The sequence below is a fragment of the Cygnus olor genome, chromosome 24 (assembly GCF_009769625.2).
Source record: "Cygnus olor isolate bCygOlo1 chromosome 24, bCygOlo1.pri.v2, whole genome shotgun sequence".
Lineage (NCBI taxonomy): Eukaryota > Metazoa > Chordata > Aves > Anseriformes > Anatidae > Cygnus > Cygnus olor.
This window is the reverse complement of record NC_049192.1, coordinates 3400092-3663354: the sequence shown is the minus strand read 5'-3', so window position 1 is coordinate 3663354 and position 263263 is coordinate 3400092. Positions and strand designations below refer to the sequence as shown.

The 263263-nt window shown below is 55.3% G+C and overlaps 16 protein-coding genes and 4 long non-coding RNA genes across 47 annotated transcripts; 6 read left to right on the top strand and 14 right to left on the bottom strand.

Annotated features, from left to right (window-relative positions):
* The first annotated feature begins 7048 nt into the window (after nucleotides 1–7048).
* On the top strand, nucleotides 7049–24908 carry MDFI (MyoD family inhibitor). 4 transcript variants are annotated; one of them, XM_040535581.1, is made up of 5 exons: nucleotides 7147–7194; nucleotides 9761–9818; nucleotides 19933–20115; nucleotides 23136–23390; nucleotides 23808–24908. In XM_040535581.1, exons 1-5 carry the CDS (start codon nucleotides 7162–7164, stop codon nucleotides 24062–24064), a joined length of 786 nt encoding a protein of 261 aa, XP_040391515.1. In that variant the 5' UTR covers nucleotides 7147–7161; the 3' UTR covers nucleotides 24065–24908. The 4 variants fall into 4 exon arrangements, with proteins under 4 accessions (XP_040391518.1, XP_040391515.1, XP_040391516.1 ...); XM_040535584.1 differs by lacking the exon at nucleotides 9761–9818 and having other exon boundaries at nucleotides 7049–7194; XM_040535582.1 differs by lacking the exon at nucleotides 7147–7194 and having other exon boundaries at nucleotides 9527–9818.
* Nucleotides 13062–31669, bottom strand: LOC121059156. Its single transcript, XR_005814447.1, has 3 exons — nucleotides 31659–31669; nucleotides 13800–13807; nucleotides 13062–13193 (listed from the first exon to the last, which is right to left on the bottom strand). It is a non-coding gene; the product is annotated as an uncharacterized LOC121059156 (long non-coding RNA).
* LOC121059155 lies at nucleotides 29075–29841 on the bottom strand. Its single transcript, XR_005814446.1, has 2 exons — nucleotides 29634–29841; nucleotides 29075–29458 (listed from the first exon to the last, which is right to left on the bottom strand). It is a non-coding gene; the product is annotated as an uncharacterized LOC121059155 (long non-coding RNA).
* A 2910-nt stretch (nucleotides 31670–34579) lies between the features above and the next one.
* Nucleotides 34580–37081, bottom strand: LOC121059338. The gene is made up of 3 exons (XR_005814493.1): nucleotides 36736–37081; nucleotides 35860–36025; nucleotides 34580–34780 (listed from the first exon to the last, which is right to left on the bottom strand). It is a non-coding gene; the product is annotated as an uncharacterized LOC121059338 (long non-coding RNA).
* A 10940-nt stretch (nucleotides 37082–48021) lies between these two features.
* On the bottom strand, nucleotides 48022–65377 carry TFEB (transcription factor EB). Of its 6 annotated transcripts, none has more exons than XM_040536010.1 (9): nucleotides 65270–65377; nucleotides 53395–53642; nucleotides 53060–53314; nucleotides 52892–52972; nucleotides 51942–52062; nucleotides 51656–51712; nucleotides 51076–51151; nucleotides 50753–50900; nucleotides 48022–50428 (listed from the first exon to the last, which is right to left on the bottom strand). In XM_040536010.1, the coding sequence occupies exons 2-9, from the start codon at nucleotides 53587–53589 to the stop codon at nucleotides 49994–49996; spliced, it is 1368 nt and encodes a 455-aa protein (XP_040391944.1). In that variant the 5' UTR covers nucleotides 53590–53642; nucleotides 65270–65377; the 3' UTR covers nucleotides 48022–49993. The 6 variants fall into 6 exon arrangements, with proteins under 6 accessions (XP_040391944.1, XP_040391945.1, XP_040391942.1 ...); XM_040536011.1 differs by having other exon boundaries at nucleotides 65275–65375; XM_040536008.1 differs by having other exon boundaries at nucleotides 65260–65372.
* A 4167-nt stretch (nucleotides 65378–69544) lies between these two features.
* LOC121059359 (pepsin B-like) lies at nucleotides 69545–75215 on the bottom strand. 2 transcript variants are annotated; one of them, XM_040536128.1, is made up of 9 exons: nucleotides 75092–75215; nucleotides 72576–72729; nucleotides 72090–72207; nucleotides 71385–71503; nucleotides 70850–71049; nucleotides 70591–70713; nucleotides 70278–70422; nucleotides 69883–69981; nucleotides 69545–69712 (listed from the first exon to the last, which is right to left on the bottom strand). In XM_040536128.1, the coding sequence occupies exons 1-9, from the start codon at nucleotides 75112–75114 to the stop codon at nucleotides 69545–69547; spliced, it is 1149 nt and encodes a 382-aa protein (XP_040392062.1). In that variant the 5' UTR covers nucleotides 75115–75215. The 2 variants fall into 2 exon arrangements, with proteins under 2 accessions (XP_040392062.1, XP_040392061.1); XM_040536127.1 differs by lacking the exon at nucleotides 75092–75215 and adding an exon at nucleotides 73032–73146.
* A 911-nt stretch (nucleotides 75216–76126) lies between these two features.
* PGC (progastricsin) lies at nucleotides 76127–81024 on the bottom strand. The gene is given in 10 exon segments (XM_040536129.1): nucleotides 76127–76436; nucleotides 76592–76690; nucleotides 76954–77101; nucleotides 77392–77511; nucleotides 77797–77996; nucleotides 78297–78415; nucleotides 78626–78710; nucleotides 78712–78744; nucleotides 79312–79465; nucleotides 79954–81024. Coding segments are annotated over 10 exon segments (1170 nt in total). The 5' UTR covers nucleotides 80010–81024; the 3' UTR covers nucleotides 76127–76280.
* Nucleotides 81025–86999: 5975 nt separating this feature from the next.
* Nucleotides 87000–95916, bottom strand: FRS3 (fibroblast growth factor receptor substrate 3). The gene is made up of 7 exons (XM_040535948.1): nucleotides 95775–95916; nucleotides 93337–93469; nucleotides 93011–93099; nucleotides 92318–92504; nucleotides 90197–90358; nucleotides 89631–89788; nucleotides 87000–88838 (listed from the first exon to the last, which is right to left on the bottom strand). Exons 3-7 carry the CDS (start codon nucleotides 93074–93076, stop codon nucleotides 87918–87920), a joined length of 1494 nt encoding a protein of 497 aa, XP_040391882.1. The 5' UTR covers nucleotides 93077–93099; nucleotides 93337–93469; nucleotides 95775–95916; the 3' UTR covers nucleotides 87000–87917.
* A 2136-nt stretch (nucleotides 95917–98052) lies between these two features.
* PRICKLE4 (prickle planar cell polarity protein 4) lies at nucleotides 98053–105567 on the top strand. Its single transcript, XM_040536036.1, has 8 exons — nucleotides 98053–98350; nucleotides 102428–102580; nucleotides 102721–102828; nucleotides 102908–103045; nucleotides 103133–103333; nucleotides 103566–103752; nucleotides 103837–104148; nucleotides 104445–105567. The coding sequence occupies exons 2-8, from the start codon at nucleotides 102431–102433 to the stop codon at nucleotides 104921–104923; spliced, it is 1575 nt and encodes a 524-aa protein (XP_040391970.1). The 5' UTR covers nucleotides 98053–98350; nucleotides 102428–102430; the 3' UTR covers nucleotides 104924–105567.
* Nucleotides 105568–105747: 180 nt separating this feature from the next.
* LOC121059309 (basic proline-rich protein-like) lies at nucleotides 105748–113394 on the bottom strand. 6 transcript variants are annotated; one of them, XM_040536040.1, is made up of 13 exons: nucleotides 112353–113394; nucleotides 110696–110888; nucleotides 110320–110424; nucleotides 109368–109532; nucleotides 109186–109265; nucleotides 108743–108879; nucleotides 108469–108611; nucleotides 108251–108370; nucleotides 107865–107984; nucleotides 107582–107704; nucleotides 107227–107346; nucleotides 106547–106654; nucleotides 105748–106307 (listed from the first exon to the last, which is right to left on the bottom strand). In XM_040536040.1, exons 2-13 carry the CDS (start codon nucleotides 110744–110746, stop codon nucleotides 106125–106127), a joined length of 1455 nt encoding a protein of 484 aa, XP_040391974.1. In that variant the 5' UTR covers nucleotides 110747–110888; nucleotides 112353–113394; the 3' UTR covers nucleotides 105748–106124. The 6 variants fall into 6 exon arrangements, with proteins under 6 accessions (XP_040391974.1, XP_040391973.1, XP_040391976.1 ...); XM_040536039.1 differs by having other exon boundaries at nucleotides 110696–110885; XM_040536042.1 differs by having other exon boundaries at nucleotides 110696–110815.
* A 3060-nt stretch (nucleotides 113395–116454) lies between these two features.
* TOMM6 (translocase of outer mitochondrial membrane 6) lies at nucleotides 116455–117424 on the top strand. The gene is made up of 3 exons (XM_040535663.1): nucleotides 116455–116603; nucleotides 116691–116792; nucleotides 117087–117424. The coding sequence occupies exons 1-2, from the start codon at nucleotides 116491–116493 to the stop codon at nucleotides 116785–116787; spliced, it is 210 nt and encodes a 69-aa protein (XP_040391597.1). The 5' UTR covers nucleotides 116455–116490; the 3' UTR covers nucleotides 116788–116792; nucleotides 117087–117424.
* An 8470-nt stretch (nucleotides 117425–125894) lies between these two features.
* Nucleotides 125895–154508, bottom strand: USP49 (ubiquitin specific peptidase 49). Of its 8 annotated transcripts, XM_040535651.1 has the most exons (11): nucleotides 153135–154370; nucleotides 141820–141903; nucleotides 136251–136435; nucleotides 135683–135734; nucleotides 135323–135444; nucleotides 133897–134041; nucleotides 131578–132988; nucleotides 129560–129764; nucleotides 127832–127940; nucleotides 126868–127073; nucleotides 125895–126105 (listed from the first exon to the last, which is right to left on the bottom strand). In XM_040535651.1, exons 7-11 carry the CDS (start codon nucleotides 132958–132960, stop codon nucleotides 125915–125917), a joined length of 2094 nt encoding a protein of 697 aa, XP_040391585.1. In that variant the 5' UTR covers nucleotides 132961–132988; nucleotides 133897–134041; nucleotides 135323–135444; nucleotides 135683–135734; nucleotides 136251–136435; nucleotides 141820–141903; nucleotides 153135–154370; the 3' UTR covers nucleotides 125895–125914. The 8 variants fall into 8 exon arrangements, with proteins under 8 accessions (XP_040391585.1, XP_040391584.1, XP_040391581.1 ...); XM_040535650.1 differs by having other exon boundaries at nucleotides 135323–136435; XM_040535647.1 differs by lacking the exons at nucleotides 135323–135444; nucleotides 135683–135734; nucleotides 136251–136435; nucleotides 153135–154370 and adding exons at nucleotides 142391–142458; nucleotides 151910–151976.
* Nucleotides 154509–156260: 1752 nt separating this feature from the next.
* Nucleotides 156261–164906, top strand: BYSL (bystin like). The gene is made up of 10 exons (XM_040535643.1): nucleotides 156261–156862; nucleotides 158657–158911; nucleotides 160583–160738; nucleotides 161209–161712; nucleotides 161795–161951; nucleotides 162200–162338; nucleotides 162909–163042; nucleotides 163282–163442; nucleotides 163958–164060; nucleotides 164292–164906. The coding sequence occupies exons 1-10, from the start codon at nucleotides 156613–156615 to the stop codon at nucleotides 164638–164640; spliced, it is 2208 nt and encodes a 735-aa protein (XP_040391577.1). The 5' UTR covers nucleotides 156261–156612; the 3' UTR covers nucleotides 164641–164906.
* A 1642-nt stretch (nucleotides 164907–166548) lies between these two features.
* On the bottom strand, nucleotides 166549–210551 carry CCND3 (cyclin D3). 3 transcript variants are annotated; one of them, XM_040535657.1, is made up of 6 exons: nucleotides 209964–210282; nucleotides 198211–198559; nucleotides 178899–179114; nucleotides 171819–171978; nucleotides 171096–171238; nucleotides 166549–168504 (listed from the first exon to the last, which is right to left on the bottom strand). In XM_040535657.1, the coding sequence occupies exons 3-6, from the start codon at nucleotides 179067–179069 to the stop codon at nucleotides 168343–168345; spliced, it is 636 nt and encodes a 211-aa protein (XP_040391591.1). In that variant the 5' UTR covers nucleotides 179070–179114; nucleotides 198211–198559; nucleotides 209964–210282; the 3' UTR covers nucleotides 166549–168342. The 3 variants fall into 3 exon arrangements, with proteins under 3 accessions (XP_040391591.1, XP_040391590.1, XP_040391589.1); XM_040535656.1 differs by lacking the exons at nucleotides 198211–198559; nucleotides 209964–210282 and adding an exon at nucleotides 210517–210551; XM_040535655.1 differs by lacking the exons at nucleotides 198211–198559; nucleotides 209964–210282 and adding an exon at nucleotides 180899–181175.
* Nucleotides 210499–218002, top strand: TAF8 (TATA-box binding protein associated factor 8). Its single transcript, XM_040535654.1, has 8 exons — nucleotides 210499–210556; nucleotides 212522–212678; nucleotides 213383–213481; nucleotides 213787–213849; nucleotides 214289–214413; nucleotides 214726–214873; nucleotides 215485–215627; nucleotides 216116–218002. Exons 1-8 carry the CDS (start codon nucleotides 210524–210526, stop codon nucleotides 216257–216259), a joined length of 912 nt encoding a protein of 303 aa, XP_040391588.1. The 5' UTR covers nucleotides 210499–210523; the 3' UTR covers nucleotides 216260–218002.
* A 1622-nt stretch (nucleotides 218003–219624) lies between these two features.
* Nucleotides 219625–222618, bottom strand: PIFO (primary cilia formation). 5 transcript variants are annotated; one of them, XM_040535658.1, is made up of 7 exons: nucleotides 221956–222618; nucleotides 221768–221837; nucleotides 221335–221433; nucleotides 220950–221075; nucleotides 220635–220768; nucleotides 220248–220374; nucleotides 219625–219813 (listed from the first exon to the last, which is right to left on the bottom strand). In XM_040535658.1, the coding sequence occupies exons 1-7, from the start codon at nucleotides 222207–222209 to the stop codon at nucleotides 219745–219747; spliced, it is 879 nt and encodes a 292-aa protein (XP_040391592.1). In that variant the 5' UTR covers nucleotides 222210–222618; the 3' UTR covers nucleotides 219625–219744. The 5 variants fall into 5 exon arrangements, with proteins under 5 accessions (XP_040391592.1, XP_040391593.1, XP_040391595.1 ...); XM_040535659.1 differs by having other exon boundaries at nucleotides 221768–221910; nucleotides 222053–222618; XM_040535661.1 differs by having other exon boundaries at nucleotides 221768–221910; nucleotides 222242–222618.
* An 84-nt stretch (nucleotides 222619–222702) lies between these two features.
* LOC121059179 (acidic mammalian chitinase-like) lies at nucleotides 222703–226836 on the bottom strand. Its single transcript, XM_040535653.1, has 11 exons — nucleotides 226764–226836; nucleotides 226060–226089; nucleotides 225011–225212; nucleotides 224820–224876; nucleotides 224555–224720; nucleotides 224317–224441; nucleotides 224106–224229; nucleotides 223810–223995; nucleotides 223537–223656; nucleotides 223297–223438; nucleotides 222703–223080 (listed from the first exon to the last, which is right to left on the bottom strand). Exons 1-11 carry the CDS (start codon nucleotides 226786–226788, stop codon nucleotides 222815–222817), a joined length of 1443 nt encoding a protein of 480 aa, XP_040391587.1. The 5' UTR covers nucleotides 226789–226836; the 3' UTR covers nucleotides 222703–222814.
* Nucleotides 226837–230100: 3264 nt separating this feature from the next.
* LOC121059081 (acidic mammalian chitinase-like) lies at nucleotides 230101–234232 on the bottom strand. Its single transcript, XM_040535435.1, has 11 exons — nucleotides 234208–234232; nucleotides 233947–233976; nucleotides 233317–233518; nucleotides 232476–232532; nucleotides 232216–232381; nucleotides 231978–232102; nucleotides 231530–231638; nucleotides 231215–231400; nucleotides 230947–231066; nucleotides 230707–230848; nucleotides 230101–230547 (listed from the first exon to the last, which is right to left on the bottom strand). Exons 1-11 carry the CDS (start codon nucleotides 234230–234232, stop codon nucleotides 230531–230533), a joined length of 1179 nt encoding a protein of 392 aa, XP_040391369.1. The 3' UTR covers nucleotides 230101–230530.
* A 17889-nt stretch (nucleotides 234233–252121) lies between these two features.
* LOC121059186 lies at nucleotides 252122–257991 on the bottom strand. The gene is made up of 2 exons (XR_005814451.1): nucleotides 256757–257991; nucleotides 252122–256097 (listed from the first exon to the last, which is right to left on the bottom strand). It is a non-coding gene; the product is annotated as an uncharacterized LOC121059186 (long non-coding RNA).
* A 421-nt stretch (nucleotides 257992–258412) lies between these two features.
* Nucleotides 258413–262835, top strand: BTG2 (BTG anti-proliferation factor 2). Its single transcript, XM_040535642.1, has 2 exons — nucleotides 258413–258581; nucleotides 259665–262835. Exons 1-2 carry the CDS (start codon nucleotides 258419–258421, stop codon nucleotides 260003–260005), a joined length of 504 nt encoding a protein of 167 aa, XP_040391576.1. The 5' UTR covers nucleotides 258413–258418; the 3' UTR covers nucleotides 260006–262835.
* The last annotated feature ends 428 nt before the right edge of the window (nucleotides 262836–263263 follow it).

The window sequence follows — 263263 nt, the reverse complement described above, 5'->3', positions numbered from 1 at the left end:
CTCGCCGACCCCGGTCCCCACCAAAGAGGGGCCGAGCCTGGGGGTATTTTCCTCGCTCCCTTTTTTTTTTTTTTTCTCTTTTTTTTTTTTTTTTTTCAGCTTTTGGATTTTTAAGTTATTGTTTTAGCCGAGTTTACAGCCACCGCGTTGCTGCCCTGCCCCACGGGAGCACAGAGGGGTGGGTGGGCGCCTCTGCGGCATTTCGTGCCCCCAGTCCCCCCCCCCCCGAGACCCTCACCCATCGCAGCTCTGACAGCCCCGAGTGTTTCACCCCCAGCGGGACTCCCCGCATCGATCCGGACCGTTATCCTCCCGTCTTAGGGGGATTTTTTTTTGCTTTATCCGTAGAAATGCTGGGGGTCCTTCCCCCTCTCCCACCCCTCCATCCCCTTTGCTGGACTTTTCGGCGTTGCTACTGTAGGGGATGCGGGGAGCAGCGGGGTCCTGGTCCCAGCCCTATGGGGCCGGGGGCACCCAGCCCTGCCGTGGGGGTGCCAGGCAGGAGGGGGGGTGCCCAAACACAGGGTCCTCCCCCCCAGCCACCCCCGGAGCCATTTTGCTGGTGGCTCCTGCCCGGCATCCATCCAGCTGCAGGGTTTGCACGGGTTCAAAGCGCCCCTCCCCGTTTAGGCTGGGTGTTTTGGTAGCTGCCCCAATTTCTTTTTCTTTTACCAAGCTCCTTCCTCTCTTTGGATTTAATTTGTTAGCAGCTCTGCAACCCCATTTTCTTGCATAAGGCTGGGCAAACCTAAGCGCAGTCCACGCATGAAGCGCGCCCGGCACTGGCGAGCCCTCCAGCACCCGCCACGGTTCCCGCCTGGGCTGTGGATTTTATTTTTTTACCTTTTCCAGCGGTACAGACCCCAAAATTCCCCCTCAGAGCCAGGGTGAGCCGCCTGCCTGCGGGCTCCACGCCGGCACCCCCGGACCCCTCCGCGCCGTTTAGGTTGTTAGCCGCGGTCCCGGCTCACGAGAGCACTATATATATATTATATATATATGAAAGTAAATATATAAATATAAAGGAGTTCTGTTTTTAGGTGGTTTTTTTTTTGTTTTTTTTTTAAACATGCACAGATTTGGAAGGTCACGTGGCTCCAAGTCATGCCTCTTCCCCGGCCGAAATGGGAATCGCGGTCGGGGATTTGAGGTGAAACGCGCCCGCTTGGATACTCAGGGGTGAATTGGTTTCGTTCCCGTGCCCCCCCTGCCCCCCCCCCCCGGCCGCTCCTGCAGGGTCACGTCCACACAAAGGTACAGAGCCCCCGGCCCCCCCCTGCCCGCCCCCGCCGCCTTTAGGCGCGTGTTTTATTTTTGCCGGTTTGAATTTGTACCAAATTCTGCTCGTCTTACCTCAAACACGCGCCTGGTGCACGGGGAGGGGAGAGAAGGAAGGATCAAGGACCAAACGCAACGTGTGGCAGAGTTGTACGTCTGTATATACTGAGATATATATATACTGGGTTGAAACCTTACGACCGCGGACTGTTTGCTTTTTATTTGGGATTTTTTTGTTCCGTTTGCTGCCGCTTTCCCTTGCGGGGCGTTGCTGAGCGGGGCGGTGTGGGCACTTCTCTGTAAGTAAAGGCATTTTGCTGGTATCTCTCACTGGTGTCCTGAAGGAATCACTCCGTTTTCTGTGTCGGCCTTTTTTTTTATTTTATTTTAATGATTTATTTTTATTTTATTTTTTTGCAGAATAGCTAGAATTGGTAGAGCCGGGGTGGGGAAGGGAGCCCAGGGCAGGGGCTGGGGTGCTGCCGGGAGGGGAGCCCCAACTGCATTAAACCAAAGGGTTTCTTTGCTTTGTTTACATGACCGTCCCGCGCCACCGCCTAGGAGAAAAAGCCCTAAATCTAGGTTTTTGTCCTGGAAAAGTTGTGCAAGGTGGGGAACGGGGCCAGAACCGGGGGGTTTGGGGACCCCCCGAGCCCCAGTGCCGGGCTGCAAAACCCCTTCACGGGCACGGGGCAGCGCTTGGTGCAGCCCAGGAGGGGCGAGGGGACGCGGGGAGGGGGGGTCCCGGCGCTGCCCCCACCCCGTTGGGCTGGGAAGCACCGTGCCCGCCGCCTCCTTTTCCTTTTTCTCCCCCATTTTTTTTGCCCCCGTCCTCCTCCTCGGCGCCGGGTGGGACGGCGACCCCGCGGAGGGGGCCGGGGACGCCGAGGGCTGGGGCCGGAAGGGAGGCGGAGGGGGGGGACGTGTATAAAGCCCCCTTCCCCTCCCGCCGCCGCCTCCCTCGTGCTGTATAAAGGAAATAGCATTGCTGTGTATTTGTACTCCGAACTTCCGTGTGTCTGCTTTGGCAGACGGTAAACCCTTGTACAGTAGGTCTAGCTGCATGTAATCTGTATGGACAACGGCATTATAAAATGCAATAAAAGAAATTACCTATCACGCTGCGGTGCTGCCTGCCTTTGTCACGGTTATTGGGAAATTTGGCATTTTTAATCCCCGTGGGCTCCTCAGCAGCGAGGGAACGAGCAAGGGAAGGGAATTGGCTTGCTCTGGTCTTTGCTGCCTGGCTTCGGGGCTGCAGCAGCCCTCGGATTTTTAAGTTTTTTGTTTTAATCCTCCCTGTCTGTGGGTGCAATCATCGTGAGCTGCTGAAAACGGAGGAATTTGTGGTTCCCAGCACAAGCTGACTGGGGAATTCTCTGCAGGTTCAAGCCGATGGGATGGGATGGGATGGGATGGGATGGGATGGGATGGGATGGGATGGGATGGGATGAAGCAGCAGTGGCTCCAGGAAAGGCACAGCTCAGACAGGAGTGGTGTCCCTCTTCTTCCTCACCCCATGCACCAACCAGCCCCTGCTCCATCCTGCTGGTACGGGAAGGGTTTTTCCAAAGGCTGGGAAGAAGGCGAGTGGTCGGATGGTTGCTGGAGTTACCCTGCAACAGGAAATCTGCCAGTACCAAAACCAAACAAAAAAACAATAATTAAGAAGTTAACAACTGGTAAGTAAGGGCTGTTGCCTCTGCCCTTAGGAAATTTTTCTCCTACCCTTGTTTTTCTTAAAGACCAGTTCTGCACTGAAGCACCTCCACCAGCACGTTTAGTAGCTTCATGTGCTTGGTTTTTGGAGGCTTTTTGAACTCAGCAGCAGCAGCGGGCACCCACCACCCACTCACCCCACAGCCCCCAACATTCCCCCATGCTGGGGGCACCCAGGACCGACCGGGGGGGGACACGTAGCCGGGTTTGTCCCGACACCGAGCAAGGAGCAGCTCTCACACCTCGGCACCCGCGTCTGGAGGAGCAGAGGTTATTTTATTTTTTTTTGAAAGCTTTCGGCACGCATCTCCGAAACGAGGGCCAGATGTGCAGCCTCGGGATCTGCCCTTTCCAAAACGGAGCGGCAGCGGGGAGATTTTGGCACCGCCACCGGGGAATCGACTTCACGGGGAACCCGGGCTTTGCCACCAGGAGCTTTAGGCCATTGTATTTTTTTTTTTTCCTCCCTGAATCTCCTTGCTCCTTGCTGCAGCACCAAGGGGGACAGGGATGGGGCTGGGAGCAGGTTTTGGCCACCGCTGTGGCCCCCGGCCAGCTCGCAGCCCCCCGCTCTGCAGCGCAGTGAGATGGCTCACTCCCATCTGCGTCTAGACCCTGCCAATATTAATAGACTGCTATATCCCCTTTCCCTCCGCTGCTCCGTCTCGGCCAAACTTCCTTAATCTTTTTTCCAGTGGCCCTTTTCCAGGGCTCTTTGAACTGCAGCCAGCTCGCCGGTGTCTTCCTGGGGCGCGCTGAACGTGCCTGTGCCAACAGGACCCTCCCCCACCCCCCCCCCACCCCCGGCCCCGAGCCAGCACCCATGGGTGCAGGAGCCACGCAGAGACCCCGACCCCATCCTCAACTCCCACGGCGCATGGGGCTCGGCACGGGCTGCGGATCGCTGCGGGGAGCATGTGGCTTTGATTGATTTAACACTTGGAGAAAGCTCCTAGCTTTTCATGCAGAAAGTTTTTCCCCCCCCTTTTTTTTTTTTCTTGTTTTGTGTGTGTTGTTTCTTTTTGTTTTGTTTCCCTTTGCTAGGAACATGAAAGCTGGCTTGGTTTGATTGCTAAACCGGTGTGTGGTTGGGGAAAGAGAGAGGGAGCAGCCACCCCAGTCCGAAGCAACCCCCTTTGCTCTGCTTCAGGGTCTGGAGCAACCCCAAGCACGCGGCGGCAGGAGGCACCCAGCCCGCTCCTCCTCGCGGCTCTCCCCTCCTGGGTGCTGCTGCGCCCATCCCCACGAGGGCAGCGCCCTCCTCTCCGGCCGCCCTGATGCTCTGCCCTAAATCTGGGGGAGTTTTGCCCAGTCCTGCAGCACAAAATGGGGTTTGCTGCTGGGAGCTGAGCCCTGTTTCAGGATGTGCTGTGGGTAAATGGCTGCCTCGGAGCAAGCGCGGGTGTCCCTGAACCTGCACCACGTGCCCGTCGCCATCCCGCAGTTACTCTACTGCGTCCCTGCCACCGTTAAATTAAAAGGCTGCCACCAGTAATAAATGAGCTTGGATATGCACAGCCTGGCCAGATTTCAAATAGTTAAAAAGAACAACAAAAAAAAAAAGCTTTTGGATGTTTTGTTGAGTTTTCTTAAATCAGCATTAAGGAATTGCAACGACTGTGGTCAGGAAGGGATGTGGCCAAAGGAGCGGCGAGCGGCTTTGCGCCGTGCTTTCATCTCTTTTGCACTGGTTTTGCTTCTCCGGTCTGTGCACACCCCTGGACTTTTACACCCCAGACAGGGCACAAACGAGTTACTGTAAGAGCAGACCACGGACATGCTCGGACTGCGCGCCGCTGATTTATTTTCCTCTTGCCACTCAGACAGCAACTTATTCCCTGTGGAGAGACGGAGAGCGTGGCCAATTCAGTACCAGTGTCACGGCGTGTCCGGAGCTAAGAGCCCTTCACAGCGGGGAGTGTGGGGGGAGCACGGGGGGGGGTCCAAGGGGCAAAGGGAGCTCAGCTCCGGTGCTGCTGTGTGCCAGGATGGGTGCAAGGCACACCCTGGACTCGGTGTCACCGTCACCCAGCCTTGGTGGCAGTTTTGGAACAACCTGAGGATTTCAGCCTGAGGTTCGGGACTGCTGCTGCTGAAATAAAAAGTGATGGGAAGAGTAATTGGGGCTTTAGCAGCCAGGAAGAAGACAACCTGTAAGCGGCGGAGCACGCCGGCTGGCTGGCTGTGAGTGCCTGCTTTTGCCACGCCACCCTCTCCGAGCGCCTCGCTTCTTACAGAGCCGGCAGAAAACCCACAAACTTCACCAGGGGCCTGCGCACCGGGATGGGGAGGGAGAACAAAGGGGGGCTTGTTGGGGAGCAGGAGCAAGTCTGGCCACCCGTGGGACCCCCGGGGCTGCTCAAATCCCAGGCAGCCCAAGCAGCTGAGCCCCTGCCCCAGTGAGCCCCTGGCCACGGTCCCCTGAGGTCCCCAAAGGGGTGGCAGCAGTGGGGTCGCTCCAAGACGTGCAGCACAGTGCTGCCCGACCCGGACCCTCGCGTGCCGCTGCGGCCCTGCCAGCAACAGAGACTGCACACAAAGCCCCCGGGGCCGGAGTGAGGCGCGGAGGGGAGGGGGAAGTCTTCAATTTTTCCATCTTCAAAAGATGAATGTTCGTGGGGCCCTTCTTTTTTTTTTATTTATTTTTTTTAATGTCCATTTCCTTTTTTTTTTTTTTTTTTTTTATTATTTACAGAAATAGCTCGTGACTCATCAAAATCTTTCAGCAGAAAATATAAAACAGTGGGGTCATTCACTGCGGACCCAGCGGAGCGAGCTCCCCTCCTCCCCTTCCCGCCCGCTTTTGGGAAGGTTATTTTGTCGAGAGATTTTTGTGTGTGCCCAGCCGCTGGTAATTCTGCTCGGCAGATCAGGGGGTTATGGCTTGGGCCCTAAGCAAACACGGCTCGGGCTGCACAGCCCGGCTCTGTAATGCGACGCAGCCGAAATCTACGGCCCCATTCACGGCAGGTTGGCCGCACGGCGCGGCTCAGGGGGTGTTGGGTTGGGGTTCTGTTGTTGTTTTCGGATCGCACGCATTTTTCTCTTATTTATTTGTTTTTCTTTCGAAACAGCACAGAGCCCGCCGCGGGACAGCCGCCCGCGGGTGTTGCAAAACCTCCCCCGGTGAGCTGCAAAGTCGAGGCTTAGCGTTAAATCCTGGCCAAGTTGGAAAGGTCAGGGGGGGCTTTTCAGCCGCCTGAAATCTCCCCTCCCCTTCCCCTGGCTGGGTTTTTGGGGGGGCAGAAGTTGGGGTGCAGACCCCGCAGCCGGGAGCGCTGGGGAGGATTTATTTTGGCCGCGGCCGCCCCGTGCGAGCCCGGCGTGGTGGCTGCTGCCAGATGTTTGTGAATGTGGGTCAGTGAAGTCCCACACCTACATAACCGGCCTTGTTTTCCAAAATCCAGCCAGCTCCTCGGGGCGCAGCAGTCCTGGGTGTATTTTCCCTGCAGGATTTGGCTTTTCTACAGCGCGGCGCCTGCAAACCTTCCCCTACCCACCCAGGTGCCCTGCCAACAACCATCTGGGGGACGTTTTCTTTAGAGGGGACAACGCTTCGAGCAAAAATTACTTGTTTTTACGGGGAAAAAAAAACGCTCCTGTCGGCTCACTGAGTGCTTGGCATCACGGAGTAAATGTTAACCCCGGAGAGAGAACAGGCCGGACTCGTTTGCACGACTCCCTGCTCGCCTGCATCTGCTGGGACGAGGACGGCCCCGTGCCTCTCCCCAGGGCTTTGCAGCACAGGGACGGGCCCGTGGGGTACATGGCCCTGCCCGCGGCGAGGGAGGGATTTTGGGGCCGGTTTTGTCACCGTTGGGCAACTGTGGTGCGGAGTGGCCACGGGGTTTTTTTTATGGGGCATTTTGTGGGCGAGCAGTGGCGGCGGGGCTGGCTGAGCCACTCGCCCCACCGGGTGCTTTCGGTGACGTGCTCGAACTGTCCCCGACGCAGCCCTAATGAGAGGTCGGGGAAGGCTGGGGCCGTGCTGGCCAAATGTCCCCTCCTGTGTGCTCCTGGGTGAACGTGGGCTGCGGAGAGAAGTTTGGAAAGCCCAAGGGGAGGAGGCAGAGCAGACTGGGGAGGTGGCGGAGGAGGGCAGAGCGCTGGGTTAAGGCAGCAGGCAGCAGCCCCGCTGCCAGCCCTCGTTTCGGCAGCACGGAGATGGGATGTATCCTGCCCAGGCACCAAGAGCAGGTACCGGGGCGGCGTCTTGCCTTGTGGCAAAGGGATTTGGGTGGTGAAAGAAAGGAGGGTGCAGGCCTGGTGTGGGGTATCAGATCCTGCATTTGGTTTTGGTGTCATCCCTGTGTCCCTACGTCCCTGCAAGGGGCACCGAGGCTCTGCGGGATGCCCGGGAGAGGAGGCAGGCAGCAGCACGGCTGTGGGGCTGCTCTGGGTAAAGCCCTGTCCCCTCCATCCGCTGGGTGCCCTTCGTGTCCCCATGCACTAAAGCTGCCCAGGGCACACTCAGCCTTGGGGCTGCGCACCCCCAAATCCCACTAATCAGCATCTGGGGGGTTATCAGGCACCAGGAGCCCCAAAGTCAGGTTCACGTTTCTGCATCCTCAGAGGAGCTTTTCAGTTCTGCGCTCTCGCCCATCCTGCTGCAACTCCTAGGTTAAAGGAACCCTACAAAGCGCCGCTCCCCGGTGCCTGCGCAGCCACCGTGGGGACCCAGGGGTGGTGCTGGGCCACCGAAGCTGTGCCTCAGCCTCGCCAGCACTCCCTAATTCCTTCCTGTGGGTTATCAGCCCGAGCTGTCAGCACAGAGGAAAGTGCTGATCTGCAGCCTCATATCCTGAGCCAAGCACGTGGCCCCGGGTTCCCAAATCCGGGCACCCCCCCAGGAAGAGCATCGCAGCCGCCCTCCTCCTTCCCCCGCCGGCTGCTCCTGGGCCATGCTGGGGCTGCTGGGTCCTGCTGGGTGCTGGCCTGTGCCACGTCCCCCGGGGCCGGCGGGTGTCAGAGGGCAGGAAAACAGAGAGGAATGCGCGGCGGCAGAGTGCGGGGCTGGCGGGGCAGCACCGTGACTCAGGCACTGTCTCAGAGGCCGGCGATGCCGGCACACCCCGATCCCCGCTTGGGTGCTGGTTTAATGTGGAAATCCCTGCCTACCACCGGGGGGACCCCCACCGGGGTGACCCCCCCTTTGGGGACAGGGCACCAGGGATGGGGCAGCACAGTGCCATCCGATGCTGCGCCCTCGGTGAAGGTGCTGAGGGCAGGAAGGTGGGCGCGTGGCCCCACACGGTGCTGCACCCCATGGTGCTCCCCACGCTGCACCCCGTGCACGTGGGGTCGGTGTCGGGGTGCCCATCTTCCCAGGGACTGTGACGTGCAGTGCCTGGCACAGCAGGGTGGGCAGGATGCTGCTGGTGGCTCCTGGGAGGGCTTTAGGGCCATTTTGTAGGGTGCAGTCGGGAACGCTCCTCCTGGAACGAGCACAAACCCTAGTGACAACTTGCCTGCGAGCAGAGTGGATTTTTGCGGTCTCGCCCGACCCTCTCCATCCCCCTGGCTTTCACAAAGCACCCGAGAAGGTCGGGTCCCTCCAGCCCTCCTCGTTTCCCCCTCACAGCCCCTTTCCTTTACATGTGGCTGCAGCAGTGACGTCCCAGCACCTTCCTCTTATCCCTCTACACCCTAAAAGCTGCACGCACGGGGCAGGGGCTGGCAGCGGGGTGATGGCAGTGACAGGCAGTGGGACGAGGGACAGGGAGTCACCCCGGTCCATCGGCCCTGCTCCAGCACCCTGCAGCCGTAGCTCCAGACTGCAAAATGGAGCCCGGCCCCGCAGCATGCCCAGGATGAGGTGACCCCAGGGGGGTGTCACGACCCCCCCATGGCAGGGAGGGCAGCCCCCAGCCCCTGGCTTACACCCAGAGCTGTTCCGGCTCCTTTCCCTACTCTTCGTCCGTAGAAAGCAGCAAAAGGTGGTGGTGTTAAAAAAAATAAATCAACTTTCAAAATGTCCCCCCAGGTCTTGCGTGCCACTCTGCAGGGGGACTGGTCCCTGCGGGGACGCAGCACACCCGGTTTGTCCCCCTTGGAAAATCCTGAAGCTGGGAGGGGAGAGCCCCAAGGCCCGGCTCGCCCCGGGGGCTGCTTCCACGTAGGGAAACTGAGGCACGGGGGGTCGGGGGGGGGCTCTCCGGGGGCCGTGTGCGTGCCTGCTGCCAGGCGCTTGGGACCCTCCTGGCTCCGCAGCCGGGCCGCGGGGCGGGGGCACCTCCCCAACCCCAGCCCCAAAACTTTCTTCCCACCGCTTTCCCAGCCCCCCAGGCCGAAAAATCCCCGGCCGGAGGCTGGCCCCGGGGGCCCGGCAGCCTCTGCCTGCCCGGCGCCTCTCCCCTCCCCGGCTCCAGCCCCCAAAGAAACTTTTCCTCCCCCTCCTCCTCTTCCTCCTCCTCCTCCTCCTCCTCCTCCTCCTCCTGCACGGAGCTGCTCGGCGGACGCGGGTGGTTGGTTGGTTGTTCTCGCGGCTTTTTTTTTTTTTTTAAGGAATTGGGGAAGCAAACAAACAAACAGAAAAAAAAAAAAAAATCAAAACATTTTAAAAAGCCCCCAGCGCTTCGGGAGGGTCCCGTGCGCGCAGCCGGGAGCGCAAAGGGATGCGCGGGGGGCGCAGCGCGGTGCGGGGCTGAGCCGCTGCCCCCCGGGGGGGGCCCAGGTGAGAGGGGGCCGGGGGGGTGGCGGCCGGGGGGGGCCGTGCATGAGCCGAGTGTCCCGAGCAGCGCCCGGCCCCTCTCCGATGTCCCAGGCCAGCAGCCACCGGCAGAGCCGCCCGGAGCCCCGCCGCGCAGAGCCGCCCCCGGCAGGTATTGGGGGGGGGGGGGGGTAGAAAGGAGGGGGGGTGGGGGCGTCTGGGTGCATGGGGGGGGTGTCTGGGGGGAGAGTGGGGGTGTAGGGGGAGTGTGTGGGGGTGTTTGGGGGTGTTGGGACGCATGGTTGGGGGTGTTGGGGCGCATGGCCGGGGGTGTCTGGGGGGGGCTGTGTGTGTATGTGTGGCTGGGGGCGTCAGGGCGCACAGGTGGGGGTGTCTGGGGGGGTGTGGAGGTGTAGGGGGAGTGGGAAGTGTGTGTGGTTGGGGGTGTCTGGGTGCACGGCTGGGGGTTCTGGGGCGGGGGGGGGTGTGCACGGTTTGGGGCGTCTTGGGGGGAGTGTGTCTGTGTGTGGTTGGAGGCGTCTGGGTACACGGCTGGGGGGGTCTGGGGCGGGGGTGTGCGCAGCTCTGGGGTGTGAAGGAGTGTGCGTGGTTAGGGGTGTCGGGGGGCTGGGGGCTGGGCTGGGGGGGTGCGAGGAGCTGCAGGGCTTGGAGGGGGTGCACAGCTGGGGGGTGCCTGGCTTTTGGGGGGTATGGTGGAGTGTGAGAGTGTGTGTGGTCTGGGGGGGGTCTGGTGAAGTGCGTGCGTGGTCTGGGGGGGCTGTGGTGGAAAGTGTGTGCGTGGCCGGGGCGTGCGTGGTCTGGGGGGCGCATGCCTGGGAGTGTGCGCGTGTGCACAGCTCTGTGCGTGCAAGTGTGTGGCTGTGTGTGTGTGTGTACGTGTCCGTGTGTCTGTCTGTGCATGCGTGTGCACACATATGTGTGCACACAACCGGGGGCCATGGACCCCTCCAGGAGGGCCCGCGTGTGTGTGCGTGCGTGCACGGCCGCGTGCGTGTCCCCGCTCCTGCCTGCGTGCGTGTGTGCACGGCTGGCTCGGTGTGAGCACAGCTGATGCAGGCGAGCCCCGGGGGAGCTCGCAGCACAAACTTCGCAGCGGTTCCTGTAACTTTGCCAAGTGCACGGCACAGCCTGGGCCCGGCTGGGGCCGGCGCAAGCTGAAGGGGTTAAAAATGTGCTGGGGGCTGGGGGGGGAGATGCAAGGGGCTGGGGCTGTGGTGCAGCCCCGATGGCAGCACCCCGAGAGGGGTTGGGGGTGCTGGGCCCCTTCCAGAGCCCACAGCGGCTCCCTGGGGTCCCTTGGGCAAAAGGAGGCAGCAGGGCAGGATTGGGCTGTGGAGAAGTGGATGGAAGAGTTTTGGGATGTGGAGAAGTGGATGGAAGGGTTTGGGGGATGGTGGCTTTTCCTGTGGGGCAAATCTGAGCCCTTTGAGATGCTGGGGAGGCACGGTGGCACTGTCGGGGCTGAGGACCTGTGCTGGTGACCCGTGGTGGCCGGTCCCTGCCTGGGGCTCACGTGCAGACCCGTGCTGAAAGCCCAAACGGCGAGAGAAAAAAGCCAGAGCAGGAAAGTGACGGCACGGGGTGAAACTCCCTGCCACACGCTGTCCGAGCAGACACAAAAGGGGCCAAATCCAGCCCGGGACGGGCTCTGCATGCGCTCCAAAAGCAGCCGCAGTGCTGGGGGCTGAGCAGCAGGAGCTGGGTGCTGTGACACCGGGTGCGGGGACGCGCCGAGCCCAAGCGAGCGCCGCTGGATCGCTCCCCTTGGCTTTGGCCCACATCGCGGCCGGGCCCACATTTTGGAGCACACATCCTCTTGGTCTCTTCCCCCTGCGTTTCCAGCTGGATGCTGCCGGCTCCGCTTCCCGGCTGAGCTCCTCATGCTGCTTCGTGCTGCTGGGGCTGGGGCGAAGCGGCCGCAGGGGCTGCCCCGTGCTGGTGGCCCCCAGCATCCCCCGGACTCCTCCAGGTGGGAAACGGGGAAGCGATCGTGCCCCAAGCTCGTGCAAAAAGGTTTTTCGCGTGCCATTGCCAGGGGTTAAGCTGTGCACTTGGCACTGTGAGATCGAGCGTGCTTTTAAAAAGTGGTTTAGAAATCGATGGGGTTTGGGGAGCTCAGGGGGGCTGGGTGGGCAGGAGCCAGGCTGTAAGCCCTCGCTGGGCAACGTCTGGGAGCCTGGGGGCACCCATGGGTGCCTGACCTGGTGCACCCCGGTGGGGGGTGTCACCGCCACCCCAAACCAGCACCCAAGCCACTCTCCTCCTCCCCAGCTCCTCTCAGAGAGGAAATCTGAGCAGAGTTACGCCAAGGTTGCTTCCTTTAGACCCTCCCCAAAGCTGGGGCGTGCAAAGAGGGTCTCCAGGACACCCCCATTTCCACCCCCCCGAGACTCCAGGGACCCAGTCCCACACCGAGAGAACTTCCCCATCCTGCCTCACCCGGCAGGAGGGCTCCAGAGAGCAGCTCCCCCAGCGCATGGCATGAGCTTGGGCTTTTTGCTCGCACCATATTTTTATTAATTATTTATTTCTGAAGAATGAATGGACACGGGCCGTTTTGTGCTCGGTGCTGGCTTGGCCTCGTGACGCTGCAGTGCAGAGGCGTTATCTCTTGGGCACTTTCCAGGGGCTCTGTCACGCAGCGTGGAGCCTGGGAATTTTTGCTCATCTTCCTTTGCAAATTGGACCCGAAAATTTGGTGATGCCAAGCCTGGAAAATAAATGGGGAAACTGAGGTGCTGGAGTGGTTTGGGCGAAGCCAGAGTGATGTGGACAGAGCTGGGATGGCATCGCCGTGCTCCGTCTCATTTCCCAGCCTGAGACGAAGTTCTGCTCCTGGATTTTATTCCTTGGCATGGCTGGGGATGGGCCCTGTGCCACCGCAGCCTCCTCCTGCCCAGGGGATCGGGCACGCAGCAACCCCGGCCCTCGAAATAGCTGCAGGGAGTTTGCGGAGGAGCCTCAGAGAGAAGAGGCAATTGTCTGCTTACGTGAAGTATGTGGGGTGTAATTATTTTCCGGAGGAATTAGCAGAAAACAGGAGAAACCAGCACCCCTTTGGCTGGCGGGACTGCTTTTGTGCTTCCTTCCCTTTGCGGGGAGGAAGAAGAGGGGGGACGGGGGGTAGGTGAGCGGGGCTGTCCTTAGGGGAGCAAACAGATGTGAGGATTGCGGACCCAAATCCGCCTCCAGGAGGAACAGCTTGCCCTGCAGGCTGCCTCTCCTCCCTCCCACCACCCTTCCCAGTGGGACAAACTCAGTGTGGGGCCACCGCCGCGTCCCCCCCTCCGTGTCCACGTCCGGGCTCAGCCGCAGGCGCCGGCAGCTCCGCGCCTCATTGCTCGCACACAGGCACTTCTCATTGGCTTTTTTTTTTTTTTCTGTTGGTTTTGTTTTTTAATTCTTTCTGCCTGTTCCCGAGGAGTTTGCCCCGAGGTGGAACATGAGGCCGAGCCCCGAACAAGGCAGCTTTCACGGCAGCAAGGCTCCTCTCGGCGAGCCCTGGGCGCTGTCCCTGGGTGCTGTCCTGAGCCCCCAGCCAGGCGGGAGCTGGGGCTCAGACCTGAATGGAGAGGTGGGAGAAACAAAGGCACCCCGCTCCGAGCTCAATATAAAAGGTTTTTATTAATCCTAGCACTGATTTAAATGAAACTCGTTGCAGATTTGTGCACGGCAAGTGCAAAGGAGAAAAAGGGGGGAAAAAAAGCCCCCGAAGATTTTTTTATTTTTTTATTTAAATCCTAGATTCATTTTTTTACCCAAAGATTCATTTCTGTTTTCTTTTATAGTTACTCGTCTGCTCATGAAAATATTCAATTTTTTTCCCTTTCTTTAAACAGAAAAAAAAAAAACTTAAAAAAGAGAAAACGAGCCAAGAATCAGATTTCTGGCTTTTTTCAAATGTTTCTCGTTTAGAGCAAAACAAAGCAGACCCTTCGGGGCTGTGCCGCTTGCCACCCGAGCGTCCCGTTCCTGCTCCAGCCCCTAATTGAATTTCCTTGGAAAGCACTCGCCCGAGCCTGTTAGCTGCAGAAACCTCAACTTTCCTCTGGGCATTTTCTGTGATTTTCCCGATTTTTTTCCCAGAACTCTGCCTTGCTCGTGCCGTATCTCCTGGTGCGGGCAGCGGCACCCAGGGTGCTGGGGTTGGGGTGGGAGATGCTCCTCCGCATGGAGCCACCTCGGTCCTTCCCAAGTGCGCCGGGCACTGCGCTGCCCACTCAGGCTGTGCTGGTGGAAATGAGTTGTTGGGTGTCAGCAGAAATGGGGTAATGTGATTTTTTTTGCCCCAAATCTCCATCCTGAGGCTTTCCTCGGCCACCGCAGCCGCATGCTTGCAGGTGTTGTGCAAATGTCCAGCTCTGCTTCATCTTCAGCCAGGCTTTGGCAGCGTCTTCCCGGCTTGAGCCTTGTGTGGTTGACTTTGGGGACGGTCACCCCCTCGCTCCGGTGGCATCCTGCTGGGACGAATGTCCTGCTCTGCGATGGGACACATCAGGCAGCGTGCAGCAGCTTCTGGACGTGCTTTCACCCCCGTCCTCTTTTCCTTTGGGTCACTCCCCACGGGTACAGGAGGCTCCTGGCTGCGGTGCCGGCTCCTTCCCCGGTGTGGGATGCGGCGCACGGGGCGGGACAGGATGGGAAGAGACGGGACGGGATGGGAAGGGACGGGACGGGACGGCACCCGCCCGGTTCGGCCACTTTCAGTGCCAGGGCTGGGCTGCTGGAGCGGCGTGTTCTCCCAAAGGGCCGCCTCGCGAGGAGCGGGTCGGCTCGCCAGCTCCACGAGCTATTAATTACTCGCTCCACCCGAATGGCTCATCGATGGACAGCCTTGCCGAGCTGGCATGCTGCTGCCCCACGCGTCGTGCCCTGACCTCTGCAGAAGAGCTTGTTCTCACCTCACTGCAGCTCCTTCAAAGCTGCTTTGGTGTCTGTGCTTAGGAAAAGCCCCAACCTTGCAAGCACGCAGCCTGGCGCAAGGGTTGCGCACCACGACTGCAAGGTTTTGGGCTCCGTCACCATACGGTGTGGCCTTAGGCAAATCCCTTCTGCCTCAGCTTCCCCATTGAGCCAAGAAACATTAAGTCCATTTCATGGTGCCTTAGAGCTGTGGCTGTGCTAAAATGAGGTTCATCAAGACTGGGGAACGCGTGATCGGCACGGGCTTAAACCTGTAGGCTGGGTAGATCTCCGGATGAAAGGTGCTGCATAAGTGCAAATTATTATTCTTGTTAATAATGATGTCCACCAGCTCACATTTATCTGCTCTTCAATTAACTTTTTTTTAAGGACTCTTAGCAGGCTAGAAAGACACAAATTTTCCCTGGCAGAACCTGTGCTGGTTTGACCCCGTAAGGTTATGCAATTACTGTACTGGCATGGTCCTTAATTAGACTCTCCATAATTTTCCCCGGCACAGCGGTGTGGCTCGCTGCTCTGTAATTCCCAGAATCTCCTTGGATCTGATAGGCGTCGCCTTCGCTGCTTTCCAGGCTTCAGGGATAATTGCTTGCTCTTAGGGACACTTTGCACGTCGCAGGACCTCCTCCCCATCCTATGAGGCTTCAAAGTCCTCTTGGCCAGCTCGGTGAGGGAGCACCGAGCCACCACGGTGCTCCTTGGTGTCCGTGAAAGCTGACTTGATCCCAGACTGGATCCTTCACCCTTTGTTGTTCTCCATCATTCTTCTCCACTCCTAGACCCCACAACATGTTTGGGATGCGACACAGTGCTCTTTGGTTTCCGTAGGCAGAGCTTGGAGCAGTTTAGGGCACGAACCTAATCCTGCTGGGTCCGTGGGTGTCCTTGGCAAGCCAAGTTCTCCCATGGCTTTTGGTTTAGTCTGAGGGCTGTGGGCTTGGAGACTGCTTCTTCCCTTGGATCTGCAGCACCTGAGGGTCTTGAATGCCACCTTTATATATGTTAAATATATTCTTGAGGCATATTTCTCCATTGTTGCTCGCAGTGACTGATGCTTCTTGCAGTGATTTATTTCTCACCCTCCCTGAGCTCCCTTCTTGCAGATATCCGGGCAGGTTGGTGGCATGATGCAGCTCCAAGTCATGCTCTTCCTCTCGTTGGGAGACAAGGGGTCACTCCTTCCCCACCATCACCAGCAGATTTTGGGCAGGAACAGGTCCTCCAGGAGGGTTTTGGGGTGGTCGGTGCCTCCTTGGCAGGAGCCATTTGGGTCGACGAGGCCCTTTGAGTGATATCTTTGTAGGGACAGCCAGGCCCAGGCTCTGTGCCCCAAACCCGCAGTAGGGTTTTGTGGCCGGAGGAGAGGTTTGGTGGTGTGCCTTCAGCCCAGGTCAGATGCTGCTGAGCCTGGTCCTGGCCATGAGTAGGACTTGTGGGGTTTTGTCCCTGCTACTGCCCAGGTGCTGGACCCTGCCCTGTGCCAGGAGGACGGACGGGATGGACGCTGCTCCTGCCCATCTGGCCAGCCCGAAATTCCTCTCTTCCTACCCACCCAATGGCTATAAATAACAAATAATAACATCTCCCAGGCTGGCAAGCTATTTGGGGTTTTGCGGGTTTTTCTGCTTTGTTTTGCTTTTTGCATTTAGGAAGTAACTTTTCATAGAAACCAATATTTTTTTTTGACCGGATTCCTCATTGTCCCAGGACCGAAATGTTTTTACAGAGCATGGCCCAGATGAGTGGAGAGGCACACGGGGCTGCAGGGGGCTGAAGCTGGGAGCTGAGCTCTGCTGGATGCGGCCGGGGCTTGCTTAGGAGCATCGCGACTTCTGGGCCTTTCCCCACCGCCCTCCTTTTCCTTTCCCTGAATATCATTGAATGTGAAATGCTTTAGTGCATTAATTTCAGACTGAATGTAAATAAGCCATTTGGACTTCTCCCATTTGAGCAAACTTTGAAACCAGGCTTTTGCTTTCCTCTCCTCCAGCCTGGCTCATGGGATTGGAAGGATTTGCTTCAGTGCTGTCTCTTCTACACTTGAAACCACTTAATCAAGCTCTAAAATAACCCTCGAATAGGTCAGACAGGCACCTGATTGGGACAGGCAGCGTGTAAGGGAAAACCAAGAGAGATTACGCGCTCGTTTTATCTGCATAAAACAGATTAGAAAGCTCCCAAATTAAATATTGTTGCAAGGTAGCGTGTTGTTAATGGCAAATGCCTCGCTAGACCATCTCTGTTTGTGTCTCCGTCCAACACCATCTCTTCCCTGCCCTGGGACATTAAAGGGAGAGGAGACGCGAGGCTCCTGAGATCCTCCACGTCAGCCAGAGCTGTGACCCACAGCGCCAGCTTTGCATGCTGCTCAGGTCCCGAAGAGCTCAGATGTGGCTCCAGATGTGTCCGAGACCCTCTCCTGCCACCAAATTTCTCCCTCTGCAGCCGAAGGCACCGCTCGGATGGCAGGAGAACAGCTCATCCCTTGCGCTCGGCTACAGCTGAGAAAACCCAAGGGGGGAGCCATGGGAAAACCTGGGAGGATTTAACCCAAAAACGCTGCTCCGGTGTCGCCTCTTCCCACATCCTCCGTGCTTGCCAGCTGGGGGGCTCAGCACCACGGGGACGAAGGAAAGCCACCCGTGGGACGCCCGCGGTCACCCCAGGCGCAGCGGGGGCCGTGCCGGTGGCGGCGCGGTTCCTGTTTGTGCTGCCGGAGCCAGCCCCAGCCGGTGCTGCCGGACGGCTGCTGACACGCTGCCATTTCCTCCTGGTTGTGTCCAGGGATTTTGCAGATGGGTCAGCTCCGTCCTGAGAGCTCGTCGGGAACGAAGCACGCCTCCAAGACACGCGTGCGCTCGCCCCTAGCCAGCATGAAGGTGCTGCACGGGGTCCGTCCTGACACCAGTTTCCCCCCAGTCCCAAAATGCTCATTTTGTGCCTTTTGCTTTGCAAAAGTGTTGGGAGATATTCAGTGAAAGGCAAGGAGAGCTCGCAGCTTTCTTACATCCATCAGCTCTTTCCCCTTCTCTCTCTTTTTTTCTCAAGTCCTAGGCTGTTTGGTGGGCACCGGAGCTCAGTGGTTTCTTGGGGCTTTTGCAGAGGGTGGGTTGGGACTTCGCAAATGGGGAGAACGGTGAGGAGACCTGACCGAGTGCCTCTGCTGGGCTTGGCACCAGGAGGCAAAGGAGAGGAGCTCCACATCCATCGGCTTCCCTAACCCCTTGTACCTGACGGCAGTGCTGTGATTTACTGAAGCCCGACCTGGTATTTTAAATGCCATGTTACCTCTGCTCTCCTAAAGCACCTGGGGCGATCTCCCCGTGTCACCTTCGTTTCTCCCCTGGATTTTCCAAAAGACTTCCTCGTGCTCCTCACCCCGTGGACTGAGGCAGCGAGGCTGCGTAGGGACCGGACCAGCTTACCCAAATTTCTCTCCCATCTATTTCTGTCCCTCTCCTGGCCAGCTCGTTCCAGTGGGAGTTAATTTAATTGCCAGCTTCCTCCCTCCTTCGCTGTGGTCGCGTGTGAGACTTCTGGTTGTGCAGGGTAATTACACGGGGGGAAGCATTGCCTGCAGAAAGCTCTGCCCGGAGCAGACACAGCGATGCTCAGCACCTCGAGCCCCTTCCCGGGGACCTTTTGGAGCCGTGCCCTCCATCCACGGCTCCAGATCACACATCTCTGGCTCCGTCTGGAGCTGCCCAGATATCGGGGCGTTCCCGTCTGGTGTTAACAGGCGTGATATCAGGTGTGGGCCAAACCCTGCAGGGCTGACTCAGGCCGGTCCAGGTCGGGGCATGACAGAGGACTCAGAAGCAGCAACGTGTGGTTATTATTCACCTTCACACCACGCCTATGCACAAACACCTGGGGCTAGAGGACAGCCTGCTCCCTTCCCTCACCCTGGGCTTTCACAGGGGCATGGGAACGTGTTTCTTTCTGGGGCTTGCCTGCTCCCACTCCGTTTGGGTTTGGGAGCCAATGTTTCTGTGCAAAATTCAGCTGGAGCTGCTGGATTTCCCTTGTCTGAGTACCAAAATCACCACGCCGGTGGGAATGGTTGCAGGAGAGCCGTGCTCAGGGCTCTGTAGTTTTTCTCAGCAAAAAATCTCTCTTCCACCAGGTGACTTTCAGGCCAGGGAGCAATTCTGTGCTGGAATTCTGGAAGGTGGTTTGTAAAACAAAAACCCAAGGCAGGTTATTTCTTTCCTGCCAAGTCGTATCAATCTGTTCCGTGAGGGCACTTTGTCTTAGGGTGGAAACCATAAACTGAGCTGGAGCAGTGTGCTGGGCAGGGCGGTGCTGTGGGGAAACCAAGGCAGGGGGATACACGCATGGGGCTGGGCGAGCATCGCTGCCAGCTCCTTGCAGCCCCTCTGCGACAACCCCGGGCTCCTGCCCACCCTGGGCTGCGGGTGGTGCCCCCACCTCCCTTGTAGGGCCTCTTGTTATAGTCCCTATAATTATATGTGTGCGGTCTGCTCGCCTTCCTGCCCAGCTCCTGCCTGCAGGAATATTTTGCTCGTTATATTGAGCATCACGAAGCGGCCGAGCTCTCCCTCTTCCCCCCCCCGCCCTTGCCTGCCTGCATGTAGGGCCTCTTGTTATAGCCGGGGAAATGACGGGTGTTTGGTCTCCCTCCCTTTGCCCAAGCTATAATTTAGTTTTATAAAAAGTGCAGTCCAGCCCCTGTGGTGCAAGCGGCTGCTATTCCTGGGCTGGGGAGGAGGAGGGGGCTTGGGGGGCTGGGGGCTCAGCACCGAACCCTGTGCAGCCCCCCTGGGCACGCTGCTCTGGGGTGCAGACCCTGTTCCTCCAGGTCTCTGCAAGGGGATGTGTGATGCTGGGGTTTGTCCCCACAAGGCTGCTGGGGTTAAATCCACTGGTTTTGGGTTTTGCTTGCCACAGCTGAGGCAGTCCCTGGGGGCTGCTCCTGTCCCAGAGAAGCGGGATGTGATGGGGGGTGGCAGCCAGCTCCCCGTGGGGAAGAAAGTGCCCTTTTCTTGGGAATGGGGGGGAAACAGCTGGAGAGGCTGCGTGTAACCAGTTCCTCTCTTTTTGGAGAAGGAATCTGCGACTTTGGGAGGGTGCTCGCACACCGCTGGCATTGCAGCAGGGTGAGCGGCTGCAGAGTCGCACAGCCCCAACACCCCCCAAATCCTTCGCGGCGGTCCCTCTGTTCCCCCAGCCGTGTACTGGGGTGCAACAGGGGCAGATGGCTTTGGTTTATGCCCGAAAACACAACCCGTGGTGTGGTCCAGCACAGTGGGCATGATGGCAGGGGGATGCATCCTGGTGGCACCCCGAGGCGCTCGGCTCCAACCCCGTTTCTCTTGCAGAGGCGGGCGAGACCTCGCGCCCTTCGCCAGCGGCCCCCTCGGCGGAGCCCCGGCCGCCCGCCCGCCCCGCGGCCCCCAGGCATGAGAAGTGCCCAGAAGACGACGACGAGCCCCACAAAGTGCTGACGAACGGCACGGCGCCGGCCAGGACCGAGCTCGCGGGCGCTCCCGAAGCTGTGACATGTGAGTGCTCCCTCCAAGGCGCTCCCCGGCAGGGCTCGGCCCGTTAATGAGCGATGGAGCTGATTAACAAGGCGGGCAGCGGCGGTGGGAAGCTGGCTCCTCCTCGCTCTGTTCTTCCCCACATCAAAGCAAAAGGCTGGGGCTGAGCGTGAGTCACCGGGAGCTGGGGAAAGCCGAGGGCGGCAGCCAGCAGCCCCTGGTTTTGGGGAGAAATTCGGGCTGAGAGGAGGTTTGGGGCGCGCTGGGTTAACAGCAGGGCTGGGGGCCCTCGCTCTGGGTCCCGTTATGGGGCTGGGAGAGCAGAGCTGGCCGAGGGGGGAGGCTGGGGGCCAGCCCCTCCTGCAGCCACGCCATCCATCCCTTCCCTGGCTCCCAGCCTGGATGCTGGGACTTTGCTCCCAGGCTGCCCCTTCCGCACGCGGCCGCTCCCCGTTCGCTGGACGCAAGATCACAGCTTTCCCTTCCAAGCGGCGGAAAGCGCCTGGGTGCTTCCCTGCGGGGCAAGAGGAGAGGGTGGGAAGGGGGCGAGCAGAGGGTGGGAAGGGGGCGAGCAGAAAGCGGGAAGGGGGCCACAAACTTCGCCGAGCGGGCAGGAGGAGGTGGGGGAACGGCACACCACGGGGGCTCCTGCCAGCGGCGTACGTGGAGCGAGGCGAGCGCACGTTTCCTCAGCCCCAGCTCGAGCCCTTGCAAGCATCTGGGAGCTGGGCCGGCTGCCCACAGACATTCTGCACCTCTGAGTCACGCCGCAGCCGCTGCGCCCCGCGTGGCGCGGCCCCGCGCAGCCCCCTCCCCACACCGCAGGCCCCGGGGCCGGCAGGAGCGCAGGCACCCGAGGGCGTGGGGTGCAGGGAAACCCCCCCCCCCCCCCCATGTCCTCCCCAGGAGGTTCAGCTCCCCGCTTCACCACCGGTAGCCCTCGCTTTGCAGCCTGCTCGGGTGCGGTGGGAGGGCTGGAGGTGTCATCGACGGGGCTGTCATCGATTTTGGAGGGCAAATTTCCCCATCGGTGCTGTGCCAGGTGGTCCAAGCCCTGCTGGTGGCAAGGGACCAGGACCTCTGGCAGAGCCGGGTGGCAGCTGGGTGAGGATGGCTGCGGGTCATCCATCCACCCACCAAGCCCCAGGGATCCTCCAGGGAGTCCAAGCCGAGCTGGTGGTGTGAGCATGCGGGGCCACTGCCACCCCAAGGAGCGTCCCCATGGTGTGAAACATGAATTTTCACCCTTCCAGGAGGGTTTTGGTCAAGCACAGGCAGGATCTGTCCCATGGGCTGCTCCTCCCGACCCTGCCACCAACTTAACAGAGCATCACACATCGCTCCTGGTGGCCCCAGGTTGAAGATGTCAGAAGAGCTTTCTGAGCTGTAGGCCCCCCTGAGAAATGGGAGCTCTTTTTCCTGGCGTGGAGGGGGGGGGGGGGACGGCTGACTGGCCCTTGCTGCTGCTCGCTGGAGCCGGAGCATGATTTTGATTTACAAACAGTTTAATCTGAGGAATGCAGCGAAATGGAGAACGCCAAACCCAGCGCACTCCGTGCTGCTGTAAGCCCTGCTGCTTCTCCAAAAATATATATATATATCATAAAATAAAGAACAGCAGGCAGATCTGCGGGCTAGTGAGTGGCTGCACTGGGCTCTGTGCTTGTCCCCTCCCCGTGGCTCTGGCCAGCCCCAGGTGCCACCGTCCCCACCAGCGCTGTGTGCGATGGCACCTCGGGGAATGCTCCTGCTCCCCTTGGAAACCAAAGGGATCCACCTGGGACCTCAGGAGGTTTTGGGGAGAAACGTCCCATTTTATCCAAGGTCCATTTACTCTTTCTCCTTTCTCCCCTTCTCACACCCCTCCTGCTTTCAGCCCGATCTTCCAGCTCAGCCTATTCTCAGCTCCCTCCCCAGCGCGTTCTGTGCAGTTTTCACCCAAACTCACGGTAAACTTCCCTCCGCGGTCTGAGCCCAGCTTCCATTTTGGAAGGGGCAGGGGCACACGCCTGTGGTTTTTGAGCCTCCATCTATTTTTGCCGGCACAGACAGAGGTGGTGGGGCTGCGTGCGGGGGGCTCGGCCATGCCCCCTCCTCCCATGGGACCGCCGTGGCCACGGTTTGCAGAAAGCAGCTACTGTTCCCCGGCGGCCAGAGGTGCCTTTGCCCTCGAGCCTCCGGGCTGAATCATCCCTTGTTTACTGGCGCGGGAGAGGAAAAATCAAAGTTTGGCAAAAGCAGGGGGTGATTTGTGCCTTCGAGTGGAGCTGCTGCGCCGGGGGGCGAGCGCTCGAGCCCCCTCCCTTGGGCTGCGTGTCCGCGGGGGGACACGGCACCGGGCAGGGGCCGGAGTGCGAGGGCTGGAGGCAGAGGCAGCCGGAGCAGATTTTTCTTCCCTCCTCCAGCAGGGAAGTTCAGCCAGAGGCTGGGGAGCCCATTCATTAGGCGGCCGTGGTGCTGAGCTCTCCAGCTTCGCCTTATCTGGCTGCCCGGAGAGCGGTGGGGACGGCCACGGGCAGCACGTGGGCTGTGCCGCGGGACGGGGGCTTGGCCCTCGGGTTCCTTTTGGTGGTAGCAGGGGCTGATGCTTCTCTGCTTCCCTGAGCTTCCCTGCTTGGCACAAGGGGAGCGTGTCCCTCTGTGCCGCCGGTCACCCCCCGGTGGCTCCATCCCTCCTGCCTGCGCTGGCGATGCTGGGATCCTGGGGACCTCCTCCCCAAGTCCTCTGCTGAGTTTTGGCAGCTGCACCACGTCCTACACGCCAAGCCTTTATTTCTTGCTCTGTTTTTTCATCCCTCCCTCCCTTTCTTTCTCCGGTTCTCCCTCCTTCCCTCCAGCCAGCGTCTCCTTTTCCCTCTCCCTCCTCTCGGACCGCTCTCCTGCCAGCATCGCTTCCTCCCTGCCACGGGGCCACTCCGTGCCCAGCTGGGGACCAGGCACCCGTGTAGTGGCAGGGGACAGGGACCAGGACCACATTTTTCCCCCATCACAGTGCTGCAGGGGCGGCAGGACCGCTATTAACACACTGTTCTCCCCACCAGGCCAGCCCCAGGTGCGAGCAGCCCCGCAGCCCCCCGGCCCCTGCACCCACCTCCTGCACAACGGGGCCGGGCGAGGGCCAGATCCAGGCGGTGCCCTCGGGGACGCGGGGAACGGGGTCTTCCGCCCCCTGCCCAGCTCGCAGAAGCCTCACCGTAAGCTGCAGTCCCACCACTCCATCAACAGCCAGAGCAGCAAGAAGAGCAAGGGCAGCTCCAAGTCAGCTTCATCCCACATCCCTATCGAGGCGCAAGAAGGTACCGGCTCTCCCCGGGGGGGCCCTTCCCAGAGGGTCTCCTCCAGCCCCGCATCCCTTGGGGTCTCTCATGTGGCACCCTTCCAGCTCACCAGGTCCCCAGGTCTCAGCCCTGCTCCCCTCCTGGGACCCTCCTGCATCTGCACCTCTCCCTGCCCCAGGGTTGGTGCCGACCAGGTCATTTCACATCCTCTAAAATCGGTCTCCTTTGGGGTCCGGGCTTGTCCCAGGCAGCAGAACCGGTGCCCAGGCATTGAGGCAGGTCCCTGGAGCAGTGCTGGGCTCCCAGCCCCTTCCCGTCCCTTCCCTTAACTCCCAGGGGAGAATTTCCATCCTCTGGGGGCTGAGCGTCTGCTCGCCAAGGGCTGCCCCAGCCCAGCTTGGGGTGTCAGCACCTCCTTGCCCTGTTCCCCTGCAGACTGCTGCGTCCACTGCATCCTCTCCTGCCTCTTCTGCGAGTTCCTGACCCTCTGCAACATCGTGCTGGACTGCGCCACCTGCGGCTCCTGCACCTCCGAGGACTCCTGCATCTGCTGCTGCTGCTGCAACTCGGGCGAGTGCGCGGACTGCGACCTGCCCTGCGACATGGACTGCGGCATCATCGACGCCTGCTGCGAGTCAGCCGACTGCCTGGAGATCTGCATGGAGTGCTGCGGGCTCTGCTTCTCCTCCTGAGGGCCGGAGGCAGCAGGAGGGAGGACGACCGGGAGCATAATTCCCCTTCCTGCAGATCCCTGAGCCCCCGCCGGTGGGGAAACCCAGGCGTGAGATGCCGCAAGACAGAGCAAAGCCTGGCAAGGGAGGAGAGCACAATTCCCCCGTTGCAAACCTCGTCCTCGGAGCCGCTGAGCCCGCTCAGACCCTGCGTGGGGAAGGGCAGACCCATAGGGCCGGAGACGGCCACGTGTGCCTTTGGGCTCTACCTCTTCCCCGCGCGCCGAGGGTCGCGGGAGCACCCTGCCACCTGAGCCGAGCGCAGGAGCTCCCATCCTGCGCCCCCGCTGCCTGAGGAAGCTGCTCCAGGCACGGCGACAAGGGGGGACCTGAACCATCCTCTCCCCTGGGACCTTCCAAGACTGGGTGCAGCTCCCCAGGGGGATCCCGTGGACACCAAAACCTTCAGCCAGGCTGCAGGATTGGTGTTATGGGGACGCAGCGCCGCCCCCCCAGCACCTCCCCGGTGCTGAGATTGGCAGCCAAGTGCAATAAACTGCCCACGGCAGGGATCCCCCTGCGGCCGAGTGCCTTCGCCCCTGCCTGTTCCCCTCCTGCGGGGCCGGGGCAGCTGCGCCAAGCTGGCACCGACCCCGTGAGCATCCCTCGGTGGGTTGGTTGGTGCCAAATGACCCCCAGCTGCCGTCACCCCAAGGACGGGGCTTGTGGCAGGGTGAGGGTGGAGAACACCCCCCTTGGAGAGCTGGGGAGAAGGGGAGGGAGAATAAGTGTCATGGTATTATTATTATATATATTTTTGGGGTCCCTTTTGTTACTGTAAATAAAGGTCTTTCTTCATTTCTGACCGAGGGCTGCTGCATCACGCGCTCCTCGAGGTGCTCCCGGGGGATGGCAGCTCACGGCCACGCCGTGCCCCACATCCCTGCACCGTGTTCCTTAGTCCCACCGCAGGGCATGGGGGCTCGGGCAGGGGCTGCAAGGCTTTTTGGACCCTGGGGACACGAGGTGGCTCGGTGACAGCCCTGGAGCTCTGCCCTTCACCCCTCACCTCCCGCAGTTGGACCCCCTCTGCCGCAGGGGCACAGGGTCCTTATAGGAGAAAATAAAAATGCAAAGTCCCAGCTGTGGGGCTGGGAGGGTGCAGAGTGCCCGGGGTTTGGGGGGTGCTGCGGGAGGTGGCAGCCAGCCAAATTTTGTGGCCTGGGTGCCCTTGTGTCACCCGCCTCCTCCCAGCCCTGCCTAGGGACCATGGAGCGTGCCATGCCATGCCATGCCGTGCCGTGCCGTGCCGTGCCGTGCTGTGCTGTGCCATGCCAGTAAGAGACCTTGACCACCCCCCCCCCCCAGAGCCTTGCAGCCCCTTGGGGTCCCGACTGCCCCAGCGAGGCTGCTGGCTGGGCTGCAGTTGAGCAAGGAGGGAAAAATGCTTAAAAGCCGAGGCCAAATGGGTCAGTTGGTCACAGTGACACAGGCTGGTTTGGGATCTGGGCTGCCTGCCCTCCGGGGCTGCGGCTCAGCCATGAAACCTATTTTTAGTGGTGAGCGAAAGGCGGCCGGAGCCCAGCGCAGGGCAAGTGCACGGAGGGGAAGAGGACGGTGCGAGCAGCCTTCCTCCACCCCACGCACAGGGCGAGGACTCAGGGTGGCAAATAAAGCCTTGAACCCTTCCCAAAATGCAGCTGAGCCCCAGGACGAAGAACTGGGGGGGCTGCACTTCGCTGCCCGCCCCGGGACGGACGGGAGCGGGGCCCCATCGCGGAGCCGGTGGGAGCTTTGCCACAGGCTCTGGCTGCGGCTCGGCTCCAAGCCGTTTGCATCCTTGGCAAGGAGGGATGGAGGCGCCGGCCTTCCCCAGCCTGGCCTCACTCGTGGTGCTAATTAGGGAGGCTGGAGCTGGCAGGGCCGCTCTCCCCACCAGCCGCAGTAACGAGCGCTGCTGCCGGAGCCGCTTAATGGGGAACAGATTCCCCGGTGCGGGAGGGCCCCGTGGCTGGTGGTGCTGTGCACGCTTGTGTCCCAGATCCTCCCCTCCCTGTGGGGAGGATGGCACGCACCCTATGCACCCAGTTTCCCCAGTTCCAAAAGCCCTTTTGAACTGGGAGCGATTCCACGCTGTCCCCAAGGACCAGGTCCTCACCCACTGGAGGGGGGAGCAGCGCCGGGCTCTGCGCGGAGCATGATGTGCTGCTGAGTGTATGTGATATTCACGCCTACAAATGTACTTTAGTGATGGCTGCCTCCAAAAAAACTGCAAATAAAACAGCACCCGGTGCCTCTGCAGGGCTACCCAAAAGCGCAGCCCAGCCCTGCCAAGTGATGCTCTGCCCCCAGGGGGCTGACCGCCTCCGCTGGCTTTATTGGACACTGGCGGGGGCACGGCCAGATTTATTTTTTTTTAAGCCCTTTTTTTCCAAGCCTGGGTTTGGAAAAAACATGTGCTACCCTGGGCAGCGCTGGCTGCTCTGCTCATACCCCAGCTGCTCCTGAAAATTGGCTCGTGGGCACTGGGATGTGGCAATGATGGAGCTGAGCTGCCCGAGTGCCTGGCAAGGGCTCGGAAAGCAAAGTGCAAACCTTCCTCTGGATGCGGGCTGCTGCTGGCCGTGCACCTTGCAAAGCACCAGGGAAGGTAGGGGTTAACCCTCCTGCCTGGGAATTAATTAACAGCAGATGTGCTCAGTTTTTAACTAATTACTCTCCTGCCGGCACTTGGTTTTCACGCTTTCCTTGCAAGCTGCTGGGAGCTGGGCACCGTCACACCGTGCCCAAGCAGGTGCTGGCCCTGCAGGCTGGGCTGTGCTGGGTGCCCGGGCTCATCTGCATCCTCCCCCCAGCCCGGCTGGGGTCCTCACCGAAGGAATTCAATGAAACAGGATAAAATTCATTAAATTATTGAGCGTCTGCAATAGCATCGCTCTGTTAAAGCTCAGTGACCGGTTCCCCAATTGACATAAGTCTGTCTGCCCAGGATGAGGACTACGTGGTGGGCATGCTGTTCATCCTATACGTGGCTACGTGGCTGTGCTGCTGGGGTAACCCCCTGCCCCCCTGCTCCCTGATCCCTCTGCTGATAACCCAAAGTGCATCCCCAAAGACCTCACCCAGGGCAGGGAGAGCTGCAACACTCGTTGCCTTCAGGGCTTTCTCTTGCCTCTCTCTCTGCAGGCAATTTATTATGGCTGGGACATCGAACGTATTAATAATGGAAGTTGATTGTCGAGTGTTGTCAGCAGGCAGCGCGGTGTGTAGGGACGCAGCACCCATCAGGATACGGCTGAGCCCCTCCGGCCCCATCGCTGTGGGCAGCAGGAAGATGCTTGGGGGGACGGGCGGTGTGGATGCGCCTCTGCTCCTTTGGTGGTGATTGCTTTCGGCAGCCCAGGCTATTTCTGTCTACAATCACAATCAATAAAGCAAGTGAGAGGGTTTTTATTTTTCCACTCCAAATACTTTCTTCATCCTGTTTCCTCCCTGTTCACACGGCTGACTGGGGTGCGCTCCAGCAAGGAGGCCCCCGGAGCCGTCTCCTCCTTCCTCCTCACCACCGGTCCCGTCCCTGCTCCCACTCCTGATCCCGCTCCTGTTCCCACTCCTGCTCCATGCTCCCCATCCTGGCCCCGTGCAATCGCTGCCCCATCTAACACACCACAACCACAGGGGCAGGTTTGGCTGGAAGCGAGAGGACGGCATCTCACATGTGCATGCGTGCGCACACACACAAAAAAAACACTGCCAGAGCCAAAAGCAAAAAAAAAAAACCACAAACTAGAACTAGGGCTCTGGAAGACGCGGCAGCTCGTGTAATCCCTGGTTCTGCTGGGCTGCCTTCACAGCGCAGCAATGGGGGGACAGGCCGAGGGGAGCCGACTGCAGTCTATTAAACTTCCTTTGAGAGCCTGCCAGACTGACAACAGCTGGAAGGAATTAGCTTTGCAGGTCCACCAGCTCCTCTCCTCGCTTTCACCCTTCCCCAAAAAGCAGCTTGAGGCCGCAGGCCCGACAGCATCACTTTTTCCCCGCTCTCCGAGATCCCTGTCGTCCCACGGGATCTGCTCGGCACTGGTTTCGCCTTTGATCCCAAACCTGCAAGGAGCGTGAGCATCCGATGGAGGAAAAATCCCGGGACCTTCAACGATGGCTAATCTCTGCCATCCTGCACGTGTGCAAGGTGCTGGAAAGGGTTTGTTGGGCAGCAAACCCCCGCCGGAGCCTGTGTTCACCATCACTGCTTGGTGTCCCGGTGCTGTGCACGTACCCGTGCCGGGGGGGACGCTCGGTGCCGGTTCCTGGGGTGCCAGCCCGGCACCCAGCCCCTTTGCTCCATGCAGCAGCGGGTTGTGGGTGTGGGGTGGGATGGCCCTGTGCTGCTGTCACCAGTGGGTATTACACAGAAAGGTCTCGTGTCTCTGGGGAAGGGGGGTGCAGAAGCTGTCTGAGCTCAGCAATATCTGCAGCGGTGCAGAATTGGCCGCCGCCAGCGGGTTTCGCTGCCAAAGAGCAAGCTGCCTGCAAGCGCTGCCTCCTCCAGCCAGCCTCGGGGGCCGGGACCCAAGCGGAGACCATATATCTCCACGTTCTGCCTTGCTACCAAGTTGGAGAAGGAAAATGCAGGAGGGGTTTTGTTAACTCTCTGCTGGGTGACTGCAGAGGAGCGGAGCGGAGCCGAGCAGCCCCGTGAGCCCCTTGCGCGCTGCCAGACACCCAACAGGGAGGGCACCAACAGGGCAGGGCAGGGCCTTGCCCCCCCAAAAAACCACCAAGACCCCAGGGACACAACATGAGATGAAGGCAGGATGTGCAGCACAGCTGGATCAAGGTCCCCAGGGGTTATACACACGTACACATGCCCATGGGCACATACACCCAGGGACCAGCCATGGGATGGCCGGATCCTGCCCCAGCAGCGCTGCTGTTACATGTCCTTGCCCATGCTGATTGCATCCTCTGGGCATGACCTAAGAGCCATGTCCTGGGTCCTCTGTAAGTACAGAGCAGGGGAAACGTGGCCAATAAAATTCAGAGTGAGTTTATTTTCATTTGACTAACGTTTCTCACACCTTCAGTGCCTCGATGCGCACAGCTCTGTGCACCAAAGACACCCCTTTGCCTCTCCTCTCCCCTATTTCATTTGAGGAGCCGACACAAGCCCGATCAGCTCAAGCATCTCCTTCCTTCCTGCTGGCAGAAGCTGCAGCCCTCGCAGGAGTGTCTTTCCCGTGTCCCCCTGCCCCTCTCCGATGCCGAGGGTCCGCGTGCGACGCTGCCGGGCCGGGGACCGACCTCGCAGAGCCAGCAGAGCCGTCTCCACGCAGCCCGTCAGGAAGAGGTGCCTCATAAACCCAAATAGTGATTTCCTGCTGCAGTCGGTGGGAGTTGTTTTCTTTAAAAACGCAGCTGAAACCGGAGAGGAGACGGAGTTAGCTGAAATATCTGGGAGCTGGGGAGCTCGCCGTGCCGGGAGACAGCGCCGGCAGCCAACACACACACACACATGCGCAGGCACCCGCCGGGGATGCCAACATTTGAAAGCCATTAACGGGAATATCTGGGGAGGAAAATTCAGCCCTACCTTTAACCCCACACCGAAGCGCACCGAATGGCCGCGGTGAGTTATAGAGTGAAAAAAGCAGCACCGATTATTTTATTTTTTTTAGCTCTGAGACCAAAGCGCTCGTCCCTCCCAAAGCAGGGAAAGTTGGCACACCCTGCGCACACGTGCGTGACAGAGTGAGCAGCCAGCCGCCTCCCACACATTAAATTCACTCCTCTTTACATGCTCGGCCTCGTGTGGGCTCCCGCTCACACCCACCGCCTTCCCCGTGTGCACAGATGTGGTGGTGGTATGTGGGGGTGACCCGAGCCCCTTGCCTCCTCCGTCCATTTGTGTGTGCGCGTGAGACAGACCCTGCTAGATGCCAGAGAGTCTGGCAGGGGTGTGTATATATATATACATACAGACGCATTTATATATATATATATATATATATATATATATATATATATATATCCCTTTCTGCATATATATAGACACACGCACACATATATATAGCCAAACACACACATATATACACAGAGACATATTTTTATGCATTCATCTGCTCGTGCACATTTTTATGCGCCCTCCCCGGTGCTGCTATCCGCGTTATCTTGCTGTTAGAGGCTTCGTCCCAGCAGCAGCCTCTGGATTTCATCTGGCTCTGGGTGGCTTTCCCAAGCACTGGGATGCCCCGGCCTTGTTTGCTCTCCCCTCCCCATGCTGGAGACGTCCCATTTGCCCTCTCGTTTGCAATTACCAGGGCTCAGCAGCCCCTCAGCAATCCGGGAGCCATCCCCTGTGCTGCCATTTGGTGTTAATTATTTGCCAGCACTGCCGGTGCTGGAGGGATATGGGGCTGGCGGCTCCAAGCTCCAAGTCCACCCAAGCCCCATTGAATCCCAAGCTTTTTAGTGCCTATGCCTGTTCCCAAGTATGAACCAAGTATGGACCACAAAAGATTTTGTATTTAAGGAGCTGAGTTGCAGTGTGCTTGCGTGCTCAGCACCGCCGGGTGTCCAGCCTCTGCTTGAGGCTGTGCGCCTCGTGCCACTGCAAAGGGCAGAAAAGCACCTCGCTGGTGCTCATCGTAGTTATTTTACTCAAGACTCTGGCAGCACGAAGGGAACTCTTTTAACACGCACACGCTGCTGGGTGAGCAGCCTGTGCTGGCGATTACCCGAGTAACCTCACGCCTCCGAGCCGCCTTTTTTTTTTTTTTTTTTTTGCTTTGCAATAAATCCAACCCCGGCTATCGCCGCGCTGCCTTTCATTTGTGCTCAGCCTCCGCCGGCCGCACGAGCATCGCGCCGCTCGCCCCTCGCTGCACATCGGCTGCTCCGAGATGGTTTCCAGCTGTTGTGAGCAACCGGACGCGTTGCGCCGGGGCTCAGCCCCTCGCGCCCAGCACGGGGTCGGCCACGCTTTATGATCACAGCCGGGCTTTTCGGGCAGCCCAAACCTGGCCTCTTCCACTCGAGCCGGTGCCTTTCGATGCCAGATCGACCAAGGTGTGAGGTTCTTTGGGCGCTCCCACCTGCTTAATCCCCAATCGCACGGATTTGGAGCTGGTTTTATTGGCATGCTGCTGCCCTCTAGTGAAGGGCCGGCCTCCGCTCCCAGCCTCCCCGCCACGCTCGCACCGGGCCCAGTTGCCCGACCTCTGGTCGGTTCCTCGTGTGGGAAATCTGGACACGAGCGTCCCATTTTTGTTGCTCAGTATCTGCACCCCTTGGTGTCATCCATCAGGTCAGCAAAGACTTTACAGAATTGGATCTGAAGCAGCCTCTAGCCCAAAAGACAATTCTCTTGGGGGGGGGAAGAATCCTTATAAGAGACATTAAAAGAGATGTTGCAGGCTGCATTGGCAGTTGAAGGGCTGGTTGGCTCTGATCTGCCCTGTGCTCAGCCCCACAAACAGGGGGCTTCTGGGCTGCTTGGCTCTCAGGGGTCTCGCTTAGCCCCAGGCCGGGGACCAGCCAGGTGCAGGGCATTAGCGTGGTGATGGCGATGGCAGAAGAAATCTCCCAGCAGCGAATCCCAGCAGTGATGGGGAACCACCTGCCCATGGGCTGGGGTATAAAAGGGTCTTGACAAGACAAGGCTCTCTTTGCTTGGGTAAGGGGGATGGACTGCAGTGAGTGGCCAAGGTAAGCACGCTCTCCCCTTCCACGCCCTCCCCTTCCCCCTGGAAAGCAGAAGAGGGTGGCTGGGGTCACAGGCAGGTTCCTATGGTGCCCCTTGGCTCTGTTCTCCTGGAAAACTTCAGCCTCTGTAAGGACCTGGAGTTCCTCGAGTGCCTGTTGCAGGCCTGCTCGCGGGCTGTATTGCCAAGCTAGCTTGATCCTAGGGTTGTTTCCAGAGCAGTAGAGATTTGGGGCTCCACTCACCTGGCTGGTGTGAAGGAGTACACCAGGTGCTCAGGACCCCCAGCTCTGTGTCCTCCATCCCTGTGTCTTGTACTGAAGGACTGAGCAGCTCTGTAGCAACCACACAGCCACTGCTGCCTGTAGCGGGACTGTTTCAGAGGGTTTTTTTATTTACATGGTGCTTTCCAAACCTGCAGTGAGAGCAGCTCTGTGCATGCTTCAGCCACCGTTATCCCCATGTACTGGAGGGCAGAGCAAGGCTGGCCTTGTGGGCATGGCTCTGAATGGTAGACAGCAGAGCTAGCTCATTTCACCTTGCTCAGGCATCAAGTAGGAATGCAAACCCTTCTCCCCTTCCCACCCAGCCTCTTTAAATTGCAAACATCAGTGCTGGCATCCAGGCCCTGCAGAGCCCCTAGCATGGGGTGCTGCCCTGCTCCAGGCTGCGCAGGGATGACCCTGGGCTTGTGCCAGGAGGAAACCCCTCTCCAAAACCCCTCTCAGTGCCCCAGTCCTGCAGCCCGTCTGCCAGACCAGCCTTTGGCTCTCCTGCAGCCTCTTAATTGAGAGCAAACACTTGCCCATAGGAGAAAGGAAGCAAATAAGGGAGGCGAACATTTACATCCCAGGCAGTATTTCCTGGCTGTAAAGGGGAAGCTGTTGTGGCCACGGCACATAAATAGCCCTTTGATTATTTTCCTACTTGCAGTTTTGAGCAGCCCGGCAGCAGCCCAGGCTGCCTGGCAGGGCACATCCTGGCTCAGACCCCCCAGGGACCATTTTTGGGTCAATGCTCCTCTGTGCTGCCCGTGAGCACCTCTGAACTCACCCTCCTGGGACGAGTATTGATATCCCTTCCTTACAGGGAGGACATGAACACTCCTTATGCCTAATACAGCTGCCCTAATAGGGGCTGACTTGCTCCAGAAATTGCTGTGGCCTCAGCAAGGACTCGCTGGGCACAAAGCAGAGCATGGTGCGGGCTGGGACCGTCCCTGCTGGGTGCCCCTTGGTCCCTTTGAGCTGCTCTGTTTGGGGTTTGCTGGGTGTGTATAACATGGTAACATCCTGTAAAGCTTGCTCTGTTCCAGGCTGTGGTTTATGTCCCCTTGGTTTCATGTTTACATTGAATTATTTTCAATAAAGGTTTTTTATTGTCCTGACTATTTCATGTTCAATAGAGGCTGCTATTGACGATGGCTCAATCTGGTGCCATAAAAATGGCACATGGCAGAAATGTAACGAAATGCCCTTTCACGATATGGTTGCACAAACTACAAAAAAAGCCCCTGATAAATTCTCACTTAATAAAACCGCTTGCAGAGAGGTAAGAAATGCCCTCAGAACACATAACACTTCAGTGCTTCAGCTCCTAAGATGGGGGTGCCCTGTGCCCCTGGGGCTGGCTCAGCTCCTTGCTGCTGCTTTTTCCAGATCTGGGGAGTTTTGACTTTTGTCCTATGAAGAGTTTTGCTGGGACACATACCAGGTTTTCTCACTTTGTTCTTTCCCTCCATGGCTTTCAGACAGCATGAGCCGGAGTCCTCTGCATGTCCCCTCCAAACCAAGCAACACGGACGAATGTAACTGCCCTGTGCAGACAGCAGCGTTGTGGGAGCATCAAAACCCCTTCCCTAAGAACAGCTCTCCCCTTTCCTGGGGAAACCTCAGGGTTCACCAGCTCTTAAAAGGAGCTTGTCCAGCTTGGTGACAGGAGGGTGAGGGCTGGAGGGCAGGGGGCAGCTGCCAGCCCTGGTCAGCATCTCCTGCAGCCGCATCCTCACCTGTGCTGCTGTGCTTCCCTGTGCAAGCCTGAAGCACGAAGCCACCCACCCTTCCCACACCTCTCCCTTTTCCTGTTCCTATTTGCGTAAGCACAGCAGCGCTCTGGTTAATAAAATAAAAACGCTGATGGGACATAAACCCATCAGCATTTTTAAAGAGGGGGGTTAAAGAGGGACTTGTCCTCATGATGTGGCTGCTCTGCAGTTATCCCACCTGGAGATGGTTTGGGGGGTTTCTGGGCATCTGGTGCCAGCTTTAACAAAAAAAAGTTGGCTGTTACCATGAGGACTCCTCCCTGCAGAAGAGTGTAGAGATGCAGACCAATACATAAAAGTAGTAAGATGGGGGGAAAAATAATGTATCAAGTTCTTTTGCTACTATCCCCAAATAGAAAACAAAACAAAAAATGTCCTTTTGTTCCCTCTCTTGCCCTCTACAGATGCACATGCGAAATCTAATTAAAATTTAGCAGAATAATAATAAAAAAGACACAGTTTTTAGCTTTAAAAAAAAAAAAAAAAGGGGTAGAAAGAAAGAAGATCCTTAACAAAGGCCATAATATTAACAGGGCTGATTCGTCAGCTGCTACCTGATAATATAGAGTTGAGAGAGCTTTATTAACGTTGGAAGCCTTGGCTCTTTGTTAATTACGGGCTTTGCTAATGATTTGGAATATTGGCCGGTTCTGGGGGATGTTGATGAATAGAGACCTCGCCAAGATTTATTCCTAATTATCTCATTTGTCTCCCTCCATTACTTTTTATGGCTGAAATTTATGGAGCTATTACCAGGGACCTCGCCACAGCTATGAGATGATTTGGGAGAAGAGAGATGTTTAATAATAATAACAATAATAATAATAATAAAATGCCAGATTAATAGGGAACCGATTATGCTGTGGCGGGTGGGGGGACCATTCCTCGGTGACCCCTGGGCATCCCCTTGAGCCCCCATCCCCGGGGGGACGATGTCCTTGCCAGGCGGTGCCTGGAGATGCTGATGGAGCCGGCTGGAAACTCCTCCTGGCACCTGTAAGAGTTGGGAAACTCACTTCAGAGCGGACAGCAGAAATTCAGCAGGATTTTCCTTCCTCCTCCCTCATCTCCGGATTTTGCTGCGGATGCTCGGGAGCTGTTGGGGTTGCTCCAGCGGGGCTGGATGCAGCCGAGGGGAAACCCCAAGCCGTGCTCCGACACACGGCTCCTGCTGCAACCCTGGAGCTGGTGACAACGCTAAAAGCAACACGGGGATTGTATCCAGATGCCAATATTTCCCTTTCCCCATTTATCCTTACCAAAATAACCCAGTGCTTCCACCTCCCCGTGCCCATGGAGCAGAGCTGCAGACAGTCCCGCTGAGCACCAGCAATGCCCTGAGGGGTTGCAGCTCCCTCGAGCCATTCTGTAGGATTTTTGGCTGTGTCCCCACAGCGGTGGTGGCACCCCGACACGTCTGTCACCCCACCATGGGCTCCACCAGGAATGCCAAGGGGTTTCCTGCAAAGCAAAGCCTCCTTGCAACCCCAGCCCGGGGCAGGGGGCAGAGCCCAAACCCTTTAATTACAATGCAAAGCAATTATTTTTCTCAGCTGCGCTGGGGACTAATTCTCTCCCAGAGTCTCCCAGTAAACATTTTCCCAGTACTATCAAATTTGCCACACAAAGGCGAGCCAGGGCTGCAGCTTATCTCTGCTGAGTATTATTCCCCTATCTTCCAGCATGTAAACCTACTCTCGTCCTGATAAGAGGCCTTAGACAAAAGATCAAAGCAAGCAAGACTCTTACGGAGAGGAGGGTTTTCTTCTTTTCTTTCTCTCTTTTTCTTTTTTTTTTTTCTCCACTGTTAGTATAAATTCGCAGATCCAGAAGAAGCTGCATTCCCGCCCAGTAACACAGATTAAAATAATTACCCACAGCTGGCTTCACGAGCCAAGAGGAAAAGAAATATCAGCGCCACAACACGGGGAGACCCAAACTGCAGCTGTGCCCTCGTGGGGACCTGGCAGCCCGGCATCCCCGGCTGGCACCAAACGTCCCCGGTGCTGCGGCAGAGGTGTCCCAGCAGCTGGGTGAAATATTTTACCTCTGTCCCACGTCCCCATCACCCACCCAGGCACGGCTCCGCGGCATGTGCAGCGCGGCGAGGGAGGCACCTCTCCGAATCGGGGCAGGAAACAACGCAGGCCTTTGTCCTCTCTGCGGGGGCTGCTGCTCCCGCTGATGGAGCAAAAGGCTCCTGCTTCCACGCTGAAGCTCCCACCTTCGGCATTTCCCCCTGTGGAGCAGGAGACCCCCGGTTTGCAACAGCACCAACCAGAAAATGCAGCTTCAGCGCCAGCCCAGCCACCGCTCTGGGAGAGAGGAGGGAAATTTCCACTGAGAAACTTGGTCCGAGCAGGATGTTCTGGGTTTATTTGGGATTTGGGGCTGTACCCGGGGTCCCTGGGGGCTCCAGGCACTTGTCCAGGGCATCAGTCCCTGGCACCTTGCTCAGACCCAGGGTCAGCACCCAGCGCCCTGTGCCCCTGCAGCTGGACCCCCCTGGCCCCCCTAATTCCCCACGCAGATAGGGTGCTGTCACAGCAACCCTAGCCATTGGTGAGCCTGAGCCAGGTTGCACAGCTTCTGCACACAATTTAACAGGAAAAAAAAAGGGAAATATCGCAGTTGTTGAAACAAGATATGTCAGCGGTCATTATTTTTTATTTTAAATAAAGCATTTTTTCTCCCTGCTTTGAAAGGGGAAGGGGCTGCTTGTTTGATGGCCAACATAATCAGCATGAAACACTTCAGCTGGGGTTAAACTAGGTATTTGGGTACAGTGCTCTCCCACCAGCCCAGGTTTTGTTTTCTCCCTCCTGGTTTTGGCTGCCAGCCCCCAAGTCTGTGATGCTCCAGGAGGCACCAGCCCTGCCCCAGGAATGGGTTACAAGCTGCGGTCCCACCACCCAAGTGAACATCAGTGCAAATGAAAATTGGGGTCACCTGGAGATTAACTGAGCTCTCTTCTTCTCCAGATCAGGAAGGAGGATCATCATGGTTATTTCTGTTTTGAAACACCCAGGTGATGCTCAGAGATGAGAGTGGTGGCGATGGATGGGACAGGGATGGGTCTCAGCGCGTTCAGCCTGTACATCCCAGCACAACCCCAGGGATCTGCACTTAAATCCACACCCCCAGCGCCCTGTAGACCCCAGCAAGCCCCCAAGGCACCGAGGCGATGCTGAGCCCCCTCTGCCCCGCTTGGTTTTGTCCCCCAGAGCCAGGCTCAGCCCCTGGCAGCGCTGGCAGGCAGCAGCGGAGGATCAGGCTCCCAAGCGCAGAGTGCAAGCACCCCCCTTCCCGCCCGTCAACACAGATGGCAAAATCTAAATGTTATGATAAGGTATTTCTCCCAAATTTCCATCTTAATAGAATTACGAGCCTGTAATTACCCTACAAGCCTGAAAACCTGCCGGAATCCCAATTAGGAATCTGAGGACATAATTGGCCCCTAATTAGAAAGATTTGTCAAATGTGAGCAATTTTCTCACCTCTTCATTTTTTTTCCCTTTTCCTCCTCTTTCTCCCTGGTGAAAATACAGATATTTTCCTTTCCCCTCCGCCTCTCTCCCCATAAACAGGGGGCTGCGCCCTCCCAGCTGCACCACGCTCCTCTGGGCTCTTGTGAAAGACGAACTCCACGGCAGGTGTTAAGACATTTTAAAAATTCCTGGAAAACTGCACTATTAAAAAAATAAATTAAAAAAAAGAGAGAGAGGGAGAGACCTGCAAAACTGCAGCCTGGGGGTTTGGGCTTTGCTCCGACCGTGAGGATGCGTGCTGGTGGGTGAGGCTGCTGTTGGTGCAGCTTTTAGGGCAGGGAGATGCATCAAAGGCAGCGGATTCTGGGCATGGCAAACTGGGGTACAGGGCTTCACCCCATGGCTGTGATCCCCAGGTGGCCAAAGGGGTTTTGGGGAGCAGCTGGACAGGGGCATGAGCACAGCAGGGTGCAGCAGGCTCTGGAGCAGCGAAGCTTTGCAGAGCATCACCCCACGTGGCAGCGGCACAACCAGATCCAGAGCAAATCCTCTCCCAAACCAAGCAGGAAGCTTAAACACCTGGCACAGCCCCACACCAGCCTGGCCCTAAGGCACACACAAGCCCTGACCCTGCACGCCGGAGGGGCACAGAGCAGCCAAAAAACGAAAATCCTCCTGGGGAGCAAAGCCACCGCAGCTGACGTGAGCGCGCAGCAGGTAAGCGTGCTGCTTGAAGCATCCTCAAAGCAAGCGGCCAGCTGAGCTCGGGGGGAATTTGGGCCGAAAAAGGTCTGCCTGAGGCAAAGCATTGCTGTCCCTGCGATAACAGGCAACCAACCACTGCTGTCTGGCAGGGAGAGGTGGAGCAAGGAAGGAAAAGGAGAAAAACCAAGGGGATAAAGGGAGCAAGTGGACGGACTTGCCAAAAGGGAAAAGTTGCCTCTCTGGGGAGGACGCGCATGCTGCGCTGCCAGGAGCAAGGTGCAGGAGCGTGGCTTGCACAGCACCTCCTGGGGATGTCCCCAGTGTGGCCATGCCATATCACCAGTACCTGATCATTAACAACCCCTAACGAGCACTGGGTGCCCCCAGCACCTCTCACCCCTGGGTGGGCACAGCCCCTTCCCCTGCCCAAGCTCCACGTGGAGCCACGCGTCCCAGTCCCAGCACCCCGGGTGCTGGGGGTGCAGCCTCCCCCCTTCCTCCTCCTCCTCTTCCTCCCACCAGAGGCTCTTTAGTTAAAAACGACAACAGGAGGGGAGGGATTGGGGGGGGGGGGGGCATAGGGGGAAGCCTGGTTTTCCTAATTAACAATTAGCACAGAGTGTGCTGCTAATTATGTGGTTCCATGTAATTAAGAAGCTAATTAGTGCAGTGTCAATTAAGATTTAATTAGTACCCTTGTCAAAAATACTTGAAAGCGCAGTTTGTATGCAAGTACTTCAATATTTCAATGGTCATGATCTCCCCAGCGCGGGGAAGCAGCCAGCTTGCCAGCCCTCACTGGAGCCTGCTAACAGCTCGCCGGGGTTTATTGATATCGTCCTTTAATCCACCGCCGCCGCTCGGAGCCCCGGACCAGGCACGTTTCTGGATGCTGCAGGCGGTGACGTGGCAGAGCTCGGCTTCCCCCGGGGGGTGCCGAAGCCCCCTCGCCGTGGCTGCATGGTGCAGGGCCCCCGCTGCCCTCCTGGCTTTGGGCATCACCGGCAGCTGGGGACACCCCCACGCAGCCTCCTCGCCTCCCAGGAGCTCCCAGCTCCTTTAAAGCAAGCACGCAGCCCCCGCAGCTGCAGAATTTTGTGTTCCCAAGTGCTTTAATTCTCATAACCATCCCTCTTATGCCTGAAGAAGGCGGTGACTTGCTTACGGCCGTATCGGTGCCGGAGCTGAACCCACGTCCTTCCAGCCTGGCAGACCTGTGCTCCCCCCAGGCACCCTGCGTATCCCCATGGGACACCTCGGGGCAGCTTTGGTCACTTCTCTGAGCTCCAATGCCCCCCTGCCACAAGGAGGGGACAGCAAAGGGTCCCCAAAAATCTTGGACAGCGAGGGGTCCCCAAAAGCCCTGGGGAGCCAAAGGAGGTGCCTGGTGATGGCAGAGCAGAACAGAGACATGAAGGAGGGATGGGGAGATGGGGGGGCGAATAATTCCCATCCCCACCACCCGCAGCAGCAGCAGCTGTGCCCCCCCTCAGTGAGGGGTCCCATCCGAGGGCTGGGATCACCCCGGGATTCCTCACACCAGGGGAGGTGTGGGATGAGGCAGGGGGAGGAGAGGAAGAAATACGTCCAGGGCTCTCGGGGCTCCAGGAGGCACACAAACAAAAACCCACCTAGAGAAACAAACCAGGGAAAGTCTGCAGCTTGTAAATCATCCCCGTGCAAGCAGCTCGAAGGCTCACGAGCCCAGAAACACGAGGAACAGAGCCAGCTGCTCGCTATTTCTCAGCTCGCCCCGTTTCAAAGGCGCGCTTGTGGTGCGCAAGCTCCGATGTGTCAGCGCGGCAGCTGGGAGGGGAAACAGCTCCCAAACCTGGCAGCTGGCCTCCCGGGAGCTGCTCCCCGTCCTGTTCTCCTCTAGGCCAGCAAAACCTTGCCCTCCTTGCTGGGGGCACTTTCCCCCGTGAGAGTCCACCCTCCGAGCATGCACACACACCCCACGGGGCTCCCAAACGTTTCCAAAGGTGCGCACTTCCCCGGTGCCAACGTTTCCAGCTGTGCAGCCAGCAAATTAAAACCTGGCTGGCTCGGGAAGCCGACTGCTTTGTGTTTGGAGTCCTGCCCATTGATTTTATGCACTGGGAAACGCTTGGCTTCATTGCGGACCACAGTGTTGCAGCAGGCACTAGCCAGTCCCAAAGAGCCCAACCCACGGGAGCAGTGCACCCAACGGCCCCACCAGCCACCACCCAACCCCTTCCCAAATGGATATCACCATGAAATGATAAACGTGGCCATGGACTGGAAGGTTTTGTTGTCTCAAGGAGTTTTGAGAGTGAGAGACAGAGGCAGCATCTCTGCCAGGCCATGGGACCGGGCTGGAGGCACAGAGCATCCCTAGGAGATGGAGCCCTTCCTCACTCTGCTTCTCCCCAGGGGAACACGGGTGGTTTTATACCCCATAAGAGCAACAGGAGCCAAATTTCTTGTCCCTATGAGAATTGTGTCTCCATGGGAGGCTTTCGGCAGCCTGTGGAAGAACTGAATGTGCCTGAGGGATTAAAGCAGGGTCAGGCCAATCGCCCCGAGTAACCCCAGGGATGAAATCAGACCTCAGCCAGGAAGGAAGCAAAGACCAGGGCAGCACCGGCACTGAGCACCCGGGGGTCTCAGTGGAGGGGATGCCCTGGGCAGAGCCAGACCCCTGCGTTTTGGGGTTGGTGAGGACAGACCCTGCATCACCCCATGGCTTTGAGCAGGGCCGTCCCACGCTTGGGTCCAACAGGTTGTCACCATCCCAGCACCTCACCACAGCGCTGGAGATGAGGACAAGGACACGTGGGATTGTGACCTTGTTTCACAGGGGAGAAGATGACGCAGGACAGGAGCAGAGCACCCGCACCCGCCCGGAGCTGCGCCCATCAAAGCCCCCAGGCAGGGGACGAGCCCGGGAAGCGCGGGAGGGGCTGGGATTTTTCCCTTCTCCCTGCCCCCAGCCTCGCACGCCGCCGAGCCGCCTGCTCTCCCACAACGGCTGCCAAAATACAGCGAGACAGGGTATAATTACAGACACTTACTGCGGCCATTACACCACCAGCACGGGCTGCGCAAAGTGACACACGACCCGTCAACTCCTTATTCACGCCATTAAGGGGACTCATTAGCATCTTCGCTCAGAAGCAAAATTACCCTCACTGCTCATTTCAAGATGTCATAAATTTTAATTTAGGACCCAAAGATAGCACAATGGGAGCGAGCCAGCTCTCCCGGCAGTGGCGGGCTGGCTGAGGGAGGTGGTGGTGGTGCTAAGGGGGGAGGAAGGAAAAGGGACGGTTTGGGAGAGGGTGAGGGGGGTTTAAGGAATGGAGATGGGGAAGGAGGAGAGAAAACATGCCCAGGGGCCTGGCAGGTGCTTTGCCCTTTTGGAGGGGATGGAACTGAACATTCAGCTGAAGGCTGAATGATGCTTGGGTTTGGGTTGGGTTTTGCGGGGAGGTGTCGCCCGGTAAGGGGGATGTTGGTCAAGGGAGGTGGGGAGGAAAGCAGAGCCCCGTGCACAGGATGGGCAGAAGCACAGGGACACGCTGCTGCTGCATGAGAGCAAATCCCCTGCAGGGATGCCCTGCTAGCCCTTATCACTCACTGTGCTTGGAAGCACATTAAGGATAGGTACAAACCATCTTAAAACAACCCCACCGCCACCATGCCAGGCACCACCACGCATCAGCAGAGCTGCGAGAGGAGCAATGGGGGGCGCATCCTGCTGGTGCTCAGCCTGTGCAGGGGCTCAGCCCCCAGCCCATCACCCCCCAGCTTCACTCGTACCCCAGACTGCATCTGCTGGGGCCGGATGCCTGCAGACTACGGCACAGAAACCCGTTAGAGCCTCCCAAGTTTGTTTTGTCTTTCTTTCCCCCTCCTGCTGGAACTGTGTCTGCAGAGGACGCAGGAGATGGCCAAGCAATTCTGCAGCAGCACCACTTCCAGGCCATCTCCAGGGGGTAACTCCAAAATCCTGCCAGGATTTTGGCACCTACACGTGCCCAGGGATGCCCCTCCGAGGGCAGGCACACACCTCTTCCCTCTCGCCCCTTCCCGCAGCCAGGACACAACGCAATTACAAACCTCTTAAACTTTACCAGCCACCAGGCTCCGTGATTAATGACTCGAAATGTCCACGTCTTTAAAAAACAGGGGGAGAAAAAAGAATGAGAAGGAAAGCAGCTCCAATTACAGGCGGCTGAGGGACTCTGGCCCGCTCCTGTGCTCTAAGAACATATATCCAGAAAGGTTATGTTAATTTTTAATGTACAAGACTGTAATTAATTTCTGGGGCTGGCTGGATTAGCTGAGTGTAAATTCCAGCCTCAGCTCGGGCTGCGGGTAAACCAGCCCTGCTGGGAGCAGCCCCACGCTGCGGCCACAGCTCCGGGGGGCTCCTGGAGACCTCGTGTCCCCAGCACAGACCCACCGAGACCCCCTTTGAGGGACGCGGAGGTGGTGGCACGAGGGACAGAGGTGCCACATCGGGTCTGTCTGCCCCTGTGCCACGTACGTCTTCCGAGACTTAATGCAGCTGAAGCACCCAAACCCACTCTGGAAAGACAAAACTACAAAATAATCCCTCCGACGGCCTTCGGAGAGACTGCAAGGAAAGGGTCTGGACCCAGCAGGCAGGGATCATGTGGCCTGGAAATACAGTAAGTTTTGAAAGGGAAGAAAAGGCTCCATTATTCTCCCATTAAACTCTCCCCGGCTCTCCCCCTCTCCCTTCCCCTCTGTCAGTCTTTGGTTCGCTCGCTGACTTCCCCCAGCCTCTCCGAAGACAGATCGTTCCCTTAATCACTCTGGAAAAGAACCCCAAGCCGATATAATATTATAATTAATTAATTCACTAAAAAGGTATTAAATTTCTTTTCCCCCCTGTGGATATTATCTGAATTCATTGACCTTTAGAAAAATCACCCTCTAATTGTAACCAGGTTCAAGTGCATTTCCAGCCTGTCCCTTTTACATTAATAATATCTTCCAGGACTCTACTATGCTGCTTAAATATTGTATAAATTTCACTGCCCCCTCAAAAAAGGAGAGAGAGAAAGGCACGAAATGAAAACTGTGAGCTGATTAAACCAGCTCAGAGCACAGGGGAAGAGGCAGAACTCCGCAGTGGCCTGAGAGATGCACGAACACAAAGCAGGACCCCAAAGGGGATCGGGACAAAGAATTCCAAATTTCCAAGGTCCCTGTGGTCCAAAGCCCAGGAATCTGAGGGCAGGAACCAGTGGGGTCCTAAACAGAGCATCCCTGGGAAAAGCAGGCTGCAAAAGGTTTTGGGGTTGGGTTTGGTGGAAGAGGGGCACCCCCTGTGCCTTAGTGGTCACTATGGGGGGTTGGAGTTGCACGAATTGCACGAGGGGACTGCGTGTCCAAGGGGGTTTCTAAACACTGGGACAAACGGGGTGCTGCTGGTCCCAGCCCCTTGGATCCCGACACCTCCACGCCTCGAACCACCCCTCCTGCAGCCGCTGCCCCTTTCCCACCTTCTCCATTTCGGGGGTGCACTGTGCCAAGCTCCGGGTGCAGGGACCGGGCTCTGCTGCTGTCTCAGGGTCACTTTGCTTGAGCCGCAAACCAGCCCGTGATGTCTCCAGCATCCAGCACTGTAAATTCAGCATCAGGCATGGAAAATCCAGCTGGGCTGCTGCTCCCGAGCCCACCAGGGATCCCTGGCCAGCTCTGCCTCTGGAGCGGGGCCATTTGGCTCTGGCGGAGACCCAGGGGGGCAAATTCCTGCTGCTCTGCCCCTCACCAGGGAGGGGGAGCCCAGTTCATCTCAACTAAACGCGGCATATGGGGCAGGACATGACCAGGGGCTTGGGTTTTTGCTCTGCAGGGCTCAAGCCCGGAGGATTTGCACCCCAAACCAACACGAGCTGCCTCCTGCACTGCAGCGAGCGCTGTGGCACTGCCCCCATGTCAGCCTCTGCATCGTCATCCAGGCTGCAGGGAAACTGAGGCACAGACACACCGTATCCTTCCCCACGAGTTACATTCTGCCTCCTGCACCTCATTTACCTCTTCCCAAGGTTTTTTTCCCTGCACTGCTCCATCCCAGCAAGCCCCTGTCCTTCTACCCAGGTTCTCCCGCCCCTTGGCTTACGGCACACGGCTGCTCCCACCTAGGCACCAGGCATCCCAGCAGCATTTCAACCCTCTGCAAGGGCTCCCCACAGCTTTAAAAAGCTGCTGGTGGAAAAACAACAGGCCAAACACATCCAGGATAACCCTTCAGAGCCAGGGACCAACCTCACCCCCTCCCCTTGGACGCGGTTCCTGGACGGACATCACAGCTTTCCCCCTCTCCCGCTCTTCATTGCACGCAAAGATTCGCTTGCAAAGAGCTGCGCGGGGTTCTCGAAGCCCAGCTGCCTATTCCCCCACCTGAGAAAAGCCAGCCCTTCCTTCTGAGCTCATCCCAGCCGTCGCCACAACCACCCCCGGCCGAAGCACGTCACCAGCTCGGGGCTCGGGCTCCAGGTGGGGACGGAGGCGCAGGAGCAGCCCGAGCGCTCGGGAGGAGCTCGGCGAGAGCCAGAAAGGAAATGAAGGGAGATGGGGGCTGGGGGGGGGGGGGAAGGAAAACTCAGCACCAGCCCAGCAGCAAGACAGGGGATGGTTTCCAGACTGCAGGGCCGGCTGGGACCGTGCCAGGCTTGCTGCCGAGCCCCACACCCATCCCATGGAGGCTGAGATTTGGGGTGGAGCAGGGAAAGACCCTGAGCCCCCTCCAGCTCACATCGCAGGCTCTGTGATGCTCTTCTGCTTCCACCCTGGGGAAGAGCTGCCCTGCTCGGGGCTGGGGCCAGGAGCAAGCCAATCTTCTGTTTTATTAAAGTTCCACCCCACCCCCCCTTCAAGCAAACTTTTTAAGGAAAATTCCTGGGGACTTGGGAACCTCCCAGCACCACTGGCGAGGGGACCTGGACACGTGCCTGGCCAGCTGCACGTGAAGGGTGGTGCTGGGGAAGTCACAGGGCTCTGGACGAGGAACCTTGCTCTCAGACAAACCCAGCTTGGCCAAAACCCGGCAGAGCCAAGCCCCAGCCCCAGCACCCTGCACACGGAGCAGCGCAGGGAGGATACGGCCGCGTCCTCCTGGGGCTCAGTACCCACAGCTCAGCCTCGCAGGGGGTTTATCCTGTCCTGGCTGCCCACAGAGCTGCTGCAGCTTAGTTTGTGGCTCAGCCCAGAGGTAAAGTGTTTTAGGCTCTCAGAAAGTCACATTTGCAGCTTCAAGGGACTTTGAAAACCGGACAAGTTTGTTGGCAGCACCGAGGGACCTGCAGGGAGGCCTTGGCACAGGGCGCTGGTGGCAGCAGCGGTGGCACGTCCTGGGCCAGGACTGTGGCTCCCCGGCTGTGCCTCATCCTGCCCTGTCCCTTTGCAGCCACAGAGCATCCCAGAGGGCAGAGGAGCAGACACACTGCTAGACGGATGCCTCATGGGGACAGAGAGCTGGGGACGTGCTGCCACCCCTGACCACCTCCAGGCACACCCCATCCTGGGGAGCCAGGGATGCTTTTTGGGCTCCTTCCCCAGCCAAACCTGGAGGCAGAGCCGGGCTCGGCAGGGAGCCGGGGCTCTCCAGCAACAGTCTGGCTCTCTCTTGTGGCTGCTCAGGCCCTGTGCAGCCTTCCTGCTCCTGCCCAGCCACCAGCACCACGTACCCCCAAACGCAGCGCCCGTCCCCCAGCCCTGCGAGCCCCCATGGGTGCACTCAGATGCTCCTGAACCTGCCCTGGGCCAGCCAGGGATGAGGGATCACCTCTCCTCTTCTCTCTTTTTAGGGTAACCTGGGGATGAGCCCCATGCTGAGAGCCCCTTCAGAGCTGGGGGACACGGCTGTCCCCAAAGGACCCAGGCGATGCCTCTGTGTGGCCCATAGGAAGCACAAGGGGGGCACAGCAACTTCCAGCAATGCTGGGGCTACTTGCAGCCTGCCCTCCCTCCTACCCCCAAAAAACACACCAGGATATTGCATGGGGTGATGGAAAACAGTCCCAAAGAGTGCAAAGCCAGCGGTACCACTGAGAGCGAGCATTGCGGGGCTCAAGGACATCCAGCGGGTGCTGAGACAGCTTCGCCTACGACCCAAACGGGCAGCACCGGGAGCAGCAGCAACCTTGCAGCCCAACCCCACTGCTCTGTCCGTCTGTCCATCTATCCCTCCGTCCATTCATCCATCCGTCCATCCCACCCAGCCCCATGCTCAGAGCCCGGCCGCAGTTCATCACAGGCGCAGCAGCCCGGCTGGCTCCATCCCTCCCTTTATATCCCACTCGCAGCCCTGACACCGTTTTTTTCCTGTGGGTGGCTCGCAGGCTGTAATTAAGAGCCCTTCTCTCCTGCCTGCCCGAGCCCCGTCTCCAGCAGCTGTCGTTGAAGCGAAGGAAACCCCCTTTCGTCCTCTCTCTCCTTTATAATTTTTTTTTCCCTCCTCCCTTCTGAACATAAAGGGATGACAGTGCTCCAAGCCAGGGTCTTTTGCATTTCTGAGTTGGTTCTGTTAATTGGAAGGAGGGTTAAGAATCTGCAAGGTCGTTTCAATCTACATCTGACCTTCAGAGTAATCCTCTATGCCAACACCAGAGCATGTCATTAAAATGAGGCCCTCTACCATATCCCGGCATCCCTTTATTCTCTCCTTGTGCACATTAATTGCTCATAAGTTGATTTGATCTCCCTATTCTGCAAGAAGTAAATTGCCCTCTTATTTCGCCATTTTCATCCTGTTTTCTTAATTAGGCCCTTAAAAATCTCTAGGGCCTCAGCCGGGCCGCAGGCCTCATCCTGGGAATAAATTTTGATCTCAGCCTGATAAAGAGTGAGCAAACCCAGAGATTGAACAATGTCAGCCCCCCCTCCCTCCCCTTCACGCTATTCTCTTGACATGAAAAGGCTATCAGTTTTTCTCTGTGTTAATATAGGAAATAATTCACACTTCAGGCGTTGTTCTCTATTTAGTGTTCACACTCCCCAGATAAATCAAATCAGGATTTTTTTTTTCAAGTGGCTGAAACCACTTACTCCTTCTCTCCCCCCCAAGCCTCCTCTCTCTCTTTTCTCCCCTTTTGCTTTTAATAAAGTTTCCGAGATTAGCCCCTGTGATTTTCCACCCTGGGAAGTCTATTTAAAGGCCGAATCCTGTTTTTTTTTTTTTTTTTTCCCCCCTCTATGCATGTGTTTAATGCCGTGGCTGAGGGGCACAGAGGGGTAGCAGGGACCTGGATGGGATCAGCACGGGGTGGGATGAGCTTTGCCAGGCGGGGGCTCAGCCCCCTGCCCACCCCACCAGCTCTCGGGGACCACCAGGTCCCTGGCACAGCGTGCGCACCCCTTCTCCCGGGGTTTAATTAACCAGCCAGATGCTAATTGCAGGCTGTGGGGCTGCCCAGCTCCCCCAAGGGCTGCAGGGGCACGGCGTGGAAGCAGTGGGACCACCGTGCCCTGCAAGCTGGGGGTCCAGGCACCCCACACAGGGACATCACAGCACCCCAGGGCCACTGCAGTACCCCCAGGTGGAGCTGAGCAGGGGGCAGAGCAGCCCCAGCCCTGCTCCAGGGGTGACCCCACAAGCAGGAGACCCACCTGAGCTCCTAGGACAACCCCACAAGGGTCAGGCAGGGCCACCATGAAGCCGCTCAGCTCCAGGGACTCGATTCCTCCCAGCCCTGCTTCCCTCGGGGCTTGCAACTATTTGTTAATTAGGGGGCCTGGTTCCCATTAAGCAATCAGCAGCTGGGTCAGCACCACCGGAGCTGCAGAGCGGTGTCCCTCCTGAAAACCCCAAACCACCCCGGGGGGGGCTGAATCAGAGCAGCACCAGCGCTCCCCCTTCCAACCAACCTGGGATTTTTGAAAAAAAAAAACAAGTAAAAAAGCACCAAAACAGCAGCCCCCAAGTTCAGCCTTGGGAGAAACGGGGGTGCTGCCCCAGCACCACGAGGGGAACAGGGCTCTGGGTGCCCCACGCCTCCCTCCTCCGGGTAGAGAAGAAACAAGGCCACGCTGCGATGCTCCGGCGTGTTGTAAATAAATATATTTTAATGATTCTTCTTCCATTCCAGTTCATTCTTTTATACATTTATTTATAAAACAGTAGTAAAATTTTTTAATCAGAGCACAGTGCATTAAAAAAAAAAAAAAAAGACAAACAAAAACCCCAAAAGATTAAAAAATAATAATAATAATAATAATAATAATAATAATAATCCACAACTGCTAACTCACGGCCTGGTGGGATGCCCCGTCTGGCACTGAGCAGCGGACAACCACCGGTGGGGGCCCCAGCCAGCCCCCCACGTGCTATATAGCAGCACGAGGGCCTGGTGTAACCGTTTTATGGCCACGGTAAATCCCACAGGGCTTGTGGTGGCGTGCGGCCATCCCAAAGCAGCCGCCGGTGTCCGCAGCAGCCGCCCCCACGGAGCAGTGCGCGGGGATGCTGAGCGCAGCGCGGGGGCACCGCCCGCCGGGATTATTCTCTTTACAGGCACTAACGGCAGCGCACGAAGGACGCCAAGGCCTCCTGTGAAGACTTTGGGGTGAAACGGCCCCAAACCCGCCGGCGTGCACCCCACCCGGCCGCCCCCTCTGCTCGCCTGCCCCTGCCTGGCACCGCCACCACCTCTCTGCCCCTTCCCTCCTCTCGTCCCCGCACTTCCCTGCACCCTCCACATCCGATGGGAGCTTCCCCGGGGGGCGTTGGGGCCATCCCACGTGCCACCTCGTGATCCCACCTCGTTGCTCCTTCTCCATCACGCTTTCCCATCGTGTCCTGACCCCGCCAGCCACGACATTCCCCGTCCTCGGTGCACAACGTGACCCTTGTCCCCATACAAGCTCCTGGCCGTGTACCCACGGTCTCCATCATCCAACCTCCCGCAGCCCGGGGGGCTAACGCTGTGCTCTAATGGGGTTTTGCAAAGGGGTCGCCTCTCTCCAGCCTTCCCCCGCGCCCCCCTTTGGGCTTCACACCAAGTCAGTGCAGCATTTTCGCTTTGAGCAGTTCCCCCTCCTGTCCCCAGCTCCCTCCTACCACCAGCAGCGCTGATGACCGAGGTCCCACGGCCCCGTGGGTGAGCTGTTGTGGCTGGGGAGCGAGCTGGCGATGGGGGGAAGAGCAAGGAGCCCCGTGGGGAATCGCCACAAACCATCCCCAGCCACAGCCGCCGTGCCCGGGGACGCAGGGCAGAAGGTCAGCGTTGGAGCCGCGGTGTGGCCTTTTGGGGCAGGGGCACCTCCGCGGGGTGGATGTCACCGGTGCCCAGGTGACAACGGGGTTTGGGGTGCTGCCAGACCCCCCGAGGGTTTGCACGAGCTGTGGCGGAGCTGCACGCCCAAACGAGCCCCGGGACGCCGAAGCAACAAAACTCACAGGACCCCTCCTGTGCCCCGTGAATTAATTTGCTCTCCCCGCTACCTAGAGGAGGAGGTCGGTGCTGCGGGGCCCGGCAGCACCGCTCCTGCCTCCCCGGCACCCGCAGGGAAAGAGAAGCCCCCGCGGGGAGGCGGCACCGGGGCGCAGCCGCCGATGGCATCCGTGAGGCCACCGTGCGGGAAGACTGGGGGGGAGCGAGGGGGTAGCAAGGCAAAAAGCTCTGAGCATCCTCTCCCTCCAGGGTCTTGGGGGCTCCTCGCTCCGCTCTGAGCCCCGGGGAAGGAGCACGGTCCGGGAGGGTTTTGCTGGAAGGCGAAAGCAGCCGAGGGCTGGGAAAGCTGCAGTCAGGCCAATGGCACGGCAAGCCAAGAAGGTCGGCTCCAGCTCCGGGCAAAAAAATAAAAATAAAATAAAAAGCTTGCAAAAGACGTGGCGGTACCCGGCGAGCCTTGAAGCGAGCCCCCCCCTGTTGCATAGAGAAAATGTACTCCTACGTAGATTCAAGTGCTCGGCGGGACGGGCTCCTCCTCCGGGGAGGGGAGGAAGAGCGCGCCGTGACTTCAGCAACCAAACTCGAAGGCCCAGTCCTCGCCCCCAGCGCGGGCGCAGCTCCTCGTCACAGCATGTCCGCGTCCTCCATGCTGAAGCTGCTGCGGCGACTGCTGGCCTTGGAGGCCTCTGGGGACATGGCCGAGAACAAGGGGTCGGAGGCCAGGGGCAGCATGGTGTCCTGCATCAGCATCAAGTCCAGCTCCTTCTTGGAGAGCGAAGGGAAGGAAGCGCCGTGGCTGGGCTCCAGGCTATCCGGGAAGCCCCGGGAGCCGTCGTCGAAGCTCAGGCTGTGGGTAAAGTCCAGCTGGTGGTAGGGAGACTGCGGCGGTGGAGGCAGCGTCGGCTGCGATTCGGGGTCCGGGGGAGGCAGCAGCGGCTCCAGCGTCCCCTCGTCCCCGCCGGCTTCTTGCTTCACCACCTGCTGGGCCAGCTCGGCCACGTTGACACCCGAGGGCGAGGAGGTGGGCAGCCCGTGGACGCGCGCCTGCATCTCCAGCTCCTGCCAAGAGAGCGTAGGAAGACTCGGTGGGGACATGGGGACACGGGGACAGGGCGCACGGAGGCGGGAGGGAAGAAGGGAGGCGCAGAAATGGCAGGGCAAAGGGGACAGAGGGACCGGGAAGCTCATGGGGAAGGACGGGAGCGGTGACCCATGCAGAGCTTGGCATCACTCGCTGCGGTGGCCCCAGCCCCCGGTGTTCCCGGTGAGTTGGCAGCCCTAAAAGAGGGAGGGAGCCTCTGCCCGGCCCTGCTGGTGGGGCAGGAGTGAGGCGTGCCGGCAGCTGGAGCAGGGCAGAGCAGGGCAGAGGACAGGGAAACGCACCTGGATGCGGAGCAGCAGCTGCTTGTTCGTCATCTCCAGCCGCCGGGAGTGGTTCTCCAGGTCCCGCGACCTCTGCAAGTCCTTCTGCATCCTCTTGATGTAGTCCACCGAAGCCTTCAGGATTGTCCCTTTGTTCCAGCGCACGTCCCTGCGGTGCAGGACGGAAAAAAAAAAAAAAAAAAAAACAGAAAGGATTGCTGCCTGCACCTGCTCCCCCAAAACGCCCCTCTGCAAGGATCTCCTGCCACAGGGCCGCGCAGGGCGCAGAGCAAGCCCACGAGAGCCGCGGGTATCCCAGCCCTGCAGCCGCCGGGGATACGTACAGGTCGTTGGCCTTGGGGATCAGCATCCCCAGCTCCTTGATGCGGTCGTTGATGTTGAACCTCCGCCGCCTCTCAACTGCAGGGCGAGAAGAGAGGGGAGCGGTGAGGAGACGGGGGGAGCAGCGTCGCACCGCTGCCCCAGCTCGCGGGGATGGGGGACGTTGTGCCCCTAGGGGTCCCTTCGGAGTTGGGGAGCTCAGGGTGAAAAACCTGCATGGTTTAAGACAAGCTGAGAGCTTAAATAGAGGAGGCAGAGCTCCTCCTGCCCGTTGGCACTGAGCTCCCCGGGGCTCAGCAGCGAGCTCTGGTCCTGGTCTGGCTCCCAGCCCTGGTCCCGCTCCCATCCATCGCCCCCGCAGCTCTGACCTTCCCCCGGTGCTAATGGGAACAACAACCGGGTGTTTGCGGCACCACGGGCGTTTTGCAGAGCTGGGAAAGAGGCGGCCGTGGGGGCGTTCCCCTTAGGGTGAGATGGGAGGGGAAGGGGACCCAGCGCAGAGAGAGGGGGAAGGAGGACGGAGGGTGCCGGGGTCAGAGAGGGAACGCCGTGCCACCCCCGGGAAGCCAGCACCCAACTCACTCAGGTTGTGATTGTCTTTCTTCTGACGCTCCTTTGCCAGGGCTCGGCTCTCGGCATCTGCAACAGAGACCCACAGCATCACCCGGAGAGGATGAGGCTGCGTCTCGCCCCGTCAGCATCCCCCAGAGCCATCCTTGCCACCCGCGGGGACAGGGGAACCCCGGCCAGCCCCGGTCCTCGCTGTCACCACGGGCTCCAGCCGTGGGGACGTGCCTGGGGCTGGGGACATGCTCTGGGGCTGGGGACGTGCCAAGGGCTGGGGACGTACCCGGGGCAGGGGACGTACCTGTCAGCTCTCTCTTCTGGGTGAGGTCGGCGGGGCAGGAGCTGCTGGTGACGCCGACGAGCGAGGCGGTCACCTGGGGGTCCCCGCTGTACACATTCATGTGACTGCTGGACATCGGCAGCTGGAAAGCAAAGGGACAGGCGGGTTAGCTCCATCCGGGGCCGGGAGAGAGGCTCGGCTGCGGGATCGGGGTTTAAGCCCAGCTCCTTGGCCTCTGGGACGCGAGTGCGCAGACTGGGCAGGTATAATTGTCTTCCTGGGCCCTTAAAATAGCTATAATCAGAGTCGCCAAGAAAACAGGACTTCAAAGGGCGCAGCTGATCCCCTCCCACGGCCAGCATCTAAAATAGGGCAGGTGAATCACATCCGAGGAGGGCCCGGCAGGATGAATCCCACTGCAAGGCTCAAGCCACCCTACGGACCTGGCCTCGGGAGGTGGCGCTGCGCTGGGCGAGCTGCTGGCGGGGGGAGCCTCCCCTGGCACCACTGTCCCCCCATGCTGTGGCTCCATCCCTCCCGTGCCCCTCTGCCGCTGCTCCAGCATTTTATAAGGGCTCTGGACTGGCATTAAAGAGGACAAGAAGCTGAAGAACTGGCTTTTGCAGTCGCGGAAGGGCCATTTCGCTGCCTCCCTTCCCCAGCCCGAGGTTGGCCAGGCCCCCCTGCTGGTCCCTGTCCCCCCCTCGGCTCTGAGCCAGCTCTGCCCGGTGTTGTCCCCCCTCCCCAGGTGTCACGATGGCTCTTGGGGCCACACAAGAGAGCAAATCAGCAGGAAGCCGGGCTGGTTCATGCACACACCGTAACGTCTGATTTCCCACTGGTACGGGGCCACGCAGGAGCACCAGCACTGCCGCGGGGCCGTGGCACAGGGACAGGTCACCCCCGTGCCACCCAGCCCACGGCAGCCCCCCCAGCCCCCTTCCCTCTCGCTGCCCACGGTTGAGGCTCACCGTGTTGGGCATGTGGACTTCGGGGTTCATATAGCCCAAAACATCATCCAGGCGCATGATGTCATCGATGACCTCATCGAACTGCAAGAGAAAGGCATACGGTGTCACTTTCCAGGCCGTGCCGAGGGTCCCCGTGCCCCCCCAGCAGCCCGGCGGCCCCCTCCTCACCTCCCTCTCGGGGTTGGAGCCGATGTTGAGCATGGCCATGGGGCTGTTGGGCGCGCTGTTGCCAGCCGAGGAGGACAGGACGTGGCCGGGCCGCACGCCGGGGGACGCGGCCGGAGGCGGCTTTGGCGAGTGGCTGGCGGGGCTGACGTGGGCGGCGAACTTGTTCCCGTAGGTCTCGGAGAGGTACGCCTGCACCTTCTTGTCCCGCGACTTCTGCAGGTGGTAGGTGGTGGGGTTCTCCAGGTAGGACTGCACCTGCGTGGAAATAACCCGTCAGGGCCCCCGTGCTGCCCCCAAATCTCCCCCTCGCACACACCCCGTGCCCAGCACCGTACCTTGAGGACCTCTCCGGGCACGGGCGGCGGGGACTGGTAGTGGATGGGGGTGTTGATGGCCGGGCTGGAGGCCACCGGCATCCGCTGCTGCTGCATGTAGTTCATCATCATCTGCTGCTGCATGCGCTCCCTCTCGGCCTCCTGCTGCGCCTGCTGCTTCATCAGCTCCATCCGCAGGCCGATGCGGGACGCCATGGTGCAGCGGGGGGGCGGGGGGCCACGGGCGCCCACCAGGCACGGAGGTGACCCTAAGAGGAGAAAGACGTCAGGAATACGACTGCCTGCTTCGAAATTGAGGCACGGGGAGGGGATGTCCTGGAGCACCTGGTGCTACGGCTGAGCCGCAGGACTGATCCTGCTCCTGACGTCGCTACGAAGCCTTGGCTCAAATTTTGGCTCAAATTTGGGTGCTGCCATCACAGAGCCGCGCGTCGGGCATCGCGCCGGGGGCAGCCGGGCTCTGCCCCAACGCGGATGAGCAAGAAAGGACAGCCGCCCTAACGACAGACAGACGGACGGACGGGTCTGCCCGCAGCTCCCCGTGACGGCGCCACTGGCCCTGAGGACAACGAGGGGAGGAGGGGACAGGGCACGGCGGGGCTCAGGGGACACCCCGGGGGAGATGGGGATGGCAAGGGGCACGGCTGGGACCCCGTCCCCAGCAAGCGCAGCCTCACATCCCGCCGGAGCTTGCTCTGGAGCCACCAAGCCCTGAAAAATAGGGGTGCAAAGCAAGAGCAAAAAGCCAGGGCAGCCCAAAAGAGAAAGAGAAAGCAAGGGAAGGCCGGGAAGAAAAGGCAGCCCCGTGCCAGGCGCTGCAGGCGGGCCGCGACCAAACCTCCGCTGCGGCACGGGCGAACAACGCGGCTTTGTGCCGGGCCGGCACGCGAGCGCGGCGGCGGGGAGAGGCGTGCGTGGCCCCACGGTGCACAGAGCTGCCCTTGTTCCCCCGTACAAAAGGGGACGGTGGCCCAAGGAGGGCAGGGGAGGCTGCTGGGACAAGGGGACAGCCACGGGGCCAGGGGACGGCTGCATGAGCTGCCCTGCCCGGGGTATGAAGCTCCGCTGGGAACCGCGGAGATGTTTTGTGGGATGGGGATGGGATCGGGACGTGGGACCAGGGCTCTGCAAAGTCCCCGTCCCCTCTTGTAGGGCAGCCCTGGGGCACGTGAGGCAGCAGCACGACCAGACGAATCCGGAGGGCTTTGCTGTTTAAACACAATGTGTAATCGCAGACAAAGGGGACACGGTGGATGCAGCACGGCGGGGGTTCAGCGAGGCGTCCGACACACGGTGCCACGCCGTATCCTAAGGGGGAAATTAAATCAAGCCAGCGTGGACAGAAATACGATTACATGGATCAAGAGCCAGCTATTGAACAGCAAGGGGAAGGTAATTAATTAGACATGGTGGCCCATCTGAAGGGGGCAGGGAGAAGAGGGGCCTGGGACAGTTAGCGAGCAGAGCTTCGTTAAGATGCCGGCGCAAACGGCCTTGGAGGGGGCACAGGAGGACGCTGGAGATGAGCAACAGCTGAGTTGTAAAGGCTGGTGGGACCCGGCGATGCCAGGAATTTTATTCATGCAAGGAATAAAACAAGGCTGGAGGGGGGTAAATCACAGCTTATACATACGGGGGGGGGATAATAACCCCAAATACAGAGCGCAAGCCTCCAAGAGCAGCCGGGACATCCAACGAGCACGGGGCACAGCGAGGCACAGCCAGGGCACGGAGGGGGAAAAGCATCCAGCCCCAGAAAGTGACGTTTTCTGGGATGCTTCCAGCACGAGGGGATGGCAGAAAGGGATTTCAAGCCGTGCGTGGGACCCTGTGGGATCGCCCACCCTGGTTCCAAGCCAGCAGCTCCAGGCCCCACGAGCCATCCCGCGGGGGCTGCGTGGCCGGGCTGGGTGGGCACGGGGTGAGGACACGGAGGGGAGCAGGGGGAAGGTGAAACACGAGGGGCCGGCACCTCCGGCGCCGGGGAAACCCAGTTTGAAGGGCGAGGATGGAGCTGCAGAGCTGGGGGAGCGTTTTGGGGCTCCCAGGGACACTTTTCAGAAAGGGCACGGAGCGGGAGGGTGTCACGGGAAGCGTGCCGAAGCGCAGCCACCCACGGCACGGCACCCGTCATCCCCGTCCCCCCCAAACCCGCCTGGCTGCAGGACGCCCCCCCTCAGCCCCTGTATAGGAAACGGGGGCGGGGGGAGCAGAAAACGCTGCTTTTCCCACCCCCCCCCCCCCCCAGGGAAACCCCTGCTGGCAGCCAGGGAGAAGGGGCGCCACCGAGGGCGAGACGGGGAAGGGTGGTCAGAGCAGGGCCCGGCCTCGAGCGAGCGATAAGCAGAGGTGGAAACTGGGTCAGGTTTAAAATAACCCGCTTGGTTCTGCTCGGCTGCGCCCCCCCGGAGTGCCCAGCAGCTTCTGCTTTCGCTCTGACTCAGCCCCACCAGGAGGGAGAGGGCCGGGGTGGGCCGGGGAGCGGGGCGGCAGCCCAGGGGACACGTCCCGTCCCCCCCCAAGGGGACACATCCTGCGTCTCTCGGGCGGACAGGACCACGTTTGGGATTCCTGCCAGTCCTGGGAAGGAGAAAGGCGTTCGCATCCAGGACAAAGCACATCCAGCGGCTCGCCCGGACCCAGTCCTTGCCTGGAGGGGACCCTGGGGGGGGGGGGGGGGGTCAGGATCTGTCCCATCTCCCCCCTGCCCCATGCATGGCAGCGGCTCGTCTGGCTCTGAGAGGGTGCCCAGCCCCAGCGGCGCGGAGCCCAGGGTGTGCTCGGGCATTGGGTTACCCCGCGGGTGCTGCCGGGGCACCTGCTCGGGGCGACGTCCCCAGCGGTCACCAAGCGGAGCCGGGGATGGAGCGGGGCGGTGGGGGGGCGACGGGAAAGGGACGGAGGGGGAACGAGCCACAGGGTGAGAAGGTGAGAGGGAAACGGGGAAAGAGCCCGGGGAGCCCAAGCTGCCCCGCGAGGTGCGCGGAGCACGGCACGGATTTCCCGAAGGAAACCCCCGGCGCTGCGAGTGCTGGGAACGCCGCAGACCTGCCCCTGGGTCCTCGGGGGGGGGAAAAAGCAAATCCCCGCGTCACCGCGGCATCGCACCCTAAAATCCGGGCAGCTTTTAGAGAGAAAAGCTCCTGCTGGGAGCGGAGATGGTTGGCTCAGGACGGCGTCCCTCCCGGTTGTGTGCAGCAGGGTGAGCGCTGCCCCGACCCCGTGCGAGGCCGGAGCCAAGGAATTCATCTCCCTTCAGAACATCCCCGGTGCTACTGAGCGGCACGGTTATTTCTGGACCTTTCCTGCCTTTCCTCGGGGGTGTTATTTCATCGGGCGGATCCTCCCGTGCCCCGGCAGCGCTCGGGAATAACCACAGCCGGAGCTGCCCTCACGGCACCGACCCCACCGCTGCTCCGTGGGGCTTTGCACGGCCCCGCAGCCCCCCTCTGTCCCCACACGAGGCCAGCGGCCCCACAAAGGGACAGAGGTGTCCCCAGAGCTGCTCACACAGCGGGGACAGCAGCCAAGGGCACCCCGCTACCGGTGCCACCCTGCTGTCCCCGTCCCCGCACGGCCCCCCATCGCCTCGTCCCCAAGCGCACCTCCGAGCCCGGATGCGGCTGGGAGGCAAAAACCCTAAGAAGCCGGGGTTAAAAATAAAACCTGCCCGGAGCCAGTCCCTGCACACAGCCCCAGCAGGATCGCGTTACCCTCCCGGGGAAGCGGCACCCAGCGAGTGCACCACCTCCGCCAGGGCAGAAGGCTGGGAGGAGGAGGGGGGGGGGGGGGGGGGGCGATGCCCGAGGGATGGAGCCGAGACCCCCACCCCATCCCACTGCCAGGACACCGGGAAGCTCCGCGGCCGTCCCACGCACGCGCGTGTGCCAGTCGCCCGCGGGCATTACGAATGGAAAAATCAATCGGCAGCTTGAGCCTGCCCCGGCCCTGGGGAGCCGGGGAGGGGGGCGGGTGACCGTGCTGCCCCCCCTCCCCCCCCCCCCCCCGGCCCTGTGCTGCTTCATTGACAAGCACGAGGGCTGAGAAAAGGAAACGGGGAAGGAAGAAGTGAAAATAGCTCCGCTTCTTGGTACGAGCAGCGAGCGCCCGCCGAGCCTTCCTTCCTGGTTTTTGTTTTTCAAACGCAGGGAGTGGGGGGGGGACGCGGGGGCAGCGCGCGAGGACACCCCCGTGCACCCCAGCCCGGCCCTGGCGAAGCACCCGCGGCCGTTTTGGGGACGCGGCAGCCCCCTGGGTGCAGGGCAGCCCCCAGCCCGGCCAGGACACGCGGCGGTGGCGGTGCTCAGCCCACGCTGAGATTTGCTCCGAGGGCACCCAGCGCCTCCTGCTCCCACCCCACGGCTTCGTTCCAGCCCGGCTCTGGGTGCCAAGAGGCAATAAAGGCACCCGGCTGTCCCTGCCGTCACCCCAAAAGCCACCCCACGGGGTGCCCCCAGCAAAGCCACCCGCGGACAGGCAGGAAGGGGGACGCGCGTTACCTGGGCAGGGGGTGGCAGGGGACAAGGGGGGGTCTCCGGGCGCCGGGGCTGGCCCCTCGCAGCTCCTCCGCGCTCCTCGCCGCCCTGCCCGGCTCCTGCGCCGGCCCCGCGTTTCCTCATTTTTAGGGCCCCGCTTTTAACGCAGCAGCAGCCGCAGCGGGCGCAGGCGGAGGAAGTTGCAAAAAAGCCTCCCAACCTGCTCGCTCGTCTCGCTGCAGCACGGGAGTCAGCAGTGGGGCCGGGGAAAGAGCGGGACAAAAATAGCTGCAGCCACCGCCACCCGGCTCCCCCGGGTGCCAGAGCCCCGGCAGGGTCTGCCCCATCGCGGCCCCTCGGGGCCACCGGGAAAGGGCAGAGCGGCCGCAGAGCTGCCGGCGGTGACATCCCACCCCCCCCCACCCCGAGAGCAGTGATGGAGGGGCAGGTGCTGCTCCTTGTCCCTCCAAGGGATGGGATCCCGCTCCCTCGGTGTGCCCGGAGAGGGTGCCAGCGTCACCCAGCTGGATCCGGCCCCGCGTGCGATGAGGGGCGCAGCTCACAGGGGGGTCCCTCCGGCACACACAGCAGTGCCGCCAGTGCTGGCTGCCACCAGGACGGTGGCATCAAGTCTGGGGGACAACAAGGACGCCGGTGTGATGCCCCATGGGACCGGCACGGTGCCGGCACGTCCTCCCTGCGCAGAGCCTCCTCGCACCCTCTCCATTTTGTGCCTGTGCTGGGGCCACGTGCAGGGCTGGGGTCCCACCCCGCGGGCAGCTGCGTCCCCATCGTCACCTCCTGCACCCTCCCCGTCGGACGATGCTCACCCCATGGGAGAGCCCCCGGGAAAGCCCCCCCAGGCCAGGCGGGTGAGCCGCTGCCGTGCCGCCGCCGTGCCGCCCTGCCAGCGACGCGGGCTGGCACCCGGCTGGTGCCGCGCAGCTGGGACCTGCCCCGCAGCCTCCCCTCGCCCCGACTTGGCGGGGGGGGGGGGGGGGGGATTTACGCCGTGCCAGCGTCCCCGCGGTGTCAGGGGTCGGGTGACGCTGGCACCCAGCGGGAGGAAGGACGGGGTCCTTCATCTCCATCGGCATGCGGAGGAGGAGCGCGCTGCTGCGGCGCGCGGCTCCTTTTTGGCGCACGGGGCAGCGGGGCAGGATCGGACCCAGGGTGGGAGGAAGGAATTCCTCCCCACGAGGGTGGCCAAACCCCGGCAGCGGGACGCTCTCCATCCTTGGAGACGCCCAAGGCTCAAACCAGGCTCAGCCCTGAGCATCCCCATCCGACGGCTCCGCTTGGGGCTGGACCAGAGGCTCCCGAGGCCGCACCCAGCCGGCTCTCCTCGAGGATGAGGACGGGGAGGTGGGAACGGGGGGGCAGCCCGGAGAGCAGCAGTGCCCTCGGAGACGGACGGGGCCGACCCAGCCCGAGGCACCTTCCCTGCGCCACCAGCACGCAGCCCTGAAAGGGAGAAGGAGAAGGCGGAGGGGGGGGAATTTGGCAAATCCCAGCAGGAGTCAGTTGACAGCGCCAGCGAGCGCCTGAGTCACCGGGCCTGTTTTTAGCCCCGGCATTTGAGAAACGTGGACCACGGCGTTGTTAACAGGCGCTTGGGTCAAAGGCCAAATGTTTTCCCTGCCATGCGTTAAATGCTGCTCTTGGAAGCGGCCCAGACATTTGGCACAGTGAAAACATTAACGCTCGGTGCGGGCGGCGAGCTGCGGATGGCAGCGGGACCCCAAGAGAACCAGGGAGCCCAGGACCCTAAGAGAACCGGGGCCCTGATGGGGAGGTCTCGGGACCCAAAAAGCATCGGTGTACGGTCACCGAGCGCCACCCTGAGCGTCCCTTGTCACAGCGTCATCCCTGGAGCAGAATAACCGCCGTGAGCCCCCGGTTCTGGAGGCACCAAGGACATCCCCAGAAGCCAGGTTCCCACTTGCACGCGGCCACCTTTATGGGGTCAATAGTACAAAGCCTTGCTCCTACAGCCCTCCTCCGCCCCAAAACGCCCGCCGCGGCACGGGGATGGCCACGGTGCCACCCCAGTGGTACAGCAGGCAGAGGCTGGGACCTTGCCATTGTAGGGCCAGATCCTGCCCCCGCAGAGGCCCCGAAACGGAGCCAAATCCTTTCCTGCAGCAGGAAAGCAGCCGGCGCTGCGCAGGGGCCCCCGATTGAAACACCCCTGTCGGGCCGACCGCCGCGAGCACAAACAGCCAGAGCCGACAAGTTGCCGCCCTCCCCTCCCGGAGAGGCAGGCAATTAAAAATAAAAGTGTTAACAGGCAGAAGGACGTTCCTGGGGCGAGGACGAGCCAACGGCCGCGCAGGGGCCGGGAAGGGCCGTGTCGGCCCGGCACCACCCCGGGCTGAGTGATTAATCGGGCCCGGACCGCGGCGGCCGTGCAGCGGGGAGCAGGAGAGCGGAGTGACCTTGGGGAGGCCCCGGCCGTGCCGGCGGGGAAGGACACTGGGCCTCGCCGTCCTGCTCCCCCCGGAGAAGGGAGAGAGACGGGAACGGGAGGGGAAAACCCCACCCCGGGGTCACCCCGCACCACTTGGGTGCTGGTTGTTATTTATTTTTTCTTTAAAAATGCATGAATTAATCCCTAAGGGAAACTGGAAGCACGCCTCTATCCGCATTCCCCCAGCTCCGGGTGCAAGCAGGGGGGCGGCCCAGCACACCACGGTGCTCCCCAAAACCCTGCCGGGGGGGGGTCCCTATGCGGGGACACCCAGCACAGCCAAGCCCCCAGCCCCTCTCCGGGCGCCGCAGAAGGCGCTGGGTGACAGCAGCCACCTGCGACCCGAACCGTGGGTGCTGCCAGCGCCGCCCCCGGCCGTCCTCCCCCCCAGTGCCGTGCTGCTGCAAGGAGGTAATATTTATAAATACGCCGCGGCCCGCCTGCTCGCAAGGTGGATTTCATGTAACCGTACCGCGGCCGCCCGCCCGCCCCGGCCCCGCGGCCGCCCCGGCCCCAGGAGCTGCAGCTGTTCCCCGGCCCCGCTCATAAACAACTCGGGGACGGCCGGTGACACGGCCTCCCCGGCGGCCCTCGGGCTCTCCCTGCCACCAGCCCCGGGGAGCGGCCGGCGGCGGCACCTTACCCGCGGCGGGGACGTTTCTCCTCTCCGCGCCGCTCGCCAAGGTCAAAGGCAGACGCCGGGAGCCCCCGGCGCAAAGCCAGCCCCTGCCCCGCAGCGAGGCGGGTGCACGAGGCCGCGGGTGTTCTCCCTTCTTGCTCGGGTCCCGTGCCACGCGTTACGCTGGCTTGACCACGCCGGAGCCGAGAGGTTTTGCCCGAGCAGGCTGGGATTTATCCGGACGAGGTCTTCGCCTGGAGGGGGGCGCGAAGGGCACCAAGCCCCCCAGCCCCGGCACGTGGAAGCAGAGCCGGCCCCGGAGGAGCTGGCGCGGCGCTGGGGCTGCGATAGGCACCCACCCTGCTGCAGATAAGGCAGGAGCTGCTGTCAGCGACGAGCCCGCTGGCACCCGACCCGACCCTCCGCCCGCGAGCCAGGAAACGCGGCCCCCGCTCTGCCCAACCAGACCCCCCCCCACCCCCCCGGCTGCAAAACCTCCCCAGCACCCTCTTCGCCCCCATCCTTTCCTCCTAAAAGCTCCCAACCCCTTGCGATTCCTCCAAACCAGCCTGGGGGACAGCCAGAGCCGCCCCCGTCGCTTGGGGACGCGCCTGTCCCCGAGCACACGCTGCCAGGCGGGGTGGGGGGCACATCGGTGACAGCACGGACCCTGCACCAGGGACAACCCCCCCCCCCCCCCCCGCCCCGTGCGGGCTCCCACCGCCGCAGGTGGGCTCGCCCCACCGGGCAGCCAAGGGACCCAGGCCGGGTGCCCTCACATCCCTGCGAATTTTGGCACCTGGGCGCCGGGGCAGCAGCTGCACAAACTGCGCTCGAGGTTCGGCCACGCGCTGAAAGGAGAATTTACAGCCGGCCTGGGGCACGCCGCGACGGGGCCGGGCAGGACGGAGCGGTGGGAAAGGAGGCACGGGATGGCAAACAGCTCTTTACCGACGGCACCGCCTTCAGCTTCCCAGCTGTTTATACGAGAATTAAATCACTTCCATTAATTGCATGCACGTACGGCGAGGAAAAAAAAAATAAAATAAAAGCGAGTTACCCGGCGGGGAAAGATGTTGCTTGGGCGTTTCAGGTTTAGCCGGTGAGAAAGGTGCACCGGTTTAAGTAAAGGAGAGCATTTAAGCTCCGTGGGGAGCCTCGCAAGCAGCCTCCAGGCTCCTCCAGCCCAGCACCCAAAGGGACCAGACCCAAACCACCCCATCCAGGCAGAGCCCTGGGGGTGGGCAGGACGAGCTCAGCCCCCACCCTAGAACGCCTACCTCCCCAAAACGCCTCCAGGGACAGCGCTTCCCCGTTCCCCAGCGGCACGGAGGGCCCTGCCCGTGTCCCACCGTCCTCAGGCACCAAGTGGGGTCCCCAGGATCCAGCCCCCCGGGACCATCGCCACCCCCCGGGGCCACCGCGCTGCCTCTCTCCAGGAGCGAGGCCTCTCTCGGGGCTCTGCCCTCGCGCGCTCTCTTCTTCCACCCACGGGGAAACCGTATGGCCTGGTTGTGTGGGGTTTTTTTGTTTTTTTTCCCCCCTCTCTTTCTCGCTTTTTTGCCATTTAATATTTATAGCTTTGCTCCGCTGCCTGCCCAGCACCAAGGCGGGTGGAAGAGGTTGGCAGAGCGGGTTGGCCCCTCCAGAAGCGGCGGTGCAGGCACCGGGGGCAGCCCCGTGCCCGTCCTTCGAGTTTTGCTTAGTGATTTCTCATCGCCCCCGCCTCCCTCGGGTCTCACTGGAGGGGAAGGAGCAGAACCGGAGTTTGCTCCGGGTCCCCGGCGGCTGCTGGAGCCCGGGGCTCAGCCTCCTGCATCCCACGGCCGGGCAGCTCCGGGCCTGCAGCCCCGGCTGGCGAGGGCGCAAACCCCTGGCTGTGCCAAAACCCAATCGCGGCGAGTCACCGGCACCCACCGGGCTCCTTCGGGACGCAGCAGCACCGGGGCAGGGGGAAGACGAGCGCGTATTTCCTGCCTGCGCCCTGGCGAAGCGATCGTCACTTCACCCCTGCGCGTTGCAGCGCCGCCGCGTCGCTGCCGCTTCAGCCCCCAAATCCCCAAAGCAAACGGGGAAGGCGTCGGGACTCGGCCACCGTGGGTCAGCATCAGAGCCCGTGGCCACCGGGACTCCCCGGGGGATGACGCGGGGACGTGGATGTGCTGAGCTCACCCTGGCACGTGGCCGGCGCTGGTCCCTTTCCTCTTGGACCGATGCACACCATAACCGGGCAGCGGTGACAGGGCGGCGCAGCTCGAGGTGCCCCCCAAAAAACCAAAGCACCAACTCCAAGCGGCCCTGGGGACAGAGCCCAGGTGGCGGCACCATGCCAGAGCCACCACGCTAGCGGTCACTCGCCTCCCGCAAAGGAATAGGCCAGGAAAAACGATTAATTGGGGAAATTCGGGGACGGGGCGAGGCGCCTGGTGGGAACCGGCTGCAGAGGGGATGGAGAAGGCGTCTGTGCCGTGCTCAGCACCAGGAAATCTTCCGTCCCATCTACCGCCCCCCCAGAAAAGGATGGAGAAACACAGATGCGGGGCTTTGGTCCATGCCTTCACCGCACCAGCACCCCCCAAAACGCAGGAGGGGTGCAGGGAGCGGCGGTGCTGCACCGCTGCCCTGGGTGCATCCGCTTTACCGGTGCCCCCCTCACCGTGCCCTCGACAACCCCACACCCTCTTCCCCAGCCATTTTCCCCAACTCCCCAGCTGGAAACGCCCCCCCCAGCCCCAACCCTCCATGTCTCAGCGGCTCGCAGGCCCAGGGTGCCCTCCCCTTCCCCGAGAGCATCGCAGGAGCAGCGGCTCAGCCGTGGGGCCGCGCACGCACGTGCCGCCAGCTCGCCGCCGCCGCGCGCACGGGAAAAAAAAAAAAAAAAAAAAAAAGACCGAGCTGGAAGGGCGGCCGCGTCCCAAAAACGCCCGGATGCTGGAGTCGCCCCCGCTGCACCCAGCCCCACCCCGAGCGGTTTCCTACTGATAAGGGTGGTGGTGATGGAGGGGGGGGGGGGGGGAGCTGGGGGGGCGCAGCCAGCATCCTCCCCAAACCCGCCGGCCCCTCCGTGCCGTGGGGTCAGCACGTGCCGCTCGCCGCTTCCGCACCTGGCGGTACCCGAGCCCCCAGCGCTGACCACCTCCCCCCCCCCCCCCAGCAGGGTGTCACCCCCCCAGACCCCCGGAGGGGGGGGGGGGGGGGGTTCAGGGTGGGCTCAGCACCCCCCCAAAACACCCAGGGGGAAGCCGGGACGGCGCAGCCCCGCTCCCTCCTCCGCAGCGGCCGTGCATGAAGGCGAGCGAAGGCGGCGGCGGCAGCGGGGAAAAGCAAAAAGGGGAGAGCTGGGGTGGGGGTGGGGGGGGGAAATCCCCCAAACCCCGCAACCTCCACCCGCTGCCGATCTATCAAAATAAAATAAACCCCCTGCGAGCCCCCCCCATGCCTCAAGGGCAGGGGACGCCGCAGAAGCGCTGCGATTCCTGGAAGCAGGCCCCGCTCGTCCGCGGGCTTATTTATTTATCTTGGGAGAGCACAACAATAACCTCCATATTTTTTTTTTCTCTCTCTCCCCCCCTCTCTCTCTCTCTCTCTTTTATTTTTTTAAAGGAAATTTCCCCATCATCTGACTCACCGAGGCTTTTAGAGGACACGGGCGCGAGGGCTGGCGTAATCGTCCCTGCTTCGCAATTAATTCGCCGGAATAATTAAGGGGCGCGAGGAGGTTAACAGCAGCCCCCTCCCCCCCCCCCCACGCTCGGGGATCCCAAAAAAGTTGCTCGGGGGGGGGGGGGGGGGCCTCTCGCAGACCTCGAAATGGCCTCGTTGAGACCTGGGGGGGGGATTTTGGGGGTGCCCTTTGCCCCTCCCCCCCCCCCCAGCCAGGGGGGTGCCCCTGGGGGTGCACCGAGCCCCCAGCAAACCCGTCCCGGAGGGGGGCACCGGGGGCTGAGCATCCGTGCCTCAGTTTCCCTGTGTGTGTGCATGGGGGGGGGCACCCCCTAAACCCCCAAAAAGCGAACCTAATGGAGGCGGGGGGGTGCTCGGGTGCACCCCCCCCTTTTCGGCTGGGGGGGGGGGGGTGGAATTCTCGGGTAAACGAAAGGAGGGAAAAAACAGGGGGGAAAAGGAAAAAATTAAGCTAAAAAACCACGCTGCCAGCAACACAAAAATAAAGAAAATAAGAGGGAAAAAAAATAAAATAATTAAAAAAAAAAAAAAAAAACAAGGTTGCGAGCCCGGAGCAAGGAAGGAGCCCCCCCCCCACCCCACCCCACCCCCCCCCGACCCCACCCCGCGGCACTCACCCGGCTCGGCCCGGCTCGGCTCGGCCTGGCCCGGCCCGGCCCGGCTCGGTCCCGCTGCTCCCGCACCGAGGGAGGGCAGCACTGCCTGCCCGGCACGGCTCGGCTCGGCTCGGCTCGGCACGCCGGGAGCCGTAGTCCGCCCGGGGCAGGGCTGCCCGCGCCTGCCGGGAGTTGTAGTCCCGGCCCCGCTTCGGGCCGGTTTATCCCGGGTGTGGGCTGAAGGGGGAGGCAGGGCCGGGCCGGGCCGGGTTCAGGCTGAGCCTTGCGCCGGTGCCTGTGCGGCTCCTTGCACTAGGGTCGTGTATCTTCGTGCACCAGGACTCTGCAGCTCCCTGCGCTGGGATTGTGCAGCTCCCTACAGCAGGGTTATGCAACTCCTTGCGCTGAATCGTGCAGCTCCCTGCACCAGGGTCGTGCAGCTCCTTGTGCCGGGGTCCTACAGCTCCCTGCACCAGGGTCGTGCAACTCTTTGCACTGAATCACGCAGCTCCTCGCACCAGGGTCATGCAGCTCCTTGCACGGGGGTCATGCAGCTCCCTGCACCAGGGTTGCGCAGCTCCTTGCGCAGGGATTATGTAGCTCCTTACACCAGGCTCATGCAGCTCCTTGCACTGAGGTCGTGCAACTCCCTGCGCCAGGGTTGTGCAGCTCCTCGCACCAGGACCATGCAGCTCGCTGCACCAGGGTCATGCATTTCCCTGCACTGGGACTGTGCAGCTCCCTGCACCACGGTCGTGCAACTCCTTGCACTGAATCATGCAGCTCCTCACACCAGGGTCATGTAGCTCCTTGCTCAAGGGTTGTGCAGCTCCTTGTGCCGGGGTCCTACAGCTCCTTGCACTAGGGTCGTGCAGCACCTTGCACTGTGTAGTGCAGCTCCTTGCACGAGGGGCATGCAGCACCTTGCACTGGGTCGTGCAGCTCCTTGCACAAGGGTCGTGCAGCTCCCTGCACCCACACCCGAGGCTTGTTGTGGACACAGAGGATCAGCAGCAACCTGGAGGACAAAGGGCGGTGGGGACACGTCACAGCCTCTCATCACCCATCCTTCGGGCCCACAGCGGTGAAGAGGAAGATTTACCCCTGGAGAACAAAACCAGCCTGGAGAACAGACACGTTCCTTTGTTCCCACCGAGCGCCTTTCCATAACACTTTTTAATCCCTAATTTCTTGGTAAACACACGCGGGCAGCCCCCCCAGACCTCGCATGCAGCTCCCCACTTCTGCTCGTCCTGCTCCACGCAGGTTCCCGACGGCTCCGGTGACCTCGGGGTCCCCAGGACGTGGCTGAGCGCACGGCACAGCCCAAATTTACCCCGGTTGTGGTGTTCTCCCCAGGAGAATCTGCGTCCTAATCAAAAAGACGATCCCAAATGTGTCCTCACTGCAAACCCAAAGTGTCTGCACACATCTGAAAGCTGCAGCCCAGGGAGCACCTGGAAACCTCAATTCAAAGCCCTGTATTCATGCACTGCAGGAGGTTTGGAGACTGCCGCTGGGTCCAAGGCAGGATAAGGTGTTGCAGACACGGGAAAGCTGCAGCCTCTCTGCTCAGATTTAATGGGATTCCTCAGCCACTGGGATGACAGAGCAGGTGCCCGGGCTGGGGTCAGCTCTGCTCTGCCTGCAGGCGATGCTTGGCGTCCCCAAGCTGCCAGGGCAAAGCCGTGGTGTTGGCCACCTCAAAGCCAGCGATACTGCCCCTGGTCGCTGAGAACCCGGAGAGTTATGGGGTTGTAGGACGGGCTCGCAGCCCCAGAGAGCATCCGGGGCAGCTACAGCACAACAAGGCCTTGGTGACAGCTCATAAAAAAATCATCGGTGAGGCCAGGAGCCATACCCTGAGTCCACGGCACTCAGATCTGCCCTATAACCATCAAACTCAGCTTTGTGCAAGAGAAGTCAGATCAGGGTAGGGACAGGCTTGCTTCCTGCCCTCGTTTTCCAACATCACCCAGCAACAAGCCCGCACAGCGGGGACGGGAGCAGAGCCACCAGGCTGCCGGAGCACGGAGCAGGCAGCAGTCCCAAAACACCAGAGCTGGGGGAAGGAAGGAAGGAAGGAAGCTTTCACACTTACATCCAGGTAGTTCGTCAGCCACGGCACTGCGGAGCTGGTATTTCCTGCCCGGCTCCGCTTGGAGGTGCTCCGGGACCCCCTCCGGCACCCCGCTCGCTCCCATACAGATCCGCCCTTCCTCGGGGGGATCCTGCAGGGCATGGGGCAGCAAGACGTCGGGGACTCACCTCACCTTCCCTTCCACGGGCTGCAGGCAGAGCAGGGCCAGCAGCAGCCTCCCCATGGCTGCGGTGACGGCGGCTCCACCACGTCCCCGCTGCGCCCACCTGGTGCCAACACATCCCACGCACTTCTCTCCGCGGTTTGCTACCTTACTCGGGCGCCTGGGTGCTACCAGGCCGGCCAGTTTGGTACCGAAATCAAATACAGGACATCTGATAAGAAGCACGATTCTGTTGTTTTCCAGAGGCTAAGGTATTTTCTCTTTCCACTAGCTCAGTCTTTCCAGGAAACAAAGGCAATGTGTGCCTTCATATCACATGGAAATTCCCGACGCTGGTGACCTTCCTTCAACCTCTCCACGCAGCCAAAATTTAGTGAAGTGGTGCCGCAGCCTGCCGTATTTCTTCTGTGCAAGCCCACGGCATGTTTTACATCCTCCAGCTGGCACCAAACAGTAGGGGTGGGTTTTCAGCACCATTCTGAGCCTCCTGGGCAGCAGCACGTGGCCCCAAAACATCTCGCTTCCCTGGCATTTGTCCTTTCTTCCCCTTCTGCCCCTCGGTGCCCTATAGCCCTGCTAATGCCCCCCCAAGAAAACCGAGAGGGGGGCTAGAAATTGCTCCATATAGCAGCCCTGGAAGGCGTTTTACCCACCCAGCTCCAACCACTCAACCAGCTCCAAAAGACCAAAGACACTTGGATTCACAGCAGCTCATTAGCTGTTACCCCAAGGATGCTCAGGTGCGTTAGGGACGATGGGTCCCCACGATGACTGTCCCCGTGTCCCCATCAGCCCGGCAGCCTCATCTGCACAGGCCGTGGTGCAGATTTTTTCCCTCTTTTTGGGGACGAGCCAGGCAGGGCTGTGCTGCCGGAGCAGCTGCGGCTCCCCGAGACCTCCACGCTTTGTTGCACGGCGCAGAAATGCCCTTCCCTGCGATCTGCTCCCGTCTAATCTCCATATCGCTGCGCTCAGCCTGTGTCAATATTTTGACACAAAGCACGGAGGAGTTTGTGTCCTTTCTCTGCTGAGATGACAGAGCTATTAATATATCTGATAACGAGCCCCGGTGATAAAGAGCTTCTAAGAAACAAGTCTGGATCCCAGGAAAGCGGTGTTACCCGAGCCTCCTGCTGCTCTCCGCTTGCTGCAGAAGACACTGCCCTCTCCCAGGTGCCAGGAACGGCTCCCTCCTGCCCCAGCCTGTGCCTCCCAATGCTCTGGCTATTGCCTTACCTGATCAAACGGGATTTAGGGTCAGCTGGACAGCATGGCTAACCTCAACTGGGCTCGTATCCCACTCTGACCTCACCACGGGTCTTTGCTAAGCCATATCCAGAGGCATGGGAGATCGCTCGCTCCCCACACACATCCCTGGGGGGGGTTTCCAAATGCCCAAAGCAGGAGGGACAGAGGTGGGGAGCACCCGGCCCCGCTGCTGGGGCTCGGCTCTTTGGTCCTCAGCTGCTCACATGCACGCACAGCTGCACCAGTATCAAGCAGAGCCAGCTTTTGGGGAACTCCTCAGGGAACCCCTCTCCCTGGGGCCGTGTTTGCTGTTTTACACCAACACCATCTGTGTTTAAGACCCCCCCCAGCTGGGCTGCAAAGCCTCATGGAGAGGCTGGGCACCTTTGCACCCAGGAGCTCAGCAGCACTGCCTCCAAGCACGTGCTCAGTAATTCCCTACGGATAAAGGCTGAGTCTCTGTCCCATCAGCTGCTGGGGGCAGACAGCGTGCTGTAAGCACTGGATTTGAACAGGGACAGCTCTCCTGCTGCTTTCCCCGTGCTGACTTTGCAGAAAGCTGCCCAGAAGCGTGTCACAGCGCTTTGCTTGCTGTCGGAGACACACGAGCCCTCAGCTGGCGCCCAGCCCTCGCTTAGCAAACGCAGCGCAGAGGCACTTGCAGGTGCTGTGGTTTATTGGCAACGGGAGACAGAGAACAATCTCACGCAGAAACCTTGGAGAGACAGAGGTCACGTAAGGGAGCATAAAGGCCCGTAGGGACCCCACAGCACTCCACCAAGGCTCGCTGGATTTCACTGCCCCCTCCTCTTTGCCGATGGGGCGAAGCCGACGCGGTTGTTCGCCATGTCGAAGACGGTGTAATACTCCTTGAGGAAGACGTCACCCAAAATCCAGAGCGGCTGCCTGTTCTGGGAGGGCAGGTAGGTAGCCTCGATCCCAACGGTGCAGTAACCATTGCTCTGCAAGGGGGAATAACGGGGAGTCAGGGCCTCGGAAAGCACCAGCACCCTGCAGCAGGGTGGGATCTGCTCGTACAGGGAGGGAGAGCATCGCTGTCCCCCCCAAAAAAAACCCACCAGGTCCTTTCCCTTCGGGACCCAGCAGGGGGAGGCAGCTGGGTGATACATACGTTGAGGATGTAGGCAGAGGGGTACAGCGGGAACGACGTGCCATTGATGACGAAGGTGATGGTGGGCAAGTTGTGGACCTGGCTGCAGTCAACGGCATACTGGGGAGAGAGGGTGACGGGGAGCTTTCTTAGGGTGATGTGGAGCTTAGGGTGACGGGGAGCTTTCTTAGGGTGACGGGGAGTTTAAGTTGATGGAGAACTTAGGGCTGGAGCAGCACCAACCACGAGAGGTGGCCCGCGCTGCGCAGCGCCCTGGCCATGCACCAGGCTGCCTGCAGCACCGTGCTCTGCAGACACCGCAGGGTTTTTGCAGGATCTGTTCAAACCCAGGGTTTCTGGCTCATTTGCAAGCCCCCCTGCTCCGTGCCCGCCTCCGAAGGAGGCCCAGCACTTACGCCGTAGCTGGTCTCCTGGGCGCCCACGGCCTGCAGGAAGCTGTTCATGTACTGCTGGGGCACCGTGAGCAGGAACGTCCCCGTGTCCACGATGGCCTGGCAGCCCTGGCTACACCAGCCCCTGGCCGAATGTCCGATGGCAAACCTGGGGAGAGAAAAGGGGGAAATATGTTGCTCTAAGCACCTACGGGCAACAGAACCTGTCTCGGCTGCGTCTGAAAGCCTGGGAGCCTCCAAGATGCAAAGCTCAGCCCTTGGCTCGGGGCTGGGTTTCCCAAGTGGGTGATGCCCTTCGGGGACGAACGCAACTCACTTGTTAATCGCCACCTGCCAGTACAGCTCCTGGGTCACCGGCGCCCACACGATCTCGCCGGTGAACAGCCTCCTGTCCACTCCTCCGAGAATGAGCTCCCCCCCGTAGTTGTAGGTGGGGTGGCTGCGAAAACAACGGGGTTAGAGCTGCAGAGAGCGAGCCACGATGCGCACGGATCAGCAAGGGATAAATTCACAAGGAAGCAGCGTGGGGACGGTCAAAGGGACACATGCATGTGGGACATGCAGGCAGGTTTTACCGGGAGAAGTAGAAGCTGAAGATGGGCTGGGTGAGCTGGTTCTGCTGCAGCATGCCCTGCAGCACGGTGGGCGTCCCTCCCACGGCCAGCGAGGGGTAAGCCATGCCCAGGATCCCGTCGAATTGGGCGTAGTAGAAAGGCTGGGAGGGCTCGTTCTTGCTCAGCCCGAACTCCTGGTTTCTGACCTTGATGCTCTGGATCTGGAGGGGATGGGGATGCCACGTCAGCCGTGATGGTGCAAACCCAAAGAGTGCAAGCCCGGAGAGCACACTGCAAGCCCACAGCTGGTGAAAACATCACCGGGCACCTGGCAAAACCACTAGGAATCAGTTTTTAAAAAGGTAAAACCCCAGTTGGGTAACTGAAGGGCGCAATAACCACTTTATGCTGGTCCTACCCATCTCAGGACCTGGTTTGTGCAAATCTTGTCTACACGAGACACGAGACCTGCCCCCCAGGTTCTCCAGGCTTCTCCAGAAGCCGCCCCCCAGGCTCTTTCCATCAGGGAACTCAGCCGGAGCAGGGCTGTGCCCACCTGCAGCGTGTCGTAGCCCAGCATCACCATCAGCGAGCCGCTGCCATAGGACAGGCTGTAGGTCTGGCTGTTGTTGATGAAGGTGGAGGAGGCACGGGGGTTGAACTTGGCGTGATTTCCTGCGTGAGGTGAGGAGGTGAGGGAGCTCCTGGGGATGCTACCGCCCGGTATCGCACCGGGGGGTCTCACCGGCAGGGCCGCAGGATAACGCCCAGGGAGGGAGCAGGTCAGGCTGGGGATCTGCCCTGCGGCTGTTTCCAAGGCAGGCAATTTTGCATCCCTGTTTTCTCTGCATCCCCTCGAGGGAATGACCATGGTGATCATAACCCCGTCAGATTCCCAGTGTGAGCTCTTAAATCCCCGTGGCTGCCCGCAGCCAGCGCACGACAGTGGATGAGAACTACAGGCGAGCAGGCACCAGCTCCTCCAGCCACAGCTCTGCTCTCCCCTCCGTCCATCCACGGAGAGCCAAGCACCAGCACTGTGATTTCAGCACCCTGAGGACACCCACAGCAGCCACAGAGATTTGGACACCATCATTAGCCAGCCACATAAAGGGAAAGGGCTCTGCATCCTCAGAAAGCCCCAGAAAGGCAGTAGGGTTAATTTTGGGGCTGACGTTGTGATTTTTCCCATGTGGTTGGACTAAGCTGTGCTCCGGGGGGGGCTTTGTGCAACGCAAGCATTGCCCCTGCCGGTACTCACTGCAAGCCGGCGTCTGGCACAGGGTGGAGGGCACCCAGAAGTCGGAGGAGCCGGTGTCGAAGAGCACCAGGAAGTTCTGCGGGGGGGTCCCAATGCTGATCTCCCCGAAGTAGGACGACTGCGGACAAGAGGCAGGATGTCCCCACGGCCCCGGGGATGGCAATGGGACAGGCTTTCACCTCCCAGCCCTGTGTCGGGACCCAGCACTTTTCAGGGATGCTGGAAAACCCAAGCTCACTCTTATAGGAGCAAAGTAGGTGGAAGGGACTGAACGGCCACCCTGCTTTTGCTCCCAGATAAAGTGATATGAAGTATTTCTTTTGTTGCATATAGAAAAGTACAGCTTTTCAGGCTGGGAGAAAACTTTTCTAAAATCTAACACAGAAGCTTAAGAACGAGTGAGAAAAAGAAATCTCACGCCCCTGGAGGCTCACGGGCGGACAGCTTGCTCCAACAGCTGGAAGCAAAGGGGGAACCTGTACTCACATCCAGATGGCTGGCCATCGGCTCGTACACAGCGTATTCGTGCTTGAATTGGTGTCTCCTGGCTGGGTCGTGCTTCATTTTCTTCAGGTAGTTCTCCAACACACCCGCCTCCCTCATCGCCTCCCGTGCGGACTTGCATTTCTTCAGTTTGATCCTGCACAGAGGGGGAAAATAAAAAATAAATTTAAAAGCAGGAAATCAGGAGACTGGACATTTTCAGATGACGCCTCCTCTGGGATCCATGAGCCGTCTGCTCGGCTGCTGGGTGCTGCTCCAGGGTCCCCTCCTAGCCAGGGACACATTCTGGGCTGGTGCTGGTGCAGAACGATGGCTCATGGCGAGGCACAAGGCCAGATGCGCACAAAAACACCTTATCCTCGGCTAGCACAGCACACGGGGGGCTACAAACCCGGCCGGGCTCTGCTTGCTGAGCTCTTCCCGCTCCCGCAGACCCACCTCACCAGCCCCTCTGAGAGCTGGAGGCACAGCATGGCCAGGATGAGCCACTTCATGGTGCTGGCACCCACGGCTCCGCGCATCCCCTCCGCAGGCTGCAGCAGCTGGGTGAGCCACCCGGGCTCCTGGCTTTATAGTGGCAAGCAGTGACCCCCCCTTATCTGCTGACCTCCGTTTTCCATTACCAGAACCTGTAACCCCAGCTTGAAGGGTTTCTTTGTATTTGGGGCCACGAGGATCTGGGGAATTTTGTGTCCTTAGCAGGGCGCCCAGATGAGAACAGAGCGACTCGCGCCTTCAGTGGCCACATCAAAGCATCGCCATCGGCTAAGGGGCCGGTTCTTATCGCAGCGGGGAGAGGAGTTATCAAAAAGTCAGCACGCTGGAGCCGTTTTCTCTCAAACCTGTTCCACCCTTCCCAAAACAAAGGAGCTCACAGCTCGCGGCGCGGGGAGGAACCTCGGTGCTCTTTTGCCTCCCTTTCAGCCGCCCAGGCACACCGAGCTCCGCCACGAGGAGGTTCTGGCGTGGAGGAGCAGTGGGTACTGGAGACAAGGCTTTTCCAGAGCCCGTTGCAGGGCTCTGCTGCCCACCCAGGGGCTCGGTGAGCCCACGAGGTTCCTTCTCCTGCCTCCTTCTAGGTGGCCTCAGCACCCCTCTGCCTCCTGCTCCGTCCTTCTCCGCTCCTTCAGCAGCTTCACAGTCCTTCGCTGTCCAAGTCCAGCCGGTTTCCATCCGCTTTCACACTGGTTAGGACAAAAATCACTTAAAAAAAATTATATGTATATATGAGGAACAACGGATAAAATATATATACATGAGGAATAATGGATGGGCATTCATCCTGGGTTGAAAAGCAGGTGCTGTACTACCTGCCTCGGGGACAGCTAACGCCCTGCGGAGGGAGAGCTCTAGGGCATGAAGATGCAGCTTCACACATGGGGTCCTCACCCCGGCACTGAAGGTCAGGAAATTGCTGGTTTGCATTTTTTTTATAATTTTTTTTTCCCTGTGAAACAAGAGACCCGCAAACACAGATCTCCCAAATGGCCAACAAACACAGCAAATGGACCAAAATGTTTTCGGTTATAACCTAAACATTTTCTAGCAGCAGGAAAACTGAGAAGTTTTGTGTAAAGCCACACCTATGGAACTTCCTACGGGAACACAGGTGGTGATACGTGACCGGGTGACACCGGGACGTCACCCCAGGGCAGCTGGTCCCCACTGAGCCCACGGGGGCAGCTGAACCCTCCGTGTTTTTGTGAATCTGCCCAGAAGCGTGCAAGCAGCTGCTGAGCACGATGCTTTACCCCATTAGCAATCACTGGGGGATAACCAGGCAGGGAATCCCACAGCTATGTAACCGCTCTCCGTGGCATTCAGCATCCCCCGTGCTAAAAACCAGTTTATGTAGAGCAGATTGCAGCTGAAAACAACAACTCACGCCCCTGCCCTGTCCCTGTGCCATCCTGCAGACTCGCCCACAGCACCAGGACACCTCCAGGAGCCACAGCAGGGCCCGGCCAAGACAAACCCAGCCTGGAGGCGATGCCCCCACAGCTCAGCACCCCGTGCCCCCCTGGGACCCTGTGCCGAGCAGCCCGGCTCTTTGCTGCCCTCCGTTATCTGCTGCTACTGCGGCGCTCATCCCGTGTCGGCGCTGTGCGCATATTTCACTCCCCCGGGAGCACCAGGAAGCGCGTGTCCTTTGCTGGATATTGAGACTGTAGTAAAGCAATTATCTTGTTTGCTAGCAGGATTGATAGAAAGATCAACTTATTAAGATTGGATAAAAAGCAAGTTCTGGCTGAAAGCAAAGATCGGTTATCAAAACGTCAATATACCGAGTGTTATCTGCAGGTCCCCACGGGGACTCGGGCTTGCCAACAGACAAAGGAATAAGGTGCCCTCTACAGCACGCACCAACATTCTACTTTTGGCACTTCTTGACCCCAAAAATATTAGATGGGGTTCGTTTGCTGAGGGATTTAGGCAAATTACGGGGTTGCAGTTTCTGACATCGGTGGCCATGCGTCCTTGCACGGGGCAGCGCTCACCTGCACTGCTGAGCACGGGGCATCTCCTTGCACCAGGCTCTGACCACGTCCCTCTACTCACTTTTGGTTTCCTTTCCAGAAGTGTTGATGCAACATCCCAGCTCAGCCATGAGCCATGTCCGCCCCAGGAGCCGTCCTTGCAGAGCAGTCAGGAGAACTCCACGGCCCCACCGCTGATGGTGCAAGAACAGCAAGAGAGGAGCCGTCAGCAGATGTCCTGGCCACCCTGAGGGCACAGACATCTTTGACACGAGCCAACAAATCCCCTTCCACCAACAGACCGCCAGCCCCTAAAGAGACAGCTACCACAGAATCACAGAATATTAAGGATTGGAAGGGGCCTTGAAAGATCATCTAGTCCAATCCCCCATCCACCACCTCACAAAAGCTCTCAGAGCCTTGCACCAGACTGGAAATGGCTCTAAAGTGGCGGCCAGCCTCCCCCGTGAGCAGAGACCTTTCCAACCACCCCGAATTTCCTGGTCTGCTCCAGGCTCTGCCCTACCGATGGCAGAAATGCAGAGAGGTGACCGGTCCCAGCTCCGAGGCAATTTGCCACCCCAGCTCCCAAGCCTCTGCCCAGCCACAAAATGCTGCTGTTTGTCCCAGAAAACGAGAGCGCATTAGTTTTAATGATCATGAACACTGGTGAGCAGAAACCTGGGCCAACCCCGTCCTCCCCAGCCTGCGGGTTTGGGCTGGGAGAGGCGCAGCTGGAGAGGGCAGGGGCATCGGACCTAAGGGGAGAGGAGAGGGGAGAAGCTAATCATCAAGCGTTTCAAGCCTGAGATGTTCGTTTGCCTGATGCTTGGCCACTTCCTAAGATTCTTTTAACTAAATAACACCCTCGTGCTTGGTTTAACATTGAGTTTGCTGCTGCTCTGAACAGTCTGCCTGCAGCAAAGTTGGCTGTGACCTCTCTTTTCATCTGCTCTCATTGAGTGTGAGAATATTCTCAGGCTTGTTTGTACCAAGAAAAGGAAAATACATATTATGAAAAAAAAAAAGCTTTATCTTATTTCTATGGACTTTTATTTCTTTGTAGTGCCCTTTGGAAATAAACTCGTTTCCAACAGAGATGTCTAAAAGAAGGGGGCTTTGCAGGGAAGGGGATGCTCCAGCGCGTGGAGACACGAGGAGCTGGGGCATGGGCGAGCAGCGACAGGGCCAGCGCGGGACCTGGGGCCACTCACGCAGCAGTGGCGAAGCCCACTTGGTTGTTGCCCATGTCGTAGATGGAGTAGTAGGACCTCAGGAAGACGTCGCCGAGGATCCACAGCGGCTGCCCGTTCTGGGAGGGCAGGTAGGTGGATTCGATCCCGACGGTGCAGTAGCCGCTGTTGCTCTGGTGGGAGGAAAGATCCGTGTTGGAAAGCTCCGAATTCACAGCTCCAAGCTCCCCCCACTGAAGGGGGTCTCGCAGCAGGGCTGTGACCACCGTGCCCCCCTCCAGCCTCATCCCCTGCGGCTCAGACCCCGTCGGGCAGCGAGATGCCGTACCTGGAGCATGTAGGCGGAGGGAGGCAGGGGGAAGCTGGTGCCACTGATGACAAAGGTGAGGGTGGGCATGCTCCCGATGTTGCTGCAGCTCGCCACGTACTAGGGAGAGAGAAAGCCACGGCTGGTTTGTAGGTGGGGGGCTCCGTGCAGACACGGCTCAGCGTCTGCTGGGACACGGGTGACAGGGTCCCAGCACGAGCTGCCACCCCCGAACACAGGAAGGCAAATTTTATCAGATCCATCATTTCCTCTGCAGAAATTACAGCAAAAACTGGATTTCCAGTGCAGGTCCAACCCAACTGCCTGCTTGTGATAGATGCATCCCCTTTATCTAGTCCTCCTTTTGCCCAGTCTGGTCTCACCTGGCCGTTGCCGTCAGCCTGAGCTCCGATGTACTGCATCAGCTGGGTGAAGACTTGAGTGGGGACGGTGAGGAGGGAGGTTCCCGTGTCGACGATTCCCTGGCAGCCCTGGCTACACCAGCCGCTGCTCTGCCCACCGATGGAGAAGCTGCAGAAGGAGAAGACAAGCTGCTCGTGAAACGTGCCCTGATGTGCTGCAGGATGAACGCAGGACAGGAGCACAGTGTATGAGGAATGATTGAATTTTACCTCCAAAACCTGCACATTTAAAAGTCTGGTTTTCTCTGATTATACATAAGCAGAGTGAAGATTAGACCCCAGAGCCCCAAAATGCCTAAAATCTGAAATCTTTGAAGCCGCCAAAGATGACAGAAAGGTTCCCCTTGTGGCCACAGATCTAAGACAAGCTAGAGGAAGCTGAAGAAAGCAGCATTTTACTCTTCGATCCCGATCTGCCAGTAGCTGGTCTGGGTGACGGGGGTCCAGGTGATCTGCCCCGTGTACAGGTTGGGGTCGACGCCTCCGAAGACGAGCTCTCCGCCTTGGCTGCCCTCCTGCCTGCAGGAGGAAGGCACAGGGACACACTCGGGTATTTGCAGCCATCGGCGTCCGCTGACAGCAGCCTGCTGCTAGCGTGGTGCATGCCAGCAAGTGGAACAGGGAGCGGAAAAGGTTGAACAGGGAGGAGAGCAGGAACGAAGCACAAATTTCCAGACCCTCCTGAAGGTTTCATGAGGTTTGTAACAAAAAAAAAAAAAAAAAAAAAAAAAAAAGAGGAATACTCCTGGAGAGCACGAAGGCAGCACAAGGTGGAAGGAAAAAGGGGAAGGGGCGCATCCTTACCCGCTCAGGTAGAAGCTGAAGATGGGGGAATTCAGCAGGTTTTGCTGCAGCATGCCCTGCATCACCGTGGTGGCACCACCGGCAGAAAGGGAAGGGAAGGCCAGCCCCAGGATGCCATCGAACGGGGAGTACACAAAGTTGGTGCCAGGCTCGGTCTCACTCAGGCCGAACTCCTGGTTGGTGACGGAGAGGCCTTGGATCTAGGGATGGAGAGAAAAGGGGCAGAGTTCACCTGAGAGCACAGCCCAGGGCAGCGGGACCCCAGGAGGCAGCAGGACACTGGGCTACGCAGCGGGGCGGCGAGCCAAAATCAGTGCAAATACAATGTATTACGCAGAGTAAGAGACTGTTAGAGCCAAGCAATAGATTTCCCCCTTTTTGCTCCCAAGGGAAAACCCCAGAAGCAATCAAGCTGCTTTTTTTCCAGGTGCACACTCCCATCTCAAGGGCACACAGGGAACCGGGGCGCCCCTCGCTCCCCCCGCCGCGGTGTCACTCACTGTGACCGTGTCGTAGCCGAAGATGCCGGTGAGGCTGCCCGTTCCGTACTGCAGGGAGAAGTACTCGTCCTGGGTTGAAAACGTGGAGGACTGGTTGGGGTTGAACAGGTTGTGGTTGGCTGGATTGGGAGAGCAAAGCAGAAGGGTGACGGTTCCAGCCAGGGGCTGCTTTTGATAAAACAAGCAGTAAGGCAAGCCCTAAATACAATAATGGTGGAAAGAAACGTCCCCCCCACTTGACTAGGGCCTCCAAGGTCTAGGATCCAAAGGGATTGCCCACCCCTCAGCCCTTTTTTTTGCCACCCACCCCTTGCCCAGGAGCTACTCACTGCAGGCCTGGCTCTGGCACAGGGTGGAGGACACCCAGAGGTTGGAGGAGCCGGTGTCGAAGAGCACCAGGAAGTTCTGTGGGGGGGGTCCCAATGCTGATCTCCCCGTAGTAGGACATCTGGAGGAAAGGGGACGCTCTTCCCATCCCATCCCCAGCCAACAAACAGCACCACGAGGAGCGCTTGCTAAATCTCAGCACCGGGGGTTTCCAGCGCCGCTTCACGGGGCTGGAGGGTCTGCCAGAGTCAGTGCTCTGCTCTGTTGATCATTTACACCACCTTGCTCCCAGCAAGGGGTTTTAAAACAGCTGCACACATTTAGCCTGGCATGCAACATCGCTCTTTGCTTGGGCTCTCCCACCAAGCACAGCTCCCGGTGGGCGCCGCGGTGGCACAGACGTGGCCGCAGCAGCTGTGTTTGTGAGCTGCTCAGGGCACATGGATCCTTCCCTCAGTGCCCCACAAGCTGCTTTCGGTGTATTTCCAAAACAGAAGACAGTACACAGCTGAACAGCTCCATCCGCATTAACATAAACGTTTCCTCTTTTCCTACGCTGCCACGAGAACAGCTGCCGAAATAAACAGTGGGGTTCAAGGTCCTACGGAACTTCCCAAACTTCCCTCTCTTTTCTCATTTCGGTCCTCCCGTCTCTTCTCTCCCGTATTTTCAACTAATGGATACTCACATCCATGCTGTTGGACAGGGGCTCGTAGATGCTGGAGAAGCTGCTGAAGAACTTGTAGGCAGGGTCGTGGTAGCGGTGCTTCTGCAGGTACTCGTGGAGCACGCCCTTCTCCTTCATGGCTTCCCGTATGGACTTGCCTTTCTTCAGAGGAATCCTGCATGCAACAAGCAGAAGTCAGCAGGTCAGTGTTCTGTGAAGCAAGCCTTCACCTCTCCAGCTCCTTCAATTTTATTCCTCTATCCATCTTTCCTGCCTCCCTCCCCTGCCTGACTCCTCTCCCACAGGCAGATTTGCTCCGATCAGCACATCCCTGGAGGGAAGTGGCCCAGTCTTGGCCACGGGAAGAGTCCTGGGCTTCGGATCCTGATCCCTTCAACTAATGAAAAATGAGTTTGACATCAGGCCTGCCTTGGCCATGACCTCCTTGGGATACAGCGAGCTGCACTGTGAAATACGACTTATTATTTTTTTTTAATGTGAAAGCCGACCCAACATGACCATTTTCTAAAGAGTACTCAGCAATACTAAGCACTGGCCCCAGATAAAACCTAAGACCCCCAACGCATTTCACACTGCCGCCCTTTCTGACTTGCCACAATGCTGGGAACAGCTGAACCCCGACCGAGGTTCCTCCGTGCTCACCTCAGCAGCCCCTCGGAGAGGTGCAGGCACACCAGAGCAAGGAGCAGCCACTTCATGGTGATCTTCTCTTGTTGGCAGGTTCCAAGGAGACCTTCAAAGCCCCACAGCACACCCTTATATACCCCTAATGTTCGCTATCTCCCTGCATCAGCGTCCACACATGCCTGAGGTTTATCAGCGCACCCATAATATTTGCATGAGACTTTCCCACAACACTAAGGAATATCTTGAAAACTCCAAAGCCAAACACCAGTGGCTAATGCCATTGTACGTACAAGCTATTTTTTGAAAAACAACGAAAAAAAGCTGATAAGAATGACTTCTTGGGAATAATCCAAACCTACAAGAGTCAAATTTGCTGCTACCCAACTCCTTCTGGATTCGATAGGGCTATCAAAGACTTCCTTGAAAGAGAAATGAAAAATGGTTTCCAGGAATAGGATGGAAAGACTAACATGGGTTATCAGCAGTTGTGTTATCTCCTGTTTCCATTCCAGCTCTTACCTCTAGCGCTTTAGAAGGTCCCAGAATGACCCTGGACGAGAGAAACCCATGGGCTTGCAGAGGAGACTCCGTGCACAAAGGATTGCTCGCTTAGGAAGATGCAGGTGGCCCTATTAGTGGTTCTTAACTGGGCTCCTGCTGGGGAAGAGCTTTCAGGAGGGACTTCCATGCACCAAGGGATTAAGCTGTGCATGTTATCACACAACTAGCTCTCCTTTGCTGTAACTTGGACAAACAGGCAAACCCACCCTGCACCAAGTGGTGGCAGAACCCAAGGAAAGGCACCATGCCCAGGGCAGACCAGCACGGCCACGGAGAGCGAAGCCACATGTAGCTCAGCACGAGCTGAAGCACCTCGTTTCCACCAGCCCCCAAAATCCCACCCCTCCAAACCTCACACTACCCCTGGTGGAAACAGGGCATCTTAAGGGCAGGACTCCAGCGAGCACGGATCCCCCCGCTGTGTTCAGCCCACGTTCAGCACGTCAAAGTCCAAGGCAACCTCGTGCTTTCCTCCTGCTTGTCTCAGTGGAAGCCTGGTCCACGATGAACTGTCGGTGGTGGCTGTGCCCTAAAAAGAAATTCTGCTGAAGACTCGGTAGTTTCAGAGCCTCAGCCAAACATTTCTGCACCAAGCTCCGGCCCCTGCTCAAAAAAACATCGCATGAAGTTATCCCACAGAGGTATCCCCATGGTCACCAGCCAGCAGAGGTGGAAAGGCATCTGTTTGTGCACAAGGTTTTTTTATTTTTCAAATTTATTGCAGTTTTTCCCTATTTTTTCCTGTTAATCAAAGCCTCACTGAATTGCTTCCCTTCTGGTTTCCTCTCCAAGAGGACATTTTAGACCACCACCAGCAGTAAGCAGGAGCTGTTCCACCCTGGGACGCACATTTACCCCTCCCCTGGGGCAGGAGATGTGCTGGGGCAAAGAGAGAAAGAATAGGGCCGCGGGGAGCTGTCTGCACCATCAGCCCTCCCCTCCTCAACAGTTGGGTTTAGGAACACAACATGTGCCAAATATTTTGTGTCCTGGCTTATTATCAGAAGGACAAAATATCTTTTAACTCAAACGTTATCTTATCACCGAGGATTGGCACAAGCAGCAGCAACTGTTCACCCCCTGGCCAAAACAAGAGGGGGACAAAAAGGACATGGCTGACCAGGACGTGAGGTGACCAAACCTTCCACACAGAGCTAATTGCTTTTTTATTTAACCTGTGCCTCATCTTTGGAGTCCACAAGAGCAGGGACAAGGCACCCGGCTGTGCCTGGTCATGACGGGAGATGCATCATTTATTGTCACCTATAAAAAAATGTATTTTAGTAAAAAGGTTGGCTGGGGATGGGTTACCATCTACAGGAATCGCTCAGAGGTGTGTAATTTCCCTCTTAGAACCGTGACCAAGTTCAATATAGCCGCTTTTAGTTCAAAATAGCCGCTTTGTTCCTTTCTTCTCAAAAATCAAGCTCCCAAAACAACTGGTCCTGAAGACATCAGACATGCCACAGCCAGACCTGCTGCGGGCCCATGGGGGCCAGGGTGAAAAGGGCGAATTGCAGGACACGAGGTGGGTTTGGAGAGGCCACGGGCAGGAGAAGGTTGACTTCATCCATCCCAGCCCCCCCCAAACGTTCAACGTTAAATAAAAAGGACACGACCAGCGGATAATCGTCATATTCCATTTATTCTGTATACATTCGTAGTGCACGTTAAGGTAAGACATGAGCACTCCTCGGGTCACATAGCACTGCTACTGTTCTTCACCTTTAAGGTTACACCCGGATGAAATATAAAGAGGGACCGAATGGATATCCATAGGAATAACCTGAAGAAGCAATTACACAGCAGGATCAACCCCTCCAGTAAGATCAACCCAGTCCCCGGTGGCCGGAGCCCCAGAGCACCTTCGTTTTTCTGCCGCATCGAAATGTTCAGTATCAAAGACACCAGTACAAGGAACAACACGGAGAACCACGCGGGAGAAGAGCTCGAGATAACACGGATGCATCTGGGTCTTTCAACTTGAAAATCACATTCACTTAGGGAAGAAAAACAAATTAGGCCCCTTCTTAAAAATTAACTTTTTCTATACCCCGGCTTGTAATTGGCAACTTCAAAGCTCTCGGGATTTCCCCTAATGTATTCAACCTTTGGTCCTGTTTGGTAACAGGAATCTGAACCTGTTCTGCTACCTGTGCACAGCATTGCACCAGGAGCCACGTCTGGGGGAAAGAGAAACTTCCCAGAAAGACTGGCTGCAGCCCCCTGGAAGCTGAATTTGGACCACGATGAGGCAACGCGTTCATTAACGATCGTTCGTTAATGATACTTCACAGTCAAAATACGACCCACGAGGGCTGAGCAGCGTAACGTGGAGGGACAGAGGAACGATTTGGGGAGAAAATGGCTAAGAGAACATACAGACGTAGTACCAAGCCCTGCCGCAGCGCTCTCCCTCGGATCTCACAGGCATCAGCACACCAAGGAGGTCGCCACCACCTTCCCTGTTTTGCCACGGTGAAACTGAGGCATGGGGAAAGGAGACGCGGAACAGAACCCAAGGTGGGAGCCCTGCTGGTGCGAGACAGGGTCCTGGGGATCGGAGGTATTTGGTCGGTAAACGCTCGCTGGAAATAAAGACAGCAGGAGCTGAAGCTGGGTTTGGGTTTTGTCCCGGAGGACAGCATGGCTTAGGTAAGAAAAGTGACACTTAGTACTGAGACAATCAAACTCCGCAGAAATATTGATCCCTTAACCCTCACAAGCCAGCCTCTCCTTTGCCACCCCCTCCCTGTAAGGCAGATACAGCTCACAAATAATCAAACCTCCTTCCCTAGCGGGAAAAGCAGGCACATAAAACGGGTTAGAATTAGAAAACAAAATGAAAAACCCTCCCACAATAAACAATGACTGGGAGCCATGAGAAGCTATACACCTCCCAGCAGGTTCCTGGGAAAGGAAAGGGTAAAAGACCTCTTTATGCAGTCACCAGGGAAGAAATATCAGGGGAGAAACTCTAATTGATTAACTCAGAACTCAAACAAGAACCACTTTAAAAGTTTAAGACAGTCAAATCCTCGCTGCACAGCAGACATCTGCTTCCCCAGTCGTCCCCTAAACCTCGATCCTACAAGCAGAGGACAGCAAAGCAGCACCACAGCCTCCAGCAGGAGCCACACAAAGCCACCGAGCAGCAAAGCCCAGGATCCAGCAGCCAGGCTCGGGCTGCCAGCTCGTCCCCATTACCCCGGCCAGCTTTGTTTTGTTGCCCAAACCTCCTCTTAGGATCCAAAGCAAGTCTCAGCAAACCCCAGAGCTGCCTGCACACTGCTCTGTTTTCCAGGTTCCCATCCATGGACAGAACAGCTGGGCACAAGGGGCACCAGGCGAGGGATCCACCTGCAGAACCAAGCTGGGAATTAAATGACCTCAGGGCTTCGCTCAGCTTCAGGGACCGGTGCTGGAGAAGGCTTCAGACGTTCAGAACCCACTCGTTCCTTTCCTCCCAGCCAACTGTGAGCCATCAGCTGGAGGCACAGAGCCCTGGATGGATCGCGCAGTCTCGAATCCAGATCTATGGATGCAACCACAAAAGGTGAGGAGTTCTGCTCCGCGAAGACCATCTTCGCTGCGGGGGGTGCACCATGGCTGGTGGGACAGGAGGAGTTGTCGGTAAGCCCTGGTTTGTCTCCCATCCAAGTGAGCACGCACATGTCTATGCACTCCTTGGGAAAGTCCAGCAAACCCGCACGTAAGGCTCAAAGCAAGACCTGCAAGGTCCATCCTTGCAAAGTGCCATAAAGATACAGCACATTTCAGAATTTTCAGCCAAAAGAAAACAGTAAGAAGGAATGACTCCAAAGAGTTCCCAGTAGGGATCCCTACTGCCCAACACCCAAATCAAAGAACTGAAGAAATGAAAAAACACCAACTCAGACACCCCAGCCTTCCAACCTCACACTGACTTTTCCTCCTGCAACCGTTTCAAGTCTGACCACTAGAGGAAGCTGCAACACTGGAGAGCTCCACACAGGTGGAAATATCAGGGAGAAACCCAAAATAGTAACATTTCTGTTCCCAGTGCCCCAGGAACTACTGCCTCAGTGTTCAAACAATTCTGGTCTGTTCCTGCACCTTTACACCACCTGCAAAATTGAGGCGTAAGAAGTTATGAAAGCATCCAGGTCACTTAACGCAGACGTTGCTCTGGTGAAGTTTTCCACAAAAGCAAAGAAAAATGAGAAAAATCACCTGCACACAAACCTGATGCACACCCTGAAAGCCATAAAAAAAAAAAAAAAGTCGACTGGTTTCCTGGTTGCCCACGTGAAGTTTCCTACTGAGTTGCTTAAACGTTAAACAAACCCACCGCGAACAATGGGCTGTGACCAGCTTTTCATCCCTGAGGCTTTCCGGGGAGGTGGCGATACCGCAGCGTGAAGCAGAAGACGGAGAAGTGAAGTACCCACTGGATTACGATTCTCTGAAAGCAGCCAACATCAGTTCTTCCTTAAAGATGAGAAAATGCTTCTTCTTCTTCCTTCCTCCTTTGAATAGGCGCAGCTGTAAAGGGGGTGCGGGATGCCGGCGGGGACCGGCAGTAAGGTGGGTGCTGTGCACACACCCAGCTGCTGCCCAGGGCTCTCCTCGCAGAAGCTTTTGATGTCCTTGTGAGGTAGGGGAGCTTTGGGATCGCTGGAGGAGGGCAGGAGGCACAAGCCAGACAGCACAGTTCGTCAGGACGTGAACGGCAGCAATCCAAACATCAAGGCCAGCTTTCCCAAATCCAAAGCTAGTTCGAGCCACGTAAACGGGAGCCCGGCCCTTCGAGGGACTGCGGCAAGAAGCCCCCAGCAATGCAGCCGTGCTCCTCCCGACACCTCCGGGCACGTCCCATCCCTCAGGGGCACGCAGCTGGGGGCCACCACGGCCACGGGGAGCAGGCGGTGCCACCACCAGGTGCCACCACCAGGTGCCCCAAGGCTGACGGACACATGAGCCCTCACCCAACTGCACATCCCCAGCCTGCAGACCCGGCCCTGCCATCGTGCTCCACATAAACGTGAAACATTTCATCTTTTTTAACCTTTCTGGGGGAAATTGGGGAGTATTTTGCATTTCCCAGCGGGGCAGTGACGCTGTGAAGGCAGGCTCATGCAGAGGCTCCCTAGCACTGCGCTGCGGGCTCAGAGCCGCTGGAGCTGTCCCAGGGGCGACGCTTACAGATTAGACACTTCTCATGTAGAAATTAGAAAAATAATTAGAATTATTTAAGCAGTTTGGTTAAGGCTTAATGCAGTTAATTTTTTTAATACATAGAGTTAAACAATTTTTTCTCTCACTTCCCTAAATGAAAGGTTGATAGGTTTAGGGGAATACATTACTTGTCCTTTTCCCTTCAAATAAAGTCATCTGGCATACATATAAAAATATATGACTTGGGTTTCCTTTTGGTTATAAATCACTCAAGGGTTGGAGTGGAGAAAACAATGGGTGACAAGCACGAGAACTTCCCAAATAAAAAGGAAAAATCACTGAATATAAGCACTCTGAATTTCTAGTGCAGTAAACAGGTCAAGGAATCCATGCCGTGCAGACACAGGCACGGCATTACCCGGACTTTGATGCCTTTCCGAGCTGCATGGCACGTGCCCGTGCTCCCAAAAGGGTCCCTCCTGTTCCAGCATGACAGCACAGCACGAAACCCAGGCTGAGCTTCAGAAATACGGAAATCGAGCCTGTGGCCCTCGGAAGCAGGTTACGGCTGGACAACCAGGTTCTGTCCCCTTTCACACCAGCGGCTCTCCGACTTCAAATCGGAAAGCTTTAGGAACAAGGACACGGCAAGGCTCGGCAAACGAGCACTCCGTCCCTCAGCTCGCATCCCACGGAGGAAGATGAACGCGGAGAGCAGAAACGCGGGACTCCAAAGCGACCCAGAGCGCTTCTGTCTCGCAGAAGCAGCTCGCAATGGCAAAGAGGGACACAGGGAGGGACTGAGCTGCAGCGTGTCGCCACGCAGAGGGGCGGTGGCACGTCCCCACCCAGAGAGGAGCACAGACCCTACACGGGACCTCAAAGGGAGGCCTGACAGCTCAGCTCAAACTCAGCCCCGGTGTCAACAGAAAAATCCAACATCAAAGGCCGCAGGTTTACCCGAGAGCTGAAACTTAGCCCTTCCCAAGGCTGCAGTTGTAGGAGACGCGCGGCACGCTCACTCGAAACGCAGATCAAATACTTCTCATGGGCCCAGCCAGGCACGTGGGTGTTGGAAACGCCTTTGATACAACTCCAAGCTCGGCTGCCTTGCAGCTCTGCCAGTGCTCCCACATCTCCCCCACCGCTTCCCACCCCCCCACCCCCCCAGCGGCAGTGAATCCCAGTTAAAAAAAACAAAATTAAATTTTAAAAAAATCGATTCCCAGCTGCTCTTTTCCCTGGCCACAGCTCAGCAAAGCCACCAGCTCTCATCGGAGACCCCAGGCAGAGCGCGTGAGCAAGCACGTTTCGTATTGGCACCGGTTTTGGCAACTACCACCGGGATGCAAAAGAGCATTTAATAAATAAATAAATAAATAAACGAATAAATAAATCAACAAGTCAACGGCACTTCTGAACAGCCACCAAAAAGAACCCTTAAAAATCAAAACAGTGTACGGTACAGTTGAAGGCTTCTATCGCAAACCTACAATCTCTCATCCTTGCAGTCTTCCCCTCCTCTTTTTAAGCAGGGCGTCTTCAGGAAGTGAGGTTTGTGTGATCACAGTGTCTGTGTCCATGGCTGTGTCTCCTCCTCTACTAATTTCTAGAGTCGCCCAATTTAAATCAAATCTGGGAAAGGGCCAGAAGGATGAGAAGCTTCTGCGAGCTTCAAGGAAACAGCGCAGAGGGAGAAAGGAGCAAGCTGAGGGGGGAAAGACTGCAGCATGAGCTCCCGTGGCGTCAGGGACCACGGAAAGCACAAGGCAAGACTGACTTTGGAGTGGCCTAACCGCAGAGCTCGCTGCCCCCGGAGCCGTGAAATCCACGGGAGATGGGTTTGAGCTTGATTTGCTGTGGAGCTCCCCCAGCACCTCGTTTTTGGAACCGCCTCTCCACCGTGCCCCGGCTCTGCAGCCAGGCTGCCTGGCACTGCCCACGGAGCTGCCGGGAAATCAGAGTTAGCCCTGTCCGAGGTGGCACCCGCACAGCGCCACCTCCTGCTGCCACCTTCTGCCCCTCTGTTCACCTCCACACAGCGGCTTCCAGTATCCCGTAAGGCTTTATAAAACAAACTACATGGGAGAGACGGGGAGGGGAAGACGGACGGACAGACTAGCCTTAACATCAGCGGTAGGAGCCATCCCATGACACCAGGAAATGGGGTAACGGGAAAGCAGAGGGCGATGGCGAACGGAAGTCACGCTGAAGGGCAGGTACCAAAGCCACAACACAGTGCTCGCAGTCGGCAGCGCCCCTCACAGAGGCAGGTCAGTGCTGTTATGTCGAGTTTTCCGCGAAGTCCCGTCATCCCTCGGCAGGGCCCTTTGCAAATTGGACATGGCTGCTGTCTTTTTGAGGTCAATGATGGCGTAGGAGTCCGTCCGGCGGGCTTCGTGGGCACCAGGAGGTGCAGCGCAGGGGGCCGGGGGCTTCGCGTGCCCCTTGCGAGGCTCAGCCTCCAGCTCCACCTGGATGTAGTTGAGCTGCCGCGGCTGCTCCAGCCGGGGCCGGGGGAAATCGAAGCTGAAGACGTTGGGCACGCAGCCCCGACGGGGTTTGGGCAGGAAGCCGCCGCGCCGCAGGCTGCTGCCCCCGTGCAGCGCGGTGCTCTCCGAGTTCATGTAGTTCTGCAGGGGATCCTCTTCGCCAGCCTCGGGGTAGCCGTTGGGGGAAGGCGTCAGCACGTCCCCAGCGTCCTCCTCGCCCCGCCGGAGCGGCTGGCACTCCCACACCGGAGGCAGCGAGGGCAAGTTCTCGTAGTGCAGCAAGGCTGCCCTGCGCTGGGAGCAGCCGGCTGGGCCCGCGTCCTCCCGGGGGACTTTCAAGCGCCCGGCCCGGCAGAGGGACGAGCTGCCGGGGGGCAGCAAGCCGTTGACGTTTTCGTAGACGCACTGGGGCGAGGGGCACTCACCCTCGCACTCGTTGTTGTTGTTGTTGGGGGCGCAGAAGTGGGTCCTGCACTCCTGGGGGTACCGAGAGATGCGCCTGTAGTTGGGCGTGGGGCCCAACACGAATTTCACCTCCCCCGGCTGCAGAAAGACCTGGGGGTTGCGATCTTCGAGGGAGCAGCTGCGGTTCCTATGAGGGAAAGGAGGGTGGGCTTCAGGCAAGGAGTGCATACAGTGTCGGCCCCTCGGCTCCTGATCACCATTGGCCGTGTTCACGTAGGTGTGGGACTGCAAGGAGAGAAGCAGAGGGACAGTGAAGGGAGAAGAGAAGAGGCAAGGGCAAAGCAACTGCCAGGAGCTGAGAAAGCGACAGGGAAAAGCGATGATGGAGGAGATGAAAAACATTCAGAAGTTGAAAAGATTTGGGGAAGCGAAACACAGAAGTCTGGATTTGTGGGCCGAGGGAGAGAAAAAAAAGGAGTCCGACTGCAGGAGATACACATCATCTATTTCACATCGGATGCACATGGTACAGAACAAGAAGCAAAGCCACCTGAAAAACGTTTCCTTCAGCTCCTTACACGGGATATACGGCAGCACTCACCCCTACGTAGGCTTCTCTGATAGTGGCTGAGATAAGATGAATTATGGAGGGAAAATCTTAACTTCTAAAACTGAGAATAAAGAGCTGATCATCAAAAATTAAACAAACCTGAACTCGGGCACACATCTGCACACTGGTGTAGGGGCTGCAGTGATAGCTGGCGGATAAGGGCATATGACAGACTCCCAAGCTAGGTGCTGCTGTTAAATAGTTGTCAAGTGAATGAACAGATGGGGATCAAGGACGCCAATCAGTCCACCTCAGTGGAATGCCTGTTTTAGTGAAGCATCAGAGCAGAAGTCTCTGAGACCAAAATGAAGCAAAAGAGAAAAAGGATGGTGAAGATACAAGGATCCCCTGAGGGTCCTTGAGTAAGGACCTTGAGCAGGAGTAAGAGAAACCAAGCACTGCACAGGACTGGAAGCAAAGCAAGCTCATTGCCTGCAAACAGCAGAATTCAGGACATCCATGTTTACCTGCTCGTCAGGCCCAATGAGGGCATGAGTGGAGTCTTCACCCACGGAGGAATGCCTCAGGCTGCTCACGGAGGGGTGGCGGGCTGCCGAGTAGGACAGGGGTTCTCCAGAGAAGCTGTGAAATCCATTGGGAAATCCTGGGACAGTGTACCCCAGACCTGGGAAAGAACAAAGACAGACAGTCAGAGCATCAGTTTGGTACAAAAAACCAGAGCTGACTGCATTTTCACAGAGAGCTGGCCTCTTCACTGCACTCTCTAAATCAGAATCAGCTGGCCTGGGGAAGACGAAAACCAACCAAAGGGTGACAACCTGGTTGACTACCAGAGGTGGGTTTTTTTGTTGTTGTTGCCTTTTCCTTGGGAACGAAACACCACATCGCAGACAAGTGGGGCCTTAAAATAAACCCGCTGCACGGGGCGCACACAGGCATAAAGACACAGGCCAGCAGCGAGGCAGCGCTCGGGAAATATCCGTGCCCTGCAAGGGGCACTTTGGCACGAGCCATCGCAGGCATCGCCCGCGTCTCTGCGCCCGCTTCTCCCCGCAGACCGAAGGAGCCTTACTGCTGGGTGCCTGGGGGGTCCGGGAGAGCTCCCGCTCCGTGGGGTGACTGTTCCTGGTGATGACAACCGGCTCCTCCACGACGTTGATGCTGTTACACTGCATCAGGTCCTGGAGCAGGTTAAAGATCTCCTCCGCTCTGGAACACTTGAAGGCAAAAATCCCTGCGGAGTAGCAAGGAGGAGGGTCAGAAAACGAAGAAAGCTATCCTGCTGTAATCAGAGAAAACATAATTCTGCGCTCTAAATGAGCGGGCAGTTTTGGTTTCTTTTGCTGGATTTGACATAATTCACCCCTGCAACTCACAGCCACAGGAGACCAACCAATAACTCGGTGGATTAAAGCATCATCGCACCAAATGATGTGCGCTTACAAGAAAAACAGCGAGCGCCCCAATTAACTTATGGCACCCACTCCTAGATGAGCAGAGGTGTGAAAAGGGATGGGCTGACCAGCCTTTTTTCAGCTCTCATCTTCTGTTTTAACTCACTTGGCACCCTGGCCAATTCTCAATGCCAAGGGAAAGTATTTCCAGTGACTGGTCGAGGCTGAGCTGGGCCCTGTGGAGTGCGTACGGGAGGGAGGGCCGAGCACGTCACATTTCAGAAATGCATCAAATTCAGAAGTGTCTCCCCAAACGAGCAGCCCAAACCAGAGCTGGTGTGTGCAGAGCAAGCCAATCCCAAGCTGGCACGCACACACACGCACAAAAGCCATAGCAACGAGGACGGCATGGCAACAGCTGCTGCTACTCCAAAGAATAATGTTTAAAACATTCTCGCCAAAAAAACGGCTATTTCTGCCTTATATAAGACGGGGAGCGGCACCAGGAAGCAATCCTCCAAATAAAATTAATGTAGCAGAAAAAATCCTACAAGGAAGGGAGAACTCATCACAGCACAGTGCCATCCCTCTCACTTCTGTCTGCATTAAGACCGATGAGTAAGTGTGTGTCTGCTAAAAATGTCCTAGGATACGACGAGCAAACAGCTTTATCACCGCTCCTTGGGTCTAAATAAAACCAAAAAGCACTGACAGCAGAATTCTAATCCCTGATCCTGGAAAAGGCAAAACAGACGACCGAAGACAAGCAGTTCCCATCGCTGGCACGCGATGCCGGGAGAGGAAAGCTCCACTTCCATAAATCTTAAAAAAAAGCATACGGCACTACAGATCTGTGCAGTACTCCACAGGCACCGAACAGTCGTGCAGAGTCCTTTTGGATACGGAGTTTACAAACATGATAATAGAATGAGGAAACAAACTTTTTTTCCCCCCTCTCCTGGGATGCATATGCCAGGAAAATGCTCAGCTCTTTAAAAGCAAGAGACAGACTGGTGGAGGAACTAAGAGGCACCAGAGTAAAACCGGAGTCTGCTCCCGGTGCTGATGACTTGGCACCCAGTCCTGGGTGACTCACTTCCCTCTTCTATGCACAGCATCCCCGTGCATAAAATCAGTAAAACGCACAAGTCCCTTCCCTCCACATTACGGAGTGCTGCCGGACACAAAATACAAAGCAGTCAGCAGGAACAGCACTAACCAAAGCACAGAGAATGTGGTGAAAACCAAACGGCGCTTAAACAACTGCTGCTACTGACAGGAACTTGAGAGAGCTGTGAAATAATCAAATACTGAGCAGGGGGGCTGGAGAAAGGTGCAACTGACGTCCCAGAGCTACTCCCAGAGCTCAAAGATGCTCGGCAAAGCTTTAGTCTTGCAGAAAGCACTTCCCAGGACCTGCTGAAACACGTCCAGCAGCCCCTCCTACCACGGCTGTGCACCCTTTGGAGCTGACCGGGTAACTAACGCTCTCCCTGACATTAAACGTGCTCCAATGGAAACTTGAGCTCAATCCTGTTTCACTAATTACCTCGAGTGCTAACGCACTAGCAAAATGAGACTGTGAGATTTATGACCAAGTCCAGAGCTCTCATTAAGTGTTTTAATTGGGAGTAAAGACTGCATGTGCGTGCCCACTGGTGTTCTGGGGGAACAGAGGCTGCAGAAGGACCTGTGGATTTGTGAGATGTGGGAATTTGGGAGGAAACGAGCATCAGCTCAGCCCGGCTGCCGGGGAGCAGAAGCCTCGGAGCTCCTTCCCCCAGGAGACGAGCACTCACCCTGCCCTGTCTGGCAGCGGCGGCCGCTCTCGAAGGAGAAGAGGTTGGAGTCGTAGCCGTAGCGGCGCAGGCAGAGGTAGGGCCACCGGACCGCATCCCGCTTGTGAGTGTGCAAGATGAGCTCCGTCTGTGTCAGCTCCATGATCCCAGATCCCAGCTCGTTGCCTTCATCGTCCACGTTCGTTACCTGCAGAAGCCAGGCACTCGGTGCGATGGGAGACATTAAAAAACCAACGGCCACCCACAAAGGTCCTGTGATTCCCATGGATTCCCCCTCCAGTTACTGAGATGACTTTATCTCAGCCGAGAGCATGAATTCATCGCTGGCACAAGGCGCCAAGCCGGCAGCCCTGGAGACTGTGCGCTTGGCAGTTCAGCTGATGTGCCTCAACAAAGCCACTGGAACACAGCCCTGAGCAATAAAAGGTTTCTCTCCAGTTCTCCATTTCCTTGCTCAGGCTGAATCTCAGTGCAGGGGAAATTTCTACTGCAAATACAAACAGATTTGCAGCAGAGGATGCTTAACAATAATAAAATAAATCAGCAACGTATTTGCAAATCTTATCAGCTGGAAGACTTATCTGCAGGAGCAGAGTTTTTTGTTACTTTCATGCCTGGAGTCCGGCCCATGCTGGGTTTTGCTAGCAGCCAGCCCTGCCAGATTCTGCAATGGGGCTGGGGTCCAAAACCTACCTTAAATTTGCTGGGGTGGTTGTCTGGGATGCTGTCTCTGCACAGACAACTGCAGCAGCTCCCCATGACGTCAGCAGGAGAGGTAATCCCTGGGGAAAGGCCACAAAACAGAAGACAATCACATTTCCAAGCCAACTCCTCCCACCCTCTCCCAACAAGCAGCATTTACAGCCTGTGTCTTCCTCCCCCCTCCTTCACACGGCTCAGCGTGTCTGGATCTCAAACGTTTGTGCTTTGAGAACTTTGCAGCGTGTTCCTCGATTACTAGACACAGGGTAATGTAAGTCTAATAATAATAATAGTAATAATAATAACAGCTTTCTTACCATTAGGCAACTGTTTGGGTGTTTTTATAGGGTGAGAAGAAATTCCCACTACTGTCCCTCTATCTCCTTTGGGACTCCATGGCAAGCAGGTGTCAGTCACCTAGAGCAGGAGGGAAACTGCCCCATCTTCCACCTGGCAAGGAAATTACAGTGAAAGAGATCAGTAAACCAGGGAACAATAAGCATGTGGGGAAGGGAAAGTCTCACTGAATTTATCCTCAAATATCTCAAGGAAAGGAAGGCACGTGTTGTTTGGTTTTTTTTTGTAGGTACCTGCACTCGAATGAATATATTCTGCACATACTGCTCCTAAAACGCACAGCAGGCTTAAAGCAGACATCGGATGTTCAAACGCTTTGCATAGATAGTGCAAATTATCCTTCTTTGCTAGCTGTGCCAATTTTTCAGCAAACTTATCTTATCAAGGACTCAGCGCAGACACTGGACTTGAAAACATTTGCCTCCCAACGGGCAGAGAGCAGCGAGTGCTTTCAACACACAACTTCTGAAGAAATGCCAGCTAGAAAACCTAAAAACGAGCCATTTTACTTCTTGGCTTTGGGACCCTAAGCAGGAGAGGAGCTTATCAGAGCGGCTGCAGTCGCAGCAGTAACAGCGAATGGCAGGGAGCGGCGAGGACACGAGGGATCGCACACATCTGCTGCTCAGGAGCGTGAAGGTGCCTTCGTTCCACGGAAGGCCCTGAAGGGCCAGAGAACAAGCGGCCTTAAAAGCAAAGCAAACACAACAACTGGTCTGTTTCGGACTACAAAAAGCAACAAATGCCCCAAAACTCTCCTATCTGATAACAGGAAGCGCAAGTATGAAGCGTGCAGGAATTACACGCCTAGCAGTGAGGAAATAAACGGGAGTTTTGGTGCAGTCTTAACGGACCCATGGCACTGGATTCAGCAGCAGATAACGCAGGAGGGTGCCAGGGTTTATTTGGCACCGAGAGCTAGCGACGCCTCCATCCATGGCACGAGAGGATAAAGCCATGCGGGCACCCAGCCTGGCACTCCAGTAAAGAAAACCAAAAGGCTGTCGGAAACCTCCCTGCCACGCCAGGAGCTGCCTCACCACCCGCTCCGCGTTAAGCGGCGGATCTCGGGCTCCTCTCATCGCACCACGTAACCGCACAGTGCGGGAGGGACGGGGCTGAGCTGACCGAAGGGTCCCACTTTGGTTTTGACACCAAAACACAACCCGGGCGACCTTCCTGGGCAGCTCCGGGTCACCTTCCCTCAGCTCCGAGACCTCGGGAACTCCCTGCTGCACCCAGACCCCGCGAAGCCCTCTGGAGGAGGAGCAGGGCTGCCTTTTGGGCCCGCTGGAGGAGCTCGGGCACGAACCCAGCGGCTGCCCCCTGCCCCTCGCTCCCTGCAGCCACCCCAGGAGCAGCAGCAGCACCTCGAGCCCTGCTCCGCGCAGCGCCCTGCACCCAGCGGGGATTTACTCCCAGGATTTGAGCAATAATTTAGCACCAGGTTCCCCTCTGCTCCGTCTAACCCGGTCACCGGGGGCCTTGGCCTCTACAACCTCTGCCCTCCTGCTCCCATCTCATCAGTTTTTAAAAAAAAATCCTGTAGAAAACACGTTGCCGTTGCCTCCTTCTTCTCCATTCCCCTCCGGTTCCCCCGCAACACCTCCGTCTCTCTCCCCTACAGGGGCTCTAGGCTGGGGGACTGTCCCCTGCCTGGGAAGCGATAACAAGCAGAAGAACTGACAAAAAAAAAAATTAACTGTGAGACCTCCAAGGAGGTCCCAGCCGCCGATCCCAAACCCTCCCCACCGCTCGGGCGGACCCCAGCCTGGAGACAGCGTGCGTCCCCCCCAGCCCCTGAAGCCCCCGAAGCAACTGGGGGGGCAAGGGGCTACACTGGGGGGGGGACACGGGGGAAACTGGGAGGGGGAGACAAGGGGGGGGGGGCAACAAGGGGGTTACACTGGGGGATGATGACAAGGGGACTGCAATGGGGGACACGAGGGGGCTACACTGGGGGGGACACACGAGGGGGTTACACCAAGGGGGGGACACAGAGGGGCCATACCTGGGGGGGGACACAATGGGGCCACTGGGTTGGGGACAAGGGGGCTATACTTGGGGGGGGGACACAAGGGGGCTGCATTGAGGGGGAAAAATGGGGGGGCCAAGGCAAGCACTGGGGGGGGCAAGGGGTAAACTGGGAGGCTTGGGGGGGGGCAAGGGGCGGTGCAGGGGCAGCTTGGTGGGGAGAGGGGCAGGGGGCCGGGGGGGGGGGCTCAGGACCCCCAGGGGGGGCTCAGGACCCCGGGGAGAGATTCAGAACCCCCGGGGAGTGGGGTCTCAGGACCCCCGGGGAAGGATTCAGGACCCCCAGGGTGGGCTCAGAACCCCGGGGGGGGGCTCAGGACCCCCGGGGGCAGCGCCCCCAGCGCCGCGCGGAGCCGCTCGGTACCTGAGGCGCTGCCCGGCTCCGCCGTCCGGGAGCTGAGGCCCGTGCCCGGAGCTCGGCGCCGCTCCCAGCTGCCTGCCGCCGCCGCCGACCCCCGGCCCGGCCCGGCCCCTGCCCGGCCCGCCGGGACCTGGCTGCGGACCGGGACCGGGCCGGGCCCCGCCGCCGCCGCCGCCGCCCCCCCCAGCCCGGGCCGGGGCCCGCCGGGAGCAGCGAGTCCGGAGGCCGCCGCCTAGAGCGTCGCGCGCTGGGAGGACCCGGGGACGGGGTGGGGGGGGTGGCCGCTGGGGGGCGCGCGAGGGACGCGGCGCTGCGGGAGAGGGGCGGGGCCAGAGGGGGGCGGGGCCAGAGGGGGGCGGGGCTAGGGAGGGGGCGGGGCTAGGGAGGGGGCGGGGCTAGGGAGGGGGCGGGGCTAGGGAGAGAGGGGGCTGCGAGGGGCAAAAGGGGCCTGGGGGGGCAATGGGGGGCAAGAGGGGCTTATGGAGGGGGTAATGGGGGTAATAAGGGGGCAATAGGGGCTTATAGCAGGGTAATAGAGGCTTATAGGGGGCAATAGGGGCTTATGGGGGTTAATAGGGGCTTACGGAGGGGGTAATAGGGGGACAATAGGGGCTTATAGTGGGGTAATAGAGGATTATAGGGCGGCAATAGGGAGTTATGGGGGGGAATAGGGGCTTATATGGGAGGTTATAGGGGGGCAATAGGGGCCTGTGGAGTCATAATAGGGGCTTATAAGGGGTAATAGGGGTTTATGGGGGGCAATAGGAACTTATAGGGGGCAATAGGGAGTTATGAGGGGTAGTAGGAGCTTATAGGGGGCAATAGGGACTTATAGGGGGCAATAGGGGCTTATGGGGGCATAATAGGGGCTTATAAGTGGCAATAGGGGGGCAATAGGGGCTTATGGGGGCAATATGGGCTTATACGGGAGATTATAGTGGGCAATAGGGGCTTATAGGGGGCATTAGGGACTTATAGAGGGCAACAGGGTCTTATGGGGGCATAACAGGGGCTTACAGAGGAGTAATAGGGGCTTACGGGGGGGTTAATATGGGGCATTAGGGCAGGAGAGGGTTCGGGGGGGTGTCAGTGGGGCAGGGGAGCGCAGGGGAGCGCAGGGGAGCGCAGGGCAGCGCGGTTTCACATCCCCGCAGCACCCCGCACCGTGGCTCTCCCACCAAACCCCCCCGGCTCAGGGCTGGCAGCCCCCCCCGTCACAGCCCGCACCCACGGGCACCTCGTGGTGCCCCCAGGGCCGGGGCCTGGCTGGAGCTGGAGCCGAGGCCGCGTCCCCTTGCGCTACTAACGAGGACTTTGCTCGTTAGCGCGGAGGGCGCAGGCAGGGGCAGCCGCGGGGGCCCCCCTGTGCAAAGTCCACCAACGGGCGCGATAAAGCCATGACCAACGTGGCCCCAAACGGCACATCGACCTCCCCGGCACGGAGCTGGGACCTCGCCGGTTCCCCAAGGGGGCTGCGAGGCGCCCCCCCCAGCCCCGTCCCCTTTTTCCCTGCTGCTTTCCCAGCCCCGGGGGACTTCACAGAGACACAAAACCCAAAAATGCTGTGGGACAGCACCAAAACCCCACACCAACACCTCCCTGCGCCCAGCCCGCAGCACCGCCGGTGTGCCACGGAGCCTGGCCACATCTCCAGATAATTTTCCATCAATTTTCCATCAATTTACTGATTCCCAGCACAGCCCCAAAACGCAGCACAGCTCCTGGGCCATGGTGCCTGATCCCGACCCCGCAGAGGGGCTGCGGTGCCTGCACCCACCCCCGGGGTCCCAGGAGCAGGCAGGGAAAGCTTGGGGTGCATGGAAAGGCAAAAGGACAACGAAGAGGCTCAGCCTTGTAGACAGGCTGATAAATCTCGCCCTGCTTCTTGCCCGGGTGCCATGGGTGCAGCCGAAGCCGTGCAAATGGCTTTTGGAGACGTCAGGTGTCCCGGGCCTGAGAAGAAAACTGGGACGTGTCGGCTCGCCTCCGGCTAAGCCCTTTGTGAGAGCCCCGCCAAAGGTTTCCCCCGCCCCGAAATTGGGCTGTCACGCCGCTTCCCCTCTTTCATGAAGCTCCGGCTCTTTCTGATGTAGGCAGGAAAATAAATCACCGCGCAGCATAAAAGCCACCCGAACGGCAACCCGGGGTGAACCGAGCCGCGGAGGGAGGGAAGGGCGCGGACGCTCGGAAAATGAGAGGTGGCGAGAAAAACAGATGTCATCTGCAGCTCGCTGCCCTGTAGGGTTAACCTCCCCCCCCCCCAAGCCTTTGCTCTTCCCCTCCCCGCCCGCTGCTCTGATTCCCTGCCATTGGCTGCCTCTGTAGGTTTAGGCTAAAAAGCCTGTAATTAGGACCCCAGCTGACACAGATCCAGTTTCCTGGGCAGGCAGATTAAAAAAAAAAAAAAAAAAAAAAAAAGAAGAAGAAAAAAATTAGTTTCCCTCGCTCGGCTTGGATGTTTTCCTTTCGCTTTGCGAAGTTTGCCCAGCCCAGGCTCCCTTCCCTCGCCTGCGTCGGAGCCGCTCGGGTGCTCGGGGCTGGACGGGACGGCGGAGCCCAGCGCGGTGGGGAAGGGGCAGGTAGGTGGGCAGGGGTCCGTCGGGGCGGGGAAGGGGCAGGTGGGGTGGGCAGGGGTCTGTCAGGGTGGTTCTTCCCCATATGGGGGCTGAGGGAGCCGGGGCTGGAGGAGAAAACCCTCAGGAATGAGGGGAAATGGGACGATTTCCCCATCCGGGAATTGTTGCGCGGGGAAAGGCAAGGTGGAAGAGCTGGGAGAGGGAGGGGGATTTTTTGGCTGGTTCCTCTCCGGGAAAAACAGGCGGCGGGGAGCAGAGCGCTCCCTCCGCCCCTGCGGTCTTTGTCTTTGGGGGAAACGGCCCTGGAGAGCGCGCGGCGTCCCTCGAGAGCAGGAGACGGTGGCGATGGAGCCACCAAGGCGCCGCCGTACCCGGGGCTGCAGCCCGCAGGTGCAGGGGGCTGGGGGCTGCCCCCTCCCTCGCCCCGAGGAGCCGCAGGGGGCACCGGCCCTGCCGGCACCAAACCCACCGCGGGTCCCCATAGGGGGGCTTTGATGTCCTCCGACGGGGCTTGGAGGGAGCGGAGTGGTTTGGGGCTGGCGATGGAGCTTTCTGCTGATGGTGCTGGGCTGTGATGGCACCGCCAGGATGAAACCCACTTGGTGCAGGGAGCGCGGTGCCGGGCTCGGTTTGTCCCTGCGGACAGAGGAGCGAGTGCGTTGCAGCGGGTTAATGGGTTACTCACTGCTCCCTGCTGAGCCAGGACAGAGAAAAATGCGCTAAGAGAACCCCCCTGCAGCACCAGCGCTTCCCCCTGTGAGCAAACAAGCCACCCACCGGGAGTCCCTCCGGTCACTTGGATGGCACCGTGCCGCATGGCAGGGCAGCAGAGGTCCCTGTGATTTGTGCCACAGCATCTCGGCTGTGCGCTGTCCCTGTCCCTCCGCACCGCTGGCCCTGGGGACGGCTGTGCCAGGCACCCAGGCACCGATCCTGCTCCTGCCGTCGCAGGTGACTTTGGGGGACAGGCCCCAGCTCGGGCAGCCCGGCCTCGGTTGCGCTGCAGGACGAGCTGCTCCGGCTCGCCTTGCCAGACCTCAGCTTATCTCAGCCCCAACGCGTCTCCACGGCTCTCCAGCTTCATTTCCACGCACCTCCGCTGCAGCTGTGTTGACGGGAGCTAAAGCAAAAACAGGTTATGGTGGGGGTGAGGCGCGCGTACAGAGCCGTGCCAGGGTTTCGGGGCGCTTGAAAGGGGATCCGGCCTTTTTGGCGATGGCCAGCAGATGCTTTTCCTCGGGGCTGGGGAGCCGGGGAGTGTTTGGTGGAAAACAGGACAGAGGTGTCTGAAAGCGGGTCTGGAAAAGGGAGCAGTGCTTCAGAAAAGCAAGGGCTGTGGCAGGGATGCAGAGCAGGCCCTGGCCGGGCAGGGACGCGGGAGGCTGCGCTGAATGCGAATGGGCCGGGGCGGCTGCGCTGCACGGTAATGCTGTGACCTCGGCAGGAGAGGGCTGGCAGCCCGCACGCGCTGCCACGGCCAGCCAGGGACGGGGGCTGCTCCCAGGGAGCCAAAGGGGATTAAAATTCCCGTGGGTTTCAGCCTCTTTTACCCAGGGAGCTGCAAGTGCTTCCCAAAGAGCTAGAGCTGCCGTGAGAAATGGACTCGGAGCAGGAAGGGGGACGCTGCGGGGCCACCGAGAGCCAGGCGGTGCCGGCACCAAAAGGCTCCAAGCAGGCAGGGGAGCATGGCAGGGACATCGCCCGTCCTTTGGAGCAAGCACTGAGCGGGTGCAGGCTGGAGGAACTCCTGGGGCAGGACCAGAGGCTTTTGAAGCCCATGGAAGCTCCACGGGGCGGCACTCAGCCCGTCCGACTGGTCCCTCGCGTGGCCCTGCTGGGGGGACGCGCCGTCCCGGCAGGGAGGAGCAGGTCCCCAACGCGCCCTCCTGCCACCTCCCCTGACGCCAGGGCTGGTGGCCCCCCCGGGAGCATCCCGCATCCCTCCGCGGGCCGGCAGGGCAGGGCGATGGCAGGACTGCCCGCCGGCGGCGAGGAAGGAAGAGGGGACGGGAGCAGAGCAGAGGAGACGGACCTGTCGGGGCTGCCTGACTCCTTAGCATGGGAGGCGTGCACCGCTGTCACCGTCTGGGGCTAATTACAGGGACTCGTTTGCAGCCCAGACGGCTGCCAGCCGGCGTAATCACATCAAACCAGGCTGGGCTGGGCTCCCCAGCACGGCCCCATTGATTCACGGCCCTGCCCGCTCCGCTCTCCCCAGCCTTACCCCGCTGACAGCCCCGGGACGGGGAGCCCCGTGCGCCCTGCTGCAGGGCCGCCAGCCCTGATGCCTCCACGGGGCATCAAAGGGGGCCGATTACAACAAAGCCCCAAGAGATTAGACAAACGCAGCTTGGAGTCTTAATAATCCAAGCAAAGCCTGAGACGGCCATCCACATCCCATGGGGAGAGCAGAGGCGTGTTACCAACGGGGACCAAACACAGCAGCAGTAGATCCAGGATGCTGGACCCACGGATGTCCTTAGCCAGCACCCCAGGGACAGGGGCCATCCTCCATCGCAGCTCTAGAGACAAGGTTGTTCGCTGATCCACCACCAGCAGCAGTCATAGAGAGGTCCTCACCAAGGCAGGGCTCTCTTTGGGCTGCAAATACGCCAGACACGTTCTCCCCCTGTCTGTCTTGGGTCAGACACGTTCTTCCCCCTCCGTGCAGCCCGTCTGTTCCATCCCGTCGGCCGGCCGATCTGCCGCGTTAATCATTGACCTGTGCACCAAGGCAACCTGAGCTGCCCGGGCTGATCCCGGCAGCTCCCAGCTGGAGCACGGAGCAGAAGCTCAGAGCTGGCCGCGTTTGGGTGTCCTGGTGCCCTGAGCTGCTGCGTGGAGGAAGGTGCTGAGAGCTGGGGCTGTTGAAGCTGTTTCATGGGAGCAGCAGGGATGGGGTGGCTGCTTCTGTCCTGGAGCGCCCAGCAGGGAAGTGCCACCTCGGTGCGGAGGAATGAGCTGGGTTTTGTGGCACAGGAGGACCTAGAGCCACCCGCCAGCACACGGTCGCGTGGCTTGAGGGTCACCAAACCACAGCCTGAGGTTGTGGAAAGCGCTTTGGGAGAGACCCGAGGTGCCCACAGTTCGCTGCCCTTTTTCTGGGAGCCTTTTCCCAGGGGGTGGCAGCCCGGCTGCGTGCTCAGCCCCCACGGCAGGTCCCAGCTCCTGCAGGGTGCCCGAGCGAGGTGGCAATGGCAGGGCTGGGGACTCGGGCTGCGGAGGGGCGCAGCGTGGCCCCAGCTCTCCCACCTCCCATCCTCACGGGATGCCCGGCAGAGCCCGGCAGGCTGCGGGCTGGTGCGCAGGGAGCCACCGCATCGCCATCTCGCTTTGTTTTGGAAAGCCGAGGCAGGAAGGAAGCGAGCGGTGACAAGTGGCGCGTGGGGAGGAGGGGACGGACGGGGACGGACGGGTTTCCAGCCCGGACCCATTAGCCAGGCAGGCGGTGGCGGCTGGGCGAGCCGGCCGCCCAGGCAGGAACAGCCGCTCAGGGCAGAACAATAGTAGCCCAGGGGGAATAAATTATTTTCCACTGAATTGGGCTAGACCTCGGTCTCCTCCCACTGCTCCGCTCGGGGACAGGCCACTAAACCAGGGATCGGCTGTGGCAGCAAAGGGCTGGGGGCAGCCAGGGAAAATCTCCTGCTGTGGGTGAGCGAACAGCCAGCGGGACTTCCCGAAACCTCTTCCAGGCTGAGCACAAACACCTGGGGTCTCCCCCTGTGCAGCTTCACCCCATCACCGTCCTTTTTCCAGTGTCTCCTGCTCAGCAGGCAAAGCCCCAAACCAGCGAACACCCATGCCCTCGGTGTGGGTTTGTTTCTCACCCTTGCAGAGAAGGGAACAACCCCCCGCCCCCCCAAAGCCCTTGCACCTCTGTGGACATTCAGCAAAGGGTCTCGAAGTCCCCATGGCGTGGTGGCTCCGAGCATTGCCCCTGCTGGACCTGCCCAGGGGTCCCTCCCGCTGCCTGCAGGGCTGGTCTGAACCTGGGCACCTGGGATGACGCCTCCTGGGGCTGGCCCCCTTCTCCCTGCCGTGCCGAGGGTCTCCCCAGCTCTGCTCCTCTCTCCGCAGCTCATGTCCCTGCCGAGCCCCGCATGGCCCCAGCGAGATGAGCCCCCCCCCTGCGGCACCGCCACCGGCCTCCCTCCAGCCTCGTCCGACAGCGACTCCGGCTGTGCCCTGGAAGAGTACCTGGAGCCCCCCGCAGACCCCGTGCCCCCCGAGGTGGGCAGCGCCTGGCCCTCATGGGGCCCCCTTTGCTCCCGCTCTGCCCCAAGGGGGTCAGACACGCCTTTAGCTCGAGCGAAGCTGCTTCATCCCCTTGATCATCCCCTTGTGTTTCTCTCCCTGCGCCGTGTCCCCAGGTCCCCGTGTGCTTTGAGAGCCGCTCACCGGAGCCTGCCTCTCCCGCTGACCGGAGCCGGCTCCGCGTCAAAGCCCTCCTGCAGCAGCTGCCTCCTCAGGACTGCGATGTAAGAAACGTATTTATTCGGTGCTGCCCTCCCTGGGCTTTATTTCCTCGGTGTGCCTCACCTCGGCCTCCCCGTGCAGGAGCGGTACTGCCCTGGCCTCGCGGAGGAGGAGAGGAAGCAGCTCCGAGCGTTCAGCGCCCGCCGGAGACGGGAGGCGCTGGGGCAGGGGCTGGCATGTCCCGTGCCAGGTCCCTGCCACGGCTGTCCCTGCAAGGAGGTGAGGTGTCCCCTCCCCCGGGGGCAGCACGCCACCAAGCCATCCCCAAAAAGCCCCCCTGACCCCGAGCCCCCCCGTGCCTTGCAGTGCGGCCGGAGGCTGAACAAAGGCGACCCCGGGATTTCGGCGTCCCGGCTGGGAGACCACTTCTGGCACCCGTCCTGCTTCTCCTGCCACTTCTGCCGCCAGCCCCTGGTGGACCTCATCTACTTCCAGCAGGACGGGAGGATTTACTGCGGCCGGCACCACGCCGAGCTCTTCCGGCCCCGCTGCGCCTCCTGCGACCAGGTGGGTGCCGGCAGGGGAGATGCTTTTAGCTCCCTTTTGCCTTCATTAAACGCTCCGTGCATGGCTGGGAGCCGCAGACACAGCGGGCTGGGCAGGAGGAAGGATTCCTTCCCGAGCCCTGCGCGGAGCCCCATGCCTGCCCCAAAGTCCCTTGGCACCCAAAAAGCACGCAGCGGGTTGCGGGTTTTCTGGCCGGGTGCGTACGGGACGGGTCCTTTGTCCCCCCCCCCAGCTGATCTTCATGGAGGAGTGCATCGAGGCGGAGGGCCGGCGCTGGCACCCGGAGCACTTCTGCTGCCTGGAGTGCGACGCGCCGCTGCGTGGGCAGCGCTACGTGATGAGGAGCGGGCGGCCCTGCTGCCGCGGCTGCTTCGAGAGCCTCTTCGCCGAGCCGTGCCAGGCCTGCGGGGACCCCATCGGTACGGGCACGCGGGTCGGGAGGGTTGATTTTTGGGGAGGTGGCCGCGGGGACAGCCCCCCGCTCACCTGCGGTCACCCCTCAGGTGTCGACAGCGAGGAGGCCACGCACCAGGGGCTCCACTGGCACGCCCGAGCCCCCTGCTTCTGCTGCAGCCTGTGCCGAAAGCCGCTGCGGGGGCAGCCCCTCACCGCTCGCCACGGGCGGCTCTTCTGCTCCGAGAGCTGCAGCCTGGGGCGGGACGCGGCCTCCAGCGCCTCCGACTCCTCCGACTCGGCCTTCGTCTCGGCCCCGTCCCCCGACTCGACGCCCGTCTCCCGAGCCGGCCACGCAGCCAGGACCGCGACAGGGAGCGCCTCGGCGGCCGGGGGGTGCAGGCAGCGGGTGGAAGGGGCCGGTAGGGATCCGAGCGCTGCGTTTGTGGGGAGGTGGGAGGGAGATGGAAGCAAACCAGGCTCTGCTCGGCCGCTGCAGAGCCCTGGGGCGCTTCAGGGGTGCGTTGTATGAGCACAGCCCCAGTCGGGGCTGTAGCAGCAGCCCCCAGCACCCAGCGCACCTCCCGCAGCAGGGCAAGCGGTGGCAGCTGCAGGTCGGTTGCAGCAACCTTGTCTTGCACCCAGGCAGCCCTCGCTGCAGAACCAGGGCAGGCTCAGCTCTCTCCTTCCTCACCCTTTCTTGCTTTCCTTCTTGCAGAGCTGTTTCTGGATCAGGCCTCCCTGCATCCTGCGTTCAGGAGCCTCGATGACCACGAAGCAGCCACGGAGAGGAGCAGGGACGCAGCGCACGCGGGGATGCAGGGGCCACCGGGCAGCCCCCAGCCCGACACAGAGGGTCCCAAGGGGCTTGGAGCCCCAGGCCACCCGGTTTCGGGGGCTCCTGGTGCCCGAACACCAGCAGGCGACGGAAACCCACACCTCCAAGCGGGGCTGTCCCCTGCCCTACAAAGCCCGCGGCCAGACGACATCGACCTGCAGGACATCACGGAAGAGGATGACTCCTGGTGTCCCACCTGCTCCTCATCTTCGGACTCGGACTCAGAAGAGGAGGGCTTCTTCTTTGGGAAGCCCATTCCCAAGCCCGGGATGAGCTCCCTGGGCAGGGAGCCCCCGGAGCGGGCCGGGTGCAGGACGGCGAAGCCGCGGGGCAGCAGCAAGCACTGCAGCGTGTCCTAGCGCGGGGCCGCTCAGCGAGCGGGGGCCCCCTCGCCGGGGTAGCACTTTGCACGGTATTTCAGCAGGAGGACAGCAGGTGGAGGGGGGGGGGGGGGGGGGGGTCCTTTTCCCCGGCCCCACCGCATGCTGCCGGCCCCTGCCGTGGTCTCCGTGCATTCCGAGCGCGTTTTGGACACGGCCCAAGGCTGGTGGGGAGAAGCCGCCGGGATCCTTTCAGCGGCAGCTGCAGGCGAAGCACAGCCTGCAATTCCTGCTGGCCTCTCCCGCAATTAGGAACAGGTACAGCGAGTAGGGAGCAGGGAGGCAGCAGCCCGCACCGGGGCACGGTCTCCAGCTCCCGTCCCAGACAAGCTGGCAGCCTCGGAGAGCAGCCGCGCGCCGGGGAGGGCGGCCAGGGGCTTAGGACAAGGGCAGAGACCTGCACCGTCCTGCTGCAGGGGCTCCTGCCCGACTTGGACAGGGTCTGGCCACCGGGGTCAGATCCAGACGCCGGGTGGGGGGTCTCTCACCCGCAGGGACTCTTTGGAGGGGCGCTGATGCGGTCCCGTAGGGTGCTGCCACCCCGGGGAGGGGAACGGTGGGGCAGCTCTGCTGCCCCCGCGGACGATGCTCCAATAAAGCTCAGCTGAGACCTGAACGCAGGAGAGCCGACCGTGCCAGGCCTGTTCCTTCCCACCCCAGGTTTGGCAGCGCTGGCCGTGCTGCTGGAGATCCACGGACCCCAGGAGAGGGTCCCCATGGTGGGACCAGGCTGGGGGGGTCACCGCGGGTCCCTGCTCGCTGACCCCGGCAGAGCAGGACCAGAACAACGGCAGCGCAGGGGCTGCGAGGACCAAAGCTCATTCATTTTTATTTTTTAAAAAACAAGACCAAAGCCCGGGGTTTAAGGGAGCAGCGCAAAACCACAAGAAGGGAGCAAGGAGCTCTTAGAAGGGGGGAGCCCTCCCTTCGCCCCTGCCCCAGCTGCTCTCCCTCCTGCCACCCTCCAGTAAAACCAGCTCCTTCTTTTCTTGCAAATTCAGGTCCGGGTAGGGCTCGTCCCTTACCCCAGGGTGGGGACAATCTGCCCGTGCCCCCATTACCTGCTGCAAACGCCAATTTCTGGCCGCTCCCCGAAATCAGCAGCGCCCCTTCCACCTCCAGGAGGGACGGAGGGACCGCACCCACCCCGAGACGGGGGCTCCGCACCTTCGCCCCCGGCTCAGGGGCTGGGGGTGCTGGAGTCGTAGCTGTCGATGAAGTCCTCCAGCTCCTGGAGGTGGTGGGTGCGCACCTGGCGCAGGTTGGCCCTCAGCGCCAGCCCCAGCGCCGCCTCCATGGAGGGCTCCTTCTGCAGCAGCATCGTGGCCACCACGGCGATGGTCAGGCTGAACTGCTGGTAGGACTGCAGGGAGAGGCAAAGGGTCAGCACGGGGCACCCCAAAACCCCCCTGCCAGCGGCACGAAGCCCTCTTGAGGACTTTTTTTTTCCCCCCAGGGGCGACAGCCCCTGCCCACAGCACCTGGGGCTGCCCCACGGCTTGCCCATCACCCAGTGTCACCTTATTCCCCGTGGATTTTGAACCTCGAGGGTGTCCCGTTCTTGGCTAGCCCCAGACCCCGCGTGTGCCCGCCAGGACTCACCAGCTCGATCTCCTCTTTCCTGGCAAGGACAGCGGCGGAGCGCAGGTCTGTGCTGGCCGGGGAGGGCGCGGAGAGCGTGGAGCAGAGCGAGGGCTGGCAGCCTGCAGCCTGGGCAGGGGAGAAGTGAGGGAAGGTCGGATGCTTTGAAAGGGAGAGGGAGCAGGCAACGGAATAGGAGCGGGGTTGGGACCAAATCGGGGCTGCTGGGGACCAGCCACTCTGCGGGGGCACCCACCGGGACCTCGCCACCCCCTTCCCTCCCAGCACAGCCCTGGCAGCAGCGCCTCTGAGACCCGAGGGCCCCTCCAGCTGATTTCTCTTCCCCATTAGGCAGTAATTAAGCCACTCTGAAACACTCTTGTTTGCTTCGTTAAAGCTCCAGTCCTGGAGTCGGTCACGCTCCAGCGCACTCTCAATCCCCGAGTTATTTTTTTGGCCTTTCTCCAAGCCGTCTCCAATTTATCAGCATCTCCTGCACGGCCCACAGCAGGGCTGATACGGGCGCTGCATCCAGACAAAGCGGCACTTTAACCCCAGCACGTAATCCTGTGGCTGGGAAGGCCAACGAGAAAATCCCCCCAGGGCTCCTGGGTTAGATTGGTGTTCCTGAGCCTCGCTGCAGGTGTTCCCAGGGACACGAGGGCACCGTTCCCGCACAGAAGGGAGGGCAGCGCACGTACCAGCTCCGTCCCACCCACAGGAGGGTGCCCTGTCCCAGGTGACGCTGCTGGCTCGGTGCAGACGTCGGAGCTGGCCTGGCTGGGCTGCGCATCGGGCTCCACAGTAGCTCCCGGTGAGACCTGTGAGTTTTCGGAGGGATGAAAGCCACCAAGAAGCATCGGGAGAGAAAGCACCCAGGGGAAGAAGGCAGCAGCTGTGCGAGAGCAGCGGGAGCCAAGCAAACGCTGCTGCCTTCACAAAGGGAAACCTCAGCAGGAGGAAACGCTACGGAGCAGCGCAGCCACAGCCTGAAACCCGTCCCACCACGGGCAGCTGCTGCCGTGCCCAGGAGAGCAGGCAGGGCCCAGCACGCACCTCCGCACCCGGGCTAGCTGCGGCGCTGCCCGTCTCAGCAGGCTCCGGAGGGGCTGAGGGGCTGTGGGGTGGTGACCCAGCACCTGCTCCGGCCTCGGGGGCACTTTGGCTGCACGGCTCTACCTGCGCAAAGCATTTCAGGTGCATTTCAGAGGCCACAGAGGGCTGTCAATGCAGCCCAGGCAAATGGGAAAATGAGGTTTATGGAGAGGGCTGCAAAATCCCACCTCCCCCGTGGCACTGCAATTAGGCAGAAAGAGGAGATGGATGCATCGGCTCGTACCTGCTCAAAGTCCTCCTCCTTCCCGGTACAGGTGTTCTCTGGCAGGACTGGCTCCGTTTCCAAAGCAGAGGGGCCCTGGCCCTGGCTGCCTGCAGCTTTCTGCCCGTCTTCTGGCTCGACCTGGGGGCAGGGAATGGCATGAGGCAGGGACATTCATCCGTCCTGGGGAGAAGAGCTGGGGAACGGGACAGACAGGGTGCTAAAACCCCAAGGAAACCAGGGGCTTCGCAGCCCCAGAGAAGCCAGGAAAACATCCCACATTCTGTCAAAGAGACAGGGAGGCAGTGAGCAAAAGGGCTGGGTGAGAGAAGCAAGATGTTACACGGGATGAAAGGATCCTCTGAGCCAGGCAGCTCCTGGGGTGCGAGCATCCCTGCACTTCATACCAGCTTTGCTTCTGCCACTGGCTCCTGCTCCGCAGCCTGAGGATCAGTGGCTGGGCTCTTCTGCAGGGAGGCTGCTGGCCCGGGGGGCTCCGACACCTCTCCGCTCGCTGCCGGCAGGCCCTGGGGGAAATCGCATTGGTCAGGGGCACGGCAGCACCACGAGAGCCACGTGGCCACGAAATGCGGGTCAGCGCCGTGTGCTGGAGGCAAAAACCCACCTCATCCACCTGCCCCCAGCTCCGCACGCTGTCTTTGCAGGCGCTAGCTGGCTGGGGAGCATCGGGGCGCTGCGGCTCTTCCTTGCCTCCTGGCTGGCTCTCCTGGGGGCAGGACTGGGAGGACTTGGAGGACGCGTGCTTCCCTGCGGAGCAAGAAGCACAACGGGACCGAATCCACCAAATCCTAACCCTTGGCACGGAGATGCTGCTGGCTGCACACGCCGTGGCAGCGCCCTGGGCATCCCCAGGCAGGCACCATCGTGGCAGCACGAACCTTTGAAGATCTGGGGAGAGGCCGGGCTGTGGTACGCTGACATCTCTTGCTGGACATGGCGAAGGAGTCGGCAGCGTTTCCGGCGCAGGCCACGAGAGCGCCAGGGCGGGCAGCCTTCCTGGAAGGCTCCTTGCTCCCTACAGGGTTAAAGACAGCCCCCGTGGGAAATTCAGGCTGGCGGGGATCTCTGGTGCAACCTCCCGCCCGGGGCAGGGTCAGCGTCACTGCTGCATCGCCCTGGAGCAGTATTTACCCCGCCTGCTGCCCCTAGCCCTCCGCCGCGCACCACAGCTGAGCCTGGCCTCGTTTGTGCGTGCTGGGCAGCCCCCTCGTCCCCAGGGGGGCCACCCCGTGGGAGCCGCGCTCAGCCCGGACCCGCAGCCTGGTGCGGGATCCGTCCCCTTCTCCAGCCCGTGCCCCCTGCCCTCGGTGCGGGCACCCACCATGGGAAGTTGGCGGGGTGCTGCTCCTCGCTGGGGAACTCAGACCAGGTGAAGCAGCCCGGGGCAAACAGCGGCGGCACCTGCGGGGAGCGGCAGATTTAGGCACAGATCCCGCGGCACCGCGCCTGGCACAGCCACGGCCCCACCAGCCCTCCCCAGCCCGCCTCCCCTCACCCCCTCACCGGGTACGAGTCCTCGGTAAAGTCTTCCTCGGGTCTTTGGTACTCTTCTCTGTAGTCCCAGGGGGGTGGCGGACGGGGACAGTCCTGCGGTGCCCATCTCCTGTCCTCCTCCATCCTATGGAAGTCGGCGGGGCCGGGGAAAGGCCGGGGGTGCCGGGGACCGGGCTGCCAAGGCAAAGCACTGCTGGTGAGGCCTTGGGGCAGCTCATTTAGGGCAGCTCGCTTAGGGCAGCCACGTATCCCGTGGGCTTTCCAGCAGGAGTTTTGGTTTTACTCCTGTTCTCCCTTCCCACTGTGGCTCCAAGCTCTTCCTTTCTCCTGCTTCCAGGGGAGCCTCAGTTTTGGTCACCCTAAATTTTCAGGTGAACCCTGTCCTGTCCCGCTTGGCCGGGGAGGAGATAGGTTTGTTTGAATCTCTGGGTCGGAGGGCGAGACACTACGAGTCTTTCAGGGTTTCAACAAGGTTAAACTCTGACTGACAGTTTCCTGAGGAATTATTAGATGCTGGGCAAAAGCACATATGTTCCAAATAAAGAAAAAATAAATAAATATAGGGATTGAGAGAGAGAGAGAGACATCACCACCCGTGGATCCCGTGTCGACTCGGCCTCTTCAGGCTCTCAGGTGGTGGGCGCACACCCAGACGCTTTAGTGTCAGGGTTTCTAAAGCTCAGTCCCCACCTCTTTGGGCAGATCCAGGAGTCCTACACAGCCCTTTCCCAGGCGTGCCTGTTTCATATTGGGAAATGTTTGAGAAATGAGTCTGGGGTAGTTCTGGGGGTCTGAGAGAGACGCTGCCCTGCCTTCGTGAGGCCCACTCCCTCACCTTTGGCCCTGTCAAGGCAGATGGTTAAGACAACGAGAAGTGCGCTGCGGTTGCTCGGGGGAGCTGCACCCCACAAACCCCAACAGCACCCCACAAACCCCAACAGCCCTGCCCTCGTCCCCTTACCGGGTGCCTGTTATGCCCGCCTCTCCAGGGCTGGTGCTCCCAGGGCGGCTCGTACCAGTTGTCCTGGGGGCTGGGAGCGTGGGGTCTGGGCTGCCACGGACCGGGCTGCAGGGAGGACACGGGGAGCAGAGAGCAGGATGAGGCCCTCCCCTCCGCCGCTGCCTCTCTCCAAACCAGAGGGATGCTGAGCCCAGAGCCCACCCAGCCGAGGCTCCAGCCAATTCCCAGTCTTCCCAGTTCCCCCACGCACCGTGGCGATGCTCCCTCGGCTCCTCGGCATCCCAAGGGCTGGGGCAGCGGGCGCCCATCCTCACCACCGCAGAGAGGAGCCCCGCGGAGCCCCTGCGCTCCCACCACCACCACCACCACCACCTACCTCCCAGGGGGCGGCGGGGAGCCCCCTCCTGTGGCACTTGTTGGAGAACATCTTGCCGGCACGTCGCCCTGGCCTCTGCCCTTACAAAGAGAAGGCCCTCGGCAGGTCAGCGGCGCTCAGCTGCGGAGGGAGAGGTGTGGGAGAACGCGTCCCGCAGGACGGACGTCACCATCGGCTTGGGGACAGCTTCCTGCTGGGGCAAAGCAGACCTGCTCCGTGTCCCAGGAGGGGACGCGGGTCCCGCCCTGTGCCAGCACTGCTCCCCGGCACCGCACACCTCTGCTCCCCGCTTTCCCTGCCCGCCCCGGGCTCTGCCTGCTCGCGGCGAGGTTTCCATCACCCCGTGCAAAGCGCACGGGGTCAGGGCGCCCGGCGGCACCACCCCGCTATTGTTCCCCTGGGCTCGCAGCCGAGCCGCACGGCTGCCCCGGCGCCAGGCACGGCTCGGGCTCCCCGTGGAGGCGAGGGTGTCCGAGCCCTGCGGGTGCTCCCAGGCACTCTGCAGACTGGGAACAGCGCTTGTGGCTTCCCCACCGGCGGGCAGCAGCGGCCGCTGGGTGTTTATCCCATGGGACGCCGTCGGAGCGAGCAGGGGCCAGCTCTGACCCCACAGCAGCCGACCTAACCCCAAGCAGCCGGCTCCCAGGGGACGCAGGCAGCCTCATGCCAGGAGTCACCAAAGACGCGGCGCACACACCGACCCCTCGACCCCTCGCCTCACAGGTCGGCAGGGAGCAAGCGAGGAGAGTACGGAGAGTGAAAGCAAAAAATTAAGCCTTTTGTCCCCAAACTGAGGTTTTACCTGGCAGGGCAGGCCCAGGTGGCCCTAGAAGGGAGCTCACCACCTGGGAACAGCCCCAGCGAGCAGCGGAGTCAGCACGGCCGGGACCCCCTGCGTGCAGAGGGCCCTTCCCTCCCCTGGGGGATCTCACCGGCTCCCCTTGCTGAATGCGACCCAGCAGCAAGTGGCAACTGGGTGCTAATTTTCCCCCAGGAAGCTTCCCTTGGCCCCCTCCTGACCATTTATTTCCTGGGAGGGGCCACACGCCAGACTGATGCCCTCCAGGAGCTTCTGCTATTTGCGGAGCTCTTCCTTAGGCTGCCTGCAGCTGGTGAGAACGAACACCCATCAACAGGGCGTGTGCTCAGCAGGACCAGCAGAACCCCCCCCCATTTCCTGAGGACCGCACAGCCCCCCCGTGGCAGTCCTGCCGGTGTTCCCAGACTGGCCTCTGATAACCAGAGGCAGCCAATTCCTTCTCTTTACCTCCTCTCCCTCGTCAAACAAAGCACAGTTTGATGCAAACCTTCCAAATCGCCACGCCGCACCAGCCGCTCCGCCAGCCCTGCTGCAGGGGTCCCACCTCTGGGGGTCCTGCGGGGCTGTCTGGGGGGGATGTCGGGCACAAAGCCACCGTGAGACCCCCCCCCCCCATCCCCAGCGCCTGCCTCCACCTGGCTTGGTCACGGCCACGCAGTCCCCAGGACGCCCCCAGCCTTGTGCCGGGGGTATTTTGGGGAGCAGGGCACCCCAGCAGCGCGGCTGCTCCGGCACAGCCCGAGGAGGCGAAAGGGAAGGGCGAGAGCAGGGTCTGGGCAGCGCGGTGGCACCGGCAGGCCACGGCCCAGCACGGAGGGACGCTGCCGTCGCACCCACCTCTGCGGACGCCGGGAGCAGCGAGAGGTTCGCCGAGAGCCGCCCGGGGACGACGTGGCGCCGGGGCCGCTCACCTCCCGGCACCGCCGCTGGGCTCGTGGCCTGCTCGCAGCATGGCCAGCCCCCCACGCAGCGCCAGGCACGGAGCCCGCGGCAGCTCCGAGGCCTTCCCGAGGCTGCCGCCGGTCGAGGCACCCCTTCCTGGTGCGGCCAGGCACAAAGCGGCTCCGCCGGGGCGCCTACAGCCTCTCCTCATCCCTCTCCGGCTGCATTTCCACTGGGAATGGCGTCCCCCGGTTTGTTAGCGCCGGGCAGATGTGTCAGTGCTAGGCACAGGCACCTCGCCCAGGCGCGTAACGAGATGCATGGCTTTCCTGATGCTTAATGAACATCTGCTTCGTCTCAGGTCTGACAGTAGCTGTGGGTTTGGCTGGGGGCTGGGAACGCGTTGATAACGAGCTGGTCCAAACTGGTCTGCCCAGCAATGCAAACTCAGAGCGTAAACGCAAGTTTGTGACCTTGTAGGAGGGTAGGAGGAGAGACGGGGGAGTAGGGAGACTCGGAGTGAGTTTGCTGAGCCAAACCTTAGGAAAGGAGGAGATAAAAGGAAAAGCCCAAAGCCCGAAGCAGAGCAAAATCCTTCAGAGATGCCAAACGAGCAGTGCTGCTAACAGGGATGGGGCAGCTCGTGGCCCGCTGGAGCTGGCTGCCTCTCAGCGCTGCTCCCACCGGGCAGATAACACACAGCTCTCCAGCTGGTCGGTTAATTATAGTCTCTAATAGCTATAAATCAATTAACTAACAGGGTGGATCAATTAGCTCTCGGGGATTTGGGAAAAGAGTACGGCAGCGTGGACAAATTGTCTGCAGCATGGACAAATTGTCTGCAGCGTGGCCGGCGTGGCAGCACATCACCCTCAGGAGGGGAAACGCGCAGCTACGGCAGCTCCTCGGCTGGCACACGTCTTCCTATCAGAGTCAGGTCCTCCTCCTGGTGACCCAGGTGTCCCCGAAGAGGAGGATAAATAAATAGCTCCTGGGAACCACGGGGATGGTGTCCCCTGGAAGAGCAGGCTGCCTCACCCAGGAGGAGCACCACAAAATTTTGCTCGGGATTCCTGTAGATTGTCCGATTCCTTGCAGAGCCTCCAACGCTTCCTCACAGCCGTTGTCCATCTTTCTCATCGAGCTTCTAATTGCAATTAAGTCTGCAGAGCCTGTACACGAGAGAAACTGCAGATGCAGAGGTGGCTTGGGGAGCAATGTGTAAGGGGAAGACTGGAGCAGGGTCAAGCCCTGGCTCGATGCGCTCATCTCGTCCCAGTTCGGGCAGTGAACGTCCTGCCCCGCCGACAGTCATCAGTCACGGTGACCCTGGCACCTCGTCACTGCAGCACGGCGTTGTTTGACATGTAACCACATGGGCACACTAATATATAACCTGCTGTCAAAGAGAAAAGAGCATGCAAATTGCAGCAGGGATGTCTGCAATTACAGCGAGAGCAGTAACAGTGCCAGGGTTGTACGATAAACCTGGGTGGCTGCGAACACCATGGGCACTGCACGAACACCAAAATTAGGTACCTTAGGAGGGAAAGCGGTGGCAGTTCTGTGGCGGCAGTTCTTTACTTGTGCTGAGAGGATTTCTCATCTCCTGAGAGCACGAGGGTGCTGCACTGCAACATCCTCCTGGTCCTGCTGAGGGCACCCTGACTGTGCCAGGATGTGCTGCAGCTTGGCCGATCCAGCGCAGGGCACAAATCCCTGGTGTAGTGTTGATCTTACTACTCCCTGTTTGCTCCAGGCAGGCAAAATCTCAAAATTCAGCACTGCACGTAGTGCCTTTCCGTCTGTCCTCCGTGGCCATCCTTCTGTCCGTAGCTGGGCGACTTCTGCTGCAAAGCTGAGCCTTTGGCATCTGCCCTAAACTGGCCAGACCCCAATTCGCAAGGTTTGCAGGCCCTGGGGACAACAGCAAAGAATGAACGGTGCCAGTCGCCTGCATGGGCTGTGAGTGTCCCCCGCAACAAGGATGGCCCAAAGCCACTGCAAGTGCCCCAGACAGAGGTGGGAAAGTTCCCCGCAGAGCTGGCAGAGAACAAAGTTTTCCAAATAAGCTGTGAGGGCTGAAACAGCAGCTCCGGGAGTGGTGGAGCAGGCTTGTGAAAGGGCAGACCCCAGGGGCTAAGGAAAGCAGGGAAGAGTGGGATGAGGCAGAACTGAGAGCGGTTACAGTTCTGCAAACTGCAGCGAACGAGCAGGAAGGAATCGAGAAGAAATAGGGAATTTTTACGAAGTGCCTGGCAGCACCGCGGAGCCAGAGCCAAGCAAGAGGAGCCTGCACAAACCTGTGCCCAACTACTGCGAAGCCTCGGGGGTTACAGGCGCTGGCGATAACCTGCAGAAGCTGCGTGCAGGCAGCCGGGAGCTGGGCAGTTCAGCAAAGCGAACAAGAAATTGTATGAAGCTACAGAAACACGCAGGGAGGGACGGAGGAAACGGGAGAGATGTTTTCCAAACAACACTGCTGGAACGCTGTCCTGCCCACGCTCACACCGAGCAGTGCCCTTTGGAGCGTAGCAGCGTGCGTTACAAACCACGGCAGCCGTGCCTGGAAATTTCCCAGTCAGACACACTTACAGCCCACGCAGCGTTTCAGGCATCCCCCCCCCCACTTTCTACGCATTTTTCTCTTATCTTATCTCGCATCCTGCAGGCAGCAAGCCCCGGGCAGCGGCACGGCCGCCCTTATCACCCGCTGTGCAAACCTCATTCCCAGGCATGTCAATTGTCTGGTCCTGCCGGCGCTGGCTCGGCTGGGAGGTGACAGTGTTCACCAGGCGGTAACTTTCCGCAGCACAAATGCCTGGCCGGGGACACCGCTGATTTTCAGCTGCACCAGCACCACGCCAGAGCTGGGCTGGATGTGCCCGATCCCCAGCAGTACGTGTTTGCCAGCCACAAACAGGCCACGTGCTTGCGCAAGGCTTTTTGCCTAGTGATGGAAGCGGCCATAAAGGTGCCCTGGTTATAGTTAGAAAAATATATAGACAAAGAGGTCTGTTAGCATGGGAAGTGCCAGCTTGGGAACCCAGTGCATCCTTGAGGTGAATCCCTGGGAAGTGCAGCTAACCTGAGACATGCTGAGAAATCCTTGGTAAGTACAGAACAGAGAAACTACAATATAGTAAGGAACTCTAATAACTAACTTATTGTCTGAGAAAGTGAAGATCAGTAACAGTCACTGGCTGCTCCAGGTGGCAGTGCCCCACATCCCCCTAGGTGCCATCCCCTGAGGTGCAGCCCTTTGAAGTGCAGCCCCCTGAAGAGCAGCAGGGGCCCTTTGGGGAACAGCCCCCTGAGGCACAACCCCTTGAGGAGCACCCTTTTGATGTGCAGCCCCTTGAGGAGCAGCTCTTTGAGGCACAGCCCCGTGAGGCGCAGCCCTTGAGGAGTCGCCCCCTGAGTTGCAGCCCTGTGAGGCACAGGAGCAGCCCCTGAAGCACAGCCCTTTGAGGCGCAGCCCCCTGAGGCACTTCCCCTGAGGTGCAGCACCTTGAGGACCAACACTTGGAGGCGCAGCACCCTGAGGAGAAGCCCCCTTGAGGCGCAGCCCCCTGAGGAGCAGCCCCCTGAAGCACATCCTCTGAGAAGCCCCTTGAGGAGCAGCCCCTTGAAGCGCAGGAGCAGCCCCTTGAGGCACATCCCCTGAGGCTCAGTCCCCCTGAGGAGAAGCCCCCTGAGGAGGAGGAGCAGCCCCCTGAAGCACATCCCCTGAGGAGAAGCCCCCTGAGGAGCAGCCCCTTGAGGCACATCCCCTGAGGCTCAGTCCCCCTGAGGAGGAGCAGCCCTTTGAGGCACATCCCCTGAGGCTCAGCCCTCCTAAGGTGCAGCCCCCTGAAGCACATCCCCTGAGGAGCAGCCCTGTGAGGTGCAGCCCCTCGAGGAGCAGGAGCAGCCCTTTGAGGCACATCCCCGGAGGAGCAGCCCCTGAGGTGCAGGCGTCCCACCCCAAGAACACACGCGAAGCCCCAGCACGCGGCGCGAGGCCGCCATTACGCATGCGCCCCCCCCCCCCCCCCCCCCGCCTTCCCGCGCGCCGGAAGCGACGCCAGAGGGCGGCGGCGGCAGGGACAAGATGGCGGCGAGCGGCGCGGTGGCGGCGGGCGGCCCGGCGGCCCCCCGGCAGGGCCTGGGCGGGTGGCTGCGGGGGCTGCTGCGCTTCGCCGCCGACAGGAACGACTTCCGCAGGTCGGTGCTGGGTCGGCGGGGGGCCGGGGGGGGGGAGGCCCGGGACGAGGTCCCGCGGGCTGCCCGGGCGCTGTGCTTGCCTCACAGGAACCTGCTGCTCAACGTGGGGCTGTTCGCCGCCGGCGTCTGGGTGGCCCGCAACCTGACGGACATCGACCTCATGGCCCCGCAGCCCGCGGCGTAGCGGCGGTGAGGGGCTCGCAGGGGGCTGGGAGCCGCGGGGAGGGGGTCGGGGGCCGGCGGAGGGCCGAAGGGGGTCGGGAGGGGGCCGCAAGGGGTCTGGGAGACGCGGGGGGGTCGGGAGGGAGCTGCAGGTAGCCGGGAGGGGGCTGCAGGGAGTCTGGGAGTGAGGAAGAGGGATCCCAGGGGAGTCAGGGGGGCCCAGGAGGTCTGGGGTCAGCACTTGGTTGCATGGAGCAGACCTCAAACCAACCCTGCTTGTGCAAAGCGCCCTGACCCAGCTCTAACTGCGCTTATTTACAGGGCTAGGGAAGGATCAGACCTGCACGGCCGAGGAGTTCGCCCTCCCCATTCCCCAGGACCAGAAGTGCTGTGTGTAGCAGTTACAAGTTCTGATACGCTCACGGGAGTGGCTCCCGTTCTTCTCTGCAGAGCTCCTACTCCTACATCAAATGTGTCCTGTTCAAAGCAACGACAACAGGGGGAAAAACTCAAGTATGGAAGAGAGAATTCCTGATCAATTCATTCTGTAAGGAATTGAGAATAGTCTCCTCAAAGATCTGAAGCCCTTGCACGCAGAATTTTCTTCTGTATCACCATCTAGGTGTCTAATTTAATATTAAAGTATGTAGAATAACGACATGACCCAGTGGAATTTCATTTTTTTAATAAGAAACTTCAGCTTACAAAAACAAGGTGTAAAAAGAGTAAAGATTTACAAAAAAATCATAAAAACATGATTTATATTTCACACCCAAAAGACAAAGGAACAAGTCCAGTCCTGGGTTGTAAGCAGGACTCATCAGCTACTTATTCAAAGGAAAAACAAAACTGTAAAAAGCCCTAGGTAAACTCTAACCACCGGAAGGTTTCATGGGTGATGTCTGGCTGAGATAAAGCTGGGATGTTTACTGTAAAAGAATTAGGACCCTTTTTTGGGAAAAAGAAGCCATTTGGTGTTGCATAGCATTTTAGTTCCATGGCCTGAAACTACAGCTTGCCCTTACCGCCTTGGAGTCCAGCTGGGGGTGGTGAAGCTGTTGAAGGGGCAGTGAAAGCAGCACACGAGGCTGCCGGGGGAGCTGTAGGTGTAATTTCAGCAGACAGGGGCCACTGCAGCTCCAGAAGATGCTAGTTGGAGAGCAGAGTAACTTCCCAGCCCTGAGCGTTATGGCAGTATGACTGCAACATGGCTTCGGATTCTCTGGGACAGTTGTGCACAGGTTTTTAATTTAAGACATTCCTTTGAAGTAGCACTGCCCCCGCGCTTTGTGGCTGAGAACTGCCCCTTTAACCTGCCTGAAAGAAATTAATTCCACTACTGACAGATGTTCTAAAATGCTGTTTTCAAAGCAGGACCTTTTACGTCCTGTAAAGAAACAAAGTTCTTGTGAAGTATGGATAATCCAGGTTCTGCAGGAAGAGTTTCTGAAGGAAAAAGGGATTAATTAGAACATTAGGTCATTTTCTAGTTAATCTGAGTTCTGATTTAGAACACACTAATCGCCTCCTGAGGCCGGGGTTCAGGCAGGGGGTAGTTCATGCAGCTAAGTACATAAGGCTGCCACAGGTGACTTACTTGATGTTGTCTTAAACCTTGACTGAAATAAAAGCTGCTGACCCCGTGATTAGGAGCAGTGCTTCGAGTGTTTGCACTGAGCTGTGAGACAGCTGGACAGAGTGCCAGAAACATTCGGTCATTAATTGGATTCTCTTGTCACTCGCTGCTGCCTAGGAGTGTCCTTGAAGCAAAGGCAGTCTCATTCATGAGCACAGCACGGCATACACCGGCTTGTCATTAGTGACGTAAGCAGCAGAAACTCAAAGCAGAAACTAGAGGCTGTTCTGACTTAAAGCACCCCCAGAAGTCACTGATAAATCAGGAAACCCACCCAAGCTCCAGCTTTGATCCTTATCCAAGAAAGGAGAGCAGCTTTTTACTCTTGTTTTCACAGGGGCTGCAAGGGGATTTCATCCTGAAAGAAAAACGCTCGTGTTCTGCCCAGCCGTTGCCAACAGCACCCTTCCAGGGATCTTAACTTAGAGCAGGATTAACTTTAAAAGGCCTGAAGATTAACTTTAATTCTGCCCTTGCTCAAGTCAACAGCGGAGCTTCCGGGGCATTAGTGGAAGCAGGGGCTCCCCAGCAGCATCCCACCCGCGCCTGCCACACCTGAAGGAGCTCAGCACTGCTCTCGGAGAAGCTGCTTTAACCATCCTGAACTTTGCAACTAAATTTGTTCTATGGAAAAGCAGACTTGTGAGAGATTTTGACTGGAAACAAACTTAGCCACTTGTTCCTTTGCTGTAAACTGCTTATCCATGTAGATGGATAGGAGGCCGTGGCTTAGGGTGTGACTGCTTAACCAAAGCTGAAATTAAGCAGGGAAAAAATACGGACCTCTCTTACATGGGCTCTAGGTTTCTGTACTTTGCACGTCTGATAAACAAGGTGAAAACTGATTTTCACGTGGATATGCGTAGCTTATCTCATAGCAGTAGAAAACAGCCATTAGGGCCCCAAGTCTAGTAACTCCATTTAATAAATGTAAGGAGAGCAAAGATGACGTGCTACGAGATATTCCCGAATCCGAGGTACAGAGTTACGCAGACCGAACACTACTACACCAACTGTGCAAAGGAGGAGGAGCCCCAGGGGTGCTTATCCTAACTTCTTACCTACAGATCCTATTCAACAGTGCACCACAAGCCTGTGGTGGCGTCGCTCACCTGCAGAGCTCTGGCTTGCCCACATGATAATACATTCTTTAACCTCTTCTATCCGCAAACAGGGCGTTGATTCAATCATACTAATAGAGTTGTAGCAGTACAAGTTATGCCCATAGCATGGATGTGGTTATCTAAGGAAATAAGGCTAGCTTAAGTAACAACGCTGCCCGTGCTGAAGGGGTGTCTGTGCCTCTTCAGCAGGAGGAACATTCAAAAGCCTCACGCTCCCACGAAGAGATGCTCACATGGAAAGTCTGTGTAAAGCAGGAACAGAAGCAGGCCTTTTCTACCCCAATTTCCACAGAGTTCTAATTGACAAGTCAGGGCCCAGAACCGGAGGTTTAGCACAGGGAAAAAAAAGTCAAATTCACTACCTGCCACCTCTACTGAAAGTATGTTATCAAGACTAAGAAGTACAAACCACATTGTGTTCAATCACCAACTGTATCATCTCCTTTCTCACGTCCAGTTATGGAAGCATTTACGGTGACGTTGTGGGCTTTAGGTAGGTAGCTTCTTTTTAAAAACTTGAGAATTTGGGGTATTGTTCCTTAGGAACTGCAATTTTTAATGGAAAAGCACCATTCGTTTGCCAGTGTGAGATTACTGATAAGAGAAATTTTTGCCCCCCAAACTGGGAGCTTGCTGCTAATGAGACTGCATTTGGATTTTAATGCCTATACCGGCAAAATATGCAATCGTCTGACAAACAAGGTCTGCGTATCAGACGCTTCCTGTCTCTACTGAGCGCAGACCACAGCTCACTGCTGCAGTCAGCTTGGCTTTATCGTTGCTGGTTGTTTCATTCCTCCCGTCTCCTTCCCTCACCCCAACCTGCACAAAATCAGTAGTACGGCAGTTCAAGAAGAACCCAAAGGGTAGAGCACTTTGCTGTAACTGAAACGCACTCCGTGTCGAGCAGACGCTTCAAAACAATAAATAATTAACAGTGGTTAAAGTCAGTCTTGGGCCCACTGGCCCGGTCTTTTTTTTTTTTTTTCCTTCCTCCCCCCCTTTTGGGAATGTACATTGCAAACAGCATTTTTAAGACTTAAGAACTCTTTTGAAGGTATTTTGGCCCACCATGCAGTTATCCTTTAAACAAGTGGAACCCATTCTCTCTCAACACAGAAAATAAAATAAGCACAATGGAAGGAGTAGCCTAAAGGCACACCCCTTAAATGAAGTAATACAAACAATCACAAGTTGGTACAGGTAACCGACATACACAGCTTTTGATCATTTCATTTGTGCTGCAGATTTTACAAATTTAAAAGCTTGCTAGAATGCTTCACATTCCCATCTATCTACCTGCAATAAACAGGTATCAATGTTAATGTAATAGACATGAGAAAAAACAACACTTAATTGAGGTTTTATCTTCCCACGGGCAATAAGTTCTCTGCCTGAGTCCGTCCTATCTGATCTCAAACCAGCTGAAGGGATTAGACACACAAAGAGGCAGAATTCAGAGCTGCTGCTTGGATTTTACTACTTACTCTGAAGAAGGGACACTTGGCCACCTTACACAAGTGATGTCTTGCATAACACACTCACGCAGGCATTACCACGACATGTCTTTGCTCAGGTGCGGAAATGTTTGCTGTGCTGCTAAGTGGAAATCTGTGCAAACACTGCCATGGTGAGGGGAACTATATTCTTTCTTTTCTAAGCCAGCCATTACCATTATTTGTAACAGAAGGTCTTTTCCAAAGCTACAGCTACTCTACCAAAACCAAAAACCACTGGAGTTTGTGTTCCCTGCACCACGTTACATGATGTGATAGGCGTCAACTTACTGACCTGGCTGGAAGGGGCCCAGATGACATGAGAAAATCTAAGCAGCCAAATCTAATCTGCCTTTGAACAAGTTGCTCCTTGAATTATTACAAACACAGATTTCAAACACGTAACAGTAAAACGCTAGCTTCTGAGCTTGCTCGTAAACTTTTTCACTCACATACAGATATGAAATGTAAAAACGTCAGCGATATTGAGAGTACTTATAAAAAACACACAAATCTGTTGCTTCAGTCAGGAATTAATGACTGATTTCCCAACGTTTCTGTCCCATGCAAAATGTTATCGGATACAAGGCACCAAATCTAAGGAATCATACAAAATTAGTTCACAAAATTGTATTGGCAGGTAAAACTAGTCTCCCTCTACTGTTTCTTCTTTAAGTACTTCTCATTCTGCAGTACTGTTGGCTTCCACTGTAGCTTATCCTGGGGTATCGGGCAACAGCCAGAAGGTTCATTAGTCTCTCCCATTGAGGTGCAATTAAGCATACTCAGGCCCGGGGACATCACAGTCAACATAAGCGTGTCTAGATTGCCACCAAGACAATATTTCTGCTAGAAGCCTTGCTTTTACAAACCAAAATAACTTCTGATAGTGAGTCCATAAGACACACTTACTGCTTTTACTGCTTCCAATTTTATTCCTACGCTCAAAAAACCGGCTGGAAGTCCTTAAGTACATGGGAGTGGTGCTGCCACCCAGAAAAGTTTGATGTCAAGCATTTAATATGCATTCTTCCATTTGCTGCCTCCCATTGACAACTCCAAAGCCAGACTGTAGAATTGTTCTGGTCAGAACTAATGGGGAAAATTTGTTTTTTTCACTGCTTTGCAGAGAAACTGTTTTTGTGGTATGCATAGTTTAACTTGGGCATGCAGGCAGTAAAGGGGTAACATAAAGGCAAATCTGCGCAACTGACTCACGAGTGGAATGAAGTTAGCTAAAATCAAGTGTTTTCTAATGACTACAGCAGATGTTGTATCACACCTGGCCATGAATACGTTAAGATTCTTCATTCTTGAAAGCATAACATTAAGGAACACCAACTTACTTACAAGTTGAATAGAATAAGGACATGCTGGGAACGGTTCTGTCCCAAAGGCTGCCTACTCATGAGTCTGACAGTGGCTTTCTTCGCCCTCAGACAATAACCTGCAGGGTGCCATGAACCCAGCACTTGCTCTCAGCATCTCTCGAGGCAACTGGCTCCTTGTTACAGGACTGAACCCCTCTATAGGAATCTCTGTACATACAGAAACCAATTCCACTTCCAGTGGGACCACAATAAAGGTTCTAATCCTGCACTCAGCTTGCGACTCAGAACTTCGGATGCTGAACTCCACACCTGAGCTAAGTTACATCATTTGCTTCGGTGTTTGCAGAAGTAGAGCCTGCATTTGGAATTATTCTAAATATGCATCAGTGTATTACCGGGATTTGAAGCCAAACCTTTAAAGGAGGGACAAAGTTTGCATCACAGGCTACGCTTTGTCAGGCATTCGCTTAAGTGGGCTTCGTTGTAATTGCAAGTTGTATGTTTGTCTTACTAACGTAAAGAAGTAGCTTCCAATTATTATTTCTGGCAAGCAGGACACTATAAAACAGTGTCCACCGTGACGGGGACATTGGGCTATGCTTATACAAAGATGCCTGCAGTAGACAAATATAAACCAAACAGCATAAAAAATGCTATACGCTATCGCTTCCAAATAAAAGCTAAATATTACAGAAACCTCACAGTGTTGGAAAAAGCAAGTTTACTTTGAAGTATAATTCATTCCTTCCCTATCAGGGCAATCATTTTTCTGACCGCAGTATCTCCACGTCTCAGCACAACTAGGCTAACGTCACATGGAGAGGCCACTAACGTCAAAAGATGTCAACAGCAAATGCTACAAAATCCGCTTGGGCCATCAGGTGCACCAACAGCTAAAGGTACGCTCCCAGCCCCCCTCCACAACTTATTCGCTGACAACTGCATTAATTACTACCTGAATTCAAATATTAACGCAAAACACTCAGTCAAAAGATGAGCATTCATAGCAAAGAGTCTTGGCTCACTGCAGTAACAACAATCAAACTTTATATAAACAGGACCAGCACTGCTAAGGGATTTGGAACAAGAGCACATTATTTGGTAGTCACAGTAAACCGTGACTGTTCAGCTTTCCCTTCCACCGCTGAGATCAAGAAGGCAACGTTAAACACCTTTTCCTTTAGTTTTCCTTTTAAGACGTGTAGTCTTCACAAAGCATGTTTTGCTCTAGAAAAGAATCCATCATGTACCTGAAAATATCCCGTACCTGAACATCACAAGCACTTGATTTTCCTTCCTTCATGAATGCCAACTTCCACCTGCGCTGAAGCCAAAGCAACTTCCTCCGCATTCAGCGGGGTCACGCTTAGTTTTATTCTACCTCAGTCTGGCCTATTGCATTTGCATTAATTTTATTTACTAGTAGCACAAAAAATAATGCTACCTAGTAAATACATAGATATATAGACATTCATAGGAAATCCTTCCAGACCACGCTACATTTAGAGAAACAGAAGTCAGACTTTTCCATTAGTTCCTACGGGACTGTTTCACACTGACTTGTCTCCAAAAAAATATGAGCATATGGACTCCTGATTATTCTTAATCGGCAAAAATCAGTTTTTTGTAGGCTCAGAAAGCCACGTGTTCCTCAGACATACAGGAAACGGGAATCTTTAAGGACAGAGGAGACCTAATGCGGCACTGTGCTCTCACAAAAGAGGAGTTTCATATTTGCTGTGCTCATCTCTGCAAGGCTAAAGTGACTAATGTCAGCCAAAGTAAAACAGACCAATTTGCCCATAGGACAGGAAATCAGAAGTTACAGTAGTGGCAGTGGAAAAAGAGGAACGGTATTTGGGAAATTTTCCTATTCACCCCCTCTAACAATAACGTACAGTTATTACTTTATGTCTCATGGGCATATGATGAAAAGGATAAAAGTAGAAGAAGGAAGAAGAGAAATCTGCTTTCAGAACTTCTCTTCCTGATAATGAAATCCATTTTTTTTTTTTTTTGAAGAACCTCATATTTTAGATGACAGCAACCTATAACCGTTTCAAAAAAAAATAAAGCGACCATCAAGATTGAAAGATGTCAGGTATCTTTGCAGTTACATATTCAAATTTGTTTAAAATACGAAACGTGAGCAGTCAAACCCCAAATTATAAAAATACCTGAGGTCCAACTGTAGGCTGAGAAGTGACTATAAAAAGTCAACTAGGGCCCTACGTTCTAAAATCAAGATGATTACAAGATACAGACATTATTGTAGCCTTTCAAGCTCAACATGTAATTTGACAGTTAACTACATTCCTTCCCCTTATGCCCCAGCAGGAATAAAGACTTCACAGGTTAAATTCTGCTCATGACATCACGACATCGGTGCAACCCCACTGCCTTCAGTTATTCTGGGCCTTGTGTAACCAGAGTCCATGAATATTCCCACTACAGGAGCAGTAACAGAACCGAGCTCTGTCTCTTACCGTTGTGGTATTACCTTCATCCTGTTCCCCTGAGGAAAACAAGCCACACTTGTTAAAAAAAAAAAAAGTGCCAGTTTTCCAGTGTAAGTTGCCTCCATTCTAACTGCTTCTGCTGTCATGGCTGTGCAAGTCAGGGCTTCGAATTCTTTATAACCTGATGAACACAGTTATGCCAGCGGAAACCTGTAATATAGGCTTCGGTTTTGCTTCCACTGTAAACAGATGTGACTGATCACACACAGGTACATTCCCGTCTTATTACAGGGTGTTTTTGTTGTTTTCTTTGTCTGGTTTAAAACAAAACAAAACACACATTCTCCAGAGCAGAACTGTTTCAAGAATCACATTCCTAGTGAATTTAGCTGCCTATTCAGTTCAGCCTAGAGAATAAACCATCAAGTGTGCACACAGCCCCCAAAACACTGAAAAAAAAAGAGCTGTTGACAAAAATAGCCAGCCATTGGTTTGCCCTTAACTGATAGCAAATAAATTAGTATCACAGAAATAGCTGAGGTCTGGGGAATATTTTCTCTTGCAGAAGCGCATCAAACATTTCTTCAGCAAGAATGGCTTTTAGGGCAGCCAACTCCATCTATCCGACAATCATAAAAATAAATACCTGGGTGTGATTCAAACCCCGGAAATCTGAACGACAGTTAAAGGGGATGGCACTATACCTGCTCCTTCTAGAGGTTTATCAGCATTATTAGGTACTGAAGGTGTTTGGAAGCCAGTTGAATGCTTCTATTTCCTGGTTGTGCTCATTTGTTATGTGTTACTCAAATCCATTTTGATATGAGGCTAATGATACAAAGCATCAAACTCTCCCTTTTCATTTTGCGAGCATAATTTAACAACAATATTCATTAAAAACTAAGATTCTGACTACAATCTTACGCATCAGAATTGCACAGCTTGATATACTTCTCCAGACCCTGGGCGGCAAACACCACGATCTGATCCCCTTCCTGCAGTGAGCCTTTTTTCCTACAAAGAGGAAAGTTGTGAACACCGATGGTTTAAAAAAACAAAACAAAAAACAACTGAGACCGTTGATTGAGTTATAGAGCTTCCCATCATGGGAATGTCAGTCTTCTGTCTTTATCACTATTTTTGGACAGCACCTGAGCTTGAAGTTGTTTTTCTGAGATTCTTGCTTTGTCCTGCACTGTTCTTTGAGTGTAAAAGAGAATGTAGGCCTGGGTTTTGCACACCTCCTCCACGCTACATACATTCAGTTTGGAGTCATTGCAGTGGACCCAAAAACCTAGAAATCAAAGTGAGAAAGAGGACATTAGTAGGGGAGGCATCATGTCTTCTGATTGCATTTTGGAACTGTTCACAGGAGACATCCACAGAGAAAAAGGGTAATGTAGGACAAAAGGCATCTGTACCGTTTGCCCTACAGATACTTTGGAAAGGAGTTTCTAAAATGGGAAACATTTTTACCACTTCTGTGCTGTTAACACAGTTTAGAAATATGGAATCATAATTTAACCAATTGCATATTATAGCCCAAAAACTCAATTAGGAAAATAAGAATTCCCCAGAGACAGACAATCTGTACCTCTTTCTGCATCAGTTAAAAGGCAGAATCAATGCTGATTCAGCTGCAGAAAGACGACTGCTGGAAATTCAGAAAAACCCTGCGGATGTTATTCATGAATAGTCCCTGTCCAGTTTCAAAACACTTTCTGTTTATCTCACCATCCCAAGGATACTGAGAAGAGACACCCAGCTGGAGCAGCTCCACAGAGTTACATCCCGTGAGAAAATGAAGCATTCATGCTGTTAACAGTGAGCAATAAAAGGCATCCCGAAGTGCCGCAAAGCAAAGAGCAGCAATCTGTGGTCTTTACACAAAAAAAATAAAACATGCTCCTAGCAATACATTCTGGGAAACAAACTACTGAACAGCAGGAAACTCAATTCCAAACAACCTTAATCATGAAGCTTTACTATGCACTATGTCTATGGAATAAAAAACGAGATTCTTGAATTTGTTTCCCCCGAAATAAGGCACACGCACCTCCCTCCGTGTTGTAGCAATATGCTGTGTAGTGTCCTGAGCCAAACCCTTTACCATGATGCATCACCACAGCGGAGAGGTCATAGACAAAGGTCTCTTTGTCAAGAGAGGAGAGAGAGTCCCTGCAGCAGTAAGGTTCCATGTTTAGTACCTGGTCAAAGAGGACATGGACCCCAATCTTCTCACGGTGATTGCGTTCAGACCACCTGCAAACACAAGGGCACAATCAAAGGCTCAGGACCTTTCTGGGGAGCAGCAGAGGGCTGTAGGAATGGAAGATGCACTCGATAGCCACTACTGAACAGCTTAAAGAGCTTTCCTTCAAGAGGGCATCACGACTTTTTTCCTTCTGTTTTCACTTTAACATCTACTGCAGTCATCTTTTGCATAAAACTGACTCAGTCACCGATGCCCATTGGCTGCAGTTACAGCATTGTTGGGACTTGTAACAGCCAAACAAAGAAAACAGAACATCTACTGCGACAACCAAATGCCATTTAAAATGCTCAGTTGTAGAAATATAGAAACCTCGCTTCTCATAATTGTCTACACTAACCATTTTAGAAACCTTGTATTTTGAACTTTGCCTGCTATGCTTTATTTAACATAACACATATATTTAACTATCACAGGGGATCCAGCTTCAGCAAGTCTTTCACTCAACAGATGAGTTCATCCATCTCACAGTCACTGCTTCAAGTTGTCTCCAAGATCAGACAAATACCATTAAGTACAATTCACAACACATTACATTGCATGTAACAAAAAACATGCTACAAGCAGGCCTTTTTTTTTTTTCCCTCCAGGTTTTAGTTAGTAGCAAGCATTACACATCTTCTCCGGGTAAAACATTTATAGACGTGCATTTCCCAGGAAGTGAGAGAAGTTGCTGGACCCCACTTAGTACTTCTCTCCCAAAAGACAGAAGGCACCTGCCTGACACCACGCAGCGTGCCCCGCTCACCTGAATCGTTTAAGGTGCAGTCGGAGGACCTGAGGTAGCCTGTAGATCATTAACTGCTTTTTAGCTTCACTCAGAACAAGAGGTTTAGGAGAAGACTTTCGCCGTTTGCCTACCAAAAAAAAACAACATATCAAGGAAAGATGTAATTATATTGAGAAGGAAAGAGAGCCCGTTATGAACTTTTTCTTCCAGCAGCACTAGTCCATCTCACATGCACCCATAGGATGGAAACACGAGTAAACATTTCTTATGCATTCCTTCACAGACAAGCAGCTTTCTAGGATCTAAAACCATGCTTAAAAACAAAGTATTTTTAGACATCTAGGGTTGCAGCAGTTTCAGCAGGTGAGCTATCAGCATACAAATAACACTATTAGACAATGTATTTTTTAAAATACCACTGTGATCCATTTATTAGACCACTACAACAAAGCTTACACTAGCAAACTTAGCTCCAGGATATTAATACAAGTTAGAGGAAAATGCTTCCAGCAAGGTTCCACCTCCAGGAGGAGTTCTGGCCGCTCACAAAGCAAAAGGAACTGCTGAACAGAAACTGGAGAAGAGGAGGGAAAAACCTTCCTCTTCCCAGTGATTACTCTTTCCAGGACACCGAACATACTACCATACCAGGAAGACAGGTGGCTTTCAGAGCTTCCAATAAGAAATGTACCTGTTAATTAGATTTCTGCACCTCGCTGCACCAGCTCAGAACAGATGGGTTGCTCCTCCTCTATCGCGTCTGATGAGCGGTGCCCCCAATAGTTTTTGGCACCTAGATGCAGGCTATTTATTTGCCTTTCGCTGATTTTTTTCAGCTGGTTAATGTTTCTTTAGCTGTTTAACTCTGAAGTAACTGTTAAAATTTGGGCTCCCACAAAAAAAATCACAGAAGACTGAGTTAAGATAAAAGCTGTGTTCGCCCACATCGACACTTTGTGAACATTATTTGTGAATCAGAATCTGTCCAAATTGTATTTGGCTTTGTTTCAAGGACATCTAAGTCAATGGTTATTTCCTAACATTTTGGGAAGATGTTCGGTAACTGATTCACAAGTTGATAGTGTAGAGATCTCTACAAATACTTGCTATTTCAGCTGCCTAGTTGCAATGCAAGTCAAATTATTGCCATTTTCCTCCCAAGGGAATAAACATTTGCCATAAATACCTACATGAAAAAAATTCAAATACAGCTTATCAGAGTAGCTGAGCTGCAGGATTATACACGAGGCTAAAATTATATTCAGAAATATAATGACCTTACACTCAGACCTGCTACAGAAGTCGTCTTCTAGCTGAGCACAGCAAAATACATGCATTCATATAACTGGTAATATATTAACCTGAGACTCACGGAATAACGTCACTTCACTGCATTTTGACAAAATACCTACAAAGAGATAGAAACTCTAACCTGGTGGCAGGCCACGAGAACTCTGCAGTTGTGATTTCTGGTTAAAGGATTCAGTCAAGAACAGACAGCATACAAACAACTTGTTACAAAAGCTTTCCTGCCATGCAGCAGGTAAGGACTATTATTCCTTATCGTTTTCTCCTCTTCTCTCCAAATCCAATTCCCTCAAACTCTAAGTTTCCTTCCCCTTCCCCTCCAATGCAAGGGAGGGGTATGTATCGGTCACAACAGGTTTTCAGACAGAAAATACACATCAGGAACCTCTCAGAAAAAAACACAGGGCTTCTAATCATCAGAGATAGCAGCAGACTTACTGTTGCATTGGTCGCATGCATATATCCTCCCTTCCAGAGCTTCAGTCTCTGTGAACTTGGCCAACATTTCTGTCAGCATGCACTCCGTCTGGTTAACGGGGACGATCCCTTTCTCAATGGAGTGATAGCGCTCAGGAAATTCCAGGGAAAGATCCCAAAAGGGCTCAACGGTGTTGGATTTGTAGTTGCATGTTATGCAGGTGACCTGGCAACGAAATGTTGATACACAAATGAAGTTATGTACACATACACCTGTAGACAGGCGTTTACATTCACATCTAAACTGCAAGCTTATGCCCAAGATGAAGCACAGCTTCATGGACACAAAAATGGCCAGCTGGTCAAGAGAAACCTTCTTAGATTTAGTTTTCAGATTAGAAATGCAAATAATTTAGAGTGCTTTCTCAGTTCTCCAGAAATGGAGACAATATTCACCCCTATCAGATTCACTTCCTCAGAAGAAGATATTACAGGTGTAATACTACTTCACGGTTGGGTAACAAGCACTTTGCTTGCTACTACAAGCAGTATGTGTTAGCAATTATCATGCAATATTCCTTCCCTAGTTTCTCTATTTTCCTTGCACATTCTAAAGTGCTGTGTATAATTCCTCTGTTTCATCTGCTAACTATATAAAAATTATTCATAAATGGAGCATGAAAGGACAAATTTAAAATGCACTTCTCCTGTCTTTCTGGAGTATTATAAATATGAACAGCAGAAAAGTTTTCAATTAGTCCCAGAGGCAGCAAGCGAGAAGATGAAGAGGTAACAAAACCAGACAGCAGATCCAGACTTTGCACTCTCGTGAAAACCCTCCAGCGGAAAACCAGCTTCCAACTTTGCACTGGCTTTCCAGCCATCCACCTCCGTCCTCTGACGGCACCAGTAACTTCACGATGTACTAAGTGTAGTTAGTGGATAGGGAGGGAAGTCCTCTGTGCTTGGGGAGGTCTAAAATTCAACGCAGTCTCTGTACACATGGTACACAGGGAGAATAAATAGCTTGACAAGTTATTTATAATATATCGTAACAACGGATAACTTACACTGATTTATGAACATCTTCATGCTGGTAACAGGCCTGCCTAGCACACTGACCTTAGCCATAACGCAACACGTTCCAGAGCCAAGAGACAACCGAACAAAGAGCGTTTTGTTAAGCAGCACGCAACAAGTTCATGCAACGCAGTCGATTCAAACAAACCATGACTTCGAGCATTCCTTCCCTGGAAAGCCAAAAGCTTTAGCTCGAAAAATACACCTTTTAGTATTTAATGTGCACGGAAGTTCTTAGGGGTGGTAGGCACAGTAAGGCTGGCACTCAGACAGACCACGTAGAGACTAACGGGGATGCACACACATCGTATGCCTTGGGGGCTGATCGTGGAAGCCCTGAAGTGTCAAGTTGTGTGTGCATTCATTTCTCCTGGACAGCAAAGGCAGTCGAGGACTTTCAAACACGCTGTGCTTTCAGGGTCAGCCTTGTGGGGAGTAACGCGTTTCAGACAAGGGAACAGCACAGGAATAAAAGACCAAGCAGCGTGACAGGGCAGGCACGTTCAGCTCCTACAGAAACATACGTTAAGCATGCTCAGCATCTCAAGATGACTTTCAAAGGCCTGCAAAAAAGAAGTGTCACAGACAGCTTATTCTTTATAGCACAGGCTGACTGCCCTCTCTGTCCTTCATCGTATTCTTTCTAGTCACAGAAACAAAACCATAAAGGGACAAGAACTACAAAGACACTTTAAAAACACAATAAAAACTTAAAACTAGGGGCTCAGAACCTCTGTGCTAGTGCAGATGTCATTCTCAAGTGGCAAACGTCCACTGAATTTACAATAGACATGAAAAGCATTGAAAACACTGACAACCTGTGCAGCAATCAGTTTTCATTCTCAGGAGACACTCCTAAGCAATTCCTCCTAAGTCTCTGGTGGTTCCTCAAGAAACAAAGCCTTCGCTTCTTGCTGTTAACAGCTCCCACCGATTTCTGTGTGAAACCAGGTGCATACCTGACTTCGCAACTGCCCGTGAAAAATGGTGTTCACCACCTTCAGGACCTGCTTGGTGAGCTTCCTCTGAGAGAAAGGGATGAGGATCCTGCGCTTCGTTCCTTCCGACTCCAGCTCCTGCTGTACTTTATCCAACAACTCGCATAGAAATTCCTGAGCGTCCTGCTGATCGTAACCCCGAAACGCTGGGATCAGACTCCACACAGAGTGCAGCATGGCAAAGGGGGACACGAGCGCCCACTTGCCAGACCACATCACTCTGAAGAGGGTGTGCAATTCGTGACAGAGGGAGATGTGCTTTGAACTTGGTTCCTTGGGTTGTATCAGTTCTAAACTCCTGCTTATCGAGGAGCCACCATTTAAGCCAGCTGGCAAGCTCTGCGTGCCATATGATCCCACTTTGTCAGTCTTCCCTGACTCATTAGCAGCGGATCCATTTGCCAACTTGCCAGGCATCCTAGACTTCCCATTCACAGTTTTGGCTAAGAGTTCTTCTGTTTCACAGAGATCAAGCGTTAAAAAACATTCTCGAAATTTCTGGAGGTGACTTAGCACTTGCAGAATAGAATTCATGTAACATGTGTTTCCCAGGTTCCTTAAACCCGTGACCCCAGGAGTCATCAGAGGCTTACGCCGGATGGAATAAAACTGATTGAATCTGCTGCTCTGCATCTGCCTTGAGGTAGGGGAAGCGGTCGCCACCTCCCTGAATTTCCTTGGAATCAAGTTCTCTCTGTGCACGTGGGACAACAGCCTCGCACTCTTCCTTGGAGGAGTGTTTGCCAGCTCCTCCAGAAGCTGTCTCTTCATCTCCTGCCGCCGCTGCCTAGCTGCCTCCTTCTTCCTCTCCAACTCCTCCATTTGTTTCTTCTGTTGTAATTTTAGCTGGCCTCTGGAGCTCTTATCAAACCAGGTCCGCAGCGCCTTTGTAAGCAAGGATTGGCGCCTGTGCCAGAGAGCTGTAAGCATCTGAGACTGCCCCTGAAGGGTCCTTTGATGGTTGCACATGTCCTCTCCCAAAGCCATGGATCGCAAAGTCCTGCCACTTCTTGTCGACGGATCATGTTTTTGACTTTTAATCGCTGACAGAGAACTTCTTAGCAGTTTCAAATCACCCTCGGGGTTATCATTCAAGACATAATCTTCACAAAGGTAACAAAATACATATAAATCATTAACTTCCATTGCCAATGGATGTCTGGTTTCTTCAAAGTGTTTAAGTGCATGCTCCTCGATGTACCTCCCACAGGCTACATGGGAGCATTTCAGACAAGCCCAGATAGATTCAGTTGTCTGGCAGTCCATGCAGTGCCACTTCTGCGGGTTCAGGATAGAATGGTCCTGGGCGAGTCGTAGCCGCCCAACATGTTTGCATCTATCCATCTCTTACAGAAGTCTTCGCTGCTTCGACCTTGGAAGGCAAAAAGAAAAAAAATATCTTAGACCCACTTACATATTTAAAATGATCTCTTTTTGTACCAAATGTAAAGACCTATGAAAATACAGATGTCGTGTCACATCGATTCCAATTGCAGTTTTCCTTCAACCGACTACATTATTTCCGTGCACAATATTTTTAAAAGCGGTTTTTAGTACCAGCAAAAGAGATTGGATTGACAAGCTCTGCAGAACAAAACTGTCTATCCGTCTACTAAGTATGGCCCAGACATCTGCCAGCGTGCCCTGCCCAACCCAAATGGCTCGCTTCCAGAGAGAAAAACATTAATTCAGTCCACACGTTTGATCTTTAGCTGCCCTCTTGAAATTGATACATACAAAATGAATTTGGAATTGGAATGCATGTCATCAGGAACTAGACTGAGGTTAGCAACTTTTCACAGAAGCCACAAAAATATCAGACAATCGTCATAACCAGAACTGGTCTATATGCGATCTCAAGTCTGCAGGCTTTACGTTCTACCCTCAAATTCTCCAATTTCCCTCACCCTCCCGAACATTTTAATGTTTAAAAATCAGCAAAGGAAAAAAATGAAATGTGCCACACCTTGTTAGAGTAAACCTAACAGAACGTCTGCATGAACACACGTCAACAGAAAAAGCTGATTTACTAAATTACTATATTGTCACTGCAGAGAAATCAAAGCAAGATACTACAAACATAGTTGGAGCGCAAAAAAGCTTTCACTCCATGTCCTACATCCGTGTGTTTTATAAAAGCTATTCAGTTGTACAAGGAGAAGAACTAAAGCACCATTCCTCGTGCCAGCAGTGGTGTCTTTTGTGCAGTCCTGACACAAGTGAAAGAGATCAGGGCACCGAAACAGCACCCAGACCCACCCACCCGCACGCATTACTCACTGAGTCATGTCTAAACATTCTTTCCTTCACGACACAACGTCCAGAGCCTGGAACATCCTCATTTCATCCAAAGGAGCCTTGGTGGTTCTTTGAGAATTTAATTACTACTTAAGTCTTCATTGTAAGGCAGCACAGCTTCAAAACCCTAGAGAGAAAATATTCTTGTGATGCACATACACTAAGAAAGCAAACAAGGTTGCTTTTGAACACAATTAGTCCCCTCAGCGTAAGAGCTACTGCGGAAAACACATTTATTCTACGGAACAGAATTACCTCAAAGTCAAGGCATGAATGCACTTAGGAACCCAAATACTTAGACGTTAAAAAAAAATCACATGGAAGATGCACTTGGAATTTCATTTTTCTGCTTTTGTTTCTGATAATCTATAAAGCTGGTGATCACATGTAGCCTCTTCATCATAAGTCTTTTGTAGTGGATGACCCAACATATGGCAGGGAAAAAATCCGAGCAAAAAAACTGAGTAAGAACATGCACCTCCTGAGATCACTTCAATTTTGGCTGTTTCGATAACTTGGTGAAAGAAGGGGGGTGGAGGTGAAAAAACCTGTCCTGAATTAAATTTCATTTCTAAATGATTTTTTCAAACAACAAAAATGAAGAAAAGAATAGTTGTCAAGTGTAAACTGCAACTAAATAAGAACTATAGAGGAAAGAAAAATAGGAAAAGCCTGCATTTTGCCAAGGGCAAAAAAGACTGTAAAAAATGTATCTGTTATAACAATCCAAGAAAGAATAAATTAATTTGCTTACATATCTCTGGCTACAGTACTTCAACACAATACAAAGTGATACGGGGGACAGCGATAATATGCACAAAGTGGCTACGGATGTCACAGAAAGTGTCAGATCAGGCATTTAAAATAATTAGTTAAAAAACACTTTATGAGGGACAGAGTTTAACATAACAAAGGCAATAGCACACCTCTCAAAAGCTTTAGGATAGATATTTAACGACTGCCTCTGAATGGTATACAGAAAACCTATCTGACCAGGCTAAGAAAACTTATTTTTAATGGTCCTAAAATGATGCAAATTTACCTCAATTGCTAACTTTTCCCACTGATATCGCTGCTAAAGATGAAATCTGTTAAAGAAAAAAAATACATATATATAAAATAATATATATATATCTCAAAGCTTTTCTGTTCTTTAACTCTCCTCGTCTTCAGATTAAAGCTCAAGTGGCCACTTCAGAATTCATCTTAATACGGTGATTTTTCAGTGTCTAAATAACCTTTTTAGTTGTTTATTTGCAATAGTTAAAAAAAAAATTGCTACACCTCTCACTCGGACGGTGTTCATTCACTCAGAAATCCTAGGACCTGGAGAGACTTTTGGAAATGCTACAGTAAACAAAGGATGGGTTCGGTCTCCTCCTTCCGAGTTGGAAGCGTTCCTTCTCACCTTTCTCTCACCTTCCTCCCAGACCTCTTTTCACCCTTCTTCATTTTCCTGCTCAAGTCTTGATAGAAAATTGTGGAATAATCCTGTCTAGCCTTGGTGAGACCAAGTGGCAGAGATTCCAGCTTGAAAGAGTATAGACACTATGGTAACATTGACAGCCTTCATTTACATAAAAGAATACTAATTATGTTGTATCATCAACATCTGTGATTCTGCTCACTGCCATATGCGACAGTGTTGGGAATTTAACCCTTGAGTCTCACAGGCATATCCGATATTTGTTCCATCGAACAAAAACCGGGCCTTCTGGATATTATTTCCTAGAGATGGATTAAACAGCTGCCCAGCGCAGTCACTCACCAGCTCTGCAAGGTCTCGGGACACAATATTTTCCAAGAGCACTGAATTTATCCTCAATTTCCAAGAAAAAAAAAAAAAAGAAGAAATAATGCTGATACGTTGCTAGTTTCAGCTGGGTAACAGGCTACAAGGAAATCAATCACACACCAGATACAGTGCATTAAAGAATCATGTTTAACAATGAACTAGGCTGTCAGTATATAAATTACAAGCCTTTTGTCAACTGCTTTTGCTTTTCCTGTGTGGGCCAGCAAGATTTCCTGTTTAAAAAGGGGACAGATATTTTAACAACTTTGGTCGGTTAACAAGGCAGCTTTGTTGCACCTTAGCTCAGTTATTCTCAGGACAAAAGCTTCTTTGATGCTGCCTGTGATGTTCCCCACCTGTTTCTCTTTAGGTATCTACGAACACTTCCCTCGCAAATCTAAGCCCTATTAAAAAAAATCCCACATACACTGGGCTGCTCTGCAAGTTAGAAGTAAACGGTGCCTTTTTTAACCCAAATGACTTAAATTATGCATCTTTTCCACTTCCCCTCCCAAGGCTGTTGTCAGATAAGATCCCCTACTTCTCCTCGGTGTGGTTTTAATGCCAAAGCTGTGCAGGGAGAGCAGCCTGCCCAGCCAGCCTGCCCGAGCACCGCGCCGCTCGCTGCGCGGCCACGGTGCTCGCTGAGCCTCTGCCGCGCTCCACATTTCAGATTTTCTCCTTCACGTTATAGATGCACGTAACCAACTCACGTTTTTTTGGCTCCTTCCATGAATAAAAAAATGAAAAGAGGCTCTCCGGCATTGTGCAACACGTACTGATGGCAGCTGGAGCGTCTGCAGGTTCAGCCTTGCCACCCCACACGCAAACTGATTACTAAATAAGTCAGGGAAAGACACATGCACACAATTAAGACCAAAATTTGTTCCTCTGTTCCGTGTAGGTAAACAAACAGCTTGCCACAACCTCCTAGAAAGGATAAAAACATCGCGCTAGCAGGAGAAATTAAAAAGCTCTGATTAAAGGAAAACACAAAGATGAGTCACAACCTGTACACGGTCGCACAAGGCAGGGAGGGGGGGAACCCTGCCAAGATTACAGAGTTGGAGCCATTTAAGATAAAGCAACAACTGAACACAAGTTTCTGTGGTTGATGTGACAGTCTAGGATAAGCCATGAGCAGGCAGCCAGCGTAATGATGGCGAATTAACATCTTGCATTTTAAGGTCTTGGAAGGAAACTAAAAGGACTCCTCTCTTGGCAATCACAATATAACATTATAGTAATAAAATATAATTTTTTTTCTTGGTTTTACGATTTCTTCCATCAAGGTGGATCTCATCTGAAGACATACCTACATGGCTATAGCCTGCCCTTCCTGCCTGCCTGGACCTTTTCCAGGTAAGGGGTGGGGGCAGGAGGAACAATTTAATTGATTTCCTTGGAGCAGTGGTACCAGAATTGCGTGGAGCTGTATTACAACTAGCCAGCTCTTCTTGGACTACCAGGCCAGGAACGTTCCAGAGACAATCTGAAAAGTTCTCACCTTGCAAATCACTTACAGCATTTAAACACAAGGTCAGACCCTGCTTTCTTTACCTGTATGGCTCATAAGCCTGGGAAAGCTTATTGCAAGATCCTGTAACTACTTCAAGAACCAAATGCAGCAGAAAATCTTAACCCTAGAAGAGTGTTAAAATAAAACACATGACTTTATTATATTCCTTTGTACCATTGTTACACATTTGGAAACTGATTAAAGACATCTGTGCAGATCTGTTGACATTTGCTACTTTCTTTTTCTAAATAAATGTCCGTGAAGTGTAAAAAAAAAGTTTATGGATCAGGAAAGGTGCTGGATGCTTTGCCTTGGAAACTAGGTGCACTTCCCGTTTGTTCAAGGGTTGGCTCCAGAACAAGTAAGAGCCCGGAATCCCGGCACAAAATCCTTCAGCTGCAATCTGGAAGTCATCTTTAAAAGACAGGTGGGAAGCTCAGACCGAATGATTCTTTCATTCATTTATCCCTCTCCCGGGAGTGGCAATAGTGAAACACAGCAGCATTTCACCAGTCCGCGGGGAATTGCTATCGCATTAAATAAAACACGTCTGCCTTTTTTGCGATTCTCATTTTGTTTTAAAACACCGCAGGAAAAACATCCTGAGATATTCTTGGTTTCCATCAGAACTAGATATCCTACACAAATACACTGCATTTCATCACAGAAGTATAAAAATCTTCGATGCAAAAATCGAGAACCTTCCAGGCACCCCTGCCCCCAAACAACTTTAGAGTGGAACTTCTGGCCTGCTGCAAATACTCGAAAATGCAAATTAAGGAGATATCAGAGAGAATATATAGCTAAAAATTGCATACAATTACTCAAAAACTTTATTCCTCTGATTATTTTAACCTACCCATTTGCGAGGAACCAATTATTCAACCAGATGTCTAATGAAAACATGTAATCTGAGCTGCTCGGAAGATGGTGAAAAAAACTCCCTGCTGAAGACAGCCATGTCCCTCCGCCAGCAAAAGCCTTCCACGTGCTCACAGCAAAACTCCTACCCTGCGTTTGGTTCCCAAAGCGCGTGGGAGCCAAGAAATGGCACCTTGCAAACCGAAACATTGTGCAACTGATATTCCTTTAGGGAAAAGGAAGAGCTAGAACAAGGAATGAGCATCACGGCCACATCACCTGGGCAGGTGTTGTCTGTCCTTACAAAGTTGGGCATGGTCCAGAGCTACTAGCTCGGGCAGCACAGCAGAAAACACTCCACAAGCTCTCCCTCCGCTTCTTCTCCCAAGAGCCATCCGCTTGGCAGAGCAAGAATAGGTTTGGGTTTCTCCCTTTACTCCTCCAGTCCAAGCCCTGCTGGTTTCAGGCTTTCAGATTGTGCCTCCAAAGATTAAGAGCAGCCCTAGAGATTTTTTTTCAATTACACTGAAAGCATGTTTTATTAAAAATTGTCAGCTTTATATCCTACAGTGGCTGGCTTCTCTCTACCCAAGATGACACACTACCAAGTTAGTTACAGGCAAATTAACCCAACTGACAAAAAAAAAAAGAAGTAACGCTCGGAAAATTTACAGATGATTAGGTATACGGGGTTTCTTTGAAAAGGCAAGCAAAGCAATGAATTAAATAGCTACTGTGAATACATGAATAAACCACAACTTAAGAGACACGCAGACAAATAAGGGCTCTGACTAGCTGTGACAGGAGCCTTCAGCTGTGACAGCAAAAGCAGTCACTGGTCTCACCTCCCTCCTGTCCTGGCTGCGATCACCAGGAGCAGGATGGGCGCTCGCCCCGAGCTGGCCGCAAACCCCACGGATTTTATTTCTGTGGCCATCAGCTGCAAGGGCAGCAGCACAGCAACCTCCCAGAGCCCTGAAAGAGAACTCCACCGTCCGAATCCCAAGTTTCTGGAGTTCTGGAAGATCCCACTTCCCGTCTGGAAGGTGGCCAGCGTCCCACACGTGCTGTCACAAGCCCGGAGGATTTCGTCTGGCTGCAAAAGACACCGCGTGTCCAACACACGGCACCACGCGTGCAGTGCCCTGCTCCAGTTCGAAGCTGTAACCACAAGGGAGCTCGACTAAAACAGGACTTTACTGCCAAATTCCACAGCAAGTTCTATCTACTCCTTTAAGTTAATTATGATTATGTCAATGTTAACCTGCTTCTGAGAGTTCACGCTTTGCTGCGGGCTCAAATCCAGAATCTGGGGAATCAGTTTTCAAAGAAATCTTCAAATCATTGCAAAAAGAAAAAAAAATACTCAAAAGCATGGGGATTGAGGAAATCCTATTTCCTGCACTGGTGTCTTTGGTGGGAATAAATGCGATTTCTGCAGGACGCAGTTCTCTGAAGCGCCTTGGGGAAGCTCAGGCTGGTGGATGCTGGCCCACACCTGATTTTAGAGTACAACGAAGAGCACACACACCACAGCGTACCGTGCAGTTACCTTCTAACATTTCCTACTCCACAACAAAAAGAACAATTCTTAAGGGGCCCCAATTTGTCCCTATTGCCAGCCCACCTGCAAAAATCAGCCATCCTCCCTAGGAAGTTCACGTAGTTTTAGGGGGATAACCGACAAAGATGACACCACTTGGTTCACATTTCCATCAGCTGGCGGACGTGAGCGTCCCGAAGCTTCCAAACCAGAGGCATTGAGATCCCAGTCCCACAGCACCCTGGATATAAAACCCGTCCGACACCAGGCAGCAGCAGAACCCACCCATTCTCTACCCATTTACCCCAAATTCAGCTCACCAACAGACCATGCCCGCAGAAAACATAACATTTACAGGTACAATCTAACCACCAAGGATCACAGAAATTGTTAAAGCTGCGTTCAATCCAGTGCTCAGAGCTTCCCCGGGAAAGGAGCAGTGATGGGAAAACACTCTTTTTCCCCTAAAACGCTGGAATTTTGAGTACTCCAGGAAAAGTTTTAATGTCCCACAGACTGTTTTACACATGACTGGCACTCTTAAATCTACGGCCTCATACAAACTGACTTTTTTTTGCTAGCATGCTGATCAAGCCTGAACAGAAATTTCAATGTTCCCCAGCCCCGTTCCTAAAGCAAGGCAATGCCTGGAGTAGCTACGAGAACCTCACCCTGCCTTTATTGCTTTTACAACTTACTGTGCTTGGTGAGCTGCTTTGGATATACCAGTCCGAACATCATTTCTGCAGATAGAAACTTCCTTTACCAGAAAGGCTTGCTGACAAACTCTCAGAAGTTAGAGAAACACCAAACTGCTTTTCTTTGGCTAGAAGAAATTTACAGCTACGCCAGAAGAATGCACGCTGCCTGTGTCCTCAAAGACCAATCATTCACATTTTACACAGGCCAACAAACAGTTTCAAACGTGCACGTGTCTTCTGTCTGCATTCCTTCCTGATGAAGATTCTCTTAAACCAGAGACAGCTCAGCATCCACTAGGAATATATCTGGCAGTTTATGGTTTGAAAATAATCACAAAAGGGCGAAGGCAAGGCGAGTTTCTTCAGCTCACAGAGCGTTTTAATACAGCCCTCCTTAGAAACTCGCCAATTTGCACTGCTATTCAAATTCCCCAGCCGTGCAAGTTTAAGCTTGAAAGTTTTTAAAAATTAAAAGATTTTAAAGATGAATATTCAAGTGGAAATATTAAAAGGATGAAAAATGAATATTCTTATTAAGCCAAACCCACAACGTTTCTTGTCCAAGTACAAGAGATGAATAAAAAGAATGGTAAGATCACCTTTTGAACTTAGATTTAAGATAGTTATTTATTCTTTGGGGTCACCTTAAAACAAACAGGAAAAAAGGATCCACGTCCTACAGCTCTCTGAAACTATGGGAACTTGCTACAGAATGGCTGCTGATGTTAAAAAGCATTATTAAAATGCTATATACTTCTTAGTTCATGGTGTTCTGGAAGTTAATGTTTCTTCATTTATTGCAACACATAAAATCCCCCCTCCCTTTTCTTTCCATAGGCTTCCGAGGTTTTATTTTTGGTTTGGCTTTTTGAAGTGTTAATAAGCTGGGAAACACGATACAGATACGCTGTATAAAAGAGGCACTCCACATTAAAACAATTCACGATACTTCCTTTAGTCCTAGTGAAACAGTCAAAAAGGGAAAGAGTCAGTGCAGTCCTTCCACCGGTAGTTACATCTGTATAAGCCTGAAGCAATTACAGCAAATACGTACAATTCAAATTATCAGAATAAAACATGAAAAAATGTTTTCCATTAGAACTGTCTGCAAGTAGATGCTAACTGCCCAATACAAAATAATAATTTCCCTTTATGAGTCAAGCAAGCAGCTTTATAGAATCCATGAATTCACAATGAATTCTATTTCCATAATTGTGACAACATCAGAGTGGCACGCCACAGCGTTTTAAAGTTTGGTACATGTTTGCCCCTGAACATCACTCACGAAAAAAACCTCTCTCTCTGCCAGAGCAGACAATAACAGAGCTGTAATGGACGTAAAATCAGCGGTGCTGAAGCCAAGCGAACAGAGCTACGCCCGTTTTCACTATTTGGAAATTCAGGCTACAGTTTGTACTCCCCACCAGCCCCAAAGTGTCAGGATTCATACCCAAAGCGATGCCTTTTTGTTTCCTTTCACACTTACCGCTGACCAATTCGGCAAGTATTCAAGTTTAGGGAGGCTGCTCAGATGGATGGAGTACGTGCTTACGTATTCACGGGTCAGGACCTGTGCACAAGTGAACAAGGCAGATTAAGAATAATTAACAAGGCACAAGTTAAACAAAACGAGCCATGTTAGATTTCAGCGTGGCCAAACAAAGCAGGAATAGAGGAGATAAACAGCCATTCGCTCGTGTCCCCACTTACCCTACCTTATCATTCCTTTTAATCATGGCCTGCGGTGATGCAGCCAAAAAGCTGATTTTTTGTCAGAATGCAGAAAGCACTATTTCTTTCGACCATAATATTTAAACACTGTTTTTCATATTCAGTATATATCACATTTATCCCCAGTTCCCACATAAACAATGCATTCAGAGTTGAGGCTGACAGCAATAGTTCAGGCATCATATATTAAAAATACTTCAAAAACCACCCTCGACCTTTTAGAGCGAGAATTCCACACAATTTCTAGCCACCTTCACAACACCACCAAAATTAAACGCAATTTCCCACTGCCTGCAAAGAGCTTCTTTAGCAAGGTCAGAGCTTACATTTTGACCCGTAGTATCTTGCTCCGTCCCCCCGATCTTTCGCAAAAACTGGTAATCGCTTCTCGCCGCTGCAGTAAAACACACAGAATTTTAACAAACCAAACCAAACCCAAACCCTTCCATCTCACAGGTACGAGGCGAAGTTTTATAGCTCCAGCACGTCAGAGAATTCTCCTGGCACTGCTCGCACACAAAACCGATGGCTGCAGCAGAGATCAATTTAACAGCCCTCGTATTCAGAAGCAGGCTAGCAGTCTCTTCGAGAATCTCTTTGTGATAGACACAAAGACGGATTATACCAGGGAGTGAATACTTGGTAAGTTATGGGTAGTCCTCCGCTGCTCTTCCTCCCCCATTTCAATTCATATTCATCTTGGCAAAATCTTCGGTAGACTATTAACTAATCTAAAACAACGTCGCAGCTGATACAACATATAAAGCAATCAGTCAAACGAACATGTCAGTGCCATCTACTGAAGCAATAAAGAACAAGACAACCCCAGCAGGCTGGGGCTTATTATCTCCCCAGCCATAATGAATAGGCAAATAGTATTAAATATAAGTACGGCAGCCCACGGTCGCATTTCGCTGTGCTTTAAGCCCGAGAGGTGTCTTCGATGCGTCTGAAGAACGGAGGTTAAAACACAACAAAAATAACGAAGGGTTTCGACACCTCTCTCCATCATTTCCTCTCCCTTCACTCGCCAATCAACTACTATTAAGTCCTGTAAAATCCTCAGCGAGTGAAACGGAACAGCAGCTAGAAAATTTTCTATGGATTTTAAGGAATGCCGTTACCTGGTAAGCGGAATAAATCTTAGTGACCGATTGATCCAAACGCAACGACTTGCGCTCGTTTTTCATTTGTCTAAGCAACAAAATCAGGCCGGGATGCTCAATAAGCACCGGCACCCGTTTGCAGGGTGCCCGCAGGCGGACAGGGGAGGTGCTGCTGCCCCTCGCCTCCAGAAGCTGCCGACCTGACCTGGCCTCGCTGACTGCTGGGCTCGACCCAAGGTCTCCTCCGTTTTCGTGTCAACAAAGAATCGGGGAGATTTACACGGCCTCTTGCTCTGCTCAGCCGACGTGCCTGTTCTGCGCCTGGAAAAATCCATACAGGCAGCGCGCCCCTTCCTAGGTGTGCAAAAGGAGACGGAGAGAGGCACCAACAGAACGAAGAAATAAATGGTTTCTCTCTCATTTTTCCATACGTCCAGCCCGCCAGCAGGCGCACAAGTTTTGAGCCTCTCTTTTCTGGTACATAAGGAAACATTTCACTTTTCCCCGCCCCCCCCCTTAAGGAATTATTCCCAATTTGCATGTTATGAATCTTGTTCTGGCCGAAATCCTTTTCTGTAAGTCACAGGCAGCGTCTGAGGGGTAACGCCATTGTCCTCCCCACAACACGCCGACCTAGCAGAACAAGGTAGGAAGCGCGAACCTGATTTGCGAACTATCAGATTGTTAATCTTCTCTAAGAATTGAAGATCAACCAAGGCCCAATTCTACAGCATCTGTTATTTTAATCAATTATCTTACTAAAAGGTCAGGGTTCGTCACGTCAATTTGTCTCGAGATGAAACAACAAAAGGACAAGAGGAAAAGGAAAGAGGGAGAGGTGAGTTAGGTTCTGATGTCACAGTACTGCGTCTCAAAAAGCTGTTCCTAAAACCTTCCAGTTTTATAACAAGCAAGAAACCATTTTTCTTATTCAGGGATTCATTCATTTCTAGCATCCAAAATGACAGGCCAGGGAGCCACGCTGCCAAATCACCCTGAAAAGTTCAGAGAAAGCGCAGCACAAAATTCAAACAGAATTTTTCAGCCCATCTTCGAAAACCACTAGTTAATTTCATCCTCTGTCATGAATATTCCATTTTCTCAAAATAAAGTCACGATTGTGAGAAGGATCCTCCTCACCGCTCACATTCAGGTGAATTAACTATTCTTAGTTACGTAGATTTGCTTCCAGTCTTAGTCTGATGACAGATTAACTCGTGGCTGGTAGGATTATGGACTTACCTCTGGAACTAAATCACTTTTGAATCTGAGTTATAGCTATTAGTTCTTTAAAGCCTGGCTGAACAGCTTTTAGTACCTCCTTTGTATTTTTGAAAGAATGATTAAACATCATTAAACCCGAGCTAAGGGTTCTTTCTCACAACTCCAGTGAATAAACGGTTAGCTGATTTGACTATTTCTTTTGTGCTTTTTCTTTTAAAAGAACGACAGAGTTCTACATGTTTTGGTTTTTGTTTTTTTTTTTTCCAGAATAATTAATACTATTGTAAGTCTAGAATACTTGTCCCGAAAATTGAAACAGATTTTCCATGTTTGTGTGTTTTTTGAGCACAGAAAAAAAAAAACTTTGTTCTCCTCTGGGAGAAAGAGCTATCCAGACCAACCTGCTCCTTTGTACTCAGCACGATGCTTTTGTTCCCTTCACGTTTATTCCTCTAGCTGCAGAAGACACGGCCAATTCTACGGAGACTGGAAGCGAGGCACTCGCATACAGCAACAAGCTAATGACTCCTCTCTACCGAAGACATCCAGCACGTATTTAAGCGGGGCTTATTTTCACGTGAAATACTCCAAATGTGACACCTCAGATTTCCATGCCACGAGCAAACAGTTTCGCTACACACCAGCGCAGGGCAGGAGAAAGGACTGAGCCGACATCTGAACAGGGTCTTGCTTTCAGCTTCCTCGTCCTCCTGACGTTCCCTCCAGCAACACCTGTAAGGAAGGCGAGGAGCAGTCTCCCCGTACTTTTGTTTCCTGGCAGAGGGTGGAGATGTTCAGCCATCAGTCCCTTCGTTTAATTACAACAGGAGCCAGCTTGGTTCAACGAGCTGCCTTAACTCATTGCTTTTGCCTCCTATGTTTCCAGGACGGGAGATTTGGATGGGATAGGGAGGAGAGAAAAAGTTTCCCCTAAGAACCAACAAGAAATCAACCCTGTAACTACTACAGAAGGTCACTGGGTGAAAAAGCTGGAGGCATCTCTCCTCCAAGAATGGGATGCCATAATTATATGGTCTCGTTGCACCCCGATGAGCTACAGACGACAGATCACCTTGGGTTCCCTGCCCCAACAGCCAACCACTGATCTACATCCCCGACAGATGACGGGGTTTTCTTTTTGTTTAACTAACAGACAAGCCAAGTTTCAGTTAATTCATCATTAAGCACCCGTCTGGCTCACGCTAAAGCAGCCACGATCTCGGAGTTAGAACGTATCATTTGTCACTGTTCATTATGGAGGAGAGGAAAAAAAAACCCCAAACCACAACCCTAAGCACCCAAAGGCAGACAGTGCCACCCTGTTCTAGCAACGTATCTGTAGACACAAAAACATAGACCTGCAGTCTGCTTCAAACAATTCTTCGACCTCTCCCTCCACCCACCAACTATTGCCAACTATAAAAAAAACACAGGGAAGAGAAACGCAAATCCTAATTAGTCAAAAAAGCCATTAGCTCCTCATTTGACTGAGTTATACGGATCTGCACGCAGAGGGGAAAAAGGCGTTCATGACAAATTGCTTTTGCTGAAGTGCAATGTATGAAAAAATTATTTGTTCTGATAGACTACAGTTCAATATTTATGCAGATAATGCTCGAGCTAGAAGTCAGCCACAAATCTATATAATTTTCTTAATACACGAGGCACTTGTTATTCAGCTGGAACACATTTAGCATACAACATAACGTGAAATTCTAAACTACCTAAAACGCGTTGGTAAAGTTCGATCCAGCACCAGGCAGGAGACAAGCCTGGTCCCATCACACCGAAAGAATGGAAGGATTTAATATAAAATACGGTTTTGCTATTTGAATAAAAGGAAAGCACATTTGTCATGAACTTATTGGAACGGAGTCAAGCTTAGAGCCACTGATCCCTTCCAGGAAACCGGGGAACAAAGCAGGAGCAGTCCAGAAACACAAGCCAGCATCGACTGCCCTTCTTAAGATACTCTTTTAGTATTTCTAGCTAAAAGCCACTTATCGCTTCATCTGCGTATCCACCTAGACAGGCTGCAAAGATCCCTCTTCCGTACCATTTTTATTTAAAGTTCAAAACCTTGAATTGTCTTCAGAGGCTTTTCATAGCATGAGAGAGAGACCGAATGTAATTATAGGACAGTATTTCTTAATCAAATCTAAGCCGCCCACTGAAAGCGAATGGGAAAATATGGTTGCAAGGCAATGCTTCTCAATCAAGTGGACGGATTTGCCTTTCAGAGCGAATAAGGGAATGTAGCTGTGGTCACCATTTCTTAATCAGCTCAGCTGATGTCCTATAGAAGGTCTCAATGGAAGAACACAGCTGTGGCCCATAACTCTTGACTTGATCTTCCATGGTTTGACTGAAAAGCCTGAAAAGAACATAAATGCACTAAAGCTTTTCTCCATTAAATTGGTTCTTTCAAAACCGCCGCTGGGTTCACCCGGAGGGAAAAAAGAAGAAGTTTATTTTTTCAGTACGCTTGGTTAGGGGTTGAGTGTAAAAGTTTTTGTGATATATATACTGCACACTGAGGTATACCGTAATAGATCAAACTTTCTTTTAAAGGCCGAGATGGAGCATGTTATTTAGTAACTCCAGTCTTCTGCAGGGATTCCTGTGTCTGAAGATGTGCTTTTTTTTCCTTTGGCTAAAGCACCCTTCTGCATTTCGGTTAGGAAAGGTACAAAACAGGGGGAAAAAATCTCCTCAGTCAGATTTTTTAAGAGTACGTTACTCACGAACGACATGTTACAAAAGATACATTTCAAATGCACTCGTAGTACGTTTGAGCTCTCACATCCACATATTTCAATTTTCTTCTTCATTTGAAAATGTGGCTGAGTTACCCAGCCAAAGTGGCAAGACAAGAAAGAGAGAGCAGGCGTTCGTATGCAGCAGGGAGAGGAAAGAGCCGCTGTCTTTCGAATCGCTGCCTATATTTTCTTCTGCTTTCCCAGGAAAGTTCTTAAAAGACAAAATTCTCAGTGAATTACACTATAACTACCCAATTAGGGGAACCTAGCTGGCGAGCCTCCTTTAAAATCTCTTTTACGCTCAAGCGATGCCCCAACGAGTTTGCCATTTTCTCAGAGATTTCATCGTGATCTCTGTACCGTGTTGGAGGTGTAATAGTTAATGTAAGCTCATTACCATCAGGCAACAGAAAGCTAATTAACACTTAGCACAAAGCAGCCAAGTTTACTTTGTTTCTACCTATCTGAAGCCCCCTCAAGGTACTAAATCACTTCTCAACACTGGAGCAAGAAGTCTGGCGGATATCCTGCAAAAACAGCCCAAAGCAGGGTAACAGAGAGCACTCAGATGTGCATTTTGCTCGATAGTCTGCAATATAAATTACTGCAAATATACTAACTAGCTCTAGACCATCTAGGAATTACCTCCCTATGATGCTGGCAAAGGATGGGGTAATCACACCTGTTTTTACGTGCTCTCTCTCCCCTTACTCCCTCGTTAAGGTGTTTTGTTCCAGCGCTGTGCTAGCGCTGCCCCGCAGCTCTGAAGCCCACCACAGGACAAATCCTGAGTGCCGGGGCTGTAATTCAACGGCTTGCAAGCAACATACGACTCAACGGCCTCGCCCGAGCCACCTTTGATCTCAACTCTAATAAAAAGAAAAGCGAAAAGCATTAGCACATAAAAATATGAGCAAGCAACCAGGACGCTCTCATCTATAAATAAGATTTTACAAACGTATTGGCTTCTGGTAAAGAATTTGTTGAATTTGCTTATTGCAGCTCACGCTCTCCAGAGCGGTAATTCGTTAAGGGTTTCACACCGGCGAGGATGGTCGTCCAGTCCCTGACGCTGGTGAGAGCAGCGGGGGCTTCTTTCTGTACAGCATGCCGAAAGCTAGCAGCCTGTCCACTGCGGTTAAGAGTTTAGGGAAGGTGAAGTGTTTACGCACAGAGCAATTAACAACAGGCTGCTGAGACGAGAACATCTCAGAAGGTTTCATTCCCCACGGGGGAAAAAAAAAACCAAAACTTAAAACAACAACCAAAAGCCTTGATGAAATATTCAAGACCAAAACCACACAGGTTGTTGCAGTAAAAGTTTTGCACTTTGTGTCTCAACCACTAGAGAGGATTCTTGTACCGAGCTTACTCTCGGCGTTGAAGCATCAGGTGGACAATCTTTCACAGCACGTAAGACAACACAGCTCAAAGCGAGCCGTTGCTGCAGAGCTAATAAATCTTCCTTTTCTCCCACTTGATCTGAATTACTGTATGAAGTTACAGGCAAAGTTTTCAAGTAACCGAGCTTTGTATCTCTCTATTCATTTCTAACAACTTCAAGACAAAAGCCTTACTTTTGTTTTGACTCAGAGCTGAGGTCAGCTTCAGAAACCCTTTTACACTTCTGCAAATCAAAAACGGGTGTGAAAGAGTTCACACGTACCTTGTAATAGAGAAGCTGAATTTTGAAGCATTTCCATTTCCTGGCTAGTGTAAATCTACCAGCTAACAGCTTCTACTGGCTGAGGACAGAGCTAAGTTTCGCTTTGTGAGTCCTAGCAGAAGTCCTAAGAAATTTCAGGGAAGCAATAGCTAACGAGAGGGGAAAAAAAAGTTAAAATAAGGTCTTAAAATATGTATTCCTTAATTTATACTACTCTCATCACTTGGCAAAGTGCTTCTTGTAGCTCACTCTTAGGTGCTGAGAACCAAACAACAATTATTTGAAGGAAACTATTAACCTGTAAGCTCATTTAGCACCGAGGAAAACCAACTGGAACGTCTGACGTGGAGCAGAGAACTGCAAGCAAGCAAACACCAAACGAAAGCTCTGATGAGCCGCACGGAAACCCCTGCAGCAGCAACCTGCGCTCAGGACCTCACATCCAGACGCGGAAAGGCGACGTACCAAGCTAAACGTGACTTTTTTCCCCCCAGCGTTCCTCCTACAATCAACAACCCAGCACCCGAAAGACAGGTGCTCTGCAAAGGCTGCTCCCTTGGAGCTCACCAAGCCAGATAGCGATCAGCCCAGGCGGCGTTTCGTTTTGCAAGCCACAGCACATGAGGCTTATTCACTATTTCTCCATTCTTACGGGCCTCCAGCACGTCTTGTCAACCGCAGGGTTTTGCGCCACGCGTAATCTGAACCTCCGCAATAGCTGCGGCCACAGATTCTTTAGCAACAATCTCTGGACACACGACAGCTAAATAAATCCCTGATTTTAACTTAACTCGTCGTAATTCCCTATAAACCATTGCATATGTGACTATTGCTAAGCATTGTTCCTGAATAAAACAAAGAAAAAAACAACAAAATTCTTTGTAACAAATACAACTTGCGCAAGACCAAGGACTATTCCAGACCTGAAAAGCTGCCAATTTCCAAACACCCTTCTCACTTGAACTCGCTCGTATTAGTAGGAAAAATGATTGGGGGGAGAATAAACCAGCATTTACAGTTCGCAGCGTTGTGTTTGAAAGCACGCCTGGCTCAGAAATATCAAACACTACTCACGTTTGGCGCATAACTTTCAAATACTTGCATCTACCCTGTTTAATCCAATTAAAAACACCACCAAATGCTTTTGTCAACCCCCCCCTTTTTTTTTTTTAAAAAAAAAAAAAGAATCATGCCAATACATTTGACAACTCTTAAAGAGCAGCACCCCCAGATTTAGCTAGGCAAAGGCACGGCAGCAGGAACCCAGAACACCAGCACCGCGTCGCTGCCTGCACGCGGGGGGGGGGGCAATTCCAACTCTCCGGCTACGCACACTCATCTAACCCAAGGGTAAATTTACGCCACGCAGGGCCAGTTTCACACCCAGGATTTCCTCCATCCAGTCCCCAACCCGTGCTCGTCCCCCCCACCCCCGGCGGCCGCTTTCCGCCGTCTCCTGCCCTCGTCCTCGCATCCCTCGCGCTGCCTCCGTTCCTCCAGGAGCACCTCGGGGCTCGCAGCCGCCACCAGCCCCCGTCCCCCCCTGCCCTCCGCACACCCTATTTCAGCGCCCAGCCTTACCTCCCTGTCACCCCTTTTAATCCCGTCCCTATTTTTTTGCCACGTCTCGGCACGAGAGCAACTGAAGCTGCTCGGAGCGCAGTCAGAGTTTGGGCTGGGAAGGAGCAGCGCGTATCAAACCTCTCACCGCCGGCTCCACGAGCATCTCCTCGGAAGCGGCGCTACATAAAAAGGAGCAAATTCCGCGAGGTTTTACACCGAAAAAGAGCTCGCGGGATCTTTCATTACAAGCACGAGCTCCGAAGGCGTTTTTCGGCTCACCCCAAAATAACGGGGTGCCCTCCTCGTGTCTCTCCCTCCAGCACAGGTGGAGCCGGGGACGTTTCGACGCCCAGCTCCCACCACGTTCATCCTCAGGTGGGCTCATCCCAGACCCACCCCCCCCCCGGCTGCCGGGGCTCAGCACCCCACAGCTTCTCCATTTTGGGGGGGGGGGGGCTGCGGCTGCCCCCCAGCCCCAAATCGCGTTAAACGGCCCCAAACCGTGTTAAAATGGGGATTTGGGAGCGGGCTGTGCCTCGTGGGGTCACACCGGGGGTCTCGCGGCTGAGACGCCCCCGCTGTGCCGGGGGGGCTGCTCTTACCTCTGCTCTTTCTCCCTGTGGGGGCACGGGCAGTGTCCGGGGGAGGGGGGGGGGGGGGGCACAGAAAAACGCACAGCTTTTCAGTCAAACACCAATTTTTGCCCGGTTTCCCTGCGTCTTCCGCAGCTCCTCGCTTCCCAAGGGACTTTTCAAGCCCCCCCCCCCCCGGCCCCCTTTTTCTCCCCCCTCACCCCGAACTTCTCTCAACCCGCAGCCATCTGGGGGGGGGGAGGGGGGCTTGGGGACCCCCCCCCGCCCACAAAGGGGAAGTTGGGTCCCCGCCGGGGGGGGCTCCCACTCACAGACAAAGACAGCGGTGCTGCCCCCCCCCAGACCCCCCCCAGCACACCGGGCTCAGGGCCCCCTCCCCTCAGCCCCCCCCCCCATCAGGGTGGGGAAGCCCCCCCCAAAACACTCGGGTGTCCCTGTGCAGGAGGGGGGGGCCACAAACCCCCCTCACCCCCTTCTCCACACATGTGCCCCCCCCAGCTCCCCTGACAGGACCCCCCCCGACCCTCCCCCCATTGGAAGCAGGGGGGCCACGAGCCCCTTCACCCCTTTCTCCTCACAGCTGCCCCCCCCCCCCCCAAAAGGCCCCTCCCCTTTAATACTCCCCCGTAGCACCCCCCCATCGGAGGGGGGGGGAGCCACGAGCCCCCCTCACCCCCTTCCCCTCACAGCTCCCCCCCAGCTCCCCTCACAGGACCCCCCCCATAAACTCCCCCCAAAAAGACCCCCCCATAACACCCCCCCCCCCATCGCCCCCCTTTCAGGACCCCCCATCAGAAAGGGGGGGGGGGGCTGAGCCCCCCCCTCACCCCACAACGTACCAGGACCAAGCCCCCAGGGGGGGGCCGTTCCCGTTCCCCCACCCCCCCCACGGGGGGGGGGTCGCGCCCCCTCCCCCTCCCCCCCCTTTATTTACCGCCATCATCAGCACGCGCGAGCTGTCACCCAGCGCGAGACACCCCGACCGCCGCCGGACACGCCCCCTCCCCGCCCATTGGCCGCCCGCCGCGCCCCGCCCCGCCCCGCCATTGGCCGGCGAGCACGCCACACACCGCGCTCTGCCTCTCCGCCCCCCCCCCCCCTCCTCCTCCTCCTCCTCCCTTCCCTTCCCTTCCCTATTCACGTCCGCCGCGTACGCCGATTCCGTAAGAGCGCGCGCGTTGCGGAACCCGCCGCCGTGGTTAGCGCTAACGGCGCGGCCGGACGCTGTTTGCGCATCCCGCGCCGCGGCACGGGGAGTTGTGGCGGAGCTTACGCGCTTTGCGCAGCCGCTAGGGAGAGCCCTTCAATGGCTTACGGCGGCGTAGCGGGAGGGCAGCGCTGGGGGGCGGGGAGCGCCTGGGCCCGGCCCCGGGCGGTGACGTACCGGGCTTTGTGAATCGCGGGCTGAAGTTTGGTTGAGGCGCACGAGGGTAAATAAGGATGTGCCGCAGACAAAGGGACTCTTAAAGGGGCAGCGCGGGTGGCGCGGGGGGGGGCGGCAGGGTCCTGAGGTGATTGCGGGGGGACACAAGGGGGTGTCCCCTGACGAGGTCCAGGGGGTGACAGGGCTCCTGAAGTGATGGAGGGGGGAAACAAGGGGGTGCCCCCCAGTGGAGCCCAGCAGGTGACAGGGGGCTGAGGTGATGGGGGGGTCCCTAGGGGGTGCCCCCCCATGGGGTCTAGGGGATGACAGGGTCCTGAGGTGATGGGAGGGGGTGTCGGGGGGGTGCTCCCCCCACAGGGTGCAGGGGGTGACAGGGCCCCCCCATCACCTCAGATGGAGGGGATGATGACAAGGGGGTGCCCCCCCCACAGCCCAGAGGCTGACAGGGCTCTGAGGTGATGGCGGGGTCTCTGGGAGGTCTCCCCCCACAGGGCCCAGGGGGTGAGGCAGCCCAGAAGGCCTGCAGAAAATACTCTTGTTCCACAGACACTGTTGTCCCACAGAAAACGCTGTTGTCACACACACTGTTGTCCCACGAGCCACACTGGCCCTAGCCTGAGGTCACCCAGAGGCCCCCAAATCACACACTCCGTCCCCAAGGGAACGGCGACCTGGTTTATCAGGGACAAAAGGATGCCAGCACTGAAGCCGGGAGCAAAGACTGTCCCCAGCAGGGGACAGCCACGCTTCGGTGTCACCCACGGGCACAACTCACTTTTTTTTTGCAGCCTGCAGGAGGTAACTGCTGAGGATCCGTTGGCAGCACCGAGTTGGGGCAACGCTGCACACGAGCGGCCCTGATGATAGGAACCCGCAGGTCAGTGGTGTCACAGTGCCCACCATTGTCCTAGAGAACGCCTGAGGCATGTCACAAGAAATCCGTGCAGCAGCTGCTGCAACAGGCTTTTGGCTGAAAGAACACCTAACCCCTGCCAAGGCACGGCAACAGGAGGACGCTGCAGCTTCTTGTGTGCTAAGATCAGGATGACAGACCAGAAAAAATGAAACACAATTCCTTTGCACAGAGATAAAGCATTCTCCCCAAATCCAGTCCCGTCCCAGTAAGTGTTGAGGCAAAGCGCTGCAATTTACTGCGACAGGTGGGAGCCTGCTGGCTTCTGCCGTGGCACAAGGACACTCCACAGTCTCCTTGTGAGCTCCTTCACCAGGCAGCCTTCCCACAAGTTCCACTTCCTTAGAGCTCTGTCATCCTTTCTCAACACCTTCCCTTTCTGAGCAGTGCCTGCTCTGCTTTGAACCGTACCTGCAAAGAAATCCGCAGTCACGCACTTCTGAACAACGGCTCTCCGCTGGAACGAGCCCTTATTCCGTAGTGCCTGCTAAGAATTAAAACTGAAGACTAATGAGGCCTTTATGTCCTCGCTCCCTTTGTAAAGCCTAGCAGGGTGCAGCTGCTATGTAAGTACTTCCTCGTAAAAAATGCCACAGCATGAAACAAAGCAAAACCCTACAGGATCCCCAGCGCAGCACTGCGACTTGGGCTCTGTCTCTACCACTGGAGTGTCAGTGACCCCAGTAACATCACTTAGCTTTCCCCCTCCTGGCAAAGCAGAGGCTGTATGAATGCAAGGGTAAGATCCACATCCCCAAGATCCCCGATCCCCTCCAGGTCAGGCTTCAATTGACTAAAAGCAACAGCACTGGCCGTGATTTTGAGAGGTGCAGAAGCAGAAAAAAAGGATCCACGAGGCTACGGGAATAGAGCTTGGCAGCCTCTCCCCCTAGATTTTACATTCACTGAGAAAACACTGGGGAGCAGCAGGAAAACAACCTTCCAGACCATGCCTTGACAGACAAAATTAGGGTGGTTTTCAATTACACGGGCTCAATCCATTAATGTAACACAATTGAAAGCCCCCTGAAGACTTGTTAAGATGCAGACTAGCATGTTCGAAGCCACGTTAACCTGCCATATTGATGCTGGGGGGTGGAGGGGGGCAGAATGAGGAGGATTACTGCGGCTAATAAGATTGGGGGGAAAAAAAACACACTTATTTTGTCCGTCGAGAAAGTAAAAAGCCCCGGAGTAAAAGCAGCCCCTCATGTGGGGCAGCTGATCCCCTTGTTTACAGAATGCAGTTACAGCAACGGGCGTTTTTGCTAAGCCATAAAGGGCTAAATCCTCGCCCTCCTCACACGCGTGGAAACCTGCTGACGTCAATGGCTGTAATGGTGTAATTGAAGGCAGAATGTAGCTCAAGGGGTCCCGTTTTATTACTCCAGGAACAGTACAATGTATTAATAAGAACAGAAGTCCCCGGAGATTCCAGCACACGTTTTATATTTTTAAGACCATCTTTTGGGAATTAGGAAAGCATTAGCAACGTTCAGCATGACTAATCTGGTCATTAAAAGGATTTTTTTTTTAACCTTAAGATTTAAAAAGGGACACAGGGCTTAAATAACTATCTGTAAAAAAAAAATAAATAATAAAATAACATTTTGTTTTCCCAGCCACACTTAGCTACATGGAACGACAGCAGGTCAGGTTCTCTAACCATCCCTTGAAAATTACTAGTCCCGCTGAAGTCAGCGCACAAGTTATGAACCCGAGCAAACACTCAGAACATTCAGCACGCTGGAATTTCTCGGGTGCTTATGGTGCTTTGTGCCATTTATTACGGCTTATCAACCACATCTTTCTGAACCCAGGGCTGATTAAATTTATTAAACGCCTACAGCACTCTAAGAGTTAATTAGGTTTACAGGTACAAGCGATAATCAAAAAGAAGCCATTTCTAAATAATTAGTTCTCCACCAGCCAGCAAATCAAGTAACAAAACAGCTTCTTTATTGCCTACTGCTTCTGAGGGAAAAAATCTATTTAGGAGAAATCTGTTTCCGTTTTACTTGCTCTTCAGGCCCACATATTGGCAAGAAACCTAAAAACGTTTTTCTGAGAGAAAGACGCCCACTGCTTCTTCACCAGGAACCCCCTGTCCCCCTTCCTAACGCAATCCTTGCACCTTCTCTACACCCTTCTCTTCCTATCCGGGACGTGGGCTGCAGCGTTGGAACCCTGCTAAGCACAGCCTTGCCAGGAACCCCGAAGGAAGTTCAGCACAAAGGTCGGTTGCTGAACGAGGGTGTTTCTGCCGATTCTGAGACCGAGCAGGGGGCGGAGCAGGGGGGAGAGGGGAAAAAATAACCGCTACAAGCCAGACAGATGCTGAATATGTAAAACCGGGGGGACAGATAGCTCAAAAGGGATCTAATTTCTCCGGTTTTCCTGCTGTAAAAATAAATCACCACTGAAAAATATTCAAGTGATATCGTGTAGTTAAGCCTCACAATAAATTTTTGGCTCTTATTCCCCAAATCCTTCCTTACTCCAGTAAATCTGCTGAAGTCACCGGGATTTCTCAAGTGAGAAATGGCGTGCAGGGATGGGACATTTATTACAGACCTTTCAAACAATGAGATAAAGCAGTTGGTATTCTTTTTCAGTGCATGAGAGGGTTCCTGCCAGACTTATTTATTTATTTAGCACCGGGCTTCATTGGTAGTATCTGAGAGGTGGAAGATTTTAATACTCCCATCAGATATAAAAGATGAAGGCAAGCTAAGAACACACCCGTAATAGGAAGGCAAGAATTCCTGTAGATTTTGCCACAGGGAAATTAGTTTGCTTCAGGGGTATAAAGCTCTTGAACCAAATCAAAGATAAAACTCTGCTAAAGAATAGTCTCCACGCAACGGAAATTTTCAAAAGCTGTAAATAAACAATACAAACCAGCACAACGCTTGCTGGGCAGAAAGACTCCATCTCCTCACGAAAATACAGCTTTTTATTTCGATGAAAAAAACATGACACTTTCATGTGGATATCTTAAGAAAACAGTAATAAAAAAACCGTCCCCTCTCGTGTAGCTGTTTGCATTCAAGGAAATTCTGCCCTTGCATGCATTTGGCTGGAATTTCTCCTTTCCCTCCCTCTGCGGACGATCTGTAATCCCCTGCATGAAACACAGTACTGAGATCCATCGCAGCCGTAGGCCTGAGAACAAACACTCCCCCCCAGAAACTACAAAGGACAACAAAAATATGCATAGCATTCAAAACCTTTGCTGTGAAACGGGGCAAAGAGATTTAGAAAGAGGAAAAAACCTTGGGTTGGCTCCAGTGCCGCTTTTTGGAGGGCCTCCTGATCCACGTGGCAGGCAGAAAAGAGGATGCGGTCGCCCTGCGCAGAGCTCCAGGGAGCCCTTTCATCTGATTCCTGCTACGGGCACCTGCTGCTGCTTGCGGATCTTGTTGAACAGCTCCATGTACTGAACCACTGTGTCCGCCGGGCTGTAGATGCTGTCGTGCTTGGTGCCAAACACGGACGGGACGCCAGGAGTGTGGTTCCCCATGAAGCTCTGCATGAACTCCATCAGCAGGTTCCAGCAGTCGTTGGCTATCACGCAGGGGCAGTACTCCACCTGCCAACACAAACCACAGCCCTGAAGCGCGCAGCAGTGGCAAAACCACGCAGGAGACAACACGCGTTCCTCTCTGCCTCGCTGTAGTGAGTTTTCAGTTTGAGACATATTTAGTCAAGGGTTTGAAGTCAGAGACCAGCTTCTCAGTGCCGTGGTTGCAGAGGGATACACGCCACTTTTTTCTCCTCTGAGGACATTTAGCAAATCAAAGCAGGATGGACAAACAGAAACGAACAGGATATGCCAGGAACATGCAAGCAATGCCTTCAAAAGGGAAGAGAAGGAAAGGAAAAATACACCCTGCAAGTTCATTGCTCTTACTAAATCCCCAGTGGTGGAAGTCTTGGGACCTTGGTTCGAATGTTACATTAACTTCACCCCACCCAAAAGCAAACTTCCTTCCCACGAGCTGGTAAGCTGACAGCTTGTTTGGCTGTGACATCTCTCAGGTGTGCGCTGACGAAGCACTGGGATTTAAGGGCTTGCAGCCCCAGATCAGGAGTACGTCCTAATGCAAACCCTGAAAAGAAACTGCTAAACCAAAACAGAAGCAACCAGGCCGCCTGGCAAATCTGGTCCTGAACTCAAGTTTCGGGTAGAACAAGCTTCTGTTTAACCCCGGGTCAACAGCAGTGCTGATGCCACTACAACATCTGTGTTTATTCCGGCGGAGAAGAAACGAGCCATTTCTCAATCCCCATCCCTGCTGGCTAGGAACACCTGCCTGGGTAGATGCGGTGTGATTATTAATTATATAGCAGATAATAGCACTTGTGTGTTCAGAAAAACATAAGCTCAGATTCTGAAAGACCTTTAAACATCTAATTCTCAGCTATCTCAAAGACTGTCGGGCACCAATGTACGTAAATGTCTGGACTCTGACCTCCTCTGCTTTGCCCTTCCCCTGGCAGCGCAGCCCAGCTCCTTGCCATAACCTGAGGTGTTTTAAAGCCCAGCTGAGGCTTGTCCACAGCTTGTGAGCCTTTGACTCACACTTACACTCAGCCAAACACCTCCCCAAATGCCTTCCTAGATCCTCCCACGACCCGAAGCATCTCCCTTTAGATTTCCAGGCTCGCTGCAGCCCAGCTCCCACCCCGTGCAACGCCCGCCAGCCGCTGGCACGCTGCTCTGATGCTCTCGAGCCTCATCAGCAGTCACAGCGCTGCGCGGAGGGAGCGGAAGCCGTTTGATGACAGGCTTTGAGCCCACGCAGCGCCCCGCGGTGCAGCGATCCGGGTCAGCACCCCACGGGGCAGGACTGACGCCCGCAACGCAGAGCTCGCTGCTGAGGAGGGAGCAGCCTGACACCGCGTGAGCACGAACCGAGGGCAGGAGGGCACTGCTCTGCCCCAGGGCTGCTCGGCCCAGCCGTCGTCCGCTTGGGATTGGGAAAGGAAGCCAAACCCAAATCAGCATTAAATTAGCAGCTGAAGAGGCTGCTTTCCCCGCCTCCGTGTGTTTATTAACCTGAAGTGCTCTACCAGCGTTGCGCGTCAGGTCTTTAAGCAGCTTTTTAGTTTGATGGCATCCCTTCAGGGCTTTGTTTATTGACACTTCAATGACAGGCTTTTCCGTAGGCACAGCTGAGCCCTAAAGTACCTGCCTGAATTCAACCTTGTTGTGGAAAGGAGATAAATGCTCTGCCTGCCACACACGTGAACGCACCTAGTACAAACCAGGAGCACAACCGAGGCACGCAAGCGGCGGGGACTCAGGATTTCCAGTCAAGCCTCCAGCGTGAGATTTCCCTACCCGTAGCTGTATTTCGTACCCTTCAGAGAGGATTCTTACCTCCACGGATATCCCACGGGCGCTGGGACCCATCGTAACCGTGCCCACCTTCACCAAGAAGTCACAGTACTGGTAGCGGGTGCCCCGGCTCTCTATCTTGTTCGCCTTGGCATTCTGGAAGAAGCCTTTCAGCTTCACCATCAGGGTGTCGAAGTTGGCATCCGCTATGAGGCAGGGACCGTTTTCAAAGAGGGCGAAGCAGCTGAGGGGGTACTCGGAGTTGTGCATCACGTACATCAGCTTGCCTGTCTGCCCTGAAATAAGAGCAACGGTGTTTGGGCTGTAAAACCAACAGTCCTGTGCTTGTACGGGATTTAAAGAAAGAAAGAGCTGGCTTTGTCCTCCTTGCTGCCTTAATTCCAAGACCTTTCTGCTACTCACACACACTTTGCTTTATCCTGCAGCTCAGTGAACAGGGTGTGTTTGCTTTGTATGAGTATAAAGGGGAAAAAAATCTTACACAGACACCCCTCAGCCAAGGGGATCACAGCACAACTCAAAGACCAGCGGGTGACTTGGATCCCCAGCAGGGGGGGGTTCAGCAAAGAGCACCCCCTGATCCCGAGCACCCAAAACTCAGCCCCGCTGTAACCGAGGGCTGGGCTTTGCCTCTTCTTCTTCTCACCAGCCGGCCCTGCGGAGCTAACGGGGGAAGCACGTGCCTGGCACACTCTGGAACGTGGGAAAAAAGGGACATGCCTGGCTCGTACCGCGCTTTAAAAGTGGAAACTGATTCTCGTTTATCTGCCCGGGTTAAAAAACCCTTTCCAGACACGGCTGCGCAAGCTCCAGCTGCAGGGAAAGCGGCAAAAAGCCGCTCTCGCGGCTGCAAATGGCTCCCCGCGCAGGCACGCTGCCGAGAGGCTGCCAGGGCTCAGTGCTGACCTCTGCAGCCACAGAGCCACCAGAGCGACGCTCACGAAGCGTTTTTAAAACCTGGATGAAAACCCGAGTGTGCAGGAGGGACAAAGGGGGCACAACGGTCCCGAGGCGAGCAGGCCAAGCCGTTCCTTGGAGCTGCCGTTTTAGGCCCTGCTACGTCGAGAGGGCGCCTGGGGTCTTCTGAGCACAGCCCCGGAAACGAGCGGGTCACGTCACGCCTCACGTTCCCCCAGAGCTGCTGCCCGCTGCCCTGGGAGCTCTGCCCTACATCCTGCGGCTTGCAGGCCTGCTGCCACCCCCGGCCCTCGACCACTCGCCCTCGGGAGGAGGGCACAGCAGCGGCCAGATGCTGCCGGCACCCTCACCCTCCGCAGGGCAAGAGGCAGCCTGCAAAACTACGCAGACGGAAGCAGCATCTTAAGGAGCTTCGGGGAAAGAAAACACGCTGACAGCAACGATACCCGGCTGAGGTGCAAATACTCGAGCAGGGATCCTGAGGACCGGGCTCGCCGCGCAACGCAGCCGCCCCTGGGAATGGAGGCAACCGTGGGGCGTGCACGTGAAGGGAACACAGCGCCGGCGAGAGGGCAGAGCAGCACGCTCACGCTGCTTGCCATGGGGCAGCCCCTGGCGCACAGCTCCGGCCACCGGCACCACCTGCAGGGATGTCCCACCTCCCAGGGGAGGCTGCCTGCGAGGACAGCACAGAACCGCAGCGCGCATTTTCCCCGGCAGAGAAAATATCTCGCAGGCGGCGAGCGAGCCAGCTGCTCGTTCCCCGCGAGAGCTCAGCGTAACGAACAAAACAATCGTGGCCGGCAGAAAAAGCCGCCGCTGCGTCCAGAACCTGCAGCAGAGCTCCGGATACAGCCCCGATTTTCAAGCAGCACGCCGGGTGCGAGCTTAAAGGGAAGACCGCGGGGCGCTGCGGGGAGAAGCGAAGCCTCCGGGCTGCCGCTGGATGCCAGCAAACGCCCCCTTCCCTTTCGGGGTGACCCAGCTGGGGGCTCCCCGGCCCTCCCAGTGCCCCCCCCGCCGTGCACCTTGGTTGCTCACGGTGGAGGCGGCGGTGTGGTAGGTCTCGCAGTCGACGCAGAACGGGCCTTGCTTCTCGGCCCCCAGCAGCTCCAGCTTCCGCGTCAGCATCTCCACCGTCTGCTGCACGCTCTTGCCCTCGGCCACGGGCACCTGCGTCACGCTGGGTGCGGGGGGGGGGGGAGGGATAAAAAGGTTTAGAGACCCCCCCGCAGCGCCTGGGTGGTGGGGGCACGGGTGGGCTAAGGGGGAGGGACGCGGGTGGGCGCATGGAGGGGACGCCCGTGGGGCTGACGGAGGGGACACGCGTGGGTGCAAGAGGGGTCAAGCGTGGGGTCGGGGGGGGGGGGGGGACGCAGGTGGGCTCAAGGGGGGACGCGGGTGGGCTCGAGGGGGTCATGCGTGGGTTCAAGGGGGTGACACGCGTGGGCTCCCGGGGGGGGGGACACACACGGGGGCCCCCCAAGGCTGTGCTGGACGCGCAGCGCACCTCCAGCACCCCCCAGCTCAGGAGCCCCCCCCCCCGCGCCCCTCCCACGACACCCCCCCGCCACCTCCCCCGCGTGACAGCCCCGCGGGGACGGGAAGAAGCAGGGGGGCGGCTGGGGACCCCCCCCAGGTCCCCCCCCTCACCAGGTGACCCCCATCCCTCCCGGCCCTCCCGGCGCAGGAGGAAGCGGCGGCGGCGGAAGGGGCCGGGCGGCGGCGGAAGGGGCCGGGCGCGGAGCCGCTTGGAGAAGGCGGGGGGGGGGGGACCTCGCGTGGGGCCGCCTCGCGTGGAGCACGCGGGGCTGGGGGGCCCAGCACCGACCTCAGCGGCAGCACCGAAGCCCCCCGGAGCCTCCCCCGCCATGCCCAAGGTGCGGCGGACCCGGGGCTCCGCGGCCGGAGCCGATCGCGCGTTGCCGCTGCCCGAGCAGCTCCTGCGGGACGCGGCCCCCCGGGCACGGGCACGGCGCGGCCGGGCCGAGGAGGAGGAGGAGGAGGAGGATGAAGAGCAGGGCTGCCGAGGCTACGTGGACGCCCGGCTCTCCCGGCGCATCCTGCAGCAGGCGAGGAGGCAGCAGGAGGAGCTGGAGGCCGAGCACGGCCCCGGAGCGCCCGCAGCCGGGCCCAGGAGCAGGAGCAGGGCGCTGGGTGAGACCCCCCCCCCCCGCCGGTGCCCCCCCGGGATCCGAGCTCGGGGATCTGGGCTCAGGCAAGGGTTTGGTCCCCGCAGGTCCGGCGCTGAGCGGCTCTGGGTCGGAGGAAGAGGAGGAGGAGGATGAAGAGTGGCCCTCGCTGCAGCAGGCGGCGGCGCGGAGCGGGGAGGTGGTGGTGGACCCCGAGGATGAGAAGGCCATCGAGATGTTCATGAACAAGAACCCGCCGCTGAGGTGGGACGGGGGCCGAGGGGACGGGGATGGAAGGGCCAAAGGGGATGGGGATGGAGGAGCCAAGGGGATGGGGATGGGGAGGCCGGGGATGGAGGGGCCAAGGGGACGGGGATCAAGGAGCTGGGGATGGAGGATCCGAGGGGCTGGGGATGGCAGGGATGGAGATGGAGGAGTTGAGGGGGGCCAGGCAGTGCCCACTGTTCCCCAGCGCCCTGCCCCCTGCCCATTCCCCTCTGCTCTCGCCCCAGGCGCACGCTGGCCGACATCATCATGGAGAAGATCACGGAGAAGCAGACGGAGGTGGAGACGGCGCTCTCGGAGATATCGGGCTGCCCCATGCCCCAGCTCGACCCTCGAGTCCTGGAAGTTTACAAGGGCGTCAGAGAGGTAAAGGCCAAACAGCTCTGCCCCGTGGCTGCCACCCCTGCTGGCCCGCAGGGAGGCTGTCCCCATCCTCGCCCTGCACAGACAGCGCCGGGTCTGTGCCACGCCAGCAGGCAGCAGTCGCTGCAGGGCCCTCCCTTCCCCCGTATCTGATGGCAGCAGGCAGAGCGATGGGGATGGCCGAGGTGAGAGGCTCAGCTGGGGGTAAATCAGCAAAAGTTTTCCTGACTGCACCAATTCCCATGCTGTGAAACACCTGCGGGGGCTCACGGAGCTGCACACACGGGTGGGATTCATGTGGCACAGACAGCGCTCCCCTGCAGGCACTTTTCCAAAGAAACTAACTGCAGTTTGTATAATGTCAGCCACTGAAGGGCCCACAGAGCTTGGAGTGAATTCCCTAAGCACGATGCACTGAGTGGGGACCTGGGACAGTCCTTTCTTAGTGGAGATGTGAAGGGAAGGGGCGGCTTTCTTATGGTCGTAAGACAAATCCTACCGAGTCCCACAGCCCTGCTGTCAGTGCCTGTATGTTGCTGCCAGGCCTGCATCCATTTTTTTTCTTTTTTTAAGGTGCTGTCCAAATACAGGAGTGGGAAACTCCCCAAGGCATTTAAAATCATTCCTGCCTTGTCCAACTGGGAGCAGATCCTCTACATTACAGATCCAGAGACGTGGACGGCGGCTGCCATGTACCAAGCCACCAGGTAAGATCATCTCTGGGAACTGCTGACCTTGTTTTGTTGCTTTGTAAGTGGAACAAGACATACAAAATACCAACCTGCGTCCTGCTCTTGCCTCCCTCCTCCTGTAGAGTGGAGGGAGTCGCAGGGGATCCCAGTGCCCTGGCTCAGATGTCCTGTAAGAGTTCCCTGCGGTCACCTGCTCCCAGGACCTGGTTCCAGAGCCTCAGCTCACCCCTCACTTTGTGCTTTGATTTTCCCAGGATATTTTCATCCAACCTGAAAGAGAGGATGGCCCAGAGGTTCTACAACCTGGTGCTGTTGCCACGGGTCAGGGATGACATTGCCGAGTATAAGCGCCTCAACTTTCACCTCTACATGGCTTTGAAGAAGGCTCTGTTTAAGCCGGGAGCCTGGTTCAAAGGTAGGGACTCCCTGCAGGGCTGCACTTTGTATGCGGGAGCCTTTTGCTGTCTGCAGCAGCTGGGAAGCTCAGCAGGGCCACGTGTTGCACACCGCTGCCTTTGCAGATTGTTCCTGTCATGGCCATGGGGGCTCAGGGCGGAGGAGGAGGGTGGAGAAGACATCAGAGAGATGCAGGGGGCCCCCTTGGTGGGCAAGGCAGCTTCCAAACATCCCCAGGGGGGTGTTAGCACTGTAAGGCTACGCAGGTACTGCCAGATATACGGGATCTTTTGGAGGTTGATGGAGGCTGTGCGCTGTCTCAGGCCTGATCTCTGCCTTGTCCAACAACCTGTGGGTGTTCGGAGCTGGATGCCTGGCAGAGAGATGCTGCAGCCCCTGTAATAGCTGGTGGAGGAGCTGTTATTCTGTAGGGTCAGGTGTGTCCTGAGACAGGAGAAGGGGCTGAGCCTCGTGTCTTGCAGCTCCCCTTGCTGTGGTTGAGGCCGGCAGTGCCTCACTCTTCCCCCTCCGCAGGCATCCTGATTCCCCTGTGCGAGTCGGGGACCTGCACGCTGCGGGAGGCCATCATCATCGGCAGCATCCTCACCAAGTGCTCCATCCCCGTCCTCCACTCCAGGTAACGCAGCGGGGCCGGGTTGCTGGGGGGGGGGGAACAGTTCTTCGGGGACACTGGTGCAGTGCCACAGATCCATCCCTCAGCATCTCAGCGCTGGGGAGCTTTCCTCAGCTTTGTCCAGGGTTGAGATCCAAGGCCGTCTGCGGCGCCGGGTCTGCCCCTTTAGCGTCTGGGTGCCCGGTGGCTCGTGCTGGGCCTGCCCTCATCGGGGCGCTCCCTCTGGCCCCGCAGCGCGGCCATGCTGAAGATCGCCGAGATGCAGTACAGCGGTGCCAACAGCATCTTCCTCCGGCTGCTCATCGACAAGAAGTACGCGCTGCCCTTCCGCGTGGTGGATGCCCTCGTCTTCCACTTCCTGGCCTTCCGCACCGACCAGCGGGTCCTGCCCGTGCTGTGGCACCAGTGCTTCCTGGCCTTCGCCCAGCGCTACAAGGAGGACCTGTCCTCGGAGCAGAAGGAGGCGTTGCTCGAGCTGCTCAAGTTCCACAGCCACCCGCAGATCTCGCCGGAGATCCGCAGGGAGCTGGTGAACTCCAAGACGCGGGACGTGGAGGGGCAGCCGCCCGCAGCCATGGAGTGAGCAGGAAAAAGCAGGGAAAAGCCGCAGCCTGACCTGCTCCTGGGGTGGGCTGGATGCAGCTGGGAGCCCTCTGAGAGTGAAGCCTCCAGGAGGCGTGCAGGACCCTCCTTCCCCGAGATCCTGCTGCTCCAAAGGCTGTGCCCAGGCAGCCAGGCTGCTCCCTACGCCGCTCACCACGGGGCAGGGCAGCCCCATGCCACCAGCGCTGGGGACAGCAGTTGGGTTTCTCCTCTTCCTGTATTGGAAAATAAAGCCGAAGCCAGGTCCTTCAGTCCCAGGGTGGTTCTGCCCCGCAGTCGCACCTCTCTTGGCTCCATCCTCCTGCCCTGTCCCCTCCCCGCCTTGCCTTGTCCCCAGCAGGGGGCAGAGCAGAGCCACCAGCCCCAGGCTCCTTGTAGAGCTGCAGATCTAAGCCTGCACTGCAGGTGCTGTCCTGCGTGAAGGGAGAGCGGGGCTGCTGAGCAGTCCCTGCACTATTGGATAAAGGTTGGGGTGTGAGCGTCTCCCTGCTGCAGGGGGAAGGGGGGGGCACAGGGTTGAGCTCCCCCCCCCCCCCCCAGATGGTTTCCAGAGCCCCAGACTGCTCTAAGGAAACAGAAGTGCTTGATTGTTTCCTGAGCTTGGCTGTCACCAGGCAGAGGCGGGGGCAGCACCCGACCTGGGCCACCCCAGGGACCCTGCGCAGGGCCAGAGCAGCCCAGCAGAGCCAGGAGCAGAGGGGAAAGCCCCCAGTAAGAGCCCCTGTCCTCGCAGGGCTGCCAGCAGGCTGGGCATGGGGCAACGTTTGATTACCCCATTCCTGCGTCGCTCCCTTAGGCGATCCTGCGGCCCGGGCCCCCTTCCTGCCTGGTACCATCAGCACCCCCACCCTTCCTCCAGCCCCTTCTCCAATGAGGTCCCCAACACTTCCTGGCTGCCCCGTTGGGTTTGCCTCAACTCGGCAGGGCTGGAGCAGCCCCAGCACCCCGGGGCTGCTGTCCTCAGCCAGCCAGCGAGGCCGCGCATGGCAGCTTGCCCACGCACGCCTATCCCCTCTGCTGGAAAGTCCACCGGGGGCTTTTCCTCCCGTGTCCCACGAGGCGCTGCACCTCCCTGGGCGTCACTGTGGTGCTGCAGGGCTTGTACCTCACACGTATCCAGCCTTGCCCCTGAAAGCAGCACCGAGTCTGGCACAGCCCAGGGGGAAAAGCCCCTGTGGCAGTGTGTTGCTGTGCCGAGCTCAGCCCCCTGCCACCTTCGCTTCGCCCAGAGCTGGCACCGTCCCCGGTGACACAGCGGTGGCAGCAGCAGAAGCCACGCGAGGAAGAGCAGCACGCAACACCCGGGACAGCTGCACACCGCAGCACGTTTTCCTTGGCTTCCTGATTATTATCTCCTTTAAAGAAGCCAGAAGCTGATGAGCGAGGGCGATACCCGGGCTCACACCACGCACCCCGCGTGCTCTCTGCAGCGCAGCCGGAGCTGCTGCAGCACCGACCTGCAGGAGGGAGGCTTCGAAGGTGCCAGGGGCGTGAAGTCGTTGCCTCCCCTCCAGCAGCTGCGAGGCCACTGAGCACGGGCATCGTGCCCGCAGGAAGGCTCGGTGCAGCGCTCTCCCACAGCACCTTGTCCACGTTCATCCAGCCCCGAGCCACCCCGGGGTGCTGCTCCCCATCCCGTGGCCGTGCAAAGCAGGGGGCAGGCGCCGTGGCATCGCCCCAGGCTCGCTCACCTCCCTCGCCCTGCAGGCTTGGCACTGACGGTGCTCTACCTGCCCATTTCCCTTTCATCCTGCTCAGGAAACGCAGGGCTGGAGGCCTTCAGGAGCAGCCCCTCGGCTGGGGGATCCCCCCCAAGCCCAACTTGGGGCAGAGGCAGAGCTTGGCGGGGTCAGGTAGCAAAGGGAAAACCCTCGACATGGTCATTCTCGTTTAAAATACTTTATTGTAACATCATAGGATCCTCTGATTTTCCCAGCAGCGGGACTCTCGCGTGTGAACACCAAACCGGTTTACTCTTAAATTAAAAACTCATTTATATATAAAAAAAATTTCTTGTACAGACAGGCCCTGCACGCCCCCCGCCCGTCCTGCTAGCAGGAGTCAGTGGCAGATGGCTCCTCTCAACAACTCGGGCTGGGGGAAGAACAGCAGCCCCATCTTTTTCCACCTGATAAGACTTTTGTTTCTAGCGGCACCATAAACGGAAGATTTCCACATCCTTCCCCACATCCCCCCCAGGAGGACAACAGCCACAGATCCACGTGGCCGGCGGTCACCAAGCAGCAGCATTCTGCCTCCCATCCCTGCAGAGTCTCTCTGGCTTCTCCTAGTTAATACAATTCTACAATGTAATAGTTCTCTTAGAAAAGCAGCATTATTTTTTTTTTTAAAAACACTTTTTTTATATAAAAACTAACAGACAGGATCAACGACAACAACAAAACAAAAATGCAATCACTTCTCAAATCAAGTGCGCAGCGAATATTCCACCCTGTGAGGATACAACGCGGACCCCCGTGAATATATTTATTGAAAACAGCCCCCTCCTGAACATCACCCGAGATCCCTGCCTTGGAGGAGTGACGATGCATTTCAGACTATAGCAGCACATTCATATGGATTTCTTAAAATCTAGTCTGATGTCTGAGCTTCCTAAAAACCACCCAGCTTCCAAAGTGAGAGAGTCTCCCAGTGCTCAGGGAGCTAAGGAAGGGGACAAAGGGATAAAGGCACTTTAGGAAGGAGAGGAGACCAGCACCCAGGCCCCACAGCAAGGGACAGCAGGTCTTATTCCCTCCCCTTTTTTGAGCAGTTAACAATAAATTAAGCAGCCTCAGTGGGGCAGCAGAAAGCCAAGGTGATTTGCGAAGGTCTGCGTTTGGGCAGCGCCGCCCCCGCTCTGCACGTTGCACCCAAACCTCGCCCAAGAGGTTGCTCCCTGGGGACGAGGACTTCTGCTGTCCACGCGGAAAAGGAGCACTTCCCCAAAGCAAGCCAAAAACCCGCAAATCCCAAATCTAATGGCGACAAGAATCAAGCCACACACACATCTCCAAGCAGAAGCAGCCACGCCAGCCCCCCAGGAGCCACAACTAACCCAGCACGAAGCGATCAGGACCCAGGGATCCACGAGCACCCTTCTCTCCTCCTGGATGCTTGTTCCTCACGAGCCCAGCGGGCCGGCAGTGCCCCGGCCTGGGGAAGGAGGTGGGGGGCTACCAACGTTTTGGTCACGTAGGCCGAGGTACGAGGCTGGCTGTGCATGATCGATGGCCCACGCGGGGCTGGAAGTCATCACGGTCAACGTACCCGAGGAGAGAGCAGACATCGGCACCTGGGCTACGAGAAACACGAGCTGGGGAACGTTTTACAACTTCGTTTTGGATCCTGCTCCCCTCCCCGGCTACTCCTGCGCCCCACCACCACGAGGAGGGTCACTTCACCCCTGCCTCCTGCAGAAGCCAGCGAGCAGAGTCCAAGCAGCGGTGAGCTCTGCCAGCCCCAATGGCCATCGTCGGAGCCCCCAAACGCCTTCCTCCTGCCCCCCTCCGACGCTTGAGGAGGGGAGATGGGCGAGCGCGGAGCCCTCGCCGTGCAGCCAGCAAGCGGAGCAAATCCTCGGCGTGCTCTGGGTGGGGAGGAGGGATGCAGCGACATTTGGGTGTCCGGGGCCAGGTCCTGTTGTCACGGGGCTGGGCGGCTCTTGGGAAGGGGAGGCTGGTCACAGGTTGATGTCCGTGACGTCTGTGGGCGTGCTGGTGGGCTGGCTGGCCGGGTAGGCAGCAGTCTTGGCGGTGCTGTATTCCTGCTGGCTTTGGGACGCTTGCTTCAGGCTCTCGGCTAAGGCTGCCTCGATCTGCTCCTGACAGGCTTTCAGGCAGTCCTGCGGGAGAGGAAACGGGAAAAGAGGCCTCAGTTCTCTGCTGTTCACAGGCGAGGGCAGCTCTGAGCAGCTGCTGGACCATCTCTCTGCCCCCTGGAGCATCTAAGCACACAGAAGCAGCCTTTTGCCTCCAGGCATCCCCAGCTTGGCTATGCTTCATGCCCTGCCCAGGAGAAGCCCCGCACTCTGTTGCCTTCTCCCTACTCGACCACGTTCCCGTGGAGGAGACACCGCTGCCCATCGGGGCCCTGCAGAGCTCCAGCAGCAGAGCTCACAGCACGCAGCGCGCGATTTCAGCATCGCGGCACTCAGCTGCCACCGGTAACTGGAGGGGTAGAGCCCAACATCGCTGGGCTGGCCGGGACCTACCCCACGACCGAATTCCCAGATCCAAACACAGGCAAGGGTGCGCACGGAGACCTCAGAGACCCTCCTGCCTCCCCCAGGCCCTACACACGAGGTCTCTCGGAGCTCACCGTGCATCTCCGCGGTCGCCCAGCCGCCGGGAGTCTCCTGACACGGGGGGGGAGCAGCCCCACACTTACATCCCCACGCAGCCAGACCTGACAGCACCACACACCGTCGATGCTATGTTACAGGAGCGATGCTGCGGCCATGCGGCTTCTCCCTGGGCTCTCACCCTCCTGCTCCTCCCTCGGGAGCCTGCCTGACTCACCCGAGCCTCCCCAGGGAGCCCGGTGCCGGGGACGCGCCAGCCCCACGAACAGGAAGGCGCAGGGGACTGCAAGCAGCGGCGTATCGCTTATAGTAAGGGTAAACCCCTTTCTTCTCCCCCAGAAGCTGCGACCAGACGAGGAAACTCCTCTCCCTCGAGAGGAGAGCGCTGTGACACCCCGAGGCACCCCTCGGCCCAGCTCCCACCTCGCGGCTCGGCCGCCACCGCGGGGCACAAGGTGACATTTCGCACCTCCAGGCCAGAGCCGAGCTGCCCGCCGCAGGGCCGCGCACGCTCGCTGGATATTGTCACACATCGAAATCTCTTACCAGGAATCCACCGCCGGTTCTTAGAAACTGACAGAGGATGTGGCGAGCAAAAATAGCAACGCCCACCTCCCCTTCCCCACGCTGCTTCCAGTAAGCGCGGCCTCTGGCCCGCCCGCAGCCCGGCTCGCTGCTGGGCCGGCCCCGCTCCCGCTGCGTGGGGCAGGGGGGATCCGGGGTCCTGCGGGGCTTCACAGGAGCTGCCACCACCTTATGGCCTCTCGGCAGGTAGGGACGGAGGCCGAGGAGCATCTCAGGAGCCACAGCTGGGCTCTCCGTAGGTAATTGTGGCAGAGATGCCAAATTTGTGTGGCTCAGCTGCGTGCAGCCAGGCTCCTTCACCTGCGAGCGAAGCCCAGGACGCGACTCGGCCCGACCCCGTAGGGCAGCCGAGTTGTGGGGCTGCCCCAGCTCAGGGGCACGTTGGGAAGCCAACGGGGCCCCATCCCGCTCTGCAAGGGCACAGTAGTTCCAAATCACAACCGAAGCTCCGTCAAGCCAGCGGGGAAACCGAGTCACAGCCCAGGGACTCTGCGAGGCCGGGCTCAGGGAGAAACATCAGCACCGCAGCGAGATGCGGGAGGCTGGGAGCTTCCCTGGGGAGCCCGGCGGTGCCGCAGCCGCGTCCCAGGAGCCGGGCAGGGGCTGCCTGTGCAGCACCCAGCACCTGGCTGGAGGGCAGCAGAGCTGTCCCCGGCCCTTTCGGCTCCCCTCCCTCTGCGGTGCTCTCCCTGCCTCCCACCTGTTCCCTCCAGCAGCCCTGACCCAGGGCAGGTTTCAGCTCCTGCCCCATTCACCGCAGCAGCTTGAGAGCAGCTGGCTGCACTGATTGAGTCTTCAAAAAAGGCTCCCGCAAACAAAAAAATTAAAGAAACAAAACAAAACCACACCAATAAAGCAAGACGTCCTCCTGCCCCGTCCCCTGTGCCCACACAAAGCCTGGCTGCAGCCTCCCGCCCTCTCCCAAGCCGCGGCGCTGCCGGCAGGGGACTGAAACCAACCCGGCCCGGCTGCCAGCACCGGCGCTCGGGCAGAAGAAAAGGATCAAAAGGGGCCCTGGCAGAATAAAGGCTCCCGATTGCTTCACTGCAGCAGGAGCAGGACACAGGGAGCCCGACGGGTCCTCCTTCCCCACTCAAAGGGCAGCAGAGGGGCAGGCAGGTGCCCCCCCCAGCACCCGCATCCCAAAAGGCTCCGTGCCCCCAGCCCCCTTCCCACCCCGGGCTGGGCACCTGCAACCAGACACCGTGGAGGTGAGCAGATGCCGAGCCCGGCTTCTCCCCCTGCCCCATCCCACCCCGTCAACCCGATCCTGCCGACACCTGTCTGCGCGGGGAACAGACGCTGCCCTTTGTGCCGCTCATCAAAGGCTCCCCAGCTCGCCCTGCTCCGCACAGATGGCGCTTGGGGGCCAGGAGCCGACCACAACCATGGCCCTGACCAAGGGCACGGCGTTTGGAGATGCTCCCTAATCCCTAGGTGCTCTTCAAGCCATGGTCAGCATCGCTACGGCCAGCTTATTTCCCCCCCAGGAGCCAGCTGCAGAAAGAGGAAGGGTTTCCACCGGCAGACCCCCGGCGAACACTCACCACCTCCGTGCCGGTGATGCTGGCCAGCAGCTCGGTGACGGCCTCGCCGCTGAAGTCGTTCACAGAGAGCGTCAGGCCGTGCATGGCCGCGCCGATGCTGCCCGTCGCGATCATGGAGGGCGGGTACATGACGAAAGTGTAGTCTGGAGCCAGGAGAGGGACAAAACAGCAGCTGTTAGCAAGGGCGTGTGCGAGCTGTAAGTTGTTGGGACGGTGATTTCCCTGGAAAACCAGCGAGGGCCAGGCAGAGGGGTGTCTCCAGCTTAGCGGGGAGAAATAGGATCGGAGCAATGGAAAACAGATGGAGCATCGTAGCTGCAGCATCCTTAAGCTACTTCTCTGGGTCTGTCTCACCAAAAGAAGTCCTGAAGATGACATTGGTCTAAGGACTTCGAGCAAGGCTGACGAAGGCTCATACTGAACCCCGCCTTCACTCTGGGCACTCTCCAAGGCGCCGCCTCCCGCAGCACAGCAAGAAGCAGTTTCGCTCTTCCCTGGCATCTCCCAGGCACCCACTAACAGCCCCCAGGACCATTATCATCCTACTTTGTCAGGGACAGAAAACAAGTCTCTGAGCAGCAAAGTGCTCCGATTTGAGTGCAGGTGGGCATCCAGCACCCCAGGGCACCCAGAGAGCCTGACTAAGCCCAGGCTGCCCCCTGGGACCACTGCCCACCCCCCCCAGCACCCTAGCAGACGGCTCCAGCGGGAGCAGGCACCCACCTGTGGCACACAGGGCAATAAAGGTCTGCGCATGTTTCTTCACCAGCTCCATCTTGTCCTTAGGAAGCGGGAGGTGGTGGAGGATGTGAGCCAGGAAATCGTTCGCTATCACCGAGACCAGGTCCCACTTTAGCTTCTCCAGGACTAGAACCTCCCAGTCCTGCACAAAGACAGAGAGCACGTTACTCAGTGGGGTTTTGAGAAACACCCACCTGAACCACGGGCAGATAGATGAGCCCGGAGCTCGGGGAAGGGCAGTTACACAGCACAATCCATCGGACAGGAAAGAGAAGAGGGAACATCCCTGCTCTACCACCATGGCACAATTCCAGCCCTGAGCTGTTGCAAAGCCCGGAGCAAAGATCAGAAGAGGAAGCGATAAGTCTGCTTTCTTCTTCCCCAGGTGCAGTCGGATCAGCCTTCTGCTCTGCAGGCACTCCTCTGGGCGCTCCTTTGCTCTGCAAGGCTGCTGCAGCAGCACATATAATAAAAAGAGCAAGGGGCAGGAGGCACACCACTCCCTTCCTCCTGCTCCTGAAAGGAGAGCACACGTCCAGCTCCCGGGAGCAGCCCAGCTCGGGGCTAGCAGAGGCGCTGCTCCCCGTTACCCCAAAGGGAACGCAGCAGCTCACCTCTCCGCGTGCCCCGAACTGTTCAGTGCACCAACCCCTCTCTGGATGGTGAAGGGCAGAAGGCAGGAGAGGCCCTGCAGCCAGTCCCCTGCACGCAGCTGGGAGCAAGGGAACGTGGGGGAAGCACAACCGAGCTTTCAGAGCTGCATCCAGACAGCCTAAGCCCCTTTAGGTCATCAGTGGTGAGATTTTGAGTCCCTAAAGAGCTCAGGGGCCGTGACCAGGTGCTGGCCCCACACACGCCAGGCACACAGTCCTCTGGAGGCCAGCCCAGGCTGGGCGCTAGCACATTGGCACAGCCTCCCCATCTCTGCCAAGAGAGCATCCTGCCATGCTCCGAGCATCCCCGGCACCTTCCCAGGAGGAGGAGGCACAGAACAGCCACACTGACACCCCCCTTCCTAGGGACACACAGCCAGTGGCACACCAGTGCTTCCCAGTTAGACGCCAGGTGGCCGCTGACTTCTCCATCCCACGTCGTGCTGCTGTGCCTACACCTCCAGCAGGTTTCTGTGAGGACTTCCCCTCGTCTCCACGCAGTCTGCAAGCTGGGGAACAGGCAGCAGGGGGGCTCAGTGCCCCCACGGGCTTCAGCTGGAGCCCAGGCTGCTCCCTGCACCCGCTCAGCCTCCTGCAGCTCAGGAGAAGCAGCAGCAGCATCTTCCCAGGATCTATTTCCCTTCCCACCCGTGCACGAATGTCTCTGGCAGCCCACACCCAGCCACCTCGAGCCTCTCTGACGGTCCCAACTCCCCCACGAGACGTGACGGAAGCCTCTGGATCCCATGCACGTGGCCTCCCACTTCTCTCTGCTCTCATCCTCTGGGTCGGCAGCAGATCTGGGTCTGGCAAAAGGCTCTGGGTACGCCAGAAGTAGCACAGAAGATGCTCCCCTGTCCCTCCTCCCTGATCGCAGGGGGAACAGCAGCCCTACAAGCGTGCAGGGGAAGGAAACGCTGCAGGACCCGAGCCTGCCTCGGCTCTGGGTTTGGAAGGACAGAGCTGAGCTGGGATTTGGATCAGGTGTCTCCATTTCAGGGCCGAGCCCCACCCAGCAGAGCATCTATTCTTTTCCAAGCGCTCTAAGATTACAAGGTCAGCGCTGCCCACAGGACCGCCAGAACAGATGGAGTTGAAGAAGTGAGATTCTTTTTCATGAAGGCCGATCTCCGTTTTCTTTCCTTTTTTTTTTTTTTAAACCCACTCTTCCCCTTACACAACAATACCAGTTTTGAGTTGCTTAAATGAGCAGCATTGCTCAACCTGCTCCGAGTCCCCCGCTAGCCCAAACGCGCCATTTGCCGCTTCGCAGCCCGTGCTTTTCCAACCAGAAAGCGGTGCCTGGCTGGAACACACTCACTGGTCTCCCATATGGATGGCCAGCCTGCCAGGCTTTCTGTATTTTTAAGCCAAATCCACAGCATAAAAGCAAGAAGGAACCTAGCGATGAGCTCCAGAGCCTCAGGACCGCAGCACAAGTCTTTTAGGGTGCCTGGTTCAACGAGGGGATGGCAGTAGAGGGGGAGGGACCAGGCTTAATGGAAGAAGAAAAGAAAGGAGAGTGCTGGCCACGGGTTAAACTGCAGCCACACAGCAAGGTGACACAAGAAAAGAGCCGTGAGAGATGGAGCATTGCATTGTCTCTGCTGTCACTCAGCTGGAAGCCACCAAGGGCCAGCAGCCTCGCTAGGAAAGCCAACTGCTTGCCTGAGCATCAGCCCAGCCTCCTGGGGAGCCAGGACACCTGTGGCACCTCCGGGGGATCCTGCCATGAGGGTGAGAGCCGAGCAGCCCCAGCCTGACCTCTCCGCACAAGGCGGGAGCACGGCTCTTGTGCAGGCCCAGGGCTGAGGTCACAAAAAGGAGCCGGAGATCGCGGCTCACGGAGCCAGCCCCGAATGGATCGCTGCACGAGGGGAGCCCAGCATCTCCCAGGCCCTTGCTCCTTCTGTCTCTTCCCAGAGCCGCAAGGCAGCTCCCGGCAGGGGCACGTGGCATTCACGCTGGCGTGGCAGAAAGCCCGGCCCTGCTGGGACACATTTTCTCTCCAGGAGAAGATTCAGGGCGCAGATCAGCGGCGAGAGCTCACCTGGGGCACCACGCTGGCTCCTGCCACACTGGGGCTGGTCCAGCACACCAGCCCGGCCATCCGCAGCGCACAAAAGCGGCTCTTTTCCAGCTAATAAAAAGGTTTTCCAGCTTCTTGAAAACCTCGTTGGTACAAGGGGCCTGATCCTGAGGCTCAGCTGGCACTCGAGATGCCGGCTGAAGGCGACAGGCGCCGAGGATTGTCACCGGCTCACAGGATTTAGGTAGGGGAAGCCGCTCTCCAGCCAAAACCCCCTGCTCCTCGCTTCTCTCCCGCTAACCCCTGGGATTTCCCACTCTCGGAGCAGCATGGCAGAATCTTTGAATCACTTTATCTGTGGAAGAAGCAAAACAAAAGGCTGCAAGAGATAGGCAAGCAGCGCCGCTCCGCACAGCAAACATCCTTTTCCTGGCATTTTGTTTTGCACCTAATTGAATCAGTCTCTGCCTGGCTAATGAAAGAGAGGAAGAAAGTGGAAAATGTTCCTTTGTTTCTCCGGTCCAACCTCCCCGTGGAAGGGCTGCAGGCTGCCAACGCTGCCCACCGAGCATCCCATCGCCGGGACTGCACCCGGCGCCTTCCTGCAAGAGCTCCCCAGGCTCGGCCAGCGCCTGCAGGGCTGGAAACTGCCCGGCAGCTGGGTTCTGCCACTGCAGGCTTACACCCTTCGTCTCTCCTGGCTGCATCCCACAGAAGAAAAAAAAAAAAAAAAGAGAAGGAAGGAAAGCAGCTAGCATTGCCCATCGCCTCCCTGCTCTGACAAGATTTCGCAGTCCTGTTGCGGTGACACAGCCTCAAGCCCCTGGCTGCTGCCTCTGCACCCTCGCGGAGCGGGATCCGAGACACAAGCAGAGAGTTTTCCTCATTTGCAGCTCTGCAAACTCAGGCTGGGATGTGCCAGCCGCGCCACCTCCCCTCCCCGTTATGCAGTGACAGCCACCCTGCAAACCAAGCTCTACCCTCACCACCACCCACACGCGGCGTGCCTGCGAGGAGTCTGCGTAAACACTGCTGGCAAGGCTGTGCAGGGAGCAGAGCCCAGCTCCTTCTCTGCAGCAGCCCTGCCTGCAGGAGAAAGGAAGTAGATTTTGTCACTCGAGTTGATAAGGTGCCATTTCTCATTATCACTGACTCGATGAGCCACCAGCAGAGCAGGAGCAGGCTGCGCTCTGATGTGCTCGCGAGCTGACTCAAAAGGAGGGTGGAAAGAGCTGTCGCTGTTGGCCACCCACCCTCCCCAACAGCTACAGAAATGAGAAGCCACGAAAGTCCAGCTGCAAATAGGAAACGTGGGGCAAACGTTTGTTTCCATCCCCGGAGCACACCTCAAGGCTGGATGCCGAGGGTAAAGGTGCCGACTTCAGGTGCAGGAGCTGTCACATCCACTCCACCCGTGCGACAAGCAGGAGGCGAACCACAAGCCTGCACCCTGGAAGGTCGATGCTTATCACGAGTGAGCAACCCTTCCTACTCAGCTGTGACCCCTTTCTCCTGTTTTCACATCTGTTGTCACTGCTGCTTCCCTCATTGTCTGCCCGGTGGCTTGGCCCTGCCTGAGGTCTTTGCTAGGAAATACCTGGAATTTGAAGAACTGACCTCAGATCAAAGATCGCAGAGGCAAGTCAACGTAGTAGGGGCAAACCAGGCAGATGCCCCCAAGCCAAGGATGAAGGTGACCCACAGCTGCTCTCCCTGACCCTCAAGCAGCTGAGCACTCGCTTGCACAGGCCAGAAAAGTCTTTAAGAAAAAAAAAAGGACAAGCAAGGTAGGTTAGATAACGCCCTCGACGGAAATCCAACTTCCTCCAAATGGACAAGTCCCTTGTTGCATCATTTCCTTCTCCCTAGAATAACTTCATCAAGATTTTGTTTCAGATGTGTCCTTTCTAAACCGCTGAGCTGGTGCCAAGCATCCCTGCAAGAGAAGGAAGCAAACCTAGTGGGAAAGTGAGCCAGCTTCCTCCGAGAGCCCTGGGAGAACGGGGTGGAAGCCGAAATGGCACGGCTCCACGAGAGGAGGCCAGGATGCGCCATTGTCCAAGCCCTGATGAAGAAGCTCCCCTTCCCCTCCCCACCCTCTTCCACCGAAAGATTGTGAAAGAGAGGCGACATCGCCACGATTAGCACACAGGAGGAAAAGAACAGCTCGCCCTGGTTTTGTAATCAGGGCATTAACTCTTGTCAGGTCTCGGGGCGAAGCCAAACCTCTCACGGAGCTGCAGCCCTTGCCTCCACTCCATCTTACAGGGAGCAAAGGGAAACCGGAGCGGGATCTGCTCCAGACAAAGCTAAGCATCTACCAAAAGCAAGCCTGGTGAAGCCACTTTTGTCCATCTTAATTGCATATTGAGCCTGGAGCACCCCGGTGAAAGATCCAGGCTGGGTGTTCAGCTGTGCCGCACGCTGCGCTGAGTGTCCCGGTAGTCTAGTGGGAGAAAGTACAGAAGAGCTGCAGTACGGAGCCCTGCACGATCAGAAGGGAGCAGCAGGCAGCAGACAGCGTTTTACTCCTCCATCTCCACCCCAACGCTGGCTGGAGGAGGGAAGATGAATTTTGTGGCACTGCTTAGCCACAGCTTCCTGCTGACAAACCTCTGGGGGAAGGAGAAAAGGCTCCGAGGGAGGAGGCATCGGCACTGCAGCAGAGCGAAGGAAAACCTCCAGGCTGGTGCTTCTTTCTGCGTGTCAACACGTCCGCTGCCCACCACCCACCTGTTCTCTGGAGGGAGCCTGCTACAAACAAAGCTTAAATTTGACTGGAAAAAGCAAACCGTCACCAAAAAGAAATCAAAGAGGAAGACACATCTGGGATCCGTGGCTGACGCGCACAAGGTGCCTACCCAAGTCCAGCTCCTTGTGGCCCACGATCCATGCTGCAGAAATGGCTAAAATCTCTGCGATGATGTCCCTTAACCTGCAGGGCTGGTGGCAGCAGGACTGCCCTCAAGGTCTGCATCAGAGAGGAAGACAGAGGTGAAGCACGGGAGTAAGTCATTACCCCAGGGACACGAGGAACCCTTCTGTTACACGCGGGGATTAGCTTCACGTGAGGAACCCAGTGCTGGGAATACACACACAGGGAATGCACCGATCAGTGAGAAGCTGCTCCCGAGGATGAAATGTCACTGACAGCTGGAGAAAACCTTTGCTCACAGGTTTTGGGGCAGCCCCAGCAGCAAGGTGCTACGGCACGACCACAGCCCAGCATCCAGAGAAGCAACGACCACCTGCATCTCCTCTGCGTTTCCATCCCTCACCGTTATTCACGGTAACGATCCACGTGCTTTTTCCACCAGGGCTATGTATGGCAACAGCCACCCACAAAAACCTACAGGGAGAGGCATGGAGGTGAGGGGATTTTCCCCAACCTTCACCGGCGCTTGGAAAAACCACGTTCAGAGCTGAGCTCCCGTTACCAGAACTGCCTTCCGACTCACACCTGAAAGTTTTGTGGGCTCGCTCCCCACCCTGGGGACACGCTCAGATCATCTCACCCACCCCCAGCCCAGAAAAAACAGACATTTAATAAGGCGATGACTAACCCTGAGAAATTCTCATAGGCAAACCGTCTCCAGGGATGTTTGTCACTCGAACCGAGGTGGCCGTTTCCTCCCGAGAGCTCAGAACTGACAGCACAGGAGGCCCCCGACAAAAGGGGTTCTCCAGCGTCCTTCCCCCGCTGGCAACGCTGAGCTCAGAGGTTTGGGTCTTTGCTTTGAACAGCTTTTATCAGACAAAAAGCTCTGCCTTCAGAGCCTACGCAGCTGCCACCTAAGTGTCTGATGGGACAGGCAGAGCAGCCCTGCTTTAACTCGCAGCAAGCTCCCAGCATTTCCATCACCCCTTCACCTGGCAGCATCGTCAGCCTTGGAAGGCTCAACCCAGGTCCTAGATCACAGAAGCTCCCACCCGTTTTGCTGGAAGCTCCCCGCTTAATGCTTCCCCTCCTCCTGCTCTGCACTGTGCAGAGGCCTTTGTTCCCCAGAGCCGCCACTCGAGAGCGAAGCAGCCCAAGGAGCAAGCTCAGCGTGGCAGCTCCGTGCTGGCAGAGAGTGCTTCAGGCTCAGGGGACGTTCTCTGGAACACGGAGGTGACAGTGGAGGTGACAATCCTGCCCCGCAGAGCGGGGAGCGAGGCTCTGGCATGATGGAAAGGGCTCCACCAACAGACCCAAAATCCACCGTGGCAAGGGGGTGAGGAGGTTGGCTGGGGAACGTGGAGGAAGGTGGAGAAACAGGGAAAAGAAAAACCAAGAGGAGGAGGAGACCCAGGGGCAGGTATGGTGCCAAGCAGCAGCGTGCAGGAGATAAGGGCTGGGGAGGGGCTGGAGGGCTCTTTGAGATAGGGGAGAGTGATTACCAGGAGCTGCTGAGGCGTGATGGAGTTGTCTGTGTAAATGCAGAGTTTCTCCACCGTAAGGGGCATGGTTTCTCGCAGCTTGGAAGCCAGCAGCATGCAGACCGCCCCCAGGAGCTGCAAGTGATTTTTCCGCACGGGGACTGAGGACAGGTAGCGATCCACGTAGTTCATGGCCAAGGGGAAGACCTCTTCTTCGCATTTCTGCTCCTCGCACACCTGACAAAACCCAATCAAACAAAAAGAGAAAAAAAAAAAAAAGGAAGTTTTAATCAGCACCGGACTCTCCAGATCCTGCCTGCACCACAGCTTCAAAGCTTCTGGTCGTGGTGGTGCTGCACGTTTATCTGCAGGGCTCTGACAGCTCCACAGGGCTAAGGAGTAAGTTAGCTACAGGTGTAAAGCCTACAGCTGCAGCGAGGTTCCACTAGCAACAAACGCTGCACGGCTCCATTCACCTTCCTGTGGAAAGCAGAAGAGCTTAAGCGTAGTTAGAAAGAGCCCACAGAGACTTTAAGACCCCAAATCCTTTACTTGCAGCCCCTCCACCCCTGCCTTTTTCACTGCTCTCGGGGATGCCCGCAGCCAGCTGCCCATTTTCTGCTCTGGGAGGACTCAGGACCTCAGGGAAGATCAGCAATTCCCGCAGCCTCCAGCTGGAGACCTACTGGTGCAGGAGCCACAGCCACTCCTGGCAATTCCACCCTCAGCGGCCCAGGGGCAGGGGCAGGCTCGATGGCAGAGCCGTGCCCGGCTCCAGGAGTCTTCCTCCCTCCCCCCCCCCCCCCAGCCACACTCGCACCACGGCCACGAGCAGAATCCCAGAGCTCCGAATTTCAGCCCTCCGCTCTAATCTTGCCACCAACATCACAACGCTGAAAGAAGGAAGTCGACGTGACCAACGCAGCCAGAAAAATATCGGGGTTTCTCCCCCAGCAGTGATGCCCCCCTGCACGGGCTGCCGCCGCCAGGACGCAGCCATGCCCGTGCCCGTGCCCAGCCATGACGACTGCTGAGCGTCACCCACTTTTTGACCATCCTCACAGCTCCACAGCAACAGGCTCCAGAGCGGCATTTACCTAACGAGCCTCCTCAGACAGAGGCTTGCAGCAACAGAACAATGCGAACAGGAAAAAGAAAAAAAAAAAAAAAAAAAACTTTTTAAAAGCAAAGCGCTCTCTCATTTCTTTTGACAGAAGCAGGCAGCTTCTTGCAAGGGCGGCTGCGGTGCCGAGCAGGCAGGCTGGATCCCAACATCGCTTGTCTCTTGCCGAATGCTTTTTCTTTCTCTGCTGAGACCTTTTGCTCTGACCATCCCATAAGGAGGCCCGTGAGGTCTCCCCACTGAGCTGCCTCCCGCAGAGAGCCTCGTTCATTTTAATTTAGGGAAGTAAACGGTAGCAATATTATTTTCTCCCTTCAGCGAGGCGTTCTCAGCCCTGTGCAGGGCGTGCAAGCCTCTGGGCTGCCGGCTGCACAGGGGAGGATTTGGGGCCAGGATTTTGGGAAGCAAGGAATGAATGGGGGCCCGAGAGCAGCGTGGCAGGATACTAGCGGGGGGAAAAGGGGCACAGGCTGGGGGTTCGGTGGGGCTGCTCCCCCTGCATGGGGCCATCACTTCTCCCACCTCAACCACCCCTCGCCCATGCTCTGCCCCGCCGCAGACCGCCTTGCCCACCCGCCTCCCCCTCCCTCCCTACGGGCACAGCCTCCTCCATGCCGGGGACCGGAGCTGCGGCTCGCACGGACCCCGGAGCCTTTCCCCGTGCCCCGGGGCTGCTCCCGCAGCCAGCAGGAGGGACCCGGGCGGGTGCACGGGGGGCGGCCGCTGCCTTCCCCCTTTGCCGCCAGCTCCCTCCCGGGGCGCGCACGCTTTGCAAGCACGGACGGCGGGCGAGAAAAAGCAAAAAAAAAAAAAAAAAACTTGGGTGTCCGGGCAAGGAGCTGGAGACGGAGGAGAGGAGGATGAGGAGGATGAGGAGGAAGAGGATTTGAGGCCGTACCTCCAGCATCCAAAACGCCAGCATTTTCCGCATGTACGGCTTGATCTCCTGCTGCACGCACTGGAAGTAGGAGACGCGGGGGCTGTAGCGCTCCTCCTGGCTCAGCAGGTTCTGCAGCACCCGCCGGTCCCCCAGCAGCTGCGGGTCCCGCCCGGCGCGGGGGGCTCGGGGCACGGCTTCCACGCACAGCAGCTCCATAGGCGCTGGGCGGGCAGCGCCGGCTCCGCTGCGGCGGCCGCGGGACGCGGGGAGCGGGCGGCGCGCCGGGAGGCGGGGCCTCGGCGCGCCGGGAGGCGCGGCCGGGGGCCCCTCGGCCAATCGGAGGCGCCGCTGCCGCCGCGGCGCGCCGAAACCCGGCGGTGGACACGCCCCTCCCGGGGGCGGGGCTTGCGGCGCGCCGGCGGGCTGGCAGCACGTGGGGCGGCCGCGGGAGCCGCTGCCATGTTGGGGGGAGGCCGGCAGCGGTCGCGCCCGGCCCCGGGGGCGGTCGGGGGCCGGGGGCCGGGGGGGATGTAGGGGCCGGTGCCTCGTGGGGCTGCAGGGGCCGCGCCGAGCTGTCCCCGCGGCCGGGCAGGCCGCAGAGGAGCAGTCCCGGAGCCCCCCCGGGAATGCCCGTCAACCCCATCTTCGCAATTCCTGACAGTACATTTTCAGCATTTAGTCCTAGCCCTTCTTTTTCCCTCCCTTTTCGTTTTTACCCTTTTTGTTGTTTTCCCTCTTCGTTTTTTCCCTTTTGTTTATTCCCTCCCTTTCTGTTTATTCCCTCCCTTTTTGTTTATTCCCTCCTTTTTTTTCTTTCCCTCCCTTTTTGTTTTTTCCCTCCATTTTTGTGGCCAGAGCCCTTCAAAGCTACAAAAATAATCAGCTGTGTACATACTCGGGGCCAGCCCGCGCTGAGCATGCTGTCTTCCAAAAGTTATCCTCATGTTACCGCTGGTGCAGCTCCATAGCAGATAGCAACCCCAGTGTCTGCGGAGATAAGGGCTTGTCAGGCTTTGCTGGTGTTTTGTTTTCAGAACAATTAACAATGGTTTGGAAATACCTTTGCAAATTGTACCCCGAGCAACTAGTTTAGGAATTTTCAGGGCAACGAAAGCCTTCCAAGCAAGTTTGCACCGTGCCTCCTGCAGCGTAGGGTTTGCTCTGCAGCGGTACCTCGGTCTGCCTGCAGTTGACCCAGCAGTAATTGCTTTGTGGCATGGGAAGCTGAAGGCAACGGGATACAGTTTTGGCCACATCGCTCCCTAATGTTTGTCACTGTCTACAAAAACTGAGATGTCTCGACTTTGCTGCTGCCAATGCGAAGTGCCAGGAAACTGCCTATAAAATGTACAACAGATTCTGTAGCTGGAATACCAAGGGAACAGATTGCCTTTGAGCTTGAAAATTAAAAGCTTCTCACTGAGTTGAGAGAATTCAGCTCAGGAGGTCCATTTCTATGAAAGTTTCCCATACTGGCTGTGAAGGGAGCGCGCCCGAAGGGGATGGCCTGCCCGTATAACCCTTTTCGCAACCCTTTTCACGACCAGGATGGTGCTGCAATGTGGCATTGCTGCCGCAGTTGCAACCAAATGATTAATGGCAATCACGAATGTTAGAGGTGGGAAGCACATTCCAGAGCACCAATGTCTCCCACTCTGCTAGACCGCTTCGTTCCCTGCCATTGCTGCCTGCCTTTCGTTCTGAAATGAAGCCCCTCGGTGGTACACTCCTGCAATGCACCTCTGCACAGGGCTGTATAATTCAATTTTACAGGGCAGCACTGCTGGGCTGAAGGCGTTCTGGCTGTACTGAGGAATGACAGATGGAAGAGGAGGGAAATAAGCCCAAATTCAACCCACAGCAGTAATCTATCTGCGATCCTGGGACGATAGCTGCTGGTGCTCAGGAGGGAACGGAGCAATGGAATTCATAGAAATCAAGGATTTGGGGGATGCGGTGTCATATAAAGAGAACTCAGCTGGAACACCTCTGACCAGTTCAGCTGGAGTTATTCCTTAGCACATACGCTTGTATGTATTTTTAGGATAAGGAGCAAAGAACTAAAGGACTTAGCAGCGGAGTGATTTGCCACAATAGCTACTCCCCCCAGCGAGTCATTTCTGTGTGCCATTTTGACACATTTAGTACTTTTTTGTATTTTCAGTCATCTAAAAAGAGTCTCTTAATGAAGAACAAACATACGAAGTTAATAAGTGTAAGTAAAACAAGACGCAAGTCTTTGTTCTCTCTGCTCAGGATTATTTTTTTTTTAACGTTGAAAATGAAAAACATCTTTTTGATCAGAGGTTTAGAGGTTCCCAGTGCTCCCCATGACAGTGAACACAAAGGTCACATACATAACACACGCAATACATTTCACACGCTGGAATCCCATTTCTGCACTTGGACAGATGGCTTTCATTTTCCGCAAGGTATCCGATGCATCGCAAACTCTTAATGATGCTATCAGCATTGATTTGTTGCGACGCATGCCCGCAGAATACCACATAGCACGGCGATATGGAACTGGAGAAAAGAAAGGAAGAGCGGAGAGGCTTAGATCGATCCCATCCCTGCCTTAAAATGAGAACGAGGAATTTTTGTAGGTGAGATGAGATTCCCAAATCCCTCTCCCAGCTAAATTTCTTCTACCTTACGAATAAATCTTCTAGCGGTGTGGGCAAGAAATATTTGAAGAATCTATGGGAGAGATTTCTGTGGACCAGTCAGCTGGTTTTAATCCGGGACGACCCCCCTGCTCCACTCCCCCCTCTTGCATTGTGAGCAGCATCCCCCAGTTGTGCAGGGGAAGAGAAGGGCCCCACGTCCCACATTTTTAGTAAAAATAGACAGCAGCTATTTTCTTTAGTCAGGCAAAGGGAAACCACAGCATTGGGTTCTTGGTCCTTCTGGTTTCTGGGCTGTGCCTTTTGAAATTGAAAGTTTCGGGCCCTTTCCCAGACTTTATGGTCTTTCTCCTGGTTCCCAGCGTCTGCGGGGCGGTTCTGACGCAGCCCCTAAGGCTGGAGCCGGGCTTGGTGGCAACCGTGGGCCATCGGACACGGAGGGGGAAAATGAAGCCCGTTGCATAAGCAAGTGTTCCTTCCAGATGATGACTTGGCAAAACTGATGCCTCTGCGAGCCACATTATCAGGCTAGAAAGGCAAATTACAGGCTGCGGGCGTCCTAAAAAGCCTATTGTGTGGGTGTGCGGAGGGAAAAGAGAAAATTCCAGGAAAACCAAATTTTGGTCACTGTTGTCCATAGATAGTCAGCTTCCTGGCTTTGGCAAGAGAGCACAGCAATATTAAAAAAGGAAATTCCTTCAGAGTAAAAATTAAAAAACTGATGGCCTCCAGACTTCCAGGATCTCGAACCAGCAATGTTATTCTTTGCTGAATCATAAAGGAGGCTCATTTTTTTGGTATGCTGATGATGAGTGAAGAAGGCTGACCAGCAGCTGGGGCTTTTAAAGGAGCGATGCAGATGGAAGTCTGATTCCGATGGGCAGCTGGTGCCACACGTGGCCTCAGATCAAGGCGAAAGCAATTTTTCGGGATGGACATTCAAAAGGGCATTTCTGAAAGCTCTTCTCTGCAGAAAACTTTCAGCTACCTGACTTCGCATCAGCAGCGGGCCCGGCCCCACGGGCTGTCAATGAACACGATCCCTTTCTTTTCCCCACTGCTTTCTGCCTTGCATTTCCCAGCTGCCTCCTTCCGATTTTGAGCTACCAAGAGCTGTGCCATCTTCGTCCTTGGGCATGCTGCAACCACAGTGTCATCGGTGACATCAAAATGAAACTGCTTAGCATACACGAAGGGCTTGAAAACCAAATCCAATGAGCAGATAACTATATCATTTGCTATAGGAAATCCCCCGAATAAAATGAAAAACAGGTACCATTTTGTACGTGTAAGGGGAAGAGCGAAGACAGCGTTTCACCCTTTCTGGTTAGAGGATTTCAAAGCACTTCAAACACCCTAATCTGTTATATTTCCCACCCACTTTTCCCTAAAGCAGTCAGATATTGTAAGCATTCCCAGGAAAGAACGAGGGCTCCGGCACACAAGGGCTAGCAAATCGCACCGTGACGGTTCGCTGTCACAGTCCCTGCTGCTTCAGAAGGAGCCAGCCCAGTCTACGGCCCGTCGTTTGCGCTTGATAGCTGCTGATAAAATGGATCAGGACCAGCGGGTCAGGCTGCGGGGTGCTCAGCTCCACCTGCTGACACGGCAGCGGGGTCAGAGCGCGGCAGGGACGCGGCACCTCGGCTCCTGCCCTGGTGCACACGGATGGGAGCCCCGCAGGCGCAGGGACGGAGGCATCTTCCCAGCTCATTCAGCCGTTCCCCGGCTTCAGGGGGCAGGGGAGCGGAGGATTTCCTGGTCTCGGTCCCATGCTCAAACACAAGACAACTGGTTCCCCCCGTAGCTGGCTCTCTCTCCTTTCTCATATCGAATTCATTCTTAACTTCAGAGAAATGCTTTCACTGAATCGAAGGGAAGTGTGCCGGAGTACAAGTTTAACGTTGCAGGATTTGGCCCGCGGGACGTGTTTCCTAATATCTTTCCCATTACTGGCAACCACAGCATTCCCTTTCCTCTGACTTGGTCAGGCTTTTGAGTACAGCTAATTAGCTCAGAGTGATATCATCTGAACACTGAATCTCGGCAGCGCTTAGATACATCATCAGTTATGATACACATGAGCCTTCTGAAGAAAGCCCCATGCTTCTAAGGTCAAAACACAACTTTCTGTCAACTTAAATCCCCTTTTTAGAGTGGCCTTTGCTACAGCTTGGACCAAACCTCTATTTAAACGGAAATAAAACTGTGATTGTGGGCACTGCTTGGGTTTATGCCATATCCATCACTTCTATACCTGCGCCTGCCTGTTGCTGGGGTATGTCTCAGTTTAATAACGTTATTTTCTTAACCACGATCATTAAAGGTGAAAACAGTTGGATCTGAACCCTTTTGCTTAAGTGGCTTCCAGAACAGGACAAAAAAGGGAGTGGAAGGAGTCCCAAACAGATGAAGAGAGTGTTTATACCCAAGCACTTAGCAAGCGTTCACTACATCTTTTGGCAACTCATTTAGGAGAAGGTTTCCAGAAGAGGCTTCTTCAGAGCATCTCCCTTTGTGAGCAGCTGGGCTAGGTTTGACTCCAGGGGAACTGGGCCAGTTTGCCCCAGCTAACTATTTAGGCCAGCAGAGCTTTAAATGCCGTTTCACCTGACTTTTTATGAAAAGCATCAGAACAAGTTGGTCTTCATCTGCCACTGCAGCAGCTGTTTTCTGCCTTAGTTCCCTTTTCCTAACGAAATCTAAAATTAAGTCACATTTTCATTGACTCAAACTCGTACCCTAGTAAGCCATCCCCAGGTGAATGTTTAGTTTTGCTCCCAAATCAGGCATTTCAGAAACCAGCCAAACTCAGCTGGTAAAGATAGAAAGAAAGAGCGTAGAAAAAAATGCAAAGCTGAAACCAATCAATTTCAGAAAGCAAGCTGGGCTTGGAAAGCCCCCAGTTGTGATATATTTAGTTCATTTCAGGGGATTATCTGTGGTAGCCAATTATGCAAATTGTTAAAAAATACTACCCTGAAATTTTACATATAAAAAAGATCTTTTTTACAACACCCTTCCTTTGTCCATCCTTCCTGCCCTTTCCTGCCCTGCCCTGATCTTGTTGTCTACGTCTCGCGTGCCCCATTCGGCAGATTAGATGCGTTTGGGTTTTTCTAAGAATTTTTGGTTGCATGATATTTTTCATTTGATGTGGCGAGCCCGGTGCCTAGCGCCTCTTTGCCAACGCAAACTGCCAGGCAGAGGCAGAGGCAGCTCAAAGCTTCTTAGCAGCGCGGGCAGAAGGGGAATTTGCCACGGCAAAGAGAGGGGGCTGTGCTGGAGGAAGGGTCGGTCCTGGCTGGAGGGATGAGGAGCGGGGACGGGTCCAGCTGGAGCAGAGCAGGGAGAAGGGAAAAGTCCTCGAAAGCTGGGCTCGGTGCTGCTGCAGGGAGCTGGGGCTGCTGTGCGATGGGGCTGTTTGTAGTGCCTTGAGCCTGTGTCCCGGCCATTCCCTGCGTGGCAGCACCCAGCTGAGTTTTGCAGGACCCCAGCACAGCAGAGCAGGCAGCGGAGGCACAGCAGCAGGGCTGGAGGCAGCCGGATCTCACGGGGCAAGGCAGTACAATTAAGTGGAGCACCGGTCTGGCAGTCAGGAGGGCTGGATTTTAACCTTGGCTTGGCTGGGTGGAAAATGAGGACAGAGACGGGGCAGGTCATGGGTCAGGACATGAGTCAGGAGGGTGTACCCTGTTCCCTGTCAGAGGAGCAGGGAGGATCCCACGCAGGGAAGGCGGGCTCACAAGGGCTCCCCCACCGCTGGTGCTGCATTGGAGACGTGGATGTGCCCGCGTTGGGGCAGGGATGTTGTCAGATCAGCAGGGTCCGAGCTAGAGCTGGTTCCTGGGAGGGAGGACAATGCCGTGTGTATGTGCCCGCGAGTGTTTTGGGGGAAGAAAGAAAAGGATCGATGCCCCCCCGACTTCCCCCACTCGGGATGCACCTGCCTTGCTGCTCCCTTCCAGCACGGGCCGAGCGTGTGCTACACGAGCTCTGAGCTGGAGGCAGGCCTTGCAGCCGAGAAGCCTTCACCGTGAGCGTGCTGGGCACACTGGGCTCACCCTTGGTGTGACTGAAAGGAAACGTCTTGCACCAACACTGCCTCAGCCCAAAATGCCTACAGAGCCAGCGGGCGCCGAGCTGAGCCGCCCTCCTGCCCAGCACAGCAGCTGCATCTGTGCGTGGCAGCCCCCTGCCCCGAAAAAAGCCCCAAAGCCCCCCAGCTTTGCTGCCAACCTGCCTCACCACATTGAGCCGACGTGTGCAAAGGGTTCGTGTGCTCCCATCCCCGGCAGGAAGGAGCACGCTCATCCTTCCAGGTCCAATTTAACCAAAGGAGGAAAATTTTGAGGACTCACAAGCCACAGTGATTAATTTCAGGCAAAGGCAAATGTCCCATCCCCGTGGTAATAAATGGAAATAAACCACAATCCACGCAGCAGCACAAGGCATCGTTCAGAAGACAGCCTGCAGCCTTGCAGACAAGTCTCCTTCTCTGGGTGTCACACCGTGCTCCCCGAACACCTGTCCCAGGAGGCACAGATGTCACCGTACTTCTTGTGACAGCCAGGTACCTCCGCACGTCGCAACAGCTCGAAAACTGAGATGCTAATATCCATAATAACAGGCGGGTGCATTTCTCCCAGCGCTTCCGGTAGCTGTACGTTATCTACGTATGCTCCTGCACTCACAGCATCAATAATTACTGACATTAACAACGCGCTAATGAGACACGCTCTGTGAGTGCACACACATCACTGAGCAAGCAGCATTCCCGCTGTACTCAGGCAGATCCCTGGTGGAGGGATTCCAGCAGTAGCCCGACACATCAACCCTTTCTTCCAACACTAACCTGCTACTTTGCGTTTGCTCTGAGCCTTGCAGCACAGCACTCGCAGCTCCTGCCTGCGCTCCCTGCCCTCTCCTAGCAGGGAAAAAGATGCTTTTGCCTCCTGAGCCGCCTAGGCTGGAATCTGTAGTGGTTTCTATGGCTGTGCTGAGCTGGAAAAATTGGTACGGCGTCCTATTCAGCTAGTCCTACAGCCGCCCAACTAGCCTAAAATAAGTCAGCAGCTTGCAGCCATGCCCTCACAGTCCGTGTGAGCAGAAATAGAGGCACTCTCGGGTCAGTCCAAGAGCCCAGGCAGAAGGGAATCGGATGTACCGCAGCGCAGCACCAGCACCAGGCTCCTACCAGGATCCTGTCTGCAGCAATTAAAAGATGAACTTCCTTCCCGCTGCGAACTGACAAACAAATCGGTTCCTGCAATCAGGCATGAGCGCTTCTGAGGTTATTTCTGTAGCTCTTCGGCGTTATTTAGAAGGCGAGCTGGCAGAGCATGGCCCCAAAACAAGCGCTAACGCCTGGCCGGCGAGCTGCCTGCTGCTGGGGCCGGAGCTCCCCCAGGAGCGGAGGAGCTGAAGGCAGGCTGGGCACGCTCCGCCACGGGGATCAGTCCCTGGTGTCTGTTCCTCACTGAAGAACCCACGATTGCTGCCAGTATTTTGAAACTGCACAACAGCAGCGGCTGGGGAAGGGGGGATGAAGACGAGGGGATGCTTAGACCTGCAGAGGAATGCGGGAGCATCCCCACCTACCGAGGAGGAAATCGGGGCATGGAGAGCTGCAAGGCTTTGCCGTCCCCAGCAGACACACACCAGACCCAGACGGGCAGCCTGCGACCCCCACGGCCCAGCCCAGTGCTCCATCGGCCCGAGCCAGGGCTCGGAGCTCTCCCCACCACAATCAGCTCGGTCGAAGGCCCACCACCGGCCCCGCGTTCTGTTCAGACACATTCCTGCGTGCTCGGTGTTGGTGACACAGCCCTCTTCCCCCGGGCGCTGATCCGTATGGCACTCGTTTGCACGTATTTTCCACTGCTCTGTGATGCAGGGCTGCAAACTCCTCTCTGGGTGATTTCCCATAGCCCAGCAAACAAGGGGACCTTGCAGCTGCTCTTGGCTCCTCTTCACCTTTTGGTGGGCGAGACTCCCTGCCCCCCAAGGGCTGCCGTGCCAGGCCCGATCCAGGCTCAGAGCAACGATAAGCGCAGAACCGCTGCCCAGCCCCATCCTCGGAGCCACCCCCCGGTTATCTGCACAGCTCGGGACAGGCAGCAAGGAGCGCGGGGCTTGCCAGGCCTACCGGGAACTGTCAGTACCATAAAAACGTCTCCTTCTTCCTCGCGTACTTGAGCCACAGCCCGCTGCAAGCAGCGGAAAGATGCTGGCCCAGCAGCTTTAGAGCAGCTGGAGGTGCTGCTTTGGACCCGGGAGGTGTCGCAGAGCCAGGTAAGTGGCTGTCACGGGGCTGCAGGGGTGATGGAGCAGTGCCAGGGGACGTCACCCCTCCAGGAAGCACTGCTCCGCCCGCTAGAAACCTGGGAGAGAGTCAGAGGAGCACGCGGCCTGGACAAACACACGAGGAACGCGGGGACAAGGACACGCGGGTCGTCACAGCCCGGCGGGTGCAGCGGCGTGCGAGCTTTGCTGTTCCCTGACCTGGAACGGCCCTGCCTTTGTTCTGCGAGCGTGACTTCGGAACGGCGATCTCTGGAGTCTCTCATCTGGCTTCTCCCCCTGCGTTTTGGAGCAGCCTGCTCCCCCGGCCAACCTGAACTTGTTAGCGTGACCCTAGAGAGAAGAAAAGGAGAGACCCCCCTCTGCCACCCGGCACAGCAGGGCAGGCAGGAGGGAGCCGAGCGGGTCGAGAGCTGCGAGCAGCAAGCGGAAGAAGCACGCGGAGAAGCGGGCGAAGCGAGGCAGATGAACGGCATCGCTCTGCTTGTCTGCAGAGGCTCAGCTGGCAAGGGGACAGGAGGAAACGGCCCCACCAGACCCAGCCAAGGAGCTTTCGTTTCCCAGGCTGAGTTCCGAGTGGCACGCGTGATGGAAAGCAGTGACTCGCTTCTCCTCCCACCTGAGCTCCGGGGGTTTCTTGCATTCAGAAAAGGCAAACGTCAAACTGGCACGAGATTGGGACTTCTCAGCAGAGACAGAAGCCGGGACGATGCATGCACGCTAGGAGAGCCAGAAAGGGAAAGAAAAGGGAGGACGAGGAGAGAAAAATAAAAGCTAGATCAAGGGCTGAGTTTTCAAAGGCACTCAGCAGCCAGCAAGTCTTTTTGTTCTCAAAGGCAGTGGTGGAAGAACAGGGTCTGGATTATTCTTGGAGACAGCTGAGCTTTATTAGAAACCTGCCCCTTCCCATCCCACATCTGAGCCGAAGATTTCACAGAGACGAGAGCCGTTTGATTTAAAGGTGTGATCCCGTGGTCATCGCTGCAGTGAGCAGCGCCGGCTGTCTGAGCAGACGCTTTGAGAGAATCGCTGCCGCCCTTGAAAGCAGCCATCTGGGGATGCACGCCAGGCCCGGAGTGCTCTGAAATGACTCGGCCAACACTTTCTGCAGGATCCAGCCTCTTGGTTACGTGCTGTGGTGGTCCTGCCCAGTTTGGCAGCTGACAGTCCTTGTAGCGCAGAATGGAAGGAGAAAGACACCGGGGGTGGCCGAGCCAGCCTTCCACCAGTGGTCTGAAAACTCAGGAGAAAGTCAGGCACGGCACAGCAGCCGATCCCTGGGTGGTGACTGAGGAGTTCAGCTCCCGTCCTGACCCCAGCAAGGCTGGGGAGCGCAGTCGGTCTGCAGCCACCTCTGAGAGTTACCAAAAGAGCCCAGGTCAGCTGGGAACTGGATGAACTCTTAATTGCTACAGGGGAGGAAAGAACAGGAGGCCCTGGAGGAATAAAAGCAGTTGGAAGTGGTGGGAGATGACAGTTAGAGAGACCTCACTGCTACTTAGATCTCTTGTGTACCCTGTAATTCAAGGGCCTTGGCCAAGGGAACTGGAGTGGCTCCAGGTCCTTTGAGTCCCTTGGAGAAAACAGCTCCAAAAAAGAGAGGATTCACCTCCCTGCCTGATGTGGGGAGCAGCCGGGGTTGCTCCCTGCGGCACGAGAGAAGGGAAAGCACGACCTTCCTCCAGCACCCGCTTGGGAAGGGCGTTTCATCGGCTCTGCCTGTGCCCGGCAAACACCCAAGCAGCAGGGAGGCCCCGGGAGCCCCCCCAGCCCCTGCTGCCACCTCTGCCACCGAGGCCGAAGGCTCCCCCCAAAATCCGTTGGCTCGCCTGCTGAAGGGCCCCAGAGCATCGCCTGCTATTTTGGACGGAGCCCCTTTCTTGTGGTCACGCTCCAGGGCAGAAGGGCCGGGCGCACGTCTGCAGTTACCGCCCGGCTCCAGATGCAGCTGTGGGGTCACCCCGGGGGAATCGGTGGATCCCCGGCCGTGCAGGCAGGGCCGGCGGGCAGCTCCCTCGTGCCCACGCAAGGATCGGGCGATGTGTTAGCGCAGAAAGCACAGCTGAATACGGAAGGGCTTACATTTGGAACAAAAACTGTGACCGGCTCCAGCGGAGCCAGGAGCAGATTCTACTCGGGGGGAAAAAAAAAAAAAACACCCTTTTTGCTGGCAACTGTAGTGAAAGAAATGAGATCTGGGTCTTCTCAGTGAACTGCTGGGTCTGGGAGTGCTTGAAAGGTTTCCTAGAGACAACACTGCAGCGCATGGAAATGCTTTCCATTTGCACCAGCACTCCTACCTCGTTCCTCTCAGTGCCCCAACCTAAGCGTGACCTTTTGGGGTTTGACAGCTAACAACCAGTCCTGGCTCCTGCCACTTCCTTTTGAGCCTACAATGCCAACTCCTGGCGATTCCTGAGCAAGATTACAAGCAAGAAAGGGCTCGGATACTCTTTGGATATCAAGACTGTCTTGTATTACAAAAAGAATGACAGGAGATGCTAAGCCACATGCTTCAGAGTCAACACCAGTAACAGTTCTAGCAAATTATCCCTGCTCTCTTTATAGGGGATCTTCTGTCTTGCTCTGAGTCTCTGAGTCTCGGACAGACGAGACTGCTAAATGAGCCTCAGCTCTCAGCAGCACAGCAATTTCTATTTTCTAGTATCTCAATTTTCCCAGAGAGAACCGGGAACATTATCCCTCTCACCGAGCCAATACGATATACAATGAAAATGTAATAAATGCTCACGGTAAAGAGAAAAAGTACATATTGGAAAGAGCCTGGAAGCGTCAGGGCTTTGGGGTTATTTTCCCAGCTCTTTCCTGCCTTGCTCGTTAGCGTGGACAGATCATTTAGTTGCTTCATGCCTCAGTTTCCCTTCGGCCAAACGAGACAACGGAGGTCCAGCACTCCCCGCTGGATTCGGAGGAGCTGCTGCCAGCTGCTCCAAAGCACACGTGTCAAAGCGGAGCTCGGGCAAATGCATTTATTCTGTGCTTACCTGGCACTAAGCCTACTCCATTCATATTTAGGTGATTAATCATTAATGATGTTCATTCATTAACGGCGCTAAAGGCCTTCAGGATGGAAAAAAATAGAAAATTCCCAGGCTAAAGATGCTACAAGACTACGTCTTCAAAGCAGCTCCATAAACATTTAAGCGAAGGGTTTAATTCTCCCTGAAAATGACATCGTGCAATGGGATGACTTGTATCAGACTCTTGGAAAGGGACCTAGTAATTAACTTGGTGTAAATTAATCAGCTTCAGTCAGGATTTAGAGACTTTAATTGCCGAGTGCTAGCTTTTGTAGTGACAACTCCCAGAAAGCACTTTGAAGTGGCCTGCCTGCTTGAAGTGCTGCAAGCGCCCGGATTCGGGAACCAGCAGCTATTATTCGCCTTACAATGGTACAAAAGCCCCCCGCCCCCAGATCCCAGCCTTCTGCGCCCAGCGCGCTCAAGGAGACACCGAGGAGGTGCCAATCCGGCGAGATAAGGCAGAGAAAGGAGTCCCATGAGAAACTGGCTGCCGAGGGGGAGCGAGGACAATTCGGGGTCTGGTTTCCTGGGTGAAGCCTCGAAGCCCAGGCTGCTGCCCAAAGCGGCTGAGCTCCCCTTCCTGCTGCCAGTCTGCGTCCCTTCCTCGAGCCCAGCCGTCCGCTCTGCTCCCACGGGAGATTTCCGACAGATCAGGGGCAGGATCCGGCCTCCTGCAAAGCGCCCTCGCCGTCAGTGCCCCCCTAAGGGAGCAGGAGAGCGCGGATGGGAAAGCCACGCAGGGACGGACCTCATCGGCTTCATCTCGGAGCCAGGAGGGCTTCCCCCTTCCCTCCACCCGGAGAAAATCTTTACTCATTTCAAAATCTCTACTCATTTCACCGTGCAAAGAATATTATGGTGGCCGAATCATTTAACTCGATTGCAATTAGCATACAGGTAAAACCTTGTGAATGTAAAAGCACCTCATGTCGGCGTGACCAGATTTAAGGGCTTCTGCTGCTCTAAGGATGCTGGCAGGTAAAGGTCCCACAGCTCAGGAACTATTTATGTTGAAGCAGGGACCAGAGGTGCACCTTCTGAGCCCCAGCAGCGGGCAGATATGTGTAAGTGACAGCAGCGATAAAGGAAATGCTCGTTACTGCGTGAAACACAGAAACCAAGACTACTGCGATTAATTAAAAAAGGAAATCAGAGCTGGGTCACTGGAGCCTAAACATAGAAGAAGGGGGGGGAAAAAACAAGCTGAGGAAAAAATAATAATATTCTCAAGGCCCCAGGAAGATAAGTATCATGGGCTACACCCCAGCTGGCCCCAGTCACCCCGGTACGGGGCTACTGAAAGTGCAACTCCTCGCGGCAGGGTGGGGCCGCGAGCATCGGCACCGGGGATGCGTCCCGCCGCAGCTGGAAACGGCTCTGAGAGGCCTCAGCAAAACAAGAGGCTTCAGAGGATGTTGTTCTGCAGAGAGGCTAGGAAGGTGTTTGATTTCCTACCTGAAAATAAATATACTCGCATTTATTCTGTGCTTTCTGCCTGGTTATTCCCTTTTCTCCTTGCTCACCTCGTGCTGTGCTGCCTGTCCTTCGTGGGGTGGAAGAGGCAGGCTCTGGCTGCGATGGCAGAAAGGGGAATTTTTCCTGAGGCTGCTGGACATAAACACACCCTGTGGTCCTGTCTGTCTGTCCAGGCCCCGCCGCTGCAGCCCAGGCTTACCGCACTGGGTCTCCCTGCACTGCGGCACGGACCGGAGCTGGGCAGGAAACATTTTTCCCATCCCACAAAAATCTTCCTGTCCTGCAGCAGGATGAACCCGAGCCCTCGCTGAGCTTCTGGTCTTGTTTTCTAAAGAAACAGGCCGTATGCAATCCCGCTGTGCGTGTCTGTCCTTCCTTTCCCATAAATTCTTAATCCTTTGGCCAATTTCAGCCGCGTCGGACAGACGTGGCCCAGTAACGGTACCAACGCTGCTACGTTCCCACAAGCTCCACACAAGCAGGCAGCTCAGGAGAAACGAGACCCAAAACACGCTTCTGCTAAGAAAAAGCACTCCTTAGCAGGCACCAGAAAAAGCTTCGGTTCTGTTGGAAGCCAGCTCTTAGACATCAGGAGCCTCAGTTCTGCTGGAAACCAGCAGAGCCTGGCTTTGCTGCTCAGGGTAATAGGGTCTGGAGGGCTCTTAGGCACCGTGGCGTGACCTAGGACATGGAGCACACAGCCCAAATCCAGGACTTGCTTCCTCCAGGCCACAGTTCTCGACCTGTGCCCAAGGTGGGTGGCCTCTCACCTCCTCTTTGCAGACAGGACTTCATTTTTCTCCCTTCGCAGCCACCTCACAGGTCTTTACCAGATCTTTGCAGATGGCATCTCAGGGCCTCAATCCCTAATCAGGCATCCCAGCTTTTGCATTATCTGGGCCCTGGAGGCACATCCCTGCCAGAAAGGTCAGAGATAAGCAAAAGGTCCCTTTGTGCTCCCTCTCTGGGTTTCTTGGAAGCTAGCTGCCCTCAAAAGAACAAAAAACAACTGCACATTAGCCCCTGGCACTCTGCTAATGCCCAGGTGAGAGGGAGAGGTTGCCCTAAGGTGTTAGCAGGTTGAAATTCCTACCCACGGAGAAGGCTGAGGGCAGCAAGGCGGCAGAAGAGCTGGCTGCGCTCTCAGAGGTAGCTCTGCAATCAAAATTGCAGGCCAAGGAGGCGATCAGCCTGCACAGGGAAGATATACGCAGGCACAAGGGCATCCACTCGTGGCCTGGGAGAGGTTGAGATGCATTGCGCTGGTGCACGTAAAGTGCTGCAGGCTGGCAGGAAAGTCTATGAAGAAAAAGAGTATTTAGAGAGGGTGCTGAGAGCCCCACAAAGCCCCAGGCTTACCTCTGGACCCCAGGCTGAGGCTGGGGATGGGGAAGAGGGACAAGCTCTGCCCAAGGAGTGACTCCAAGCACCCAGCTAGTGCCTAGGCTAAGGCACGGAGAAAAACCCATCACACATCATCAGCCCTGAGCTTAGGAGGGGCAGTTACTGGGGTCACAGCACCGGAGGGAGTCTGTGAACCGGTTACTGAACTGGGTGAAAACAGCCTGCCTTTAATCAGCCACAAATTCGAAGGTACCTTGATGACGGCGCATGGAGAAGTAAGATCATGCGTCCTGAATCACATTTCCCCGGGCCCGTGCACTTTACAGCGTACTTAACTTTATTTCCATCACAGCTGCTGCAGCTGAGGCCGATAATGACAGCCCTGGAAAATCCCATCACTGCCGTTTAACACCGACGAGTTGGTTAATACCTGAAAAGTGCTTCGACAACGCACATTTGTCCAGCCGGCAGCACAAGTACTGTGCTGCTTCTGGGCGAAAAACACACAAGGAATACATATTTAGCTGCGAAGTGGAACAAAACGAAGGTGTCCCTGCCAGTCGGACTGCCTGAGCTCTTCCTCCCTCACCCAGAGGGGAGGTGAGGAGCCGGACTGGCCAAGAGCAGCTGCATCGGTTTGAGTTCAGCACTCCAGGACGGGAGGGACGGACGGACGGACGGACACACACACACACCTTCCCTGCATGGCCCTCAGCAAACAGACCCCACGCACAATGCCCCAGCTTCCCCTTCAGAGGTGGGTTGAGGCCGATGGAAAGAGACTCTCACAGAATTCAGCGCTTTGATAACTGATGCGTTTTCTTGTCTTGTTGGTTTTTTTCTTAATTATTGATTGGGCATATAAATTCCGGCCGCCCAAGGCTATGGCACAGAAAGCCGAAGGTGTGTGTCATTGATTTATGAGGCCTCCATTCAGGCCAGCTTGCCTCCCCCTGTAGTTCCCATGGGAAAAGTTGCTCTTCACTTCCCATCCAAAATCTCCCGTACAGTATGGCTGGGAGCTCTTAGACAACCTCCTCTTTTTGCCCTTGCTACAATTGTCTCAGCGGCATGAGCTGAATATGCCGCTTCGCCCTTCTGCTGAGCCGAATTTGGTGAAGAAGGAAAGGTGCCAGGTTAGTAGGAAACACGGACGCTGCTTTTGCTTGAGGTGCTGAGCAGGTTAAAAATCTCGCTTATCCAAAATAACGCGCAACGAAGAGGAGGAAATCTGCGCTTCTTTTCAGCATCTGAAAAACACTGATGGAGAACATCCTACCTGCAGAGCACCCCTGCGGCTGTAGATACGTGACTTACACCACCTACAGAAACCAAGATATCCAGTCCCCTTCTGCCCCCAGGAAAAGGGCTGGTGCCAAAGCCAAAGCCGGGACTCAGAAGAGCCCATTCAAGCCCCAAAGCCTGTGTAAATTGCCAAATCTCTGCCTCGATCTTTTTGCTTTAAAATGGGCACGATACCTTTCCCTTTGGCTCCCTACATTCCCCCAGTAAATGCGTTCTGCCTTACACCTGCACGTACGGTCCTTTGGAGAACCACGCTGGTGGGGCCTGTGGCTGTTGCACCAAATAAGTCACTCGTAATAAACTCCAATATTAACATTCACACGGTTTTGTTTCCACAGGGTAAAGTTGTGGGTTTTTTTTTTTTTTTCTCCAGAGACTCCTCAGCCTCCTGCCAGGGCAGCTCCCGCCACGCTCTCCTCTGCCTCACCATCCCTCACTACCGGGTTGTTATGCAGCGATGCCAAGTGTCTGCATGAGCTGTTTCAGGACAGAGGTTATGATGCATCTGAAAGGGGAGAGACACATTCATCTACGTGTCAGCTATTACTGTGAACAATCAACCAGAGACACCAGAAACTAACTGCACGCCCTGGAAACTCCTGCTTGGGTCAGGAGATTTACTCTGCTCCAGATACCAACGCGATGTCCACGGACGCTGGGGATCTTCCATTTTGAAGCGTCTACTGCATGAGATCGCAGTTGGTCCTAATTAGCTAATGAGATCGCAGTTGGTCCTAATTAGCTAATAAATGGTAGACCAGGGACTCTGCATTTGTACTTGGGAACCTGGCAGGCCTCTGGGCTTTGGAGACACTGCCAAATAAAGCCCAGACTCCCGTCTTTGCAGTTATAACCATCAAACCCTGGATGATTCCTTCACTGATGTGAGCAAGCTCAGTCCCCGCATGCCCCAGAGCAGAAAGGTCAGCCCGTGACTAATGCCGGCCGAGCTGCAGGGCACCGTTCTGTGTGCCGGCAGCAGAGATGGCGAGATAAAAAAGGCTTGGACAAGGCTGACGCTTGCCATCGGTTTTATACCCCTGAGACCCCACCGATTTCAACGGGCTCCCACGTGCAGACCCGAGCCCATTCAGCCCCACAATATGCAAACTCATTTTTTTTACCACCGTTTAGCTGACAAATACGTTAAAAGCATGCCTAAGTGTTTATTTACTTCCTGCACGGCGTAAGTTGAGGAGAAAATAGATGCTCAGCAACGACCTCTGCTCACCTGCAGAGGTTGATGGTTGGATGCACAGCTGAAAGCTGCCCCGGTGCCCCGAGGGCCGGCCACTTTCCAGTCCCCGTCTCCTGCCACTTCTTGCACCTGCAGATCTGCCTCGGCCAAGCCCCTGCAGGCCCAGCGAGGTGCTCAGGGAAGATGAGTCTGGGTGCGCACGTGGACGCTTCGTTGAGCTCAACCTGCAAACCACCGCTTTGGAGGCGCTAAGCTAAAATAGCGCTTTGACAGCAGAGATGGTGCTGGCAGTCCTCAGCCATCAAAGGAGCTTGCTGTGCTGGGGCCCACTCCGTGTCCTGCCTTTAACCCTTCAGCTGTGCAGGCTGACAGTTTCAAAGAGCTGTAACAGTTGCATCGCAGTTAAAAACAAAGAAAAACAAAAACAGATGCAAGTGAGGCAGAAAACAAATGTGGCACAGGAGCTTTGAAGACAGACAGTAGCATCTACGCTACACAAAGTATCTCAGCAGTTGTTTCCCTGCCTGTGCTGTCACAACCCTGAGCACCCCAGACCTTTCCAGTTGTGCTGCTGTCTTTACTGGTCCCACACACCAGTACGGGTGCTGGCAGCACCAGGACACTGGGCAGAACTGGGACTCCCCTCTGCTGAGCTCCACACTCTGACGGTGTTCGAGATTTGGGGCAACATAAACCCCCAAGTCATTATTTAATTTAATCGTAAATTAGGGTTGCATCCTTCCCTGCACTGATCAAGCCACGTAACGCAGAGCAAGCGACCTACATGTGCCCGTACCCTACCAGGAGAGGTGACCCGAGCAGCCGCCGCTGGCTGGCTCTCAGCAAGATGACAGAAAAATGCTGAGATGGTTTTTGGCTAAAGATGAGAAGTGTCGTGCCCCCAGCTGAAGAATTTGGGGAAATCTCTGCAAAATCTGAGACTTTTTGGGGTATTTCCAATGGAGAGGCTGACCCAGGCTCTGGTTGTTAATGAAATTAAATACATCAGGCAAAAAGAGATGACCTCCCATCTTTATTTATTTCTTTCTTTTCTGGCTCCGGCTAGAAATTTAAACAGGGCTGGTTTGAAAGGTACTTTCCATAGGCCTGGAGTCCATCTGTGCTCGCCCAGGCCCAGCTCCTCCGTACAACACGTGCATACAGAAACCGAGCCCTCCCAAAGACAGCAAATCCCCGAAAACTTCAGCTTAGGACAGGCTCTTTTCAAGTGGAAAGTCCTTGCAAGAAAAAGCCCCAGCTGCATATGCAAAGGGCCACCGAGAAGCAGGTTTGTGCAAATGACTCCTGGGTTAGAGCAAGTGGATTTGGGTACATCTACACGAGGCGGGGGACCTGCTCTGCCTTCCTCGTGCTGCCAGAACGCCCCTCGGGGACAACCCTGCGGTGGCTGCGAAGAGGGGCGCAGGATGGAGCCCTGTGCACCTCGCCTCCCGCGGGGGCGGTGGGCTACAAGCCCACAAAGCTGAAGGGCCTCAGCTGATTTGGGAGTTCTGGGGCACCGGGGAGGTCTCAGCGCTTGGGCTTCCATCCGTGGCAGGCTAGAGGTGCACGCAGCTTTTTGCTGCTTCGTGCGGGGAGCTTCCACAAGAGCCACGGCCGGACGAGGCCGGCACGTAGGCGAGATGAGCCCAGCGAGGAGCAGGTCCCACGTGCAGCACAGCTGCCTGGGCTCCGCCGGAGGGAACCCACGGGGGCACCCACCGAGCTGCAGGGCTGCTCCCTCCCCTTCGTCCCCCGTAGCACCCCGGCCGCCCCCACCAAGCGCGAGGGCACGGGGCAGGAGGACGCGAGCCAGCACCCCTGCACCAGCCTTCCTGCGCCGGCTCTGACTTCTGCTCTCAGATAGGAAGTTGATCAAAACCTCACCGGGTTGCAGAAAGAAAAATCAGATTTCAAAACCCCTGTCAGAAGGCCTCCGAAGCCTAGCGGCGGTCCTGGCGTTAACCCTTTGCAGAGGGCAGGCCCCTTCCCGGCTGCACCTGGAGCTGACACCAGATACCCCGGCTGCGCCTCGCCAGCTTTTTTGGGGCTCTCTTTTTTTTCCCCCCCTCCCGAGCTGTTGCTCACATTCTCTCGTAACGTTGCTTTTATCTGGGGATCTATCGCATGTCAAATCTCCTTTCATCGATAACCAGGTTGGGGGGTGGAGCGGAGGGCAGAAAGGGGGGGGGGTTAGGGAAAAACTGCTGTCTCAGTTAACGTGCAAACCCGCTGCCAGAGAGGAGCGGGGCAGGGGGGAGAAGAAACCCAGCGCCAGGTTGGATGGCAAAGCCTCCCTCTTAGCCAAACCCTTGGCTCCCAGCTCCTCGGTGATCTCACAGCCTTTCCCAGCTCTGGGGTCCGGCTCCAAAATCCCGGTTCCAAGGGATTTCTCATACAAGAGCCGAGCGTTACCTCTGTTGGGCCTTGTGTTTTCCACCCAGGAGGCCAGTTCCCACCTGCCAGCCACTTCCAGAGCTGGTAAAAGCAACGCCGTTCAGCAGGGGAACCCACTGGTCCGTGCTCAGGATACCACTAACACCCAGAGCATCCCAGAGACCCACTCATGCGTGCTCAGCAGATCAGCACTGCCATGGCTCTCCGTAGACTGTACAAAGGAGATTTGGCCTAGGCTTGGGTTTGAGAAGTCAGTTCTTCCTGCTGGGTATGGAACATGACACTGGAAGAAAGTTTTCAGCTGTTTTTCGCCCCATCTCCTGCCCTGACACTGAAAGATGGGCTTGCCCTGACCCTGGGGGCACAGCAAAGCAGCCTGAGCGCAGCAGCTGGGACACGACAGGTCCACGGGGTGCCCTTCCCTATGCCCTGCTTAAGCGAGTGAAGGCAATCCCTAATGCACCGTTAGGGAACAACCTGCTCCCAGGGAGAAGGGATTTCTCGTTTCCTGGGAGTCGTCAGATTTGCCTCAGCTCTACGCTCGCATCACGCCGCCGCAGACGCTGCTCTGGAAGCCGGCTCCTGCGCAGTGAAATCCTCCCAAGCCCTCCTGACCCTGGCCCCTTTGCAACGTCCCTGTCCTGCTTCCACCCTGCCCCTGCTGGAACTTGCCAAAAACCTTTGCAAAAGGTCCTGAGCACCTTCCACCAGGACCCAGGCCCTTCACTTTCGCCTGCACACTCGCCACGGGCCGTGCGTTTCCCGACCCTCCCGCGTGCGCGGCACGACCCAGCCCGGGGCAAGCAGGTGCCGGGTGCTTCTCATCCCTCTTCCCCTCCTTTCTCTCGGCGCCCTGTATCAGCCTACGATTAAATCAAGCCTGTTTAACCGCCGCAGCCAGATGCGGGGACCCCATTCATTTGTTAGAGAAGAAAAAAAGAAAGAAGAAAAAAAAAATCGCATGTGGTGACAGCTGTCTGCACGTGAAACAAGGCCTACAGCCCTCCGTGTGCTCTGAAGCCACAGGACCTTTGCTTGAGGTGTGGGAACTCGATTTACTATGCCCTCAAAGACTCAGTCTTCAGTATTTACCCCAAAATAGACCCTGCTGTAGGTGAGGCTGAGGAAGCGCATGCTCTGAGACCGTGCAGAGGGGGTGCAGGTCTCAGCCCTCCTTGCCCAAGGAGCCCTTTCCAGCTCAGCCCCAGCGTTCCCCAGCTCCAGGGACCAACACAACTCTTGCTACCCTCAGCCTCACGGATGCCCGTCCCTCCAGCTGAACCAGGCAGTTCCACAGCCCCTGAAAACTTGTTCCACGTCTACCCCCGGAGCAGTGCTCCTTGCTCCTTGTCACCTTGAGCTCCAGCAAGCACCCTCCCCATCACGCATCCGTAGGTATCCTACTGCCAGTTGTTGTCCGGGGTCACCAGTTTCTAACCCCGTTTTTTCCACCATTTTTCCCCCCTCTTTGTCCTAGGATATGGAAATTCACAGCGCTCCGGGATTCCCCAGCCCACCGTCACTAAGCCAGGACCCCTGAGGGGACCAGAGGGTCCTGAGGGATGTGCGCGGCCACAGGTCAGCGAGCAGAGCCCAGCCAGAAACGCTGCCAGGGCAAGTTGACAGGGGTTACGGAGAGAGCTTCAGGCTCGGAGAGGAAGAGACGGAGACGGGAGGGAGGAAGGGAGGGAGGAGGAAGGAAGGGAGATGCTGTCCGTCCCCGTGCCCAGAGCAGGGAGGTGAACAGACAGGAGGAGCCGCGGAGCCTATCGTTGCCTCCCAGCTGGTGCCGATCCCCAGAGGCAGGCTGGGGGTCGCAGCCCGTTGAGAACAGGGCCGTCGTCGCTGCGAGGCTTTATCAGCGGCTGTTTCTTCTTTCTTTCTGTCTTGCTCCAAGCTCTCGATTTCCAAAAAGGGTGGGAGATGTCCCGGAATCAGCAACACATCCTGAACAGCTGCTGCCACCCTCTATCTCTGCCTCACCCCTTGTCTCTGCTGCTTCTGGTGCCCCAGAGGAACAAGCTGCCGTGCCCGGCTAACAGAGGGGCTGAGGGTGGTGTTACGCCGTGAGCCTAGGGGGCTGCAGATGTCTGCTGGGGGTCAGTTCGGGGTTCCCAGCAGGTCTGACTGCTTCAGGACTTCAGTGGATTAACGGCCTTCGGATCAGGCTCTTGTGGAAAGAGTTAACTGGAAGAAAAAGGAAGTTTCCCCAGCTTGGACTTACTCCAGGACACGATCTGGAGCCTTTTACATCTCAAGGAGAGGGAGCAGGCAGCGTGCAGATGGCCTGGCCCCAGCTCCCGGCGGGGCAAGGGGATTCTGCCATGGCCCCAGGGAGAGGACGATGCAGGCAGACGCTGGCCGAGGCCGGACGGGTCCCTCCCCACACCCATTTGCACAGGGACACTCAGCACACGATTCTGCTATGGGAAAAGAAGTTCTTTGAAGGGCACGTACGATTTTTAGAGCCACTACGTCACTCAAGTTTTGTTCTTGGGGAGAACCTCGTATCAGCTTTGTGCCCGATAATGACAATTCTAATTTCATCTGAAATGGGGACGGGGAGCTGGACTTGATCTGACAAGGATGAGTCCAAACCCAAGCTCTAAACTCAGCTTGAGCCTGCTGAGAAGGTCCGACACGTACGCAGCAGCTCCTACATTTCACCCGTTGCTACCGCTTCTGTATCGCCAGGACCCCACTGGGAAAAAAAGAGCACCTCTCATCAGACTCCAAGCTCAAATTTACAGATAGAGACGTTTCCTTCAAGGGCTTTGCTAAGGACTGCCAGTATTCTTAAAACAAGACTTAACAGGCATTTAAGGTGACAGAAATCCCTCTCAACGCCATGAACGTCACCCACTCTAACAGTACGCAGCTGCCCCGCTTTGCGACTCTTCCAGTCAAATCACTGATGGTTCTTCAGCTATTTTTCCTCCATTTTAAAGAAACACAGAAAGGGAAGTGCCTTGCTGTATAAAACGAGACCAACAGCACAGCCAGAGCAGTGCTGAGTCCCTGCACCAAGCAGCACACAGAACCCCCGTCACTGGGGGAGGCAACTCCAAAAGGCAGCAACGCCTCGCTCCAACCCAGGACAGTTTCAGCAGCCTCCACGCCTGAGACCTCGCTGAGGCACGCGGGCTCTTGAGAACCCATCCGAACAGCTTCTCTGTCCTGCTGCAGAAACGCAGGGTTCAAAGGACGGACCCCGAGCCCAGCAGGGACAAATTCACGCAACCACAGAAGAATTTTCCAAACTTTCGCCTTCTTCCTGCTCCGACGCAGCCGGCTCAGCCCACGACCTGCTGCAGGAATTACTCACGCTGGCCCTGCACATTCCCTGCCCGAGGAGGGGCACGGGCAGCTTCGCCCCGCTCCTCTGGAGGAGGCGCCCAGAGCCCGACGGGGAGAGCAGGGGCATCCCAGCACCCCGGCCGGATCCCTGCGCCTCTGCGGGGGGGGAGCAGGATTCCTTCCCCCACCCCTGCCCTGAAAGGGCAACACCCACCGTGTGGTTTCCTGACCCGACAGAGATATTTGTCAAAGGCAGCAGTAATAAACCCGGCTGTGGTAAGCGGCCTCTTCGGAGCCGAGCTGCAGGGTAAGGCTGTCACCCCGCGGGGCCGGCAGCAGCACCTCGCTCGCTGCAAAAAAAAAAAAAAAAAATCAAAAGGCACACGAGATGCAGCTCTGGCTCACAGCAGCGATGGCTTCCTCCAGCAAGCTGTTAGCCACAGAGGGAAGCATGCAAAGAAAACACGCAGGAGACGTTGTCCTGGCCTAGCTTCAGTGCTGACATCTGCTCTGCCAGAGTCGGCGCCCACCCTGCCACCCAGCCCTTACTCAGGCAGTCCAAAAGCCCGCTCCTCGGAGAAGATGCGGCCAAGTCAGGCAGGTACTCAAGGTGGGGAGCAGGCTCAAGCCCCAAGGCGAGTAGTGGCTCTATCAAACATGCCCCGTCCACCGCTGGGGGTCTGCTGATTTACAGCATCCCCGACGGCTCCGTGTTCGCTGCAGCCAGCACCCGGCACGTCCAAGGCGGCTGCAGGCAGCTCGCCCAGAGCGAGGACGGGGAGGCAGAACCACCACGCGCGGCCAGGGCTGGGCACACAACTTATCCCCCCCGAGCAGGACCAGCTGCGTTGGCTGGAAGAATCTGGGCTGGAGAACGTCACCCGGAGCTGGCTCCGTTCCTCCGCCCGTTCTCAGCACGCCCTGAGGTCTGTCGTTCTTCGGAAGCCAGCTCAGCCCATCTCCTCGTCACCTCTGGACCCTAAAGCTTCAGGCAGGCTGGAGGAATAAAACGGAGAGCATCCCCTGAGTCAGCGACGAGGCAGGACAAGCTGACCGGAGATCTGCAATAGTTCTTGGCAGCAGAAGCTCCGGACAGCCCGGAGGTGTGGGTTTACATGCTTGGTGGATTAGACGTGGCACTGACTCAAACACAGCTATGAGCTGCTAGAAAGGGAAGGAACAGTTTTTACATCAGCTGAGTAGTGTTGAAATAGAAGGCCCAGCAAAAAGCAGCCACCCCAGGCCCACTTTAACCAGTAACGCCGCTCCGACGTTCCAGTTTGGCCAAACAGAGCTCCTGGGACCCCCTCGCTGGGGCAGACCCATCCTGCTGGAGCGCAACACGGAGAAAGAGACCCGGGACACTTCGCCTCTGCAGCCCCGACGGTAAGGGGGCGGTGGCAGGGGAGGAGAGCCAGTGACCCTACGGGGCTGCCATACAGCACAGCCCCTGCAGGGACACCAGCGCCTCGCCCGCTTAGGGGCTGGCTGTGAAAAAAAAACAACAACAAAAACTCATTTCTGTGTCTAGCTCAGCAGCCGAGCTGCAGCATTATCTTCTAGGCAGAGTCGGTCTTGACGCGAAGCCTCGAAGCGTTTGGGAGCGCGCTGCACCCTGGAGAAGCCCGACTGCCTTCTCCTGCAGAGAGACACCTTATTTCCTGCGTCAACCCCGCTGACCTGCGCTTCCAGCACCTGGATGGTGTTATGAGTCTGTGAGATCAAAGAGCCCTCCACCACCAGACACCTTCTCCCCTGGTGGCTATTTATAGGTTTGACTAAACGAAGAAACCCCGCGGCTGGAACACCTAACTCACGGTGAGACGTCTTTTGCGTTCTGGAAACTCTTCTGCACCTTCTGTGCAAGCAGCAGCTTCTTGCAAGGTAAATTCCAGGTGTGACCCTGCGGAGGGCTCATCCTGTCCCCACGCCTCCCCCACCAGACGAAGCTGGCAGGAAATCTGCAAGGGTATTGCTCCAAGCTGCTTTAATTAACACCCAAGTGCGCTGCCAACACCAACGCCACCGCTGCTTTAGAGAGGAGGGTAATAACACCGCCGAGCAGATAACACTTGTCAGAGGAGTACATAATAAAATAACGAAAACCAGCAGCGAAGCGCCCATAAGCTCTCCGCATTTTGGTCTATTTCTGCAAGGCACAAGCCAAAAAACGTGCCGTTCATCCCTTCCCAGCCCAGCAGCAGCTTCCTCTGCACCCCAAGCGTTTGCCGCCGTCACACCACAGGACAAAAACCCTCAGGCAGCGTCAGGCAAGGAACTTGGGGGCTTCATAGGAGCCTTTCAGCAGAAGATGCTGGTGGCATCCTGACAGCTAGTGGCTGCAGGAGCCTCACTGAGCTGAGTGCTGGCAATTTGGGGCTCTGAAATGAGCCTCTGGGGCCCGAGGGCAGGCTGGTGGCGACGTGCCCTCTGGTGGCAGCGGTGCCGGGGCAGGGCTGGGGCACAGCAGCACCGTGCAGGGAGGCAAGGTGCAAGTTTTGGAGGCCTCGGACATCTCCGGGCACCAGCAGCGCTCCAAAAGACCCAGGGGAAGAAGCCGCTTCCTTCCAGGGGCAGCAGCTCCATCGCTCCTCCAGGCCTGCCCCCAGGACGCATCTCCTCTGCGGGGAGCCAGAGACAATGAAATTTCCGAGCACAGAGGGACGTTCGAGCTCACGGCCTGGCTTCCTGTCTACCGCACGCTGCGAAACTTCACCCCTGCCTCGAGCTCAGTCATTTCCAGCTGACTAACTAACCGGCTCTCAGCCGGGGCGCTTCCGAACACCGGGGTCACGCAGCCAGCCTGCTGCTGCGCGGAGCACCTCCCAGCTCAAAAGTGACACGGCCTTTGGGCTTTCCCTGCCCGACGGGTCCGGAGTCATCGGTTCCTGTTATTCTTTTCAAAGATGAATTTCAGCAAGCTTTACAGCTCCCCCTCTGGGACTGTAAGTATTAGAATAACCGCTCAGCGGGAGCTCGACGAGGTTAATACGCTCTCGTCTGGGGTCACACGGCTGTTTAGGACCTGGGAATCCGAGCTCCTCCATCATCTTTGAAATAACCTGCATGCGACTCAGTGAAAACACGTGAACTCCTTTCCTCTCTCAGTTTGACACCGATCTGAAAGTGGGTTTTGTCGGTGCTAAAAGGGGAAGCGAGAGGAAACGCTCCAACCTTTGGGAAAACACACCGCGCGCAGGAAGACAGGCTGCGGCCATCCTGCGTTTTCTCGTCCTGCTGCCAGATGACCGAGTTCACAGAACTCCGGAGGAAACTGGCACCAGCGACTGGCACTTTTTTCCCGGGGGCGATGTCTTTTCCCACTCCGCACGGGCTCCAAACTAAGGATGCCGCCCTCCACCTACCGACACCGACTGCCAGCGTGGTTCTGCCCGCTTCCAAATTCCTTCCCTTTCACACCGGATCCCTGGCAACATCCTTTAGCATGGCACTGAAGCGTTCCTTTCTTCACTGAGTCCCCTCTTGGCTAGCGAGTCTCCTCTAGCGGCTGCGAGCAGCTACTTCGGAGACATGCAGAAAAACTAAATTAAGAAAAAATAAATCACTGAGTATCTGGACCTTCACGGAAGTTTGTTTTTTTCAACTCTCCCCTCACCAGACAGAGCGAAGCTCTGCATAACGGAAGAATTGCGCATCCATGCCATAAAGAGGGATTTTGTACCACTAATTTCAGGGCCTTCAGCAAACATTTAGACCGGTGGCTTTCTGCCAGGCACTGGATATTCTGCTTGTGACCGAGCCCAGCACGGGCTGCGCTGCTCTGGGGAAGAGCCTTCCAAGGCCTCAAGCCTGTGCCATCAAGGAGAGTATTTTAATGTCAGATGGGGCTTTCGGGCATCTCTGAAAGCATCCCCCAAGGCATGCCAGGACTTACAGACGGGAAAGCAAAACGCAGAGGAGCAAAGGGACTTGCCTAGGGTCACTCGGCAGGCTGGCGGGCTGCAGAGCCAGGACTAGAGCCCAGAACACCCCAGGGCGCTGCCCCCGTAACTGCAGCACCCAGCTTCCCCCGCACCCCTCGCTGCAGAACCTCCCTCCCCTGCCATCCCCTGCCCAACCCAAAAGCCCTGGGAGTGCAACGAGCTAGAGGCTGGGACAGTTTTATTTATAAAGTTTGCCTATAACGTTTTGAAAAGGGGAATCAAGAATATTCAAGAGTGAAAAACCAAGCAGCACGGGGCTGTGAAGTGCTGTTATTTACACAATAGCTCCCACACGTGAATAAACCAAGTAATGCAGCACACGCAGGGAAAAGAGACAGCAAAACATTCTGAGGGGTACGCACAAGCCAGGCCTAACGGCTCATCCAAAAAAATAAATGTTTAGGCTGGAATTTCAGCAGCCTCACCTGCAGCAACCTGCCTGTAGGGAGAGAGCTCCCGAGGGGAGCGCCGAGTTGTGGCTGCTCGGACACGGAGGCAGCCCAGGGAGGAGTGGTGGCACCCGCCTGGTGCACACGCCTGTGTGACAGTGTGACAATCCACGCTAGGATTAGGCAAAACTCCCTCAGCAACGATCAGAAAGACCCGAATTAGCTAGCTGGGAACTGATGACAGACGTGGGGGGCTGAGACCATGCTGGGCTCCCTCTTCCCTACAAACACTGAAGGAAGAATGATGGTGCCCGTGTTCTCCGTAACTGCTCAGCCCCTCTCTCTTTCTACCTCCCAGAAAAATGACCCCAGGCTGCTCAGGAAAGCAGCGGATGCCCTCCATCCGTATAGAGGGAGAAAAGCACCGCACAGAGAAGACTGAGAGTCAGCCGGGGCAGGGAGATCCAGCAGTTCGGTCTCCGGAGCGGGAGAGAGGTGCTGGGTCTTGTTGCACGTTCTTCAGGATTGTTTGAGCGTTACAGAAGTTCAATGCAGAAACACTTGGAGACAAGAAATGAAAATCAGGATTGTTTCCTTCCAGGTACATGATGCAAATAACACTGACGAGTGACGTAACAAAGTACTGGAGACAAGAGATCAAGAAGAGACTGTCCTCGTGCAGTAAAAAAAAACCAGGAGTTACAGACCGATTACGTACTGTATTTATAATGCACCCGTCACCATCTCCGTGAGATAACACAGCTCAATAATTCCCTCAGCCCCCCACGGTATAGACAGGGAAGCAAGGGACAGTTAGCAGGTAAGTTAGCAGGTAAGAACAGCAGACCGAGGTCCTGACCTGCACACGTCCCAGACACCCACGTTCTACCCCCTCACTCTGCAACGGGGCCCTGCCTGATCTCTCTTCTGCCTGAAAATTTCAGGGTCTGGCTCCACGTCACTAACCACAATTTGTTTTCCTTTTTTCTTCTGCTGAGTTTGACGGCTGGCGTATCATATAATGAGGAGAAAATTCGGCCCCCAGCGCCCTGATACACGCAACATCCAGCAAACAAAAGCACCTGGCCACACTTGCACGTGCCCCGGGTTTGCTGCAATAGTCAGTAACCACACGTTTGTTGAATTAACCCGACGGCAAGCTGAGCCTGAGGGGCTTCGTTCTCCCTGGGGGTAGCACGCATGGCACCAAGCAACCCGAAACGCCCCCGATGCTCCCCCAGACAGCTCCGGCTCAGCTCGAGCTGTTTTTTCAGCAGCATCACCGCGCTGACGTTTTCAGCCCAGACCTGCCAGAGCTCGCACCCCTCCCATCCAAACAACGCGGCTCAGGCGCTTCTCAAGGTTTAGCAAGCAAATTATAATTTACCAGCGTTAAGCCGCCACGTTTCCCCCCTCTTCTGGCCTCACGCGCCAGGGCGGTTTGTTCCGTAGCATCCAGACCCCCAGGAGCCCCTCGGCTGGAAGCCCCAAGGAGCTCGGCACCTCCGAACGCGGCGCTCCCGCCCTACTACGAAGGAGCCGGGCGGGGAGCGCTGCCGGTGCTGAGGAGCCCCAAGGGGAGCGCCCCGCGGACCAGCGGGCCCCAAAACCCCGGCAATCCACACCACCGAACCGCGGCCGGAGCCCGGTCGGCTCCGGCCCCTTCAGGGCACCCCCAGCGCCTTCGGAGAGCCGCAGCCTCCTGCCGGGGGCTCTTGCCCGCCCCTGAGGACGCGAGGGGGCCTCGGATCGCCCTTACCTCGCGTTTCCAGCCCCTGAGGCGACGCCGCTCCCGCTCTCACGCCCAAGACGCCGGCTCCGGCAGCCCCCGGGAGGACGGCGCCCAAGGCGCTGGCTCCCGCGGGCAGGCTCGCTTCCAGCAACCCGACCTCCTCCTCGCTCCCCTCGCTTCGCCGTTACTTCCCTCGCTTCGCCGTTACGCCGTTGTTACAGCCCCCGTTCGCGCCGCTCTTCCCCCAGCAGGCGGACGCTGCGCGGCCCCAAGGCGCTCGGGGAGCCCGGCCGGGGGCAGGCCGGCAGCAGGCGGCGGGGCAGCCCTGTTTACACCTCACGCCCCCGGCAGCCCCGTCCGCACCTCACGCCCCAGCCGCCGCCGCCGCCCCCTTCCCTTCCCCTCCCTTCCCCTCCCCTCCCCTCCCCTCCCGGGTCCCTGCCCGGCCCCCCGGGGTTTGCCCCCCCCCCCCATGGCTTCCCCTAGGGGGCTGCCCCGCCGCACTACAACTCCCACAACGCCCCGCGCGCGCCCCGCGCCGCCGCCCCGCCCCTTCGCGCACGCGCACAGCGCCGCCTACCTGCAAGATGGCCGACGCGGCGCCCGGAGGTTCCGGCACGGTAACGGCGGGGCCCGGCTGCGCCGTGCCGGTGTCCGGAGGGGGGAACCCGGGGAAACGGCAGCGGCTCGGGCTGCTCCCGGGGCCGCGGGGGCTGCGGCCTGCGCCGGGGGCTTTGGGGTGGGGGGGGTGGGGGTGAAGGGAGCGGGGCGCTGATTGGATGGAGGGAGGCAGGGGGCGGGGCTAGGCAGCGGGTGGTGATTGGCCCGAGGTCGTGCGCTCTGATTGGGCGGGGGAGGGGGAGGCGGGGCGGTGGTGAGCGGGGGGGGGGCGGGTTTTTAAAGGGGCCGCGCGCGGGTGGGAGATGGGGGGGCAGGTGGGGACTGGAGCACCACATATATATGTGTATATATGTGTATATATATGTGTATATATATGTGTGTGTGTGTGAGTATAGAGGCATACGGACAGATTTATATAAGTGTACATACGTGCACGTTACATGTGTACGCACATGTACATGTCTAGCGCGTATGTCCAGGTGCATACATACGGGCGTGTGTCATGGAACCGTAGTGGATCGCCGTGTATGTCTGAGTATGTCTGTAGGTGTGTATGTGTATGCATGTCTATACGTGTCTGTGTGCGTGTGTGCGTGCGTAGTGTGTATATATGCATATACGTATAGATGTGTGTGTGTGCATGTCTAGATGTGTATGTGTATGTATATATGTAGTGTGTACGTGTGTATACACATATAGATGTGTATGCATGTCTAGATGTGTATGCGTATGTATATATGTAGTGTGTACGTGTGTATACATGTATAGATGTGTATGCATGTCTAGATGTGTACACGTGTGTATATATGTAGTGTGTACGTGTGTATACACGTATAGATGTGTATGCATGTCTAGATGTGTACGCGTGTATATATGTAGTGTGTACGTGTGTATACACGTATAGATGTGTATGCATGTCTAGATGTGTGTGCGTATGTATATATGTAGTGTGTACGTGTGTATACATGTATAGATGTGTATGCATGTCTAGATGTGTACACGTGTGTATATATGTAGTGTGTACGTGTGTATACACGTATAGATGTGTATGCATGTCTAGATGTGTACGCGTGTATATATGTAGTGTGTACATGTGTATGTATGTCTATATGTGTATGCATGTCTGTGTGTACGCGTGTGTATATATGTAGTGTGTACGTGTGTATGCATGTATAGATGTGTATGCATGTCTAGATGTGTGTGCGTATGTATATATGTAGTGTGTACATGTGTATACATGTATAGATGTGTATGCATGTCTAGATGTGTACACGTGTGTATATATGTAGTGTGTACGTGTGTATACATGTATAGATGTGTATGCATGTCTAGACGTGTATGCATATGTACCTGTATGGTGTTTATATGCACGTGTGCAGATGTACATGCATGTATATATGTGTGTATGCATCTCTGCATTGCACTGTGTATATATACGCATGGCTATATGTGTATACGCATAAGTACATGTGTAGTGTATATGTATGTGTATACGTGTAGATGTGTATGTGTATGCACGTCTGTGTGTGTGCATGCATACGTACATGTGTAGTGTGTATATACATGTGTAGTGTGTATATACATGTGTATACGTGTAGATGTGTGTATGCATGCCTATAGGTGTGTATATGCCTACGTACATGTGTAGCATGTATATCTATGCATGTCTATATATGTGTGTACGCACACATACGTGCGTAGTGCGTATACCTGTGCAGTGGGGGACCTCTGGGCCCATGCCGAGCGCTGGCCGCGTGCAGGTGGCCGTGCCTGGGGGCGCAGGGCAGGCTCAGTGCCCTCTGCCCCGCGCGTGGGTGCCTGCGGCGCTGGTTTCACCGGCGTGGTTCAGGGAGCAGCTCTGGGCGGAGCTGGGGCTGGGCAAGCAGGGCGCTGGCAGGGCGCTGCCTGTAACGGGGCCTCGTTCCTCTGAGCTCTCGGCTCAAGGTGTGGGTCTGTGTCCGCAGAGGTCGGGCAGCAAGCACGCAACCACGCCGGCGGATAACTATTACCTGGCTCGGAGGAGGACTCTGCAGGTGGTGGTCAGCTCCCTGCTCACCGAAGCCGGCTTTGAGAGCGCTGAAAAGGCCGCGGTGGAGACGCTGACGGAGATGTTACAGAGCTGTGAGCATCCCGGGGGGCGACTTGGGGCAAAATCACCTTGGTCCGCTTGTTTCTCGGTTTCCAGATTTGCCTTTGCTCTTTCAGACTTTTTGCTTTGTTGCATTTTTTTTGTTTTGTTTTCATTTCTCTTATGTTAATCACGTTATCAAAAGCAGAAGGCCAGACCGGTGGCTAGAGCCCAGCCACGGAGTCACTGACTTCTTTGACTGGGAGCAGTTTGTCTGAAGTGCCTATCATACTCAGAGGGCCTTAGGTATCCTAATTAGCTCCGCATATTGAGATGCTGCCAGAATAAATAGAGAAGCAACAAAGTTCCAGACGTTTGGTGAGTGGTAGGCCGCAGTAGTAGCGCTGTGCTTGGCAGCTCTGCTCCTACTTCTATGGGTGATGTGCCTCGATGTCAGGTCACACCACGTTCTGGTCACACCACACCACGCTTAGGTTTCGTACTTTTCATTCTTGTGCTGCAGATTTGCCTTTTGCATTTGTGGAAGACATCTGACTTTCTGGTCGTCGGTGTCTCCATACTTTGGCTCTCCTTTACTTTTAAATATTCATGCTGGAAGATGCTAGATTCTGGGAGCTATTCTTCGTCCCTTGCTAGATTTGCTAAAGATTCAGATTTTGGGCTGACTGCCAGGGTTGGGTGACACACGTGTGGGCTCTGCCTGAACTGAATCCGTACTGTGTTTTCTTTCCCCCAGATATTTCTGAAATTGGAAGGAGCGCCAAGTCTTACTGTGAACACACAGCCAGAACCCAGCCTACGCTCTCCGATATAGTGGTTACTTTAGTGGAAATGGGTGAGTAGTTGCCTCGTCCCACTGATTCCAGCTGTGTGCATTGCAGGAGATTTGGGTGTGCTGTGCTGGCAGGAAAATCTGTTCCAGATGTTTCTGGTGCTCGCATGATGCCCGCTCTTCTAGGCCTCGTGCAGGTGCTCGGATGCCACTGTTGTTGATGCAGCATGAATGCATCCAGAGCACATGATTTTCTTTCTCATGTACTTCAGAGCCTTTGGTAAAATTCTGGAGAAGCCTAGGAGAAGGGATTTTTGTCGGGATAAACCCTTGGTATGATTTCTGTTTCCTCTTCTTTTGTATTTCAGGGTTCAATGTTGAAACGCTTCCTGCCTATGCAAAGCGCTCCCAGAGGATGGTCATCACTGCCCGTACGTGAGAAATCCTTTCTTTTCTTCTGCAGGAAATCATTTGGCATTTCTGGCTGCTGGCGTCCAGAGAGTTTCTGCTTTTCTGATGGACGATGCAGCCCAGTGCTCCTGGGCACGCAGTTTGCATTACGGATCCTGTAACAACCATGTAATAGGTGAAGGACGGGTGTCTCTGCCAGATCAGTTGCCTTTGCTCCAGCACCCTCACTTCACGTGAGGTTTCGTTCTCCTTGTGTAGGAGAGAGGGGTCAAGGAATTCTTTTGGGATGCTAAACGCATCCTGAAACTATTGCTCATGGGATATGCTATATCCCTGCTGTAGGACCTGGAGACCTGGGTCGCAGCACGGTACAGGCTAGCACTTCTGTGTGCCTACCACTTGGCAGAATGCTGCTGGCTGATCTGTGTGTGTTTTTCTTTTTTTTTTTTTTAACTGTAGCTCCTGTGACAAACCAGCCCGTGACTCCCAAAGCCCTGACGGCTGGACAGAACAAGCCGCATCCATCCCACATCCCTGGCCACTTTCCTGAGTTTCCAGATCCTCACACCTACATCAAGACACCAGTGAGTGACAAAAGTCTTCTGTGCCATTTAGGGTCTGTCTGAAGTCAATGACGCCAGGAAAGGTGTATACGTATTTTTATTGCATTGTTGGTTCAGAATGTTGTTTCTTCTGGCTCGATACCTTGCTTGTTGTTTGCGAGCTGTCCTTGCTGTAGATTTCTGGCTGGCTGACATCTGTAGCTCTCTGAAAATCTGTACATGTTGAAACTCAATGCTTGTCTGTAGCACCTGCATCCTAGCAGTAGTGTCTTGAACTTCAGCTGTCTGCACTGCATCTAGTAACTGTGGGTTTTTCTCCTCCCTGCTCCCCAGACATACCGAGAGCCAGTATCTGATTACCAAGTCCTACGGGAAAAGGCAGCATCTCAAAGGCGTGATGTGGAAAGAGCTCTCACACGCTTCATGGCCAAGACGGGAGAAACACAGAGTCTCTTCAAAGATGACGTTAGCACGTTCCCATGTGAGTTATCTCGGAAATGTTGTGCTGTAAATGACAGCTGTCTAACAGAGCGTACATGCCCGTAGAGTTCTTGTTACTGCAGGGGGTGAGCGCTGGAGGATTACATCGTGTTTAGCCTTCTGAGGCACTGAAAGGGAGGGAAATGACAAATTTTCTATTTTAAACAGGGATGAAAACCATGGGTTCATAATAAAACCAAGTGGTAGTAGGCTTCCACTCTAAACAAAGACTCCCTTTCTTCTGATGGTGGAGACCTTGGCTGATAGCTCCTCTCACGTGTTTATCCCAGTCCTGTCCGACCCTCTGTAACTTGCACTAGTCATTTCTTCTCTTACACATTTCTGTGCAAGGCAGTGGAGGTTGTCGTGTTTCTCTGCCTGCAAAGCAGTGATAAGAATTCCCACCTTCCCAAGCCTGGGAGCACAGATGCTGGTGTTATCTTAAGGGGGACTGAGTGATGCCTATGAGTCGATTGAACTTTTATAGTGTGTGCCTGTTCTGTTCAAAACCAGAACCAATGAAAATGTTTACTGTCTATGTAACTGGTTAGCTTTGTGGTCTCTGAGTTGAGGAGCCTGCTCCCACCCTGCTGACTGCGTCCTTTTCCCCAGTGATTGCTGCCAGGCCTTTCACCGTACCCTACCTGACAGCTCTTCTCCCCTCTGAGCTGGAAATGCAGCAAATGGAAGAAACAGATTCATCTGAACAAGACGACCAGACAGACACAGAGAACCTTCCCCTGCATATGAGCACGGTACGCCCGCCTTCAGAGATCGAGGTCTCTCGGGCCTGACTTTCGTAAACATATGAAACCTCGTTCTTTGTCTGTCTTCCTTGCAGCTGGGCAGAGTGGGTGGAAAATGGTAAAGTGGGTTGTGTTTTACCGGATGTAAATGACTAACATTGCCATGGTTCTTTGACTTTTTGCAGGGTGCAATGTATAATGAGGTTATCTAATATTGGGTAATGAGCTTTCAGTGCAACTTCATTTCTGTGTTAGAGCAGAGAGATTGCCCCAAGATCCCGTGCTGGGATCCCCAAGATCTCAAAGGGGATCTGTTTGTATTAAAAATCAGGAGTCTTCCCTCACCTTTAATGCAGCTCTTTGAGTGCTGCTGTTTATCTTGACAATCTTTTATGTTTTGTTTTGCCCATAGGTTGTGTGGTTTGAACTTCTAAGCCATGTTTAGCCTAACTTTGGTTGTTTATGCCTTTTTTTTTTCTTTTTTTTTTATGTGCCAGGATGATTCAGGACCTGAAAAAGAGAACGCTTCAGTGTTACAGCAGAACACCTCCCTGTCTGGCAGCCGGAATGGGGAAGAGAACATGATAGACAACCCTTACCTCCGGCCAGTAAAAAAGCCCAAGATCCGCAGAAAGAAGTGAAACGTAGTCAGCTGGCTGCTAAAAGAAAGAGGAGCCCAGTTCCCTGACTGTTCTGGGGGTCACCTCTGCTGCTGCGGGTGAGAGGCACCATGGAGCAAGACAGGAGAGGCAATCCCACGGAGAGGCAGAAGCAGAGGCATGATCTCTGTCTGCCTAGCGAACTACACTCTCATCATGGTTTGCAGTGCTCCCTCTTTCCCCTCCGCTGACTTGGAATGGTCAATGGTCAATTGCCTTAAAAGCGGTGAAGGCCACCAGGTTACAGATGGGAATGGTCTCGTTTACTTTGCTTTCTTCTCACTGTCGGAGAGATTTGCTCTCTGAAGAGGCGAGGGACACAAAGGTTCTTGCAGCACAGTGCTTCCCAGCAGGCTCTGCAGAACACAAAGGCATAATTCATTTCTGGCTGTCTCGCAGGCTAGAAGAGAAACTTCTGCAATCAGCCCTGTCTGGCCTTATAATCTAAGGAGCATGAATTAAGAGACAGAAAAATCCCAGAGAGGTTTCTTTCTTTGGGTTGTTGGCAGGTAAAAGCAAACAGACTTTTCTTCTATAAACTAAAGGCATCTGATGTGCTGGTAAGAGAGTGAAGTGTAAATACAGAGCTAAGATGGCATTTTATTCTCACTTTTCTGACTGCAGCTGCACTTCTAACTTAAAAGCGCTAAGTGTGGTGTTTACCCTGCTCTGCTTTGAGATTATTTTCTAGCAGTATGAATAGCAAGATTTAACAGCTGCTTCAGGCTATTTTTCAGTTCTATTGTTAGTTTCAACACAGCACAAGTCCTTTGAGAGTTCACGCCTCCACCAGCTGTTTTGAAAGATGCTTGCTGAAAAACTTGGAATATGGAATAAAGCTGTATTGATTACAGTCTGCAGGGCCATGCTATTGATCACACGTTTTAATTGTGTCACGTCTCGGATATGAGCTTTTATCAACAGAAGTTGCTTTTTTTTTTTTTTTTCTTTCCCCAGAGAAGAGCCCTTATTGAAGAAGTGAAAATAACTGCTGGTGGGAGTGTTGTAATTGTTATCCACTTCTGGAGGCCTTTCTTTTAATTTTCATTCAGCCTTTACTTAGGGAAAATATGGGTTGAATTCCTTTGACAAAAGACTTCTGTTATTTCGTCCAGTCTCCCAAGCATGATGAAATCATGTGGATTCTGTAGTCCATACTATCCATCAGCTTTTTCTTCTTCATGCAAGTCCGTTCTGAAGGGAAGATTGCTTTAAGCAGTAGTCAAGAATGCACTTCTGGATGAAAATGTGGCGCTGAGAGAGGCAGTAAAGACTGGCTGCTACAGATTACCAGACAGTTTATTGCTTCCTGGAGTAGTATCTGAGTGCAGGGAGCCTGTTGCAGTCACTGGGAAGATCAGAGTTGTGTTGTGTGTACATGTTCACCTCCGTTCAGTGAAGACATCCCTCTTCCCCCATCACCCAGGAGGAGGAAGACAAGGAGGAATTCTTTCAGTGAGAATAGAAGTGTTCCTGCCAAACAATCTGAAATAGTATCTCTAGCAAAAAAAGTCCTGCATGTGCCACTGCCACTTTTGCTGGTGCCTTGGTTGTACAGAATAAAAAATGTACAAAGACATTGTATATATAGATGTATATATAAAAATTTATATCTTTTTTTACTTGGATTAGGCGTTTTTCATAATGACAAAATCCCTCGCTGGGTAGGGGAAAATGCAGAATGATAATAGTAATTTTATGATCACAATAAAAGAAAATTTATCTTCTACAATTAAAACTGACTGAGTCCTTAAAGTTTCAGAAAGAGTGGAAAAACACCTGAGTGGAGCCTGAGTGTGTGTTCACTGGGGTCTACTGATATTCTCACTAGGTTGTAGGTCTTGTTCTTCCCTCTATATCTCTTCCCTTCTCTACAATAACACTTGATTACTGAGAAGTTTGGGAAATTTCCAACAAAAACTGGTTTGTTACAAATATGTTCAGTGAGGACAAGGTATCTTTTGAAATACCATCAGTTTTGCAAAAGTTTTATGAGAAGGTTTCCCCAGCTGCAGGTGGAACATGGTTGAAAAAGACCACAGAATCATAGGTAATTTTTAGTTGCTTTTACATCTCTTACACATGTATTTTTCTCCTGATTATAAAATAAAGTTAGATGGAGGTGAAGTATGCAGTATCAGCCATGAATACAATGGTGGAGCTGGAAACAGAGACATAAAATACAGGTCTTAGGACAGTACAATTTCCAGTGAGTCGCAACCCCTCCTTCGAGAGATTGCACCAAAAAGGGCAATTGAGAATCGACAACAACATCCCATTTTGACAGCTGCAGCTACAAAGCATCCTCTTGTGGTTGTGAGGGAAGGGGCCAATGTGCATCGAGAAGAAAGGCCTTGAGCAGCTGTTGCACTGTGTATGCAAGAGCACTTGAAGACCGAAAGTGGGAAATTGGAAGAATATGTTTTGTTTTTACAGTCAAAATTGGACTACAGGTGAAATTGCTGCAGGCACAGCTAAACAGACCCAGAAAATTTGAAAGCCTGCATTGTGATTGGTAGTTATATCGAGTACAAATATTGTGAGTTCTCAGTTTTCCCCTGAGATTGAATCCAGTCTGATCAGCGTGTGTGAAGGTAGGTTGCAAATATTTATAGAAATCCCTTCAGCCAGAGTTGTACATTACTGAGACACCTGAGGGTAAACACAAGGACCTTTCTGTTTCAGACTATATTTATTTTTGTGGCCAGATTCTTGATGAGCAGCATGTTGGTTGCTCGAGAACAGCTTCTTCTGTCCGTAGGGATGATGCTGGTCACGCACAAGTACATCTCACAGGCCACCTGGTCTGGCTGTTCTCAGCACAGTACTCTATACCCAGGATGTTTACTGTCTGCTAGTTTAATACAGTTGCTGGCTGTGCACAAAGCCATTCTACTGTTGTCCAACGTACCCTACGGCAGCACAGTAGTGGTGGCTGTACCGTGTACGACCCCACATTTCTCAGCTTTTCAGGCTGTGGCAATTTGTTCTGATCCATGGATGGGAAACCCCTCTGCGCAGCCTGGAGAGGAGGAGGTGGTGGCGAGGAGGCTGGGGAAGGCAGGTGGCAGCTGAGAGAAGTTAATTTTGTTCCTTTCTGGTGCCAGCAAGGGCTGGATTTGGGGGTAAAAGCCCCTTGTGGCAGGGGAGGCCATGTTAGGGCAGGTGGCTCCATGGGGTGTCTCCATTGCGACCTGCAGAAGATGGCTGCCGCCCCGCCTGGGCCAAAGGCTGAGGGAAGCGGGGCCAAGGGATGCTGAGCACCAGCATTGTCAGTACCAAACACCCTCAGGGGCAGGAGAGACCAGGCACCACACCAAGTAAGCACAATTAGCAACAAGAAATGCCTCTTTTTGAGCAGGTTTTATTAGGGAGGCAGGGTAGTGCAGGTGAACATCTCCACGAGCAGGTTGGGAGCTCGGAGCAGGCTGAGGGCCCTGCTGGATGTAACATGGCTGCTCCTCAGCTCAGCTCTCATACAAACTCAGGTAGGCCACGCGGTTCCGATGCTTGATGAATTCTCTGTCCACCATCAGCTGAAAGAAAACTAGTAGCTCTTAGATATTCGCAATGATGATTGCTGCAGAAAAGGAAGAAGTGAGGTGGTGCTGAGAACTGCAAGCTGGTTTTCCAGGCACTGTTCCTTTCCCTTAGCCAATGTTTTCACACTGGAAATGTTTGCTTTTCAGCAGAGCTGTGCAGAGAAGTCTGTCCTCTGATGCTCTCACTTTGTGGTTGGAAACTAAACTTCTAAAGCAAACTACGTAGTGTAGCTCTTTTTTTTGCAAACTGGCATTTTCTGACAGAAAAACACTTTCTATCTCATCTCCCTGGCTAGTTCAGCTACATACCCAGCAGGCCAGAAAGGAAAGGATGACAAGAGATAGTGCAAATGTGTTTAAGTAATCATCTGATTTCCTTTGTTGGAAGCACTGAACTGGGAATAACATCCCCTCATCCCTGTCCGTACCTTCTGTACCTCTGTTTTTAGCATCCTCTTTGCTGGCATTGGCACTAAAGACCAGTCTGGAGACCCAAACTTCATCGGCCAAGTGATCTTCTTGTGTAACTGCTTGTCTGTGTCATAAGTTCCAGGTCTAAAGAAAATAGGGACATAATATCTCATTTCTCATGTTTGTAATATGGAGAATTACCAGCCCTGCTTTGACCCAAGGGAGAAATGCCTGTTGTGGTCTTGTAGTCTTCATGCTAGGTTAAAGACTAAAGCAAAGGAGATTTTGAAGATAAAAAAACATTATTGGGAACTCAGTTACCTATTTCCCATTTGTGTCTTAGTATTTTTCTCCTCTAGTCTTTCTGATTATTATTAGAAGTGTAAGAAAATGAGTTATATTACCCAGGGAAAAGTTCTTTATTTGAAGGCTTATCTGGAAATCGTGATGTCTTAGTGGAAAATGGAGCACAGGAAGGCTGGCATTTTCGGTCTTTATTCCAGAATGACTGGTACATTCCTGGGCCGGGAGTCACAGTCTGTAAGAGAAAGAAATTTCAATATAGAAGATTTTGTTCTGCAAGCTATTCCTAAATGCTCTGAGCAGCATTTAAAGCCAGCCAGCTGGGCATTGCAGACCTGCTGTTCAATGCATGCCTTGGCTACCCTGATAGCATAAAGAAATCAGAACAGTTCAAATCTGCATTCTCTAATATTTACCCAGTATATTATGTGACATCTCGCCTGATATGGTGTTATTCTACAGAAGCCGGGCCAGAAAACATATTGGGTTTGTTGAGGTAGTACAGCTGAGTTCCATCCCTGATTTTGCCTCAATATGTACATCTATGTGTGTGTGACAGATACAAAGGAATGTGTACGTACAAATCCATAGGTCAGTGTTGCCAGAGCTTCAACGATTGGTGATCAGCCTCCAGGCTCAACACTTGCCGCTAGGCTATGTGTAGGGAGATCTATGACTACCATTATTTTAAGCTGGAGGCAACCCCAGCACACATGATCACAACTGATAGTCTGTGGTAGGATCAGCCTAAAATGTCTTGTAAAGCTGCAGCTCTGCCTCTTTGAAATGTGCTTTTCTTACCTGTGGCTCTGATATGAATCGCTGGGCTGTTCTAGCTCCTATCACGTAGCCTTTTGTGCTCAGTGTTTTTTTTCCCCATGAGTATCTGAGGCTGCTTGCCTGTGGTTCAAAAGTAAAAATATCTTACTAACATTTTTAAGACACCATTTGGATCAGGGGACTGGGAGAAGTACCTGAGCGGCAGATGTCATTCTTCTAATTTCTCACTAATGTAGAGTGCTAGGACAGCTGGAGCTTTGAGGACTGGTACATTTGGAAGGTAACTTTTCCAGAAGGGGAATTTATTTTTCAAGGTATATGTGCAAACCTTATACAATGGCTTTACAGGGCAGGCATGGGGTACTCTCTGTCTGGCTGGCTACAGTGCTAGTTTTCTTATAATGTGTGTCTTCTGTGAAGGAAAAGGTCTGAGAATAAAAGTCAAACAACTTACCTCTTGACTCTGGTAACAGCCTGGCCCAAGGAAGGGGTTTCCCTTGATGGCTCCTAGCTGGATCCCCAACCTGTCTGGGGCATGGTGGAGAGGAAATGTTTTCCGCTCTTGACAGGACCCAAATGAGATTCTCTTCTGCGCATCTGTGAGACGAGGAGAGGGAAATGCCAGCAGTGTGATTCACCCACCTGGAGATGACCACCTGCTGCTTTTCTTCCTTCTCAAGTATCCGCTGCTCCCTGAGGCCAGCTGTCCCCTTATCTCTCAGCTGGGAATTTTTCCCACCTCTGGATATCTGCGAGGGGCCTGCCCTTTGGATGTTCCCTGCTGCCACAAAGGCTTCTTTTTCCCCAGCCTGAGCAAAGAGGTGCCTAGCAGCAGGTTGTGGAGAAGATCGCTGGAGAAGCCTGGTGCTGCTGGAGAGACAAAGCCCTCGTGCCATAGACCCTCATGCCTGCATCTCGCAGGGCTCACCTCTGGGCTCCCTCTGTGCATCCATGCCACCAGTCAGACGGGTAAGGATGTCTGTGTACTGCAGTTGCTATAGACACGGGGAGGCCTGCTGGAGGGAACGCAGGCAATGGCAGCACCTGAAGGATGCATGAAAAAGAGGAGGTTTGATAAAAGCCTGGTGGGTTGCACTGTGTTGGCTCCTGCTCCCAGGAGCTGCCGTTTGCACAAAGTCAGTGGGGGAAGCAGCGTGTACGTAGGTTGTGCTGTCAGGACCCTCCTCTCCGTGTTCTCTCATGGAACAGCCTGATCTGCCCTGTTGTCTGCTCCCTGTCTTTTTCCCTGTGCCTGTCTGTCATGGTAAAACAGCAAGAAACTCCTGGAAAAAGTCATACAGGAATTAAGTCCACCGTGTGTAATCAGGCCTTCGAGGAACACAAGTGTAAATACAGAGAGAATCAGGGAGCATCAAAATATTAAGAGCGAGACGAGTTCAAGCAGTGCAGATTGCTCCTTTTGCAAAACACTTTATTTAATCACTGTTATTCCACAGAATTAGATGAGAGGGGTCTGTCTGCTGTGATCGACCTGGAGTCTTCATGCCCAGTTGCAGCAGGAGCAGCTGGGATCAAAGACCAGACCGGCCTGGCAGCTCTGCTCGTAGGTTTCACCGTTGTTGCAGTTGTAGAACTTGCTCTTGTTGGTCGGATCTGCATAGATGCCATTGGCCTTGCCAGCACAGAATCCGCTCCCACCAGTGCCACCAGTATTGCTACCTGAGCTCCCGCTCCCGCTGCCACTTCCACTTCCAGTGTTAGGAGCTGAAGTGATGGGAGGATTGGGTTGAGCCGGGGGCACGCAGCCTGAAATAAAAGCAGGACAGGGCTTGTGTTTGTGTTGCGGGTCTCTCAGCACTCCCCTTCCGCCACAGTCCCTTTTGGGGTGGTATCAGCAGAACAGCCATTAACCTTTGTTCCCCCAAGTCCCTAGAAATAAAGGTTCTCAGGCTGCTGAAGACCTGCATCAGCTGTGAGCTACGGGGTCCCCTCCCAGAAGACCACACGTCTCCAGTTACTCACTGCTGCTTTGCTGACCAAGAGCGTTCTTCAGGGTGGTAATCAGGGGATATTTGCCCTGTTTGCAGAAAGAGCCAGTGAAGTCATCCATATCAAGAGACCAAACCATGGCACCTCCATAGTTGTTCTTCTTCAGCCAGTCAATCTGTGTGGTGCAGGGACAGAAATCCCAATTAGTCCAAGAGCTGCTGTTGCAGAAGGGCTCCTGGAGTGTGATTAGTACAGCCGCACTCCCCACCATACCTTGATGTTGAAGCTCTTGATGTTGTCGTAGCCAACCCATTCGTTGCCCTTGTAGGCATAGGGCACGTCCTGGGGGGCATCCCAAGCCTGGGTGGCTCCAGAGTCCAGGAACGTGCAGATCTAGGAAAAAAGGGCAGAGAGTGGGAATTAAACAGGTGCCCTAGAAGGAAGGCAGTTGGAGTATTCCATGCATCCCCAGGATAAATATCCTTGCCAGGTAGTTTGAAGAGTGTGTGTGTTCTTATCTGCCTAGGTGTGAGGGAACACACATACCTCGTAGTAAGCCAAGAACCCAGCCTGCCTTGTGTAAGGTCCAGCAGGCCCAGGTCCCGATGTTGGTGCCCCAACAGCAGTGTCAGAGGGGTTCTGGAGGATGAAGTTATGTCCATAGGTGGGGAATCCAACAAGGAGCTTCTCAGCTGGGGCACCATTGCTCTTCCAGTAGTTCATAGCGTAGTCCTGTAAAAGAATATCACAGTTCAAGCCTGTGCCAGGATTTGTAGGCATGACGGTGAATTCTTAAAATTCTCATCAGTGATCTTTGAGAAAGAGTCACAAAGAGTACTTACAACATTGAAGTAGATGAGGTCACCAGTGTCAACAGGGCTTTTGTACAGCGGGCTGTTCTCCCCAGTCTTTCCATCCCAGGAGCCATGGAAGTCATAAGTCATCACATGGAAGTAGTCCAAGTACCTGACAGTTAATGACACAGTTTCCCTTAATCGTTGGAAGGAAGAGTACTTAAGTCACAGAAAGTGTACCTGGGGGCTTGCTACTCACTTGCCAAGCTCAGCGATCTCGTAGCCAGACTGAATGTTGGAAAGTCCTGCAGCGACAGCAGCGGTGAGCATGAGACGGGGTTTGCTAACCTGCTTGGCTTCCTGCTCAAAGGCGGCCAGCATTTCCTGGGGGATGCCAAGGAACAGGGCTCAGCGTGGGCTCTCGGAGCCCCCTGGACCTCCTCTGGTCTGAGCTGTGCAGAGCAGAGGCCTTGAGCAACCCCTTTGTGTCCCCTTACCTTCACCAGGACGGTGAAGAGACCCTTGTCCTGAGCCGGGCTGCCCCTGGAGCCAGGGTACTCCCAGTCAAGGTCCAGCCCATCAAACTGGTACTGGCGCAGGAATTTGATGACGGAATTGATGAAGGTCTGGCGGTTCTCCGGAGTGGAAACCATTGCGGAGAACCTAGGGAGCAGAGGAGGGCAGAGTTGGGGCTTGGTCGGGGCCTCTTTCCAGCTCTGCTTTCCAGTTTGCTGTTGTGGGACGGAGGTGGTTTGAACTTACTTGGCTGTCCCAAAATTCCATCCTCCCACTGCCAGGAGGGTCTTCAGATTTTCATTCCTGCAAAGATAAGGACACAAACATGTTTTGCTACAAAACACACTGTTGAATTGCCATTTCTGACTCTGCCTCTTCTCCTCAGCACCCTTTGCCCCGCAGGTTGCACTTCCATCACAGAGGGAATCAGCACGTACTTGTTTTTCAGGCCATTGAAGGATTTGTAGAGGGTCTCATCGTTCCATTCATAGGTTGTGATCTCATTGTTGGACATCCCAGCGAAGGCGTAGATCAGATGGTCACACAGGCATGGGTCGATGTTGTCTGGCATATATTTTCCCAGGCCAGGCCTGTACTGGGCCCAGTTGGTGAAGTAGCACGACAGCACATAGGCAGTGCCTGCAGACACGGAGGAGATGGGGCAGGGATTGAGGAGAGCAGAGGGCACGTGTCTGGGCGATGCAGATGGCCTCCTGTGCCTGCTGGCCAGGTAGCTAGCTGCACGAGGCCGCATTATTTCCTGTAACCATCCCTCAGTGCACACAGTAAAGGCAACAGTTCCCGGGGCTGCTCTTAGGTGCAAATTATGACCTAAGTGAAATGTGATCAGAAAAGATTGGGCAATGCTCCCTTGCAGGATGAGGAGTTCAGGGAAGTAGGACGGGGAAGTAGGCACCAGGCCTACTGTTTGTTTGGAAACTGGCTCTCCGTGGATCGTAATGCATCTCTTTCCTTCCTCCTTTGTTCCAGTAAATGCGCCCTCCTTGGAGCCTCTTGCACCCTGAACCTGATGAACTGGGGTAGTTGTGGCTGCCGAGTCTCCTCCCCAGACTGGATTTTTCCCCTTTAATGCCAGTAAGGCAGAGCAGAAGCAGAAGTGTACTCTGGTGAAGTGCCTGGAGGGAGGAAGCCTCGTTGTGTGCCTGCTGCTGCCTGCTCGCCCTGCCTCTGAAAGCTTCTGCCCAGCCCAAGCTGGCGGCTGTGCCCACGCTTCATTCAAGCTGAGCAGGACAGGGCTGCTAAGGGGAAACCTGCACAAAAGCAAGCAGCATATTTGCCCTTTAGGCTGAGCATGCCATGCTTCATAAAGCTTTTGTCCTCAAAGACACCCTCACTGCGTGCTGCCAGGTTCTGCTTCCTTCCCCCCTCTTGCAGAAGAGTTAGCTGGTGAGCCTGCTCCAGGGGCCTGTACATGCCGATGGTGCAAAGGGTTTGGTAGGGTTGTTTTGGGGTAGGGAGCACATACCTATCTGGGCGTTCAGCAGGAGGGCCAGACCTTTCAAGAAAGAAGCGTGGGATTAGTCTTTGAGAAGCAAGGTAATGCCTGAACTAGCAGAAACCCTTTGGTAGATAGATACATGGCAATGCAGACATTAAAGCTGCTCCTAACTCTGGGCCAAGTTTTGTTTCTCTTCATAAGGATCTTTGTGAGCCCAACATTTCCTCTGCCTCAGGTCAAGATTCATTCAGAGGGAAGCGAACACGCTGAAAAGCTTATGGTCATTAAAGGCTCAGTATGCTGCTGCTTTGATCAGCTGTGATTAGGCAACAGGTGATTTAAGGAGTTGTGGTGCCCCTGAGCATGGCTGAAACAGCAGAAACCAACAGGCATACACAGACAGTAATAACTCGTCTGTTAGCATGACAGAAGACGACAGCAGGGCAGTTTTGTTCCTCGTACTGTCATTTTTTTTGGCCCAATATCATGTTTCAATTAAATAAAGCAATTAAATAAAAAAATGCACATCTAAGGAAGGAGAAGAAATCAAGTTGAAAGTCACGACGCATTTAAAAATCCTGAAAATATGGTATTCATTTTTCTTTGAGAAAAAAAGAGAATGCAACATCTTTAACCCTAAAGGACCCCTTTTCTAACCCCCAGTATAACAGCGAGAGAGCCACAAATACTTGTCATGAAGGTAAAGAAGTAAGTCTGGAAGCAGGACTTACCGGTAAGCAGAGTGAGCTTGGCCATCTTGGACCAGAACTGATCCAGGGCAGGCTGCTTCCCACTTTTATACACTTCTCTAATTTCGTACAGGTCTCATGTCAACAATGATGCCCAACCATTACAGAAGTTGATAAAGTTAAAAAAGTATCAAAGAAAATGATACCAATACAATGGCCTTAACACTCTAGCAGAAAATATCAAGATTATCAGGCTGTACCGTTTTCTGGTGCTGCCAGAGTAGCTGAAGAACAAGATTAGATGGCTTTTCTTCTTCGAAATCGTGTTTGCAACGAGAGGCTTTGTGTCAATATTGGCAATCACGCAGGAATGGATGTCTGAAGTGTTCAACCTTGCATTGTCATTGTGTCTGCGCGGAGGCAACAGGTGGTGCCAAACCAAAGGTGTTTTGCAAGGGTTTTGTCTCCTTGGCTGCATCAGTCAGCGAGGCAGGTGGAGCGGGGCGTGGGCTCACAGCCGTGGGCTTTTTGGGGGCACAGGAACGGGGCTCACTTGGCGCAGCAAGCAGTCGTCCAGATGCCGGGGCTTTGTGGTCTGTGTTGTCCCTTGCCTATGCCCCTTAAGCTTGCTGTCAGTGCAGGGAAGTGGGTGGGCTTCGTGGTGTCCCAGCAGTAAAGCAAACCAAGTCAGCCTCTGCTGAGCACTTCTCCCACTTGCTGCTGGGCCCGTTGGTGTGGGCAAGTGAGCAAGGGCAGGTGAGAAGCCTTGCCTTGGCTTTCTGTGGAGCTCCTTAAGGTGAAATGGCCAGAATCTCTTACATTCTGCATGAGCTTGTCAGCAGTCATTGGCTGTTTTCTCTGCCCCGAGACATTACATAATCCCTGTTTTATGATGTGAAGGTGAATTTCCAGGCAGTCATTCAGACTTGGTGGAACGGGAGCCTGGAAAACACCCACAAGCCAGTCCTTATCATAAGCTGCTGCTGGAGCCACTGACCTGCAGATTAAAATGCATTAGAGCAACCCGTCAGGTTTTTTGCTTGCACTGGATGAGATATGGTGGATAATTAAAAAGACGACCATCCTCAAGGATTATTTTTCCAGTGTGTTTCTGAGCTGATAAGGTAACACAGTACAAACTCAATAAGAATAGATTTGTAATATTGCACCCTGAGTGACCTTTGGAGCCTTGCAGGTGAAGGTCTCTTATCTGCAGAAGTATGTTCCAGTGTGAAGAGGAAGGCACCTGCAGTGGATCAAAGAAGGTAATTTGTCTGCATATGGTGGTAACAAACGTCAGTTGGGCAAATCTTGGAATTTTTCTTTAGGAATTTTTCTGCCTTTTCTCCATCATAAGAAATGTAACATGCCATTGGTTCCTGTGGGAGTGGTAGCAGGCCTTGAGGAAGGGCAGAATTGGTCCCTGCCAGAGGGACTTTGCAGTCACAGTAAAAGTGTGGACTATTCAGACAGAGACCTTGCATATTATTCCTGTAGCTGAAGTGTTGGGTTCCAGAGAGATCCAGAAATCTGGATTGTTTCTGCTTTAGTTTCAGTTCATACACTAATGACAATTGTCATTATGGTCATTCAGTGACTATGCTAGGATTAAGTCTGTCTGCCCTTCAACTGCCTGGACTCTTGAATGATGGAAAAGAGACAAGGATTTTCATGTTTTCTCCACCTGAACAATGCCCAGGTGTCGCCATCCTGCTGTTCAGCTCCAGGTTCTTTACTCTTTCTTCCCTTTTCAGGCCCAGAGGTTTGCAGGGTTGGGCACGGCACTTGCACAGTCTTGTATCCATCTGCTGTGAGATGCTTCTGGAAAGTGACTCTCAGCAAACTCTCTAACACCTGCAGTATTCCAGGAAGATCTTAACCATCCTGGCCTTGTGTACAAGAGGCACTGCTTCAGAGATGTTGTTTTGTTCCACCTGCCCTTGCCAGTGAGATTAGGCAGGTCAGTGGGGAAGGCTTAAGCAGGGAGAAAAGTAAAGGCCAGTGGAATGGCACCGTGGATTTAGGTAAATATACCCTGTCCTAACCCTTATCTGGACACAGAGGTGTGGATATCAACCCCCTGATACAGGGAGGTTGGAGATGACAGCCCATACAGGCATTTGTGCCCATGGAAATATTTCGCTGGGCAAGTGTGGTGTCAGCAGGGCATGGCCTGGGTGGCTTTCCATGCAAAGTGGGGCTGCTTTTGGTCACCTTTGCTAGGCAAAGATGCTGTTGAGCTAGTATAAATGCATTCTGGACTTATTTCTTGGACGTGAGAAGCCACATAATATTGCCAATGAAAATTTGGGCATAGTTCTGCCTGCTTTCAGCTCCTGCTCTGAATTTCCTCCCTGCAGGCAGACAGCTCAGTTTTCCAGCTCTCTCTCTGCTTCTCAGAGTCTGCTTTTAAAAAATCCCTCATGACCAGTGAAGGTAAGGGCAAAAAGCTGGTGTAGCCGATGTGCACAAGGCATGGAAGGGTTTTGAGGTACTTTTCTGCATCTCTGCACATCGGAGGGAGCTGTAATGAAAGCCAAACGTGCTGAAGTGCAGCAGGGGCTGACGTGCCCTTGGGCAGAAGGTCCCACAGGGCTGCTGCAGTGTTTCAGTTCTGCTTCTCACGGGGAGCTGAAGTGATGTGGGCAGCTGAAGTGCCACGCATGAGTGAACTGCAGCCCTGGCACATGTGAACGAAAGGTGTCTGTGGTGGGAATGGCCTATGAACGCTTGCAGGGCTCTGGCTCTGCTATTTTGAAGCATGTTCTCCTGACCAGTGACCCAGTATGAAACAGCAGGCTGCTCTTGCTCCTGTTGCATAGCCTTTTTTGCTCTTTGATTTGTTTTCAAGAGTTTCTGAGACTCCTTTCCTGCATCTAAGAGCAGAAACCTCTTACTGACATTTTTAAGGCACTATTTGCATCGTGGAAGGGCAGTAAGTTCCTGAGCAGCAGAAGAGGTTTGTCTTGGGGCACAAGGCTCCTTGTGCCTCAGGCCATACAGTGGATTTTTGGGGCTCAAAGACACATCAGGACTCCGTGGGAGCTCATATGTGCCCATTCCTGCAGTAGGAGGGGAATTGCTGCAGCTGTCTCAAGGCCAGAGCACTAGGGCTGTGAGACCCTTGAAAGCCATTTCCTTTGCAGGGTGACTTTTCCAGGAGGAGAATGCTTTTCTCCTAGACAACAGCAAAGGCTTTGCACAAGGGCTCTTGGAGAGGTGTGCTCCTGGCTGTGTTACTGCCACCTTTGCGTGGGTGCTCCCTGGTGGCAGAGCCTGGTCTGCCCTGCCCTCTCTGCTTTCTTCCCCTCTGACTGACTGCCCCGCTGGGAAAGCAAGAAAGCCCTGGAAAACGCCTGCCTAGGGCTCTTCAAATGCTGCTTGAGGATTCAGGCCCTTCCCTGAGCATGGATGTACGTATTGGGAGAGAGTCAGGGAGCATCACAATATGAAGAGCAAGATGAGTCAATACAGTGGATTGTTGCTTTTGCAAAATGCTTTATTTAATCATTGTTATTCCATAGAATTAGATCAGAGGGGTCTGTCTGCTGTGACAGAACTGGAGTCTTCATGCCCAGCTGCAGCAGGAACAGATGGTATTATTCACAATGTCTGCCTAGAAATTTTGCAAATAACTTTTTTGATGTTCAAACATTGGTACAAGCTGCTCTTATCGGATAGGTCTGGATGGCTTTACCAGCAGAGAAGCCACTCACACCACAGCCATTGGAATTGCTACTCCAGCTCGTGCTCACGCACCCGTTTCAACTTCCAGTGTTAGGAGCTGCAGGGACTTGAGGACTGGACTGTCAATAAGCTGTGCAGCCTGAAATGAAAGCAACAAGGAGGTTTCCTTTTTGAATATATTATATTTCTGTTGGTATTCTCTCCCTTCCCTCCTTTCATTGTCCCACAGTGCTATGAGCACACCACCTTTTGTTGCTTACATAATTTCCATGAACCCCACACTACCCAAGTTACTCACTGCTGCTTTGCTGACCAAGAGCATTCTTCAGAGTGTTGATCAGGGGATATTTGCCCTGTTTGCAGAAAGAGCCAGTGAAGTCATCCAGATCAATGGTCCAAACCATAGCACCTCCATAGTTATTGCTCTTCAGCCAGTTAGCCTGTGTAGTGCCAGGACAGAAATCCCAATTAGTCCAAGAGCTGCTGTTGCAGAAGGGCTCCTGGAGTGTGATTAGTACAGCCGCACTCCCCACCGTACCTTGATGTTGAAGCTCTTGATGTTGTCGTAGCCAACCCATTCGTTGCCCTTGTAGGCATAGGGCACGTCCTGGGGGGCATCCCAAGCCTGGGTGGCTCCAGAGTCCAGGAACGTGCAGATCTAGGAAAAAAGGGCAGAGAGTGGGAATTAAACAGGTGCCCTAGAAGGAAGGGCAGTTGGAATGGATCCCCAGGATAAAAATTCTTTGCCAGGTAGTTTGAAGAGTGTGTGTGTTCTTGTCTGCCTAGGTGTGAGGGAACACACATACCTCGTAGTAAGCCAGCAGCCCAGCCTCCTTTGTGTAAGGTCCAGCAGGCCCAGGTCCCGATGTCAGTGCCCCGAGAGCTGTGTTAGATGGGTTCTGGAGGATGAAGTTATGTCCATAGGTGGGGAATCCAACAAGGAGCTTCTCAGCTGGGGCACCATTGCTCTTCCAGTAGTTCATAGCGTAGTCCTGTAAAAGAATATCACAGTTCAAGCCTGTGCCAGGCTTCCTAGGATGGTTGGTGGATTCTTAAAACTCTCCTCAGTGGTTCACTGTGTTCACAGTGATCTGTGGGACAGACTCCCAAACTGTACTTACGACACTAAGGTAGGCATTGCCGTCACTATACAGCGGGCTGTTCTCCCCAGTCTTTCCATCCCAGGAGCTATAGAAGTCATAAGTCATCACATGGAAGTAGTCCAGGTACCTGTGAACGTTGCATGCGTCGGTGTCCTGGCCAGCTCATTCACCCAGACCGGGAGGTTCCTTTAGTCTTGGTCACTGATCCCCCAACATCTCTGGCTGTGTCCCCACTTTCTGCAGACCACGTTTCTCCAAGGCCTCTTTGGAGCAAGCCTTCTAAGGGTGGGGACGAGTCTCTCCTCCAGAGGAGTTCTCACCCTGCATAAAGTGTGGGGGCTCCGCAGGCAGTGGGGTTGGTTTCTGCCAGCTAATGGCAGTGTCCCTTAATTGCTGGAAGGGAGAGCACTGGAAGGAATGGCCTGAAGGAGGTCACACAAGGTGTACCTGGGGGCTTGCTACTCACTTGCCGAGCTCAGTGATCTCGTAGCCAGACTGAATGTTGGAAAGTCCTGCAGCAGCAGCAGCGGTGAGCATGAGACGGGGTTTGCTAACCTGCTTGGCTTCCTGCTCAAAGGCGGCCAGCATTTCCTGGGGGATGCCAAGGAACAGGGCTCAGCGTGGACTCTCGGAGCCCCCTGGACCTCCTCTGGTCTGAGCTGTGCAGAGCAGAGGCCTTGAGCAACCCCTTTGTGTCCCCTTACCTTCACCAGGACGGTTAAGAGACCCTTGTCCTGAGCCGGGCTGCCCCTGGAGCCAGGGTACTCCCAGTCAAGGTCCAGCCCATCAAACTGGTACTGGCGCAGGAATTTGATGATGGAATTGATGAAGGTCTGGCGGTTCTCCGGAGTGGAAACCATTGCGGAGAACCTAGGGAGCAGAGGAGGGAAGGGCTGGAGCTTGGGCCTCTTTCCAGCTCTGCTTTCCAGTTTGCTGTTGTGGGACGGAGGTGGTTTGAACTTACTTGGCTGTCCCAAAATTCCATCCTCCCACTGCCAGGAGGGTCTTCAGATTTTCATTCCTGCAAAGATAAGGACACAAACATGTTTTGCTACAAAACACACTGTTGAATTGCCATTTCTGACTCTGCCTCTTCTCCTCAGCACCCTTTGCCCCGCAGGTTGCACTTCCATCACAGAGGGAATCAGCACGTACTTGTTTTTCAGGCCATTGAAGGATTTGTAGAGGGTCTCATCGTTCCATTCATAGGTTGTGATCTCATTGTTGGACATCCCAGCGAAGGCGTAGATCAGATGGTCACACAGGCATGGGTCGATGTTGTCTGGCATATATTTTCCCAGGCCAGGCCTGTACTGGGCCCAGTTGGTGAAGTAGCACGACAGCACATAGGCAGTGCCTGCAGACACGGAGGAGATGGGGCAGGGATTGAGGAGAGCAGAGGGCACGTGTCTGGGCGATGCAGATGGCCTCCTGTGCCTGCTGGCCAGGTAGCTAGCTGTACGAGGCCGCATTATTTCCTGTAACCATCCCTCAGTGCACACAGTAAAGGCAACAGTTCCCGGGGCTGCTCTTAGGTGCAAATTATGACCTAAGTGAAATGTGATCAGAAAAGATTGGGCAATGCTCCCTTGCAGGATGAGGAGTTCAGGGAAGTAGGACGGGGAAGTAGGCACCAGGCCTACTGTTTGTTTGGAAACTGGCTCTCCGTGGATCGTAATGCATCTCTTTCCTTTCTCCTTTGCTACAAAACACACTGTTGAATTGCCATTTCTGACTCTGCCTCTTCTCCTCAGCACCCCTCGCCCCATAGGTTGCACTGCCATCGCTCAGCTCTCAGCACATACTGGTTTTTCAGGCCGTTGAAGGATCTGTAGAGGGTCTCATTGTTCCATTCAATGGTCGTGATCTCGTTGTTGGACATCCCAGCGAAGGCATAGATCAGATGGTCACACAGGCATGGGTCGATGTTGTCAACCGTGAAGCACCCCAGGCCAGGCCTGTACTGGGCCCAGTTGGTGAAGTAGCACGACAGCACATAGGCAGTGCCTGCAGAGACACGGAGGAGATGGGGCAGGTCTGGGCTGCACTGCAGAAAAGCTAGTAACTTAAAACAAATTATTGTAACTAGATCTCATTAGAAATGATTGGGCAATGCTCCCTTGCAGGGTGAGGAGTTTGGAGAAAGTGAAGTAGGCCTGGTTATCCTTCTGGGAACTGCCTCCCTAATAATAATAATGTATTTTTTTTCTTCCTCACTTGTCCCCTGAAACTCATGAATCGGGGTGGTTGTAGCCACCGAGTCTCTTCCCCAAACTTTCTCCTTTGCTGCCAGGTAAGGAAGAGCAGAAGCAGAAGGGATGCTGCCAGAAGGAAGAAAGCTGTTGGTGTTTCTGCTGTACTTTCTGCTTGACCTGCCTGTGTATGTCCATGCCGAAAAGAATTTGGTGACTTGTTTCAGGGAAAAAAGCACATACCTATCTGGGCGTTCAGTAGCAGGGCCAGACCTTTGAGGAAGAGAAAAAAGAAAAAAAGTGATTAGTGTTTGTTTTTGGAAATACAAAGCTCTTGGGCAGGACTGGACTGTCCTGCAGGTTGCTGCTATGTCTTTTCATTTGAAAGGAGTGGTCAGAGACTTGAATTCCAAAGAACTTCTTTTCTAACCGCCAGTATAACACCAAGAGAGCCACAAATACTTGTCACGAAGGTAAAGAAGTAAGTTGGGAAGCAGGACTTACCGGTAAGCAGAGTGAGCTTGGCCATCTTTGACCAGAACTGATCTGGGGCTGGCTGCTTCCCACTTTTATACCCTTCTCTAATTTCGTACAAGTCTTGTGTCAACAAAAATGCCCAACCATTACCCAAGTTGATAAAAGTATCACAAAAATGATACCAATACCTTAAGGCTCCATCAGGAGGCACGACGATTATCAGGCTGTGCCATTTTGTGGTGCTGCCAGAGCAGTTGAAGAACAAGATTAGATGGCTTTTCTTCTTCGAAATCGTGTTTGCAACGAGAGGCTTTGTGTCAATATTGGCAATCACACAGGAATGGATGTCTGAAGTGTTCAACCTTGCGTTGTCATTGTGTCTGCATGGAGGCAACAGGCGGTGCCAAACCAAAGGTGTTTTGCAAGGGTTTTGTCTCCTTGGCTGCAGCAGTCAGCAAGGCAGGTGGAGCGGGGCTTGGGCTCACAGCCGTGGGCTTTTTGGGGGAACAGAGGAACGGGGCTCACTTGGTGTAGCAAGCCATTGTCCCGACGCCGGGGGCTTTGTGGTCTGCGCTGTCTCCTGCCCATGCCCCTTAAGCTTGCTGTCAGTGCAGGGAAGTGGAGTGGGCTTTGTGGTGTCCCAGCAGTAAAGCAAACCAAGTCAGCCTCTGCTGAGCACTTCTCCCACTTGCTGCTGGGCCCGTTGGTGTGGGCAAGTGAGCAAGGGCAGGTGAGAAGTGTGCTTTAACAAAGTGCCTCCAACAGTTCATGTACTGCTGGCTCAAAAGTGAATGTTTAGCACCCTGATGAGCAAACACAGCAGTGTCTTGCCAAGATCATTTTCTTCAGGGCGAAGTGTTATTTCTTGGAGGTCAAGCACTAGGAGAGAGAGCCCAGGGACAGAACATTTTTCAGGGCATATTAATACAACTTTACCTGTATCATAGAGGACTTCAGATTACCATAGAAGCAAGTATAGGCATTGCTAACTTCTGTGTTCAGACTTTTTTCTCTTTAACTCTGGATAGGTTCCTAGCAGTGGAGTATTTTCTCTCTCATCTCTTTTTATAGTTTTTTAATACGAATAATAGGAAGCTTTTCAGAATCGCAAACAGCCACTTGAAGCTAGTTTGCTGAAAGTGTCTGATGAAGAAAAGGACAATGTGAGGAGGGAAAACAGAGCTTAGCTCTTCCAGCCTGCTTGCCAAATTTTTCCTCCGTTTCTTGGGAGAGTCATTTAATCCTATGCATAAATTCTCTTTAATGGGCTGGAAACCAAAAAAGTAGTGTATGAAGGAAATAGTGATGATTAGTTTTTTAGTGTGAAGCACTTTGAGGGTGTTAGAAATGATCTGCTGCTATGGTAAAATATAATAAATGTTTTCTTTGAAACCTGTGCTCTGTACTTGGCTGGTTAGTACTTTCTGATATGCTCCGCAAGCTCTGTATGGGAACCTCATTTCCTTATGAACTATAAGCTTTGACTCTCCTGAGAAATCATCCCACCCTCTCACTTAGCATACCGTACACTCTTCTGTGATAATAGCAGCATTACTTATCAGCTCTTTCATTTTTATCAGCTAGCTTCATGAAAAGTTCTCACTGCCAAAGGATCACCTAATTCCATGAACTAAACAAAGGAAGAAATTGAGCTAAAGGAAGAGGTTTCCCTTCATATGCAGATGCTCAGTTTGCAATTAAGTGCACCTTGAAAGCACTGCAGGAGCAATAAAAGCATAAAAGCAAACTAAAAGAATCATCGTGTAGTTTTAACTAAGGAGAGTATCTTCTTCCGGAAGAAATCTTAGACAAGAATCTTGGAAAGTCAGTGGTTTGGTACTATCAGCAATTAAAATATCCAACAGTAGGTGTCAATGTTGCTTGCTTTTCCTAGTCCTGTAGATGGAGTGCTTTTCTAGCAGTCTTCTGATAACATTTCAAGAAGAAATGCGCTTGCAGGCCAAAAGGTTAGTTGCTGCTCCTCTTTGTTTCATCATGAATAGAGATCTGAGATCAACAATAGAGGTCTGAGATCAACATAAAATTGGAGCGCTTCCTTCTCTGTATGGAAAAGTAACAAGGATAAAGGCAAGTTTTTGTTCAGTTCACTTCTCCAGAACTGTATAACCTGCATAAGACAAGACTGTCTTATGTGAAAAAGTGAAATATTAAACACATCTATCCAAACTAGCCTAAGCTTGAGACGTGTCAGGATGCCTTTTAAGATACTAGTCATTGTGTTGGTATGTCCATTAATCTTATCCCCATGGCCTCAGCAGGGTATTGATAAATCTATATTTTTGGCTATCTTACCTGTTTAAATCACCTGCTTATATCTCTAACAAATAATTTAGGCTCACTTTCTGTCTCTTCTGCCTTTCCCTACCAACACAGTAAATATTTACTGCGGGGAAAACTGGGCCTGACCGGTCAGATTAAAGACTGAAATTCTGTGTTCCCTGATTCCATGTTATGTGTGTGCAGTCTTTACAACATGTCTAGATTTATTCAAGTGGCTTTGGGTGAAACCGGTCTAAATTGTGTGTGGCCTTGGCACATGTCCCTTATTAACTGCTACAATAAGAAGATTTCAAACCATCTTTGATGTGTTTATGGTTCCCAAGCCTTTCCTTTCTATTGGACACTTTTTTTTTTTTGCTGTGGAGCAACCCCTGGTTTTCACACTGGCAAAACATGAGACAAAGCAGTCGCACTGGATTATTCACTTCGGTGATAAATATTACATCCTGACAGCAGTTCAGCAGGTTCTCCTAACAACCGCCTGGTTTTGCTCAAAGCTCTATATACTTGATAAGCATTCTATCATGAAGATCAGAGCAATCTTATCTACTTCTTCCTGGCTGACTACATCTAAGTACAGCCATCTCCTTCCTGGACATAGTAAGCAGCTTCAGACTCCTGCCTGATGCTTGATCCATTTGGTGTTCAGCTCATGCTTTGGGGCCTGTAAGGAGGAATGTGCTTCCAGATGCCAGCACATGTCAATGGCCTATACCGTGGCCCTGCCTAAACTGCACTGTGTCAGATATCAAACCTTTGGGAGTGGCAAAAAGCAAGCAGAATAAAATCAACAACCCTTATGTGCATAAACGTCTGTGATAAGATGTAACCCTTTATTTTCATTTTGCTGAAAGGGAGAGAGGTTTTGTGCCACGATCAGGACAGCTTGACTCAATGCGGGTTTTATTTCTTACAGGGTCTTAGCTTTTACCTCACCATCTTGGCAAGAGTCTGTCTCCCTGCTTGATTTGGCTTAAAGTCTCAGGGAGGGGAATGTCAGTGAATCACTGACTACTGCTTTGAGTTGGGTTGTTTCCAATGCCCAGTACAGTAGGAGTTAGGAGATTCCTGTTCTCCCGCTCTTCCTTTGGTTTCTGCTTTAGATGGAGGAATGGTGGAGTTTCTTCCTTGCAAAAGCAGGGTGAAAAGTATCAGGAGCCTGATCATCTTGGACCCTAGTGGAATGACTGGGAACATTCTTACCCCAACTTCTGCACATCCTGAGGTTGGCGTAGTGCTTGAGGTAGGGGAAAAAACAGACTCTGCATGCTGAAACAAATAGAGGTGCATGGACAGTGTTTAAAGAGACCTGTCTGTCTTCTCTCAAGAGCTTTAGTGATACTTTGGGTGTCTCAATGGCTTAACAGCTTTTTATAGCCGAGCTCTTCTTGCAGGGCACTGACCTCCTTAGAAAAACTATCCCCCTCTCTTCAGGAGTCTGACAGAGAATTAAGAAAGTACAGCCACAATATCAATGACCAACCGTGTGAAATCTGGCCCCACATTCAGATAAGTATGCATACACTTGCTTAAGTTACTGCCACTATAATCCCATGCCTGTAAACGGAGTCATGGAAAAGGATCTCTCCTACCTCCAAGTCACGTAACCCTTGGACGTGTCCTTCACTGTGCAGCCCACTGAGCTGCTGGTGGCTGGTGCAATGGTACCTCTGCGCAACGAGAAGGTAGCTGGAGCGCCTGCAGGTCTGGCATCTGCTCAGTTCCCTGACTGAGGAGTTTTGAAAGTGATTTGGGAGCTGCCTTGGTCCAAACCTCTTTCTGTTCTTCTAATGAGATTATTTGGTGCAGCTGAAGGACTCGTTGCTGGTGCCATAGGAACTATTCCGTGGGAAGCCCAGGCTGAACAGCCAGCAACGCTACCTGCAGTGTGACGTGGTCTGTCCAGGAGCGCAGGATGCACAAGAAATGTCTGGCAGCTGTTCTTGTTCAGATTCATGGCAAGAAATTAGGAGCTTTTACTTCTGAACATCTTTAGATCCTCAAATTCCCTCCTCCAAAAGATAATCACTGCATGTAGGCCTTGGGCAGGGACTTTGCACATACAGGATTTCGAGGCACTTTGCCTGTATAGGGCAGCCAGGAGAGTGTCAGAGGTCTTTGATACTTATGACACCAGTTCATTTGTTTAAAGATCTCTATTTTTAAGCCTGGTTTCCCCAGTACTAACTCTTGATATGAGGACTGAGTCTGTTCTGTTTATGCCATCTTTCTCTGGTGTTTGATATCCCTTCTCTCTTCAGCTCATTGACTGGAACTAAAGAACTGCTGATTTTCAGATACCAACCATTCCCTGCCTCCCGGGGGAAATTCTTGCCTTCTGCATGTATGTTCCCAGAAATACATCTCTGACTCAGTCTGATTACGAAATGCTGCAGCCATTTCCCCAGCTACTTCTACAGAGTGTCATCATTTATTCACATTCAGTCCCCACGTAAATTTTATTAGGACCTTGAGAGGACCTAAGTCCTTTTCATGAGGAATTTGGTGCAGTATTGCAATCGTGCATAGCATATTCTTTCCTTACAGCACATCTTTCATCTTTCCTGATTCTCTGTTGGCACTAAACTGCTATAATTAGGCGCTGTAAACAAATCCTTAGCTTCTCTGATGTTGTGAAACACTCAAACTTGGATTTCTGACTATCCTGTTCCTCAAATAAACCTTGGCTCTCTACTAAAGGCATCTTACTAACGTTCTCAGGTGATCAGGATTGAGGCAATGAGTTCACCAGCTCTCGGTGGTGGTGGTTAACCCCAGCGAACAGGGTGCTCTCTGCAGAGTTGGATCCTGCCACTTATCCTTGTATCCAAGCGTTAGTCCCAACAACAATTTCCTCGTCTGCCAGCAAGTGAGAACAGGCCTTCAAAAGTGGGCATATCTGCATGTGATACAGATTCACAAATTGCTTACTTGCACATAAATATCTGTGCCCGAATGCAGGTGTGTGCAGGTGAGCAAAACGTACTGCAAAAGATTATATATATGCATGAATGAATATGCACATGGGTGTTGTTTTAGCTAAGGGAATAGCACATGAGAATGCTTTGTTTCAGCTTCTCTGGATTTTTCTTTCTCTGTTTTTATGCAATTTATGTTACATGCTTTTTTTTAGTGTGATCTTTTAAAACTTGAATTTACTAAAGTATATAATCTTGAAAAATCCACTTAAGATAGACAATACATATTAGAGTCTAAACTATTGCTGTTTATTATTAAAAATAAAAATAAAAATAAAAATAACCAAGCTTGCAGATCTTGAACTTCTTACGGTCAGGATTCAATGTGCAAGGTTCAATCAGGCTGCTCCACGTAACGTGACCTCTTTTCCCCATCCATCTCACCCAGTCAGTCCCCATTATCTGCAGGGGAAGAGCAGATGCCCTGGACTGTGAGCTGAGACTAGCTGAGAGTACTGGGTGCTAATCCCCCACTGAACACTGCAGCCGTCATCAAGCAGAGCTCTGAAGTGTGGGCATCATCTTGCATTTGCATCCCACGTTCATGAGGTCTAGTCCTTACAGGTAATTTATAGGAAAGCTCCAGGAAGATCCTTTTGGGCTTGTCCTTTTTGCTCCGAATCCTTCAGAGGTGGCTTCGCCCCCTCACCAGCATCCCAGCTCATCTAATTACTTACATATTAAGCTCTTTTTCTGGTTAGCTGACATCTGCCCATTTCCAATTAATCCTTGCACACAAGCTCAATAACCTGAGCCATCTGTATAGGTAAGAGAGATAAGCTTCCCATTAAACATTTACAGGACATAACAACAGAGCGTTGAAGCAACTGTTGCTGAGACAACCCAGGCAGGCAGGAGGGTGTCTGCGTGCAGGGGAGTAGCTGACCCCACGCCTCTGACTGCCACGCTGCAGCCAAACGAGAAAAATGTGTGCAAGTCTGAGCCCAGGGTATGTGGACCTTCACGCACCACCAGCACCAGGGTGTTTGCTCCTCTCCCACCACCAGCACCAGGGTGTTTGCTCCTCTCCCTTTCCTGAGTGTCCTTGCTACATTAGCATGACAAAGGCTTTTAAAATAATGCAACAGCATTCGGGGCCCTAGAAATTCTAGCAACCAAACAGCCTTTAAATAAAACATCCACTACTTATGCAGCAGCTCTAAATGACCTTTAACCTAAAAGGCTTAAAATAGCGCAGAAGTCAGTCTGACCCCTTTGTTCAGCTTTCCTGAACAGGGTGAAACATGTCCTTAATTCTAGACAGAGGCATTATCTTTGTCCCTGCACTTCATCAGATACTGGCCTTGTTTTGAAAGAACAGTTTTGTTTCAAAATACTGCCGGGATGGGGTTTTATCTTGCTCTGCGTCTTCGTTCTTTTTCCCATTCAAGGTTTCCATCTCCGGGGCAGCACAGAGGACATCTTTTGCTGGTATATCGCATTCCCTGAACAGTGACTAATGCCAACGGAGGGTAAAGTTTTGCCTAAAAACCTTCGTGACCTAAGGGGTCATGTAACTAAGGGGCTTACCACCATTCTGCCCATTTTCTCAGGAATGAAGCCAAGGTGTTTACAACTTTTTAAGAAATCACAAGATGTGAGATCTCAAGGGTTGGCAGCTAATTGCTTTTAAGGGTGTGAAGAGTACAAGGGGCCACGAACGGGGAGGCAGTCCCTCCTCTGCTCCCTCAGAGCCAAGACAAAGTACAAGCAACCAAGGCAGAAAGTTTCTGAGCTGTGAGCGAACTTGGCCAGGACATTAGAGCCCCAGACAGGCACGGTGACACGAGTACAGCGCTCAGCAGTTCCCCAGCACACGGACACGCACTCAGCTCCACCAAATGGAAGCGAGCCAAACGCAGACACGGCCCTGGCGGTGTCTTCAACTCCAGCATGGGAGACGATCCAGAGACCGCCCGAGGTCAGCTCAGAATTTTGTCCTAATAATGTGTTTGGCGCAAGGCGTTACGGGGAGAGGCCGTGCAGCCCCTGACCCCGGTCAGACCCATGCTGGAGACGGCTCCAACTGCTTCCCGGGAGAATGGGCAGGAACAACCCCAGGTATCTCCCCCAGCAGCGGCCCTGCACCCAGCTGGGTTTGCAGAGCCGGGGCCGAGGGGTGGATGCCTGGGTGCTGTGCCATGGGGCGATGCCGCAGGGCCTGCTGCAGGCTGTGACGCACCCTGGGGGCACGAGCAGCAGCCAGCATGGCCCTCGGCCGAGCCAAGCTGCAACCGGATCCGCGCTTTGCAAGCTGATCCTTGCTGCCAGCTGGCCTGACGCAAAATCGAGGGCACGCAGCACAGCGGGGGCATGCAGCACATGGAGGGCATGTGGCACATGGAGGGCATGCAGTGCATCGAGGGCATGGGGCACATAGAGGGCATGGGGCACATCGAGGGCATGCGGCACATCGAGGGCAGGCAGCACCCAGAACATCGAGGACACACAGTGCCCAGCACATCAGGGACATGCAGCACCCAGCACATCAGGGGCACGCACAGCGTGGGTTTACGCCTGGGTCTGCACTGGTGGCCGGGTGCCTGTGTGCTGCTGGCTGGCGAGTTGCTGCTTGCATAAAGTTAGTTTGGAGCTAGCTATGGAGGGAAGGATGATGATCAGCTCTCTGCCTCCTCCGCACGGAGTCCGAGCTGCTGGCTGCTAAACCCACAGGCACCTCTGAAAGCTCGCTTGTTTCTGTTCGCTAATTGCTACGGGAGGCTTCTGCACTGCAGAACCAGTGCAGACCAGTCCAGATCTCTTCCAGCATACATTTGCATCAGTAGCTTTTCCCCACTGATGGTGTAGACTGTCAGCATGATTATCTCAGCTGCTGTAAGCTGGGGCTTCCATTGCAAGGGAATGTGGCTGAGCTACCAGCTCTGCTGTGCAAAGCTTCCTGCTCTGTGGCTGTGCTGCTGCTCTGCACTTTGGACTGTGGTGCTAAAAAGCAGAGGGCTGGCACGGCTCGTGGTGTTGCTGGGTCACTGTCAGCACTTTGTGGGAGAATCCGTGTGGCCTGGGGTGCTTCATCATGGCAGGAACCGAAACACCTAGTGCAGCCAGCTGGCTGCCCGATTATATCTAAAGACAGCTTGCATTCACAAGCCCCAGTCTGCTAACTAGTGTCACTCCGAGTGTATTCAGCAAATAATTGTGAATATTGCAGACATAAGAGAAAAACCAGGCAGGCTGAGGACTGTGGCTAACTTGAAAGCAGTAAAAGTGAAATTCATCAAAGAGACTACCAATTACTTATGTTACTCAGGGCCATGCTGCAGGGAAGGAAGCACCAGGTTTCTAGCGTGTGAACGCATTTCTGCTCAACGCCTGCATGCTGGCCGGCCTCTGCAGCGGGGCGTGGGAGTGGAAAAAGCTGGGGTAGGGAGGGCACTGGCCTGGGTTTAATCTCCTGTTCCTGCCTTCCAGTTCGGGGGCTCTCCTGTGGCTGCTCCACTGCAGAGGGAGCCTTGAAAGGCTGCCAGGTCTTTCAGGGGGTGGAGGAGGAAGTGGAAGTAGAAGCATCTGTCTTAAAATACTCTTCAAACAGCAGTCGTTTCTGCTCACTGATCAAACAAAGGGGTGTGTGAAGGGGCTTCCTTTTCATTCGCTGACCCTTTGTTTTCCCCGCAGGGAAACGAACACACCCTTGTCCCATCCGAAGCAGGGACGCACCAACCCCTTTGCAGACCCAAGCTGATATCTGTGCTGCTTTTCCCTTCCTTCCTAACTCACGGGCTGTTTGCGGTCACCCCTTCAGGCACCCAGGCACCGTGAACATGCTTCTCACAGGTACCCCTTTGCTCCTGCGCCTATCTCCAGCAAATCTTCAAAACCTGCCAGCGCCACCACACCACCACGAGCCCTGGCACTCCTGGCAGCGACGCGGCAGGCTCGGCAGGCTGTTGCTGTGCCTTTGTTGCCACGGGAAGAGGCGTGCAGGCTCTCCTTCTTTGGAAGCATGGCTCTGCTCCACATCCCCGCGCTGCTCTGCCCTCCGTGCGGAGGGTTGAACTGAGCTGCGTGGCCGTGTCCTACGTCACTTGTTTTTAAGAAGCTCTTGCCAGCTTCCTGCTGGGGAGCCGATCCTGCTGACGTGTGCGGCCAGGCCACGTCAGGCGCAGCCGGGAAGGGAAATACGGTCCTTTTTTGGGCTCAGGCTAGAGCGAAATCTATTGGCCTGAGCAGAGGAGGGCTGAGATTCGGGAACAGCTGGGCTCTGTCGCTAATTTAGCACTAAGAGCTTAAACAATGCCCAGGATAAACACACGCCAGCACTGGCAGATCTCCCTCTTTTTCTCAGCTCAGCACAATATTTTCCCTTTCTCTTTTAAAAATGTTATTTCACTGCTGATAATTAATTCGAGTGGAATGCTCTTCCACAGTTATATTTAGATTTTCTTCTCCAATGGCACTCCCCCGTTCCAACTTGTGTGATGCAGCTGTATCGCTGTGGGTTTTGAAATGGAAACAATCAGTCCACTTCTACAAAACTTAGCAGTTTCATGTCCCGAGGCAGCACCTGAACCGCGGCACTTCTGGGGATTCAAAAAGGCTGCACATTGTGGGGGAGAACTAGCACAGCAGAACCAAAACACTTAGACCTGCAGCTTGGGCTGGGGGCTTTCAGGTGCCTGAAAAAGGGGGAAGAAACCAGTTCTGGATCAGAGCACACTGAAAGCAGTGTGTTATTTGGAGTTGGTTATTCATGTGCATGCACATTTGGAAATCTGGACACTTTACAGCAAGTCTCTAAGATAGTTTTATGTCAAATCTCCACCTGACAGCTCCTCGGCTTCGGGGAATACCCCAAGCTAGGCTCAGAATCCATAGGAAGGCCCCCAGAGCATGCGTCCTACCTGCCTGGCAAGGCTTTGCTCCAGCTCTGCCTGGCAAGGCTTTGCTCTCTGCCCTCCCTCCAGCTCTGACACGGCTGTAGGCTGCAAAGTTCCTCCTTTCACGTGGGTGGCTGCTCGATAAGACGGCTCTGCTCCGTGCCTATGTGGCGTAGTTAAAAAAAATAAATAAATCAGGCTACCAAGGTTACAGAGCTGTGAGGAGGAGACAGTTAATCAGCGAACAGCTTTCTACCCTTGCATCAACAGCCCCAAATGAAGGACAATTACGGTGCTGCTGTTGTGGGATACACGTCCCGGCTGGAAAGTCCCTTTCCAACCCCAGGCCAGCCTGAGCCCAGGGTCTCCCAGCAGCTCCGCCAGCTTCAGTGCCCTGCTGCCATAAGGGACGGTCACACCCCGGTCCCTAATCTTATCACAGCACGGTGGAAACTTGTTCAGCAGGGTCATGGAGCGAGACGCAAAGTGGGTCCGTGAGGAATCCTTCTGCTTTTCTCATGTTGGTCAACGCTTGGTCAGAATCTTTTCTCTCCCATGTGCAATTCCTTTCTTTGCTTAGTTCAAGCTGCATCAAGTGTAATTAGGCAGCCCCATACAATTAAGACAACTATGTAAGGTAAGCACCCCACAGAGTAATTGTGGGCAATTTTTAGCATACCCAGGGGCGGTTATAGGGCCCAAGGTGGCCCTTCAAATGATTTACCTGCTCACATGTCTCTAAAGCACTCATCTTAGGTGTGTCTTAGGTGGCATCTTTGAAGTGGACATTATTGTTCTGCTCCTGCTGAGAAACAGCTGGCTGGAGAAGTGCTCTTTTTTTTTAATTCCATCTTGCAAGAAGGGAGTTTCATGTCGTGTTTCTATTCTGACGGACTGAAACTGAGACCTGAGATGCGAGTGACCCAGATTCAGATGTGACCTGCCAGAAGCGGGGCTTGACTCGGAGAGCTCTCCCTCCACAGGTGGAGCGTGGGTTGCTCTAGGCACAGGCTTGCTTGCTCATTGTTCTCCTTTCTCTTTTTGATGAGAAATTCCACCCAGGGTCTGGAAATCTTCCCAAGAAAACGGTGCTGACACGAACAGACTTCCTTGAAGTGTTTTGTTTGTAGTGGAAGGCACGTCAGTTCTGCTGCAAACACCACAAGGCTCCTCCTTTAGGTCCTGTACTTTTGAGAATAAAGGCAACCCTCTGCTCTCTGCTAGCCCTCTGCTGTGTTCCTTGAAGCCATTTTATCCCTTCCCTGCCTGAAGATTGACCTCTGCTCAATCAGCAAAATGCCTGAGGCACGCCAGATCCTAATCTGCAGCTCAGCTCTGAATCTGGAGTCACTCTGTTCTCATCCAGGGATATGTGAGCCCGGACCTGGCTGCGATAACTGAACACCAGCACCAGTCCTGATACGGCCCAACTAGGAAGGATGGTGTTACGATTCAGAGGCTGTAGGAAGTGGTAGGTTGGAAAAAATTGCCTCATTTCCCACCCCCACTTTGCAGGCAGAGCCCTTCTCGCTGTGTCTGTGCTTCAAGGAGGGGGCGTCATGAGCACAAAGGATTTTTGTCCCCAAGGCAGCAGAGATGCCCACAGGGCATGGGTTTGCTCTTGGGCTTGTCCAGATCCTCCTCTAACTTGCCAGCAGCATGTACCTGTACATCTGGGGTGTTTTCCAATGCACGTGTTCCAGTCTACACAGAGCTGAGACCTTCCCTTTGTGAAAGGAAAGGTGAGAGCGCTCTGAACTTGTTCTGGGACAGCGCAGGGTGTGGGGAAAGGCTGTGGTATCAGCGTGCGGTGTTACGATGTCTGCTCCCTCCAGCTCACTAGGCCTAGTGTTCTGCAGTGCTAGCATCTGCCCAAGGGAGCTCCAGGGATGTCAGTTAATTTAATGATTTTGGTCATTTCTAAGGGGTTTAGGATCACACTGAGTCATCTCCCCTCTCCCCTCCCCAAGACACACATCGTCCTCCAGAACTGACGTCTGATTTTATGCTTTATTCTTTTTTCTCTGCTCATTTTAGCTGACTCCTATGGTTCAGCCCTTAACATGGATGCACCGAGCTAGTTCGTGTTTTCAGTTTTCTTCTTAGCAACAACCTTTTTTTAATTAAAAGCTCACCCCTCGCAGGAGGGGAAGAAAAGCATCCAACCCGAGGAGACTTGTGATGAGATCTCAAGCACTGGCAATTCTGAGCTGGAATTTCTGATGGTGGAACGGAACAGTTTGGGCACAATGTGGCCTTGCTAAAAAGAGGGAAAACAACCATTTATGGCAGACAAACGGGTGCAATCGCCAAGCAAGGGCTCTCCTGGGCTCTGGAGCAGGCAGGGTGAAGGGTGCATGGGTTATTATTAGCTGCTTTGTATCGTAAAGAGGGCCTTCGGTTGCCTGGTCTCTGCAAAAGCTGCTTCACTCAGGAGTACTCTTGAGAACGAGGGAGTGGAAAGCAGGAATTTCAGCCCCTTTTAAGGTCTGTTTACTTTTCCAGCCTCCACAGATTTCAAGGGCATTGTATACGAAGCAAATCTGACATGGTTATCACGGTGAGAGCTGGAGGCGCAGGAGGGACTGGCGATCCCTGGGGCCCTGTCATCCAGGAGTTATGGGCCACGTGGAGGTGTTTTCCTGCTCCATGGGGCCATTTCCATACCAAGTGACCGGGATCTGGGTTGAGAACGGCCCGTGGCTCCGCAGGGACCATAACAAAACAGTCCTGTGCCTTGCGTTCGCAGGGCTTGTTGCTGCTGGCAAACTGGAAGGTGACTTTCCCCTCTCTTCCCTCCTGCACAGCGTTTTCTGTAAGGACACCACAGCATCCATATATAAAAGGTGATGGTCTCATTGCTGCATTCCCAGCTCCCTCACTAGTGGTACAGCTTTTCAGGCACAGAAGTCTCCAGGTGCTTTCATAATCGGAGGCGAGCTTCCACGTGTGTCAGGAAACTGAGGCACACAGTGAGCAGAGAGTTGCTTTTGCAAACACACAGCAGGTGGGTGCCAGCAGCAGGGCCAACCCCGTTGTGCTTGTTCAGCTGCTTCTCAGGCCAGCTGGGAGACACGCCACCCCAAACACACACCGCGGAGCTGGGCAGTAAGGGATTGCAGCCCCACTTCACTCCTTACAGTGGGTACCAGCGATGTAGTTAGCTCTTGAACTCTGGGAACCCCCAACAAATGCCTTGATAGATGTACAGGGTCCAGTACTGGAGGTCGCAGAAGTGTGAGCTGCAGCTACGAGTGGCCATCACCTTGTGTGGTGGGACAGGCTGCAGCTCATGGTGCTGCCCTGGCTGCTGTCTGAGCAGCCCAGCTATCTCGGTGAGTAAGAAAACCTGGTTGGATACTGTCAGCACTCATCTTCCTCCCTTTTTCTAGCAGCATTGTGGTGATAACTCACTCACCTTCTTCTGAGCGAGCTGCAAGAGCCGCCCCAGCGCATGTGCTACTGGGGGCACCCAGGCTGTAAGCAGCAGAGTGTGGGGACAGCAGGGATGAGCGTGCGCCAGGATTAGGAGAAGCCGAGGAGCTCCCCTAGCGCAGCAGTGCTGCTGGGGGGCAGAAATGACTTCGTGACCTGCAACTCCTGTTTTACACTGCCATGACATCCCCAGTGCTGAGATCCAGGTTCCCCGAACGCTGGTGATCTGTTTTGGGGCAGCTCTTACAGCACGAACATTACATTTCAAATCTTGGGTTACCAAACAAGACTTCACATCCAGACTTGAGTACAGTCAGGGAGAGCAGATGGCTGGAATGGCAGGCAAAAGATCTTAGCTGCAGATGTGCTGTGCTTCCGTGAGGCTCTCACATCTCACATCGGGCTCATCTTGTCCCAGAGCTGCTGGGGACAATGCAAACAGAAAGGGGATGACCTGGAGCCTGAGCTCTGGGGGGACATCCCTGCTGAGCTCCTGGCTCCATCACAAACCGCTGGCCTGCCCCAGGCGTGCCATTTTGCTTTCCTGTGACTCAGTTTACCTTCTGGGAAATAGAGGGGAAGGGAAGAAATAGCACCTTACCTTGTCAACTAATTTTGCAGGATACTATATTAAAGGCACTTTAATGGGGCAGTTGAGGACCCTGTTACAATGAAAATTAATAAATCTGCTGAACTCTGACTAGAGTTCCCAGGTCTGTGCCCCAGCCAGCTGCAGTTTTCTCTCCCAGTTCAACATAGCCAGGTTTTGCTGCAAGTCCTGGCAGACCTGGCCCTCCAGTCTTGTACTCCTTGGGGTACCCCAGGAAGGTGGGCACATCGCTGAGATGAGGGGCCCGGGGTGCCCAGGCTGTGCAGGGAAGCTGCAGGATGCATCCTGCTCTATCAGAGGGGCTCCGATCTCTGCCTGGCCCCTCTGTCCCCCATCCCTGGCCCATGCTGATGTCTTGGCTGCTGGCAGATTGGATTGCACGTTCCCAGCTGGGAGGGAGGTTTCCTGACAGAGCTCCATGTATAATTCACTCAGCATGGCCTCAGCCAAGACTCAGTATAGGGAGGGGAAAATGGCTTATTGTTTTTCCAAACCTCCTTTTGTTTCCTAAGGAATGTGACTGCAAAGCCCTGCTGCTGCCAGAGCCTCTCTCGAGAGCCCTGCTCCAAAGGTAGGTCTTCCATGGGACTGCTGTGCCCAGCGGGGGATGCCAGCAAGAGAACTTGTTGTTTCTTTTGCAACCCAGCAGCTGTTCCCCCTGTGACACAGCTCGCCCCACTCTCCATCCTCTCAGGCACTGTGGCTCTCGGTGTTTCCTCTGCACAGCCTTTTCCTCTGTCACCTCACGGGGACCGGTGCCCATGTGCTGCATTTCCAGCCGTTGTTCTTGGCCTGTCTTAGCCACCTCATTTGGTTTTTAGTGCCTGCTCGAATTCCAGAGGTGCTGAGAGATCCCGGACAGCTTCGCTGACCTCTCTGTGGGAGACGGGAACATAGCTGCCTAGGGTGGGAGTGGGACCGTCCCTGCCATTACTGCTGGGTGGGGTGGGGCAGGGCTGCAGGGTAACTGGGCTCCCAAAGCATTAATTATAGCCTGAGCTGGTGATGAGCATGACGAGGACAATCGTTTCAAGGAGCTCTGGGGAATGCTGGTCAGCACGGGCAGGACTGAAGTGGCCCGGTCCCAGCTCTGGCAGAGTCCTCGAGGCCAGCTCTTTGACCACCGCAGCCCTGCCGTGCCTCAGGGGCAGCCTCCCAGAGGCCATTTCCAGGACGTCGATGTTATGTTTAGCTTAAGCAGGTTAAAATGTGCCAGTTTCATTCCAAACCTAGCTCCTACGTGAAGCTCCTGGGTTTTTGTAAAGGGAGACCGAAGTCCTGCGCAGGAATTGAGCAATAGGGCAAGGCCTTGGACAGGCACCAAGGTCTGACCTGAAAATGGCTCAGGAATCCAGACCCCACCTCCTCTCCTCAAATGTACACAGATAAAATCACGACTGCTTTAATTCCTTTAAATATAAGTGGAAAAATGCCCCCAGAGACTCTGCTGAAGCCTCGGTTGTTGCTGAAATGCAGAAATACGAAGAGAGAGCTTATGTGCTGCTTCTGTGAGTAATAGATGTGGCTCTAACCTGAAACCTGGGAACCAAACCCAGATGAACTCTGCGTACAATCCAAAGCCATGCCTAAACCCAGATTTTTGAGTAAATGACCCCTACTTTACTAACTAGCCAACTCCCTCCTTCCCTCCCTGGTTGCACACACCCTGGCAGCGCAGGGCGAGTTCCAGCTCCCAGGCCAGGCATCTGGTCGAGTCCAGCCTCTCTGACCTTCCTTGAATAACAAAACTTTCTGTGGGACTTCTGCAACAGGTCGAATGAAGAAAACCACATCGGCTTCCCCCCCTGAAGCCTGCGAGGCAGCAGTAAAAGAAGTCAGCGAGCCGAAGAGAGGAGGGCATTCGCTCTGGTCCGTAGGATTTGGGGAGCAAAGGGCTGATTTTCAGGTCTGCTGCGTGCCGTGGTGAGGAAGTCATCTAGCGCGGAAGGGACCAGCATCACCTCAGCCCTGCTGCGTTCTCCTTCCTTCCAAACCTTCCCGAGGGAGCTGCTAGCTCCGTCTCTGCTCTGGTGCTGAGCTGCCTTTTGTTGCAGGCACAGAGGAGCCGTGTGCTGCTCAGGGAGAGCTGGAGCGTGTGGCATCGTGGCTGGAGGGGAGGTTTGGGAAGCACCCGGGGGTGGCTGCATGCGGTACACCCTGCGCCTGCCTCCCCCTGCGCAGGTGCAGCACCCACCAAAAACCAATTAGCCGGCTTTGCCGGGGAGGGCTGGGAATCCTTGGGAACAGCCTAGAGCGGTCCTGCAGAGTCCACCTGCTACTCGGGAGGTATCTTTCCACGCGGGGATCAGCCTGCCTCTTGGGAAAGGGCACCACCCAGATCTAAGCTCTGCTAGGGTGTTGCCCTGCTTTATCTGGGCTGTCTTTGTGCGCTAATTGATGTTTGCAGGGCTTGGGAGGTTTGCTGGGCTCTGGGAAGCACGGGCTTCTTTCATATTTGTGGGTGTAGCCTGAGAAGAACCCCAAGGACCTTCTCCCAGTGTCCCTTCTCTCCCACGCTGGAGCCTGGACCATCTGCGCGCTGCAGCTCCTGATGGCTGTGAGACACAAGTCCCTGGGGATTTGCAGTCTGGGCACATAAAGGCCACAGGGAGATGGATGGATTGGGCAGAGCTTTGTCAGTGGAGCAGCTATAGATAAAACCTGACATAATCCATGCCGTGGAGTCGAGCTGGGGACCAAGACGAGGGCTGGTGGGGAGGGAGAGAAGGGCAGCCAGACCCAGAGCTTGTTATGGCCAGGAGATTCTGGAGTTAGCCATGGCCAGGTCAGGTTGCCATAAATGAATTGACTGGTTGTAACAGTGCTGGTGTAGGCCAAAATCTGGAAGTTTGCTTGTCTTCTCCTGTTAGCAGCACCAGCCACGCTAATGCTTTGAAGTCTGCATGGGACAGGCTTGATCTCTTCAGCCTTGTGGGAAAACACAGATCTTCCCAGAAAGATCCCATTTCTCTTTGACAATGTATGTCCTACGGAATCCTTCAGCAAAGGACTGAGTGGTGGTACCTCAGGTCCCTGATGCTGCAACAGAAATCACTTTAATCTGTAACCGTCTCCTTCTCTTCTCTCAAGTGTGGGTAAACCAGCTGCTCTTCGTGGGCTTTCAGAAAACAGCCCCAAGCCCCGCAGAGACTCCCCGCCCGGTGCCGAGACGTCAGGCGGCTCTGAACAGGGGCGGTAAATTCACTTAGTGGCTGCTACAGCAACGGTGCCTTCGGTGCTCCTGCCCTTGTTTTGCTGCCGACGATTGGGGTTGCTATGGCGCTGCGAGGCACGTTATCCTGCATTAATGCTTTATAAGCAATAAACGCAGATTTCGGCAACGTGCTGCTCTGGCAGCTCGTCGCAGCGTAGCTCCCCGGCCGAGCCGGAGTTTGGCAGACGAGTCGCTTTTTCACCACTTAAAAAATCCCGTCTCGCGGTTTCAGCCAGAGGGTTTTTCTGAACTTCTCATTTCTAAGAAAAGAAAAATCCCTTTTTCGTAGCACGGCTACGTTGGAGTGAAGTGTGAAAGCCCTATATATAGCCCTCTGGCCTGCCCTAGAAGGAGGGGTGTGAGATAGGCCCCAGCAGGGAGCTTTGCCTGGAAAGCTCTGGGGAATGCAGGCGCTGCAGCACGGGGGCCTGCAGCTCGCAGGAGGGGCCCCGTGCCTTGCCTTTGTGGCTTTGAGCAAGACCCAGCATCTCTTAGGGCTCCGTTTCCAGCCCTCACAGCTGCCTACCCTTCGTTAGATCCTAAATCCCAGCTCGTGTGGCCGTGCTGAGGAGGATTTGGCTCCTGTGTCCTGTGGCATTGGTGGGTTCGCCACCGGTTGCGAATCCCCAGCTACGGGGAGGAAAATCATGTTTTGACTGGAGCTAATATGCGTTCGGGGACTTTCTGGGGCAGACACACCCCGGGGTGCTGCAATAAGGGCACTGTGCACACACCCATGTCTCACACGAGCTGTTCACCTTGCTGCGCTGCGGGGACGTGGCAGCGCCAAGGGCTGCTGGAGGGCAGAGGGGTGGAGCGGGACGCTGCCTTCCTCCCGGAGCCCCACTGATCCTTGCTCCATTTCTGAGAGCAAGCCAGGGCTCTGAACTCGTTTTTATCTCAGGAGCTAACAAGCCCGTTCCAGGCTTTACAGCTGGAGACTTTCTCTGGACGTGCCCGTGCAAAGTCCTCCATTCCCACCCTGCTCTGGGCCTGTCGCCGCGCTGAGCGCCCTGCCGGACCTCTTCTCTTGCCCCCTTCAACCCCCTCCAGCTTTGCTCGACAGGAACAGAGGTAGGCGGAGGCAGTGGCATCCTGCAAAGAGGATGTGGAAAAAAACAATAACCAAATGCAGAGAACAGGAAACCATCTGTGAAATCAGCGTGAGGTCATCGACATACCTTCCCCGACATGGCAGCTTCGAGAGGAACTATTGTCTGAGGCTTCTCCTCCAGCCAGTAAGGTCGGGCTTTGAACAAATGTCTCCTTACACAAGGCTCTGTCAACATGGGTTCAGCGAGAAGCTAGTAAGGCCAAGGAGAAAACCTCCAGAGTGCACTTAAGGCAGCTGGAGCCAGCGAGTGCTCAGCACCGTTGGAAAACTAGGCCCAAAGTCCTCAGAAATTCGAAGAAAAAGCAATTACTGTGGTTGCAGCTCCCTCGAGTGCAGCAATGTTTGCTTCCTAAAATACTCCCGAACAGATGTGACATTCGCAGCAGGTCAGATAGGTTGTTTTCCATGAGGAAACAACGGCCTGCAATAAAAAAGGAGGCTCAGAGGGAGGTTGTTGTGAGGAAGGCATCTCCTGGATCGCTGCGGGCAGTCGCTGAAGCCCCGGGCTCGTGCTACAAAAGCTGCTGTGCTCAAACGCTGGAGGGCATCCAGCCCTCAGCCCCCGTACCCTCTGCGGATGAGGCAGAGGGGAATATTTAGTGTCCTGAGAGCCTGCAAACGGAGCTGCCCCGACATGCCCGGGGCGTGTCTCCGCATGTCCCATCCACGCTGCGGATGCTGGTGGAGGGAGGGCGGCTGGTTACAGGCGGCACAGGCAGGCCCAGCACAGGACCCGGCTGCCAAAACGCATTCAGGCCCCAAAATAGGTGGCAGGGGGCACAGCACAGCGCACGCCGTGGAGGCACGAGGGCTGGTGAGCTTCCAGGAGCTCGGCCTGGCGAGAAGATGCTCAGCACTTCTCCTGGCTGAGCTCTGGGCTGCCAGGAACCCATGCGTGCTGCAAAACCAGGGGCCAACCCAGGGAGCTAACAGGTTAAAGAGGCTTTGTTGTCTGCCCCTATCCTTCCCCCTCTCCGATGCGTTTCACACGGTTCGCTCAGTCTTATTTCACAACCGCGTGTTTTGAAAGGACTTATTAGCTCTAAGTGTAGGCTGGGCATCAGACTCTTGCTTTATTGTTTACCCTGCCTGCTAGGCCTGTTTCTGGGGTCAGACCTGGGTTACCAATTACAGCCATGATTAAACACACCAGCCCTGCTTACCCCTGGGCTTTTTTTCCCCTTAGATTCCCAGTGACTGCGCTTACCCAGTGCTAGCAACCAGGTGGCTGCTGGCAGCACGATCCCGATGTCTGCGCCTTCTCCGGCAGAGCCAGATAATGAGATTTGAACGGGGCCAGTCCATCTATTATTTTTACAGTTCAGAAGAGAGCCTTTTTTTTTTTTTTCCCCTTAACATAAAGACAGCCAGCCCTCGCCTTCCCAAATCCACACGGCTAACCTTAAAATCCTTCTCAAACGCTAGGGTAATTGGGAGGGACCCAACCGGGAGAAGTGACAGCTAATTTAGCAAGCTGTGGGACACATCTAATCGGGAGGATTTAAAACGTTAATTCTGCATGTAACTATTTCGCTGCTGATAACGGGGGGCGCGGATTCATGACTATATGACTGGCGGCTGACCCAAAGGATATTCAGAAGCTGGGTTTTGTGTCGGATGCCTCAGGAACTTCAGCCCACCGTGGTGAGAAAGGTGCCCCCTCCAAAACTACCAGCTCAAAGCAGAGCGTGGGAACAGCTGCCTTTTAGGTGTACACAAACACCCGGAGCTGCTGACTCCTGCAAAGCCCAAGTCCCCGTGAGCAGCTCGGTCTGGCCGTGCCGAGTTTTAACCCTTGATTGAAAGCCAAACGCTCCCCTTTTATTGTAAAGCTTCCAGCTTGACTGGTTTCGAACCTCCTTTGGATAAACAGAGCGTTTGGAAGCCTATCTGAACGCCTCATTCCTGCCCAACCAGTCCCAAAGCTGGTCTGGCCGATTGCTATGGCGAGGTTTATTGTTTTGGTGTGTTTTTTTTTTTTTTTTTTAAATTGAAATCTAAATGCTCTCAGCCATTTCCAGCTAAACACAGGGCGGAAACTAATCTAGCCAGAATGACATTAAAGCAGCTCTGACTTCGCTTTTTAAAATGAATTTTATTTTCTAATTGTTTGTTTACTCTCCGGCTCCTCAAAGCAGTTGGAAGGCGTGCATTAGGTCTCCTGCCCCGTCTTTAAGCCTGCCCGTCTCGTAACAGGGCCAGAAGTTATGGGCACGTAACCCGCTTAGAGGCCCTTGAGCTCCACAGGAAATCTCTTATTGGAAGGGCTTAACGAAGACAATCTGATTTGGGGGAGCTGGGCCTGTGTCAGCCCATAGGAACACGCCAGACAAAGGCCCTAAGCTGCGAGGAGAGCCCCGGTGATCAGGAACAAATGGAGGACCTGAATTCGGAGGATGGTGCCACGCTTACTTCATCCACTTGCGGAGCAGGGGGGACCAGGGGAACCTGTTGGCCGAGGCCAGGGCGGCACTGTGCGAGCACTGCTAGCCCTACCGGCGAGCACACCGCGCCTGCTCTCAGTGCTATTCTTGGCAGGCTGGAGGACAGGACACCTCTTGCTGCCGTTGTCGTCCTGTGACTCAGGTCTGGGCGATGCCATCCAAGTGCTTTTTAATGTGATCCTTCTGCTGGCCGGGGGCACAGCCCCTTCTCCCTGCTCCCTGCTCGCTCAGTTGGGTTGCCAGCTCTGCTTGGGCCTCCTGGGCTTTGCCACGGCAGAAAAGTCGTGGGTTTGGTCTCACTTTACCTTTTCCCGGTGTATTTGCATGAAGGTGTCTTCTGTGCTGATGGCTTTGTTTGCTTCCTAATTTTACGCTGGTGATGACCGTGCCCACACGCTCCGAGGGCGTTTGCTGGCTGGCAGCACAGGTGTGTTTGAAGCAATAAAGCTCTGCGCGGACGGGCTCGTGCTGTGTGTTTATGCAGCCTCTTCCAGGGGCCCCCGGCTGCTGCTGCAGCACAAATCACCTCCCCCCGCATTGTGCCGTGCTCCGGGCTTCGCATGGACCCATGCGCTCTTTCATGTGTGTTGCTGACTTAAAAAAAAAAAAAAAAGTCCTTAGACTTTAATCCTCGGGTTTATTTCAAAGCTTACAAAGACAAATCTGGTTTATAGCAAGAGATTTGCCAGGTTCCTTGTGCTTTGCGGATGAATGGAGCGGCAGATGGAGCGGGGTGGGAGGACCCGGGGACCCCTTGGCTCTATCTTCTTGCTGGCTTGACCCTACTTCTGTGCTGCTGCCTTTCTTCTGAGCTGTGCAGAACAAGAAACTGGGTCAGTACAGACCTCTCCTTGGCACTACCTTTTATATCGACGTCTTCTATGATTTCAAAAGCTATTTTCCTACTCTTTTCTCCTGTTTATGGGCTACACACTGCTATGTAGCCATCCCCTTGTGCTTCAGGTGCGAAGTCCCAAGCACAGCGCCTGCATGGAGGAACGACAGAGGTGTGAATAAAATGAGCTGCAGACCCTGGAAGCAAAAAGCCTCAAAAAATCCAGTTGGAGTCATGGAAAACAGTTGGGGCTTGGAGACCTGCTGTGCTAAGAGGTGCCCCACAAACTCCCCTCTGTTGACTGCTCTCGGACGGCTCTTGCCAAAAGCAGGGTGCCCAGGTGGGCCAGGACCCTACGGGGTCCCACGGCAGCCACGATGGGGTGGGGGCAGGCGGTGTGCCTAAGGACATGCGCTCCTCCTGCACCTTCTGGGGAGCGAACGCAGTGCCAGGACGGGAGCAGCGTTTGGGAACCGCTGTGCCTGGGCTCGCAGGGCATCAGCTCCTCGGGCAGGAGCAAAACCGGGTGAGCTGATGCCCTGCCCTGCCGTCTCCAGCTGCACCCACTGCCTTTGGAGGTGCCAGATGAGGCCCTGGCCATCGAACCCCTTCCCACTGGGGGCTGTACCAGAGCTGAGCCCTCAGATCCTCCCCCGGAGCACGGGGAGAGGTGCGGGGCTGCCAGACGATGGCTCACAACAACCCCGGTTCTCTGCCAGGGAACGTTCATTCAGAAAACCCATCCTGTTTTGATACCAACTCTCTCAGGGCTGATCAAAGCGGAGGCAAGAACAGAGCCTGGCCTCCTACAGCTGCCGTAGCTTCGGGCCAGTTTCAGCAGAGGCTGGGCCGCCTTCATCCTGGGCAGCGGGGCCGGCAGCGGGGCCAGCCGCTGCAGCTCCCCGTTTCGTAGTGGCTTTCGGGTGCTGCTCGCGTCTTGCTGAGTGCCAGGGCCATGCTCTGCTCGCACCGGTTCTCCTCTCCCCTCCTACTGGGCTGGATGCAGGCACCCGAGGACGCTTGCTTCAGCTCCCTGCCTGCCTCGGCTTGCTCGCCCCGCTCCGTGACAGGACACGTCCTGGCGCTGCAGCCACCTCCTCCTGCTCTCCTGGGGCCCTCGCTCCTCGCCTCGAATGCTCCCTGGGCAGGAGGACAAAGGCGGGTGTTGTAGTGTCCCCCTCGCCCCCCGGGGTGATGCTGAGTTCTCCCTGCTTGTTTCGGGGATCTCCGGAAAGGCTTTGGCCTTGCCCAGAGCCCGGTGACGAGGGCACAAGGACCTACGATGCGTCTCAGGGGACTTTTGGCGATGGAAACCTGCCCGCGTGCCCCTGGGGAGGTGCAGTGCCCCATGCGGGGCGGCAGCACCCGGCTGTGCTGGAGGGAAGGGGGCAGAGGGGACAGAGCTGGGGACTGTCACAGGTGGCTGAGCCGTGGTGTCCCAGCCCAGAAGTGGCACCGAGACAGCTCTGCTGCTGAGCCAGGGTCCTGGGGACCACCAGGACCCCTCGTGCCAGCCCCGTCCCGTGGTGCCACTGGGCTGCGGGGATCCCTTTGTGGGGGTGACCTGTGCCTAGGGGTCTGTGTCCGTGTCCGTGAAGGCACCCGACGGTGGGCAGGGGAGGAAGCCTGGCACCGGTGGTCCCACTCCTCCAGGCTGTGGGGCTGGGGTCCCGCACAGCACCCAGCACCCCCGCTCCATGGGGTGCACAGCACCCAAGGGTGCCTGGCACCCAAGGGGAGCCTGTCACCACCTCCCCCAGCACCACGAAGGACACCAGGACCCGGGGTGCCCTCCACTGCTCGGGGCAGCCCGGGGGGGCCCTGCCCGACCCCTTTCTCCCAAGGGACCCCCCAAAAAAACCCTCCTGGTGCCCCGGGGCTTGGGGGGGGGCGGGGGGGCTCTGCTTGGGGCGGGGGGGGCGGCGGGGCCCGATCCCGGTCCTGATCCCGATCCCGGTCCTGGTCTCGATCCCGATCCCGATCCCGATCCCGATCCCGGTCCTGGTGTTGATCCCGATCCCGGTCTTGATCCCGATCCCGGTCCCGGTCCCTTCCCCCCGCCCCCCCCCCCCGCCGCCCCCTCTGACTGCCCCCCCCTCCCTCCCCCCCCCGTGCTGACGTCACTCCTTCCAGGGCGCTGAGCTCAGGCGCTATTTGCATACCGCCGCCCGCCCCGGCCAATGGGAGCCGCCGCGCCGATGACGCCTCCCCGCGCCGCTCGATATAAGCGCGGCGCCGAGCCCGCGGCCCCCGTGAACCGAACCGGGACGAGCGGGGCCGGGACGGGCCGGGAGCAGCTGGGACCCCCGAGCCGAGCCGGGACCCTCCGAGCCGGGGCCGGGCCGAGCAGAACCGAACCGAGCCGAGCCGGGACCCCCAAGCCGGGTTGATCTGAGCCGAACCGACCCCCCCAGGGCTGATCTGAGCCGAACCGGGACACCGGACCCCCTCCCACACGCACACCGAACAGCCATGAGCCCCCGGCGCTGCCCCCCTCGGCCCGAGATGCGGCCTGAGATGCTGCCCGAGATCGCCGCCGCCGTCGGGTTCGTCTCCGGCCTCCTGCGGACGCGGGGCTGCGTCAGCGAGCAGCAGCTGCAGGTCTTCGGCGGGGCGCTGCGGGAGGCGCTGGCAGGTGAGAGCCCACCCCCCCCCCCCCCAGCCACCGGCGAACCGAGCCCCCCCCCCCCCCGGGACTCTTCTTCTCGGCAGGACCCGGAGTCCACTCGGGGGTCTTGCCCCGCGGCCGTCGTGTTGCTGTCCTGACCCGGTGTCCTCTCCCCGGGGACATGTAGGGGCTGGCACCCATTCGTGTTCCTTCCCCGGCCCCCAGCCGTGTGCCCCGTGGTGCTGGGTGGGTGTTTGTGCCCTGCATGGTGCCCATCCGTGTCCCCCTGGGGGCTGGCACCCATCCATGTACCTTCCCCAGCACCCACCTGTGCCCCCTTGGGTGCTGGGTGTCTGTTTGTGCCTTGCCTGGGTGCCCGCCCGTGACCCCCTGGGGCTGGCACCCACCCGTGTCCCCCACCCATGTCACTGTGGGATCCTGGGTGAGCAGCTGCTGCCTCCCCAAAGGTGAGGAGCTGGACCCCAGCTGAGGGTTTTGTGTCTCTTCCCCCAGTTGCACCCCATAGCCTTGATTGGGGTGGCCCCAAGCTGGTCTCTGTGCCTTATCCCTGTGAGTGGTGCTCTAGCCCTGTGTCGGTGGGGTTTCGGTGCCCCCCACGCCCCCATCCGGTGCCCAGCACTAGCTGGGTGGTGCGGGCGTCCCCTCCCAGCCTAACACAGCCTTTGTGTTATCAGCCCCGAGACGGGATGGTTTGTTTGGTGCTGCGCCGAGATAAGGGGCAGCGACCTGCCCCTGGAGTCACAGACTGACCCGGAGGCTGCTCCCCGACCGTGGTGGGGTGGTGCCACTGATATTGTACCTCCCCCCCCCACCCCAAGTGGCTGGGATGAGGTTTTGGGGTCCTTTCTGCAGCCCCCGTGGCACTGTCCTGCTGGGGGTTTTAGGACCTGAAGAGCAACACCCCTGTGCCTGGGAGCAAGCAGCAGCCAACCAGCCAAACTCTCTGCCCTGGCCTCCCTGATGGAGGCAGCCAAAGGAGGACTCGGTTCCCTCTGCCTTTGTGGGACCCCCTTGGGACTGCAGCGGGACACAGACCTCGCGGCGGCTGCACGCCCGCTCACCGCTCTCCCCCTCTCGCTTCCCTTGCAGAGCACTACAAACACCACTGGTTTCCCGAGAAACCCTTCAAAGGCTCCGGCTACCGCTGCATCCGCATCAACCACAAAATGGACCCCATTATCAGCAAGGCAGCTAGCCAGATCGGACTCAGCCTCCCGCAGCTCTACCAGCTCCTGCCCAGCGAGCTCACGCTCTGGGTGGACCCCTACGAGGTCTCTTACCGCATCGGGGAGGACGGCTCCATCTGTGTCTTGTACGAAGCGACCGCCACGAAACCCGGGAGCTCCTACGGGATGCTCACCTGCAAGAACCAGATGATGTTAGGTCGCACCAGCCCTTCCAAAAACTACATCATGACTGTCTCCAGCTAAATACTCCTCACGTCCTTACACTGCCAAGACCCGGGCTACTGTATACCTCATCTGAGGATCTATTTTTAAAATGAAGAGCTATTTATATTTTTTAAGAAAATCCAAGAAAATCCAAAATTAAAATATTGGGCACTGCTTCAGACAGGAGCAGTGTTTTCGGTGCCTTTTTTAAAGCTGTTGCAAGCTTATGAGTTTTTATTATGAAGCCGATATCTACCTAATTAGTGTTGGATGGCAATTTCAGTGGGCTGGCTTGCTCACTTGGGCACCTTGGAATGGAGGAAGAGGGGGAAGAGGTAGGCTGGGAAGTGTGGCTGGTGGGGGGAGATGTCACCTCCTCCCTGTCCTGGTCCCTAGCAGTGTTGTCACCAAGTGTTGCGATACTGCTGGGGAAGGGACAAGGGACATCTTTCCTTCACCAGTTTCACTTCCCAGCTCATCTGATCTCTGTGGCCTGGATAAATAATATAGGGGAACCTTGCCCTAAGGGCTGGGTGATGCTGGGGGCCCTGGGACCTCTCCTGCTTCTGCTTTTCTGGACCAACCAACTCTGAGTGCTGCAGCTCTGGGCTGCCCCCCTGGAGCACAGAGCAAGGGGCAGTGCATGGGCGGTCGCCAGCCCTTCCATCTCCTGCCTGCTGCTGGGCTGAGGGGCCCTGGGGGTGTCCTCGCCATGTGAAACACCCGAGGCAGAGATGTGGTGGCTGGGGAGCACCAGGCTGTGCTGTGGAGGTCCCCAGGATGAATACTGCAGATGCTGTGGTGGCACCGGCGTGCTCTTTGTTCCTGGTGCTCCCCAGTACCTGGCTGTCACCACAGCTTTCTGCATGCTGGCAGGGTGCTCCAGACCCTGAAATCAGCTCTGAATTACAAGGCCTGCCTGCTCTGGAGGGCTTGGACATCCTGCCTGTGGCCTCTTGCGTGTAAAAAATTGCCTAATCTGGTGCTGACGACCTGCTGTGTCACTTCTCTGGAAGAGCTGAAGCAACTTGCCTTGTGCCCTAGAGGTTGGTGTCAGATCCTCTCTTGCCTTCTCTCCTAAAATCCTGAAGTATTGGGGATCTCTGCCCCCTGTGCTTGCTGCAGTTCTGAGGCTGGGGTGCTCAGGTGCTTTGGGGTCAGTGTTGCTTTTAAATTTCCACCTCTTCCCTCTCTTCCTCCTCTGGGTGCTCAGCAAGAGGCTGACCCTGGGAGCTGGCTCAACTTATACCTTGTTGGGGGCACCACCTGGTTCCTATTTCTTGGTACACAACTGTTTTGCACAATTAATGCCTGGTCCTGTGCTTTGCCCATTCAAGCAGAACTCCTCGTGGAGTGCCCGCGGTACTTGTATTCAGGGAGACTTGCCTGAGCGTCGTTCAGGATTTGGCCCTTAAACTGCTCTGGCTACTACAGGTTGGGTGGGAACCAGCAGTGCTGCCCCAAGAACTTTTATCTGCCTGCTGGGGAATGAGCCTTTACTGGGATGTTGTATGTCCGTTGCCTTTTTCCTAACCAGCTGGTGCTCCTCCAGTGATCCTGGGAGAAGCGATTGAAAAACCAGGGCATTGACGTGGTTTGTTCTAATAAAACTTTCCCCGAGCTGTTTCGCAGCATGCTCTTACCTTCCTCTTTTCTTGACCCAGCAGCTGACTGGCATAACCAGAGTTGTTCTTTCCCAGCCTTTGATGAATCAAGTTCTCAGACAATTGTGCAATATATTTCAAAACCCTGAACGCTCTGGGAGAGGAAGGAAGCCTCCTGTCTGCCACAGTTCTTAGCTTTTGTTTTTAATATTAAAAATAGCATAGCTTCCCCAACTTGGACTGCTTTTCAGGTGGAAAAGTAAGTTCAGATTTCTGTAGCAGTTTCAAATCACGATTTCCTGAACTGGAAAACCAGCCTTGATTGGTAACTCACCACTTGACATTTTAACAGGATCTGTTTGTCCCTGAGCAGTAATAGGCAGCAGCTCTGAAGTTGCATCACTTCCCTCTGCATCACTCGAATCTCTCACATCTCCAAAGCAGAAGCTGAAAGAAGCACCGGGGCTTTTCCCTCGGTGGCCTTGTGCAATAGGTGACATCACCGAGAGGGGAGTGCTCGGGAACTTCCAAAAAGCAAGCTCCTTTTCCAAGGAAAAGGGATCTGAGTTCAAGTCATCACTTAAAAATCTGCTTATGTGGGAAGCTCCTGAGGAGAGCAGCGATGTCGCTGGGACGAGCGCTGTGTGCTCTGCTGGGCTCCTGGCTGGGTGGGGAGTTTTCCTGGAGGCTGGCACTTGGGTTGTAATTTGTCATGATCGGTGCAGTTTTAAGGTTTTACCCCTCTATTACCCTGTTCCCTCCCTCTTACCAGAAAAGAGCTCATGAGGAACGGCAGCCCACACCAAAGGAACACACTAATCTTAGCGTGCCCCCGCTCACAAAACAAAAATAGCCAAGTTCTCTGTCCCCGGTGTGGAGGAGTCTGGTGTTAAAGGTGTTGTTAGCTTCAAAGCCACCCGGATCTGGGTGCGATCCATTTCTCTTGTAGCTGGTTCCATGTAAAAGCTGTGAATTAGTGTGCTGTTGCCTTTTTTGCCTACAAGCCTGATACTCACTTTTAGAGCCGGATGGTGTGTGTTTTAGGAGCGTGTCTTGGGGGGGGGATTCCTCTCCCCGGTTAAACAAGCTGGACTGTTGAACGGGACCTGCTTTTTGTGTCTGGTGAAAATGGTAGAGAGTTTGTAAGCTACGCTCGGAGGAGGGAGTGGATGGTTACTAATTGTATAGTAGTGTTTTTATATACGGAATGTACAGATCCTTTGACAGACGTATGCTTTTGTTACTTTAATAAAAATGTAGCAGTACCAGCGAGCCTTGTCTTCTTCCTGGGAGCTGTTGTGTGCTTACAAAGAGGGTTGGGATCACAGCCGAAATCCCACAAATGCTGTGGGCTTGGGTAACCTGTGGCTGGCTGCTAACACCCAGCTGTGAGGAGGAGGAAGAAAGCTGCTTACTCGAGGTGCTGACTCAAAGCCTGACCCTCCAGCCCTGCAGAGGGAAGGCTGGGAATGTCAGTGACTAACGCAGGGCCGCGGGTGTCCTGCCACAGCTCCTTCCCATGCTGACTTGGCTCTTCTGGGCCGGGCACTGGGGGCTCAGTGCAGCTTCTGGAAATCCCATCTCCAGTCAGGGCACCAAGGTGCTAGAGATGACTGCCAGCTCCTTCCCAACACTAAAAACAACACCAAAAAATCTTGGAAGCTGGTGATTCATGGCACAAAGGTGGCTCCTG

Excerpts from the sequence above, each read along its gene's own strand:
- MDFI (XM_040535582.1), top strand. The coding sequence starts at position 9,713 with ATGAGCCGAGTGTCCCGAGCAGCGCCCGGCCCCTCTCCGATGTCCCAG. Across the intron at positions 20,116-23,135 it reads CGCTCCCGAAGCTGTGACAT|GCCAGCCCCAGGTGCGAGCA; the intron begins GTGAGTGCTCCC and ends TCTCCCCACCAG. Across the intron at positions 23,391-23,807 it reads CCCTATCGAGGCGCAAGAAG|ACTGCTGCGTCCACTGCATC; the intron begins GTACCGGCTCTC and ends GTTCCCCTGCAG.
- TFEB (XM_040536007.1), bottom strand. The coding sequence starts at position 53,589 with ATGGCGTCCCGCATCGGCCTGCGGATGGAGCTGATGAAGCAGCAGGCG. Across the intron at positions 52,063-52,891 it reads AAGTCCACATGCCCAACACG|CTGCCGATGTCCAGCAGTCA; the intron begins GTGAGCCTCAAC and ends TTTGCTTTCCAG. Across the intron at positions 50,429-50,752 it reads AGCTGCTGCTCCGCATCCAG|GAGCTGGAGATGCAGGCGCG; the intron begins GTGCGTTTCCCT and ends CTCTCTTGGCAG.
- LOC121059359 (XM_040536127.1), bottom strand. The coding sequence starts at position 73,114 with ATGCGCGGAGCCGTGGGTGCCAGCACCATGAAGTGGCTCATCCTGGCC. Across the intron at positions 70,714-70,849 it reads TTCAGCTTCTACTTCTCCCG|CCACCCCACCTACAACTACG; the intron begins GTAAAACCTGCC and ends TTGTTTTCGCAG. Across the intron at positions 69,713-69,882 it reads CCTCTGCCTACATCCTCAAC|AGCAATGGTTACTGCACCGT; the intron begins GTATGTATCACC and ends TCCCCCTTGCAG.
- FRS3 (XM_040535948.1), bottom strand. The coding sequence starts at position 93,076 with ATGGGGAGCTGCTGCAGTTGTCTGTGCAGAGACAGCATCCCAGACAAC. Across the intron at positions 92,505-93,010 it reads ACCACCCCAGCAAATTTAAG|GTAACGAACGTGGACGATGA; the intron begins GTAGGTTTTGGA and ends TGGCTTCTGCAG. Across the intron at positions 89,789-90,196 it reads GACCCCCCAGGCACCCAGCA|GTCTGGGGTACACTGTCCCA; the intron begins GTAAGGCTCCTT and ends GTTCTTTCCCAG.
- PRICKLE4 (XM_040536036.1), top strand. The coding sequence starts at position 102,431 with ATGTCCCTGCCGAGCCCCGCATGGCCCCAGCGAGATGAGCCCCCCCCC. Across the intron at positions 102,829-102,907 it reads TGCCTCCTCAGGACTGCGAT|GAGCGGTACTGCCCTGGCCT; the intron begins GTAAGAAACGTA and ends CTCCCCGTGCAG. Across the intron at positions 103,046-103,132 it reads ACGGCTGTCCCTGCAAGGAG|TGCGGCCGGAGGCTGAACAA; the intron begins GTGAGGTGTCCC and ends CGTGCCTTGCAG.
- LOC121059309 (XM_040536040.1), bottom strand. The coding sequence starts at position 110,746 with ATGTTCTCCAACAAGTGCCACAGGAGGGGGCTCCCCGCCGCCCCCTGG. Across the intron at positions 108,612-108,742 it reads CTCTCCCCAGATCTTCAAAG|GGAAGCACGCGTCCTCCAAG; the intron begins GTTCGTGCTGCC and ends CTTGCTCCGCAG. Across the intron at positions 106,655-107,226 it reads CTGTGGGTGGGACGGAGCTG|GCTGCAGGCTGCCAGCCCTC; the intron begins GTACGTGCGCTG and ends TCCCCTGCCCAG.
- TOMM6 (XM_040535663.1), top strand. The coding sequence starts at position 116,491 with ATGGCGGCGAGCGGCGCGGTGGCGGCGGGCGGCCCGGCGGCCCCCCGG. Across the intron at positions 116,604-116,690 it reads GACAGGAACGACTTCCGCAG|GAACCTGCTGCTCAACGTGG; the intron begins GTCGGTGCTGGG and ends CTTGCCTCACAG.
- USP49 (XM_040535650.1), bottom strand. The coding sequence starts at position 132,960 with ATGGATAGATGCAAACATGTTGGGCGGCTACGACTCGCCCAGGACCAT. Across the intron at positions 129,765-131,577 it reads ACGGGCAGTTGCGAAGTCAG|GTCACCTGCATAACATGCAA; the intron begins GTATGCACCTGG and ends TTTCGTTGCCAG. Across the intron at positions 127,941-129,559 it reads TGCATGCGACCAATGCAACA|GCAAACGGCGAAAGTCTTCT; the intron begins GTAAGTCTGCTG and ends TTTTTTTGGTAG.
- BYSL (XM_040535643.1), top strand. The coding sequence starts at position 156,613 with ATGCGGTCGCCCTGCGCAGAGCTCCAGGGAGCCCTTTCATCTGATTCC. Across the intron at positions 156,863-158,656 it reads TCACGCAGGGGCAGTACTCC|ACCTCCACGGATATCCCACG; the intron begins ACCTGCCAACAC and ends GAGAGGATTCTT. Across the intron at positions 162,339-162,908 it reads TTTACAAGGGCGTCAGAGAG|GTGCTGTCCAAATACAGGAG; the intron begins GTAAAGGCCAAA and ends TCTTTTTTTAAG.
- CCND3 (XM_040535655.1), bottom strand. The coding sequence starts at position 181,096 with ATGGAGCTGCTGTGCGTGGAAGCCGTGCCCCGAGCCCCCCGCGCCGGG. Across the intron at positions 171,979-178,898 it reads TCACGCCTCAGCAGCTCCTG|GACTGGGAGGTTCTAGTCCT; the intron begins GTAATCACTCTC and ends GTCTTTGTGCAG. Across the intron at positions 168,505-171,095 it reads GCATCACCGGCACGGAGGTG|GACTGCCTGAAAGCCTGTCA; the intron begins GTGAGTGTTCGC and ends CCTCTCCCGCAG.
- TAF8 (XM_040535654.1), top strand. The coding sequence starts at position 210,524 with ATGGCCGACGCGGCGCCCGGAGGTTCCGGCACG. Across the intron at positions 210,557-212,521 it reads CGCCCGGAGGTTCCGGCACG|AGGTCGGGCAGCAAGCACGC; the intron begins GTAACGGCGGGG and ends CTGTGTCCGCAG. Across the intron at positions 213,482-213,786 it reads GGTTACTTTAGTGGAAATGG|GGTTCAATGTTGAAACGCTT; the intron begins GTGAGTAGTTGC and ends TTTGTATTTCAG.
- PIFO (XM_040535658.1), bottom strand. The coding sequence starts at position 222,209 with ATGGCACGAGGGCTTTGTCTCTCCAGCAGCACCAGGCTTCTCCAGCGA. Across the intron at positions 221,838-221,955 it reads CAGCAGGTGGTCATCTCCAG|GTTGGGGATCCAGCTAGGAG; the intron begins GTGGGTGAATCA and ends TGCCCCAGACAG. Across the intron at positions 219,814-220,247 it reads TAAAAACAGAGGTACAGAAG|CTGATGGTGGACAGAGAATT; the intron begins GTACGGACAGGG and ends GTTTTCTTTCAG.
- LOC121059179 (XM_040535653.1), bottom strand. The coding sequence starts at position 226,788 with ATGGCCAAGCTCACTCTGCTTACCG. Across the intron at positions 224,877-225,010 it reads TTCAATGGCCTGAAAAACAA|GAATGAAAATCTGAAGACCC; the intron begins GTACGTGCTGAT and ends TTATCTTTGCAG. Across the intron at positions 224,721-224,819 it reads TGGAATTTTGGGACAGCCAA|GTTCTCCGCAATGGTTTCCA; the intron begins GTAAGTTCAAAC and ends TCTGCTCCCTAG.
- LOC121059081 (XM_040535435.1), bottom strand. The coding sequence starts at position 234,232 with ATGGCCAAGCTCACTCTGCTTACCG. Across the intron at positions 232,382-232,475 it reads TGGAATTTTGGGACAGCCAA|GTTCTCCGCAATGGTTTCCA; the intron begins GTAAGTTCAAAC and ends TCTGCTCCCTAG. Across the intron at positions 232,103-232,215 it reads TCTTAACCGTCCTGGTGAAG|GAAATGCTGGCCGCCTTTGA; the intron begins GTAAGGGGACAC and ends GGCATCCCCCAG.
- BTG2 (XM_040535642.1), top strand. The coding sequence starts at position 258,419 with ATGAGCCCCCGGCGCTGCCCCCCTCGGCCCGAGATGCGGCCTGAGATG. Across the intron at positions 258,582-259,664 it reads GCTGCGGGAGGCGCTGGCAG|AGCACTACAAACACCACTGG; the intron begins GTGAGAGCCCAC and ends CTTCCCTTGCAG.